The 262,149-nt window shown below is 45.0% G+C and overlaps 6 protein-coding genes and 1 non-coding gene across 12 annotated transcripts; 2 read left to right on the forward strand and 5 right to left on the reverse strand.

The window, feature by feature from the left end:
- The first annotated feature begins 6,037 nt into the window (after positions 1 to 6,037).
- On the forward strand, positions 6,038 to 21,794 carry LRRC43 (leucine rich repeat containing 43). Its single transcript, XM_046025281.1, has 13 exons — positions 6,038 to 6,130; positions 7,516 to 7,776; positions 8,631 to 8,741; positions 10,319 to 10,458; positions 11,974 to 12,212; positions 12,834 to 13,018; positions 13,583 to 13,809; positions 15,509 to 15,650; positions 15,828 to 15,986; positions 16,091 to 16,276; positions 16,651 to 16,681; positions 16,802 to 16,846; positions 21,546 to 21,794. The coding sequence occupies exons 1-13, from the start codon at positions 6,038 to 6,040 to the stop codon at positions 21,671 to 21,673; spliced, it is 1,947 nt and encodes a 648-aa protein (XP_045881237.1). The 3' UTR covers positions 21,674 to 21,794.
- Positions 21,795 to 21,876: 82 nt separating this feature from the next.
- B3GNT4 (UDP-GlcNAc:betaGal beta-1,3-N-acetylglucosaminyltransferase 4) lies at positions 21,877 to 25,463 on the forward strand. Its single transcript, XM_046025282.1, has 2 exons — positions 21,877 to 21,937; positions 24,263 to 25,463. Exon 2 carries the CDS (start codon positions 24,271 to 24,273, stop codon positions 25,342 to 25,344), a length of 1,074 nt encoding a protein of 357 aa, XP_045881238.1. The 5' UTR covers positions 21,877 to 21,937; positions 24,263 to 24,270; the 3' UTR covers positions 25,345 to 25,463.
- A 180-nt stretch (positions 25,464 to 25,643) lies between these two features.
- Positions 25,644 to 46,020, reverse strand: DIABLO (diablo IAP-binding mitochondrial protein). Of its 3 annotated transcripts, XM_046026046.1 has the most exons (8): positions 45,927 to 46,016; positions 44,391 to 45,065; positions 43,652 to 43,877; positions 43,447 to 43,573; positions 38,435 to 38,566; positions 37,378 to 37,488; positions 37,128 to 37,224; positions 25,644 to 26,530 (listed from the first exon to the last, which is right to left on the reverse strand). In XM_046026046.1, the coding sequence occupies exons 5-8, from the start codon at positions 38,528 to 38,530 to the stop codon at positions 26,334 to 26,336; spliced, it is 501 nt and encodes a 166-aa protein (XP_045882002.1). In that variant the 5' UTR covers positions 38,531 to 38,566; positions 43,447 to 43,573; positions 43,652 to 43,877; positions 44,391 to 45,065; positions 45,927 to 46,016; the 3' UTR covers positions 25,644 to 26,333. The 3 variants fall into 3 exon arrangements, with proteins under 3 accessions (XP_045882002.1, XP_045882001.1, XP_045882000.1); XM_046026045.1 differs by lacking the exon at positions 43,652 to 43,877 and having other exon boundaries at positions 37,378 to 37,422; positions 45,927 to 46,020; XM_046026044.1 differs by lacking the exon at positions 43,652 to 43,877 and having other exon boundaries at positions 45,927 to 46,018.
- Positions 46,021 to 50,548: 4,528 nt separating this feature from the next.
- On the reverse strand, positions 50,549 to 72,197 carry VPS33A (VPS33A core subunit of CORVET and HOPS complexes). The gene is made up of 13 exons (XM_046025604.1): positions 72,059 to 72,197; positions 69,887 to 69,952; positions 69,312 to 69,439; positions 68,029 to 68,215; positions 61,879 to 61,995; positions 60,758 to 60,932; positions 59,736 to 59,929; positions 57,706 to 57,832; positions 56,580 to 56,647; positions 55,957 to 56,094; positions 53,877 to 54,014; positions 51,719 to 51,887; positions 50,549 to 50,908 (listed from the first exon to the last, which is right to left on the reverse strand). The coding sequence occupies exons 1-13, from the start codon at positions 72,158 to 72,160 to the stop codon at positions 50,727 to 50,729; spliced, it is 1,791 nt and encodes a 596-aa protein (XP_045881560.1). The 5' UTR covers positions 72,161 to 72,197; the 3' UTR covers positions 50,549 to 50,726.
- Positions 72,198 to 74,624: 2,427 nt separating this feature from the next.
- CLIP1 (CAP-Gly domain containing linker protein 1) lies at positions 74,625 to 196,896 on the reverse strand. Of its 3 annotated transcripts, none has more exons than XM_046024181.1 (25): positions 196,759 to 196,896; positions 161,426 to 161,620; positions 156,463 to 157,034; positions 141,357 to 141,481; positions 139,606 to 139,828; positions 135,346 to 135,543; positions 134,625 to 134,728; positions 132,784 to 132,844; positions 123,411 to 124,355; positions 121,322 to 121,438; positions 119,155 to 119,212; positions 118,537 to 118,620; positions 117,491 to 117,647; positions 115,709 to 115,874; positions 115,396 to 115,611; positions 110,913 to 113,180; positions 109,211 to 109,327; positions 107,065 to 107,171; positions 102,189 to 102,309; positions 85,942 to 85,994; positions 79,951 to 80,068; positions 79,720 to 79,870; positions 79,082 to 79,131; positions 76,632 to 76,756; positions 74,625 to 76,279 (listed from the first exon to the last, which is right to left on the reverse strand). In XM_046024181.1, exons 2-25 carry the CDS (start codon positions 161,508 to 161,510, stop codon positions 76,054 to 76,056), a joined length of 6,447 nt encoding a protein of 2,148 aa, XP_045880137.1. In that variant the 5' UTR covers positions 161,511 to 161,620; positions 196,759 to 196,896; the 3' UTR covers positions 74,625 to 76,053. The 3 variants fall into 3 exon arrangements, with proteins under 3 accessions (XP_045880137.1, XP_045880134.1, XP_045880136.1); XM_046024178.1 differs by lacking the exon at positions 110,913 to 113,180 and adding an exon at positions 127,986 to 128,090; XM_046024180.1 differs by lacking the exon at positions 110,913 to 113,180.
- Positions 196,897 to 231,950: 35,054 nt separating this feature from the next.
- Positions 231,951 to 256,647, reverse strand: ZCCHC8 (zinc finger CCHC-type containing 8). Of its 2 annotated transcripts, XM_046024950.1 has the most exons (14): positions 256,413 to 256,647; positions 254,408 to 254,450; positions 251,043 to 251,117; positions 249,337 to 249,442; positions 248,045 to 248,122; positions 244,915 to 245,018; positions 244,732 to 244,797; positions 244,089 to 244,149; positions 243,478 to 243,620; positions 242,976 to 243,118; positions 240,119 to 240,240; positions 238,640 to 238,726; positions 238,262 to 238,379; positions 231,951 to 233,336 (listed from the first exon to the last, which is right to left on the reverse strand). In XM_046024950.1, the coding sequence occupies exons 1-14, from the start codon at positions 256,609 to 256,611 to the stop codon at positions 232,558 to 232,560; spliced, it is 2,124 nt and encodes a 707-aa protein (XP_045880906.1). In that variant the 5' UTR covers positions 256,612 to 256,647; the 3' UTR covers positions 231,951 to 232,557. The 2 variants fall into 2 exon arrangements, with proteins under 2 accessions (XP_045880906.1, XP_045880907.1); XM_046024951.1 differs by lacking the exons at positions 244,732 to 244,797; positions 244,915 to 245,018; positions 249,337 to 249,442; ... (1 more) ...; positions 254,408 to 254,450; positions 256,413 to 256,647.
- Positions 250,440 to 250,572, reverse strand: LOC123954799. Its single transcript, XR_006821160.1, has one exon. It is a non-coding gene; the product is annotated as a small nucleolar RNA SNORA9 (small nucleolar RNA).
- Positions 256,648 to 262,149: the final 5,502 nt, after the last annotated feature.

Consider the following 262,149-nt stretch of genomic DNA (forward strand, 5'->3'; position numbering starts at 1 on the left):
CTTTGCCATTTCTTCTGGGAAAAAGCTTATTGATTTGACTAGAAGAAATTCTGAAGCCCAGATTTGATAGACGTTAACTGCCCAGGAACAGGTGATTTACAGGAGCTGAGGGCCAGTGCCCCATAGGGAATTTCTGGGGAGGTCACAGTGAGGGTGTGTAGGTGTCAGGCTGGCGTGAGGTTTTCAAAAATGTATTACCTTTGTAAATTTCTGAAGCTTGCCCCTGCCAGTGTGCGGGGATGGCCCCATAACCACTATGAATGAGGTGAGTCAAGGCCTTGCCTCCACTGTTTGGCCTTGAACATCGTTGGATTCTCAGCTGTGCCTTGGCAGCAGCAAGGCCTAGAACCAGAATCCGTGCTCCAGGGTGATTTGCTGAAGGCACTTATTCCTATTTTGAATGTCAACATTGACCAGGAACTCCTCTAAGGTCTTGGGGATGGTGGCGAAGAAGTTAAACAAGGTCAGTGCCCTGATAAAGCTGGCGTTCTAGCAGACAGTGGGCAGACAGTAAGCTACAGGAATAACAAGAAGGTGTAAGGTAGTGATGAGAACTATGAAAATAAAGCAAGGTGATGGGACCGAGACCAGTGGGTGAGATACTTCAAGTCAGGTGATGAGGAATAGTGTCTCTGGGGAGGTGTGTGCTGTGGGAAGCTCTGGGGAAAGTGTGCTCCTATACTGGGTGACTCTAGTGCAAAAGTGAGCTTGGTGTGGCTGAGAATGGCCGCTGGGGCAAAGTGAGGGCAGGGAAGGGCAGTAGGGAGGTGGGCAGAGGCCAGGTCACAGAGGACCTTCTGAGGCCATGTTAAAGAACTTGAGTTTTACCCCAAGTGTGACAAGGCACCACCGGATGGCTCTGGGGAGGGGAATGTAGAATCTGGTGTGCTTTCAGAAGTGAGAATTATGCGGCTGCTAAGTGGAGAATGGATTGTATGAACCCAGGATGGAAGCAGAGGAGCCGTTGGGAGGCTGTGTGGCTGTCCAAGTAGAGATGACGGTGGCTTGGACCAGGGTAGAGTGGTGGGGGTGGAGTCCACAGAACTGGCTGATGGACTTACGTGGAGGTGAATCCAAGGGAGGAATCAGGGATGACTCCTGGGGTTTTGAGGAAGCCGCTGGGTGGTTGATAGAGAGGGAAAAGAAAGTCTGGAGAAGGGAAGCTGAGAGTCCTGTCTGGAATGAGTTAAGGTCAGGGTACCCACTGGGCATCTACTCGACGTCAAGTTAGCCACTGGCTAGGAATCAAGAACACAGGAACAAGGTCAGGCCGGGTCCATCCACAGAATTCAAGATTCACAATGGAAGAGAGAGCTGGGAACCCCCCTCCACCCTTAAACCCAAGCCCCCCTCCAGCCCCTGCTGTCTCTTTCATCTTCCTCTCCAAGCTTCTTGACAGAATGGTCTACACACACTTTACTTCACTTCCTGAACCACCACAGTATGGTTCTACCCTAACAACTTATTCAAAATCCTCTAGCCAAGTCCACCGTAGGCAGAATTTTGCCCACGTGACTTTCACCCTCTGATGTTAACTCCCCTAGTGTTATGACATTACAGGGACTTTGCAGATGTAATTAAGGTTATTAATCAGCTGACCTGCAGATAGGTTGTTTGCCAGGTGGGTCCAGTGTAGTTACACAAACCCTTAGAAACAAGGAGGAAAGCAGAGAGACTCAAAGCATGAGAAAGACTCAGTTGGCGTTGCTGGCTTACAGAGGGAGGCGCCAGGTGGAAAGCATGAGAAGAAGATGAATTTGGTCAAGAAGCAAGAGTTGGAGGAGGCCCATGGGCCCCAGCTGAGAACCACAGCCCCAGCTACCGCTCTGACTTTAGGCTGGTAACACCCTGAGCAGAGAATCCGGTTATTTCACACTGGACTTCTAACACACGGAAGCTGTGAGACGGTAGCTTTGTAGGTTTAAACTGCTGAGTCTATGGTATTTGTTATGGCAGCAACTGAGAACCAATATAATCTCCAGTGGCCTCGTGTTGCCAGCTTTACTGGATTCTCCTCAGCCTTCCTTTACTTGACTGCTCCATGACTCTCAGTAATGCCAGCCACTTCCTCCTTCTTAAAAACCTCTTTTTCCTTTTATTCCATGACAGTATTATTCTGACACATTGTGGCCCTCTGACAGTGCCTTCTAGGGCCAAATCATCTACCTGCCTGGTCCTTTAGTAGGCTTGTCTCCAAGGGCCCCATCCTTGATCCATGGTCCTCACACTTCCATGTCTCTCTCAAACTCCAGATCTAAATGTCAGGTCAGTCACTGGCTAGGAATCAAGGGCACAGGGACAAGGTCAATGACTCTGAACACCTCCACCTGAATGCTCCACCCTTGACATGTCCAAAACCCAAGCATCTGAACCAGGGTAATGATGATGCTGGAGACAAATGGTTGTGAAGGGACTGGGGGAATCTGTAGGAGGCAAAATTCACAGGAGATGGTAGTTGACCAGATATGGGGCTGGTGGAGAGGGGAGAGGGGAGGACTGCTTCTGGGTTTGTGGTTTGGGCAACTAGACTGACCGGAGGTGTCACAAACAAGAGAGGACCACAGGGCTCAGGTGAATGAGGAATTCAGTTTTGACACAGTGAGTTAGAAGCGTCAGGGAACTCTCAGGGGAAGATGAACAGTGAGCCACTGGGCATTTGCATCTGCAGCTTGAAGGAACTAGAGACATGGCTGCAATATCTGCGTACTGTGCCATCTTCGGGTGCCATCTGCACATTGTGGTTGAGAAAACTGTAAGCCTGCCAGAGATAAGCAGTGAGAGACATGTGAGGTAAGTGTGGAGGCCAGTTTACACCTCTGGCCACAGAATAGGGAGAGGAAGATGACGGTCTAAAATGCTGAGAAGGCACTCTTGAGAGGGAGAGAAATGTACTAGAAAAAGCTGTCATGGAGCAAGATGAAAAGCACCATCACGAGCCATGGAGAGGTCAAATAAGATAAAGGCTGAAGAGAGGCACTAGGTGTGGCAACATGAGGTCACTGGGAACTTTGCTGGCAGAGTTTGAGTAAGTAGTTGGGAGTAGGAGCTATACTGCGGCCGTTTGGGAAGGGGAAAAGTGCACGCAGACTGCTCTGTCAAGAAGCCTTGAATAAGAAGAGGAAAGAGGGGCACCTGGGTGGCCCAGTGGGTTGAGTCTCTGCCTTCGGCTCAGGTCATGATCCCGGGGTCCTAGGATCGAGCCCAGGTCATGATCCCGGGGACCTAGGATCGAGCCCCGCATCGGGAATCTCTGCTCAGTAGGGGGCCTGCTTCCGCCTCTCTGTATCTCTGCCTACTTGTGATCTCTTTCTGTCAAATAAATAAAAGAAATTTAAAAAAAGAAAGAAGAGGAAAGAGAGAGCAGTGGTTGGAGGGGCCCTTGTGGTGGAGGGGGGTTCCCAGCTGTTCCTTCTGTTGGGCATTAGGATCTGCAGACCACTCAGGGCGGACCTCTTCCCTGGGCTTCTGACTCCTATCCAACTGTTGACTTGTCATGGAGATGCCAGTGGGCATCTTGAACTTAACTCAGCCCAGACAGGACTCTTGATTTCCCTTCCCCAGACTTATTTTCCCTCACTGCACAGCAGCCATTTGGTTGTTTCATCAAAATCCCAGGAGTCATCCCTGAATCATCTCTTTGATTTGTTTATATTACTCATGGATATTTATCTTATTCTTTAAGGACATGTGGCTCTTTTTTTTATCTTATAGTCCAGTTTTGGAGAATTTTTGTAATAATAGTAAAGGTGTTCTGACAGAAGGCAGTCAAAAAGGACGATAGATGTCTACCACAGTGGGTGTTTTCAGAAGGATCACATCAATAAATTGGACTTCCTCAAAGTTAAAAATGTTTGGTCTTCTAAAAGACACTGTTTAGAGGATGAAAAGACAAGCATAGACTGGGAGAAATATATTCATTTGCAAATCACAAATATGACGAAATATAGAAAGACCGCTCAAGCTCAGTTTTATTAGAATTAGGCAATTGTTTCTTTAAAATGACACCAAAAGCACAAGCAATATAAGAAAAAAGAGATAGATTACACTTCACTGAAATTAAAAATTTTGTGGGTAAAAGGACATTATCAAGAAATTGAACAGACAAGGCGCCTGGTTGACTCAGTGGGTTAAAGCCTCTGCCTTCAGCTCAGGTCATGATCTCAGGGTCTTAGGATCAAGCCCCACATCAGGCTCTGCTCAGCAGGGAGCCTGCTTCCTCTCTCTCTCTGCCTGCCTCTCCGCCTGCTTGTGATCTCTGTCTGTTGAATAAATAAATAAAATCTTAAAAAAAAAAGAAATTGAAAAGGCAACCACAGAACCGGAGAAAATATTTGGAAATTATATGTAAAAGAGGGGGCTAATATCCAGGATATATATATATATATATATATAAAAACCTTTACAACTCAACAATTAAAAGACAAAAAAAATTTTTATATGACCAAAAGATTGGAATAGACATTTCTCCAAAGATATACAAATGGCCAAAAAGCACGTGAAGAGATGCTCCATATTATTATGAGTCAGGCATTAGGGAAAAGCAAATAGAAACCACAATAAGATATATCACACCAACTAAGATGGCTATCATTTAAAAACAGTAATAGATATTGGTGAAGATACAAAAAGTTGGAATCTTTATATACAACTGATGGGAATGCAAGATGGCGCAGTTTCTGTGTCAAAGCGTTTGGGAGTTCCTCAAAGTGTTAAATACAGAGTGACCATGTGACCCAGCAATATAATTCCTAGGTATCTATCAAAGAGGAATGAAAACACCTGTTGACATAATAATATATACAGGAAGGTTAAATGCAGCATTATTCAATAAGAGCCAAACCGTAAAAACAGTCCCAATGTCCTTCAGCCAGCAGGTGAATGGATAAAACAAAATGTGGTCTGCTCATACTGTACTATACTATGGTCTCGGCCATAGGAGGAATGAAATACTGATACACAGTATAACATGGATGAAAACGTGATGCCAGATGCAAAAGGACAACTATTGTATGATTGCATTTAATATGAAACACTTAGATGAAGCAGATCCATAGAGACAGGAAGCCTAGGGGATGGGCGGATGGGGGAATGGGGATTGACTGCCTACTGGGAATGGCATTTCCTTTGGGGTGAGGAAAAGGTTGAAAATGAGATAACAGTGTTAGTTGCGCTATGAATATAGTTGCATTGTGAATATACTAAAAGTCACAAAATTGCCCATTTTAAACGGGTGAATTTGGGGGTTCGTAAATTGTATCTCAATAAAGATATTGCATTTCCAAATTATAGGACATAATCATCTTATCCCATTTATTTATTTTTAAGGATTTTACAGAGATCACAAGTAGGCAGAGAGGCAGGCAGAGAGAGAGGAGGAAGCAGGCTCCCCGCAGAGCAGAGAGCCCCGATGTGGGGCTTGATCCCAGGACTCTGGGATCATGACCTGAGCTGAAGGCAGAGGCTTTAACCCACTGAACCACCCAGGTGCCCCTGCAAATGGAGAGATGAATGAGACTGCTTCAGTCTAAACCGGGATCTTGGTACTAGAATGGTTATATATGCAGGCAGTGATTAAAACCCGTGACTCGGGGGTTAAAGGGATCCACATTGCAATCCACTGGTTAGAATCTTGAGATTGTTTGACCTTCGGCTCATTTCTCTTTTCTAGATCTGTCAAATGAGGACGATAGCACTTTTTTCATACGGGAAGCGGGAAGCGCTCGGCACCTGCTGGGAGCTACAGCCGTTACAGGTTGCAATCCCCTGGTTGCGGTGGGAAGTGGACTATTTTCCCATTGTACAGCTGCGAGCACGGATGGGTCAGAAGAGAAGCCCCAGGTCGTCCCCGCCTGAGTCAGGGTCTCGGATTCCCGGTCAGGAAAAGTCCGCAGACACCCGCCTGTCGCCAGTCGTGGGTTTCGGGAGCGTCTGTGGGCCGCGCGGCCCCGTTGGGACTAGCACGCGCCGGATTGGGGCGCGCGCGCGCGTTTGTGTCCCGGCGGTTGCTCAGCAACCGGCTGGGGGGCGCCGCGCGGCCATGGAGAAGCCGGGCGGGACCCTGAGTGCGGCGGTCCGGGAGCACCTGAGGCGCTTGTGCCTGCGCGAGTTCCCCTGCGGCACTGGCAGCTGGGTGCGGGCGCCGGCGGGGGCGTCCGGACGAGGGACTCGGGGAGTCTGGGGGACGGACGGGACGGACCAGGGGCGGTGGGGTGGGCCATAGGGTCCGCCAGCTGCAGGATATGGCTGATCTGGAGAAGTCTGAGGAGGAGGTTTGGTTCTGGGCATTTAGGGAGCGGCCTGACCCGGGGTGGGGGCTGGGACACTGCAGGGGCAGTGGGGATGGCTCCCGCAGAGCGCCCCCCACCCCGCCTGACCACAGAGGAGGGCAGGACCCCCCATCCTGAGCACATCAGGCTGACCTGGGGTATGGTTTCTCAACCTGTTAGAGACACCAGGCCCCTTTTGGGGTGAAAAGCTTTTGCCCTGGGAGAGAGCTTCTCAACCTTCAAGTGCTCCAGAAGACCTAGCGAGAGGCCCCACACCGAGGAGTGCGGAGCGGGGGCGGGGGCGGGGGCGGGGGCGGGTGTGGAGGGGGTGTTTTCTGAGCCGGTTCTGTCCTGAGGCCTGCAGAGGCTGGTGGGTCTGGGAGAAGTAGCTTCCTCCCTCCTTTCCTGTCTCCTTGTCTCTAAGGCCAGAAACACTTTCCTTTTGAGGCTTCTCCCCGGGGAGCAAGTCGTGGCTCAGGAGAGCTAGACCAGGTGTGTCTGCCCACACCGCTCCCCCCCATAAGCTCCATGCTCTTGCTGGGGCTGGGGAGCATGACAGTGACAGCCCGCCGCCCCTCAGATGTGCACAGGAATATCCTGAGGGTCTGGAACGTTTCCCTCCCACTTGCTGGAAAGCTGGCACTCCCCACATTGGTAAAGCACTAAGGGGAGGTCCGTGTTCCTCTTCTCATAGAGGAGAAAACGGAGACACCAATCAAGAAACTAATTCGTTTGTTTCATCAACAAACTTTGTTGCACACCTACTATGTGTGTGCCTGTCATCCTCGAGGTGATTTGGGTTTCACTGATGTCTCTCAAGGGTCTCCCGGAGGAAGGGCTGGGAGACAGTCAACTCTGGGCGGCTGTGATATGTAAATACAGAATTCACCTTCCCAGCCTTGCCACTTCTTCCTCACAAACCTTTCCCTGGTTAATACATCCCCCAGACGACCTTTTGTACCTCGTAGCTTCTAGTACATAAATCTTGCTGAAATGTTTGGTTGCTTTCCCCTGCTTCTTCAAGGTTCCCAGCTTGAGTAAACTCCTAAAGGCAGGAATGTCGTTCTCGGTCTGTAGTTCTATCCGGGGCTAATAATCAGTCAAAATTATTGAGTACTCACCGTCTAAATGTCTTAGCTCTTTGTCCCTGATTGTCCTGAATGTGACAATCTGTTCTCTCTGGGGCGTCTCGAGTCCTGGAGAGGGCTGAGTCTCTGAGCAGCGAAATTCTCCACCTCCACCACTGCAGAATAAGTCACGCTTTCTTCCTCGAACTTGGCGAACATGGAGGGAGCTGGTCCCCAGAGAGGAGGAGGCCGGGAACCCTGGGGAGGAGACTGTGGAGGCGCTCCTGGGCCTGGTCCGCAGTCCCAGCTCACCCTGGGCTCTGCCGGAGGGCTCCAGTGCAGAGGACCATTTTCTGAAGGAACTGGCCATCCGGAATCCCCTGGTGCTCAAAGACACCTTCTTCTACTCCTACTTCAGGTCCCTTCGGGTGGTGGACAAGCAGGTAAGAGCTGGGAGCTGCTGGTGGGGAGGCCATTCCCCTACAGAACTGCATAGTCCTTAGGGTGGGACCTCGCAGTGTTCCGTGGGAGGAAGGATGGGGAGGTAGTTGTGCCCCCCAAATTAATTTCACCAGCCCCTCCAGCAGGGAGGGCCAGCGGCTCATTTGTTGTGTGTCTTCCGTCAGCCCCTGTCTCGGGGGGTGGGGTTGTCATCCAGGTGTGTCTTGTATAGCTGACTTCCGCTGAACCCTGCAGTCGGCCCCCTGGGTCCTAGGACAGACCTTTAAAGTATCTGTATTGGTTTTACTTGAACTTTGGGGGCCCGGGGTTAGGGAGGGTGGACATAGTACTGTATGTTACTTTCTGGTATGAAAAAGCCTTCTTCGCTTCTAGCAAATAACAGAGCCCCAAAACTGCAAACTCAGCCCTCCTCCCTCAGAGAAACCGTGAATTCACACAGTACTGGGCATGGGAAATGGGAGCCCCTCCTACCAATTTGCCGGGGACCTTCTGGGTGTCAGCTCTGAAAGTTTTGTGTCCTGGGAACCCCTCAATCTTGGGCAAACTGGCACGGTCACCAGGAAGGACCCTAATGTCTTTGAGGCCACAGATAACTGAAGATTCACAGATGGAGCTTTTGGTCTTTGGGTCTGACCCTGCTGGGGTCGAGGCACAGGGATCCTGGTGGGATGGGCGGGAGAGCGGCTAGGGAGGTCGGTTAGGGCAGGAAGAGGTTGGCAGGTGTGAGCTGACTCAGGAGGGGAAGTGGCCACCTGTGGCTGTCCCCCCTGGACCCCATTTCTTCCACAACTGCCTCGCCCAGGAGAGCTCTCAGCTTCCTGATCTTCCCTTCCAGGTGAGCCTGGTGGATAAAGGTCTCCTGAAATTTCTGAAACTTGAAGAGTTGGTACTGAGTGCCAATCAGATCAAGGAGATAGAAGCCATCAACCTGCCCCCAACACTCAAGGTAAAGGAGCCCAGGCTCCCTGTGGCATCTTTGTGTCAGCACAGCCCGGAGACCCTGCCCCTGTCTTGTTCTGCTGCCTGAAGGTTTGGCGAGTGTAGCTGTTTGCTAAGGGCCAGCCCCAGGCTTTGGAGAGGGAGGCCAGATTCCTCAAAAAAAGTAGAATTTCCATGTGACCCAACAATGCCATCTCTAGGTGTATGCCCCAGAGAATTGAAGGCAGGGACTGGGATTCTTGCAGCCAAAAGTGGGGCCAATCCAAGCATCCATCCACACACAGATGAGTGGCTAAACAAAATGTGGTCTCTCCGGACCGTGGGGTGTTGCTCAGTCATAAAAAGGAATGATGCATGCCACAGCATGGGGGAAACTTGAAAACATTATGCCGAATGAAAGAGGCCAGACCCCAAAGGTCACATATTAGGGGGTTCCACTTGCACGAAATATCTAAAAGAGGCAAATCCACAGGCACCGAAAGTAGAGCAGATATTACTAGGGCAGGGGTGAGAGTGATGGGGAGTCATTGTGGTATAGGATGGGGGACCCGTCCGGGCTCTGGAGACAGAGCCGTCTGGGGTGATGAAAACTTTGAGAACTAGGAGCGGGGATGGCTGCACAAGTGGTCCCACTTAGCGCCACTGAAGTAGGGAAACGGCCAATCGTGTGTATGTTGCCACCATAAAAAAAATCATTTTTTTAAAGATTTTTATTTATTTGACACAGAGGGAGATATCACCCTCTGTGATGCTCTGCATCACTCTGCAGAGCAGCAGGCAGAGAGAGAGGAGGAAGCAGGCTCCCTGCTGAGCAGAGAGCCCGATGTGGGGCTCGATCCCAGGACCCTGAGACCATGACTTGAGCCGAAGGCAGAGGCTTAACCCACTGAGCCACCCAGGTGCCCCTGTGGTCTCAATTTTAAATTAAATTGTGGAAATTTGTAGATTTTGTGGCAGAAGGGACTCAGAAATGTGGCTCAGCGCCAGACTTAGGGAGAAACCAGACGAGGCTTCAGAGCAGAAATCCAAGAATGCGCTATCATCGTCCACATGAGCCCTTACTCCAGCCCGGGACCCTCTGGCTCTCCCAGAGACGGGCTGCCGTGGCATGAGCAGTTGCCAAAATGTTACGCCTGTCCCCATCCACTCCACCATCACCTCCCATGCCAAATTTTAACATTTCCTTCACAAAAGGAAAAGAAACTTTCCAAAACCCGCAGCAGAAATACTTGTTCCCCATATTTTATTCTATTTTTTAATTTATTTTGAGAGAGTGAGCAAGAGAGAATGAGAGGGAAGAGGAAGAGGGGGAAGCAGGCTTCCCGCCAAGCAGGGAGCCCCGTGTGGGGCTCGATCCCAGGACCCTGGGATCATGACCTGGGCTGAAGGCCGACACTTAACCGGCTGAGCCACCCAGTCACCCGTTTCCCCATATTTTAAAGGGAGCCTAGGTGGGCACAGGGTGGCAGGGTATGAGTACTTCCTGGTCCCACCCCGCTGTTTCTCAGAGAGGGAGGGAGGAAGGCTGGAAGGAAGGACAGACTGGAGGTCATGGACATCATCCTTTCTGTCCCCCCCACCCAGGTGCTGGAGCTCTACGGCAACAAGATCAGCAGCGTGGAGTGTCTGTGCACTCGCCCGCCCCCACATCTCCAGCACTTGGGGTTGGGTCACAACAAGCTTCTGGGCCCCTTGGAAAGTCTCTATGTCACCGCAGACTATTGGTAACTCCAGAGCCCCGGACAGAAAGAGAGAGAAGGGTTTAAGCCTTAGGTTTGGGTCGCGTCTTAAAGAACTCAGCTTTGCTCTTTTTTTTTTTTTCTTTCTTTTTTCCCTTTTTGCCTTATTCTTTTCTATAACTGCTGGTTGGCCACCAGCTCCAGACCTAGGATTTGTGTCTCCGACTGAATAAGAAAAATTCCCACCGAAGCCCAGGGAAGGGGAAGAACGGGTGGCGGGAGTGGGTCAGACCTTTCGCTTTGATGCCTTTAGGGCAGGGCTGCTCAGCTCGGGCACTGCCAACGTCGGAGTGGGCAACGGTCGGTTGTGGGGCTGTCTCCTGCGCTGTAGGAAATCGAGTGGCGCCCCTGGCCTCCACCCACTAGAGCCCAGGAGCTCCCCCACACCAGCTGTAACCACACAAAATCTGTAGACTCACACCATGGCCAGAGTACCCTGTGTTCGGATTTTTTAATTTGGAAAACATACCTCCTCTAAACCGAGGTAAGCTGCTTCATGCCAAGTGTGAATTTCGTAAAAATACACACGTGAAACCTCTGTCTTTCACTGCCTTGAAATTCAAAGGAGGGTACCCTCTTCATGGGTCTGTTTTGCTGATGTCTTGAAGGCTGACATTGGGTAAAGTTCGTGTGCTGGCCCCCAAGAGATGTTCTTCTTGGGTATTTCCTGTTGACTGGCTAGCCAGCCTTGCGTCTTGGGCTGTCCAGGCCAGGAAAGCAGGGCGGGAGGGGACGGGAGGGGCCCGAGTTCAGTCGGCCGGAGACCAGAGGCTTTGACGTGCTGCTGAAATGTCCTGCCTTCTTACTGCTGTTCTCAGACCTGGCTCCTGTTTGCTTTCTAGTTTGTGTGTGAGAAAAGCACGCATGCCCCACTTCCTGGCCCCTTCTGCCAGACTGGGATGGAGGGCACCTTCTTTGTCCTCACTGGCATTCTTCTCTCATGTGCCCCCAAGTCCTGAATCACAAGGCTTCCCCCGACCAAGAGTCAGTCGGGCTTTGGAAGGTGTCCTCCTGCATCTGGACCCCTCAAGTTTCACACACCCTCTTCCCAGGTCCCCATACTTACTGGCCTCTTTTACCTCTGCCCATGGCTTCTCCCCAGGTGGCTTCCTTCTGTCTTCCTTGCCAGTGTCAGTCTTTGTTGAGAACATTCTAGATGTTATATCAGGATCTATGGGCGGTACCAAGAGTGCCACTGAGAAGGAGAGATCTGTATAAATGGAAGTGATCGCAAGCAGGATGTGACCAGGGCCATCTCTGTCACAGTGAGGATGGCAGTGTCATGGAGGGGGTGGGGGAGGGGCAGTAGAACCAAGAGGTCCTTCTCCCTCCCTCCAAGGCTCCCCTCCTGCCCTCAGCGTGGGCCTGCTGTCTGTTCTGGACATGGGGCGCTGGGGGGTTGTCAAGCAGGGCAGGCCTGGAGCCGGACCACAGCTGCCTGTCCCCATCCCTGCACTCACCCTGCCTCGGGACTCCCGGATGGTCCTGCTCCCCTTCTAGGCCCAACCTCGTCTCCCTGGACCTGAGCTTCAATGACCTGACGGACCTGCAGGGCCTGATTGCCAGCCTCAGCACCCTCCTGCACCTGCGGGTGCTTGTGCTCCAGGGGAACCCGCTGGCCCTGGTGCCCTACTACCGAGGCTTCACCATCGACAGCCTGCCCCGGCTCTGCGTGCTGGACGACATCACTGTGTCTCCCAGTGAGAAGCATCAGTTCCGGGGGCTCAGCCGGAGTGGGGGTGAGGGAGCCGATGGGCAGACTGGGGAGGGGCTGGCACTGGACCCTCCCCCCACAAGTCTCTGCTCGCTGGTCCAGCATTGAACTGGGTGGCCTATGCCCACAGCACCCCAGTTAGTCAGGGGTAGCTCACCTTCCTGATCAGAGTTCTCTCCCAGATTTTTGGTTCCTGTCATTGGGATTTGGGGACAAGGGGTAAGGAGGCTGAGACTATCCCAGGCCAACAGGAAGCATTCTATCAATCCATTTCTGTACTCTTGTGGTGGCTTGAGATCACCCCCTTGTGGCCCACACCACAAGCTGCATCAGAGCCTTCTCAAGGTCAGGGCGAAGGAGTTTGGTAATCAGCTTCCGGTTTTGTGTGCCAGGCTGTGCTAAGGTAACATAGAGTCTTTATCCGTAATTATCCTGTAAAGCAGCTACTATCATTCCCGTTATATGAATCCGGAAAACAAGGCTTAAGAGGGGTATCTCCAAATCACTGTTTGAACTCTGCAGAACGGGGATTTGAACCCAAGTCTGCAAACCACGAGGCTCAACCTGGGAGGAGGGGAGAACGCAGGGACCGGGCTGGGCCTGCCCTCCCCTGCCATCCGCTCACCTCTGCCCCTTCCCCTCGCAGACCTCTTGGCCCGTGAGGCCCAGCTTGTGGTGACGATTGGAAATGTCAAGGGCGTTCTGGACACCTCTATCCTGGACCCAGAACGGGGGCCTCAAGGCCCTTTTATCTCATACAGCTATTACGTGACCTACGACTTTGTGGAAGATGAAGGACAAAGAAGAGCGCACGGTGGCGTGCTGGCTGAGGTGTGTGCCCCACGGGCTGCCCCCAGGGAACTGGGGGACTCGCGCTGCCCTTGGCTTCATGGGGTCTCCTGTGAGGCAGAACCGCTTCTTGGGGCCCAGAAAACCCCTTTACTCGGAGCTTTCCTGTTCACAATCTACTCAGAAGGCAAGCGGCTCTATTCAGCGCCTTTCTTGCAGCTGAGTTACTCACCTGTGCTCACCTCCTTCCTTTGAAATACAAGCAAACGGCCTTGCAAGGGAGCAACATTTATAACCAGCCTGGCCGTCCCCCGCCCCGTGCCTCTCCCCTAGTCTCTCATCGTCCTCCGCATCAAAAGCAGTCCCGAGGGCATCCTCCAACCAGGAGAGACGGGGCACACCCGAACTCCTGCAGAAATTGTTACTGCTCTGACTCCCAAAACAGACCTCTCAGAAGTGGCAAGACGGGCATTTTTAAAAAACTTCCTGCCCGAGCCGGCGCGTTTGTTAGGGCTTCAAGTTCACCGCCGCACAGACACCTGCTCCCGCGCAGGCGCGAGGAGAAGCCCGCGCACAGCGTCCCCAGGGTCTGGGTCTCTCCCGCAGATCGTCGAGCCCTCGCCCAGCACCGAACAGCTGGGCGAGGACATCCCTGAAGAGCTCTTCGGGGAGGCCGAAGACTCCCCGGAGTCCGGGCTGTCCAGCCAGTCGGGAGAGCTGGAGGAATCGGGGGCCTCGGACGGCTCGGGGCACTTGCCCACGGTGACCGACTCCGCGGAGGAGCTGGCCAAGTTGCGGCCGCGAATAGATCCCCGGCTCTGCCCCTCCCCGGGGTAAGGACGGAGGCCAAGCCGGAGCAGGGGCGGGGGAGCCGGGGTCCAGCGAGCTCGGTCCGTGCCCCTTCCCGGCCCGACAGCAGAGCGGTCCCTGCAGCCCTGGGGGACCCTCTGGGCCGCTGGCCGCGCAGGTGCGGCGGGGTTCAGTGTTCCAGGCCCCGGGAGCCCTCCCGCTCCCCGGACGCAGCTGCACCTTCTTTTCCCGAACCGCCAGGTGCTCGGAATGCGGGGCTGGCTTCAGTCCGCGCACAGGTGAGAGGGGGCAGCCCTTCCCCCGCCCTCGGAGTTGAAGACCTTCCCAGCCCGGCTTTTCCATTCATCCGGGATTTACTCTGGCCTCTGACGCGTGGTATGGATCTGAGTCGCGGGTTCTTTCCCACCCCCACCAGGCCCACCACGTGGGCATCGTGCTTATCACGTGTTTTTGCGTTGTTTTTTTGCATATCAGGTGTTTTGTCTTACTTGATAAAGACTCTTTTTTGGTGATGAATTTCACGAGAACTTGCAATCACTTCTCATTTACTCTGGAAGCTCCATTAAACCGATTTTTAAGTCATTGCAAAACATGGAGCCTGGTTTGGCGTTTTTGTTTTCGTTTTTAACAAACTTCCTGCTATCAGCTGGCGTTACTGCTGCTTCTGACGACCAGAGCTCAGAAAACCGAATCCATGGCCAAGTTCTAATGAACCGAGCCTTCGCCCCCACAGATTTTGCAGCCCATGCCTTCAAGGAATTGGGAAAGTTAGTTTCTCTTGAAGCTAAAAGAGTTTATTATTTTTTTTAATGACTTAAAACCTCCACTGAAGGTGAATGATACGGGCTTGTGGAGAGTATGGGGGAGCTGCCCTGAGCTGTTTGGCTGAGTTCCTGTGGATGACAGTGACGGAGGCGTCTACCCCAGCGGTCAGAAGAGGGGGAGCCCCCAGCCAGCCCCTAGCCAGGCTCCCCAGTAAACCCCAGCTGACAGCCTTGTGGTGGTAGTGGTGGTGGTTGAATTTTGGGAAATAGCAACAAAAAAGTAAGAACCACAAATGATTCTGCTTAAAAAAAAAAATGTCAGTTAGAAAATAAAGGTTTCTTCTCCTGTATCCATTGAACTCATCCCATAGAATGAATTACTCTTATTTATTTATTTAAGGAGGCTCTACATCCCACGTGGGGCTTGAGCTTAGGACCCCCAAGATCGAGAGTCCCCATACTCTCACGACTGAGCCAGCCGGGCACCCCAGAGGGAATTACTCTGAATGGTTTTGTGCGTAGAATTCCCTGTGGTTTTTTTTTTACACACTCATATATATGAACCTATATACACCTATAATTTTTTTCTCAAAAAATGAACTCATATTCTGTGTCTCGGTTTGAAATGTGCTGATCCCGCATGTGGCTGTGGGCACACAGACCTGTTATTTAAAAAAAAAAAAAATGATTCAGATGTAACCCACATATACAGAAGAAGCCACCTTGCGGCCAGGTGATGAGGCTCAGGGAACCACTGCCCTTGACAAGAAACAACAGACCAGAACCTCCGAAGGTTCCTTATGCCCTTCCCTCCTTCCAAGGGTCACTGTCAGCTCAACAAACACCATTAACTCGTGTGCCTCTCTTAGACCTTCCTGCACATGGCATCGGGCAGTAACGCCATGTGTCTGGCCTCCCGGGTGACAGCACCCCGGCTTCCTCCACCCCCGTCCCCCAGGACGGTTCTCTTCAGCACCGCCCGTAAGCCCTGGACTGACGTCATCCCCTGCCGCTACGAGATGCATCACACGCTCCTGGACCTGGTGCGCCTCAAGGCCTTCCTGCTGGCAGGGACTACCGTGACCATCGTGGAGGAGAAGGTGGGTGACAGGGTTCCCGTGCTCCGCGCGTCGGTCCCCTTGTCCCGTCTTCCGATCCTCTGTCAGGGCGTCCCGGGGCCCTGCTGCCTTGTTGGTGAGGTCTCAGCACCTTTCCAGCAAGATCCCAGCCAGCCCCACGCTGGCCTCCTTCACTCGCGGCCACCTCGCTGTCCCCAGATTCTCTCCTGGCCTCCAGTGCCCCCACCTGTCGATGCTGTGTTGTCTACCAAGAGTGGAAAAGGGGAGAAAGACAAGAAGGGGCAGAAGGACAAAGACAAGAAGGGAAAGGACCGGAAGGACAAGGCCGGGAAAGGGGAGAAAGAGACGGTGCCGAAGGTACCGGCTGGGCTGCCCAGTGCCCAGGGCGGCCGTGGTGGCCGGGGGCGCTGTGGGCACTGTCCCTGCCAGGCCCCATCCATTCTCCCCACCTCTGCCCCCAGGAGCAGAAGGCGTCCAAGAAGAAGGAGCTTCCTAAGGAGCTCCGGCAGGACCCGCCCATCCTGCGGGTGCTGGGCAGCGGCGTGGTGGCCTTGGAGCCCCTGCTGGTAGGGGAGCCACTGGTGTCCGAAGTGTACAACTTCGGGGTGATCCGCACCTTGGAAACCGACAACCTGATCGCTCTCAGGGTAGGGGGGTCCCTGCCACACCCCTCCCCACCAAAACAGTGCTGGGCCGGGAAGGGCTATGCGGGCCTCTGAGCCTCTCAATGTCCTCTGGAAGGCCCCGTGTGGGCAGGCCCCTGGGAGGCATGGGGGGGAGGAGGGGGAAGAAGAGGAAGGGGAGGAGGAGGTAGGGGAGGAGGAGGAGGGCCTCCACCTCGGCCTGCAGCTGTGCCCAGCTCCCAGCTTGCTGGAACCCACGCGGCGAGCAGCCCCCTCAAGTGTGAGGAGTCCTGCCAGGGGCAGGTCGGCCCGCTCCTCCCTGGGCCACGGGGGGGATCTGCAGCCCCCCTCCCCAGCGTCCCCCAACTCCAATAAATCTCTCCCGTTCTTTCTCTCAGGATGCAAAGAAGAACAAGAAAGTTAAAAAAGGTAAGAACTAATGGTGGCCACGGAGAGCGGGGAATGTTTCCTGAGGATCTTAGTCTGTCCCGTGTGATCACAGGCCATAGCCCGGGGGGCTAGGAAACAACAGACATTTATTTCTGGCAGCTCCGGACGCAAGGAAGTCCAAGACCAAGGTGCCAGCGTCGCTAGGTAAGGGCCCACTTCGTGGCAGCCCCTTCTCGATGGGTCCTCACGTAGAGGAAGGGGCGCGGGGACTCGCTGGAGCTTCTTCCATAAGGATTCTGATCCCATTCTCGAGGCTCTACCCTCATGACCTTGTCCCCTCCCAGCACTCCCCTAATACCGTCACTTCTGGGGGTTAGGATTTCAACATGTAAATTTTGCAGACACAAACATTCAGACCATAGCAGGGCCTTGGGGAAGGAGCAGCCTGATTTGGGGCCAAAGAAATGGAAGGACCGAGAATCCTGTCTTCTGGGCAGCAGGAGGGCCCTGCCCACCCTAAGGACCCAACCCTCCATCTTTCCTGTGTCCCTGAGACAGGAGCAGCCAGCTGTGGGTTGTGCTAAGGGCAGGAGAGGGAGACCTGGGGTAGGAGGCAGGAGAGGTGGGAGGGGGGGCTGAGTTGGGCCTGGCCTGGGGTCCTTCAGGCTTGGCAGTCTGGGGCCTGTTTCAGGTCATTGGCCGTCTTTGCCCAACGCGGAGTCTGGGTTTGGTCCCGGAAGAGGGGGCAGTCACCGAAGTGTCTAAGAGAGGTGAGCTTTGGACTGGAGCTGCACAAAGATGCAGCTGGCGTGGAAGGAGCGCGAGGAGACAGGGCCCGGCTGCGAGGTGGCCGCGGTGCCAGGCCAGGTCAGAGCAGAACCGCTCCCGACAGCTGGAAAGGGGACATGGCCAGGGCCCATCTGTGGGTGAAAGCCGTGGCAGGACGTGGCATTTCCACATGATGGGGATTCCTCAGCAGCAAAAAGGAACAGAGCTTGGCCCGGGTATGCCTGGAGGAACCTTGACAAGGAGATGGCAAGGGAAAGAAGCTGGCCACAGAGGGCCATGCGGTGTGTGAGTCCGTCCATGTGAAATGTCCCAGGACAGACGAGTCCACAAGGACGGAAAGTAGACCAGTGGGGCCTGTGGGAGAGGAAGGGGAGTGATTCTAATGGGTACAGGGTTTCCATGCAGGGGGATGGAATGTTCTGGAATTACATCATGGGGATGGTTGAACAACGTGGTGAACATACTAAAACCCACAGAACTGTACACTTAAAAATAGTTAGAATGTTGAATATGATGAGAATTTTATCTCAATGAAAGGAAGTTCACCTAATACAACAACAACGTAAAAGCAAGAAATGCCGAGGGCCCGACCTGGAAGTGGGCGGCAGAAGCAGTGTGGAGGGGACGCGTCCGAGAGTGACTGGGGGCCGGGGGCCAGGAGAGGCTCTGCGGGGCGGCCTGCAAAGCTGCACCCGGGGCTGGGCTGGGTTTTGCACCCGGGAACCCGAAGTGTGTGGAGCGCCCGAGAAGCCTTTCCCTCTCCTGCCCCTTGTCCCCTGGTGCCTTGTCCATCTCCTCGGCCCCCACGCTAGCCAGCCCCCATGGCACCTTGCTGCACGGCCTTCCTCCCACGTGGCCACTCTGCCAGGCCCCCCGAATCACTCCCCTGTTGGGATTTCTTCCATGACTTCCTGATGGCTGCCTCCCAAAGTCCGAATGCCCATGTTCGGTGAGCCCCGCAAGCTCTGCCCGGAATTTACTCAGCTGCTTCATCCATCAGATCTCAGCTTCGGGCGCCTTTTTCAGGGAAGCTGAGCCTCTGGATTAGCCTGGGCTCCCTTGTTTTCTTCATAGCATCTGGTGGGGTTTGTCGTCGTCGTCGTCATTTTTTGTTTTTTTTTTTTGTTTTTTTTTAGAATTTTGTGTATTTGTCAGAGAGAGAGCATAAGCTGGGGGAGCAGCAGGCCGAGGGATAAGCAGCTCCCCGCTGAGCAAGGAGCCTGATGAGGGACTTGATCCCAGGACCTGAGCCAAAGGCATTTGGAGTCAACTGAGCCACTCAGACATCCTGAATCCGGTGTTCTCATCTATAGTACTCAGTCAGCCCTGTGCAAACGATAGAGATACAAACCTATGTGATTGTTTCATTTTTATCTTGTCCACAACACTGAAACTACAGGTGTGTGTTTTTGGGGTGGGGGTCTGCGCCTGCATTCTTTCAAGTCCTGGAACCCCCAGTCCCCAGCGTAGTAGGCTCTCAACATGGATTGACTCAGTGAATCAGCTCATAGGTGGTATTTAAAACCATGAAAATATGCGCACTTATGTTGACAGAGAAGAGGAAAGGATTGAGCCCCGCACCCTGGGGACGACTACAAAATTTGAGCAGGAGGGGACAAGACCCGGAAGGATCACATCTAACCATGTCCTAAAGCAAAATTCAAAGATACTGAAAGGAATACAAAACTACCCCCCAAGTTGGGGCGCCTGGGTAGCTCAGTCTGTTGGGCATCAGACTCTTGATTTCAGCTCAGGTCATGGTCCTCAGGGTCATGAGATAGAGCCCCACTCTGTGCTCTGTGCTCAGCCTGAAGTCTACTTAAGATTCTCTTTCTCCCTTTCCCTCTCCCCCTCCCCCAGCTCATATACTCTCTCTCTTTCCAAAATAAGTAAAATCTTAAAAAAGTACCCAAGGTAAAATTCACATCTACCATCCAGCAGAAAAACGACCAAACATGCAAAAAAAATTAATATATAAGGAGAATTTATACAACCATAACTGACTCAGAAATGACATGTGTTAAAATTAGGAGACAAGGACATTAAAGCAGTTATTATAATTACGTTCTATATATCTAAGAAGCTAAAGGGAAGATGGTGGAATGTAACAATATGGACTATAAACTGAACTTTAAGGGATGAAAACAACCATGTCCCATTAGAAATATATTCATTGGAGTTAGTGGCATATTAGATGATTCAGAAAAAAAAAAAAAAGATTAGTAAACTGGAAGCAGTAGAAACTAGCCACAATTAAACTCAGGAAAATGGCTGGAAAAAAATTAACGGAGCATCAGTGTTTTGAGACAAATTCAAAGGAACTGGTGTCCATCTAGTTGGAGTCCCTAAAGGAGAGAGGGGTAGGCAGAAAGCATATCTGAAGAAGTAATTGCTAAACTCTTTCCAAGTTAGATGGAAATTATAAATACACCAATCCAAAAAGTTCAGTGAACTCAAAACTCAAGAAGCATGAAGAAAACTAAGCCAAGCTACATAATAATAAAACCGCTTAAAATCATTGATAAAGACAGAGGAACAAAGATTAAAGATGACAGCAGTCTTATCACTGGGAAAGTGCCAAACAGAAGACAGTGAAAGAATTCTTAAACCCTCAAAGAAAAGTAACTGTCGACTTAAAATTCTTTACCCACCAAAAATATCTACCCCAAACAAATGTAAACTGAACACTTTTCTAGACCTACAAATGCTGAAAGAAGGTAGCACCAGCACACTTCTATTACAAGAAATGCTCAAAGAAGTCCTGTAAACAGAAGAAAGTACTCGAGGGATGGAATCTGCACAAAGAATTCAAGAGCCCTGGAAATGCTAACTGTGGTTAAATATAAAGACTCCTTTCCTATTATTTAGCTATGTTTAAATGATTATTAATTGTTTAATGAAAAAATATACTGCAGTGCTTATAACACCAGTAGAATGTATAACGATAGCAAAGGGGCGAAGGGTGGGAGTAAGGAAGGAAATGGAAGCGTATCACCCTAAGGCTCCTATTTCTATGTGAAGTGGTGTCATAGCCCCTGAACATGGAAACTCAAAGGACCAGAATAGCCAAAACAACTTCGAAAAAGAACAAAGGACATACACCGATGGACTTCAGGAAGGACCCTTGCAGATATGGACATACGATTTATGATCAAGCCACGGGGTTAAGACGGTCTTAATTTTTTTTTTTTACACTCTTGCAAATTCTTTTATTGTCTGGCTTCATTGACAGTGGCACTGAAATAGCTGCGTCTGCTGTTGATCTCTTGTGTTGCGGCGTTTGAAGTGGGTGGAGAAAACCCAGTCTCATGGATGTGTAACTGGAAAAGGGAATATTTTAATAGGCTTTCAAATAATGATATTTTTCTTTGATAGTATGCCAAATTTGACAACTAGTAGTTTTTCCAAGGCTGTGGCAGAGTGAAAACAATCTATATGAATGCATTTTTTGTAGTCAGTTATGTTAAAATCCATTGATTGGTCTGCATTGCCTCTTTATTTTTTCCCCCATTGCATTTTGAAGGGCTTACTCATGCACAAGCTGTAACATTTATTTGTAACATTTATTTGTAAAATACTGGTTCACTAAGTGATGCCGATCTTTCAACTGTTGACACATTTCATTATACATCATCCAAAAATCACGTTCGGCACCCATATCATTAGAAGAGTCTTTGAGGACTGGGAAACTGTTACGTTCATGGTGGTAGATACAGTATTTCAAAATTCTAATTTCTACTGGAAAGCTCAAATGTTATAAATTTATCAAAATGCGTTCCGTTGTCTTCCCTGAAATGCCAGACTTCATGCGCTGTTTAGAAAATACCTGCCCAATAGTCACGTCGGAACAACCGCGGTTAGGGTTCTTCCAGGTGAGGACGCTGCTCCCAGGTCCGAGCAGCGGCTCGCCCTGCAGCTCGCGCAGCTGCGCCCCTTAGATGATGATCTGATGACAGGTAACCCCACTGCTCCTCCCTGCGGTGAAGGGGCTGGAATCTGGGACTCGCAAACCGCGCTGCCCCTGGGCTCGGAGGACAGCTCTGCCGGTCCAGGGCGGCCGAGGGGCAGCCGGCACGTGTCTCGGGACTCACACACGCGTGTTTTTATTTCTCAGAGAAGAATAAGTCTGCGGTTCACATGGACGACGGCGACTACCAGCCGCAGCCCCTGACGGTGGAGGTGCAGGTGCAGCTGAACCAGTACCGCTCGGCGGAGGAGGCGCTCCGGGAGATGACCCTGTAGCGCGCGGGATTAAAGGCTGTTCTGACGACGCGGCTCCGCGTGCGTGCGCCCGGGAGCGGGGGACCGGCTGGGGGCGCCTCCGCCCGCAGGTGCGCCGCGGTGCGCGAAGCCGCGTGGAGGGGGGGGTGGTCCAGCGGCGTCCCGGAGCCCCGCCCCTCCCGGAGTCCCGCCCCAGTCGGGCGGGCCGGGCGAGGCTATAGAGCTCAGGTCCCGGCTCCGCGGCGCGAGCTTCTCGCCTGTCTCTGGCTCGGCGTCCCGGCTCCGGTAGGTCCGCGGGGGGCGGGCTGAGCGGGCCCCAGGGCGCCTGGGGCCGCCGCTGCAGGGGGCAGGTGTGTCTCCCCGTGCGGGAGGGGCCCTTGCACCCGCGAGGGCGCTGGGTCTGGCGGCTGGGTCGTCGACCCTGGGGGGCCGTCGGGGCCAGGCGGCCTCCTGCTGCCCCTCGGCTTGTGTTCGCCCGCCGGGGCCCGAACGGCGGGAACCGGGCCTTGTGTCCGCCGCGGGAGCTCTGCTCCGTGCTCCGCCGACCCCGCCGGCCTTGGGCACCCCCAGCAGCCGGCTAGAGGCCGTCGGGTGGAGTGAACTAGCCCTTGGCACTTCCCCTTATTGAAGCGCGTCGGGACCTCTAGCTCCCAGGGCCCAAGACGGCTGTCGCCCCAGAGACAACTGCAGACCCTTAGGACTCGGCACCGCTCTCGCAGGGGGTCGTGCCCTCGCTGAAGCCCACGCGCGGTTAAGAACCGGGCTCTTGGGGGCTCCCAGTACTGGGGACCCGCACTGGGCAGGTACCAAATTGGGACTCTCAGCAGTGTGTGGGCCGGGGAGCCGGGGGTGGGGGAACGGCCCTGGGCCACACGTGGGGTGGGGGGCGCAGGTGCGTCTAGCGGGAGCTCCGGAGCCAAACCGCCGGCCCTGCGCCCGCCTCCGCCGCGGTGCCGGACCGGGGCCCGCCGCCCACAGCTGAAGGTCCTCCCGCTCGCCTGCTGCGCGGCGCGCGCGTCCCAGCTGCGGCGTGGGGCTGGGCCAGTGCGCGCGTCTCCTCGCCGATCTCCGCTCCCCTCTCCCTTCCGTAATCCATCAGCTCAGCCGCAGCCGGAGGAACCTTTCAAGCGGTGTGATTTCTGCCGCCGCCTCTGCTAAATCCTCCAGTGGGTCCCTGCTGGGGTTACAGTAAACCCGAGCTGCCCCGCGCCGCTCGCCCTGGCCTTTAACGCCTGCCTTCCCAGGCCGGTGCTCCCGTCCCTCCCCTCCTGGCGCTTCGCCCTCCTGCCCGCAAAGGCGTCTCCCCTTCACCTCCTCCAGGAGCCCCGCTTAACGCCGCCGGCCACACTTTCCCCAGGTCTTTGTGGTTGGGTCCTTTCGTTCAGAGCTTTCTGACCGACCAGGGGCTGGAATCCTCCTCCCCATCGCGGAATGCCCTCACGCTGCTTTCAAGTCTGCACCGTCTGAAGTTCGGATTGGTTTTGTTTTGTTTTCTCTCCTCCAAGTCCCTGGCGGCTGGAAGAGATGCTTTTGTCCCGGTGGCATTAGGGTGACAGGGATGGGGCGACTGCGGGTGGACTGGGTCGAAGCAAAGGCCTGTTGGACAAGGACCACAAGGCCGTGGAGGTGAAGGGGAGGGGCTGGAGGCCTGGTTTTGCTGTCCTTGATCTTGGGCAGTGTCCCCCGCTAGCTTCCGTTTCTGGGCCTTCGCTCTGGATTGCGGAGTCCTTGCTGGGAGGACCAGAGCTGCGAGAGGCGTGGGCACGGGCCCCGCGGCGGAAGGGGAGCAGCCCCGCCCAGGCGTCCAGCTTTCCTACTTGCTTTCATGCCTTTGTGTGCAAGGGGTTTGTTCTTAAACCCCCTCTTAAGTGACTCCTCCAAGAAACCTGTGGGAAAGAAGAAACTTCTTTCCAGAAGCTGCAGGAAGAAACTTGAGGCGGATGTGAAGGGTTTGTCCTGTGGTTGCCTTTACCTGGAGGAGCAAACTCTGTAAGGGCCACACCCGGGCTGTCCTCTCTGGGAGACCCAGTGCGGGGCCTGCCTCCAGCAGATCAGACGGCACACTTTTGGGGGCTGGGCGGATGGTTTGATTTCAGACTGGAGGGCCCTGAATATCAGGTTCTGTGCTTAGAATGAATCTGACTGGAAACTGAACTAGCCGTGTGCCGTTTCACTGTAAGATACTCGAGTTTTCTGGGAAAGAGGAAAGTGCTCATGGTGCCTCAGGTTTTTGGTGTTTTTTTTTTTTTTTTTAAGTTAATATAAGTAATTTCGACACCCAGTGTAGGGCCCGCACTCACCACCCGGAGATGATTCACACGCTCCTCCGACCGAACCCACCAGGTGCCCTGGGGTGCCTTGGTTTCAAAGCAGCTGCAAGTCCTTTGGGGGAGAAGGTGCGTGAGAGCCCCCCGATGTCTGCAGAAGGCAGGGCTGGCGGAGCAGGTGTGCTTGGCCTGTCCCCTGGGAGAGGGACTCTGGAAAGAGCCAAAGGACTCGCTGGGAAGAGTAAATCCAAGGCAGGCCAGCAGGAACTTGGCTGCTGGGTGGCGGCCGGGGAGGCAGAGGCCGGGTGGGGGCTGCGGCCGCTCACGCGCTCTCTCCCCGCAGGCCCTGCCATGTCCCGCCGGCTGGGCTGGCCTGTCCTGTCCAGCCTGGTGGCGCTGCTGCTCGGCTGCCTGCTCTTCCTGAAGAAGGAGGCCAAGCCGGTGGGGGGCTCCGTGGTCCACCAGCCCTTCTGGGCTCCCCCAGGGCCCCGCCGCAGCCAGTGTCCCCCCAACCACACGGTGGCTAACGTCTCCCTGTCCTTGCCTAGCCGTCACCGCCTCTTCCTGACCTATCGTCACTGCCGCAACTTCTCCATCTTGCTGGAGCCTTCTCGCTGTGTCGAGGACACCTTCCTGCTCCTGGCCATCAAGTCGCAGCCTGGCCACGTGGAGCGGCGCACGGCCATCCGCAGCACGTGGGGCCGCGTGGGGGGCCGGGCTCGGGGCCGGCGGCTGAAGCTGGTGTTCCTCCTGGGGGTGGCAGGCCCTGTGCCCCCCGCCCAGCTGCTGGCCTACGAGAGTCGGGAGTTTGACGACATCCTGCAGTGGGACTTTGCAGAGGACTTCTTCAACCTGACCCTCAAGGAGCTGCACCTGCAGCGCTGGGTGGCAGGTGCCTGTCCTCACGCCCACTTCATGCTAAAGGGAGACGATGACGTCTTCGTCCATGTCCCCAATGTGCTGGAGTTCCTGGATGGCCGGGACCCAGCCCAGGACCTCCTGGTGGGAGATGTGATCCGCCAGGCCCTGCCCAACAGGAACACCAAGGTCAAATACTTCATCCCCCCATCCATGTACCGGGCCCGCCACTACCCGCCCTACGCGGGGGGCGGGGGATACGTCATGTCTAGAGCCACCGTGCAGCACCTCCAAGCGGCCGTGGAAGAGGCCGAACTCTTCCCCATCGACGACGTGTTCGTGGGTATGTGCCTGAGGAAGCTGGGGGTGAGCCCCACACACCATGCTGGCTTTAAGACATTTGGAATACGGCGGCCCCTGGACCCCCTAGACCCCTGCCTGTACCGAGGGCTCCTCCTGGTGCACCGCCTCAGCCCCCTGGAGATGTGGACCATGTGGGCGCTGGTGACAGATGAGGGGCTCAGGTGTGCAGCAGCCCCCTTGCCTCAACTCCAGGGGGCGGGCTGAGGGAGTAGAGCCCGTGCAGATTCTCCCATCATGACAAACTGAGAACCGTGATGCTTACCCTGATGGTCTATAGGAAATGCTAACTTCGCTTTTGTAGCCCTACCCCAACCTTGCTCTGATTAAAAACACCGAAACCTCGCTTCACCTGTACCAGCGCATGCTCAATGGGGGCCAAGTTTGGCTCAGCGAATGCGGCCAGGCTTGGGTGCCAGTTGCTTGCGGGGGGGCGGTTGGATTCCTGGAGCCCCCTGGGGCTCTGCCAGTCTGGGAAGTGAAGGAAAGAGGCTGCACAGGGCCCAGAATATACACACAAACGTTTTCTTTTTGAAGTGCAAAACAAAAATTATTCTCCTTCAGATACAATAGACACACTCAAAGGAAAGAAGGAAGCGAGAAGCACATGTTGGAGTATGTCCTGTTGAGCACCAGGTAAACACTCCGCATTCAGTTCCGTAACAATAATGGGCTTCTGGCGCCTGGGCTCCAGCTGTCCTTACAGGAAACGGGGCCAGATCACAGAAGGCATCAGAAACACGTAAAAAGAAATCTTATAAACAGGCTCCCCTTTCCCCCAAAACAACACACATTCCTATGGGGGGAGCAAAGACTAAATCATATCTGAAAATGTAAGACTGGAAAGGGAAGTTAACCAGTTACTGAACTCGTGGGCATGAAAAACAGGACCCCTCTCTCCGGCCAGGGTGCTGAGCTACCCTGGGTGGGAGGTAGAAAGATGGGGGGTGGGAAACTGTGCTGAGTGGGGTCAACGTTAAACAGGGTGAGTGCCCCAGGGCCTAGAACCAGCTCCTCGGGGTGGGGAGGGAAGGGGCCAGGCACTCACAGCTCCCTAAGGCCTCCAGCCTGATGGGCCAGGGCAGGACCCGCTGCCTCCTCTCCGTCCCGAGAAGGCTGTGCTGCCCCGGGCCGGATGGCAGCCACCCCTGCTTTCCCCAGGCTGAACCGGCAGACGCGGGCAGCGGCTGGGCCACTCAATCCTCGCGCAGGTAGGCTTCCTGCTCCGGCTCGGCCCTCTCGTCCCCTTCCTCCCGTGTTTTCTGCCGGAGCTCCTCTGTCTGTGCTTCTGCCAACTTGGTTTCTGCTTTCTGGGAAAGCTGGCGCACTTCCTGCACCTGTGACTTCACCAGCTGAATGTGATTCCTGGCGGTTATCGAGGCCTGATCTGCTCCTGCCGAAAGATGGGACAGTTGGGCTGGGTGGTTGCACAGGGCGGAAGGCACCAGGGGGCACGAGGAAAGCTTGGGGCTCCGTGGCTGGCATCTGAGCCCTTCCCTGTTGGAGACTTTCCCTGCCCTCCTCTGCATGGCAGAGACCTTTCTGCCTCCACACCGAGGTCTGCAGTTTTCTCCAGCTATCAGCAGCTTTCTCTATTAATAATTACAATTCCCACGATCTCTTTATAGTGCACAACTCTTAATAGAGACACCTTAGGAATTTAACTACACAAGAAACATTTCTTTTTGACAACTTAACAGCTCTGTGGAACTGTCAAAGGCCTCTCATCACCCTACCCAATCTTCAGAGATGACCTCTGCTGGAAGCTCAAAGGGCATCCTTCTCATCTGTTACACGTATGAAGTGCACAGAGAAATACTGTTACCTTTTGTGTCTTTACGTATTGAACATATTTTTGCAATTTTTCTTTTTTTAAAGTTTTTTTTTTTTTTTAATTTGACAGGGATCACAAGTAGGCAGAGGGGCAGACAGAGAGAGAGGGGAAAGCAGGCCTTCCGCTGAGCAGAGAGCCCGATGCGGGGCTCGATCCCAGGACCCTGAGATCTTGACCTGAGCTGAAGGCAGAGGCTCAACCCACTGAGCCCCCCAGGCGCCCCGCAATTTTTTTTTCTTTAAAGGTGTTTTTGGGCTCTATCATTCTGTCTACCTGCTTCTAGTACGTCATCATAGAGCTCTGCCTATTAACTGATCTAGAGAAGATCTGGTTCTTTCCAACCTTACTGTATTAAGAATCTCAGTACAGTGTAAAAGGCAGTGGAGAATTGTAAGCACCGCTCTTATTTCTGACCTTGATGGGAATGCCTCTCATTTCATTACTAAGTAGAATTACTTAACTTTTATCATGTTAGGAAGATTCTATTTGTAACTGTACTCAGGTTTATAGCATAAATGGGTACATTTCACTGACGGCTTCGGGGCACGTACTGACACGACATGGCCAGCCTTCCTCCTCTACTGCAGATAATCTCAAGTAGTGAGTGATGTTGATAGGTTTTTTTCAGTATTGAAGTATCTTGTATTTTGAGGGTGAATGGCTACATTTGGCCTTACATCCATATAAGTGATGCCGACCATAGTTTTGTTCCAGTGCTGACCTAATACAGTTGGGGGTCAGGCCCATGCTGACTTTGTACAGTGACAACAGGTAGGAGACTGGCCATCATGTTTCTTGAAGGAATTCTGTTTCTTGAAGATTTGCTAAGATTCTCCACAAAATAGCCTGGGCTTGGTGTCCATTAAGATTTTTATTTATTGGGGCGCCTGGGTGGCTCAGCAGGTTAAACCTCTGCCTTCGGCTCAGGTCATGGTCTCCGGGTCCTGGGATTGAGTCCCGCATCGGGTCTGCTGAGCAGGGAGCCTGCTTCCCTCCCTCTCTCTCTGCCTGTCTCTCGGCCTGCTTGTGATCTCTGCCTGTCAAATAAATAAAATCTTCAAAAAAAACCATTTTTATTTAGAGAGCACGAGCAAGTGCTTAAGTTGGGGGAAGAGGCTGAGGGAGAGGAGAAAATCCTAAGCAGACTCCCCACTGGGCACACAGCCCCATGGGGGCTCCACCTCACAACCCTGAGATCATGACCTGACCTGACCAGAAATCCAGAGTTCGATGCTTAACCGACTGAGCCACCCAGGCGCCCCTATTTCTGTAAACCTTCTTACACGTTTTATTTCACACGCCTACATCATTCATAATTTCCTTACCCACTCATCTACCATGGACACCAGGTTGTTTCCGTATCTTGGCTCTTGTAAAAAATGCTATAAACACTGAGGTGCGTGTATCTTTTTGAACGTGTCTTTGTTTTCTTTGGGTAAGTACCCAGTAGTGGAATTAGTAGATCATATAGTATTTCTATTTTTATTTTTTTGAGAAACGTCCATACTGTTTCCCACGGTGGGTGCATCCATTTACATCCTGACTAACCGTGCGCAAGGGCTCCCTTTCCTCTGCATCTGGCCAACACCTGTTACTTCCCGTCTTTGTGATGGGAGCCGTTCTGACTGGCGTGCGGGGTTCTCTTGTGGTTTCAATTTGCATTTCCCTGATTAGTGATGTTGAGCATCTTTTTGTGTCTGTTGGCCATCTATATGTTTCTTTGGAAAAAATATCTCTTCAGATCCTCTGCCTATTTTTTTCTTTTTCAAGATTTTATTTATTTGAGAGAGCGAGCGAGAGAAAGCAGGAGAGGGGAGAAGGTCAGAGGGAGAAGCAGACTCCCCGCAGAGTTGGGAGCCTGATGTGGGACTCGATCCAGGAACTCCAGGATCATGACCTGAGCCGAAGGCAGTGGCTTAACCAACTGAGCCACCAGGCATCCCTCTCTGTTTTTTAACTGGATTTTTTTTCGTGTTGCATTGTGTAAGTTCTATACGTATTTTGGATATGTCAGTCCCTTGTCAGATATGTAATTTACAAAGTTATCTTCTCCCATTCGTTAGCTTGCCTTTTCGTTTTGCTGACAGCTTCTTTTGCTCTGATAAAGCTTTTTATTTTGGCGGGTGTAGTCCCAATTATTTTTTTGTTCCCCATACGTGTGTTGTTGAGGGTGATGGCTGAGATTACTCTATTACTATTACAATTACTATGCTTGCTTTCCAATTTATGGTTTCCGGCCTCACACTCGGGTCTTCAGTCTGTTTATTTTTGTGTGCACGGTGTTAAAGTGGCCCGGTTTCACTCTGGAGTGTAGCTGTCCAGTCTTCCCAACACCATCTGTTGGGAAACAGACCGTCTTCTCCCCGTAGCATAGTCTTGCCGCCTCGGTCGCAGATCCACTGACCACACAGGTACACAGGGTCACTTCCGGGCCCGCCCCCTCTCCTGTGGCGTCCATCAGTCTCTCTCTGTGCCCAGACCCACTGTCCCGCAGATGTGGAGTGTGGTTTGAAATCCAGGACTGTGATACCTACGGCTTTGTTCTTCTTTCTCAAGATGACTTTGGCTAGTTGAAGTCTTGTATGGTTCCATACAAACTTGAGGATTATTCCAGTTCTGTGAAAAATGCTACTGGTACAGGGACGGGGCTGCACGGACTCTGTAGCTTGTTGGGAGAGTAGCATTATCTTAACAATATTAATTCTTCCAACGCACGAGAGCATGGTGTGTCTTTACATCTCTGTTGTCTTCAATTTCTTTCCTCAGTGTCTTATAGTTTTGACAGTATGTGTCTGTCACCTTCTTGGATAAAATTTTTCCCAAGTATTTTATTGTTTTGGGTGCAATTGTAAATGGATTGTTAAGATTTTTTTTTTTTTTTTTTAAGATTTTATTTATTTATTTGACAGAGAGAGATCATAAGTAGGCGGAGAGGCAGGCAGAGAGAGTGAGAGGGAAGCAGGCTCCCTGCCGAGCAGAGAGCCCGATGTGGGACTCGATCCCAGGACCCTGAGATCATGACCTGAGCCGAAGGCAGCGGCTTAAACCACTGAGCCACCCAGGCGCCCCCGTGGATTGTTAAGATTTTTAAAAGATTTTTATTGTGTGTGTGTGTGTGTGTGTGTGTGTGTATAGGTGTGTGTGTAGGTGGGGGAGGGGCAGAGGGAAAAGGAGAGAGAACAGCAAGCCGACTCTGTGCCCAGCAAGGAGCCCAACACAGGGCTCAATCCCACAATCTTGAGACCGTACCTCAAGCTGAAATCAAGAGTCGGATTAGTCAGAATAGTTCAACCAACTAAGCCACCCAGGTGCCCCTTGTTAGTCTTTTATGCTTTTTTTTTTTGCATCTGTTGAGTTGCACCTATGGTTTTTATCCTTCCTCTTATTAACGTGAGGCATCACAGTGATTTGGAAATATCGAACCATCCTTTCATCCCCAGAATAAATTTCATTTGATGTTAGTATACGATCTTTTTAAGGTATGACTGAGCTGGGGCGCCTGGGTGGCTCAGTGGGTTAAAGCCTCTGCCTTTCGCTCAGGTCATGATCCCAGGGTCCTGGGATCGAGCCCCGCATCGGGCTCTCTGCTTGGCAGGGAGCCTGCTTCCTCCTCTCTCTCTGCCTACCTCTCTCCCTACTTGTGATCTCTATCTGTCAAATAAATAAATAAAATCTTTAAAAAAAAAAAAAAAGGTATGACTGAGCTCAGTTTGCTAATATATATTTTTTAAGATTTTACTTGACAGTGTGCTCACATGAGCACAAGCAGGAGGGACAGCAGCAGAGGGAGAAGCAGGCTCCCACTGAGCAGGAAGCACGACTCGGGGCTTGATCCCAGGACTCATGACCTGAGCCAAAGGCAGAGGCTTAACGGACTGAGTCACCCAGGCACCCCAGTTTGCTAATGTCTTATTGGGGATTTTTGCATCTATTTGCATCAGAGATACTGGTTTCTGGTTTTCTTTTAAATATTTGAGAAAGGGTGTGTGTGCGTGCAGGGGTGGGGTTGGGTGGAGTGGGTGGACAGAGGAAAAGGGAGAAAGAATCCCAAGCAGACTCCCCACTGAGTGCGAAGCCTGATGCAGGGCTTGATCTCATGACCGTGACATCCAGACTGAACTGAAACCAAGAGTAGGAAGGTTAACAGACTGCACCACCCAGGCATCCCTGGTTTTCTTCTTTTTGTAGTGTCTTTGGTTTTGGTGTCAGGATAATGCTAGCCTTGTAGAGTGAATTTGGAAATTTTCTTGTCTTCTGTTTTTCAGAGTAGTTTGAAAAGAATAGGTATTTCTTTTTTAAATGTTTGGTGGAATTCAATTTGGTGAAGCCATCTGGCCTTAGACTTTTATTGGGAGTTGTTTTTTTTTTTAATTCCATCTCATTACTAATAATTTTTCTGTTCAAATTTTCTATTTCTTCCTAATTCACTTTTTGGAAGATTTTGTTTCTGTTTCTTTTTTTTTTTTTTTTAAGATTTTATTTATTTATTAGACAGAGACACAGCAAGAGAGGGAACACAAGCAGAGGGAGTGGGAGAAGGAGAAGCAGGCTTCCCGCTGAGGAGGGAGCCCGATGCGGGGCTTGATCCCAGGACCCCGGGATCATGACCTGAGCCAAAGGCACACACTCAACGACTTAGCCACCCAGGTGTCCCAGATTTTCTATTTCTAGGAACTTAATATTTCTTCTAGATTGTCCAATTTGTTGGCATATTATTTTTCATAATCTTTTAAACCTTTGTATCTCTGGTGTTCGTTATTTCTCTTCCATTTCCAATTTTGAATACTTTTTTTTTTTTTTTTTTTAAATGAGTCTGGCTAAGGTTTATCCATTTTGTCTATCTTTTGAAACAATGAACTCTTGGCTTTCTTTTCTTTTTCTTTTTTTATTTTTTGAGTAATCTCTATACCCCAATCTGGGGCTCAAACCCAAAAGCCCAAGATCAAGAGTTGCATGCCAGTCAGGTGCCCCGGCTTTACTGATCTCTTCTATTCTAAAACATTTCCATTTAGGTGCCTGGGTGGCTCAGTCGTTAAGCATCTGCCTTTGGCTTAGGTCATGATCTCGGGGTCCTGGGATCGAGCCCCACATCGGGCTCCCTGCTCAGCAGGAAGCCTGCTTCTCCCTCTCTCACTCGTGTTCCCTCTCTAGCTCTGTCAAATACATAAAATCTTTTTAAAATGTCCTATTTATTTCTGCTCCAATCTTTATTATTTTGTTCCTTCTACTAGCGTTGGGCTTTGTTCTTTTTCTGGTTCCTTTAGGTGGAAGGTTAGATTTTTTTTTTGAAGTTTTTTTGCTGTGTTACTGCAAATGCTGAACTGCTTCTGCTGTGTCCCAAAGACTTCAGACCGTCATGCTTCCATTTTTCTCCAAGTATTTTTTGATCTGTTTTCTTGGATGACCCACTTGTTCAGTAGCATGTGTTTGTGTATTTTTCAAGGTTTTTTCTTCTTGAAATTGATTTCTTGTCTCAACTCATAGTGGCAGGAAGATACTTGGGAGGATTTCCTCAATTTTAAACTTAAGACTTGTTTTATGGCTTAACATATGAGCTATCCCGAAGAACTTTCTATGTGCACTTGAAAAGAATGTGTATGGTTTTGGGATGGAATGTTCTGTGTGTGAATGTTAGGTCCATCTGGGCTAATGCACTCAAAGCCACTGTTTCCTTCCTTTCTGTCTGTATCGTCCATCCTTTGATGTAAGCGGGGTGAAGCCCCTTGTTATCATTGTGTTACTGTCAACTTCTCCCTTTCTGTCTTAAGTATTTGCTATATAAAGGTGCTCCTATGTTGGGTGCGTATTTACGACAGTTCGTCTCAGATGGATTCCTTTATCATTGTGTACTGTCCTCCTCTGTCTCCTGCTACCGTCGTCATTGTTGTTAGGTTGCACACACACACACACACACACACACACACACACACACACACGGGAAGTGAGGGGGAAAGGGAAAGGGAAATTTTTCTTCTTTAAAGGTTTATTTTAGAGGCACAGTGCTCAAGGGCGGTAGAAGGGCAGAGGGAGGGACAGTGAGATCTTAAGCAGACTCTGAGTGGAGTATGGAACCTGACGCTGCGTTCGATCTCGTGACCTGCGCTGAAACCAGGAGTCAGTCAGATGCTCAACAGACTGTCCCACCCACGTGCCCTGAGAGAGAATCTTAGGCAGGCTCCGAGCCTAGTGTGGACCCTTTGATCACGAGCTTAGACAAAATCAAGAGGCAGATGCTCAGCTGACTGAGCCACCCAGGTGCCCCACTATAGTTTTTTAGTCTGTTCATCTGATAGAAGTATCCCTACCTGGCCCCCCTTCTATTTGCATAGTGTATATATTTTTTCCATCCCTTCATTTTCAGTCTGTATGTGTCTTTAGGTCTGAAGTGAGTCTCTTGCAGGCAGCTTACAAATGGGGCTTGTTTTTTTTTTCATCCATTCAGTCACCCTATGTCTTCTGATTGGAGCACTTAGGCCATTTACATTTAAAGGTAGTATTAAATATGTACTTACTGCCATTTTGTAATTGTTTTCTGGCTGTTTCTGTACTTCTCTTCTTTTGTTCTTTTCCCTTATGAGTTTGATGGTTTTGTTTCTTTGTGCATCTATTATAGATTTTTGATTTGTGGCTACCACGGGGTTCATATGTAACATCTTATATGCACTGTCATCTTTATTAAGCTACGAACACCTTAAGTTTGAACACATTCTAAAAGCACATTTTTACTCCCCCCGGCCATGTTTATATATGTCTTATTTTACATCTTTTTGTGTATCCCTTGATTAATTTTTATAGATATAATAGTTTTTTACTACTTTTGTGGTTTAACCACCATGTTGGCTTTCTAAATGAACATTTTTACCAAATATATTTGATTTTATTTGTGAAATTTCTTCCTTTCAGAATTTTCTTTAACATGTCCTGTATGGCTGGTCTAGTGGTGACGAACTCCTTTAACTTTTGTTTGGGAAACTACCTCTCCTTACATTTTGAATGATAACCTTGCTAGGTATTCTTGGTTGTAGGTTTTTTCCTTTTAGCACTTTCCACATACTATGCCATTTCCTTCTGGCCTGCAAAGTTTGTGCTGAAAAACCAGCTATCAAATACCCCTTCTGGGGTATCCCTTGCATGTAACGGTTTTGCTGTTTGTAAAACGGTTTATCATTACTTTGGCAATATCATGTCCTGGCGCAGATCTCCTTAGGTTCATCTTGTTAAGAAAACTCTGTGCTTCCTGGACCTGAATGTCTGCTTCCTTTTTCAGATTAGGAAAGTTTTCTGCCCCCTTCTGTGTCTCTCCTCCTGGGATCCCTACAATGCAAATGGTATTACACTTGATGTCACTGAGTTCCCTTAACCAGTTTTCTTTTTTTTTTATTTTTGTTGTTCAGCTTGTTTTCCATCACGGTGTCTTCCAGGTCACTGACCCATTCTTCCCCATTCCCTAGTCCGCTGTTGATTCCTTCTGGTGTATTTTTTTATTTTGGCTGAATTCTTCACCTCTGACTGGTGGTTCTTTTTGTTTTTTTCTTTTTCTTTTTGAGAGAAAGAGAGAGAGCGAGCAAGCGCAAAAGCAGGGTAAGTGGGAGGGGGAGAAAATCTCAAGCAGACTCTGCTGAGTGTGGAACCCTGTGTGGGGCTCGATCTCACAACCCTGAGATCACCACCTGAGCCGGAACCAAGTGTCAGACACTTAACCTACTGTCCCACGCAGGCACCCTTTTTTGTATTTTCTTTGTTAAAATTCTCCGTTCATCCACTTTTTTCTTAAGTCCAGTATCTTTATGAACATTACTTTGAATTCTTTATCAGGCACACTGCCCAGTGACTGACACCCTCTGAACTGTTTCAATGCTCTTTTAGCCTTGAATCCTTATTCTGACATTTCTCTGCCAGCATTCTGGAGCAGCTTTCTTTTTGTTAATAATGATTTGATTTAGCTTTTTATAACTTTCAACCTTCCTATACATCATTTTGTTTTAGGTGTTTCTGTAAACTGTTTTAGCTGTGATTTTTTTTTCTTTTTTTTTTAAGATTCTATTTATTTGGGGCACCTGGGTGGCTCAGTGGGTTAAAGCCTCTGCCTTCGGTTTGGATCATGATCCCAGGGTCCTGGGATCGAGCCCCGCATTGGGCTCTCTGCTCAGCAGGGAGCCTGCTTCCCTTCCTCTCTCTCTCTGCCTGCCTCTCTGCATACTTGTGATCTGTCAAATAAAATCTTTAAAAAAAGATTTTTATTTGACAACACAAGCAGAGGGAGAGGAAGAAGCAGGCTCCCTGCCGAGGCATGTAAGGCTTCATCCCAGGGAGCTGGGATCATGACCTGAGCTGAAGGAAGACGCTAACTGAGCCACTAGGTGCCCTTGGTGGTGGTGATTATATTTTTAACATATTCAGTTACTGTGATGACTTATGTTGGAACTTGTTCTATTTCTTTTAAAACTTCCCTGTCTTAATTGAATTTATCAAGTTTTCTTTGTTTAGCAAGGTCTAATGTTCAGCTGATGATGTCTATCTTTTCTTTTCAAAACAACTATCGGCACGCTTTCACTTCTTTCCCAAACTGATTTAAAAATTTAACACTCGGAAGTTTTGACAAGTTTTATTGAATTTTGTTCATTCCATCTCAGTTCCTTCCTAGTTTTTTTCTTCAAAAATAGTTTTTTCAGAGGGGCGCCTGGGTGGCTCAGTGGGTTAAAGCCTCTGCCTTTCGCTCAGGTCATGATCCCAGGGTCCTGGGATCGGGCCCCGCATCGGGCTCTCTGCTCGGCGGGGAGCCTGCTTCCTCCTCTCTCTCTGCCTACCTCTCTCCCTACTTGTGATCTCTATCCGTCAAAAAAATAAAATTAAATTAAAAAAAAAAAAAAAGAAAGCATATGTGGTTGGTAAACTGAGTATTCTTAGGTCCGAAATAATGATATTTGACTGGATATAAAATTATAGGTTACTGACTTATCACCTTGCATCCAGGGTGGTTGATCAGAAGCCACATCAGATTATACATCTGATACCACATCCTTCGTAGGTAAATCTCTTTTCTTATAGTTGAAGTATTTTTCTTTGTATATTTTACATTGAGCCTTTTTTTGTCATGATTTAGAGTGTCAGCCCTAATAATCAGTTTTGTGAAAATGTCTTTTTTTCCCAGATAATGGTTAATTTTTTATTTTCCCTTTTCTCCAGCTCAATCTAAGGCTGCCTGGGAATGTTCACGCCGGAATGCCCCAGGAATGCCCCAGCAAATGTCCCTGTTCACTGTACCCAGAAACTCTGCTCCTACTTTGGTTTCACCCTTCATTCCACTTGTGCTTCTAGGATCGCAGATTCCTTTACTTAACTAAGACTTCTTTTTTGTTTTTACTTTTAAAAATACATATTGTATCCTTTTTAAGATTTGGTGCTACAGACCCTAGTCTATTATCTGAAAGTCAGAAAACAGAAATTTCTGTGAGCTACCCAGTTTGAGACCAATTTAGGTAGGAATAGAGTTTTCTTCAAAATATAGTTAAAAACCTTCAGCTCACGCCCACTGGGTGGATTGAGAGGTCCAGAAAACATCCTGGTGAATGCAGAACTGCATTTTCTGCACTGGGACCCAGAGAGGCAGTGGCTTTAGCATCGTGCTGAATGCCAGTGTGGCTGCTTCCTTATGCACCAGCATATCTCAGTGCATTTCGTAACCCTTTGGTCCCCATTTTCTTTATGTGTAGACGTGGGGGATGCTAATCCTCAATTCCTTACATTAAAAATGCCTATAAAATACTGCAAAGCATGGAACAGACCAGTATTCAATAAATGGTAGCTATTATTTGTCCTGCATTTGCCACTGACTAGGGATTCCAGGTCTCCATTTCTCCCATCTATACAGGTTCACACCAACGGGTGGTCTCCAGTCTCCAACTGTGCCACTGTACACCCAGTTATCCATAAATACCAGGGTTATAAAAGGAACAAAATGCTTAAAAATGATTTAGATGCAATTATTCTAATGGGCAATAGTTGTATCATTTTCTAGATCCAGACTCCCTAGCTAGAGAAATAGGGAATTTTCTCACAAAGTTAGAGCCACGTGGGCCTTAGACAAATCTAAATCCCTCATTTTACAGCCAGACGAAAACTCAAAGGGCACCTCGGCAGTACACTTTGAACCTACCAGTTTGGTACGCAGCTTCTGCTGCCATCTCTGAAAGACCAAGTGCAGTCAGCCAAGTGGTCTCCAACTTCAAGTATTCTTGTTGTTTTGAAGTCATCTGTAAATTAAACACGGCACTTGAGACAACACGAAGAGGTTAATGAGCAAGTAACATGGGCTTATTCAAGACAGACTTAGAGGATAGTCACTGTTAGACACCACGACGAAGCAGGGGCACTAATACAGAAACGTCTGTTAACGTTCTGCTTACCTCAACTCTGGCTCCTATGATCACCTGCCACACCTCATCTTCCTCCTGTGAATTCATTTTCCCAAGTAAACTTGTATATTGTCGGTACAAAGAAATTAAGGTATAAACAGCCTACAAACACAGAATAAAGTAAGTGAGGCATGTTCGGATCTGTGAGATTTATACCCCAAGGAGAGAGATTCCTGTTACAGCAAACCATTCCATCCTTCCACTTCCCTGAAGTTGCACTGCCGTAGCAGGTAGAGGCATTATCCCAGGGCATACATATTTCCACTTGTCAAATTCTGTTTCTAAAAGCTTGTTAGGAATTCAGATATAGAGAATACAATGTAGAGGAAAAACTCAGAAGGCAGAGAAAAATGAAGGTACAATAAACCTATAAACAAGGATTTGGATTATCCAGATACCTCTCTACGCGGGTAAGTGGTTTTCAAACTGTCCCCACAGCGAAGCACCTGGTGCCGTGAGTAGGAGACTCGAGACCCCTTTACCCGTAACTGCATCTAATCAGCTTGGTTTCGTCTTATATACTGGGCTGCTATATTTAAAGATTTTTCTTTTTCAGGGAGCCTGGGCAGCTCAGTCGCTGAGCGGCTTCCTTCAGCTCAGGTCGTGATCCCAGAGTCCTGGGATTGAACCCCACATCGGGCTCCCTGCTTGGCAGAAGCCTCCTTCTCCCTCTCCCACTGCCTGTGTTCCCTCTCTCGCTGTGTCTCTATCAAATAAATCTTAAAAAACAATTTTTTCTTCTTTTTCTTTTAAAAAGGTTCCTGGAGAAAAAATCTAAAAGTCTCTGCTTTAGGTCAAGGGCTCAGCCAACTTTTATTGTAAATATTTTAGGCTTTATGGGCCCTATAGTGTGTTACAACTATTCAACCTACAAAAGGAGTCTTAGAAAATACATAGAGATACAGACAAATATAGAACATATAGACAAATGAGGCTGGCAACACTCCAGTGTTGCCATAGAAACAGACACCCCGCTAGATTTGGTTTACAAGCCATAGTTTGCTAACCCCTGGTTTAGATGATCAAGACTCAACAGGAAGACACTTACCTTAGTGTATTCAGTGATCGCTTCAATCAGTGCGTAGGTGGTCTGAGAGAGAAAGGTGGAGGTGCTGTCTGTCACCAATGACACAGCCCTCCTCATCAATGCGTCATTACTAAGAGAATGAGGTTCCAATTTCTGAAAGACATAAACATTTTCACTCAACTTCTAACCTGAAGCACAAACCGAGAACTTCTTCATGGCTAAAGAAACAAGTGAAAAACACTTCTCACACTGCAACTGCTTGTTTTCTTTTTAGACTTTGTTCTGGCTATTGAAGACCATATCGGAGTGTGCCTTCTACCTACTTTTTTTTTTTTTAATATTTTATTTATTTGACAGAGAGAGATCACAACTAGGCAGAGAGACAGGCAGAGAGAGAGGAGGAAGCAGGCTCCCCGCGGAGCAGAGAGCCCGATGCGGGGCTCGATCCCAGGACCCTGGGATCACAACCTGAGCCGAAGGCAGAGGTTTTAACCCACTGAGCCACCCAGGCGCCCCCTACTTTTATTCTTTATGCTGTGTTCCAAACAGCCAAGCATTTCTCTACATGAAATAAAAGTCTAGTAATTATAACCAACAAATCTGATGAAGTTATGATTCATTCATTACCACAGTGCTAGACACGTGGGAGATGAAGACATAGAAGATATATTCACTGTCCTCAAAGATTTCAGATGGGGGAGGGGAGGCACTGGGGCGGAGAGAGAACTTGAACAATTAATGCAAATCAAGTACCATGGGAGCTATGGCAGAAGTTTGTGTATCTTTTTTTTAAGATTTTATTTCAGAGAAAAAGAGCACCAGGGAGAGGAAGACCCCCTGCTGAGCAGGGAGTGAGCATGGGGTTTGATCCCTGGACCCTGAGATCATGACCTGAGCCGAAGGCAGACACTAAACTGACTGAGCCACCCAGGCGCCCCAGATGTCTGTGCAAGCAACAAGTAGGGGCATGCATGAAAAACAATCACTTCTGTATTGAATGAAAATAACTTAAACAGGCTTTACAGAGTTGATGAGGGATAAGTGGAGTCTAAGAAAGTCAGTGGGTGGGTGGGGGAGAGCGATTCTAGCAGAATGAACAGTACAGTCCTGGGTAGGGGGTGGGAACTCTTCACTCTAACCTCAGCTATTAAAAAAGAAAAGGCCAATGTAACTATCTCAAGAGTTAAGGAAGTGTGGCTACCTTAACTAAATTCAAGTATTCCCTGCTTTCTGAAAGTTTGCATGAAGTCTCTTTGCTTTTAAGGTATCTGACTGTATTCGTAGCTGACTTCAAACACCTAAAGTCCGGAGAGGATTTTCAGGTTTACAAAGAAAAAAAAAAGCTGTCACTGTGCTAAATGTCCTTTGCAAAAACCAAAGTGTCATAACATGAGCTTTTGGAAAGATACTCTTCACTGTATGCTGAATTATGAAAGGTTTCTAAGAATGCTCTACTTGGGGCGCCTGGGTGGCTCAGTGGGTTAAAGCCTCTGCCTTTGGCTCGGGTCATGATCCCAGGGTCCTGGGATCGAGCCCCACATAGGGCTCTCAGCTGAGCAGGGAGCCTGCTTCCTCCCCTCTCTCTGCCTGCCTCTCTGCCTACTTGTGATCTCTGTCAAATAAATAAATAAACTCTTAAAAAAAAAAGAAAAAGAAAGTTATCAGTCAAGAAATCTTTGACACATGAACAAATCCAGAATTTTCCTTTACAATTAAGTAAGTATTCATTATGTGTCTTGCACTAAAGGTACAGAAAGAGTGAAAAGAATATTATTTCTGGGGGCGCCTGGGTGGCTCAGTGGATTAAGCCGCTGCCTTCGGCTCAGGTCATGATCTCAGGGTCCTGGGATCGAGCCCCGCATCGGGCTCTCTGCTCCACAGGGAGCCTGCTTCTCCCTCTCTCTCTGCCTGCCTCTCTGCCTACTTGTGATCTCTCTCTGTCAAATAAATAAATAAAATCTTTAAAAAAAAAAAAAAAGAATATTATTTCTGCTCACTGGAAGCTAAGTTTGATATACTCTTACATCTTAATAATACATTTTATTTTAATTTCAGCGGAGGGCTTGAGCCCACAACCCTGAGACCACAACCTGAGCCCGAACCAAGAGTCAGATGCTTAACCGGCTGCACCGCCCACACTGCATCTTACAAGTTTTCACTTGCTCCCCACAACAGCCCAGGTGTTACCACTTTTTTATAGATGAGGAGATGGAAACTCTGAGTATTCTGTTACAGAAACTCTCCCAAAAAGTCACATCATCTAGACCTTAAACCACACCTTCGTCAATGTTTGTGCCCTGTGATGTTCCGCTGACTCAGGGGAATGTAATCAACCAATATCAGAATACAGCACGAGTGGTCAGAAAGATGGAGATCACTGTTGGTCAGAAACTCTGAAAGGCATTAAAAAGAGGTGGGACTTGGGCCTGAAGATAACCAGGATGAGAACTGCCGGGCAGCCTGGAGAAGAAGAAATAATGAGGAGAAGAATACATCCACTGCATGCACGGAACGTCCAGGGATCTGATCTGGTCACAACAAAGGGCACGAGGGAGGGGAGAGAGCGAGGAGACGAGTACGGGAAGAGCTGGCTGGGTTTTAGTTCTGCAGCACACAATGGGGAGCTGCTGTGGGTTCTGAAGAACAGAAGTGGAGCTACTGTTCCTACAGGAAAATGACCCGAGGCTCCTGTCATGTGGCCCAGAACTGCAGTAACTGGGGCTGAAGAAAAGTGAGTGCACGAACTGAGAAAGGACAAACCCAGAAAATTCGTTTTAAGGGAAGAAGAAATGCTATCCTGATTGTGGCAGAAAATGGCCTGATGTTCAAGGAAGGGTTTTAGAATCAACAATTCATGAACAAGCACAGATCAGGCTCATGAGAAAGCCTCAGAAGATGCTGAAAAGACTTGTGATCAATGGAATTGATCTTTTTTTTTTTCCTTCTAAGAACTGTATTTACTTATCTGAGAGAGAGAGAACACCAGTGGGGAGGGGAGGAGCAGAGGAAGAAGGAGAAACAGGCTCCCCACTGAGCCCGCTTCTGGGCTTGATCCCAGGACCCTGAGATCAGGACCTGAGCCAAAGGCAGACGCTTAACTAACTGAGCCACCCAGGTGCCCCAGGAATTGATCATCTTCTTGTGATAAACACACATTTAAGTATTAGAAATATTTTGTCAAACTGGGGTTTGCTAGTTTCCTGTTTAGCTCTTTCTCAGAAAGCATATAATCAGTGATCTTTTTAATAAGGTACCACTTTCATATCACCTACCTGCCAACTCCACCTAGATGTCTACTAGACGCTTTAGACTGTCATTTCCAAAAACTGAACTCTTGAGTTCATCCTCCCAAAACGTACCACCCTCCCCTCCAACAAATGCTAACTCCATTCTTCCAGTTGCTTAGGCTTTTTAAAAAATCTGGAATGGGGCGCCTAGGTGGCTCAGTGGGTTAAGCCTCTGCCTTCAGCTCGGGTCATGATCTCAGGGTCCTGGGATTGAGCCCCTCATCGGGCTCTCTGCTCAGCGGGGAGCCTGCTTCCCCCTCTCTCTGCCTGCCTCTCTGCCTACTTGTGATATCTCTCTCTCTGTCAAATAATAAACAAGATCTTTTAAAAAAAATTTAAAAAATAATTTTTAAAAATCCTGGACTATACTCCACATTCAATCCATCAGCATCTTGCGCTGAACACATCTGGTCCACTTCTCCCCACCTACATTGGTGCCCACCTACTCCAAGCCTGGACTAGGGCAACAATCCCCCATTGGTCTTCCTGGTTTCACAAAGCAACCTTTAAAAACTCATGTGAGATTGTAACAACCTTGTGTTAAAATCCTCTGTGGCTTCCTTTTCTGAATAAAATTAAACGCCTTACAATGGCTCAAAAGGACAAAACAGTCTGACCCTCAGCTAATTTTCTGGCTTTGTCTGTTATGCCGTCTCATTCCACTCCAGCCACAATAACCTTTTTTGCTGGTCATCAAACATATTGGGTAGACACACCTGCTTTCTAGGCTTTTGCACTCAAGAGTTCCTTATGCCGGGGAAACTCTACTCCAAGATATTACCACGGTAATTATCACAGTAGCCCTCCTGGACCACTCTCTCCTGTCTAAACTAAAACAATTCCCTCCCAGAACTCCCTATACTCTTACCCTATTTGTTTCCTCCACAGCACTCATCAGGTGGCATTTTATATTTATTTTCTCTCCTCTCTTTTCTCTAGAATGTTTGTTTTTTGGGGTTTTTTTTTTTTTTTGAGAGAGAGGGCAGGGGCGCGTGGGGGCAGAGGGAGAATCTTAAACAGCCTCCATGCCCAGGACAGAGCCCAATGCAGGGCTAATGTGGCCCAATCTCATGACCCTGAGATCATGACTTGAGCCTAAATCAAGAGTCAGACGCTTGGGGCACCTGTGTGGGTCAGCAGGTTGAGCTGCTGACTCTTGATTTCAGCTCAGGTCATCATCTCCGGGTTGTGGGATGGAGCCTGGGGTAGGGCGCTATGCTTAGTGCAGAGTCTGCTTCTGCTTATCCCTCTCCCTCTGTTCCTCACCCCGTCCCACCCCGCATACGCTCTAAAATAAATAAAATCTTAGAAGAGTTAGACTCTTAACCGACTGAGCCACCCAGGCACCCCCACCCCAGAATGCAAGTTTTATGAGAGCAGGAACTCTGTTTTTTCCTTACATTTCTAGCATATGGCACATTAAATTGGCTCAATAAATTTTTGTTGAATGAAAGACTATTTTGTTGATAGACTGTAATATCCCCATTTTCTTATTCTCCTCCCTCTTTATAAAATTTGACCATCCTGACATACTGTTCCTACCAAATGGGAAAGTTAAAAATGTGAATATTAATATATTTGTTCAGTTATGAGAAGACGATGCTGATACAGGAGAAAGTAAACCATCAGATTGGTGTGCGAACACTGGGTAACACGAAGAGCTTGTCTGATGGCTCACTGCCCAGGTGAGACTTCAGGAAGGCACAGCACACTAAGCAACATCCAGTGGCGCTACAGTATTTTTACCTGTGCAATAGGAACCGCACACAGGGTCACGCCAAATCCAACCGCCACAGTTTTGTGCCATGGTCTTATCAATTCTGAGAAGCAGCGCTTCTTGAAGTTAGCCACGACAGGAACACACTGCCTGTACCTAGAAATACAAGTCAGATTCAGGAAGGCAGTAACTACCAATCTGTACGTCTTCAGTTTGCAGGGGTTGGAAACTCACACTCGGCCAAGCAGGAGCCTACACGAACATGCTGGGTCCGCCTTCCAGACGACAGGGCTCGGTGGGGAGCGTGTGAGACCGGAAAGCCCCGGACTCGCTGGAAGGGGCAGCTGCTACCCAACTCCCGGGCACCTGGCCGCGCGGGGGTGCTGGCCCAGTGATTTCGAAGTTTAACCGGCAACAGGTGTGGAAGTTTAAAAGGCAGTCTCAGAGCTTTTTTTAAAACCTCGGGTCAAAAGAAACAAAACAACAACAAAACACTACTGCAGGCAGCATGTAGCTCCGGACCTCCGATGGTCCCCGCTAGGCCACACCTGGAACTCGCGGCCACCAGGGCCGCGCGGGGACTGACCAGCTCCCCTCCCGCCCGCAGAGAAAACTTGCTCTCGTAACCCGCCGCTCATCAGGGAGGCTCCCAATCTCCCTCCAGTGACGGCTGTGGGCCAACGGGAACTCGAGGACAGGCCGAGGCTCCCCAGGAAGCCAGCCCGAGCCTGCGGAGGGGGCGCACTGGCGTTCACCCAGGGGAATAACGGAAAAGCCATCAGTGAAAGAAACCCCGGCTTTGGCCCCGAGAGGCGGGAGGCAGAGTCGGGACGTCCTCGGACCTGAGAGGGGCGGGACGCAGCGGCCCGCTCGGCCGAGAAGCATAAAGACTGGCGCTGCCATCTCGGCCACAGCGCTACCTGCGGCGCCTCCCCCTTTGGGGTACTGCCCTCATATCCGACCGCAGCGGTACCTGAAAAGGGAGGCAACGCTCCGCGACAGCCAGCTCCTCAGAGCCGCCATCCTGCGGCGGCCGGACGCCAGACGCACACGCCGGAAGTGACGCCGCTTCCTCAGCGGAGGACGGGGCGCGGCCTCTTCTTGAGTGGGTCTGGCCCCATGACCACACCCCAACCAGAAGGAGCAGTCGGGATTGGACGGGAGGGAGGGAGGAGGCGGGGCTTAGGGTAACGGCAGTAACGGCTGTGGCGATCGCCCAACCGACCGGGCTTCCGCGCGGGACGGGGCGGGCCCTGGGCTGAGGGCGAGGAGCGGGCGGAGCAGAGTCGGCCGTCGTGAGGGGAGCTTGGACTCCAACCCGGGCGTGGCCGTGCCTCGAGAGGCAGCCCTAGCCAGGGCGCGAGGCGCACGGCTCTTCCCTCAGCGAGTGGAGCGCGTCCGGCGGGGAGGCGGGGAGGCGGGGCAGCGCGCCGTGGGGCGGGCGCGAGCGTGAGGCGGGCACGGCGGGGGGCGGGGCTCTGGGCGCTGTCACTTCAGCACCAGGAAGTAGGTGGTCCAGCCGGCCAGCAGCAGCGCCCCGACGAGCACTGTGTAGCTGAGGAGCACGAAGGCCAGCAGCTCTCGCAGCAGCTGCAGCACGTGGATGGTGGACGAGGCCGGCATCGCCGTGCGCGGAAGGCCCGAGGACCTGCGGGGCAGGAGCACTCGGGAGTCCCTGAGCGCGCAAAGCGGACGGTTCCCCGCAGGGTCACCTCCTCCACCCTCCAGCCACCGAGGCAGCGCTGCTGAGCCAGGCAGTGTGTAGGCGATGTGGACACAGGAGGCTAGGCTAGGTCCTGGCCCTCAAAAGGGTAAACACGCTGTCCTAAGGCTGAAGAAGCCCGAAGTTCTGATTTTCTCCCTAACAACCCGCTAGAGGCCCTCTTAGCATTTACACTATAGAAATCTTTTAAGCCAAAAGTTCCCTTCATTCTTTGGCTCCTAATCTGGATCTGGGTTCTGAGGAGAGAAGCCTGTCTGTTCGCAGTCTCGGCTGCTGCATTAGTCTTCATCACTGGCCCTCTGTCCTCCCATCCACCTCCTGCATTTTTAATACTGTGAGTGCTGCTAATGGCCTGGTGGAGTAAGGCTTGCTTTTCCCATCGCTCAAGATGCAGTCCCAGCTGTCAGTGCTGCCTGGGAGGGGAAGAGGAGAGAGACCCATTCGGGTGGGAGAAGACAGCAGATCTTCACTGACGCCCTTTGCAATTCCCTGGACCCCAAGGCTTGACAGCATGCAGAGTTTGAAAATGTTTGCTTTGTGAGTAGGACGCTTGCCCTCACGGGCAGCCAGTATTGCAGGACTGCCAAGGGTGGGCATCAATTTGATTCTGGGCTTATCTCCTTCCCAATTGTGCTCCTGTGCACCTGTTCCAGTCCTGCTATCTTCCACCACCAATGGAATTACAGGGCAACAATCACAAACCAGCTCTTTATCTCCACTGCTGTCCTGCCCAGCAACTTCCCTTAGGGCCAGCCACTAGTTTCCTTCTCTCCCCATTTCACTCACTCAGCAAAGTTTCCACGACTCCTCTGCTGCAGCAGCTCCACGGTTCCTCTCCGGGTCTGGTGTATGAAGGGCGGCGGGTGCGCACTCCAGCGATCTAGGCGGAGCTGTGGGATATTCAGGGAGCAGCTGCACTCACCAACTAGGTGTGGTCTAGAGACCAATCACAGTCTCCACGTGGTCCCTGAGCAATCAGGGAGCTGCGCAGAGACCATCCCAGGCCAGGCGGGGCACTGGCAATCCCGCCTGCCTCCCCCCCCCCCCCCACCCTGCCACCCCACCACCCGTTTCACCACCACAGCCCACAGGCTCTAAGGATGCCTGCAAAAACTCCTGATCAGATGGGCTGAGCAAGTGGTACACTAGGGGATTTTTTTTCATGCCCCTTCTTGTCTTGCTTTTCTCAACACTGCCAGTGGGATACAGTCCAAATCCTTTTCTAACAAGCTCATATTGAAGAGGAGCCCCATCCTGGTCTTGAGTCTCAGACTACAAGAACCACTATACAAACAACTTTCACTTATGACTGTCCAACTACAGCAAGGGCTGTTATCTTAAAAACACATTAAGTGTGAGCATGCAGGTATGTATGTATGTGAGAAACAGGAGCTTGGAGAACCAAGAGCTCCCAAGTGCTTGATTCTAACTGACCGAATTTAGCAGTTTAGAGACGCATTGTACAGTCACTGTCCCAGTGAACCCACCCCCAATTTCAACTCCCAAGAATGATGCAAAAAGAGCCAGTTAGGGTTTCAGCAAATAAAGAACAGACCCTTTCCCAGATCTAACAATGAAGAAAAAGCACAAACTTTATGCTGCTTCAGATTTTGCTTTTTGTTGTAAGTTTGTGATTAAAGACTGGGGTTTTTTTGACCTTTAAAATAGCAGAGTGTGTGGACATCAACCCTTTTTTATCAACATCATCATCCAGAAGCAAATGGCTCCTTAATTTAATCAGGGTCCGTTATGATCAAATCATTGCCTCGGCCGCAGCCCTGCTGAAAACAGGAGCGGAACATTATCAAGCTGCTCAGGAAGCCAGTGAGTAGTAATTGCTCCCCCAGAGAACTGGTCATCTGAAGGGCTTGTGTGTCCTGCCTAGACATAGGAAAGAAAGTATGGCTAAGATTTATACCCTCAGCCCACCCCAGAGCAAGAGACGAAGAAGAGAGGCTACTAAAGCAAGCACAGTTCGGTCGGCTTTCACTCCCACGTCCTTCAGATGGATGTCTCAGAGCACTTAGGTGTTCTAGGCTCTGCAGACTCCGGTCCCCAACGCAGCAACCGAAGCTAAGAAACATTACGTGGCTTAAAATTCACAGGCATTCATTTAAAATAAGAGCAACCGAGAAAGTTTACATTATTGCCCTTTTCTTAGATCACTGGCGGACAAAAAGGCATCCTCTATTTTCTGTGGCAGGTTATTCAGCCTCTGACTGCGTGTAATTCCTCTGGACAAAGAGCAGAATTCCGACTCTCCACGAATCAGTCTATGGGATGCTGCATTTGTATGACCTGCCATCTTTATTTTACCACAGTCCCTCTTCCTATCGGCTTTAGACATTTCACTTGGTAATTTTTTTTTAAAAAGTATTTCTTCTTGAATTTCTGCTGAATACAGACACTTCCTCCTGGTGACAGGCCAATCTTTAATGTACAACTGAGAACAAGAGGCAGACCGGCAGGTCACGGTTAACTGTAATCCATTTCTAGGGACGACAGAGCCAGAGTGGCCAAGCCTTCCCAGTGCTCTTCAAGAATGAAATGCACTATTTTTCATATTCCGCCTTTTAACCGGTACAGACACACCTCATCTTACTGCACTTTGCAGACAGTGTGGTTCTTAAAAATTGAAGATGTGTGGCAACCCTGTGCTGAACAAGTCTGTCAGCGCCGTCTTCCCAACAGCATTTGCTTGCTTTGTCACATTTTGATAATTCTCCTATCTCAAGCTTTTCCATTATTATTATTATATTCGTCACGGTGGACTGTGACCAGGGATTATAATTCACTGAAAGCTCAGATGATGGTAAGCATTTTGTAGCCAAATTCTTTAAAAGCAATAGACTTTTTTTTAAGACACAACGCTACTGCACACTACAGCTACAGGCTACAGGATAGTGTAAACATAATTTTTATATGCACTGGGAAACCAAAACATTCACTCACCTCACTTAATTGCAACACTCTCTTTATCGGGGTGCTCTGGAACCAAAGCCAAGTATCTCTCAGTATGCCTGTATTCTTTTGTTCTACAGTTAAACCATAACTCACATACTTCTCTGTTGGCTAAAACTCAAAAGTATATAGTGAGACACAGAACAGTGTCTATGAAGACTTCTTTATCTACGTAGACTTCTTTTTTATGGAGTTGCTGGGGAGGCAGAACTGTCTACCTAGCTAGACAAAAGTCCAGACATGATGTAAACAATCCGCCCTCTCTAGGAATAAATGTACCATTCACATACCCTTTCCCAGTAAGGGCATACTCCTTTGAGACAGAGGCTGCTTCAAGGATTAAGTGAACTCACACAAAGGCGTATAATATATAATTATCCAGCACTTTCTCTTTGCATACAAATGAAGCAATTGATGTTTTTAAGTCGTCTGCTGAATGCATTTTAGGAGCCGACCTAACTATCCTCTGAGCAAGTGAGTACAGAGTCACGAGTGAATGTCGACACATGAGACACAACTGAGGGTCTGTTCACAGAACAAAAACCCCCGCCAAGGAGACCTGACCAGACTTGAACTAAATCCCATGAGCCAAAAACATTGAGGGACAAGGTGGATTTCCTTCTCTAAGCGGCTGAGGCTGACAACAGCTGGGGTTGGAAGGTATAAAACTAATCTCCCTGGGATAATGAGTATTTGAAAAAGGATTTTCTAAAACAGGCCTGGTTTTTAAATTTTTTTATTTTATTTTATTTTTTTAAAGATTTTATCCATTCATTTGACAGAGAGAGAGATCACAAGTAGGCAGAGAGGCAGGCAGAGAGAGAGGAGGAAGCAGGCTCCCCGCGGAGCAGAGAGCCCGACGCGGGGCTCGATCCCAGGACCCTGAGATCATGACCCGAGCCGAAGGCAGCGGCTTAACCCACTGAGCCACCCAGGCGCCCCTATTTTATTATTTTTTAAAGATTTTATTTGATATATATAGAGAGATCACAAGTAGATAGAGAGGCAAGCAGAGAGAGAGGGGGAAGCAGGCTCCCTGCTGAGCAGAGAGACCGATGTGGGGCTCGATCCCAGGACCCTGAGATCATGACCTGAGCCAAAGGCAGAGGCTTAACCCACTGAGCCACCCAACGCCCCAGGCCTGGTTTTTTTAAAGACCCTTTTCCAAATACTGAATGTCAAGGCCAAGTGGAATGCATGAGAAGGAGAGCTTTTAAATAGGACCTCTTCTACTCCTCATTCTTAAAGAGATCTTTCTTGGATTGTAGAATTTCTCTTTCACTCACAGCATGCAATATGCTACCAGAATTTCACTAACAGAACAAAATGAGCAGAAAACATGTGTGGTTACTGAGAAACAACAGAAGCCACGCCTCCCCGAAGGAAGGATGCTGACCTTGATCCCCTGACAAAGGGGAGATTGGGCAAGGGCTATGAAGCCATCCGTTTGGTCCCATTCTTGGATTTAACTTCCAGACGCTGGGACGGGGCAGGAGGGAGGCAGGGAACACACGCAGGTTTCCAGCCTCTCGACCAACACCCTGTCCCTCTGTCCCACAGGCTAACCATCCCTTCCAGGAGCAGCTGCGACTGCTGGACTCCAAGGCCATGGACGAGCTGCACCAGAGGAGGCAGAGGTCACTGGACCAGGCCTGCAGCAGAGCTGTATGTTTACGAGCAAAACAGACGCAAGAGGCTGAGTGTGGAGAAGTATGTGCAACAGCTACCGTGCAGGTGGCGTTGCCAAATGCCGAAGAAGCAGAAGTCGCTGCTGCTCACGGGGGACCAGCTGGTGCTGGCGCCCACGATGTATGGGGAAGAAACCCGACGCCTCGGCGGAGGCATCTACCACGGCAACACCGGGAACGACACGCATGCTCAAAAGCGTCTGAATAGCGTCTAAGAAAATTCTCGGGCAGCTGCTCGCTAACCTCGCGTTCTTCGACGTAAAAAGCCCTTGACGAGTGAGACCCACAGAAACCTAGCTGGTCAGACAGATGACGAACTTGGATTTGGAGAAAGAAGTCCTTCCACGCCTCTTGCTTTATAGGAGCAGAGGACTGAAAAGCAGAAGGATTCAACACTTGCCTTAGCGATCACCTAAGCCAGAGGCTGACAACAACCGAACAGAATGTGGTCTAATCTGCAGGACAAAGAGATCTCAACCCAGTGACAGGGCCAGCTCCTGCTCCATCGCCTAGCTACCGCCCCAGGCCTGACGTGCCTTCCAGAAATTCCTATTAGGGGTGAGACGTTCTACTTTTCATTTTCAGCCCAGTCCCCACCGTCCTATGTTAAGAAGACCTCATTTGCACAGCTGTGTGAGATTACTTGTCCCCACTGTCCTTAATACGTTTGCAGGGTCTCTAAGGAAGACCCCGAGCTTAGAACATTAACAACTGGTGTTTCTGGGAGCCAGGTGGATTCTCTTCTCTTCTTTTTTCTTCAAGAAATTAGAAACACGAAAGAGAAGCAGAAAGGAGAAACCAGTGTAATTGAAGAAGCCGAGCCCGGAAGTAAATTCTGTACTCTCCTGTCATTCTTCCGTGGGGTTTCACTTCCGTTTGGTGGCTTCTCCAAAGGAGCAGTTTATTGTGTGGTTCACTCAAGTTGACTCTGATCACCCTAGAAGGGTTTTTCCATTAGAGACTCTATCCAGCTGGCCCCGTTCATAAGCTTTGTGGTGGCAATGACGTATTCTGTACCTCCATCTTCCAGCTGGGACAGAAATCGCAGGGCAGCAATTTCAGCAAAGGTTACTCCCCCGAGGAAAAATATCAGAGTGACTCGGTTTTCCCCTGGTTGACCTGACAGGGAAACATTTCAGAAAAAACAATTATTTATTATGGGTGCCTCTCCTCCCACGTCTTAAAAAACTGCATCACAGGGGCGCCTGGGTGGCTCAGTGGATTAAGCTGCTGCCTTCGGCTCAGGTCATGATCTCAGGGTCCTGGGATTGAGCCCCGCATCCGGCTCCCTGCTCTGCAGGGAGCCTGCTTCCTCCTCTCTCTCTGCCTGCCTCTCTGCCTACTTGTGATCTCTCTGTCAAATAAATAAATCTTAAAAACAAACAAACAAAAAAACAACAAACTGCATCACAGGCGCCTGGGCAGCTCAGTGGGTTAAGCATCTGCCTTCCACTCAGATCATGATCTCAGGGTCCTGGGATCGAGCCCTGAGTCGGGTTCTAAGCCCAGCGGGGAGCTTGCTTGAGATTCTCTCTCTCCCCCTCTCTCTGCCTCTCCCCCTGCTTGCTCTCCCTCTCTCTCTAAAATAAATAAATTTTTAATTAAGAAAAATATAGCATCATATATAAGAAAAAGCAGTTAACTGTGTCTTGGTACGTACAGACAGCTCCTTTGAAACTCAGGAACATGATTTTGATCTCAATGTTCTTTCTAGCTCCTGAGATCCTCAACTCAGCGGTTGAAAGCTGCTCCTCCTGAGGGAATGCCAGGTTCTAGAACTTACACTGCACATTAGCAACTAACAAAAGAGGTTACCGGACCCTGAATCCTGCAAATACCTTACAAATATACTTTACAAAGCAACTGCATAATCCACGAAAACCACACCAGCAGCATGTAATTCTCTACAGAGACTGGCCACAGACTTACGTTTCTTTTGCAGTCCCGTGGGCAAGGGCTGCCGTTCTTCGAAGTGCGGCCCTGGGAGTATGCGGAGAACTTCCTCGATGCTGCGCCAACCAGGCCGTGAGAGCAGCTGCGCCAGGCGCACGCTGAGAGGGGCATAACCACTGTACACATACGATATGTCCGTGGGATTCTGTGAAATCATGGAGGGGGGGGGGTCTGTAGCTACAGAGACGCAGAGCCACGGAACAGCGGCCTTTTGGGTAACCCAAAATTCAGTGATTTGGCTTTGAAGGCAGAAACAACCAAACTCTGCAACGTCCCAAGGTTCACTTTGAACTTAGATCTTGAAAAAGCCACTCAAAGCATCTCGAGGCGCTGACCATGAAATGCTGTTATCTGCTTTGGCAAGAAACTTCTTGGAGGGGAAGCCGGCACTCTCTAGCTGAGTGACGACATGCATGTCCCTAGAAGCCAGGCGTTCTACTTTCAGGCTTTTCTCCGACAGAAAGGCTCGTCCACCGGAAGAGACCAAAGCCCAATGTATTAACCGCAACTCCGTGCATACTAGCAAAAGACTGGGAAGCGCCTGAATCTCTATCAAGAGAAATCTGTTACGTCATAAATTAAGGTTTAGCTGCAAAACTACTATGCAGCAATTAAAAAAAAAACTTACAAAAAAGAATGAGGTAGATCACAGAAGGATCTTCGAGATGTAGTGTTAAGTGGTGGCTGGGGTGGGTAGGGAGAGGCAGGTCAGAACAGTGAAGAGAGGGGAACTCATAAATTGTTTACGCAGTACCATATAGAAAGTAAGAGTATGTATATTCTGCCCCCAGGGGGAAGATAATCCGATTCTGCCACTTTTAATTATTAGCTTTTGTTGCAGGAGGCAGCCTGATTAAGTTCCTATGAAAGACCAAAAATGAAAATAATAGGAAGAAATTTTGAAAAACTTGAATCAGCAACAAATGAAGGCAACGTACACTCTGCTTCGGAGGCCAGTGGTATAAATATGCATCATTTATGTTACAAGGTCTGTAGAGACACAGAACCTTCCTGGACGGACAGATAAAAAACTGATTATGCGGTTCCTTCTGAGGGAAAACCAGGGTGATATGGAGGGAACCTGACTTTTCACTGTTTGCCTTACTTCTGTATGGCCGACATTTTTACCACACGTGCTGGACATTTTCCAGATCCTTCTGCCTCCTCGCTCCCCCAACTTGGTGCTCTATGTCCAGGAGGCGAACCTGTAGGCTCTATGCCAATAAGCCCCCATGCCCTCTTTGGGTTGGCCAATGGGAGGCGCCGGATGGAACCTGGAGAGTGGCCAGCATGAGGGGTCAGGTTTATGGCCCTGGCTTCCTTCTGCCACACTGCTGGAGGCTGGCTGTGTCTCTGGGACAGAGGGCTCTCATCCCTCGTCTTGTCAGATGGCCTCTCCACACTGCTCTTCTCTCCAGGTTCGGGGACAGATTTCTGCGGCAGTTCGCTCTCCTTGCCCTCGGGCCCAGGCTGGTACGGAATCCCCACTGCATGCTTTCACCGGCTCCCACCCTGCCCTCATCTTAAGAAACTCCCCTCAAGCTCCCCGTGTCCGAGCATCTTTGTTCCCTGCTGGCATACGGGCAGATATGATACGTGAATGCATTACTTTCTAAAAAACATTAGAAAACTGTGCCAGATGCCTGGGTGGCTCAGTTGTTAAGTGGCTGCCTTCGGCTCAGGTCATGATCCCAGGGTCCTGCGATCAAGCCCCGCATTCGGCTCCCTGCTCGGTGGGGAGCCTGCTTCTCTCTTTCCCTCTGCTTGCTGCTACCCCTGCTGTGTTCTTTCTCTCTTGTCAATTAGATAAATTTTTTAAAAATTGCTCAGCGGGTTGAGGCCTCTGCCTTCAGCTCAGGTCATGATCCCAGCGTCCTGGGATCGAGCCCCGCGTCGGGTTCTCTGCTTGGCTGGGAGCCTGCTTCCTCCTCTCTCTCTCTCTGCCTGCCTCTCTGCCTACTTGTGATCTCTATCTGTCAAATAAATAAATCTTTAAAAAAAAAAAAAATTTAAAAAAAAAAGGGAAACTGTGCCAGAAAGGACACGGTGGATGTATAAATCAAGTAGGCTATGTGGCCATGAGAAACCATTACCCAGGAGGTAAACTGAGCTGAAGCGGAGGGGTGTGTCTCACCTGCTCGTTCACATCATCCATCCAGAGGCGTAGTGTTTTCCGGATGGTTGGGTAATTGTTTCTGCCCCCCGTCTGTGGTTTCAGCAGGCCAACCTTCTCTAGGTTGTACAAGGTCAGTATGTGCTCATAGCCGTATGTCTGTAAGGCAAGCCGTTCGGACAGAAGTCAGATCAGGAAAAGAGTTTCTGCCACTTTCTAAAAAGAGCACTTCCAACAAACGGATTTCGTTTGTACGCTGGGCCCGTTACCCAAGTCCACGGGCTGTCTACGGGCACGGGGGCCACATGGAGGGTGCGACCTACCCACTTGTCACAATTAACCAGCTCACTGCTTCAAAGACCAATTTAAAGTTTTTCCTTTAAAGTCAGAATTTATGAAAAAAGAATAAAGGCAGAATGTATGCACCCAACTTAAGTGAGCATCAAATAAATAATAAATGTTTTAAGTGTGATATAATTTGATATTTAAAAAAGAATGAGGCACATCGATACATCCTGATGAGAAAGATCTGCATATATTCTTTTTTTAAAAACTAATTTATTTACTTGAGAGAGAGAGTGAGTGCATGTGCACATGAGCAGAGGGAGGGGCACAGGAGAGGGAGAGAGCATGTCAAGCAGACGCCCCGCTGGGCACGGAGCCCCACATCCATCTCATGACCCTGCAATCACAGCCTCAGCTGAAACCAAGAGTCAGGTGCTCAACGGGCAGTACCACCCAGGCGCCCCTGGATATATTCTCAAGGACAAAAAAATACAGTTATAGAACACTATATACAGGAGGACTTTCTTTCTGTTTTTAAAAAGACACAATAAAGGGGCGTCTGGGTGGCTCAGTGGGCTAAGCCTCTGCCTTCGGCTCAGGTCATGGTCTCAGGGTCCTGGGATCGAGCCCTGCATCGGGCTCTCTGCTCAGCAGGGAGCCTGCTTCCCTCCTTCTCTCTGCCACTTGTGATCTCTCCCTCTGTCAAATAAATAAATAAAAAATCTTAAAAAAAAAAAAAGATACAGTAAATCGTAACAGTTAACAGGCAGCACTTACATCACACTTCCGGGTGCGGGGCAGTGTCTGCTGTCAGGGTGTCACACGCACCAACTCCGTGTCTTTACCAGAACCGACGGGCGGGGTGCTACTCCTGTCTCCAGCTGACAGAGACGTCTACATGACTTGCCCAAGGTCACACAGCTATTCAGTAACAGAGCCGGACATGGACCCAGCCAGTCTCAGCCCAGAGTCGGTGAGTGTGAATATTCTCTGCCATAAATGCAAACAAGGGAGTCTGGAGGCGCATAACCTAACTGTGGCCCCGGGTCCTGTCTGGAAAGGGCGACGGGGGCGGGAGTGGGATGAGGGGAGGACCACCTGTTGCTCCTGGACACTGCCTTATTTGAATCTTATAGGATAAGAATGCATGCGTCGTCTGTGTAATTTTTTAAAAGACAAAACAATATAAAAAAAATTTGAGTGCTTAGTTTTAATCATAATGACTTTAACTGTGCCTGGTGATAGCAAATAAATGAGACACGTCCAAACAGGGGAGAATTTTTAAAATAATGGTGGCCTTTTCCTAATCATGAAGTAAAATGGGCTTAATTTAAGTATGTCTGCTAAGGGATTATATCAGAAAATTTGCAAAGATGTCCCTTCCTCCATCAAATGCAATCTGGGTGAGAGTAAGGGCGCCAGACCCCAGTTCCCTGGGCTTTGGCACTGACTCTGCCCCTCACTAGTCAGGTGACCTTAGGCAAGCTACAGAACGACCCTGTGCCTCAGTTTTTTCATCCATAAAACAGGCTCGATAACAGTATCTAACTCTTAGGGCTGTAGTGAGGATTAAACAAATGAATACAGTAAAGCTCTTTCACTAGAGCCTGGTACATAATAAATGCTCAATAAACCCTAGCTGTTATTGTGATGCAAAAACAGTAAACAGTGACCAATACCAAGGACAACCCCTGCTCTGGGTGTTAAAAAAAATTAAAGACAGTGGAAACAGTATACCAAAACAGGAGCTTTAAGCAGTATTTTTTGGAAAAGATGTTTCCTCCCTTAGGAAATTAGTCATTTGAAACCTACTGACCTGGAGAATTTCTCTTTTATAATAATCCAGAACTTTTTGTTTGAGTCCACTGTTGCACACGGACTGGAGACAAACCAGTCTTAACACCTTGATCAGTGGGTGCTTTTGGGCAATACAGTCTTCAATGTAACTATTGACCTGGAAACAAAACACACAGGTATGTATCCCAGCATCCGGTTTGGGGAGTCTAAGGAACTTGGTCTTTATGATTATTTTTCAAAGCGGAGGACACACTTGGGCAATGCAACTGCCCATCTTGACGTAGCAGCCAGCCTTCTGGGAGGATGTCTGGGGCGTGTGTGACCGTGTGTCCATCTCAGTAAGAGCAGCAGTTTATGACTGCAAAGTAATAGGCACTTTCTTATATGAGCAGCTTCCTCAGAAAGCAAGTATCTTCATTTAACTACAACAGGCCTTAAAGATGGCTGGTTTCAGGGGCTGGGAAGCGCCTTGCACAGCACAATGCTAACTGTCTGTGACATGAAGAAATCTAGACTTTCACATTCTGCACTTGCTCTTAAAAATGCCTCGGCAAGGCACGGGAATCAACACTGTTGCTATTTTAGCTATGATCGTATGTTTGAGAAATCGCCGATGATTTCTCAGTTCTTTTGTTCACATACCTTATCAGTGTCTACTCCGGACATAAACTCCTGTTCCGCTGTTAGTTTATCAAAGAAGTCTTCAGAAGCTGAAACGTAACCAGCAAATATGCAACTTAGAAATTAAGTAAATGTTGATTTATTTGAGCAGTGTGCTTCCCTACACAGAAGATAATTAAGAAACAAGACATGCAAAAAACAAGCAAGCAAAAGGTTCAAACTGTCATCTGAAAACAATCTTCTAAAACACGGAAAACCCTACGACCTTGTGCTCCTAAATTACAGTGAGATGCAGCTGACCCCTTTGGGGCCCTTAGGACTCAGCACAGATCCTAAGAATTTTGCCCTGGTACCAGGGAAAGCCCATCTCCCTAGCAACTCACAATCATCATCAAATTCAACCCAGTTTTTTTTTTTTTTTTAAAGATTTTGTATTCATTTATTTGACAGAGACAGATCACAAGTAAGCAGAGAGACAGGCAGAGAGAGAGGGAGAAGCAGGCTTCCCGCTGAGCAGAGAGCCCGATGCAGGGCTCGATCCCAGGACCCTGAGATCATGACCTGAGCTGAAGGCAGAGGCTTAATCCACTGAGCCACCCAGGTGCCCCTCAACCCAGTTTTAACTGCTCTCTATTAACATGAAAACAAAGGACCGAAGACTTCATAATACAAGGCCCCCATGTTTTGTGAGTAAACTTGTCTTTGGTTTAATATACATCTTCAGAGCGCTTTCAAAATACTCAACGTATGATCTCTCTACCAATTCTGCAGGAAGTCTTCCAGGGAAAAACAAAAAGCAAAACCAGAAATATCACATTGGTCTGACTAAAAAACCAAACAAGAGGGAAAAGACTAGACAAAAAGGAGCCCCATTAGGGCGGCAAATTACAGAAGAGTTTTCCCTCTTACCGCTATTCCAAGTATTTTGTCTTAGGATGATATTAATAATGCGAAGGAAACGAGCTAACCACAAATGAAACACATTTAACTATGGACATGCGAACACTTAATTTTTAACACTGAGAATGACAACGTTCACAGAGAGCTGCCTTTCCCAAGGAGGTATCGTGGTGCCCGTGACCCTGGCGTCAGACAGTGTGTACGCAAATCAGCCCCCGATGAAAATCATTCCTCCAAGGATACTCACTGGTAACATCCTTGATTAACTCAGCAATCGAGGTGTGGTTTGCAAGTGAGCCCCTTGCTGCTTGCATGTGGGGCAGCTGGGAAACAAACTGCTTGATCTCCCCAACGGTCTTAGCATTGTGCCGCTCCTGAAATGGAGGAAACAGCAGACCCATCAAGCAGGGGAGAGATTTTATTTATTAATTTTTTAAAGACTTTTTTTTTCAAGATTTTATTTATTTGAGACAGAGTGTGCATGCGCACAGTGGAGTAAAAGGCAGAGGGAGAGGGAGAAGCAGACTCCCCACTGAGCAGGGAGCCTGAAGCGGGGCTTGATCCTGGGACTCCAGGACCATGATCTGAGCTGAAGGCAGACGCTCAACCGACTGAGTCACCCAGGTGCCCTGAAGATTTTTTTTTGTTAGAAGATTTTATTTATTTGACAGAAAGAGATCACAAGTAGGCAGAGAGGCAGGCAGAGAGGGTGGGGGGGAAGCAGGCTCCCTGCTGAGCAGAGAACCCAATGTGGGGCTCCATCCCAGGATCCTGAGATCAAGACCTGAGCTGAAGGCAGCAGTTTAACCCACTGAGCCACCCAGGTGCCCCTAAGGTATTTTATTTTTAAGTGCTCTCTTCTGTGTCTTGCTCATGGGATATATGACTTATATCAATGTGAGAAAAAGAATGCAAATAAATCAGGCCAAACGCAGCTCCGATGTTACAAGAGAAACAGAGATGAGCTCATGGTGCCTAATTACTGTGTTAGTAGTTTTCAGAGCGTTAATGCATGAGGTTTTCTCCTCCTATGCCCGGGCTCCTATTGTGACTGGCATATGGGGGCATCTGAGTATTTCTGGGGGTACTATTAGGTTACCCACAAACACTTCCGAATAAAAAAACAAAAACAGGGGCGCCTGGGTGGCTCAGTGGATTAAGCTGCTACCTTCGGCTCGGGTCATGATCTCGGGGTCCTGGGATCGAGCCCCGCATCGGGCTCTCTGCTCCGCGGGGAGCCTGCTTCCTCCTCTCTCTCTGCCTGCCTCTCTGCCTACTTGTGATCTCTCTCTGTCAAATAAATAAATAAAAAAATAAAATAAAACAAAAACAAAAACATAATGTTAAGAGGGAAACATAAACAGCAAAAGTATCCTCTATAAAAAGACAAAAAAGATGCATTCTTACTGCTGAATCAAGAAAACCTCGCTTAGTGATGGGATTTTTTTTTTTTTTTGGCAAAATTTAATCATGTAAACCAAATGTAACTTCAGAAAGCCACTGGGTGGCTCAGTCGTTAAGCGGTTGCCTTCGGCTCAGGTCATGATCCCAGGGTCCTGGGATCGAGTCCCACATCAGCTCTCTGCTCAGTAGCCTGCTTCCCCCTCTCCTGCTCCCCCTGCTTGTGTTCCCCCTCTGTCAAATAAATAAATAAAAATCTTAAAAAAAAAAAAGAAATATGAAAATCAATGAACAAATATAATCCGTCAGAAAGATAAAATCTAGAAATGCAGACTTGGTGAAACATTAGTTTTCAAAAATTCTCCCAGTTTAAGTTTCCAAAGTCTACATAGAGTTTATCATGTTACTGAACTTCCCTGTTTTGGAATTGAGCTTACCCAAGAGTAAACAGGCCCGGGAGGGGGCGGGAGGTGATAATGAGCCGCCTCCCTCATTGTCACCCACCACCTCCACGGGGGACCTAGCGCTGTCCCCCCTGACCGCCAGCTCTATTTTGGAGGATCTTTTATTTATAGTACAGCCGGCTTCCTCGTGAGGGAGGTAGGAAATAATGACAAAGAAAAGGTAAAACAAATATCTATGACGAGAGGCTGTAAACTGCAAGCAGTGCTCCGGCTGCCCCACGGAAGGAGCAAACGGAACACGTTCTGTCACGGGTCTGGGAACAGGTCCCAAAAGAAACCCTAGGGAGCCCCGGTTTCTTAGGAGGGAAACGTGCCCCTGCACCGAAACCCAGAGGCTCTTCCTCCCCTGGCGGGTGGGGGAGCAGTCCAGCCTGTGAGCCTGGACAGCAGCAAGACAGCCAAATGGCCTCACCTCAAATGCTGCGGAGATCACCTTCGCTTTCTTGCTAAGCACGGAGCCCACCGCGTTGAAGTTTTTGTCTCGGATCTCGGCATAGAGCTCCTCTGCGGAATTTAGCTGAAGTTTCTTTGCTTCCGTGGGGAGCTCCTTCCCACCATCGCCCTGTTTCTTCGGGGCAAATTTCTCCGGAGGTAATTTCACATAACCTGGGAATGACAGTGGAAGGGGGCAAGGTCCTGTGTGCATTTATCGAAGGAAGGGATCAGGTGCCCGGCACAAGACAGGATTTTCAAACTCAGGAGAGAAGCAAGCCAGCTTCAGGAAATGGCATATAATACTGAGGTTTTTATTTTTCCACAATCAAAGTAGACTTTGATGGCAAAAGAAATATATCCGGATTATTATTAGGATTATTATTAAACATTTCTAAAATTTAAAATGCTGACAGAAATAAACAAGCCTATGGTGTGGGCCAAAGCCAAACCAACATGTCTCTGACCTTGGACCTAATGATCTGTCACACCTAAATGCTAGCAGGCCTCCCCAATCTTCCATCTGGTGTCCCCAACGTCGAGTGTCGGCCCTTCCCAGGATACGTCGCCAGCAGCATCCCTGCGTTTCTGACTCGGCCTGCCCCTCCCTGTGGCCTCTCCACCCACCCCTCACCAAATGCAGTGCAAATACGGCATCTCCAACCAGCTTTCCCAACAACTGCTGGCCTTCTCCAAACCGCAGTGCCATCTGTATCTAACTGAGGGCCACTGTCCACGGGGACAAGCAGAGTCCTGCACACTAAGCATCCGGCCAGCCTTCGTGGGACCGACAACACCAGTTTTTGCCAGACTTTTGTTTAATCTGGTGTCCGAAAGCCAGAAGTCAGAATTACATTTTCTCAAATAGCTTCTGATTTATATGCAAAGAAAGCATCTCAAAGAAACCTCCTCCCTCAAAAAAAACCCCTCCCCTCAAAAAACGCCCATTTGAATATTTTTATCCATTGACCTTTCAGGAAATACAGATGTCACTTTACTTACTGTTCTGAATGCCATAAATTTCATCAATGAGTCCTTCATATGTAAGCTGAGTGGCGAGAGGCGTCAATAAGTCCACGTTTCGATCGAGCAACAAGAGATTATCAAAAACAGGAAATATTGAATTTTGGCTTCCTGTAAATTCTCTCTTCATCCTGATCATCATATTGGCCACTTGCTGGAAACAAAACATTAGATCAGGTGGGACCTTTCTGGGAAGCAGCAGATTTTAAAATGTAGCTAAAAACAGAAAGACAATCAAAAAAATTTAAAAGGAGAGAAACTGTGGAAGAGTGAGACCAATCAGAAATCAGCAGTCAGAGAAAAGTGTCTGCTGCTGGCCACCCACTCCCATCCGTGCACGTGCACCGACGGCAGCCACCACTCGGGGAGGCGGGAACTCGTTATTCACGAGACCCTTGTAAACCCACCATGAGCGCTGACTCGGTGCATACTGGGCCTCTGCTCCAAGGGGAAACAGGGGTTCAGCTCCTGTGAGCCTCTGGTCACAACGTTTTTATCGACTCATCAATGAGCAAGCTTGTTTCCTGTGTGCCTCCATTTAAAGACACTATTTCCTACAGATTGTTGAGTCACCAACAGTGAACTCAGAGCCAACAGCACCATCACTCAGGCCTTCGGGAAGCTGAGCCAGCACGGCATCCTGCTCTTGGTAAGGCCCAACCACGGCACCGCAACCCTCCTGAGCAGGGGGACACGGACAGTGCCGCACGACCACCCTTGGGGCCCTGTGAAACAGGGAAATCACCAACAGAAAGCACAAAAATGCAAAAAACTGGTGTTAAGTAGCGCGTAACACTACATAATGGCCAAAAAGGACTCCTGTTTATAGCCCGAGAGCCGAAACAAGAGGGCAAGCACTGCTTTTGCAAGGACGTCAGCTGGGAACACGCACAGCGGGCCGCTCAAATTTTTTGCCACTCTTGACGTGGCTGTAAAACACGGCGAATATCAATTTGGGGTTACAAGTACATTTCAGCCATTAGGTGAGTTCAGAAACAAATAGGATTGACTGTACTTGTTCGTAAATAGCTTCCCATCTCTCCCTTTTTGGGTACCAGGGCACCCCTTCCTTCACCGCAGAAACATGCACCGCTTCTTACCCTGGCGCACTCTCCTTTCCCAAAGATCTGGGGGATTGTCCCGTACAGAGCCTGCAGGGTCATCAGCCCCTTGGCTGCGTGGTAGAGGCTTGTCTGGTCACTCTCCAGGTAGCACTCCTGGGGGGAGAAAGGGTGGTTCCTGTTAGGTCCCTGTCACTGGACGCGTGCTGGGTGCCTGCCTTTGTCTGACCCTGGGACTTCCCCTTTATTTCCCACTTTGCCTGGAAAGCTGGGGAAGCAAGACAGTCTTGTCAAGCTATCTGGCGGTTGAGAACATGAGGCCAACAGCTATGCTACTGGGATGTAGCTGTGGAAGCAACTGGCAGAGCCTTCTGGAAGGAAAGTGTTCACCAAGCACAGCAACTCTTCTTACTTATCGACTCTCAAGTAAACTGATTAACGAAGATGGACAATGAGAATGGAAGGGCATTCTGGAAAGGCCACATGCTAATCCCCACAAAGGCACACATTCTTTGACCCCCAAAGTGCCAGAGGACCGCACAATAGAACACTCGGCAGTTCTGACAAACATGAGATCTCACATACGCTGACAAAAAACGTAGCTGAAGGGGCGCCTGGGTGGCTCAGTGGGTTAAAGCCTCTGCCTTCGGCTCAGGTCATGATCCCAGGGTCCTTGGATCGAGCCCCACATCGGGCTCTCTGCTCAGCGGGGAGCCTGCTTCCTCCTCTCTCTCCCTGCCTGCCTCTCTGACTAGTTACAATCTCTGTCTATCAAATAAATAAATAAAATCTTTAAAAAAAAAAAAAACGTAGCTGAACAATCTTTAGAGTATGAACTCATTTTCAGAAAATACATTTTACTTTATAAGATACATGAGGTACATTTTGTCAGGGCCAACAAAATACACACAAAGCCAGCTGGGACGAGAGGGGAGATGCCCAGTTCCAACACTGACTCAGGTTGCCTTGATCTGAGCTGCTCTGTGCCACTTGCCAGTGGCTCTCTTGGCCCATCAGATAACCTCTGTGTGCCTCAATTTACTCATCTGTAGAAGGGAGTACATTCTACATAGTGTAAGGAGTAAATGAAGAAAATGCATGTAAAACAGCACTCAAAACATACAGTAAATGCTTAATAAATGTTAGCTTTCGTTATTTGTAATTATCCGGCTATTTTTCACAATCATCATCTGCTCCCAAGTCAAATGGTACATGAGGGGCCTGGGTGGCTCAGTCGGTTAAGTGTCCGACTCTGGATTTTGGCTCAGGTCAGGATCTCGGGGTCGTGAGATCAAGTCCCACGTCAGGCTCTGTGCTGGTGTATGGAACCTGCTTAATTAAGATTCTCTCTCTCTCCCTCTCCCTCTGCCCTTCCCCCCTCCAAAAGAAATAATAAGTCAAAATGGTACATTGCACCAGACACCTGCCCTCCACCCACCCACCCACCCAACGTGTCTAGTCTAATACCAGAGGGAATAGGGAAGATAGAGGCGCACTCGGGCACTCCGCCCCTAGGAGGAAGGAGGGCTGTCCCCTGAAGATACTGTGAGGACTGTCTGGTCACCAATGGAAGCATTGCTGGAAGATGGCTCTTCCAAGTCTGGAAGAGCCAAACAGGAAGGTGAAAAACAGTGTCTAAGACACACTTTCTGGCAAAATTACTTAAAACCCCTGACAGGGGCAGAAGTAAGACAAAATTCAAGAAAAAAAAGTATTCGGGAACATCTCTTAAAATAGTATTCATATTATTATTTTTTAAAGATTTTATTTATTTATTTGAGAGAGAGAGAGCACGAGTGAGTGAGGGGGAGGGCAAAGGAAGAGGGAAAAGCAGACTCCCTGCTAAGCAGGAAACCTGACATGGGGTTCGATCCCAGGGCCCCCAAGATCACTACCTGAGCCGAAGGCAGACAGACACTTAGCCAACTGAGCCACCAAGATGCTCCTTTAAGACTCTATTTTTTTTTTAAAGATTTTTAAAAAATTTATTTTAACATCACAAGTAGGCAGAGAGGAGGAAACAGGCTCCCCACTGAGCAGAGAGCCCGATGTGGGGCTTGATCCCAGGACCCTGAGACCATGACCTGAGACTCTATTTTTAAGTAATCTCTATACCCAGCATGGGGTTCAAAGTCACAATCCCGAGATCAAGAGTTGTGTGCTCTACAGACCACGCCAGCGAGGTGCCCAGCATTCAAATAATTTTAAATTTAAAAAAGTTGTATTACTACAGACATTCTTTTTTTTTTTAACATTTACTTATTTTTATTTTAGAGAGAGAGCAAGTGAGCGAGCGTGGGAGTAGGGGCGGAGGGAGAGGGAGCACCTCCAGCAGCTCCCCCCACCTCCCGTCCCGCTGGAGCCTGAAGCAGACCTTGATCTCCTGACCCTGAGATCACGACCTGAGCCGAAATCAAGAGTTGGATGCTCAACCGAAGGACCCACCCAGGCTCCCCAGATATTCCTTTTATAAGGCTATCTTTTAAAAAAGATTTAAAAGTTAAAAACAGATATTAATCTTGAATTTTTTGCGCTAACATAAGCATCGGTGGGGTGATTATTTGTGTTAATATCCCAACGCTATTGTGCACTTGTGGCATTTTAAGCCAGGAGGACATTTTGGGAGGGACAGATGCTAGTATTGTTAACATTTAAATATACACACTTTTTGACCTTCAAATCCCACATGCCCACACAATAGAACAGCCCACAGTTTCTATAAAGGAGACAGGCTTATATACACTGATTTTTATGTATACGCACGAAGGCCCTGACACATTAAACACTGCTACCGAGCATTCAACTGGGTGAACTCTGATTCCCATATTTTTATACAGAACAATGATGGCGAAGATCCTAAGCACATTCTCACAGCAAAGATCTACCTGTGCCTTCTGATGCCAAAACCCACTGAATTATATTCACTATTTAAAATCACATAAATATGTAAAGTTACATGAACTCTACAGAAACTGGGGTTGAATTTTGCATTAGGGGGAATTCTCGGCTTTACCATCCAGGCAAAATCTTTTGATTTCTAAACAGAATCTGAAGTGAACGTACAAAACCAAGAGCTTGAAATTCCCAGTAGAATTTTTTTTTTTTTGGGGGGGGGCAAATCTTCAGAAAAACAAACAGGAAATCTCTCCTCTGGACAGGGCTTGTCATGCTGGGACACGTCTGCCTCAGCTGCTAGCAAATCACATTAATTACAGAGATGTGAATTAATGACACGTGGGTAGGCCATTACAGCTACGCAAGAAACAGAGGGAGCAACATGGTGATTCCAGTCCAAGTGATGGGTATAAGGGTGATCCCTGTCAAACTCCCAACTTTTGTTGAAAATTTTACATTTTTCATTTAAAACTTTGGAGGAAGGGCACCTGGGTGGCTCGGTTGATTAAAGCCTCTGCCTTTGGCTCGGGTCATGATCCCAGGTTCCTGGGACTGACCCTGGTGTCGGGCTCTCTGCTCAGTGGGGAGCCTGCTTCCCCCTCCCTCTCTCTCTGTCTGCCTTTCTGCTTACTTGTGATCTTTGTCTGTCAAATAAATAAATAAAATCTTAAAAAAAAAAGATGGTAAATAAAACAAATACATAAAGTTACATTTGCAAGAAAACTCTCCATTCTGGAGAACAAAGGCGTGCACATTGGCTATAAACACAGAAAATAAGCAGTGGAGAAAACCAGGGCTCCAACAACTGGCTACCCATCTGGAAAAAATGAAATGAGCCTCTACCTCACACCACACAAATACACAATTCAAGCTAGATTAAAGCCCTGACCTCTTTTTTTCCCCCCCCAAAAAGCAAAACTTCCAAGACTTTTGAAGGAAGATATAAGATTTCCCATGTCTTCAGGATGGAGAAAGATTAGTAATACTCAAAAAAAGCACAAACTGAAAGAATAAAAGTGATACATTTAACTACTTTAACTTGGAAGACTACTACCTCTCAGAGTCAAAGCTTACTACAAAGCCAAGTAATGGAGAGAGTATGGTACTGCCCTAAGGACAGGCATAATGATTAATGGAATGGAACTGGGACATCAGAAATAAACACTTACATTTACGGACAACTGATTTTCAACACCAAGGGCACCAAGAAAATTTAATGAGAAAAGTTCTGCCTTCTAGAAAACAGTGCTAAACAAATGGACAGCCACATGCAAACAGAGAAGTTGGATCCCCAACGCACATCAGATAAAAGGGAACTTAAAATAGCTCGAAGACCTAATGTAAGACTGAAACCATAAAGCTCTTTGAAGAAAAAATAGGGGTCAATCTGTTACTCTGGGTTAGGCAACGATTTCTTAGATGGAACACCGAAAGCAAAAGCATCAGAAGGGAAAAACAGATAAACTGAACTTCAAAATGAAAAATTTTGTGTTGAAAAAAATTTTTTGTATTGGGAGAGAACGCTTTTACCAAGTGAAAAAAACTCACAGAACGAGAAAATACTTGCAAATTGTGAATCCAATAAAGAACTTGCATCCAGAACATTCCAGAATTCTTACAACTCTACTAATGAAAAGATAAGCTATTCTGCTTTAAAAAAATGCACCATGGATCAGAATAGACATTCTTTTTTTTTTTTTTTTTTAAAGATTTTATTTATTTGACAGAGAGAGAGAGATCACAAGTAGACAGAAAGGCAGGCAGAGAGAGAGGGAAATCCCACAGGGCTCGATCCCAGGACCCTGAGATCATGACCTGAGCTGAAGGCAGAGGCTTAACCCACTGAGCCACCCAGGTGCCCCAGAATAGACATTTCTTTAAAGGAAGACATACAAATGGCCAAGCAGCGCATGAGAACCTTCTCATGATCAACATCACTAGTCCCTATGGAAATGCACATCAAAACCACAGTGAGATAATGCATCACATTCTCCAGGATCACAAACTTCAAACAGACAATAAAGTGCGGTGAGAATTTAAGATTGGAACCCTTATCTCTCTCTGGTGGGAGCAGAAAATGGGTGAAGACAGACCTTTACCAAATGACCCTGTGATTCCACTTCTAGGTATATGTAAGGGAAATGAACGCACACGTATTAATGTTAATGAAAACCCGTATTAATGTTGGCAGCATCATGATCGCCGACAGAGGGAAAAATCATCACCTGTCCACTCCAGATGAACGATAAACAAAATGCGGGAGGGCATTACCACGGAATAACGTTTGGCAATAAAAGGGAAGGAAGGACTGATAACCTGCCACAACGTGGAAAAGCCTCGAGAACATGACGCTAAGAGGCCAGACACAAAAGACCACAGGTTGTATGATTTCATTGATAAGAAAGCTCCAGAATAAGCAAATCCATACAGATGGCAATGGACTAGTGACTGCCAGGAGCTGGCGGTGGCGGGGGGTGGGGGTGGGGAGGAGTGATTGCTGAAGGGCAGAGGATTTCTTTCTGGGATGATAAAAATGGTCCACAATGAGACGGCGGCGATGGGTGCACAATTCCGTGAACTCCCTAGAAACTGGTGCACCGCACACTTTAAAAGGGTAAATTTTATGGCATGTGAATTAGGTTTCAATAAAGCTATTACTAAAAAAAAAAATAAAGCAAAGCACTTTATAATGGGAAAGGTCTACGTGATAAAAGATTTTATAAGGAGGGGCGCCTCGGTGGCTCAGTGGGTTAAAGCCTCTGCCTTCGGCTCAGGTCATGATCTCAGGGTCCTGGGATCGAGCCCCACATCGGGCTCTCTGCTCCGCAGGGAGCCTGCTTCCTCCTCTCTCTCTCTGCCTGCCTCTCTGCCTGCTTGTGATTTCTCTCTGTCAAATAAATAAAATATTAAAAAAAAGATTTTATAAGTAAAAGTTAAAAAAAGATATTAAAAGGAAAAGATAATATAAGTAAAAGTATAAGTAAAAAAAAAAATTATAAAAAGGATGCAAAAACCACAGATCGGGAGAACATACTTGCAGCTTCTGTAACCCACAGTGATCCGTGAACACAATATATAAAGAATTCCTTAAAAAGAAAAAAATGGGCAACAAAAATGAACAATCTGAAGATCTCCGAAGAGGAAAAAATCTTAAATGTCAATAAACACATGGAAAGAGGGTCAGCTTCACGGAAGTCACAGAAATGCAGATGGAAACAGGATCACTGACACTGTCATGCTCATAAATAAGACAAAAATTAAATCTGACATTGAAAGGGAGAATGTCGTACTTACTTTGAACGCCCCCTCCGATTCCATGGATAAGAGATCCCCGTCAAATGGAATGAGGTCGAGGCTGTACTCGTCCCGATGAATAAAGGATCCCAGAACACCCAGATCCTTCAACCGCTGTTCGCACAATAAACTACGTCTCGGCACAAACAAAATGTGGAAATCTCTTGTTGGACCGCGTCTGTCTTCACTGCAAATGAAGTAACGCTGGTTAGCTTACGAGCAGCCACAAGTCACAGGCCATTTCACTTATTTTATTCCCAGAGCCTTACCACTGCCTTGGCACACAGCAGGCGCTAAATAAATGCTGGTTGGATAAACACACACATACTGACTTTCAGATTCAAACTGTTACAGTTGCCCCTTTGCTCTCTCTTTCCCTCAAGGGAAAGAGGCACTGATTCACAGCCAGTGTTTTGGATGCGTTTTCTAATTTTCTCTTAAACTTTCTGTGGGGCTTTAAAGCTCCCAGGTTTATTGAAACAGGATATCCCTGTCTTACTGAAAACAAATGATTCTTTAACCCCACCAACGCAGTGACACAGTCTTACAGGAAACGAAAGATCAATCTTGACTCCCAGGTCTAGTCTCCTTGACAGCAGACTTCCCAAAATAGCCCATATGCTTTTAAGATCTTAAGGGCCACATCAATCAACTGTACCACAGAGTGCAGACGGGGCTGAGAACTTCCTCTAAAGATTGGATGCTGTATTAAATTTTAATCAGCTTGTACTTACTTTGCTTACGAAAGTCAAGCACACTATACTGAGTGTATTGAAAAATAACCATCTGAGGTTTTGGTTTTGTAATCAGAGTCCTTTCTATTGGAATAGGTCCCAGTTTTAGCTGTCCAAAAAATGGGGTTATATGTTGATCCCCTTCTCCAACTGTTTGAACAACTTCACAAGTTTCCCATTTGCCCTCTTAGGTTTGTTCTTTCACGCCTGCCTTGTTCTCTAAACGGCCACCTTTCCCAGAACTGACAAGATGAGGAGCTCCCATAAGAGGCTCAGTACGTTAAAACCATGAGAAGGGGGGGCGCCTGGGTGGCTCAGTTGGTTAAAGCCTCTGCCTTCGGCTCAGGTCATGATCCCAGGGTCCTGGGATCGAGCCCCGCGTCGGGCTCTCTGCTCCGCAGGGAGCCTGCTTCCTCCTCTCTCTCTGTCTGCCTCTCTACCTAGTTGTGATTTCTCTCTGTCAAATAAAAAAAAAAAAAACAAAAAAACCCCAAACAACCATGAGAAGGACCAACAGCTTTTGGACCAAACATAAGCTGTGAGAGATACCTGAGCACATTTTCAGCGATTATATCCATCAGTTCTAGCCTGGGTCTGACAAAAAAAATAATATTCTTGACATCAGCTGCTGGCAAACGACTTCCTTTAAGAGTGAACATTTTTTCCACTTCATGTTCCTAGGAAAACACACACACAAAAGGTTAACAAAAACCCTGAACTTTACCTGTCATATCCAGACTCAGACATCAGTAATAATCCCAGGTGAATGACATTACTTGATTAGCAAAATTTAGTTTCCCCAAATCCAGATGTATAAAGGACAAAGTTTTAGGATTAAGTCACTGCTACTGCACCTGAATTCAAATGACTCTCACTCGAGAAACCATCAGTGACACTAGGTAATGGTCACTTACTACAAGGCTAGTATTTCCCCAGAATTAGGATCAGCATAAAAACACTGGCCAATGGACCACTGTATGAAGAATGTTAGACATGCATTAGTATCAGTGTCTATAAGGGCCAAAGAGCTTTGCCAGCCAATTACTCAGGAGAAAATGTAAAATCCTATTATTGCTAAGTTTAGAATTATTAATCCCTGAACAAAACCCAAATAACTCATTTACCTTCAGTAGTGAATACTGTGCAATCAAGCCAAATGGTCCTGTGAGGTACTCGTCCCAAACTATTGCCTGTAGGATGGAAGGGACACTCTCATTATAGTTAATATCAGGAATTTCAACAAACCCAAAAAACCCAGCAGTCATACGTAGTAGGAATATTTGCTTCAAACTCTGAATTAACAAAAATTTTAATTGGCTCTGACCACATTCATATCTTACAGGTCTAAAGAAAAACCAGCCCTGGACAAGTGATGCTACTGCTGGGTTTTTGTTTGATTTGTTTTGTTTTGTTTAAAGATTTATTTATTAGAGAGAGAGAAAGAGAGTGAGTGAGTGTGCAGGGAGAGGGAGGGGCAGAGGGAGAAGGAAAGAGAGAATCTCAAGCAGACTCCCCTGAGTGAGGCTCCCAACTTGGGGCCCAACACGGAGCCAGATCCCAGGACCCTGAGATCCTGACCAGAGCCAATGTCAGGAGTTGGGAGTCTTAACAGACTGAGCCACACAGGGGCCGCAGTGACGCTATTGTTGTCATGGGGAAGTTAAGACTTAATCACTGTCCTCAACAGAAAGAAGGAACTATAGTTTGTTGTGTATCTGTGTCATGGTATTAATTATTAGACTGAACGAGATGGAAACTGCTAATGGCAACAGTTAAACCTGGTATTTTCTATGGAAATGTCATATAATCAAATTATATAGAATGAAAACCTTGGATATAGGTATTACAAATCTTACTTTGACAGAAAAGTTTTAAAAGGTTTGGGAAGTTTAAGTAACATGTCCAGGGTCACACAGGGACCTTGGACCTTACGTATAGCATAGGGGGACCAACCTAGAACTCAGTGACCCACAAATCATTGCTCTGGGCCCCTATGAGCCTTTCTACTACTAATCCCCAGAGTCATTTCTTCCTCCCCCTGCTTAAAAAAAAAAAAAATAGAGGGTACATACCAGGTGGGTGGAGGGACAGAGAAAGAGGAAGAGAGGATCTTAAGCAGGCTCCACATGGGGCTGGTTCTCACAACCCCATCATGACCTAAGCCGAAATCAAGAGTCTGACGCTTAACGACTAAGCTACCCAGGAGCCCCGTTCTTCTTCTTCTTTTTTTTTTTTTAAGATTTTTTTATATTTATTTATTTGACAGAGAGAAATCACAAGTAGGCAGAGAGAGTGAGAAGGAAGCAGGCTCCCCGCCAAGCAGAGAGCCCGACGCGGGACTCGATCCCAGGATCCCGAGACCATGACCTGAGCCGAAGGCAGCGGCTTAAACCACTGAGCCACTGAGATAAGTGTAGGTTAACATTTACCTGTAAGAAATAATACAGAGAGCCCTCGTATGCTCTGCCCAGTTTCCCCCAGTGGTAACATTTGCAAAACCAGAGCACAGTATTATATCCAGGATACTGACACTGATCCAACCTGTGATTTTATTCAGATTTCAGTATCATTTCTTGAGCTTGAACTCGGCACCTAGGACTTAGCCTGCTTTTTTTTCTCTCAATGATTCCCCAGTTCTCCTTTCCTTTTCGGAGTTGTACTGCCCATTACTTAAGGAGGCCTGATAAATCCTAACGGGAGTGGAGAAAGGTGACACCACTTAGAAGAAATCCTCTCAAGTCCTTGACCTACAATTTCTCATTCAGCTGTAAGCTGGGTGGTGGTAAACGTCTAACAGGAGAAACAATCCTCAGAATGGTCACGGTAAAACCTCAAATAACTATAATTTATTTCATAATCCGTGTGAGCAGCAGGCTGTAAGACGCTGGTGCTTGGGAGACTTTCGATGGTTCGATATACAACGACACGCTGTAATGCATGGGCACCGGACCGTCTCTGTCCTTGGGCCGCGCCCGCCCCACGCGTCGTGATCTCAGGAGCACCAGACCTGCTTCACCTCTGGACATGAAGGACACCTGACACAACTGTTTCAGGTGGCTGAGATACCACAGTGGCTTACTGCGCTGCAACAAAACAAATGCTATGCCACGCCGACTCCGAGCTGTGTCCCTCCGGACCCACCAGTAGGCCCCTTTCCCCGCCTCACTGGTCCCGCCTGTTCCCCTCCTCGGAAGCCCCCGCGACCTCATACACCTGGAGCTCAGGCGGTCAGGCACCAGATTAGGCCAGGCTGGACTGGTGGCTGGAGAGCACTGTCGCTGCCTCCCGTCCCTCACCTTGCTTCCCGCGCACTTGTCCAGGAACTCGCGCAGCTCGCGACGCACCGCCTCGCGCAGCACGTTCAGGTTCACTCGTCCGTAGGACAGGTGAGCCGCCATCTTGCCCCACCTCCCCCTTTCCCGGAGAAGCCCCACGGACGCGGTCACGTGACCGTACTGCCACGTGACCGGGGCGGCTGACAGCACGCAAACCCGGAAACTGAATTGGGTCTGCGTCTGCTGGCTTTCCTGGCCCTATCGCCTGCCGCTTCTTCTACCGCGTCCGTTCCGGCACTCCCCAAGACCGCCCCCAAGCCCCATCCGGACCCTGCCTCAGTCCAGGAGTCTTTGGGCGCTGGGAATTGAGTTGAGAGGCGGGGACAGGCCCCCTACTCGTTCTTCTTAGCCGCAAGCGTACCCACTATAATGGAAATCTTTTGTAGCACTCAGAAAGCCTTTCGCTTTGCTCTGTTTGTAGGCTAAACTTTATGAAAAAGGACAGCGGCTGAGGGAATCCGTCATAGGACGTCAATGTTTAGCTCTTCTGGTAAACTTCCACTGCATGGTATTTCACACATACACTATTCCTTGTGGAATCCAGTTCCATCAGTAAAATTCGTATGTTACCTTGTGAGTTGCGAGGATCAAAAAGGTGGAATTTACATACTGTTTCATATTAAAAGCTTAGAAGGGTGCTTGGACCTTAACTGCTTAATAACTATTGTTTTAGGAGGATATGGGTGTCTCAGTACTTCGAGGATGGAAATTGACTATTTGGGAGGTGAAAGAGGCTTGAAAACGTTGGGTCTTCAAGTGGATGCTTCCTTCAATCCGTTATAGACACTCTGTGGTATGAAGAAAGGGCTCACTAAACAACTACCATTAAGTCTGGGTAGGCAAAGAACAGAATTTAGGGATGAAGCAGAAAAGCAATCAATCATCCATATATACACACTTGTACACTCAATTCCATGATTCCATCAAAACCATTTAGATTTTAAACTAGCTTGTTTCCACTCATGCACACTGTTCCATGCCCTATTTCTCAACCAAGTTTTCACAGTGCTTCTCAACCTGCATCACAAGTTCTTGGGGGTGCCCAGGTGGCTCAGTCCTTAAATGCCTTCAGCTCAGGTCATGGTCCCAGGGTCCTGGGATCCAGCCCCGCTTTGGGCTCCCCGCTTAAGGGGAAGCCTGCTTCTCCCTCTCTGTCAAATAAATTAAAAAATCTTTTACAGATTTTTATTTTTTAAAATTTGACAGAGAGGGGCACCTGGGTGGCTCAGTGGGTTAAAGCCTCTGCCTTCAGCTCAGGTCATGATCCCAGGGTCCTGGGATTGAGCCCCACATCCGGCTCTCTGCTCCGCGGGGAGCCTGCTTCCTCCTCTCTCTCTGCCTGCCTCTCTGCCTAGTTGTGATTTCTGTCAAATAAAATGTTAAAAAAAATAAAAAATAAAATTTGACAGATCACAAGTAGACAGAGCAGCAGGAGGGGTGTGTGTGGGGGGAAGCAGGGTCCCCGTGGAGCAGAGAGCCTGATGTGGGGCTTGATCCCGGGACCCTGAGATCATGACCTGAGCTGAAGGCAGAGGCTTGACCCACTGAGCCACCCAGGCACCCCTAAAAAATCTTTTAAAATTGTCACATGTGTAGGCTTTTTACCCAACTGAAAATGTGTATTATTTTAGCACCATCTGTGAGAATACATGTTGAGCTCAGCAGACCTTGTCATGAACTGTTAAATGAGGCTATAACTTAGAGTTAAGAGTTGAAATGCCCAAGGCTAGAAATCCCAAGCACGCATGAAATGTAAATGAGCAAGACCAGGATGATAAACCCCCTTCTCAGATAGGATCAGGATGCTAGAAGATGATCGACATAGGTGTTTAACTTGTGTAGAGACCAAATGTTTGGAAACATTGCTATATTGCTATATTTGCCCTATAAATATTGCAGACCTTAGTGTTTTCTTTTTAGTTTTTATGGATATAATTGACATGTAACATTGTATTAGTTTCAGATGTACAACATGATTTGACCTAAGTATAAATTGCAAAATGAATATCACAGTAAGTTTATAGTTTGAGTCTTTTAATACCCTCTGGTTAGTACTGAAGTCTAGGACTAGTGTCAGGGTATTACTTAGGTTAAAGTACATTACTTTAATTCTTGTTCAACTAATAACCGCTTTGAAAATATGGAGATCTTTTGGGGAGTCTGTGCTCATAAAACAAATGTTTGGTTCGGTAATCATTTTGCTGAACATCACAGCAACTTTCAGAATTTCTTTCTAAAACACTATGGATTGGCTAGTTGGTACTATCTGGTGCCATTTATATTTTTGTCAGGTAATACAGTGTGATATAGCAATAGATAATAACCTTAGTATTGATTTTATGTTAAGTGGGTCATAGGACACTTTGAGATGGGAATACGTTGATTTCTTTTCTGGGGGTGGGATACATCGCTTTCTTAAAAGCTGTTTGTCAACAAGATTGCAGTAGAAATTTCTATTTGGATATATAGTGCTTGCTCATTTAAAAAAAAAACAAAGACAAATAAACCGAGAATAATATCAGTTTACTACCACTGGCAAAAAAGAACCATTTATTAAAGTAGATACAGAACACTTGTTTTCTCAAATTTTAATACTGCTTTACATTTTTGTTTGTGAAACACTTCCTATTATAGTATGTTTATAACCAAAATTTTCAACTCATTACAGATTTTTCACTTGTCAGACACACGTTTGATAATCTTGAGGGGAAAAATACATCAAAGGCATATATACAATTATAGAAGTTCTTATTATACATGTAGCATGGAAGACACATTTATTACTTTTTACATATTCTAAAAGACATTCAAATGAAGATAAATAGATTCAAACTGGTTGATAAACTTCTGATGGTTGAGGTCCTTCATTTTTATTTTTTGTGACAAGAAACTCCAAAATTATTAATGTTGAATTTCTCATCGTACATTCATCTAAAAACACGGTAAAAAAAACTTGTAAAGATTGTAGACTGGTTAATTTAGGTGCTTTACTGTGGCTTATTATCTAGTTAATTGACTGCTGGGGATATCTGCTGGAGAAAGAAACAGATTTGGAGAAAACTCTCCCAGTTATTTATATCTGATAAAGAAACAAAGTGAAAACAGAAAAAAAACAGTTGCAAAGCCACGTGATGTTATATTCTGGCCTAGTTCATCATGTCTTGATGTGTTTTCTTTTTCATAAAGGTAAAAATCTGAAAAGAAAGTCATTGTTTTTTCCCAAAATATAGATTTTTTAAAAAATATATACATATAATATATAGAAGCTGAAATTATGCAAAACCAATGAACAAAACAGCACAGTAGAGTGAGTAGGTGCAGCATTTAGATTATAAAATGTCCCCACAGCAGTTTGGGGCTTCCCCCTCCCTTTACCTGTTTCATGATTTTATAATCATACCCAAGTATTATCAAGCCTGAAATAAAGGCACTACTGACAACAGGTAGTGCAAAGAGCTCAGATACTTCTTTAAGAATAAAATACTTTAAATGAGTAGATGAAAATGCAAAATGGCACATTTTTCCAACTCATTCCAGTGTCAGAGCTTAACCCAAACATCTAAATATACAAACGCAGCCTGGAAATTTTTAGTGCAAATATGAAAAGTAACAGCATAATTTAAAAAGTTACTTAAATAAGGTATCGTGAGGGTAGGGATTGTTCTAGGAGGGTTCCCTCGGGGCAGTAAATGTAATGGCATCTGGTGCAATGTCTTGTTGGAACTTTCAAAAATCAAAAAGAAAATTAGAGGTGAAAACTCACCCACTAAGTATTTATTATTTCAAATTCTAAGGGGAGACTAAAAGGGTGATTTACTGAAGCTCAAAATAGTTTAATTTGTGGATGGGGGTCAAAAATAACGTGGGTTCTCCGGAAGTCTGCACACAGGATGCTGGTGTTCCGTTGCCTACATGCTCGTGCCTCTGAGGAGCCCGGCGCGAGGCTGGGGGTCCCATCAGAAGGTCTCGTCGTCATTGCAGTGGGTGGCCCAGTGCCCGAACACCTCACAGATTTCACAGTACGGGCGCTCCTCGCTCCGACTGCCATGGTGTGTGGAGTGGGGGGGGTCCTCCGATGCCTGTGCCTGAGTGGGGCAGTCCTCTGTGTCGTGGAGGTCAAAGCAGTCACATATGTCACAGAAGAGGCGAGGTTTCTTCTTGGACTGTTTCTCCTGGTCGTCACTACAAATGTTAATGTGTATGATCAGAAACTCATCTCTATCAGATGAAATTCAAGCGACAGTCAGTATCAGTTGCAAAGGACACAAAAGAAGCAAGAACTAATTAGGGCCAAGTCTGGGAGCCTCGAGTACACACTGTACATTTAATTCAAGTGTGGTCGTTCTACAGTCCACACTTGAAACTTTCCCATCAAATCATTTATAGAGTGCTACATCACTCTCTTGCCAGATTTACGGAAATCGATTTATGTCCAAGAAAATTGTTTCTCCAATCCACTGGAGAACTTGTAACTTTAAAAACCTTCATTTTGGTGGAACGAAGGTTCTGATCAGTATTGCTTAATATAAAATACCTGTCGTAGTTGTTTAGGTCATCGCCGTTCCCATTAAGGGCCGCTTCGGACATCATCTCCACCTTCATCTTGAGGTCTTGATTCTTCCTCTGAAGGTCCACTATTACTGAATTTAGGAAATCAATCTGATTTGTCCGGAAAAAAAAAAAAGACACAAATTTATGAAATGTCTAAAACACACGCTGGAGGATCAAGAACGTCATGAAAGCATACTCTCACGCTATGGTTGCGGAATGTGCTGGTGTCACGGGAGGAGCAGACGGTGGCCATTACTGAGCCCACGTTTAAATGGTTTATATATACACACATACATATACAAAATTCTACAAAAAGCCTAACCAGTCAATTGATCCATTAAACTTTGGGACAAATCCAGAACTTTTAGGCTCTGTAGATTTGGACAAGTTCATGGAAATTCCCCTCTAGCCATCACTTAACATCTACTGACTGGTCCCAGGGAGCAGTCAACACATGTCATCATCAGAGACAAATGGAGGCGTTTCAAAGGGAAGGCTCAAGCTCTCTTTCCGCTGAGGAGACAGTGGCCCACGTGATAGATCAGCACTTAGGTACCACACATTCAAGGAGCACCTGTGCCAAGATTCACTGAGCAGTGGGACAACGAGATGACCATCAGGAGGAGACAGTCTTGTCCTAATGTCTCCTTTCAAACCAAGGGCACTTTAATTTTTTCAATTTAATTTAATTTTTTAAGGGCACTTTAAAAACATTTTTCCCTCTTAAATATAATTTTAAAAGGTCCAATTTCTCTAAATATCCACTGAATAAATCCCACTTTACAATATTAAAAGTGAAATATTTCACTTTTTAAAGAAATATTGGCCCTACTTCTCCTGGTAGGACAAGTTCTGAAACAAAGCTAGCAACCACTAGCTTCAGGATTCTCAGCAGGAGACCCCTTCTAACACTGAAGGGAGAGGTCTGTTTTCTAAGGCTTTATCGTGTTAGGAGCTACACTGCAGGAAGAAGAAAAAGCCACAAAATGGATTTAAGTATAGTGGCGAACCACACACACACTCACGCATGCTCACAAATTAGGAAACATAAAACAAACCATTTGCTGATTGGAACAAAGTGTTGGCAGCGGCAGATGAAACAAATGGAAGCAGAAAAGAAAGGAGAAAAGAAAACACGGTTAATTGAGTCTATGCTTATCAGACAGACGCACAGACTAAGCAGACAACACTATTAAGGTGAGTTGGTGCATCTGTTGAATCTTTTCATGTCTTTCAGAGGAGATGTTGAATAACTAAAACAAACTGCAAACTCACTAAATTTTTCTTTGAAGATGATGGTTTTTTTGTGCCTTTGAGTTTTGAACAGAATAAATATATCCAAAATTACTATTAAAATTGAAGGTGGACATTAGTTGTTTATGTGCCATTTATTTCTAAACATGGAATAGTTTGCCTCCATCTAATCCCATTTTTAAAACTAAGGCTGTTTGATAATTGTGGCTTTAGGGAAATAGTTTTCAAGAACTCTGTCTTTTTAAGGTCAAGAGGAGCAAGGAATCTTTTGACAGAGCAATTCTACTTCTACGAATCTGTCCTAAATATTAGTATATCTGCAAAATGACAGAGGTTCAAAATACTTCATTATAGCATTATTCCTAATACACCTGAAAGATCATCCCAAATATCACGTCAACCGACGAGGCACTGATTAAACCACAGAACACCCACACAAGGGAATACTATACAGCTACTACAAATATACAGCTACTACAAAGACCAGCTGTGCCACCACTTGTGTCAAAAAGGAGAGGAAAGAGGGGCGCCTGGGTGGCTCAGTGGTTTAAGCCTCTGCCTTCAGCTCAGGTCATGATCTCAGGGTCCTGGGATCGAGCCCCGCGTCGGGCTCTCTGCTCAGTGGGGAGCCTGCTTCCCCCTCACTCTCTGCCTGCCTCTCTGCCTACTTGTGATCTCTGTCTCTGTCAAATAAATAAATTCTTAAAAAAAAAAAAAAAGGAGAGGAAAGAGACAACTAGTTTTGGTTTTTATACACATTTTTACCTCTCTGGAAAGATTATTTAAAAAGGCACCAATAAGAATGATTACCTGTTTGACAGCCTGGGAACTGAGCAGACGAGAGATGGTGTGTGGATGGAGATTTTCTACGGTATGTATATATTTGACAGAGAAAGACACAGCGAGAGAGGGAACACAAGCAGGGGGAGGGGGAGAGGGAGGAAGCTGGCTTCCCGTGGAGCAGAAAGCCCGACGTGGGGCTCCATCCCAGGACCCTGGGATCATGACCTGAGCCAAAGGCAGAAACTTAATGACTGAGCCACCCAGGCGCCTCTCTACTGTATATATTTTTAATATTATTGATTTTTTAGACCATATGAATGTACTGCCTCTTCAAAAAGTTAAATGATTTTTTAAAATAGTAAGCCAAGCGAAAAAAAAAGGAGGGGGGAGTATTACCTGACTCTCCTGGGCTCTTTCGTCTTCTTCTGCCTGAGTATCAGTATTGCCTTATATTTAAAAAAAAACAAAAAAAACAAAGGGGGATTCACAACACTTCCCATCTTTTTTCCCCGGGTGTTACTGCAACCAACAGGCCAGTGTCAGACACATATTTTCACGTGAAATTCCCAAATGGGCCTTTTTGGGAACAGTTCGCAAGTTCCCGTGGAGCATCTGAAGCCCTGAGGGGCAGGCACGGTGGCTGGCCCTCCCCTGCCTGTCTTCCCCCTCAGGGACGGCCCCCGGCTGTGTGCCCGCCACACCCACCTGGGACCTAAAGTGGCAAAGCAAGCTGTCACCTGCTCACAAAGGGACCACCCAGTCAGGGCAGCGCAGTTTCAGAACCCACCGCGGCTACTGGGAGGGCAGCTGTCACTTATGGCTCCTATCGCTGCCGACACTCGGGAAGGGGGGCATGCCTGCCCCCATGTGCAGGACCTGTGTCATGACTAGCCCTTATCCGAGTCAGTGGTGGGAGAGAGCCAAAAGCAGACGGGCTAGGTCAGGGGCAGCCCACTGGCCTTCCAAGGTCATCTCACTGGAAACAGCGGGCAGCGGTGGGGTGGGAAGGAAGCACCACGTGGCCATCACTTTACCTGAGGAGCTGCTGAGCTGCCGCCTGTTTTCTTTGAGTTGGAGCTCCAAGTTCTTGACCTGGAGTTCAAGCTTCGCTTTATCAGACTCCAGAGACTGAACGACCGAATGCAAGGACTTGGCGGAGGCGCTCTCTCCCCTGAGCACTGTGACCTGAAACGCAGCGGGTTAGCTTAGGCTCGCAGCTGGAACAGAGGAGGCAGCGGGGACGGTCCCCTCACAGGGTACTCTACCTCATTCCTCAGTTTCTCCAGCTCTGCGTCCTTTTCGGTGAGTAAGGCACTAGTAATACTGATGGATTTCTGCAAGGAAGCTTTTTCCTCATCTGCGTCTTTTATTAACTTGGATTCTCTAGAAGACCAAAGAGTTAAAAAAAAAAAAATTTTTTTCCAGAAATCAGCCGAGAGAGTGGTGTGTGTATAAAGTCCTAGAACAGACATATTAACTTGAGTTAACAATAATAAAGAAAAACGTATCCCGGGGAAGTTTTAAAGGGAGCTGAGGGTATTACACTTGCAAAATTTTACTTGAAATTTTACTCACTGTGAAGGAGAACAAGTTTACCTATGCAAAGACATGCAGAACCTGCATATCATTGTATCCATTTGAATTTAAAGAAACAAGTTAATAACTTTGGAAGATGTTAACAAAACAAAACAAGACTGTTGCCCCCAAAGAATTCTTTTAAAATCTATCCCCCCAACTGAATTCTGTTACTTCTTGAATAAATTATTACCAAGCAATAACAACAATTAAAATACAGACATGCAAAGCGAGTATACACGGATGTCATGCAGAGCAGTTTTATGCTGGAGGTATCGGTTGGTTCTCACTAATTTCAGTAATTTTTGGCAACTTCTGAGAATGTGTTTTTGAGATCTCATGGGCCAAAACGGTAGCAAAGGCTATTACTGCAATTCATACTGAAAGGGTCTGACTTTTCATCCACAGAATGTGGAAAGGACATTACGTTGCTCATAGAGATGAAAGGTAATTACATAAAGGCTGAAACAGAAATGTTAAAAATGGATTTCCAGGTGTAGAACGAAAGCATGGGCGGGGAGGAGTCTGCAGGGAGACGGTCAGAGTGCTTGGTTTATGTTCTCAGCCTGTCTCAGCATTTGGTTGTCAGCAGAGGGAATGGGACCAGGCCTTAAGGAGAGGGAAACATTTACCCTGGAGTCAAGGGGTGGAAAAAGGAAGGAGAAGATGAAGGGAAGACATGGAGGGAGGGCAAAGACACAATTGATAAGACCCAGAAGGGCAAGTTACTGTGTGTTGAAGTGTGTGTGTATTTAAATTTTTGTTGTAAAAATTACATGCTCAAAGGTGCCAAGGTCATGAAAGACAAGGAAGGACTGAGCAACTGTCCCAGACTGAAGGAGGCTGCAGACACATGATCACTGAATGCAGTGTGGTTTCCTAGCCTGAATCCCAGAAGAGGAAAAAGACATTAATGGGAAAACTGGGGAAACCTGAATGAAGTCTAGAGTCTAGCTAAGCACACTGAACCAATGTTGCTTTCTCAGTTTTGACAAATGTACCAAGGAGTATACGAGGGGCATATCAAGGGGCACGGGGTACAGGGTACGTGGGGACTCTCTGTAGTGCTTCTGAGATTCTTCTGTAAATCTAAAATTTTAAAATGAAAAGGTTTTAAAAATTATGTGCAGTGTGAAACAAGAAGGGAAAAGTCCTTGAATCTCAAAAATATTTTGGGAAAAACACAGACTGGGTAAAAAGGTCCTAGCTAGCCCTAAGGCCAACCAACCCACAACACTGCATTAGTGTAGATGATTCGGTGAGAGTTCAAAACTTCAACAAGCAGCCAAATGGCTCCTGGTTCTAGAAGAAGGAACTGAGTGAATGCTGGGCATGTCTTGGTTCAGTCTGTTTTAGAACTGACTGGAAGGATTGGAAACTGAGGCCCAGGTTAGAAATGGTGGAATGTATGTCTGGTTAGTGAGACCCAAGATATCCGGCACACGAATTACAGAATTCTCATGATTTATGGTAAATTGAAATTCTACACGAAGATGAAAATATAAGTGTTATTTTTATCTTGTTGTGTGGCTTACACTTACATTTCAGGATGATAAGTAGTAAGAAAAGAATCTGAGACTTACAGGAATTTCTTGAATTCAACACCCAAGCATGATATGAACACTGGAGAGGGGGTGAGTATTGGTGCTGTTAAATCACTAAGTCAACAACATCTTGCTTGGAAACAGGATCTTGTTTAGGTTAAAACAAAGCAAAAATTTTAATGGAAGGAATGGACAGGTACTTCTTCCACCTGGAAAGTAAACATCTGATGTTATCCAAAGTTACCCAAAAAATCTGGGCTCCTTAACTTTCAATTAAACTTATTTGGTAGTTTATTCTATTGTAAAAACTATTTTGAGAGTTTCACTTGTTATAAATCCAAGTGAAATCTGAAAAAAATGTAGTTTTTAATGTTTTTACTGAAAAATACCAGCATTTGGGGGGTTATTAGTTCTTCTATAATCTGAACTCTAAGTAGCCCAAATCTCATTTGGTCTTTGTGTTAGGGAGGGATAGAGACACCACCAGCTGGCAGAAGGAAAAAGGTACAGGAACTTTCATCTTCTTATCACATACACACAACCTCTAAGGGAGGCTGATTTCTAAGAAGATGGCAAGCAGAACATTTCTTGTACAAGTGATCAAAAGACACGTTGTTAAGAAAGGGATCTGCCTCGTGATTTATATACCAAATGACAGGACAAATAGCCTTTGGCAGCTCGTCTTTATGGCAGATCTTCGTTGCTGGCTTCTTAGGCTATTTCTAAGCCTTAATCCCACTGTGCAAACTAAGAGGGACTAATTTAAATCACTTATGCCAACGTTAGTGACATCTGAGTCACAAATCACACTGCAGGGGGACACCCCTCCGTTACCTTGAAGCCATGCTGGCCAGAGTGACTTGCTGTCACTGCAAGTATCAAGAAGGGAAGATAAACATGATCTGAAAGAACAGCTATGGGGGCCAGAAACCTTTCCCCTAAGGGGAACATATTATCCAGATTCTTTCCTTACTACTTACTAAAGAAATAAATTCTAGTAATGAAGCAAATACCTTAAAGTGTTACTGGGCAAGCTTTAAAAATGCAAGATAACAAGAACCAAATATTAGAAACATGAAGAGAAATGCAGGTACAGTAAGGAGAGCTAAATTTGCACCGAAGTTCTTTGCTGTATATAGGTATAAAACCGGTATGTGGGGTGTGTGTGTGTGTGTGTGTGTGTGTGTGTGTGTACTGCTGAGACTATTTTACAAAACAAAAGCAAGACACAGAGGGACAAAGGCAGCCAAAAAATATATACAACAATTTGTTTTACTAAAAATATATTAAATTTATTTATTATAACGTGGATAGACTTTCTTTAGTCTTACCATTAAAGACACACAGATAGAGCAAAGGAAGCAGGAGTAGGGAAGGGAAAAGAGAGGGTGAAATGAGCATTGGTAAGTAGCGCAAGCTCGAGACAGTCAGACAGTCAGCAACCCACAGTGAGCTTAATGAGCCGAAGTAGCACAGGACCTCTTCAGACTCCGTATCGCCAACCAGTTTCCGTTTCTGACGTATAGCCTGCATTTACACTAACTGAATTAATTCGGACTCCGAAGAGTCCACATCTGAGATTTGGGCTCTCAGGTCCCTGCAGTGACACCACAAAGCCTGGAGAAGGGAGGGAAGCCAACCACGTTCCCCAATCTGCTCTAGGTTTCAGTGGACAGAGGAACCCGCTTCTCCTCTTCCCTCAGGCAGAGCGATTCAAGGTTGGCTCTGCTCTGCCAGCTGTCTGGAAGCCTGTTTTGAAAGACGTCTGCCTAACTTGGAAACCAATTTCCAAAATAATGATTACGTGTTTAAGTTAGGAGAAAAGCCTTTACTATATGTTGCCTGCAATTCAATGTTCAGATACCAAAAGACTATAGCAAATACAGGACAATGCTACTACTGAATGGTAAGTAGTTTGGGCCTACAGGTCAGGAATAAGTTCTGCCCTTCAATACGATGACCATTTGACACAATTAGATACTACCTTGACTATGTATGTTGAGATCACTTCTCAATTAAATTCTTGTCTAAGACTTCACTTCTTGCATGAACACCACTGAAAATACCTTTATGGTTTAAGTACTTTCCAGCCCTTTAAATTAAGAGCATATCAAATTCTTTTCAGTACCCCATGCTCAATTTACTTAACACACACACAGATTGACCTATGAATCCATCGACAAACTGGCTTTTAGCAGGCATTTGAGGGCCCAAATTGTTAGCTACAATATATTTGCATTCAGATTTCAGACATAACATTCCACGAGGATTAACTTGACAATAGAATAGTGCAAGACAGGAGAAGTTAGGTTTTTAAAATTTTCACTTTCAGAAAAAATTGCCACCTCTATCTGCATTTATTGATATAGAGAGTAATCTTCAGGAGACGGTCTCCTAAAGTCATCCAGGACTTAAAAATGGGAGCAGAGTTGGGGACATAAAAAGTGGCCTTAGCACACACCCAAACTTAGCTCATCTTTTTAAGCCGTGAAAAGTCACATGCCTGATCACATTTTTGAAAGTCATGTAATTTAAAGTCACATGGTAAAGACTAAAAGCACAGCAGCTTTATTCTAAGAAAAAAAAAAAAAAGATTTAAGAGTAACAATAAAATAAATAAATGCACAGTGAGCAAAGAGGCAGCATGAAAACCGGAAGCCCTCGGGGATCGTAGACCTGCACCGGAGTTGCGGGCCGGCCGCCTGCCATCTCGGGCCTCCGTTTCCTCGTTTGTAAGTGAACCCCCAGTACACTTCACCGGGTCGCTCTGAGATTAGGTTTGTGGATTACGAATACAAAGGGATGATGCCAGCGCTTGTTGACTTCCACCTGCTCGTGTCCATAGGCTCGCTGACCGCAGTGCCTCGGGAATAAGCCCCACTACTGTCCTCACACACCCCTGACTACTGCATCTGGAGGCTCTCTCGAAAGAAATCTATGTAAAATTCAATATCCCGAGGAGCCACCCCCACCCCCCGCCCCAGGCCCGCACGCGGTCCGAAAGGAAGGGCCGGCCAGTCCCCACAGCTCCCGGCGCCTGCGGACCAGCTGGCAGGACTGGGGCGGGGGCGCTGACGAAACGTGCACGCATTATGGTGTGAAACTTCTCAGAAGAACGAATCTTAGTACTTCTTAATGAAAAAAAAGAAAGGAGGAAAGGCGCTGTTGGACGGAGGCCTAGCGTCCTTCAGAAGGCAGCTCGCGGCTCCCACGACTCTGTGGGCTGAATGAAGCCCTCGGTTCCTAAGCAACCGCCAAGCCGCGGTGGGGGGGTGGGGGGAGGGGAAAGCCCGCGGGGGCTGGACACACCAGTCAGCGGGGAGGGGAGCTTCCTCCTGCCTGATCGGGATAAAACACCGTGCGAGAGCACCGACGAGTTCTCGGTTCAAATGTTCTTGGAGAGTTATTTTTAGTTTCATTAAGAAAAAAAGCGCGTCCCCGTGGCGGGGCTCATCTACGCGGTACCGCGCGGGCTGCGGTTCTCGGCCGGAGCGCGCCCCACGGCGGCTCGGCGGGCGGCGCAAAGCGCAGGATTTCTCTAGACACAAACTGCACATTTTAGAAGAGCAGACAGGAGACAGGAGACGGTAGGGGTAGAGAAGCATCAGGCTTCTCAGCGGTTATTTCTCGGGGCCCGTTTATGCTTACTCAAAAGTGCTGGAAGGTTTCCACTTAAATATCATTGGATTATCATGAAAGAACAAGAACAAAGCTATTTTGTCTTTTTTTTTGGACAAATACAATTCAAATTGATGCTATCACATTATTATTGAAAAGTTACAATTTTTATATAATGCAATCAGTATTTATACGCCGATCAATTACTCTATGTAAAATTACTGCATTTTTAGCTCCTGAAAACGAGGTAACAACGTAATGAGACAATCCGATCTTAGAACACTTATGAATAAATGCAACTGAAAAAGGCTTAAAAATTAACCTATTCTTTGTGTTGGTAATGAATACCACAACTTTTGCAAATACATTTTCATTATTTATTAATCACGAGGACCAAACTATCATAATCCAATTTTCTGAATATAAGAAGGTAGCATATTTTCTACAAGTCACATCGTGTTCTAACATTTTCCTTATTAAACACATACACGCAACAATAAACATAAAAAGAAAGCCTACCTCTTTTTCATTTCTAACAACTGATTATTGAGCACAGATCTCTCCTCTTCTAGCTGGAAAAAAAACACACAAAAAGTTCAGTTCGTTACAAAAGTCCAGAGAGAGACCTATTTCTCATCCCACATGTCCCATTCCCAGGCCACGATGGATAAATCAGTGGGCCTGGACAGTGAAAAAAGAGCAGTGGTTAGTATATCATGTACAGTTGTTAATTTATAAATCATTTATGACCCGAATGACTCCCCTTCCTCAGTACAGGCTGTATCTTCAACATTCGATAAATATTTCTTTCATTTCTTAAATAAATGAGTGAAAGCTTCACTGTTAACATTCTGGCTCCTTCACTGAAATCACACAGATCAAGTGTCACTAACTCATGGTAGGCTAGACACAGGCTGTTTACTCCACACGGCCTCATTTCATCCCTTCCACATTCCAGGCACTGGTTTCTCACCTATAAAACAAGGAAGTTACAAGAGAATTTCCAGTCGCCCGTTAGTTCTAAAATTCCATTATTCCATGAAGGGTGAAAAACAAAACATTCAGTTAATTAATCCCGTGAGAGAAGAGTCACTCCCACCCCCTGATCTGTACCACACAGAGTTTATGATATTGAAATACGAATTTCAACTCACACTGTTAATAAAACTAAGGGGTGAGGGGCACCTGGGTTACTCAGTTGGTCAAGTGTCTGCCTTTGGCTCAGGTCATGATCCCAGGGTCCTGGGATGGAGTCTGCTCCCTGCTCAGTGGGAAGCCTGCTTCTCCCTCTGCTTGTGCTCTTTACGCCACACACTCCCCACCCAAGTAAATAAATAAATAAATATTTAAAAAAAAACAAAACTAAGAGATGAGAACACTTCTTTGTGAGTTTTGTTTGTTTGTTTTTTCTAAATCAAAAGACAACACCAAACACTGTGGAATGGTTTCCAAGAGCCCAGAATTCAAGCTACTAGCTCTCTCACTGTATGAAGGTATGGTCTTATTTCTGATTTTGTATCAGTTATGCATATGCTTTGCTGTGTCTTCATACTTTTAAAATTCTTAAATATACAAAAATGTGTGTTTTGAACATAAAATTATATTAAACACAAAATCTATGGAGATTAAATATATAGTTTTTTTCAATTTAAACTCTTTCCTCGTCCACTGACGATGTATGCTTTGGCTGCATGAGTAATTTACAAAAAATATTTAGAAAATTTTAAAGAATGAAGGGAAGGGAAAAGGGTGGGAGACAAACCTTAACAACTAAAATAAGAGGGAGAACATCTGGAGAGTGGGATGCGGAGATGAGAGGGGCTTTCTTTTTTTCCCTTTATGCCCTTTTCTACAGTTTATATTTATTTTTTAAACAAGGAAGCTGTTTTATGATTAAAAGTGGGTACTGAGAAGGACCTACAATGAAGATAAATGAAGATAAAAAGGCAGATGACTCAACAGAGAAAATAAATTATTAACAAACATGTGAAAAATCATTCAACACTTTAAAGAACAAGTATGCAGAGACTCTCCCTCTTTATTGGAGGGTGCACTGTGCCTGAATTTCCATGGAATAGAAATCTGGAATGCTTATGGTACAGATTTCTTCATAGGAGATGACGTTTTTCCCTTCTTCTGCTCTAGGACCCAGTCCAGGTTGACAAGTTCATTTAGTGGCTCTACTGCTTTAATCTAGATCCTCACTGTTTCCTTATTTTTTGTGACCTTGACAGTCTGGAGCCACACAAGCCAACACAATGTCAGTTTGGATTCATCTGATGCTTCCATATGAGGAGAGTCAGAGCACACGCTTTGGGGCAGGAACACGACAGAACTGATCCTGTGTTGTCCTCAATAGGGATCAAGGCACACACTAGATTGTTTTTTGATGAGGGTAACTTTGATCACTTGGGTGAGGAAGTATCGTCCATGTTTCTCCACTGTAAAGGTATGATTTTTTTTCTTTGTAATTAATATGTATTTTGTGAAGAGATTCTTTGAAAATGTGTAAGCATCCTGCTCCTAGCAAAACGTCAACCCATTTCTTTTAGCACCAACTGATGAGTCTTCCCTAAAGTACTACCATGACGGCTACCCAGTAGTGATTTTCTTTTTTTTTTTTTTTTTTTTTTTAAGATTTTATTTATTCATTTGACAGAGAGATCACAAGTAGGCAGAGAGGCAGGCAGAGAGAGAGGAGGAAGCGGGCTCCTTGCGGAGCAGAGAGCCCGATGTGGGACTCGATCCCAGGACCCTGAGATCATGACCTGAGCCAAAGGCAGCGGCTTAATCCACTGAGCCACCTAGGCGCCCCCTAGTAGTGATTTTCTAATTCCATCATTTCACCTATTTATTAGTTGTCATTTCACCAAACATTTTTCCTCCATTTATTTATATTTAAATACATCATTTCCATGATACATCATGTTATTCTAATGTTATTCAATAAGCTATACTCCATTCCTATCCATATTTTTTTTGATGTTCAAATTTTCCCAGATTTGGCCAGTGGGAGCCCTTTCAACATGATTATGATGTGCTTCTGACTAATCTCCAGTACTCTTTAAGCACTTCCTTGCATCCTGGTATATACAAGATATTCCAGGCTGGTCTTGTACTCTCTCTGCCCCAGGCCTGGAATCAGCCATTTCTCTAAGAATCTCTTAAATGCAGAAATACGTTTAAAAACAAAATCTAGGTGCTAAGTGCACTCACTAATATAGGAGTGTTGTTGCTTCTAAGCCCTGTCAGGGGACCTGATCAAAATTTAACACTGCTGGTCTTCAACAGATACTATTAAGAAAATATAAAGACAAGCCACAGACTCAAACACTTGCAAACACAACCTGATAAAGAACCTGTATCTAGAATTTACTAACAACACTCACAACTCAGTAATATGCAAACAGCCAAATTTAAAAATGGGCAGAAGATCTGAAGAGACACTGGACCAGAGAAGAGATATAAAAGGCCGTAAGCACATGAAAAGATGCCCAACATTAGTCCAACAGGGAACTGCCAATCAGAACACTTGCGATACTTGTGTTACAATTTCTAGTTTCATTCCATGGTGGTCAGAAAACACATGTCTCATGATTTCAATCCTTTTAAAATCACTGAGACTATTTCATGGTCTATCCTGGAGAATGTTCCCTGCGCACCTGAGCAGCACGCGGATTCCGCTCCTGTTGGGTGCTCTACAGATGACTGCTAGGTCTAGCTGATTCACAGTGCTGTTCCAGTCTCCAGCTCCTGATCCTCTCTTTCTAGTTGTTCTATTAGTGAAATAGACTATTGAAGTTTGAAGTCTCCGACTAGTATTGTTGAATGGTTTATTTCTTTAATTCTTTTTTTTAAGGGTTTTAAAGATTATTTATTTACCTGAGAGAGAGTGAGAGACAGACAGAGAGTACAAGCAGGGGGAGGGGCAGAGGGAGAGGAAGAAGCAGGGTCCCTGCTGAGCACAGAGCCCAACTCGAGACTCGATCCCAGGACCCCGGGATCATGACCCAAGCCGAAGGCACATGCCTAACTGACTGAGTCGCCCAGGTGCCCCATTTCTTCCTTTAATTCTATCAGTTTTGCTTTGCATATTTTGGGGCTCTATTATTAGGTGCATATATAATTGTTATAATTTATTTTTTTTAAGATTTTATTTATTTATTTGACAGACAGAGATCACAAGTAGGCAGAGAAGCAGGCAGAGAGACAGGAGGAAGCAGGCTCCCTGCTGAGCAGAGAGCCCTATGTGGGGCTCGATCCCAGGACCCTGGGATCATGACCCGAGCCAAAGGCAGAGGCTTTAACCCCCTGAGCCACCCAGGCACCCCTAGTTTCTTTATCTTTTATCATTATAAAATGTCTTTGTCTCTAGTAACAATTTTTATCTTAAAAGTCTATTTGGTCTGATATTACTATAGTCACTCCAACGTACTTTTGGTTACTGTTGGCAAGGAATATCTTAATCCATCCTTTCACTTTGAACCCATTTGTGTCTTTGAGTCTAAGCTGTGTCTCTTATAAACAGCATATAATCAGATCATCATTTTAAAAAATTCATCCCTAACGTTGGCTAACGTCTGCCAACACTCTTTTATTTTATTTTTATTTTTTAAAGATTTTATTTATTCATTAGACAGAGAGAGACAGTGAGAGGGAACACAAGCAGGGGAAGTGGGAGAGGGAGAAACAGGCTTCCCACTGAGCAGGGAGCCCCACGCAGGGCTTGATCCCATGACCCTGGGATCATGACCCAAGCCGAAGGCAGCCTCTTAACCAGCTGAGTCACCCAGGTGCCCCTGCCAACACTCTTTCAATCAGTGTTTGATCCATTTACGTTTAATGTTATTATGGGTAAATTACAAACTTTTTTTCCAATTAATAAAGTTTATGTTTTGGAGTTTTGGGTGCATAGCAAAACTGAACAGAAAGTACAGACATTTCTCACATATTCCCTGTCCCCATACATGCACAACCTCCCACACTAACATCCTACACCACAGAAATACATTTGTTACAAGCACTAAACCTACACTGACACATCATTATCCTCCAAAGTTCACAGTTTACCTCAGGTTCGCTCTTGGTGGTGTACATTCTAGGAGTTCCATGAATAAAGACATGTAGCCACCATTGTAGTATAACCAAGATAGTGTCACTGGCCTAAAAATCCTTGGTACTCTCCCTATTCACTCTTGCCCCCACTTTACCCCTCCCACAACCACTATCTTTTTCTTGTCTTCATAGTTTTGCCTTTTCCAGAATGTCTTATCTTTGGAACCATACGATACGTAGACTTTTCAAATGGGCTTCTTTCCCTCAGTAATATGCATCTAATGTTCTTCCACGTGGTTTCATGGCCACGAGAGGCCATTTCTTTTTGGTGCTGAATAATATTCTGTCATCTGGATGACCAAAGTTCATTCATTCACCTATTGAGGGACATCTTGGTTGTTTCCAAGTTTTTGGCAACTGTGAATAAATCTACTATCAACACCCATGCACAGGCTTTTGTGTGGATTTAAGTTTTCAGTTCATTTGGGTTAATACCAAGGAGTGCAACTGCTGGATCTTATGGTGAGAGTGTGTTTAGTTTTGTTAGAAACCCCACGGTCTCCCAAAGCAGCTATTTCATTTTGCATTGCCACCAGCAGTGAATGAGAGTTCCAGTTCCTCCACAATTTCACCAGCACTTGTGTTGCCAAATGTTTTACACTGTGGCCATTCTGATCGTTGTATCATATTATCTCATTGTTAATTCACAATCCTCTAATGACTTATGATGTTCATCTACTTTTCATATGTTAATTTCTACCTACATATCTTTTTTAGTGAGGTGTCTATTCAGGACTTTCATCCATTTTGTAATTGGGTTATTCATTTTCTTATTGTTGAGTGTGAAGCGTTCTTTGTATATTTAAAGTAACAGCCCTTAATCAGATGTTGCCTTTGTAAATACTTTTTCCAAATCTGGGGCTTGTCTTTTCATTCTCTTTCACACTGTCTTTCACAGACAAGAGTTTTTAGTTTTAATAAAGTTCAGCTTATCAATTCTTTTTTGTGGCTCATGTTGTTGGTGGTCTTGTTCCTAATGTCACCACTGTATCCAAGGTCATTTAGGTTTTCCCTGATCTTCTTTCCTAGGAGTTATATAGTTGTGCGTTTTACATTTAGGTTTATGATCCATTTCAATGTAGTTTTCATAAAGGATGTAATATTTGTGTCCAGATTCACTTTTTTCAGGTTTTTTTTTCAGATTCACTTTTTTGCATGTGGATGTCTACTTGTTACAGCACTACCTCTTGAAAAAACAATCTTTGCTGCATTGCATTCTTTCCACCTTCATCAAAAATCAGTTGCCTATTTATGTGAATCTATTTCTGAGCCCTTATTCTACTATTTGTCTATTATTTTCTCAGTCTCACACTGTATTGATTACCATAGCTTTATGGTGAAGCCTTAAGCTTTCAGCCTTATATAAATGGTATTGTGTTTCCAATTTCAAATTCCACTTGTTCACTGCTGGTATATAAAACAGTGATTTGACTTTTAAGATTTTATTTATTTACTTGACAAAGATCACAAGTACGCAGAGAGGAAGGCAGACAGAGAGGAAGGGAAGCAGGCTCCTCGCTGAGCAGAGAGCCTGATGTGGGGCTCGATCCCAGGACCCTGGGATCATGACCTGAGCCAAAGGCAGAGGCTTTAACCCACTGAGCCACCCAGGCGCCCCAACATATGAAGTAGCTCTTAACACAGTGCACACACATGTCAACTTATTGTCTAATTTTTTAAAAAAGATTTTATTTATTTATTTGACATAGATCACAAGTACAGAAAGAGGCAGGCAGAGAAAGAGAGAGGGAGAGGAGGAAGCAGGCTCTCCACCGAGCAGAGAGACCGATGCGGGGCTTGGTCCCAGGACCCTGAGATCATGACCTGAGCTGAAAGCAGAGGCTTTAACCCACTGAACCACCCAGGCACCCCTAGTCTCTGATTTTTATTCCTGGATGCTTTCTTCCACTTTGTCACCTCATGTATTGTTAGTCATATTCTCTGTATATTTGTCTAGGTTTTTCTCCTTTTTCTTCCCTGCTTTTATCTTGCAAGTGTTTTAAACTCACATTCACTAAATGATCAAAATTAACATTACCAATAAATGCGATAAAGCAACATGGCATGCCCCTTGGAAGGACACATTATCTTCCTGCTAAAAATGCATAACCATCATATTAACCATCACACAAACCCAAAATGAAGGCTTTTATACAACATCATTGGTCTATTCTTTTGAAAAAAAAAAATAAAGTCAATTCATAAAAGACAAAGAATGGCAGAAGCATTCCAGATGAAGAAAATGAAAGAGACTTGAGTCAGTGAATGAAATGCATGATCCTGGATTGGATCCTGTACCAGATGGGGGGTGGGGAGGGAACTATAAAGGACATTTACTGGGACAACTGCCTAAAGAGAAATATGGCCTGTACATTAAATAACAGTGTTAAAAATTCCTGAATTTGGTAACTGCACTGTGGTTAGGTAAAAACAACTCCTTATAGTATATGAGTATTCTGTGTTCTCTTTTTATAACTTTTTGCAAAGTTTGAAATAACTTCTGAATCAAGTTGAAACATGACTCTATTCTGTATCCGCAGCTCCCTGAGCTGTTAGCTGAATTGTCTACTCACTTGCATTTAGTGCTCACACCAATACTAGGCCTTTTTGCCACAATTTCTCTTTAGCTAAATCTTGAATTTTGATTCACCTCCAGATTTTATCAGCAAATGGCTTACTTTCCAGAAGGACTCACAGATGTTACAGCTTCTAAGTTTTTTCATGATTTTTTTCAGATGTTTTTTGAAAACACCGGCCTGTCTTCTTATCTGTGAAATAACTGCCAGGATATGACACTCCTGGTCATTTTTTCTGTCCCTTAGAAAACTTTGGGAACAGTGTGGCACAGTTTTCTGGCACTGAATGTGGCCCCAGTGGATCAGTTTTCTGTTGTTTTTTTTTTTAAACCTTTTTATAAGGAATATGCCTTGTAAGGGCCTATTTATTTATTTATGAAACATTTTTATTTATTTATTTGGCAGACAGAGATCACAAGTAGGCAGAGAGGCAGGCAGAGAGAGAGGGGGGAAGCAGGCTCCCCACTGAGCAGAGAGCCCAATGTGGGGCTCGATGCCAGAACACTGGGATCATGACCTGAGCCGAAGGCAGAGGCCTTAACCCACTGAGCCACCTAGGTGCCCCGTAAGGGCCTATTTAGCCAGAGCAATTCCATCTTGGATTAAACAACCATTTTGTTGTTTATGCAGTAAAACTTAAACTGACCCTGCCCCTACCCCCCAGGGGAACGTACTTAAAAGCAAGTCCAGGAAACCAAGAAAATATGGTCGACCAGTCCCAGATAACAGAGCCCAAATACAAGGGTGGGTCGGGTCAGGCGGAGACCTCCAATCAGTGGGGCGCCGCATATTGTCTCCCTAGCTACCAAGGAGTGTGGGCCCTGCCTTTTGGTGCTAATTCTGACCAAGGTAATAGGCTAGTTCAAATAGCTACTATGGGGTGAACTGTAATTCAATTGGCCACCCGTGTATGACCTAGCATGACTGTGCAGCTTTCTCTGTGTGTTACAATCTCATTGGCCACCTGCGTGTGGCCAGGCTCAACCACATGGCCTTTGCTCTATAAAAGTTAGTCTGTAAGGCAGGGAGGGGTTGCCCTCTCTGTAAGAGGCAGCCCCGAATGGTCGGTTTGATTCTCCATGCTTGGCGTGAAATAAAGCTTTGCTTGACCTTCGCTTTGTATCAGTCTCGCTCCTTTGATCATGAACCTATTATTGGGGGACCTAACAGCCTCTTCTGCCTGGGCAGAATTACCTCCAGATTTCTGAATTTCATTAATAATCAGTGCCTGCTTTGGTGTCAATGGCTTCATACCAGTATCCTCCACCACCACCACCACCAGCCCGGCACTCCCTAATTGAGCTTCCGTACAACCCACCATGTCCTTCTGTGTGCAGACTCAGTTCCTCACTTGGGGCAAATTTCCTTATTGTACCTCCTAACATTCTCTTCTGTTGCATATGTTGAATTCCTTGCTGCAGAGATGCTAATTATCCTAATTAGGATTATCTCTGTCCTCCACAGCTATTTTTCTCCCTCTAACTCCTCAGTATCTTTGTTCCCCTCTTTATTAGGACTACTAGCTCAAGCCCTTCCTGCAGATGTTTCGAAATGTTCATTAGGCTCCTTTCTGACTTATTTCGCAGTCCTGACGTGGTGCTGTTTTGGTCTTCACTCAGTTCCTTAACTCTTCACATCTTCTGTTCCACTTGTGTCATTTCATCATCTCTTTGAACCCTTGTTGTATTTAAGTCACTGAAGTTTTTATATAACACAACGCAATATTCCACTTTGGGTACTGCTTTCTCATGGCCTGAATTCCTCATCTCTCCATCTCTCTTTGGATTCCTGTGTCCTTTTTTTTTTTTTTTTCCTTCTTTTGGTGCAAAAGGCATTCAAGGGTTCATCTTACTACGGGCAGCTCTACCTAGACCTTCTGTTTGTTCACATGTAATATAAATTCGTTTTTCCCTGATGCCCATCCTACTTTATCCGAGATCTTTTATCTTCCTCTCCAAAGTACGACAGGAAAACCGGGCTCCATCATCCATACATCTTATAGCTGGAGAGCTGGAGGACCAGGCTGGAGGAAGCACTTTTAAGGGGACATGCACAGTCTGTTGGAGGTCTCTTTTGTGGATTTTCCCTTTAGCGCCCCCTCTGAACAAAGGGGATCCTATTGCTGCAGGAACTGGTCTTCAGGCTTCAGTCTCTGGCAGATACTACAAAATTGTCTTTTTCACTATCTAGTCTCACCTCCTCTGCTGCCTTCCCTTCCCAGAGAGGGGAATGCAGCCTCGTTTATGGCTGGAGGTGGTTACACGACACTATTACAGAGATCGGAATTCTCCTCTCCAAATTAAAAGACAAAACCATGTAAAGAGAAGGGCTTTCTGCCTTTCCCCACTTCGTCCCTCCCCGACTTCCTTCTGGAAAGTTTCGCAATCCCTGGAGGTACAAGAGCCCTGGTGACCAAGGTCCACGCTAAGGGCAACAAGAGACAGAAAGGAAGTGCAGGGTTCCCTGAGGACATTCTTGAGAACTCAGCTGGACTGCCCACCTGAGGACTTATTATCATTTGATAGGAACCGCCCCTCCTCTTCCTTTTACTTAAGCCACTCTTTGTTGACTAGCTACGGAAAATGATAACCAGCAGTTCTTCCTATCCCTGGTAGAATCCTGAGATGGTCCAAGAGAGCTTCTAGCCTCAAAGATTCTTCTGTGACTTTTCTTCCAGGATGACTATGTGCCTCTTCATCTAATTTTCCCTAAACTGGGTTTGGCATAAGGATGAGGAGAAGCAGAGTAAAAATTCTCAGGATTCTGGGGCACCTGTGTGACTCGGTTGAGTGTTCAACTCTTGATTTTGGCTTAGGTCATGGTCTCAAGGTTGTGGGACTGAGCCCCACACCAGGCTCTGGGCTGAGCATGGGGCCTATCTGGGATTCTCTCTCTTCCTCTGCCCCTCCACCCTGTCTATCTCTCTCCCTCCATCCCGCTCTAAAAAAAAAAAAAAATCAGGATTTTGCTACACATTTTCTTTTCTCTCACCACTGGGAACAGTGTCAAAAGAGTCAAACCACAGTCATATTCCTTCTCTTGGTTGTCAGTTTTAATATTTACAGCATGAGGCCCATTGGCTTTGCTCGATTTTCCTGGAGACATTTCTTTTTAATAACCAGAAGAGTGTGTTCATTTCATTAGGTATTGAGGAAGAAAGATTCTGTGATGAGTTTCACTCAGCCCTACCTGCCCAGAAGTCACCCAACCCAGATTAAAATTACAGTGGCTAATGTACACTGTCTTCCAAAATAAACTATGACAAGCTAAAAACAGTGTTGCCTTGGGGCACCCAGCGGGCTCAGTTGGTAGAACATGTGACTCTTGATGCTGGGGTCAGGAGTTAGAGCCCCATGCTGGGCAGCAGAGCTTACTTAAAAACAGTGTTCCGGGGGCACCTGGGTGGCTCAGTGGATTAAGCCGCTGCCTTCGGCTCGGGTCATGATCTCAGGGTTCTGGGATCGAGCCCCACATCGGGCTCCGCAGGGAGCCTGCTTCCTCCTCTCTCTCTGCCTGCCTCTCTGCCTACTTGTGCTCTCTCTCTGTGTCAAATAAATAAATAAAATCTTTAAAAAAAAACAAAAACAAAAACAACAAAAAAAACAAAACAGTGTTCCGTTTCACAACAGTCACATCTGCGAATCCAGGCTTATTTAACATTTGCAGGCAATTATTCATAAGTCAATCTAGATGCTAACCCCAATTTTCCGTAGACTGCGTTTGCTGTACAAGTGTTGATAAAGCACTTATTGAGATCTAATCCCTGTCCAGTTTCTACAAACCAACTGTAACCTCATTTTGCAAATAACTGGGATGGGGGTTGGAGGGAGAAATCAACACGGTCCCCATAGTGACAGCTCAGTGTATCTGCAATCCTTACAAGGAGGAATACACGGGAAATGATGTCTCAGACATTTCAGAAGTAACTACTTCAGGTGGCTATTTCTGTGGAAGAACTTATATTGTTAGGATTATTTTTAGTATTCTCTATCATAGGAAATACTGCTCTGTGTCATTTCCATTAATCTTGAGACAACATGACCCTGCCTCATTTTGCCCCGTATGCTTCCAGTATCCACAGAGGGCATGTGACCCGCTCGTTTGGTGATCAGGCTTCTGGCAAGCACAACTCTCTGTGACACTGCAAAGAACTTAAATCATGTAAAAAAAAAAATGTAGAAAGAGTAGTCAAGGTTTCTGTATCCTGAGGTCCTGGCTTGAAACGGGGAATGCTCATTCATTCGAACCTGCGTCCCATGCACTGTGGTTCCCACCATCTCACAGCCTGTACACAGAGCAGGAACACAGAGCAGGAAGAAGCTAGCCCTGAGCCTGGAGAAGTTCCCCACGTGGGGACGGGGGGAGAAGGGTTGTCAGAGTGGACATGGGAATGGCAGCTGACCAGGTGTGGCCGGAAAAACATGAGCCAACAGCGTGGAAGGTGTAAAAAGAGGAGAGTCAAGAATGTAGGTGGTGATACCAAATGTTCACAGAGGGCAGAAAGGAAGCCACGCACTTGTGCCATCACTAGGTAAGTGATGAGTCAAGCAAGAGTCATTTCAGTAGTGCACTGGTGCGACAAAAAGCAGACTGTGAGGGACTGGGAAGAAAATGGGAGGTGAAATTAAAGGCAGAAAATATTACTCCTTTGAAAAGTTTGGAAGTAAAGAAAAGAAGATCCGCCTGTAAGTGTGAACAGTATGGCAAGATCTAGAACCACTTTCAAGGCGTGCCTGGGTGGCACAGGCAGCGGAGCATCCGACTCTCGGTTTTAGCGCAGGTCAGGTCATGATCCCGGGGCTGTGAGATGGAGCCCCATGTGGGGCTCCGTGCCTGGCGGAGAGTCTGCCTGAGGTTCTCTCTCCCTCTGCCCCTCAGCCCCGCACCCTCTAAAATAAACAAATAAATCTTTAAAAAAGAGAGAGAGAGAGAGAGAAAGCCACTTTTAAGAGAATGAGGAGGATTTTCCAACCCACAGAAAATCCAAAGGGGCCAACAGACATTGCGGCCACTGGCAGGGATGCAGACTTCGGGAGGGACAGTGACAGTTGGAATGGAGAAAGGAGACCCGAAACACCCAAAGTGCATGCACAAACAATATGTGGTACCAGCATACAACAAATACCATTCAGCTCTGAATGCTACAACACCAAGAACCCCGAGAACAGGGCGTTGAGAGAAAGACACTGGTCACAAAGGGTCCCATGCTCTAGGAGTCCACTGATAGGAAACATCCAGAAAAGGCAAAAACCCATAGAGACAACACATAGATTAGTGGTTGCCAGGGTTAGGAGGGAGTGATGGGAAGTGACTGCTTCAACAGGTAGGGGCTCTCGTTTTGGGGTGATTAAAACGTTCTGGAACTAGACAGACATGATGACCGCACTGCATGGGGAGCGTACCAAATGCCACTGAATCGTACACTGTAAAGTGGCTGGAACAGTAAAGCTTGTTACATGTATTTACACGCACATGCGCATGCACGCACACCTAAAGCAGCATGAAACCAGCCAAGCCATCAGGCAGGAAAGTGAAGGTGAAAGCCAACAGTCAGCATCAATCATATAATTAGGACAATCCTCATAATCGTCAGTTATCAAGAGGTAAGTTATGTTAACCACGAGGCTGAACAATATGAAACTGCAAAACGAGCAGTTTCATACAGTTCAATCTAGTATGTTCCTTTTGCAAAGACAGAGCACTCTGTGACCGTCCATAAAGATTTCTGTCACTGTTGATGCCAGATATACCAAGCTTCTCATGATCCCCTGATCCTGATTTTTGCTCCCCTCCCCCTCCAAGATAAGTACCCCACTTGGGAAAGGCAACTCCCACAATTTCCTTTGGAAAGGACAATGTCTGCTAGGGAGAGCAGACAAGAAAGAATGCATACACGTGGGTTTTGTTTCTGGTTTTACCAGCTCTGTTCCAGAGGACAAGGAACAGAGAAGTCCTTCCAACTCCAAGATACAATACTTCTTCACCCGGGAGTGCACGATGCCCACCAGTCAATCAAGGCAAATGAGAATTCCTCTCTAAAAGTGGAAACTAACACCACTCCCCAACTTGGACCAACCAGTCCTGCTCATTATCAGCCCTCCTCATCTCAGAATATCCTACATCTTTTTAAATTGATAAAAAGAGAGTAGGTTCTACAAAATCACTGTCTCAGGAAGGAAGGGATTCTCTTATTTTGATAAATGAGCTCCCATCCAATGGACAAACAGGAAATCAAAGAGCCCTCATATTGAAGGAAGTAACCCCAGTGAGATGCTGAAGATTCACAATAGGTTCTGGGGTGTCTTGGGCTTTCTAAGCGAAAAAAAAAAATTGAGGCAAAAAACCACAACAAACCAATAAACTGAGAGTACATTTCTATAGCATTGCTTGACCCCCACATTCCTAGCTCATAAGTTTTTCTTTCTTTTTCATCCATAACAATAATAATTATGAAATAAGTAGAAGTAAGTTTTAGTCTCTGTATAGGATAGGAGCAGGATACAGGCCCCCGAGTTAGTCTGATAGGCATGCAGGTCTTGGCTTCACTGCCTAGCAGTGTCCTTAGCAAACGGTCCACTTTTGAGCCTCAGCGTATCTACAAAAAACCTTCCTATCTCAGAGGTATGTTGTGATGAGTGTGATACAGACAAAGCTGCCCTCTCGATAAATGTTCAGTGAATTATGATGCTACTAATAAAAGGAATCAGGATAGAACTCAGGTTCTGGGTCAATACTTAACCCATGCCCTGTCAGCCTCCTCTCCACTGTCTTAAGTTTAGGATGTAATGATCCCGCAGTCAGACAATTCAAATTCTTTCTTTTTTTCTAAAAGCAGGGTTTCTGCCAAACATGGTGGCTCTGTAGTATATTTCTAAACATAGCTGATCAATAACTCGGCTTGACTACAGTAAGTAATAGAGTGAAATTTGTAATTTCATGGAAGTAAGCAGTACTCTAGATTCCTGGAGATTACACAGTAAGAGTAACAGAGCCAGTGAATTAATCAGTCTTCTGTAGACTAAGGCTGCTTCTAAATTATTTTGGATGGGTGAGTCTCTCCACTATTTTTGAAATGAAAAACACAGACATTATGTGTGTGTGTGTGTGTGTGTGTGTATAAAATATTTATATTTGTATTTATTTATTTCAAGGGAAGAACTACCCTAGTCCTCCATGGTGATCAATATCATTGTTAACAAGGTCTACCACTGAAGCCTATTATTGAGTTCATGCCCATTTATTTCTCCTCGGAGTAAAATACAGAACTACGAAGGGCCTAACGATCTGTCCTTTAAAGGGAAGTCACTTTTCTTAGTTGATCTTTGCACACCTGTCTGGTAACACCAGTCGAAGCCACTGACTTTTAAATCCTTTTCCAAAGGAAGGCAATTCAAATGCCAACATGCAAAAGGGAAGAGCATGGGAGGCAGCGAGCCCTGCAAAGCTCTGCCTGAGGAAGCATGATGTCTCCTTCCACTGCTTTCCGGTTCTGAGTGACAGAAGCAAGGAATGTAATCAACAGCCCAGTTAAGGTCACAACATGAGAGGAAGGGATGATCTCTCTGTTCCTCCCATGTATGGAATCTGCTCTCTCTACCAGACATGCTCCAGGAGGTCAAGTGAGACGCCCCTCTGAGAGATCCTTCTCCTGCAAGAACGTACAGACACCCTGAGAGAGCTACCATATGTTTAGATGCTCTAGTCTGTGCCAGGAAAAAAAGGACCTCATCTGGTCAAAGGGCTTCCATTTTCATGAACTCCAGTTTCTCATATACTGACCAAAGGAGAGGGCAGTAGCCCCACTTAAGTCAACTTTTCCAGACCCACATCATTAGATGGCAAACATTTCTTGACACTATTACCTAAACAAGGGTAAGCAGCTTACTATCTTCATGTTCCTGTTCCCTCTTTTACAAGTAGAAATAAAGACAGGGCCATCTTCCAGAATTATTGTAAAGATTAAGTGAGATGATAGCTGTCATTTATTTGTGCTTGTCACATAGTAAGAGCCAGTAAATGTGAGTTATTAACACCAAAAGCGTCATTGCCATCCTGGAGTCTGGAGAGAAGTGACATTTCTTTTGTGAAGAATATTGTGGGAAACTACGATAAAGACTTCAAAGTCTGAAATCAACTCTCTAAAAAGAGCTTGCACCACAAACTGCACCGCGTCGATAGGTGCTCCATATAACTACCCCAAATTACTCCATCCTGAGTGAGAATTAATCTTTGCCAAGTATGCTGGGGGGAAAAGACTCTCTTGAAATATAAACCAAGAATTAATGACCACACAGTAAAATTCTCTTAAAAATCTCATTTTAAGAATCTGCTGAGATCAGATGTGATGAGCAATTTAGCCCTGGGATTCAACTCGGAAAGAATTAAAAGCAGGATATGGCATTCTTTAAAATCAGTTTTGTTTCAGTGTTTAATGAACTTATCACAAATCTTTGTGATTTAAATACAGAAGCCAATGGGTTGTGGTGAGCTTCTCGCCCATTCTGGGGATAACACATAACACATAAACACATGTGCACACAATTGCACATACATACACAGTTCCATTAGGAAATGCTTAAAAAAAATTTTTTTTAAAGAAAAGCAGAGTTCTATTTAAAAACGGCTGCCAACCCCCACACCAAACACTTATCCTGGGAATTTGCTTCCTTCAAACCAGTTCTGATGAAAGAAAAAAGGAACCTTAAGAGCAAAGTAATTTTGAAATCCAGGCAATAATAGTGGGGAGACAATATCCTTCCTTTCCATTTAAATGTAATGCTATGAGACTGTCTAATAAAGATCGTATTTTCTACTTGCTTGCAAGTTCCCTGTGTTGTTACTGGTCTTTTTTGGTTTTGGGGATTTTTGTTGTTTTTTTTTTTTTAAAGAAAATCTGTCAACTCCCACCCTAAGTCCTACAGCAGCACACTTGAAGGCAAGAAGACACATCACACAGGCAACTTGGAATCCCATTTGGAGCCACCCAACCACACCAAGGGACCTCCAAGCACCCTGAAGACGGCAGCGGGCGGGAGCAGGGCAGAGCTAGGCACCCTCCCCCCCAGGCCCACTGACCTTCTGATGACCTGTGACTTCGTCCCTGCTTCTCCCCAGCTCCTCAGCAAGTTTCACGTTCTCTTCTTGCAATGCCGAAAGCTGCTGGGACTTCTGAGCTGCTGCCTGCTTGAGGGTTTCTCTGCAAGGACAGTGAGTGCAGGGTTACCATAGAAACAAGACAGGCAAGGAAACTGTGGGAGACGACGGGCTTCACAGCACTGAGGAAAATATATCTGGGTCACGTGCCTGATAGGATCTATAAGAACAGGAGGCAGCGGTATCTACGTGCAGGAGAGGCTAAACGGCTTTAACCCCTCGGGAGGAGGACTGACGCCCACAATTATTACATTCTTCTTAAACCTAATAAACACGATATCCACCCTCTCTCCACCCACACTAACCCACTTCTATCTAAACACTCCCCGTGCAAAAGGCACTGTTACTATAAAATAAACGACAAGCGAAACGGTCAGTCATCTGGTCTTTAGGACTATTTCCATTAGAAAATTACGTGAAAGCCCACTATGTTGATAAAGTGATTTCCTTTGCTGTCAAGGTTCTCTGTTCTGACTACACAGATCTGTAATCTGTTGTTTTTTTTTTTTTTTCTGGCAGAAATAAAAGTCTAATGGTCCCATTTGCCAGTATCTGTCAGAGTCAAGTGCTAGCGTGAATCGGAGTATATTTTTAGGACATCTCTCCAGGTGAAATGCCCAAAGGAAATGCAGTTTTCCAATTACATAACAGGTGTTTCATTTTGATTGTATTCTTTCCACAATGTTACTTTGTAATTAAAAGCAGCAAATAAAAATAGAGCCTGCTGACCTGTGTCACAAATATCAGCATATAAAACGTGAACAGGCTAAGTGTATGTGTTAGACATCTTCCCAATATTAAAATTATCCAAAATATATATCTCAAATTCTTATCCTTTACACGTGGATATTGAAAATATTTTGTTTGATCACTGGATTTTAGTCTTCTGTCATAGAAGATTTTAATGCCACTATGAATTTTAAGTCTGTGCTGGCTAAACTCCATTTAGGGAGCTGTCATACATGGCTGAATCCTGAATCAAGTCCTCTGGGTATGAATCCATCTGCTGATGCAGGAACACATCTATTTTTAACTTCAATTGTCTAATGGGTGGCAATGCCTGGCATCTTCAGTTTTTTTTTGAGTTTTAATTCTCCATCCACCTATAATATGCCTACCAGGGTAAGATTTAGGGGAATATATTTACACAAAAACTGTCCTAGCACATTAAATGAGGTCTTTTACAGAGATGTCCACATAGCAAGTGAGGAAAAACAGAAGAGATTTAAGCCTCAGATCATTCAAAAGCTAGGAGGGTTGGTTTTAATTATGGATACACACACACACACACACACACACACACACACAATAGCTGAAGTTCACCTTCTGGCCCAAGTCCATCAACTCTTGACAAATCTGAAGATTTTACTTAAGATGATTTTTTTTAATTCCCAGGTGTCACTGCCTTCCTTGGGAGATGTTTGGTTTGGACTCAGCATCTGGGTGGACGGTCATCCTGCTCTCTCTTAAAGAGTTTCATCTTTTAATGGCTGATTATTATTATTATTATTACTAAGTAGGCTCCACACCCAGCATGGAGCCCTACTCAGGACCCTGAGATCTAGACATGAGCTGAGATCAAAAGTCAGATAACCGAACTAAGCCACCCACGTGCCCCTTAATGGCTTTTTAAATCCTTGATTTCTATTAAGAGCCCACAGTAAAGAAAATTAAAATAAGAAGTCAAAGAAATTACAAAATTTTTTAAAGTACTGATCTATGAAAGCATTATTTGTTCAACATAAAATCTATACAATGCTTTCATGAACACTTAATCAATCCTCAAAGCCCAATGAGGCTAATATTATCTATATTTTAAAGATAAGAAAACTGAAGCTCAGGGAAGCAAGAGATTTTCCCCAAATAATAAATTCAGTAAGTTGTAGAAGCATGAGAACTGGAGTTAAATCTGGCGATGGACCTCAGCTGTGATTCAAATATAGAAACACCTTTTCATTTTTCTTTAGAGTGTAGCGGGTACATACATTTCATACAGGAAGAAGGTTCTCATAGCCCCATTTCCGGAAATACTCCAGGGAATCATTCTGAAAATACTTAAAAGTATTTCTAACAATTTTTAAAGCTACTTTTCTTTCTACATGACAGAAAACTAGCCCAGTTTTAAAACCGAGAGGCAAATACGTATTTTTCACACTGACTTGCAAACACTCTACTTACAGGTCTATCATAAATCAATTAATGGCCATGCTAAATCTATTCTAGATTTATTACTGTGTCAGGTGAGTAATTAAGAACAACAATTAAACTGCTTGTATCATTTTCCCTAAGATTTAAAATTATATATCAGGGGGAAAACATCTTTTCTCTCCACCTGAAAATAGGACTTAGCTAACCAAAGCCAAAAATTTTCCTAAAACCAGTCTAATAAATAGCACAGAAGGAACTCTTAGCTACAAGCACTGAGTTGCCAGTGCCAAGGGAAATATTCCATAGGAAGTAGTTCAGATTAGAACCCCAGTGTCTACACTGGGGTCCATTTTCCTCCAGGAACTGAAGTCCTATCAGGTGAGGGGAGACACCAGGAATGTTCTGAAGGACATAAAGTGCCCCAGATACATGCTGAACCACAGAGAAATCATCAGCTGCTTGTTCTCTAGCTTTGGGCACTGAGGAACTAAGGAGGGGTAAAATGACTATCTTTTTTTTTTTTTTTTTTTTTGAGAAGCACCATTCCCATTACATAGTACATTTATTTTAGATGGTCCTTGAAATGTGGCCAAGTCTATCGCAGGGAACAATGAGTCACTGGGGGCAGGGGCTCTTCCAACCTACTCCCTGTACCAGCTTCTGAAGCCTGTCACTGGTGTCTCCCACGGCTCTTCCCTCTGGCTAAGGAACCCTGGCCACAGTGTGCCAGGTCACCCACAGAAGGCACGACTCCCTCAGGCCCGGTGGGCCAGAGGAAAGGTGGAAAGGTGGAAAGGCAGAAGCGGCACAGGCTGTCTGCCCAGTGGTCCTGGATCCCCCTCACTCAGAGACCTGGGGACAGTGGCTCCAGGTGACAGGGCACAGTTAGAGGCAGCAGCAGCAGGGGCCACAGTCTTGCGCTCATGATCCTTTGTGCCCACAGCCAGGAGCCCAGGCTTTTATTATCCACTGGAATCACTCAAAGAAGGGCAGAAAATTTCTCTCTTCACAGAGGTTAAACCACCCCATATTAACTGGGGGCAGGTGACAGGAGAGTGACAGTGAGGACGCTGGACGCTCAAATACTAGACCCACAATGGCCATGATGAGAGACCGCTAAGTAGTACTGCAGGGAAAAAGGGTCTTAGTGACGTCCCAAGGGCTCTCTCGGCTAGGTCCAGGCTGACCCTGCCCCTCCATTACCTAGTGCGGCCCAGATAGCTCACAGGTGGGGTTATGGCAGTGGGAGGTTGGTTAGGGAATCTTCTCCTGCTGCTCACATCCTCCCTCACCAGCTGCCTGTGTGACACAAATGAACTCAAGTCAACAGTGCTCTGAACACTCCAGCTCAGCCCAACTCCTTTCTGTGTCACAGGCAAAGCCCTGCAGCACGCCCACGGCCACCCTCTCAGAGCTCCCATCACGGTGACCTCTATGTGCCTGCATGCTGTGGCTTCAGAAGGCCAAGAAAACGCAAGCTCTTCATCCTGGTCCTGAGCACACGTGTAAGCTGAGAAGTCTGTGAATGTGAAGGGAGCTGGTGCGAACTTTCTCAGCACCGTCTGGAGAAATACTAACACTAAGACTGAGGTCCGGAAGTGCCGAATCACTACACTGTGCACCTCGAGCCAACGCGACACTGTATGTTAACTGGAATTTCAGTAAAAATTAAAAACAAAATACAAAGACCGAGGAAGGGATCGATCACGGGCCCGAGTCACTCGGAAGAGGGATTTTATGAACTCTCCGAAGAACCCAACGTGTCCTAGGTTCAGTCTGAGCTTGAGCAACAACTCGCCTTGAGGATGGAGACTTGGACGTGGTGCTACTGTCTGACTGATCTCATGCCTCTGTCTGCTCAGAACCGGAAGCAAATAATTTAAGCCCTGGAAGGATGGGGGCCGTGTAAATCCGACTCTGTATCCTTCCTAGCTTGGAAGACACAAACGTTCACCACATTCACTGGCTTTAAATTTTTAGGTTTACACAGCTGGTTTATGGTGTAGCTCTCAGAACAGAAGAGCAAAATGAATTCTACACCCGAACTATCATTTCAAATACCTGATAAACACCAACGATTACGACGATTGGACTTGAACGGCCGGGATTTGGAGCTGGTGTTGACAAAGGAAACACGGTCAGCCTGTCTGCCTGAAATCAAGGCAGCAGACTGAGGGATAAACCTTGATTAGAAAGATTCTTCCACAATTCTCTCACCTGATTCCCATGCAAGAAGGTTTGATTATTCTTAAAATCAAGATTATTGATAATCTTGAAAGGGAGATGCTTTTTCTCTCCCTACAGAAAGGGTTTTGAGAGATCTTTAAAGCACACTGCTTTAAAAAAACAAAACAAAACTCCAATTCCTCTTGTATTTTCTTCATAAAGTCATATTCGAATGCCACCTGCCCTCACTTATCAGCCAGCACACATTCACTTTGATCCTTTAACCTGGTTACTGCTGTGACTTAGCTACCTTCCAGCTAAACAGTTACAGGGTTTACTTTCCAGGCACGCTACCACATTTGGGGGGTAGGAAAGGGGCAACTACTTTTTAAGTACTTGTCAAATTATTTTTTTAAATAATTAGTTTCGTCCTAACTTTTGCAATATTAAGTCCCCCAGTTTCTCTCAAAGGAAATGAACTTACATTTCTTTCCTGAACTCTTCCATTTTTTGGTTCTCTACTGTCAGAAGTTCTTTTGACTTGTTCAGCTCTTCCACATTTTTCAAGTTGTTTTCTTTAAGTGTATCCAACTTAAAGACCAAGAAAAAAAAGCTTGATGAAATTATTTCACTTCCCAGTGACATGACTGGATAGACAAATTATTCATGCAAATGTGCACTAAAAAGACAGGTGACATTAGTCACTTGCAAAAAATAAAAAAAAAAAAATTCACCGGGTAAGGAGATGACAAATGACCATGACATTATAAACTGCAAGCCTCCCCCGTACATTTAGTCAGACATTCCCTACATTTAGTCAGACATTCCCGTACACCTGGCCAAAATGTCAAACTAAATTGCTACATGAATTACAACCAAAGTTTACTTTCATTTTGCTACAATTCTCAACATTTACCATTCAACTTGCTATTCAAGTATGACCGCTCTTAAAAAACAAAAAAAACAAAAAAACAGAAGCCAAGAAATAAATTGCAAAGGCATTACATCAGCAAGGATTATTCTTTGTAATGAAAACAAAAACTCCTTTCCTTCCCCACAGATTAGTAATTTCAGATGTATTTGTCAACCTTAGTACCAAATGTACGGAGTGCCAACTACAAAAATCTTCCAAATCAAATTATCTGTAGGTGGGACAATATTTGATTATCCATCTTAACTTTCATCTGACAGGGAAAAGAGCCAGGCAAGTGAGGCTGAAAAGCCTCATATTCATTCGTTCAGCTCCATCACCTGCACATGGGGGAGGCAGCTAACTTAGGGCCTGGCCCTGGTGGGAACAGCCGGCACATGATTGGAACGAGTGGGGACATGACCAGCTATAGGCTCTGACAGGTGACCCGAGTTCTAGGTGCAGAGCCCTGACCAAGGAGACGGAGCTCGCTCAGGGCCGTCCACTGCCCAGGGTGCGCTCCTGGCACCACGGCGGCTTCCTGGGACTTGGGTAATCATCTCCTATGGTCAGAGACACCTTTGCCATGTCACATGCTACCAGTCAGGAGTCCCAGACAGTGCCTGGATGGTTTTACCACCACAGTATTCCTTTTAATGCCCTCTACAATTAATAGAGGAATCTGGAATTCCAGATTCACAGAATAAGAAAAACCAAGTATCACAATGGGTCCAAAAAAATGATTCATCCGGTCTTGTATTCTGGCTATATAACAAGGACACCAAGGGCTATGTCATGAAGGCACACAATTCTCCCTGATTCTACCCTTAAAAATTAGATCCATTCCTTAAACTCTTCTCATTTATTTTAGCTTCTGTGACTATCATCTGATTTTTTTAATGCTTTCTCTTCTTGTCTTAGGACTATCAGTTCTACTATCAGTTCTTCGTCCAGTTGTATTCGCCCTATGATCATCTCAAAATGTGTGTGTCTTTACAGATTTCCATCTTTGACCTTCCATAATGAGAAGGCCTAGCCTCAACACGGCAGTTCCTCAATGTGGCTAGCCCTTTCCTTGCTTTAATAGTCTCACCTGACTATCCCTTTCAAAAGCATAACGATTTGGGCAAATCCATCTACTTAGGATTCAGAGGTAACTGCTTCCCGAAGAAAGGAAGGGTTGGTATGAGCTGGGCATGGGGAGGAGGACAAAAATGGGTCCAGGAAGAATGAGAAATACGCCACTTTGGACAGAATCGAAGTGATCTCCAGGCCACAATCTGTCTGAGACCCAGAAGTGGCTATTTGGAGAGGACACAAAAGGGAACCAGGACTGAGTGATGCCAAGAAAAGGCCTACGTCAAACTCAGGGCTGAGAAGTGGAATTTAGTGGCTCCAGTTGGGAGAGCGCTGAGGAAAAAAATGTGTGTGATTTCAGATCAAAGATACAGTCCCATCACTGAAGTTACTAAAGAAAGCCACACTATCAGGGTTTTCCCCTCATTATTTTTTTTAAAGGTTGACCCTACTAAATGAGTAATGAAGTCATACACTTTATTTAATATTATTGTGGTTCTGGTGTACATGCGACTCCACTAACATGGATCAAACCTGTATGAGGCCACACTTCAAAAAAATAAACAATCCTGAGTTAGTGATCAAACATTCCATGAAGTCGGTAAGCTGTCCTTTGTACAAAAAGCCATTTAAATCTGATTACTTCATTCTGTAGTTTTTCATTTGTTTGCTTGGTATCCTCCAAGGAGGCCAGAGTCTCACTCTTCTCTTTGGTCATCTGTTCCATTATCTGCATGGCGTCTTCTGCCGTTTGAGCAGCCTGAACACAAGAAAGCACCGTGAGAAAAGAGGACAGCCCTGGGCAAGCCCGTCGGGGACACTTGGGCTGTGCCGCTCAGGCAGCCCTCACTGTCTGTGTGGTGAAGGTTAAGAACGAGTCACCAGTCCAATGCTCAGGCAAACAGACCGAGCCATGAAAGGGGAACCAAGCTACAGATCCTTTTCATGCCGTTCTTCAAACAAGCCAACTGCAATATGATATCTGCGTATTTTCAGACCCTTCCAACCCTACATCTTTGCAAGCTCCAAAGTTACACTGACAGTCACGCTCATCACTCTGACCTGTTTGAGAGAAACGTTCACTTCCCTGATAACAAACAGAAACATCCTTACATAGCTGAATTTCCCCTTTGTCATATTTGCTGTTGTATGTTGGAAACACTATTCTCACTATTTCAGATGTGGGGCTTTTGAAATAACTTGTAATTTAGGTTGGGGATTTCTCAAGTAAAGATAAAAATTATTTGGGCAATTATTAACATAAGGCTCAAGTGTTTAATGAGAAGCAATAAATGGAAAAGTCTGAGAGAGAAGCTGTGGGTAATGAATATAAACATGGCTGTGAATAAAAAAGATTGTATGGATATGGACACAAATCCTTAGCTGATAAGATAAAAATAATTATAAAAATTAAAATTTTTTGTTTATTTCTTATGAGAAAGAAAATATTTTTAGGCACTTTTTTACAACTTCATGCAGTCTAATAAAGCTGATGGGAATTCTGCATTATGCCTTCCCTACCGTGGCTGGTGAGCCACGGAAAAGTTCACTGGAGTGTTCCAACTGCATTTGGACAGACAAAAGCAAAACAGTTAAAAGCCAAACAGAAGATACTATGTTTCACTATGTGCCCATTTTACTACTGTTCTTAATCTTTTAAGAACCACAGGTCGCTCAGTGGGTTGAAGCCTCTGCCTTCGGCTCAGGTCGTGATCCCAGGGTCCTGGGATCAAGCCCCGCATCAGGCTCTCTGCTCTGAAGGGAGCCTGCTTCCTGCTCTCTCTCTGCCTGCCTCTCTGCCTACTTGTGATCTCTGTCTGTCAAATTAAAAATAAAAATAAAATAAAATAAAAAATCTTTAAAAAAAAGAACCACTGGTGAGGGTGCCTGGGTGGCTCAGTGGGTTAAAGCCTCTGCCTTCGACTCGGGTCATGATTTCAGGGTCCTGGGATCGAGTCCCACATCGGGCTCTCTGCTCGGCAGGGGGCCTGCTTCCTCCTCTCTCTCTCTGCCTACTTGTGATCTCTGTCTGTCAAATAAAGAAATCTTCAAAAAAAAAAAAAAAAACCACAGGTGACTTTTTCAAGAAAATTTCTCCTTAAATTAAAAAATGTATCCTTTTTATTCACAGTTCACAATTCTTTCCAATGGAGAAAGACAGCTGCAATTAGAGATTTAGTACAGAACTGCCCCTTCGGGTGGTCAAACAGCTTGAGACACACGCGCAGCTACTTGGGTGGGGTGCATTTCCCTGCTGGCTGCGAAGACAAGCTGCCCAGGGCCGCTAGGAAGTTAGTGCAAGGGGGTTAGTAGTCCAGGCCTGGTCCCTGACCCTCCCATTTTACCGTAAATGACTGAAGAGTCTCGAGCTCTCTAATTTTAAGAGTGAGTTTGCTCTTGTCTTTCCTCAAAGTACGGTTTTCATTTTGAGATTCTAGGAGGTTGGCTGAGATGTGGCTGTTGGTTTTGGCCAACTGGCTAATCTCTTTCTGAAGGATGAAGTAGCTTTCCGCCAGCTTCTCCTTCTCCTTCAGGAGCTCCTCCTTGGCCAGAATCATGTCTCTCTTCTCGGCCAGCAGGTTCTTGTTGTCCTGCACCACCTTGGCGCGGTCAGCCAGTGTCATCTCATGCTTGAGCCGAAGGTCGTCCAGGATCTTGGTGAGGTAGCTGTGCAGCTCCTGCAGCTCTAACTTGGACTTGGACAAGGTGCTGAAGTCGCTCTTCAGAGTCTCTATGTTGGCAGCAAGCCGAGCTGTTTCTGCACTCAAGAGCTCCTTCTCCTTAATTATCTCCACCACTTTCTGCTCTGACTTGCTCTTCTCTTGGACGAGCATGAACTTTTCGGACTGCAGCTGTTTAGTACACACTCTTAACTCTTCCAGCTCCTGCTCTAGGAGGGCCATCCGCCCATGAAGCTTTTTGTTTTCATACAGGGACGACTCGTTTTCCTGCGCTCTGGCTTCCTGCTCCCGGACGAAGGACTGCTGCACGGCACGGATCTCCTCGTTCAGCCTCTGACACTCTTCTTGTAGGCTCAGCCCGTCCCTCAGCAGGATGTTCTTTTCAGAACAACACGTCTGAAGCTCGGCATTCAGGCTCTCCTTGGCTTGCAGGGTGCTCGTGTGCTCTTTTTCTAGATTCTTCCTGGCACTCTGGGATTCTTTCAGCATCAGAGAGAGCTCGTGCTTGGTGACGGCCAGCTCTTGGTTTTCCTTTTTCCTCTCCTGAAGCTCCTTCTCCAGAGTGTTGAGATTCCCAAGGAGCTTCATCTTCTCGTGCACCATGATTCTTCTGCTGGCGGACTCCTGATCGTACTTCCTTCGGAGATCTCCCATGGTTTTCACGGAATTCTCCCTTTCTGCAAGCAAATCTCCATTCTGCATTTCCAGGACAGACTTTTCCTTCAAGAGACTGTCATGCTGCTTTTTGAGCTTGGTAATCTTCTGACAGACCACCTCCTTCTCAGAAGTGAGGAATGCGATCTTCTCGTTCAGGCTCATCTCAACCCGGGCGGCCTCCTCCGAGCACTTCTTCAGTTTTTCAGCAAGGAGCCTGTTTTCACTTAGGAGTTCTTCTTTTTCAGCTGAGAGTCTTCTCTCAGAGGAAGCCAAGGTTTCTTTCTCATGCAGAAGCTGAATGCACTCGGAGTCTGTGATCTCCCGACTGGTCTTGATTTCTTCCAGGAGCTTGGTGAGGCTGCTGTTTGTGGCCTGAAGCTGCCGCATCTCCAGCTCCGCCTTCCTCAGAGTCCGCTGGGCCTCATCCAGCTGCGAGCGGAGCCCACTGGCCTCGGTGCTGAGCAGCTGCTTGATCTGGAGGGCGGCCTCCAGGCTGGCACTCAGCTTTTCCTGGTCCTGAAGGAGCACGTCCTTCTCAAACTGCAGATCTTTGCTGCTTTGGAGAAGATTTTCTCTTTCCACTTTTAAGGTGAGGCACATGTTATCAAGACCCAACTGCTTCTCCAAAGCTGACTTTTTCTCAGTGGTGAGATCTTCAATCTCCTGCACCAAGGTTTTCTGATCTTTGACCAGCTCCTCGTAAGAGCTCTGGAGCTTCTGAATAATTTCATCTTTATCTTTGGCCAAGGCAAGGTTTTCAGTAACGAGCTTTTTGATGTGATCCTCCAGGTGATTTTTTTCCTCCTGATCCTTCTTAGATTCTGCGATCAAAGTATCTTTGCTGAGCTGGAGCTGTTCCACGAGCTCCTGCACGCTTGCTCTGGAAGCCCGCAAAGAGTCGTTTTCCATACTGATTTTCAGGAGTTCTTCCTGCGCCGTGTTAATTTCTCCCAGTAACTGTTCTCTCTCAACGGCCAAGGATTCCTTATGGACCTGCTCCTGCCGATAAAGTTTTTCGGCATCTTGCTTTTCTTCTAAGACTTTCTCCTTTTCTAAGTGAAGTGTTTCATTGACCGACCACAGTTTCTGTTGATCTTCCTGAAGCAAAGTTATTTTGGCCTCCACCTCTACCAACTTTGATAAAAGTGAACCTTTTTCTAACTTTAAAGCATTTCCCTCCTGTGCAAGAAGCTGCTTCTCTGATTTCAGACCCCTCAGCTCTTCTGACATTAGTTCAATTTCTTTTTTGGCTGATGTTAACAAATAAGTTAGCGACTACAGAGACAAAGGGTGGAAAGAATGGAAACAAAATGAAATCAAGCAGACAAATGTGAGCCCAAATAACTTAATGTAACCTAAATTGTAAAAGTTTTAATTTTTTTTTTTTTTTACAATAAATGTCATAGAAACTACCTGGATAACAAGGTAGGAAAAAAACTAGATGAAAAGAGCCCATAAAAGGATAATTGATACAAAGCAGGTTTAGCTTTGCAAAGGGCTGGTCTACCTACTGGTTTATTTTCTCTTTGCAACACTTCTGAAATCATCCCTGAGTGCTACCTAACAAGGTAAAAAGTAAAAAAAAAAAAAAAAAAAAAAGTTTGACTCCGACATCGGGGCATGAGAGTCTTTCCTGCCCTCCCAACTTCCCAGTTATTTCTACTGTAGGAAGAACTCAGGGAAGAATTTTTTAAAAATCCAAACCAGAGAACTACAAAAAGTGAGTGTATTTTAACCAAAAAAAAGGGGGGGGGGGTGAGGGAAATTACACTGTTGCTTTTCATACTAACCACAAGACCCTGACCTTCTAAAGGACAGTCACTGGCCTGACCAATTTAATCCCAATATTAAGTCTAATTTATTAAAAGTACAGACCAATTTTTAGGCTTTGCTGAATAAAATGAATAGTTTTTTTTAAAAAAAATATACTGATTTGTAAAATGACTTGACCACATGATCTGTCCTAGCGCTGTCCACAACCTTCTGCAGTGATGTCTGTGTTCTTTGTCTGCACGAATACGGTAGCCACTAGTGAGCATGTCAAGTGCAGCGAGTGCAACTCAGGGGCTCAATCTGTAATTTATTGAAATTTAACAAATTCAAACTCAAATTAATGTGTCCAGCGGCTAATGCCTTGGATAGCACAGCTACAGATCACTGGCTCTTCAATGAGGAAACATAGCAACTCTGTGGGCTCCCTGAACCTCCTGACATCTTATATAAAAACCTGCTGAGCATATAAATTATCCCCGGGGGAGCGGGGAGAGTACATCTTTAGGTATCATCAGATTCTTAAAATAGTCTGTGAGCCACTATTGTTGACAAACACTGACATCCGCAGGAATCGGATATCGAGACAACTTTGGAAGGGAAACAATCTTAACCAAATGACCCTTGTAAAAAATTAAAAATTAAAAAAAAATTTTACAACACCGGGAAGCAGAACTAATGAGCCTTCACACAAACTACTGAAATGCTGTGGTTTGGTCAGACTGCCGCATTTTAATGGAAACACTAAAAAAGTGGAGTCTGTCCAGAAAAAGGGAAACACAAAGACCAAAGATCTGGAAATTATATCCAGTGTTAAATGGCTCATAAAACTGGAGATGTTCTACAGGGAGAGGACGAAGCCTTGACGGCGGCACGGAGAGGAGAGAAAGTGCATGTATACATACATAGCACATGTGATATCATGGTCCAATTTAATTAGCGAGTTTTAGGTGGGTTTGTTTCAAGTCTCATGTATGCTCTTTCACATTTCCTTTTCATTAAACTTCTAGACAAACATTAAAAATAATTAAAGACAAGTATTTACTTTTCTTTGAGCAAGTTCAATGGTGGCAAGAAAAAGTTAAACACTGGTAGGACGGTTGAACTTCATTAAGTGACCAGGGTCAAAAAATATACTGGGTTGCAGAAATGATCCTGACACCATAAAATGAAACACAATGTATTAAATTCTACTCTATTTAATAACAGGAGTGTGCCTTCCGGGGACATATAAAAGTCCTCTCTAGAGCCCTCATTCTAATGTGCTCTATAGGAACCCCACCTCCCCAGGGCTCACTTGCTTCACTAGGCCTCAGCCTGTTGCTTTGCTGCACGATGTCTCTCCTAACCCCAGTGCAAGGTGCAGTAAGACGGCCAAGATCAGAGGCCACAACAGGGTCTCCTGCAAGCAGGTAGAGAGAGCTCAGACAACGTAAGATTCTCTGGGACAGCTGGGAAGCCCACAGCGCAGGGGTGGGGGGCGATGGCTACACAGGACACTCAGGAGAAAGACCTGGACGGTAGCCACCGCCACCCCTGAAAAGGAGCAGCAGCTGGCAGAAAGCACTGGAAGCCAGGAAAATGTAATTTGCCATCCTGCCATGCGCTCAGAGGTTAGCATCTGTAAAGGTCGGTGCGACCCACCCCATCTGCTGCTGTTTTGTACGCCCCGCTGCAGCCGTGATGCCACGTGGCAACGCGCTCCTCTCCCTGAACATACTTTGGCTTTGTCGGCTTGCTTTTTCAGTTCTGCCATCTCCTGCATCAAGTTGCTGTTCTCCTTCTGCGCGGCCTTCAGCCTCTCCTCCGTGTCCGACAGCGTCTTCTGCAGGCTCTGCAGCACGGCTTCATGCCTCGCCTTTGTCTCACAACTGGCCTCCTCAAACCTGGCCTTCAGATCCTGGCACTGGTTGTGGCTCATTTCCATCTTCTTTTCCTGCAGAAACCCCGGGGGAAGCAGTTAGTCACCCAGCTGTATCTGCACCGCCCTTGCCTCCCTCGCCAGCACTTAGTCTCATATACTCTCTCCTTACCAGGTCCACCAGCTTCCTCAGTAGCTCTTTCTTTTCCTCCTCGTGCTTTTTGGCTGCTTCCTGCTGGCTCTGTTCTGCTTGGAGAGTTACCTCCCCAATACTCTTCTGCAGAAAGCTTGCGTTTTCAGTAGCCTTGGTAAGTTTGAGCTGTAATTCTTCTACATTTCTAGAACAAGGTTCAACACAAGGTGTCAGAGTTTTCAAAACAATGCTTTAAATTCCAGTCATACTTAGAAAGATACTATTCATAATTGTACTAATGATTATAGTTTGTAAGTAATTAATAACATCTGAAATAAACAAAAAAAAATGGCCTGACTTGCCCTGAAGACTAATTTTAACAATTGAGACAGTTACAGATACATTACTTAGAGTGACAATTATTGTAATTATGAGGGTTTCGTATTTTATGTCAGTAGATCTGTAAGGAAAAAGGAATGAAAAGTAAACATAAATGAGGAAATTATTTAGTAAGTTTCAAAAATCTTAGCAGACGAGATTATCAAAAACTCATTCTACTGCCCCTTGAAAACACAAGATACAAAATGACAACTTGAAGATCTAGCCTCCAGATACCAATGTGGGTCAATAAGACGTACAGAAAATGTGTGACACAAACCTAGAGAACGGGCTATCAGAGGACTCTGAGAACAGAGGTGGGAAACTCGGATGCTCCCTCTGGGCTGTCCGACACCTGCAGAGCTGGAGCTACCTGGGGCACCAGGTCACCACCACCTGTGCGGCCCACTCCCCCCGCGCCCCCCCCCCCAGCAAGTCTGACCACAGGTAGCCAATCAAAGCCCAGGTGTCAACCTCCCCCCCGCCCCTCCGTCACCATCACGCTAAATTGTGGGGGTGCATGGCCAGAGATAAACCTAACTGCCTAACTGAGATAAAACCTAACTGGGTCTCATGGCCCTAAAATGTCCTCTCAAAGTTTTTGCCTTACAAAATAAAACATTCGATTTTTACCCGGAAGCTATGAAAAGAAAAGAAAGCTCAAAGCAACAATAGCCTCAGAATAAAGACAGGAGGGGTGGAGAGTAGCTCGTGGCCGTAGCAGGTACTGCTGATGACCAGCCGGGGCCCCAGGGCCGGCCGCACAGGCCTGAAATCTCCGGCAAGTCACATCACCTCACGAAGACTCAATTCCTTTCTCCTCAAGATGGGAACAAGAACACTCACCTCACAGGATTACTAGGAGAATCGGAAAACCCACTCCACTAAAGCCATCCATCCACAGGGCGCAGGGCACATACCCAGTTAGCCTGTAATATGGGTTACCCTTTGTTACACTGAAACAGCTTAAAAATACCGTTAGCTGCTGTGAAAGATGTTCCCGCCCCTGGTAAACTCCTGCCTTTTCATTATAAGCCATCAAAAGCCTCTAATACTGTATGGCTTAGAAGGTTCCGTAGTTGATTTAAGCAGACACTCACATAGTAAGAAAAAAGGAGGAGCGGCAGGAAAACTTAAAACAGAACAATCCTGGGTGGTCTGGGTGGCTCAGTGGGTTAAAGCCTCTGCCTTTGGCTCGGGTCATGATCCCAGAGTCCTGGGATCGAGCCCCACATCTGGCTCTCTGCTCCACAGAGAGCCTGCTTCCTCCTCTCTCTCCTTGCCTGCCTCTCTGCCTACTTGTGATCTGTCTGTCAAATAAATAAATAAAATCTTAAACAAAACAAAACCAGAACAATCCTGAATTTTGGGGTTCCCCTCCCTCCTAGACCATGCTTCAGAGGCGAACCTAAATCAGGCGTCCTTACAACCATTCATACATACCTTTCTTTCAGATGTAACTCGTCATTCATTTTTGTCAGCTGAGAAGAATTATCTCCCGACATCTTCATTATTTCTGCAATGTCATTCTCCAACTTTTCCTTCGCCTTTATCAACTGCTGTTCTCTTTCATCCCTCTCTCTAAATTTTGCCTCCATATCTGAATACATATAGAAAAAAAATCACTGTAGTGTTACAGTCAACAAAAGTTTATTGACCATATCCTATATTCCAAGGTTTACTCTGAGAGTATTTGTATATAGCAATCCCTGCCCTCATGAAAATCATATTCTAGCCAAGATGATGGATAAGAAACAAGATCAAACAAACAAACAAACACAAATAGAATAAAAACAGTGTTAATTGCTAAGAGAGGAAAAAAATACAAGCAGAGAAAGGAATCAAGAAAGAGTTGGTGGGCTAAAATCTTGGGCGGGACCTCTCTGGATGGTGACATTTAAGCAAAGATGGGAAGGAACTTAGGGAAATCAAGTGCAAAGGCCCTGAGGCACAAAAATGCTTGACTTGCAAGTATTACCAACAAGGCCAATATGGTTGGAGTAAGACGAACAAAGGGAAGGATAGTATGAGAGGTCATCAGAGAGGTAACAGGGCTTGACATTGGTAAGGACTCCAGATTTTACTCTGAGTGAGATGGGAGTCACTGGATGATCTTGAGCAGAAAAGTGACATGACCCAACTTAGCAGAAGGACGGCTCTGGCCGCTGTGCTGGAAATGGACTGAAGGAGATGAAGGCAGAAGGAGGCAGAGCAGGCAGCCAGCTGTTACAGCAGCTCAAGTGAAAGATGATGGTGGGCTTGAATCAAGGACAGTGGGAGGAGTGGTGAGGTGTGGTGGATTCCGACTCGTTTGAAAACAGGGCAGAGAGGGTTTGCAGAGGTTATGGATCTCAAGCAAGTATTTTATCACATTATACTACGTTAAGGAGAGAAGTGACCCCTGAATAATCTTATTGTAACGTACCACAGTTATCTCAAATCCTAGGAAACCTACGGTGTTCAGTGCTTAGTAAACAAAGACCGCTTACCTGTTAAATTTTCTCTCAACTTCTCCAATTCAGTAGACAGTGCATTAAACTGTTCCTCCTTTTGGTGTAATTTATTTACAGTTTCTATTGAGGATAGAGTTAAAAGTTTAATATATTTCATACTTAGTAAGCCATCTAGAGGTTGACAGTCTTACAACCAAATCAAATCACATACTGGGGATTTGAGAGGACAGAAATACTAAAGAGTCCCATTACAACAGCAAACCACTGTGTAATGACTAGAGAAGAGGGGATGCATCTGTTTTCACTTCCCCTCATCTGTGGGTTAGGCAGGCACGGGGCATACCTTTCCAGGCCTCTTTCTCTTATTTCCAGCTAGAATTCAATAAAGCTATCAATGACTAAAGATCAAGTAAGATAAGATTTTTCCCAAGTATACTTCATTTTTACATGGAACAAGCCTTTAGTCACAAGAAGAATGAAGTAATTGGGAGTCTGAGGCTTCAGGAAGCCAGTGCAATCTGGCTTTTCCATGTGCTGCGGAAGCTTCCGGAAGCATGACGTCAGACTGCACGAGCCATCTATTCCGTGTACTCCAGAGGCCAGCTCCAGCTGGGGAACCTGACATTCTCGGAAGCCATACTTAGTAAGACATACCTTGCATGCTTCTCTGAACAGAGACTGCCTCCTCTGAAGCTTCAGCAAACTTTTCTTTCTAAAATGAAGAATGAGATCTTCAGAATAGAAAGATTTCAAATTGCAGAAATAAAGCATTTCAACCAGTTATAACTACAACACTATCTACTTTCTGTGACCGATTTTTTCATTTAAATTTATACTTAACAATGTGTAAACGCCAAATACTACCATATATATGCCGCGCGTGTACGTGACAAAGGTGAACAGGGCTTACATCCATGTCCTGGCCCGAGCATGCATGTACACCTGTACTCATGTGTGAACGTGCATACGTGTGGCTTGGGCGTGCGTGTGGTGCATGCGTATGCTCTTTTCCATGCTGCCACCCTCAAGCAGCAGAACTTCTCTTCAGGAATCTGCCTGCGACAGTGGTCAGAATTCTGCGGTGTTCTTCTGTCTGAGAGTAATCAGAGCCAGTATCTTGAAACTACTATCAACTACCTTTTTTTTTTTTTTTAAAGATTTTATTTATTTATTTATTTGACAGAGATCACAAGTAGGCAGAGAGGCAGGCAGAGAGAGAGGGTGAAGCAGGCTCCCTGCGGAGCAAGAGCCTGATGCGGGGCTCGATCCCAGGACCCTGGGAATCATGACCTGAGCCAAAGGCAGAGGCTTTAACCCACTGAGCCACCCAGGTGCCCCGATCAACTACTTCTTAAACCCAAAAAGGCCCACCACTCACCTACTCTTTTCTGCATGACAATAGATTTAAAAACAAAAAACAAACAAAATGAAAAAACATGTTCTCCTGAGATGAACTTTGAGCTGGATGCACCAAGAAAAATTTTCAGTGAGTATTTCTAACTATTTAGGATTATGAATAAAATGGGTACACAAGCCACACAAGTCCACCAAAGCCCAAAGACTGTCCCCTGTGTTATCCCCAAAGCCAGACTTAGGTGGCAAATTTTCTCTTCAGGGTACACAGAGGTGTACACTACCTTAAAAGTAAATAGTCTCAAAGTTTAGGAGGGGGTGGGGAGGCAAGGCCAGAGAAATAGTGTGGAACTCAAAACACATTTTTGAAAGGCCATAATATTAGAAAATCATGATTCCCAGGCCAACTTGCTCTCAAAATGTAGCTAAAATATTGTATATCAAAATTGCCCAACAGAACCATCCACCATGACAGAAATAGTCTATCCTGTGCTGTTCAATATGGTAGCCACTAGCCAAATGAGGCTATTAAGCGCTTACAATGTGGCTAGCACAACTGAAGAACTGAGTTTTAAATTTTATTTAATTTTAATTCATTTAAATTTATATAGTCATATGTGGACAGTGGCTACAATAGTGAACAGTGCAGCTACATACTTGACATTTGAAAAAGTAGAACTTAGTAATATTGGCATTTAAAAAAAAAAAGCAAACACTTATTCACCTCTGGTACTAGCACAGAAGTGTAATAAGCCGGGAAGAAATGGTGTATAGAGGACCTAAGACAAGTGTCCCTTCCTAACTCACGTTTCTCTTTCCCGGTTTCTCCATAAGCCTACGACTTTCCTTTCCCGTGCTGTGTGCTTACGGTTGTCAACCTTGACTAAGTTCAGTTTTTGATGCAGGAAGAACGGAGAACAGTTGAGAAAAGGCAAGAAAAATAAATGTCTTACAATTTGTGATTAAGGCGAGAGGACAGATGTGAAATATAATTTGCTGAGGTGGTTATAGTGAGTTGGAAGAAAGGATTCTTGGACTCCGTGCTATCAGCGGGTGCCAACGGTCCAGCACTGCGCTCTCTGGCGTCACAAGGAGGGAGAAGGCATAGCCTAAACCTGATTGTAAATGAAGCCCTCATGTGCTGGGCATATAAGCTTGGGAGGCCCGTGTTTAGCAAAACCAGGCGATCACACGCCAAAGCGGCTCATTTACCAATTTACCAGAGGCAAAGGACAGATTGAGATAAAGAAAAAGTAATACCTACCTTTATTGCTAGGTCAGGTTAGATCCCATTCCCTTCAAGGTACTTACCAGCCCAGGACTAATACACTCAATTTAAATGAATACTTTGAAAGAGAAAGGAAGGAGGTCCAATACTTCTTTCTTTATGGAGATTTTTGTTTTTAAACCAGGAACGTTATTCAAATGGCCAGAAACCCTGAGAGTCCAGTTCCCAAGAGGTACTTACCAAAATCTGAAGTTCTTTTTCCAAAGCCTCTTTCACTTGACTGACTTCACGCAAGTTTTCCTGAAGGTTATTAAGTGTTAGCTCTTTCCCCTGCAGCTCTCTGGTAACGCTACTAGCCTACCGTACAGAGTTACATGGTGCAGAAGCAAACCAACACGAGGAAACAAAAAAGAATGAATGAGGAACAAAAAGTAAAACAAATATAAAAAACATATGAGAAACAAACACAACCAAATAAAACTGAAAGGAATAAAGGCATGGGTTAAGGAAAACAACAAAAAACCATTGTTTTTTTGTTGTTTGGTTTTTGGTTAATTTTAAGAAGGTAATGACTTCGCACAATCAGTTCTAGATAGTACGATACAATGACTATTTAAAATAGTCAAAAGGAGTATTTTTCTATACGAAAATTTGGAATATCCGCATGAGCTAAAGCAGAAAGTGCAGACGCCTACTTTCTAAATAGCTAAGTCAGGCAACTTCATTTTCTGGACTTTAAAGGCCGTCAAGCAGGAAGAATGCAGACACGAAGCCTGTGTTATCTTCTCTGTTTGTATGTGCTTAAAGCAGTTCAACGTTAAAAAAAAAATTTAAAATTTAAAATGCACTGGCAACAGTAATCAGAAATTGGTTTTCATCAAATCTTGATGTAAAAAAATTTGACCCTTAGCTATGGATGCTCTATTAATTAATTTTTGTGATTTGATTGATATTTTGGATCCAAGTGAGGAGATTTGAGAAAATCTTCCTGTAATTAGCTTGTCATCTTCAACTAAGGTTACTTGGCAATTTTTCAGTCTGTCCTCCCACCTCCCCCATCTAACCTTACAACCCTTCGTCCAAGAAGTATTTTCTCCCATAAAAAGCTCAGAAAGCTGGGCATCAGCACCAGCACTCCCACTAGTGGTAGGAGGACTGGGACCATTCATTCCTCAAACAGTCCTTAAAGATGAAGGTGACATTTGGCAAGGCTAATTAGACAGGGATGTAGCTGGCCAATGTTTCACGCAATTTCCTATGCCTTGACCAAAAGCATACTTGTCTGTCTGTCCTCAAAAAGGCAAGAAATAGGAGGCATTCTCACTGCGGCATAGGAAAAGCTCTCCAACAGGCCAGAAGCGGCAATGTGAAGGCCTTCGGGCTCTGAACCTTATTCTGCTGTCTACTTATCACAGCGTGTTAAGCGACCAGTCCCATGGCACTCAGTGTCCACAGCTGTGTCTGCACATAAGCTGATAGGACAATGATGTAAATGCAAAGGAGGAGGAGATGATTATCATATAAGTTTCTTTCTTGTCTATTCCTTCATTTACCTTAATACCATCCTCTTAGGGAGTTCTCCATTTTAAAAGAGATTACAGGGGCACGTGCATAGCTCAGTTGGTTGAGCATCTGACTCTTGACTTTGGCTCAGGTCATGATCTTGGGGTCAGGGGATCGAGCCCCACGTCAGGCTCCGAGCTCAGCAGGGAGGCTGCTTGAGATTCTCTCTCTCTCCCTCTGCCCCTCTTCCTGCACATGTGCTCTCTCTCTCTTAATGAAATAAATCTTTAAAAAGAAATTAGGGGGCGCCTGGGTGGCTCAGTGGGTTAAGCCGCTGCCTTCGGCTCAGGTCATGATCTCAGGGTCCTGGGATCGAGTCCCGCATCGGGCTCTCTGCTCGGCGGGGAGCCTGCTTCCCTCTCTCTCTCTCTGCCTGCCTCTCTATCTACTTGTGATCTCTCTCTGTCAAATAAATAAATAAAATCTTTAAAAAAAAAAAAAAAAAAAAGAAATTAGGGACTAGAACCAAGCTTAAACAGAGCACAGAGCATGTCCCAGAGACAAAGTCGTTAAGTACACAGATGCTAAGACACCAAAATAAATTAACCTAGTTGAGCCATTATTTTCTCTAATCTCCTCAGATGAAACCACACTCAAGATACTCAGAGGACACTGCACGCCAACTGGGAAATCCGCTAGCACCGGGCCGGCTGCTGTAAGCAAATCGGGAATCTGGAAGATGAATGAGCTCCATTCCAAAGTGACGTACAATGCAAAGTGAGACTGACAAGCAGAAAATAAAAGGACGGAGGATGTCAATACAAACCTTGCCACTTTCAGTATTCTTTTCAATCTCTAAATTTTTTATCTGTTTCTCAGCTGCCTCAAGCTGCTGTCTAAGTTTCTCGATTTCCGATTTACCTTCGGAACTGGCTTTCCGAAGTGCATCAAGATCCAAGAGCTTTTCTTCAGTAGCCTTGAGCTGTGATGCAAAATGATCAATAACCTTGGTTTGTTCACTGCATTTGGCTTGTAGTACCTCTAGCTCCTTTACCTTTATTTCAGCTTCCTGCAATTTGTTTAAGGCGTCCTCCATTTCTACCAGATGCTGGTCTTCTGCTCTGTCCAGCTTCGCCTTGAGAGCTTCCAGGCCGCTCTCCTTCTCTGCAATGACCGCCATCAGCTGACCTCTGAGGGCTTCTAGCTCTTTCGCGTGAGCAGACCTTTCAGAGTCTTGTTTGTTCTGCAGGTTTTCTATTTCGTGCTGGTAATCTAGTCTCATCTTCTCTATCTGTGTTTTTAACTCAGCAAACTCTGCTGTCTCTGTCCCGACCCCTTTGCTGAAGGACACCTTCAGCTCCTCCATCGCCTGCTGGTGGGACGCAATGGCCGTCTCCAGCTTGGACTTCCACAGGGCTATCACATCAGAGTTCTCCTTGTTGGCGTGATCAAGCTTGCTTTTCAAGGACTCGTTCTCTTTGGAAAGCTTCTCTGTGGCAGCCTGAAGAGCCTTTATCTCCTTCTGATGTGTTTCTTCGCGGGCTCCAAACTGCTCCTTCAGAGAAGTGATTTCTCTCTGGTGGTCAGCACGGGCGGCTTCTAACTTTTCTTGCAAAGAGCTTATCTCTTGCAAAAAGGAGAGTGACATGTCAACATCCCCAGCAGGCTTATGGGACTCTAGCCTCCTCCGCAGTTCAGCTACCTCCTGCGCTCTCAATGCTAGGTCTTTTTCTAGTTCCATTATACGGGACTTTTCCGACACCGTAGCCACCTAGTAACCGCAGTCCAAAGAAAAACAAATCACGTAAATAACCAGTCACTTTAACCTTGAAGATCTTCTTTAACCTTGAAGATCTTTAATGACTCCCCCACCTCAGGCAGCCGTGGAGCTAGTGTGAACCCCAGAAGGCTGCCCCACCTCTAACTGCTGTCAGGGAGGAAGCCCAACTCTGAGAACCCCGAAGTCGTCATCTTTGGCCAACTTCCACCAGCCTGAGATGCTCAAGGAATCGAAAATTGATGTGCAATTTAACTTACTCTGGAATTACTTCTTTTTCCTCTAAAGAAACTTAGAGAAGTGCCCATCAACTGATGGTAAGTTACTGGAAAGAACAGCTTTCAAAGCTCTCATATGTCCAGCTGAGGGAAGACAGAAGCTCCTCATTTTACCTGGCTTTTCCCTCCTCTGCTTCCCCCGGCATGTGTAAATGCTCACTTATCTAATGCGGGTGATTTTAAAGACCTGTGTTGTCTGGTGTGATAGCACACATGGCTCCTCAGCACCAGAAATGTGACCGATGCTATAAGGCTAACAGGGACAGATTTTGAAGACTTGGGAGGGGGGAGGACATAAAATATCTTGTTGATAATTTTTATACTGATTACATGATGAAATGTTATTTTGGATAAACTGGCTTAAATCAAATATATTACTACTTTTACCTGTTTCTCTATCTACTAAAAAAGTATATTAACGTGGGTGGCAGAGTTTCGATTACATATATGTGATTGGTATTCTACTTCTGTGGCCTATGACCGGAATAAAAGGTGTGATATTATCTATCAAATGTTACAGTGAATCAGCGGTAGAATAAGAGCTTTAGCTGGATAATGAAGAAATGCTTTACTAACTTCTTTTTTTAGAAAGACAAAATAGGAACAATTACTTACCTTCAATTATATACATGAGTCTTTTGAGAGTCCCCCCTTTTAGATAATTCATTTGGCATTTTAACGTACATCTCTTGCTCCCCTAACCCAGTGGTTCTCAGAATTTAGTATGCGCGTCTCCTGGGATGCCATCTGAAATGCAGGTTCCCGTGCGCTCCCACATGTTTTGATTCTACTTGAGCTCTGGGACCGCACCCAGGAATCTGCTTTTTTTAAACACCCCAGGACTAGGAAAAACACTTTCTTAACCTGTGTCCTTCTCTCTTAAGAAATGACTTCCCTCTGATACCTGTAAGCCGTCAGTGTAGGGCACAAAATATGTGGGAATTGGTCGCTTCAGGCATAAAAATGAATTATTGGACTAACCTGGGAAAGAGAAGGGAACATGAATGATTTAAAAACAAACTTCAAGGATCAAAACTCCTCCGGGTTGAAGGCTCCTCTCCCTCACTGCCTTTACTGGGACAGAAAGTGATGGACGTGTTTCCTTCGCTTCCTCTGTCCACCTACAGGCTGTGATACGGACGCACATTAACACGTCCACAAAGGGCTGGGAAAAGAAAGCAACCAAGTCCGAAACGGCATGAGGAGTCGCTGACTACTTTAGAGCCAGCTACGGTGTGTGCTTCAGGGCTACAGATGCTCTGGGTTAAAGATGTTTATTTACGGACTTTTTTCTGGGGCAGGGGATGGGGTGTCCAAGAGTTTGTTGCCACAGAATAAGGTACAAAACATTAATAAATCCCAACACTACAAGGTCTGGGATCTGAATAAATCCAAAGAGACGAGAGTTCTCTATCAATGTCAAATAAAAAATAAGTGAAAAAAGAACAGCGTGATTACACTGTAGCATTTCCACAGCTCTTCCGTTTTTGTTTTGTTTTACTTCCCAAAGTTTGCCCTTGAGCAAAGCTACACGTCTGCCTGCCTCTCCCACCAGGATGAGGCCATCAAAGTCAGGTATCACTTCTCATTCTGGTGACTTTCCCTGTGGCAGCAAACACCCGGCGCATAAACTGGGCTTACTGGCTGGGAGGACATCTGAAGCGCTTCCTAAGAGGACAGGAGATGACCGGGACCTCGGGCGGCTCACTGGCTGGTTTCACACTTGGCCAAGCAAGAGTGAGGATCAGATGAAAGGCGTGACTTCTTATTAGAAAGACAACAGTCCGAATCTGGAATAGTTGGATACACTAGGTTGCAAATGATGCCTTCTTATCCACGAGGGAAAAGAAAAGGCATCCATCTGAGTTGTTTGCTGACAAAGGTACGTAGGAGGAGTTCACAGGTTAAAAAAAATGGATATATATATATATATATATATGTATTTCCTTGCTTCAATCCCACTAAAGGAGCCCAATCTTATCATCAGTCCCTTATATTTCCCAGATCAAGTCTTTGGCTCTCAGGTGAGAAAGAAACATCGACAAACTACCGGGATTTTTTCCCTACCAAATACACAGGAGATACCTTTACTTTTGAGGCCAACTGAGAACATTTTCTCTTTTTAAAAAAGAAAAGCTTATGATTTAGAGAAGAAAAATTGCTCAGTTAGCTAGATTTTTAGATCAGTCAATGATTTCTCAACAAAAGAAATTTCTATAAATACTAGTGATTCAAAAGAAAAAAATCAGGGATACCAAATTTGATCAGAGACAGAGTAATTTTTTAAAATTTTGTAGTTGAGGATCTGGGCAATTTAGCCACTGACAGTCAAATTTGTGATCTAAAGGGTACATATACATACATGTCCTCTTATGTGTAAATGCTCGGATTATTTATTAAATTCTCCAGCACAAAACTACCTCCGAAACAGACTCCATCCTGTGGCGGTCAAGAGCATAGACTCTGGGGCCAAGTGTTCCAGATACAATTTCTGGCTCCATTATTCCTATCTGCTGTGTAACCTTGGGCAAATTATTTAACCTCTCCATCCCTTAGCATCCTCATCTGCAAAATGGGGTGATGCCACCGTCCCTCAGGGTTGAGGTGAGACCGAGTACGTTAATGCCGGGCCGTGCTCCGAACAGTGCCAGGCACCGGTCAGCACTCTGCAGGTGCTGAGATACACCAACAAGTGAAAACCTGACTCATGCACTGGCTCCAGGGGCCAAAGACAGTGAGCCGGGGTTGGAGGAAGTAGTTCTGTTCTCAGCACACTCTTCCCTCCTGGTGGCTGAGATTTTCACCTACTGGTGGCAAAAAGGAGGGAAGTGCAAAGACAGATCAGGTATCAAGAAAAAAAGGTCACTGGGATGAAAGTCCTTAACTCTCATTCAAAAGAGCCAGTGTTTCGATTCCCCCTACAGGCCAGGGAAGAAGGCAGGAAAAGAGAGGTAAAGTAAAACAATAAAAAAAAATTCTTCAGAAAACCCTGTCACTGGGAATATGAGAACAAGAGGACAATTGACTGCTCGTGGCAAACTGGAGAGACATATTTCAAGGTACCGATACAAAGAGCCTCAAATGTGGCTGTGGACATCCACGCAGTCTACATACAGTTGGAGAGCTTCTGACCTTGGTTTTGGTTGAGTCAACCAAAGGAATGAGTCTTTACCTTGGACAAAAGACTGGATATGCAACAGCCGTGCCTACCCATCAGTCTATGCTCCTGAGCCCCTGAACGGCACCAGGACCAAACTCAGGTGGAACCACTGGGCCAAGGCACGTCCCCCGAGGCGTCACCATTCACATACACGGGTCTGCTTCATTAAACAGTGAAAACCATTACCCTAGTGTCTTCTAACTCCCTCTGGAGTTTGTCAGCTTTGGTCTTTTCAAAGAGCAGGCTCTGTTCAAGCTCCTTAATGCGGGCATGCTCCAGTTTGGTCTGCGTCTGTTAGTAAAAAGGAAGAGGAAGAGAACACAACAGTGCCACCGTGACATGCCAGCACGAGAGGAGAGACAGCGGCATGCAGGCTGAGCCACCAGTACCTTCCGCCAAAGGATGAATGAAAAGGGAAATGGAGAAGGGCAGAGGATGGGCTGAGATGGGGAGGCTGGGGTGTGGATGAACGCTACTGGATGAAAGGATGAGGTGGCCAGGGGACACGAGCTAGTCTACGGAGAACGACGAAAGTGGAAACACATAAGGCAGGATGAGCGGTGTCAGATGCGTGCAGCCAAATATAAGTTACATTGATAAGTGAGGTTGATCAGCACAAATTAGAATCGTTAATATTCCTCTAAACTATCAATTCCCCCTCCCCGCAACAGCTGTTTGACATTACTGTGTATGTAACTGACGCGGTGACTGTCAACAAATAAATTGACCCTCAAAATGACCACTGCCATCCCCCTAAATATGGCCAACAACAGCTCATAAATCCTCCAAGTGCCCAGTAAGTCCCAAGGGCAGATCCCAGTGCTATGATGTGAACAAGCGTGAAGCATTAAGCCTAACGAAGGGAATCCAGAAACCAGAGCTGAGAAAATCACACCAGTGGCCTTTGCTGAGATGAGCCAAAAGGGTCGGCTCTTAGCAACATTTCCCAGTTCCCTAGTTTCCTTCCAACAGTGGGATCTCCAAAAACGGTTTGTCACCAAGGAGAAAAAGAGGGGATCCTAATTACAGGGGGAAAACTCAGTAATAATTACGTCTGACGGCCTCTCTCGGAGACTCAGACCAGGAGAGAAGTTGGGAGCTGGTGAAGGGCTTGTCTTCTCCATCCTAGGATGAAGCTCAGGAGTGAGAAATGGGTGACTCGGCACAGAGGCATGAGTCTGAACTCCATGCAGAAAGAACTGGTAAGATCCTTAACTGTGTTTCAAAAACTTCAGAGACTCCCCATCATCACTTAAATTAGCTGTAAGCTGACGGAGAATCCAGAGGGCAATGTCTTTGCAACAGCAGAGTCTTACTCAATGGGAAATATTCTCTATGTCAGTTTGAACAGGCCTCTTCCCCAACCAGTTCCCCATCCGAGGGGTTATCAGCAGACCAAGGGACAAAACCTAGGGACAGAGCTACTCCCAGCCACTGGTATTAATTTAAATATTTTGTGGTTCTAACTGGCCAGATCTGTGTCTGGACGATTACAGGCAACGCAGAAATGACAAGAAACTCTAAAGGATGGGGTGGACCATGCTAACGTTATCTTTCACTGACTCCAGTAGTCCTCTAGGGATTTCAACACAAAAGAGGTTGATGTGTTTGAGAACTAAGTATAAACCATCATGGAACATTTAAAAATGAACCAAAAAGGGCGCCTGGGTGGCTCAGTGGTTTAAGCCTCTCTCAGGTCATGATCTCAGTGTCCTGGGATCGAGCCCCACATCGGGCTCTCTGCTCAGTGGGGAGACTGTTTCTCCCTCTCTCTCTGCCTGCCTCTCTGCCTACTTGTAACCTCTCTGTCAAATAAATAAGTAAAATATTTTTTAAAAAAATGAACCAAAAAAAATTTTTTTTTTAATTTCTTCATCTGCTTCAGCTTTAGATACTCAATAGAAATAATGAAATAAAATTCAAAACCTGGGGCACCTGGGTGGTTCAGTGGGTTAAGCCTCTGCCTTCGGCTCAGGTCATGGTCTCAGGGTCCTGAGATCAAGCCCAGCATTGGGCTCTCTGCTCAGCAGGGAGCCTGCTTCCCCCTCTCTCTCTGCCTACTCATGATCTCTCTCTCTCTGTGTATCAAATAAGTAAATAAAAACTTTTTTAAAAAATTCATAATCTAACTGTCTGGACAGTCCCCTTGGTCCATATGTGCCTCAGACAGAAGCTGTTCAATTTACCTGCTTTTACAAGAAAAGGATCAAATCCAGATCTATGTTATTGGGGTCAGAGCCTCAAGAACTGAAATCCAAAACTAACGGTAAAAAGCAAAAGGTAACAGAACCTTCCTTCACCTCTGACACTGAGTTCAGTGTCCTCTGGGTAGAAGCTCACTACTTCCAGATAAAAAGCAAATATCCACTGAATGTGATCTTCTTTCCATTGCGAGGTCTTCCAGATGCCTGCGACACCACCTTGCTGGCGGGTGTGCACACAAACCATCTGGGACTCGACAGCTGTCTGGGCCATCAGCAGCGAGGGAACTAGCGATCCCCGTCCATGCCTCGGTGTGTGGTCAAAACATTACACTGGACAGGACACCCTCCTTTCAAAAGTATTCCTTTCTCACAATAAGACAGAGCATCCCGAGAGGGAAGTTCTGGGACAGGGACTGAGAGGGAAAGCAAAGGCTCTGCGAGAAGCGCACAGGAAAGCCGGGAGGAAGACCCCATGCAGACTGACACCCGATGCAGCGGAGCCTGTTTGGGGAGGAGAGAAGAGACCCAGATCACTGAAGTAGCTTCACAAAAAGGAAACCTTCAGAACGGAGGCTTTTTAAAAGTCCGGTCTTAAGCTGTCTCTTTCAGCTGCCAGGAGGTGGTAGGGAGAAAAATCTCTGTTTTAATTTTATTCTCTGATGGTGGTAAAACAAAGCCAAAAGTTGGAGGTTCTTTGTACCAGCATCACAGTTAGCAGCTTGCTGGGGGGAAGCCACGCTTTGGAGGCTGTTTAGGTGAGATCTCAGTTGGGCATTTGGTCCAGATCAGAGGGAGGAGGGAGAAGAAACACCTACGTAGCTGGTGGCACGGCTACTGGAAAAATCGCACTTCGATAATAATTGATTTAAAGCACATGGTGTCTTCACTGAAGAATGCTCCTCTCTAGTTTCACCAACTCAGGGAAAACCCGGCCGCCACAACATGCGGACGCTTGAATTTCTTGTCACCTGCACTGGCAGGCACTGGCCAGCAGAGGGAGCTCACAAAAAGGCAATCAATCCCACAAAAAGGCCCTCTGAATGCCCTTCTCTCTTAGTGGGAATAAAATTACTCCAATTGGAATACTCTCCAAGACCACTTGGGAAAACTTTCCTGCAGAATTTCTCTAATTCTTTCCTCTTACGTGTTTTACACTTCAGTTAGCTATCCTCTCAGAATAATTCTATTAAAATGAGAAGACATTCTGAGTTAAGTGAAGAAGGCCAGGTCCCCAGACAAAAACTTTTTTTTTTTCTTTCTGGCAAAATTTTTTATAAAGCAAACATTTGCTTATGCATTAAATAAATGGATTTATACAGCTTATTCATTACATACAATCTCTTCAGGATACAAATGTAACTGCTCTGAAAGCCACATGCACAGAGATATTAAGATCAATGTCTCAGGTCAGATGATGCCGTTAGTATTTGAGTGTATCAATAAGCATTTTAATCTGTCATCAATCTGGGTTAACAAGGGAAATCTCCACACAGTTAAGTGCCCTCTTACATTCTCGGGATCTTCAGAAATCTGGCTCTTTTGCTATCAGCAAAAAAATGAAAAAATTAAACATCGACAAAAGGAGAAATTCCACTAAAGTTTCAATTATGTGTTAAGGGTCTCAAAACAACTCTGATAGATTTCAAGTGAGTTTACTGGCCGGCCTATGCCAGCCTAGTGCCAAGGGGAAGATTTCACTTGCCCCTCCCCAGCACACCCTCGGCTATGTCTCACATGAATCAGATGAGGATGTGAAACTTCTAATGAGACTTTAGGGTGTTTTTAAACGGATAAGAACAACACAAAAGTAAACTAAAAGAATGTCACCATATATGAAATGAGCAAAGAAGGGAACTATTGAATTAGGAATAATCCACTAAATTCTGGGCCTTATAAAACTAGAACTCAAAGAATGTCTTCCTTACTCTCGGTTGACTACAAAGACAATTTCCAAAGGAATCAGAGATCCTATCAGGAAGGGCCCCTGGAATGGAATCATGTCGTGGGTCACCAATAGGCTTTGAACTTGTAATAGCAGCAAAAATGGATATTCTGGGAATTGCACAGTACCGAGTGCAAGTTTTACTAAAATATTACAGACTAACGTATCAAAAATCTGCAAAATTTGAATAATTTCATAATTCGTATTTGTCATACATCTAGCAGTGGTTTAAAAAGCATCAAAATCACGTGAATCTGGGATCTAAAAAACTGATATAATTGTCTAAAGATGAAAAACTTGATGCTGAAGGAAATCTCTGTGACTGTAAAATACGCCACAGAAGTTAAAGAAGCTGATACAGAAATCGCTCTTGTTTTTTCTTCGGGTAATTACTTTTTAAAAAACTGATTACTGGAACACATGTTTATTCCTTTTACAAGACTATAAAAAATTGATCCTGCTCAATTGAAAAGCAAAGCTGAGAGAAAGCACGAAACTTTTGGGGGGACTATCATGATGAAGTTAAAAGTGCTCCTTGCAATGCCATTTCTGATCATCAGAGGAACATCTCGAGTCTCACGTGGACAGAGCGCCAGATTTATGACTTGATTAACTCCAATTCCAGGATTTGAATTTTGAAGTGCAAGAAAAGAGTAGTAAAAATCTGACTGGGTCACTGGAGTCAGGACAGCACCGTCCCAGGCCCAAAGACCCACAGCCACGCCCACAGCCCAGCCCAGCCCAAGTTCCCTCTGCTGTCTGCTCTGGCACAATGAGCTCATCTGAATTTGTGAACCCTAGTACCCAGAAAAGCTGCAGAGAGCCGGAGGGGTTTTACCTCAAGATCGCCTTTCGTGATGGATTCTTCCTCAACCCGGAACTGAAGGTCCTCCACCTTCCTGTGGAACAAAACCAAAACAGAGCACATAAGTAGCCAAGGAACACATCTGCCTTACCGAAAATGGGATTTACAATCAACACCCTGGTGACTGTAACAGATGATGGTGGAAGAAAATAAAGAAATGTATTTTTAGGCATTCGGCTTAGAAATCCAGTAGCTCTGTTCTATCTAGGGAGACTTCAGTGTTTTAGAGGTACTGAATCCAGGAGGCAGGAAGTAAGAGTTGAGAAAAACCAGCTGGTTTCCCTTGGTCACAATCAACAGAGTGAATCTAATCAAGACAGGACCAGCCTACAGGGAAAAAGTCTAATGACCACAGAACTAGGTTCTGAAACTTCAAGTCTGTAATTTCTACTTTCCAATTACAGAACATAGGGGAAAGTGGCACAGAAAACCGATTTCTCTTGATACAACTCCATATGTCATATGGATATGTCAGGGTAAGGATAGCAGACTACCCCTGCAGAAAGCCCTGGAAAATCCTAGCACCTTTCTAAGCCTGGGAGAATAAGGTTATGAACAGTTGGAGTCACTTTTTTTTCTCCTGCATTTTAAAAATCTCTGATTTGGGTGCGGGTTTCAATCAGTGCTGTCACCAAGTCAATGAAATAGGAGATCGTGAAGAATTACAAAATCCAGGTAACATCCATGTTATAAATCTTCCCAAATTTGAGTGTAAGGAAGAAAAGGGAACAAATTCATAACCTGGCTGCAAAAATCAAAACCGTCAAACTCACTAGCATTTTTGGCAAAGTTAAGAAAAATTCTACTCTGTGAAATCAGAACTAAACATCAGTAATTTACAGCCCTCAAGCCCAGCAGGCAACAGACCAAGAGCTGGCTTCAGAGCCAAAGCAAGCGGTCCTGGTGCCCTGGCATCCAGGAGGGCTGAGAAAAGGCCTGTTACTATCTCTCATTTATTTGTACCCATTTTTAAGATGCAAAGGGAATTTCCTATGTATAGTGTTTGTCTTTCTAGTGAGAAAATAATTTCCTTGGTAAGAGACTGTATCCTATCTCCACTTTATTCCTTCTTACAGCAGTGAGCCTCTGACTGTCCTGAACTCACAGACCAGACACTTAGTGTATTAGGCTGTTGCCATCAAAAAGGACAGAAGATGGCATCAAATGCAAGAGAGGACAAATGTCCCACTACCCAGAAGTGTTCCAATGGTTTCCATGCAGACACCTTTTTCACAGATCGTGTTGGTCACAGCCTCAAGAAATCTGTAAGAACCAAACTTGCTTTCTGTCTCATACAATTTAGCACCGATTCCATCCTGACCTGGATACCACTCTAATGGCTTCACACCGAAGTTTTGTTTTCCTACGAAGGTACTGAGTTTCTCAACGGCAGAGACCTTGTATCACTCACCAGTGATACAGTTTTACTAGATTCATGGAAGGCGTTTCACAAATACTAGGTAACTTGGACCCAAAATGTCCTCTCACCAAAGATGGTTGCAGGTGGAAGCAGGGTTTGAATTAATCTCACGACACTGAGGTCAGCCTCAAGAGGATGCTTGGCCCATAGCAGGGACTCAATAAATAGCTGTTAAATGAAGCAGGTATGTCTAGATGAGTCCAAACTTTTCAAAAAAAAAAAAAAAAAAGTCAAATCCAGGCAGACCCTCCTCATGCAGTACAAAGAGTTTCATTTCCACTGAACACATGGTCATTCCTTTGGTTCTAAGGGCTGGCCCCTTAATGAGGATGTTTTCCTAAGGTCATTTAAAAGGAAAAGGCCACACTTGCACCAAGGAACAGTCTGAGGTCACCTTTTCTCCTCTTCAAGTTGGTTGAGAAGCTCCACCTTCTCCCTGTCAGCAGCCTCCACCATTGTTCGCAGCTGGTCCATCTTGGCCTCCAACTCCAGGACATGCTGGGGAAGGCAAGGGTGTCAGTGAGTGGCCTCTCTCTGACCCAGACACAGGCCCAGGGATGCCTCCAAAGAGCTACAGCTAAGTGGTACCACTGTGGGTTGGCATGACTCTAAAACCTTTCCACACTGAAATGCTTTCTACGATCTTTAATAGGTTACTTCTCGGCCGCATTCCTGGAAACTAGATGATGAAAAACCACACCATTAAAGCAACAGAGGGCACTGTCAAAACAACGCTCATCTTTTTTGAAGCTGCAGTTCGTACGAAGGATAACCTACAAAACAGGAGCTGCCGTCGTGGGTAAGGTCCTAGTAAATGAGGTCCCCTGACGCGGGCCAAAAGACCCAGATGTAAAGACCGAAAGACTAAGGTCGACTCAAGAAGAACAAAACTTCATCTTTATAACGCTACAAAGTGGTACCCCAGATCACAGCTTCCAACAAGCCCAACAAAGACATTGCTACTCATTTCCTGTGCTGCCAAGACTAGCCCCCCGGCTCCAAGCACCGGGGATGCTGCTCAGCCTTCTCCCTCCACTTAGAAAGCACCAGCTTCTCCACAGGATCAGCTTAGAACCCATCACCATCTCGGAAACAAGGTCAGCACGAGACTTCACCTGGTCGTGTCCGTCCCGGGCCAGAGCTAGCTCCTGCTCTATTTCCCCCACGTGGCTTGTGGCCTTGGCCACCTCCGCCCTCTCTAGATCCCGTTCAGCCAGCAGCTGCTCAATGTGCTGCTGCTTCTCCTTCAGGGCCTCCTGGAGGGCAGTGGTGCCGGAGATCTTCCTGGCGTAACGGGAGGAGGTTTCAGTCAACTGCAAAGGAAAGTTAAAGAAGTGAAGGGCGATGATGCTTTCGGGGATGCAAGGAGGGCGTGAGGCATGCAGGCAGGCATCTCCTCGGCAAAGCAAAGGTGCTGTCCCAGCTCCCAAGCTTGCCAATTATTAGCAAAAGCTTCTCGTCAAGGAAACAAGACAGCATGTGCCTCCTGACTGTGAACATCACAAACAACACATCAATGTAAGAAGTCACGGAACAATCAGAAAGATGTTTAGAAGGAGAATGAGCGGCTCAAATCAAAGGTCCCTGAGCTCAGCTGACAGGGCCTTGCCGGAATCTAGAAAAATTCCACAGAACCCATTTAACAAGTTTCTCTAAGCTTCATTTCTGTCCGAGCTTCATTAATAGGCATCTTCTTCTTGTGAGATTTTGGTCAGTTTTTTGCTCCTCAAACTTGAGGTTGAAATTTTTTTTTCAACTATTTAAGCTTCTAACTACCAGGAGGAAACCAAGAGGTCACCCTTGGAGTCACAAACCTTTTTTGTATCGATTAAACAGTTGGATTCTGTCTGGATTTTCTTCATCTTTCTTTCAAAGTGAAAGGCACAGATAAAGAATGAGATCTTGCCATCTGCAACGATGTGGATGGAACTAGAGTGTATCATGCTAAGGAAAGTAAGTCAGAAACAAAACAAACGAGCAAAGGGAGGAAAAGGAAAGACAAACCAAGAAACAGACTCTTAACTCTAGAGAACACACTGATGGTCACCAGAGGGGAGAGGGTGGGGGGACTGGGAGAACCAGGGGATGGGGACTAAGGAGCACACTTGTCGGGATGAGCACCGGGTGGTGTATGGAAGTGTTGATCACTGTGTTGTACACCTGACACTGATATTAACACTGCACATTACCTGGAATTTAAATAAAAACTTAAAAAAAAAAAGAAAAGCACAGGAGATCTCACCAGGGAATCCAGAACTTGAGGACCTGAATCCCAATCACCAGAGAGATTTGTGAATATCAGATTAACAGGGAAACTCCATGTGCCTTCAGAAGTGTGTGCGGGGAGAGAAAAGACATGCAGAGAGAGGAAAAGGAGGGAAAGAGAATCTGTGCAGAAAGAGGAGGAGGGGAGGGGAGGAGGGAAGAAAGGGGAGAGAAGTGGGAGGAGAGAAGAAGCAAGAGATGGGGCAGAAAGGCCATGGGGGAGGGGTGCAGAAGGCTCTCAGGGGTCCCCCTGCTACTCTGTGCTATTTCCCATACCGATTCGTCCATCTTGAGGCTAATCGTCAGATAAAAACACAGAGAAAATAACCTCCTACCATGGAAATGGGTAACATGGCCAAGTTGAACAGCATGTTTCCAAGCGAAGCTCCGGGGTAGGGAGGCAGTTCAGCAAAAGCCTCATCCCTTGGCATGCATTTGTCCAAGGCCATTGACCTAGAGACCAGATTGCTGGATCTGGATCGAGTGGGCCCTGACTTCATCTCCCGCAATCAAAGCCTCCTTTGAATGCCCTTCATCAGTCGGAGCCCCCATCCAGGAGGCAGACAGAGCAAGGATCTATCATCAACTAAAAGTCAGGCAATTTGAGGGGCGCCTGGGTGGCTCAGTTGGTTAAGCGTCCGACTCCTGGTGTCAGCTCAAGTCATGACCTCAAGGTCATGGGATGGAACCCCATGTCAGGCTCCTGGTTAAGCAGGGAGTCTGACTGAGATTCTCTCTCTCCCCCTCTACCCTTCCTTTCCCCCTGCCCCCACTCTGAAATACATCTTTAAAAAAAATATATAGACAATTTGACAACTATAAGAATAAAGGAATCCAGTCAAACCCAAATTGTCCTTTACTGTTTCTATTTAGTGAAATTTCTAAAATTACTTAAACATATGGGGGAAGGGGTGTTGTTTTAAGCATCTGACCTTAACTTTCCAATTTTATTACGTGGTTAAAATTACACCCTCTAGTACTAACACTTCTTCCTGAAATGCACCAGACCTGAAGTTCCCTGCACAGAGATGCCCCAGGGCCCTGCAGCAAAGTCACGGGGCACTGTGGAGTATTTCCAAATTTCAAGGGAAACACTCCAACACCATACAAACTACAAGCTTGAGGCAACTAAGTCTGAGGCAACTGTACGACGTTCCTTTCAATCACATCGTGTCTTCCCAAAGCGAGGTTTTGGCTGCTACTGTGACAAAAAGCCAGTACTGTGCGAAAAAAAACCCAATGTGTCACAGGAAATGAGGGTGGCAGTGTTTGGGAAGATTCCAAGGTTTGACAAAGACATGCAGTGCCCAACACGCACACGCAACCTAATAGTAAGTGTGGTTAGTTAAGAATGAACCAAAAATCTGTTTTCTCTTAGTTATGTGTATGGTTCTTTTCAAACAGCTACTAAATTGCTGGAACATAAATATTAAACTGTGCACTTAGCTGCTTAACAGACAGGACTGCTAGCTATTTCTGTTGGCCTGGGGCACTACAATAAAGTAATAGGTCAGTGGGTGCTAGGCAGAGGGTCTGGGCCCCTCTGTGTCAATATTTCCAGAGAACCATCTTGCACTAAAGAATCGTTAGATATTTTCATATACATGCAAGGGGTTACGCTGTGGAGATATATTTCTAGGAAGTTACACTTTCTGTATCTTTGGCATATCCTTTTATGGTGATTTTTGGTTTAGAAACCATAGCGACCCTCTATAAAGATCTACAAAAACAGCTGTTTCAGAAGGTAGGAAGACTCCTTTCTCTTTTGTCACTCTTCTTCACTGAGGGAGGTGAGCTAAGATGAATGAGAACTGGTCTGAAAAGAGGAGAGACTGGGGGAAACAGGGGAGGGCTTGCTTGTCTTCCAAAGAGATGGACACTTGTAATTACAAAAGAATAAAAGTTACTCTAGAAAGAATTCCTATTCCAGAGAAAACACCTCCATGGACTTGCTCAGGGATTAGCAAAGTAGACTAGCTGTCCACATGAGTTTGCTGAACGAGGCTCTGTCCAGAGAGGAGGGTGGCTTCCCTTCTATGTCATTGTTCTTGTCAAGCTTTTCTTGTTGAAGTCCATTTGTGACTTTTCTGTTGAAGATGTACTTTCTTTTCATATGCAAAATGAAAAAGTCTGAGCGGGTATTTTACCAAAACCTAAGAGAAAGTCCAGCTGGCTGCCAGAGAAGTACGGATCCCTCCCCTTGCACTGAAGGAAAGACCCCTCCCCTTTCCCTTCCCAGAGGACCCAAGGACCACAGAAGAGAAGCCAGACAGGGGCAGCAGCTTCACTCTGACCAACTGCACCACTTACCATTCTCCTTCCTGTCCTCAGTTTACCAGTGCAGTGCAGTTCTACAAACCTGCACACTATTTGCCTCACTTCAAGTAAATAAATTGACTGGCAGGAGAAGAGACAAGAAGTCATTTTCTGACCCTATTAAAATACCATATTAACAGTATGTTGCCTATTTTAATTCTGACTATTCTATTTTTATGGATCTAAATGGGGGAAAGGGGGAGAGAGGAAGTGGAAGGGAGAGGAGGAGATGGAGAGAGGAGACAAGACATGGCTTTTCCTAGCATCCCTTCATGTCCCGCTGGTTCCCCTCTGTGTCCTCTGGCCCAAGTCAGGAACACTCCACACATTAACCGCTTTCAGTGGGTTAGATTCGATTAGCATACTACCGAAATTCTAAGAACATGCCTTTTCTCAAAACACTTTAGTTCCTCAAATTGTTTGACGTCAGAGAGACCGAGGTCATTGAGGAAAAGGACCCCTCCAACTTTCCTGCCGTTCTTGTGCCCGAAATAATTTCAAAAAAAGAGAAATCATCCCATATGTGAGACTCAACAATAGTTACTACAGGACAGGCTCAGCAAGAACTGGTACATCTTGGGGCCTTAAGACTCTGAAAGCGATGTTCAAAATTCTACTTCCAAATTTGACTTCTTGCTAAAGCTCTGTTGTGTGAAACCTAGAACAGGCCTCCACCAGCTACAGTGAACATTCGGTTCAAGGCAGTTAATAGCTCTGAAAGCAAAGCAGGTTCGCCAGCAGCAGGCGCTCATCGCCTGGACGCAGAAGCATGCAGTGAGAACAGGGAGGCTTACTAATCCTGTCCGGCTGGGCTTGCTGCTCACGGAGGAGGCCACCGAGCTCATGGAGCTGAGAGACGAGGCAGAAGGGCTGCGCTTCAGGCTGGCGGGGGTGGTCGCCATCACTCGCCTCACGGCAGCGGCCTTGGCTTTGGCTGGTGTAGTGGAAGGGAAGCCAATCTTGGTCACTTTGTGGACAGGGGCAAACAAGCCATATTTGGGTTGGCACTGAAAATACCTTTAGAGAATAACAATAAAAGCAGTGACAAAAAACTTAATTACAAGAAATAACAACTATAAATAAAAGCATCGTTTTTTTGGTCATCACTTATGACGGGTTTGCTCTGAGTACTACCAGCAAACCGGGGCAGTCAAGCAGCATACAGCGTTCACATGTATGTAGGCTGATAACCTCTACAACTTTTAGAAAACACACTAACGAGTAACAGTATGATACACAGAGACAGAATTACCAGCTACTACTGAAGTGCTCCTCAGGTGCAAAGGGACTGAATATTGCTACTGTCTGACAAACTTACAGCAGAGGGGTCCAGACAGTGATGGGTCCATGTGGGTTCATCAGTTGTAACAAACGCACCACCAGGGTGCAGGAGGCTGAAAATGGGGGGTGGGGTGGGGGAGGTGGGGAGCAGGGGGCAGGGGCACACAGGAACTCTCCGTATCTTCCTCTCAATTTTGCTGTGAAACTAAAGTTGCTCTAAAAAAAAAGTCTTGGGGCACCTGGGTGGCTCATGGGTTGAGCCTCTGCCTTCGGCTTGGGTCATGATCTCAGGGTCCTGGGATAGAGCCCCGCATTGGGCTCTCTGCTCAGCGAGGAGCCTGCTCTCCGTCTCTCTCTCTCTCTGCCTGCCTCTCTGCCTACTTGTGATCTCTGTCTGTCATATAAGTAAATAAAATCTTTTAAAAAAATAAAAATAAAAGTCTTAAAAATAAATTGAATGCTTGCTCAGAATCTACTCAGACACAATACATGTATTAGTAAAAGAGAAAGTCAAAAGAACAGCTCCAATTCTAGTGGGGGGAAAAAACCCAGCAGATGAGTCTTAAGAAATAGAAATGCAGCTCTTGGGGCACACCTGGGTGGCTCAGTCAGATAAGTGCTGACTCCTGGATTCCATTCAGGTCTTGATTTCAGGGTCGTGGGATCAAGCCCCACCTCAGGCTCTGTGCTCAGTGAGGAGTCTGCTTAAGACTTTCTCTCCCAGGGCACCTGGGTGGCTCAGTGGGTTTAAGCCTCTGCCTTCAACTCAGGTCATGATCTCAGGGTCCTGGGATCAAGCCCTGCATTGGGCTCTCTGCTCAGCGGGAAGCCTGCTTCCTCCTCTCTCTGCCTACTTGTGATCTCTGTCTGTCAAATAAATAAATAAAATCTTTAAAAAAAAAAAAAAAAAAAGACTTTCTTTCCCTCTGGCTCTCTTTCTCTCAAACAAAAAAAATCTTTAAAAAAAAAAAATGCATCTCTTGGAGCGCCTGGCTGGCTCAGTCATTTAGCATCTGCCTTCAGCTCAGGTCAAGATCCCAGAGTCCTGGGATTAAGTCCCACATCAAGGCTCCTTGCTCAGCAGGAAGTCTGCTGCTCCCTCTCCCACTCCCCCTGCTTGTGTTCCCTCTCTCCTTGTCTCTCTCTGTCAAATAAAATCTTAAAAATAAATAAATACATAACATTTTAAAATGCAGCTCTTGGTGAAATCTGCTTGAGCACCTTTACACGCAGGAGGGAGAAGAGATTCCAGCTCCAGACAAACCTGGTTCCAGCAACTGCCCCATCGTTCTTCCCAAGAGGCTCATCCAACTCCACACCACACCATTCCCCCTTGGCAAAGTCTGTCTCCCCAAGAAACCGGACGACACCGGCCTTGGTGCCACCAACCTGGAAAAAGACAAGGTAAAAATAAAGAGATGGACATAATCCCAGATCTTAACCTTTTGCAGTTACAATGGATAATCAAGCGCAGGGCTCCACATTTCCCCACGACAGCTTCTTTTTTTTTTTTTAAGATCTTATTTATTTGTCAGAGAGAGGGAGGAGCGAGAGTGAGCACAAGCAGACAGAGTGGCAGGCAGAGGCAGAAGCAGGCTCCCCGCCGAGCAAGGAGCCCGATGTGGGACTAGATCCCAGGACGCTGAGATCATGACCTGAGCTGAAGGCAGCTGCTTAACCAACTGAGCCACCCAGGCGTCCCCCCACGACAGCTTCTTCTCGTTACCTTCTCTTCAGCTCTTAAAAGAGTTTCCTCCAAAGACTGGTGAAGTGTACCAGGGTGACACATTACCAGTGTGATCCGATAAATCCCAGTAATGAAACAGCCTAGCTACTATGGGGTGGCTGGGCTGTCCGCCCAATTAATCAGCCACCTCCTTAGAAAATACTTTATTACTCCAGAGGGATTCTCCTGCTTCAAAATAAGTATTGGCTACAAAAATAAAACCCATACATCCGTTGAAGAAAACAGAATTCATCCATTCTCCCTACACTGTACCGGCTGCTCTGTGTCCTCATCCTTTACATCTTCATCCACGGAAAGCAACAACACACACAGGATGGATATCCGCACATGCGCACACGTCTGCTTTTGGCCTAAGTGCACACTGCATGAAAATGAAAATTCTTTAAAATAATTTGACTCTACGGATGTTTTCTATTGGGAGGCCATCTCCTCACGACTGCTAAGATTACTATTCCTCACACTTTACTTCCCATGAACAAAGTTGTCTTTTTGAAGGTGTAACTCTTTGTCCCAGCCATTGTTTGATGTACTATGCAAACATTATCTCCAAAACTACCCACTAGCATTTATGAATTATTCCTTCCTTTGCCATTACTTTTCTATTCCAAACACTCATTTTGCCACGGGCAAACACACAAGAACACACTGATGTGTGTGAGTCTTTCTACAGGTTTGAAAGTTCAGTATTTGTGCTACAATACATTACATTACAGGCATTGTGTAAGGCACAATACGTGCATTAGAGGCATTAGAATTTCCGCCGCTTCACAGTCTGTCCCCCCAGCGAGTGCTGGTGTCCCGTATGGCTCCTGCAGAGTCCTCGTTTTCCTCCTTTTTTCTAAGCTCTTTTTCCTAACTGCTGCTTTAGAAATTTGCCCTCCCCCATGACCAAGAGCAGTCACTACAGGAATGTAAGAACATTATAAGCAAAAAATAAATGCTTTGTATTTATTATGTTGTATTCTCAACACTTGTGGCCACTCTCCCTGACGTGCTCTGGAGGCGGGCTAGGGTCCCGCAGCAGGGGGCTATCACAGTAGGCACTTCCCTCACTTTTCCTTTGAGAAGAAGTATCAGGAAAAAGTTCCTTTTTCTTACTGATTAAAAAAAACAACAACAAAAACAAAAAAAAATAAAACAAAACAAAAAACCCTCTTTATCCATGACAAACTTAAATTAATTCTTGAATAGGGGTGCCTGGGTGCTCAGAAGGTCAATCTTCTTCCTTCAGCTCAGGTCATGATCCTGAAGTCCTAGCATCAAGTCCTATACTGGGCTCCCTGCTCAGCGGGGAGTCTATATCTTCCTCTTCCTCTGCCCCTCCCTGCTGCTCATTTTCTGTCTCTTTCAAATAAAGTCTTTTTAAAAAATTAATTCTTGAATAGCCAATACATTTTCATGGTTCCAAAAATTTTAATGCAAATATGCACTGAGGACGTCTGGGTGGAGCAGTCAGTTAAGCATCTGACTCTTGGTTTGGGCTCAGGTCCGACCTCAGGGTCTGGAGACCAAGCCCTCTCTGAGGCTTGGGCTCAGCCCGGAGTCTGCTTAAAAGACTCCCTCCCTCCCTGGGCGTCTGGGTGGCTCAGTCCAGTGGTTAAGCGTCTATCTTCCGCTCGGGGTTGTGATCCCAGGGTCTTGAGATAGAGCCCCACCCACATCCAGTTCCCGCTCAGCAAGGAGCCTGCTTCTCCCTCTCCCTGCTGCACTCCCTACTTGTGCTTGCTGTCAAATAAATAAATAAAATCTTAAAAAAAAAAAAGACCCCCCCCGCCCCTTCCCTCCCACCCCTCCCAACCTCACCCCCCACCCTGTACATGCACGCACACTCCCTCTCTCTCAAATAAATAAATCTCTTAAAATAAATAAATAAATAACATAAAGGAGCAAGCCTCAAGGGAGGACGTCTCCCTCACTGAACTCTAGTCCCACTCGCCTCCTCCCACCACGCAGGGAAGGGAAGGACTGTTCCTGACAGGCGATGCACACCTCCTCCCAGCAGTACTACATGCGGATGAAAGCAAGCACTAGTGTGTATGCTTATTTCTCCTTTTTATTTTCACACAAAAGCGGTGTTTTATATCCGCTGGGGTGCACCTTGCAGAACACAGACAACTTCCTTCTTTGTATTTGCAACTGCTGTCATTCTACCGTACGGACGCGTTCCAGTTTATTCAGTCAGTCCCGACTGACAGACGCTTAAGTAGTTTTTTTTTTTTTTAAGATTTTATTTATTTATTTGACAGAGATCACAAGTAGGCAGAGAGAGAGAGGAGGAGGAAGCAGGCTCCCTGCTGAGCAGAGAGCCAGACGCGGGCTCGATCCCAGGACCCTGGGATCATGACCAGAGCCGAAGGCAGAGGCTTTAACCCACTGAGCCACCCAGGCACCCCGACACCTAAGTAGGCTAATTCTAAAACAAGATCAATGGGACTGTGTTAAAAGTAGATTACAATGGGAAGGTAATTTATTTTATTGATCCTAAACCAGCCTTTTAGTTTTTTTTTTCTTCCGTTTTTGATGTTCTCTATTGTCTTGATCGCATTTTATCCTATTTCCTTTTTCCTGCTTCCTTTTGGTTTATTGTTCTTGCTTTCCTAGTTTCTTTTTAAATTTTTAAAAAATTTTCATTTGAGGCACACCTGGATTGTTCAGTTGGTTGGGCAATTGTCTTCGGCTTGGGTCATGATCCTGGAGTCCCAGTGATCAAGTCTGGCAACAGGCTCCCTGCTCAGTGGGGAGTCTGCTTCTCCCCCAACCTCTCTCCGAGTCTCCTGCTCTCTCATTCTCTCTCTCTCAAATAAATAAGTAAAATCTTTAAAAAAAAAAGAATCTTTCATTTGAGGTGGGGCCTGAACTCATGAGTATGAGATCAAGAGTCACACTCTCCACCAACTGAGCCAGTTGGGCATCCCTTTTTCCTAGGTTCTTAAGACTAACATGAAGTTTATTTTTGTCTTGCTTTTTAATACTAAAGGCACTCGTTTCTAAATTTTCTATGAATACAGCTTTCAATGAATCTGGGATGACACATTTCTTTCCAGTTTTAACCCTTTGTTGAAGATGGAAAGAAGTTAAGACCTCAAGCCTTCGTTCTTTTTCTCTAAAAGGGAAACTTTTTGTGAAACTGATTTAAGGAACCAAGGCAGATGGCTTAAGGTGCTCCATGTAGGAAAGGCTCAGGAAGGGTGACAGAGGGCAGGCAGAGCAAGGACATTACAGAAACGCCCTGGTGTCATGACAGGCGTCACTGAGGCAAGATGGAGTTCGAGAAGACTCCATGGCAGGAGCCCTGTTGTGTCCGGCACCGTGACCCACAATGCCCAGCCCAGCCCAGCAAAAACTCAACAAACATTTGCTGGATAAATGACAGGTGACTTTCTCCTTTGGAACCTACACAGAAAAGGCAGCTTTTCCACATAAACTGACCAAAGGAAAACATCACCTGTGGCTGAGGCTGAATTTGACGTCTCAGAAGCAAGTGAAGGAGAAGATATGGACACAGAGTGTGGCTCTGAAGTGGGTAAGTTCAAACGCCAGCCTTGTTGATTAGCCAAGTTGCTTAATTTCCAAAGCTCAGTTTCCTCATAAGTAAAATGGTGACAATTTGGGGACTATTGTGAGGGTTAAGGAAAATAATCCACAAGAAACTACTTCAGTGCCTGACAGTGTAAGAGTCACATTCTGCTGGCAGCCAGTTTGCCCACACTAACGGGAGTACTAGTTCTACGGTCTCCTATAGAAGCCGACCTCAGTTTTCTCCACCCCCTGCACCACACCACTCGGAGCTGCCGGCTACCCAGCATCCCATGAACAGAGCACGGATCAGTAAAGATAATATGATCTCAGGGGATCTGTGGAGTTCTTTGGGGGTCAGTCTAAGCTACCGTCATGACAACTGTTTTTCCAAGAGGCGTAACAGGCTGTGGTCAGTACATAATCCAAGCAAACCACAGGCCTCATTCAGAAGCTTTATTTAAAAAGATACCACAAGCAGCCCGGCGGGGTCTGTCTGCCGGTCCACGCGGCTGTGGCGTTCAACAAGAGCCCAGGGAAGCAGCCTATGAGAGGCCTCTGGCAGGCATGGATGCATTTGGATTTCCGGCAGCTACCCTGCTGGCCCGTCACGGAAGAGGTGCCCAGAATATAGCGTATTTCAGTGTGACAACTGAAGCCCACCACAAACAGGACCACTTCGAGGTCACAGGATCCCCGAGCTGGGATTTTCAGAATTCTTTCAGAAGAAAGAAGCCGGAATAAAAATCCCCAGATTCTAGGACACCACAGAAAGAGTCACCTGGAGTCAGACAGAGAGGATATTGAGTATCAGGAATATGGGGAAATCCTGCAGGCAAAAAGGCAATCTAACCTTGCGTGAAAGAATCCACGCTGGCCAAAGGCCCGCTGAGTGTACCGACTGTAGGAGCAGCTTCAGGGCCGAAGGCAATCCTGTTAAACATCAGTGAATACACACGGGGAAGAAGCCCCACCAGGGCAAGGAGTGTGGGAGAAACTTCAGTCAACGAGGGAGTCGGGCCATTCATGAAAAACTCCACACTGGACAGAGAAGCTTCAGGAATCATTTCACAGTGGTGAGAAGCCCTACAGATGTGATCGGTGTGGAAAAGCCTTTAGTCAGAAAGAGGTTTCATTGTTCACATCAGAGTCCACACAGGCCTGAAACCTTATCCCTGTACACAGGGCAGGAAGAGTTTTCACACCAGAGGGCTCTGAATCCTACCCGGCAAAATCCACAAGGAGAGACACCCTATCTGTGTGGCCCACGTGGGAAAAGCTTCACTTAGGAAATGCACCAGCGAAGCTGCTGTCAAAGACTCGCCCTCCGACCACTCTCTTCTTCTTCTTTTTTTAAGATTTTCTTTCTTTATTTGAGATACAAAGAGACAGAGACAGAGCATGAGCAGGGAGCAAAAGGCAGAGGAAGAGGGAGAAGCAGACTCTGCCGAGCAGGGAGCTGGACATGGGCTTAACCGTCAGAGCCAACCAGGCGCCCTTGACCGCTTTCTTCAAAGGAAGTCCTCTTTATGAATTAAAAGTACAAAATCTTCTGATCAAGCAACCTATCCAATTCCATGGAATGAATGGAGACTCTTTCAGAATGACCATTATTAGACAGGGGAAACTGACTTTTCTCCTTCCCTCCAAATGAATTTATGGAAAATAAATGTTATTTACTATAAAAGGATAAAAATTTTAAGAAGTTAAAAATAGGGGCGCCTGGGTGGCTCAGTCGTTAAGCACCTGCCTTCAGCTCAGGTCATGATCCCAGGGTCCTGGGATCAAGCCCGACTTTGGGCTCCCTGCTCAGCAGGGGGCGTGCTTCTCCTTCTTCCACTCCCCCCTGCTTGTGTTCCCTCTCTTTTGTCTTTCTGTGTCAAATAAATTTTTAAAAAATCTTTTAAAAGAAAGTTAAAAATACCACAAATAGTAGATAAGCAATTATTTCTCTAAATGCAACAAATAAAATATATATTTACCCTGAAGAAAAAAATACCATGCCACAAAATTTATTTGAAATATATGACTACTGGTTCCTAGAATGGGTGGTTTTCTATACTTTTTCTCCCACTGAACTTTGAACTCTTTTTTTTTTTTTAAGATTTTTAAAATTTATTTACTTGACAGAGATCACAAGTAGGCAGAGAGGCAGGCAGAGAGAGGGGAAGGGAAGCAGGCTCCCTGCCAAGCAGAGAGCCCGATGTGGGGCTCGATCCCAGGACCCTGGGATCATGACCTGAGCCGAAGGCAGAGGCTTTAACCCACTGAGCCACCCAGGCGCCCCTGAAATTTGAACTTTTGACTCATATGACAGACAATATGCTTTCCCTCTTCCTGTAAAATATCATCAGTGGTTGCTCAAAATATCTTCAACAGAGACAGGAAGTCACATGAAGTTAAAATCACTCAAATGCTTTTCTGCTTAATCACTCTAGGGTTACATTTTTTCCCTAGGCATTTATACATGATTGCATAAAGTTAGTTTTACTTCTCAAGTGCTTTAGAGAATCCACAGTATTTTAGTATGTGCAGCTTCATTAGGTTTAAGACCCAATTTTCAAAATCTACATGTTAGGGGATGATATCAAGATTCTTAGAGAAAAAAAAAAATTCAACATAAAAACAAAAAACTAGATCCATGGCAAACACAAATAACTACAATTTCCTATCTTTACTCTCAAGATATGAGCATATTAACTTCTCAACTGTGGTCAGTCTAAGTCAAAATTAGAAGTCACTACTGGAGACAAAATTAATTTAAACTAGAAACTCAACTAAAGGAAAACGAAGCCAGTCATCATGCTTTAGAAAATCTCAGATTTCTAAGTTCTCATCCACTCATTCGATACTTATTTCTTGAATGCTTGGGTCTTTGAGACACAAATATAAACAGAAAACAGTGTTGGCCATCAGTGGAGAGAGAAACCGGTACAAGTAATTCCACTGAAGAGTAGTAAGTGCTTTAAGATGACAAAATGCTGCAGGAACAGACAAATGCCTTCTTGCAAACTCCTGTACAAATAGGAACAATGACAAATTCTGCTGGCTAACGAGCGGGACACAGACAGGAAAGTGGAAACACTTAATGCTCTCTGAACTCCCCCCATCTTTTTATGATCAATCCCAAACAAACCATGTAATCTCCCTGTGCCTCAGTTTACAAAGCTATCAAGTGTCCAGTGAGTGCTAACAATGGACTGTCTCACAGGAATATGTGAGCAGCAAACCTTTGTGGACTTGCTCTGTTCTAAGTGAAGCACCTTTTTTTTTTTTTTTTTTTTAAGATTTATTTGAGAGAGAGAGAGGGAGCGAGCAAGCAGTGGGAGACACAGATGGAGAGGGAGAGAGAGGGACTTTCAAGCAGACTTCCTGCTGAGCACCAAGCCCTGTGCAGGACCTTGAACTGAAACCAAGAGTTGGCCGCCGAACAGACTGAGCCACCCAGGTGCCCCAAGCTGCTTATTTATAAAAAGGTAAATATGGCTAATTGATACTTACCAAGTACAGATTAAGCTCTGGCTGAAAATTCAATCAGCTGTGAAATGAAGGTGCCAGCATAGGTATTTTCTATTACCTCAACTAGAGACCCAACCCCTTTTGGGTTGGTTCCTCCAAGCAAGTCTCCCACAGAGAAGGGTAAAACCTTCCTGCCCTGTTTTTACCTCTTATCATACCTTACAATTTTACTTCTCCCTTTCGAAGGTATGTGGCAGCTATACCTAAAACCTCTAGCTCTTTAACAATCTTTAGGAGTACCTATTAGGCTGGCAGGCACTATCCTAAGTGCTGGGGAGATGAACATGAATGCCATACAAAGTTTCTAGACCTTCACGGAGCCTAAATTCTAGTCAGGGGAAAATGGACAATAAACAAGTAAATAACTGAGAAGAACGTTTTAAGTAGTGTAGAGGGCTAGGAAACAAAACAAAATAGGGTGATGTCACACTGTCTGCGCAGGTGACAGGGAAAGGGTCCCTGAGGAGGTAACCTTTGAGCCAAGGCTCCAATGCCTGATTACAAGGCATCAAGCATGCTGAGACACAGGGGTAGAACATTCCAAGCAGAAGAAACAGCAAATCCCAAGGTGCAGATGAGTCTAGGGTTTAGGAAACAGCACAGGAGCCAGGGTAGCTGAGTGGGGTAAGGCAGGGAGACGTGTGGAGGAAGGGGAGCTCCGAGAGGGTGGGCAGGGCGCAGAGCATGTGGGCCCTGCGGGTCCCAGGAAGGAAGTCAGATTTTTATCTGAACGTGATGGGAAGCCCTATTAGATAGCAGTGTGTTGGTTTTGGTCACTGCAAATCTATAGCATCGAGAGGTCTATAGCAAGGTCTGGCACAGAGGAGACAATTGACATATTTCCTGAATGGACTGGAGGGTGTTCAATACAGCTGTTACAGGTTCTCTAGGCTAAACAAACGTTGTGGTTTCTTTACTCCCTTTATGCCATCAATTTGTAACAGATGACAGTTAATAAATGCTCTTAGAAAATTAACATGACGAGCACAGATGATGTAGAACAGACTCATAAACTCTAACTCGCCTGAGAACAAACAGGTAAAGATGACATAATTATGAAGACAATGGCTAAAAGAAGAAAAAGTTATGCCTGACTTGCATGTTAACTCTTGAAATCCATCTTCTCTTCCCAGGAAGAAAAGGGTGGATGGGTAGAGCAGGGGGTAATGTGGGCACAGAACTACTAACTCTTTCATACAAACTTGTAAGTACCAAAATCAGAATATTTTGAACTAGGAGCATGAATCCCTTTAACAAAAATTTAAGTAAATAGTGAATGGATAAATAAAATATAGATCCATAAAACAGAGTATTTTAGTCATGAGAACCAATGAACTGCAACACGGTGAGCCTTAAAACAAAATTTATATGGAAGCCAGACACAAAAAAACCTCTACACAATGGCATTTAGACAAAATATCCAGCAAAGGTGTATGCCAGAAAGAAGATCAGTGATTGCCTGGGGATGGAGGTGGAGTAGACATGCCTAGTCAAATGGTAAGAGGGAACTTCTTACGGTGAGAGAAATATTCTAAAACTGAATTACAGTGACTGCCTAACTGTATATATTTATTTAAAATCACTGGGGCAGGGCGCCTGGGTAGTTCAGTGGGTTAAGCCTCTGCCTTCGGCTCAGGTCATGATCTTAGGGTCCTGGGATCGAGTCCCTCATCGGGCTCTCTGCTCAGCGGGGAGTCTGCTTCCCCCTCTCTCTCTGATGGCCTCTCTGCCTACTTGTGATCTCAGTCTGTCAAAAAAAAATTTTTTTTTTTAAACAGAGTTGTACTGGGGCACCTGGGTGGCTCAGTCAGTTAAGCCACTGCCTTCAGCTCAGGTCGTGATTCTGGAGTCCCAGGATCCACATCCTGCTCCCTAGTAAGCAGGGAGTCTGCTTCTCCCTCTGACCCTCCCCACTCTTGTGCTCTCTCTCTTTCAAATAAATAAATCTTTAAAAATAAATAGAGTTGTATTTACTAGTATAGAAATGCCTCAAATCTACATAAGTATATTATGAAGTGTTTACACTAAATGGCCCCGCTATGGGCATGTTTTAAGTAAGTACAGATAAATCTCACAAACATAACTGAACAAATCAAGAAAGACACAAGAAGGAAGTACGCACTGCATGAACTGTAGTTCTTTTAAGGTTCGAGCACATACACAAAAAACCTTATGAATAAAGCTCTTCTTTGACTCTCAGGAAGACTTTTCCCTCTTTCACAGTATCCGAAAGACCTACAGATCTACACTGCAAGATTCTTAGTGTAAGAGCTCTGGGAGCAGCTTGTAAGAAAATAAAGCTTGTCGTTTCAAAAATAAAATGCTGAAACGTCTCCCCATATACAGTTATAAGCTAAGAATTCAGCATAAAACACACAGTTGTGTTGAAACACAACAGCTGGAAGTCGGTAGCCTCCTTGAATAATCAAATATACCTTAAAAACGCAGCAAGACCGTCTGAAAAACAACCAGGGCAATTAGTTACCCCAGAGATTCCCAGTCTGCAAAGAGGTATGTTTCTGAGAGTCCAGCAAACCACAGCAGAAAGCAACCTCCAGTGAGACGCATGCGGTACTCATGAGGACAGATGGGAGCACAGAGAGGCCAGAGAGACATGGCAAAGACACAGATGGGTTTGCTACAAGCAGCTCTGAGGTCCCTCCTCGAGCCTCCAGATACTAAACCCAAATCAGAACAGCTTACTCTGTGGCTAATTCGTTCCACTGGTGACTGTGAGCATAAGGTGCGGGGGAGAGGTGACAAGGGGGAGCTTCTGCAAGCCCTAACTGCCTTCCTGAGACACACGTGCCTGATTCAGTCAGCTCCAGAGCTTCTGCCTGACTCTCACACAGCTCATCTGGCTGAACATCGCACCCAATGCAGAAACCTACCTGCTCACTCCTCCTGCAATGGGGGGAAGAATCAAAGTTACATGGGGCGAAGGTTTGGAGAAGGCAAGCTCACCTCCCTCTCCTCTGCACTAGTTCAGCATGACAAGAGCCATGAGCGGGCCCTATGGGTAGGACTGGGAAAATTCTAGACCAAACCTCACATAACAGGGATCTAATGATCTTAGTTTCACTGGGATTTTGGTAATCAACAGCATTTTTCTTTAATTAGGAAAATTCCAGATCAAGTATTTTAGATTTCCAAACCTAATTTCCTTAATAAATTAATCTTGAAGTAAAAATGTTTCCTATTTCTAAATCAAAGATTTCTATTAAGCAAGGCAGCATGTTAAAGGAGAAAAGAACATCTGAACTGGGGTGTGGGGACACAATGAGACATGAACACATTTATCACACACCTATACAACCTAAGGCAAGTCCTGTTCCTTCTCTGGCCTTCAGTATACTATAAACAAATACACATACATATATACACACACATATACATACATAGAAACACACATACATACATACACATACGTGTGTATATATAATATACATCTATATTTCAGTATTTTATATATATGTATATATGGATTTTTTTTTTTTTTAGATTTTTAAAATTTATTTATTTGACAGAGAGAGAGAGCAGCAGCAGCAGCAGCAGAGGGACAGGGAGAAGCAGGCTCCCCGCTGAGCAGGGAGCCGATATGGGGTTTGGTTTGATCCCAGGATCCCAGGATCATGACCTGAGGCAAAGGCAGATACTTAACTGAGCCACCCAGGTGCTGCTGGGCTTCAGTATTATAAGCAAAAAGAGGCATTTGGTGATCTCAAAAGATTCTTTCCAGCTCTAAAATGTTGTGGTTCTAAGGTACTCCTGTAATTTCTCCCAGAAATACTAACCAAAGGCAGTAAATCATTTTATCGCTTCTGATAACACACTCATATGACTTCAGATTCTTACAGATTCAAATGAAATTCTGTTCCAAGTACACTAGTTTTGGACAGGTCATTAAAATTTTCCTAGAAATACACCATTCAAGTCTCTATGAGCCAAACAGCACCTGCACATTCTCCTTCCTTCTTCCCATAGAACTGCAGGAAGTCTCCCTCTCTTAATCAAAGGCCAAGTGATCCCCTGGGTGAGCTGGGGGGTGCCACCACCTTCCTGGAACCTCATCCACCACTGACTCCCCTCTTTACTGTATCTTTAACCTGTTCCCTGAGTCTAGCTCAGTTTAGTTAGGATATAAATACCCCAAACCCTGCCATCTTGAAAAAAAGAAAATAAACAAAATCTTTCTGAGACCCAACACTCCTCCAGGCTGACCTCTGAGATCTCCTCCAACTTCCAACCTCCTCAAAGAATGGTCACCTCCAACCCGTTCTTACCCAATCCATTCTTACAAAGCAGCCAGAGTGGTGTTCCCAAGCTACAAATCCAACATCACTCTCGTTGTTCTTAATGAGAACAGCCTGTCCTTGTAGGCCACATGGCACTTGTCCCTGCAGACCCCACCATCATTAACCAGGCTCACCTCCTACCACACTCACTGCGTCTGGGGAAGGACACTGGCCTTTTCCCCAAACACGCCAAAGCCTTCCCGTCTCAGGGAGTCTTTCTTCCCTCAGCGAGAAGGCTCTGTCTCCCCACCACCACTTTCTGCTGCCAGACCAATTCCTATCCTTCAGGTCCACTTTAATAATGACAGCCTCCTGGAAGCCTTTGGTTGTCAGTTAAACCAAGCTGACCATGTCATTCCGGCTGTCTTAGCAGCCAAGCAGTATGCCCCTGGACCAGTATTTCAATCACCTGTTTGTCACACTCGCCGGAGGAAAGGGAGAGTTTCTTGTTTTGAAAGTGTGCCCCGTAGGGGCACCTGGGTGGCTCAGTGGGTTAAGCCGCTGCCTTCGGCTCAGGTCATGATCTCAGGGTCCTGGGATTGAGTCCCACATCGGGCTCTCTGCTCAGCAGCAAGCCTGCTTCCCTCTCTCTCTCTGCCTGCCTCTCTACTTGTGATCTCTCTCTGTCAAATAAATAAATAAAATCTTTATAAAAAGAAAAAAAGAAAGTGTGCCCCGTGCTTTCTTGAATGGGAAAGAGGTCCTTCACAGAGAAGCACTTAGGACAGCACTGCATACACGCTGCAGTCTCATCTACAAGGTGGTCCTGTGCTGAGGTCATGGGTTTCTGATTTAACCAAAGCTCACTAGGTAAGTATGGGCCATAAGACTTAGAATCTGTCTATGCCCTTTAACCTAGTAATTCCACCTCTATGAAGTTATCCTACAAAAGTAAGATATATACCCAGAAAAAATTTTAGAAGATTCATGGTAGCAATGTCTATACAGCAAAGAAGAAAAAAAAGTTAGCATCATGACTCTCCATCTTGGGTACTGAGTTCAAATCCCACGATTGGTCTAGAGATTACTTAAAAATAAAAAGATCCTGGGGCGCCTGGGTGGCTCAGTGGGTTAAGCTGCTGCCTTCGGCTCAGGTCATGATCTCGGGGTCCTGGGATCGAGTCCCACATCGGGCTCTCTGCTCAGCAGGGAGCCTGCTTCCCTCTCTCTCTCTCTCTCTCTCTGCCTGCCTCTCTGTCTCCTTGTGATCTCTCTGTCAAATAAATAAATAAAATCTTTAAAAAAAATAAAATAAAAATAAAAAGATCCTTAAAAAAGAAAAGAGGGGGAGTGGGATTGTGGACATTGGGGAGAGTATGTGCTGTGGGGTGTGTAAACCTGGCGATTCGCAGACCTGTACCCCTGGGGATAAAGATACATTATATGTTTATAAAAAATAAGAAATAAAAAATTAAAAAAAAAAAGAAAAGAAAGGGCACCAAAAAGTCTTTGTTGCCACAAAAGAGCAGCTGTACCATATTCAAAGCTGGTACATCAGTGAACATCAGCTAAACAAACAAGATACAGGTTGAGCTCCATCCCACAGAAATGCTATCTTAAAAATGCTTTAAGTTCTAATGCATCAACCTTTGAAATTCATGATGATTTTAACTGAAGAGGGAACCTACTGACCTTGAAACTAAGGGATCCAGAAGGAACCCCGTGACGGTAAGAAGTATTAGTGGACCCCCAAAGATATGTGAGACCTCCTCAACACATGGAGGTGCTCTGGGCCTGGGAGGCAGAAGTTTTGGGTTCTAATTCTAAAATCTGCTGAGAACTCACTACGTGATTAGATAGTCACTTCATTTCTCTGGGCTTAAGCTTCCTTATCCGTAGGACAACAGTCATCAAAAACACTTACAATTTTACAACTACACTATCAATCATCAGCTCTCCACAAAAGGCCCTGGAGTAAAAAGACCACAGTTTAAAGGACAGGTCCACCCGTCTTTGGGTTGGGAACCCTTGGACTGGTGACCCCACTCCCCCGAGCCTCCGTCTCCTCCTCAGTTCCCCAAGGCTGCTCCAGAGCACCATGGAAATGTTCCACGAGACACTGGTACACTAAGGGCTAAGAGTTCTTCTCGTCCTCCTGCGGCATTCCTGGAAGCTGCCAGGCCTGGAGGAATTTACAGCTGCTGAACAGATACAAGGAAAGGCAGAGCACCAGGTCAGAGAATGCTGCCCGACTTCAGGCCCTACACTGAACTGACTGAAGTGTGGGAAGAGTAAAATAGTAAAGCTTCAAATTTCCATCAGGGAGAGACAGAGTTGCCTGAGTGTTCGCTATTTCCCAGGCATTGCTAAGAATTTTATATGCATATGAATTTTGTCTAATGTAATCCTTCAGTGATGCTGGGAGGTTAGTACCAGTATCATCTCATTCTTAGAGATGAGGAACCTCGAAGTTAAAAAGAACCTGCTGAGGTCACAAAGGCAGAACTGGGGGGTCAGCTCTGGCCTTTTGTTCAAAACAAAGAACAAACCGGGCACCTGGGTGGCTCAGTCGGTTAAGCAACTGCCTTTGGCTCAGGTGCTGATCCCAGGGTCCTGGGATCGAGCCACCTTGGGCTCCCTGCTCAGCGGGGAACCTGCTTCTCCCTCTCCCACTCCCCCTGCTTGTGTTCTCTCTCTCGCTGTGTCTCTCTCTCTCTGTCAAATAAATAAATAAAATCTTTTAAAAGTCAGTCAATCAATCAAAGAATAAAATCACTAGTCACAGCACTGACTTTATACATTGTTTCTTGCTTATTAGTAAATAGAAACTACTATACACTTCCTTCCTCTTCCTAGATCTCAAGCAGACAATTCCCAGACCTTAAAAGAAAAGAAACCGGAGATTAATTCAAAGGCACAGAAATTCTGAAATAACTTCCTATGATGCCTGAGTTTTTCAAGACACCTCAGGAAGCAGGATCTTATACAAGCCCACACACCATCCTTACAGCAAAAACTACAAATCAAGGGGAAAAAACCTTTTTATAAAGGCACCCTAGTCCACTCCTGAGCTTGTTTTGTTAAGAAATAGTTACAAGTAATAAACTCAATGTTCCTTTGGCTAAACTGGTCGGCAGAATCAGAACCAATCATTACAAACTTATGCTCATAACTACGCTCAAACCATAGAGTCAGCTTCTAGTTTGTTCCATGTTCACACATAAACCAAACACTAGAAAAGCTGGGTAATTTCTCTATTAATGAATGGTCCTTCTAGAACAGACTCCGAGTCTGTGTGCATTTCAACCACTTGTCAGTTCAACACAATGACCTCAGAAGGTTTCTAGACTCACCAATACTCTGTCTCCAATTTTGAGCTCTCTCTCTCCTTTCTTGATGGAACCGGCCTCTGAGAGGTTGGAGATAGATTCACTGGCAGTTTTTGTAAGGTTGCTGATCTGAGATGTAGCTGAAGGTTCCTTTGTTGTTGGCTGGGCTGATTTATGGGGGATATTTGAAGGGGCTACTGGGGAGGGGGTCATCATGCTGGCTGCGGAGGTGGACAGAGGCGAAGTCGTTCTGGAAGCAGGCGTTGTCTGCAGGCCGTTAGCCTCATCTTCTTCCTGCACCTTCCTTGTCAGCTTCGAAGGGCGGGTGAAAATGCCTTTTAGAGGCTCACACTGGAAATACCGAACTCCTGCCACAGAACCATCATTCTTGCCTATGGGTTCATCTAAAACAATCCCAGCCCACTGGCCTGGGGCAAACTGGGTTTCTCCCAGAAACTGGATGAATCCAGGCTTATTCCCATTCACCCAAACTCTCTCCCCGACGCGAAAGTCGTCCACAAACTCCTCTTGTGCCTCAGAGGACGGTGTGTTTGATGCTTTCTCACTGGACGTTGTTCTTTCTACCGTAGCTACAACTGCAAAGAGAAGAAAGGATCAGAAAAGACTCAATCTCTTGGGGCACCTGGGTGGCTCAGTGGGTTAAAGCCTCTGCCTTCAGCTCAGGTCATGATCCCAGGGTGCTGGGATCAAGCCCCACATCGGGCTTTCTGCTTCTCCCTCTCTCTCTGCCTGCCTCTCTGCCCTCTGTGATCTCTGTCTGTCAAATAAACGAATAAAATCTTTAAAAAAAGAAAAAAAAAGAAAAGACTCAATCTCATACGCAAGCAGACAACTCATAACTTGAAAGAAAATAAACTGGAGAAAGCCCAAGCAACAGGAGCACTCATGGCTCTTCTAAGATATTCTGTACGTCTGTCCTTCTAGTCTTTTTTTTTTTTTTTTTTTTTAAAGCAAGGAGGCCACAAGTACTTGACCCATTTGGGCACCTGCCTGGCTCAGTTAGAAGCGCATGGACTCTTGATCTCAGGGTCATGAGTGTGAGCCCCATGTTAGGTGTAGAGGTCACTTAAATCAATAAAACTTAAAAAAAAGGACTCAGCCCATCACTATCATTTTCAATTCTGTCGAAACTCAGTGAGCCGGTAGGATTTAATCTTTACTGGCAATTAAGACTGGAAAGTCAAAGCAAGTGGGGAAAAAATTCCCTTTCCCCAAGTTCACAACACAGGCCTGATTTCATTCTTTCCCCCACCCCTTGCCAAACATTTCTTTTTTTTTTTTTTTTAATGTTTATTAGACAGACAGAGATCACAAGTAGGCAGAGAGGCAGGCAGAGAGAGAGAGGAGGAGGCAGGCTCCCCACTGAGCAGAGAGCCCGATGCGCCACCCAGGTGCCCCCCTGCCACACGTATCTTGAGGAAACAACTTCCCGATCCCTGGAGATGGGTTCTATTCCCATGGGTGAGAGTTGTCAGGGAAGGCTGACAAGTCCAGGACCCTGGAGCCACAGATCTGCACTCGGGCTGGGAGGAGGAGGAGATTCAGGGGCACAGCCCTGCCATCTCACTCCAAGACCACCAAGTGAACCCATTCCTTCGCTGGCAGAGACAGAAAACACAGCAAGGGGGAAAGACAGCACCTGGCCCAACTTCCTGCTAAGGCAAGATGACTCCATGCAATCTCTACCCTGCGGTAAAAACAGAAGTTATATTTTGCCAGAAACGTGATATTTACACCAGAAACTCAAGCATTCAACCACTAAGCATTTATTAAATATTTGGTATGAACTGGCAAAGAAAGCCCACATTCTTAAATGCTCTACCATTTAGTAGGCAGACTGTGACCTTAGCTGGCACATGACCTCTCTGAGCTCAATTTCTTCACCTGTAAGGGGAAAGTAGTATATAAAGAGTTTCATTAAATCAGGGGTGTCTGGGTGGCTCAGTCATTAAGTGCTTGCCTTCAGCTTAGGTTATGATCGCAGGGTCCTGGGATCAAGTCCCACATCTAGCTCCTTGCTCAGCAAGGAGCCTGCTTCTCCCTCTCCCACTCCCCCTGCTTGTGTTTCCTCTCTCACTGTGTCTCTTGTCAAATAAATTTTTTAAAAAAGAGGTTTAAAAATAAAATAATGTACTTATTTATGCTCCCCCTTTCTATGGGTTTCTACCACTCCAGCACTAGTCCCAAGCATTGTTCTCACTAGGGGACAGAGCAAGACCGCATAGTCCATGCCCTTTTAGAGCCCAGAGCTTAGAGGTGTGGACACAGTCAAGAGACACACCTCTTGTGTGTCAAGAGACACAGATGACAGAAGTGCTGTGGAGGAGACAGGGCCGTTAGGCAGAGCAGTCAGGGAAGGCCTCCTGGAGGAGGAGGTCATATCTGGCCTGAGGCCTGATCAAAAGAAAGAAAGCAAGCATGAACTACGAGTAGATTGGGAAACAGTGGTCTGGCCAGCCTATAGCGGGTGCTGAACAGCCCCTTACGCTCGCTATCTATTAGAAGAGACTGTCATTTCAATTTGTGAAGGGTTTTTGGTTTTTTTCGTTTTTTTACAAGACAATAAATTATCTCAAATCAAACAGATAATTGCCAAAGACAGGCCAGCCAAGTCAGTTTCTTAGAATCCATTCCAGTTGTGTACATGAACCATTCTTCCTGACAGGGTGCTGCAAACATGAGTTTCTGAAAAACAATCTTCAAAAAGGGGCCCAACCAGGAAACGATCTCCTTTTAAGCATCTAAGTTTCAGTGTTTATAAGCTGCTTTACTCTTAATAACAACATGCACTGTGTGGCAAGTACTTTTGAGGAAACCAAGTTGAATTTCTCATGATCCCCTGCCTGACTTTACATGCTAAGGGATGTGCACAAAAAGTGCTAAAAAAGTGAAAAAGACTGCTAAAATGTGCTGGGGTGGGGTGAGTATGACCTTGGGAGGGTGCAAGGAACAGGCAACATTCAAAGGAGTCCTGAAGAGAGGAAGGATTTTGAGGGGAAGGAGAACAGGAGACACCACAGTAAAGCTTTCTTCTCCTCTAACATGTTTTACGGCCTCCCTGGTAAGATCCCAGTTTTATCATGACACACCAAATGGAAATCGGAGGGGGAAATGAACCATGAGAGACTGTGGACTCTGAGAAACAAACTGAGGTTTTGGAGGGTAGGGAGGTGGGGGGGTTAGGTGAGCCTGGTGGGGGGTATTGTGGAGGGCACATATTGCATGGAGCACTGGGTGTGGTGCATAAACAATGAATTTGGGAACACTGAAAAAAAATAAAATAAAACAATATTTTAAAAAATTAAAAATAGGGGGCACCTGGGTGGCTCAGTGGGTTAAAGCCTCTGCCTTTGGCTCGAGTCATGATCCTAGGGTCCTGGGATCGAGACCCGCATCAGGCTCTCTGCAAACCAGGGAGCCTGCTTCCCTTCCTCTCTTGCTGCCTGCCTCTCTGCCTACTTCTGATCTCTGTCTGTCAAATAAACAAAATCTTTAAAATAAATAATAAATTAAAAAGAGAAAAAAATGTAAATAACTTGGGATCTTCGTTCAGTCAACAAATATTTACTGAGCTCCTGTTAAGAGCCAGGCAATGGTCTAGGCATATGGGTAAATTTGGGCAGTGAAAAAAAACTACAAAGATCCTTGCCCTCATGGAAGATCAATGAGGTTTTAAGGAAAAATCTGAAGAAAAATGTTGGACTTAATATTTCATGGTGGACACTTGTCTGAATGGCTGGTAACCTATCTAATAGCATATAAAGCACATGAAAAGACCAGAAAAGCAAGCATCAGATGCCCTGACTCTCTTATTGAAGACCTTACATGGTCATTATGGACTGTAAACTGATATGGTGGTGGAGGAGACAGAGAGCAGATGGGAAAGAGGCTGCTGAAGACCATCAAGGCCACGGGTTCACCTATGACATGTGGAGGGTTTCCTGCATGGCCTAGACTCAAGCCAGTGCACTGCCTGCTCCCTTGAAACCAATGGCCAACTTCAGATCACTCAGTGTCATCAAATCTTTTAAGCCAGGGTCATCCTTCTTTTCTTTACACATCCCTAAACCCCAAAGAGAAAGGCCCAGTTGAGTTCAGGGAGACCCAGGGAGAAAAGGTATCTTTTTTTTTTCTTTTTGAAGACTTTATTTATTTATTTGACACAGAGAGACACAGTAAGAGAGGGAACACAAGCAGAGGGAGTGGAGAGGGAGAAGCAGGTTTCCCGCAGAGCAGGGAGCCCAATGCGGGGCTCGATCCCAGGATGCTGGGATCATGACCTGAGCGGAAGGCAGATGCTTAACGACTGAGCCACCCATGCGCCCCGAGAAAAAAGTATCTTAACGTTGTAAGGATTAAATACTGAAGTCACTTAACTATTTTAGCACCTTGCACTAAATTAACTAAGACCTCTTCCTTAAGATTTGTAGATACAGGGAGAGCCTGGGCGGTTCAGTCAGTTGAGCAGCCAACTCTTGATTTTTGGCTCAGGTCACGATCTCCGGGTCCTGGGATAGAGTCCTGTGTTGGCAGTTCGCACTCAGTGGGGAGTCCGCTTCAGGATTCTCTCTCCCTATGCCCCTCCCCACACCCTGCTCGCACTCTCTCTCTCTCTCTCAAATAAATAAATCTTTAAAAAATATTTTTAGGTATAAAATTCTGTACTTTCAAAGAGAGAGCAAGAGAGCACGAGCAAGGGGCGTGGCAGAGGGGGAGGGAGAGGGACAAGCACACTCCCCACTAACCACATAGCCCTACATAGGCCTGGACCTCAGGACCCTGAGATCATAACCTGAGCCAAAACCACGAGTTAAACCGCTAATCAACTGAGGCACCCAGGTGCCCCTAAAGGTGCATGTCTTTTCATTAAAACTTCTTCAAATATTTTTAAAAATATGAAATTGTTTAAGGCTGTCTTTTTAAAGTTTTCAAACAGGATTCTAACTTAGATATAAATCATCCTTACCAGCAGCAGGCGTCTTCAAGGCTGTGCCTCCAGGCTTAAGGATCTTGGTGGGGGCCTTAAGCCCACTTGGTTTTAGCATACTCATTGTCCTTAGTGTGTCAGAGCTGTTCTTCCTTTGCCTGTTGCCACTATCTTGCCCCAACCATTGATACAACTGTGGGTGTTTCTATGGTGAAGTCAGTCTCTGGGTTAAACCTGCAGGAGAAAAATAGAAACAGAATTTAGAATCTATGGGAGGAAGAAAGCAGAAGTAACACCTATTATTAAAGCAGCTTTCACCAGCTCAACTTTTCCTTACACGATGACAAACTGTCTCCACACTAAACCCAGGAAGCTAGATTAAAACACGAAAATGCTGGGGAAATGCTTTAGAAGCAATTTATGACACTAAAAACAAGCAGTTCAGCCTAACAATACATTCACTTCTCTTAACATTATGAGCTTGCTATGGTGCCTGTAGTCCACACCGTCTACAGAAGGGGGTTCCGAAAAATGTGCACCAACCTTAATGGCAGGAGAAGAACGGAGCGTTCAGTTTTTACTTCATTCATTTCTATGTTGCTTAAGTTTCATGAACACAAGTCTGTATTAACTGCATACTTTTTTAAGTTCACAGAATTATGCAATGCTCGATCTAAAACCATGTCTGTGTGAGACTAGAGTAAGGTTCAAACTCTGTAAGAAAAAGCTGTATCTGGGAAGTGCCTAAGGAAAAAAAATTTTTGTTCTGTCTATAGAAACGCAATATAATTCTTTTTTTTTAAGATTTTATTTATTTGACAGAGAGAGATAACAAGTAGGCAGAGAGGCAGGCAGAGAGGGGGTGGGGGATGCAGGCTCCCTGCTGAGCAGAGAGCCCGATGTGGGACTCAATCTCAGGACCCTGAAATCATGACCTGAGCCCAAGGCAGAGGCTCCAACCTACTGAGCCACCTGGACGCCCCAGAAATGCAATATAATGCTGATTTACTCAAGACCAGGTATGAATCTACAACTTTGGGGCTCAGGCAAAATAGGATCTTGTCTTAGTCTAAGAAGAGGAGAGACATACTTGATGTAATGAGCACTGGGTGTTATTTCCAACTGATGAATTGCTAAATTCTACCTCTGAAACTAACTTTAAAAATTAAAAAAAAAAAAAAAAAAAGAAGAAGAAGACTGGAAAGGCGTTGGTATTCTGGAAAATGGGGACAGATTTCCAGACATTACATTTAAACATGGAATAATTCAATCCAAGAGAAAAATGTTATTTACTGACTCTGTCAAACAATTGTGTTTTTGTACTTTTCTCTGCTAGTGGAGCTTGGACAACGATGCACTGATGTTACTCTGTCATCCCATCTCTCTTACAAGCAATGACAAGCACCAGCGAAAAAAATCTAGCCAGGGATGACAGAGGAGCCTCTATGGTCCCTGAAGTGGGCTGAAGGGTGCTCACTGTCCCACCCCAGCAAAGATATATCCATCCAGAGCCTGTGAATGTGACCTTATTTGGAAGAAGAGTCTTTGCAGATGTGATTCAGTTAGGGATACTAAGATGAGATCACCCTGGATTACCTGAGTGGGCCCTAAAGCCAACCACAAGCGTCCTTACTAGAGGAAGAGAACACACCAAGGAGGCACCAGGAGACGAAGGCAGAGACTGCAGTGACGTGTCGGAAACCAAGGATGGCCGACAGCCACCAACAGCTCAGGGACAGGCATGTGACAAGTGTTCCCTCAGGGCACAGGTAAGGAACCAGCCTACCGGCACAGTGCTTTTTGACTTCTGGCCTCCAGAACCCAGAGAACACATTTCTGTTGTTTTAAGACCTCCAGTTTGTGACAATCTGTTAAGATGGCCCTAGAAGGGGCGCCTGGGTGGCTCAGTGTGTTAAGCCTCTGCCTTCGGCTCAGGTCATGGTCTCGGGGTCCTGGGATCAAGCCCCGCATCGGGCTCTCTGCTCATCAGGAAGCCTGCTTCCTTCTCTTTCCCTCTCTGCCTGCCTCTCTGCCTACTTGTGATCTCTCTCTGTATGTCAAATAAATAAATAAAATCTTTAAAAAAAAAAAAAGATAGCCCTAGAAGACTAATACAGCCACATCAGCTTTTCTGTTGAAAGATAATCAGACTGAAGAGAAATCATGCCAAGACAGTTGCCTCATTAGGCTCCATTTGCAGATTCCCCATGGTTCTTAAGAGGGTCCAAAATGGTACAAGGTGTTTTTTTAAAATGTCAAAAGTAAATTACGTGGTTTTGAGAAGACTCTGATTAACAGAGAAAGAAATGCTGCTTCCTGGAAGGCCAATCCTGACTATTAAAACAAAATCCCCAGGCTCCTTTCTGTCTCCACTGTCATCATCCCTGCCATGATGGGGGCAGTGGGTGTGGGAGTCTGGGTGCCAGGACAGGTGGCTGATTCAGGGTCAGGTTTGAAACCACCTGCTTCACTATCAGACCCTCACCATACACAGCCTGTAAGTTACAAGCAGATTTACTGGCTCTTGCTATTGCCTTAGATGGAAGGGAATGGCTGAGTCCCTTCTAACTTCAGCTAAGAAAGACTATTTACATGTCCAGAGAATCTGAGAAGGGTGGGGACAGGTGAAGGGCAGAAGCTGCCGCGGGGACTTGCTATGCTGTGTCTACTCTTCACCCTGGCCAACATCGTAAGGTAAAAGGGTCAGGTAGGTAAGAACTGGACAGAGCACAATGGTCCTGGGGAAGCTATTACGATGGTAAGAAATGAGGGTAACATGCTTCTTAAAATACTTTCACTCAGGCAGAACACTGAGTTCTTGGGCTCTGGTCAAGCACTCCTCCCTAAAGAGAGATTTTGAAAACCACCACAATCAGCAACTTGGAAGCCTCAGCCAATTTCAAATTTTGCAGCTCAACTCCCTGAGCTCACAAAAATCTGATGATCTAAAAGCCTTGGCCTAAGGAACGGAGCATGGGGTTATTAAGAACCTAAGAATAGGGGCACCTGGGTGGCTCAGTGGTTAAGGCCTCTGCCTTCAGCTCAGTTCATGATCTCAGGGTCCTGGGATCAAGCCCCGCATTGGGCTCTCTGCTTGGCGGGGAGCCTGCTTCCTCCTCTCTCTCTGCCTGCCTCTCTGCCTACTTGTGATCTCTGTCTGTCAAATAAACAAATACTCTTAAAACAACACAAAAAAACTAAGAATAGTGATAAACCCAAAGTCTAGGACTTCGTGGTCTAATGTGAATGCCTCTGCCTCGTAGTTCATCTGAGTCATTTGAATCCCAAAGCAGAGAACTGTGACCAAGATATAATAACAAAGGAGAAAAGTCCAGTCTGTCTCAATAAAAGAATCAGGAGCAACACCAGCCATGCTGGGTTTTTAAATCTTCCAATTCAAGTTTCTTCTTCATGTATTATTAATGAATGGCATGTCAGGCTTGATTTTAAAAAAATCAATTTGCTGGAAAACAAAAGATCAAAGTCTTGGTCATGGTACCCACAAACTGTAATGACCAAGAAGCAACATCTCTGCATAATCTTTCGAGGTCAGTGAATGTCACCTTAAAACTAATCAATTCCAAAACATGCAAACAGAAAAAAAAAAAAACAGACGTTCTTGCCTAATATGCTGAGCGCAGTTAAATTTATGATGTTTGTGCTTATTGAGTCTCAAGAGGTTTGGTTTTTTTTTTTAAATATTTATTTATTTGACAGACAGAGATCGCAAGTAGGCAGAGAGGCAGGCAGAGAGAGAGGAGGAAGCAGGCTCCCTGCTGAACAGAGAGCCCGATGCAGGGCGTGATTCCAGAACCCTGGGATCATGACCCGAGCCGAAGGCAGAGGCTTAACCCACTGAGCCACCCAGACGCCCCGAGTCTCAAGAGTTTTGAACCTAAAACACAAACCACCCATCTCCTCTATCCTCCCAACATGTAAGGACAATACATAGATTATAATCTATAGATAGTTTTTCTGCATATTATTACCCCATTTGAAGCTTACAATCCTGTGGAGTCAGCTACTATTATCCTTTCTTAACAAACAAATTAACACCTCAGAAATTAACAGATGCATTTTCTCATTTGTTAATGATCTACTGCCTGAGGTCACTTGGCTAAGCAGCACAGATGTGACCCTGCTGGTCACATCTGTGCTGCTTAGCCAAGTGACCTCAGGCAGTGCACGCCTGATTCCAGAGTCCAAGTTCTTTCCGATAAACCTAACATTTACACTTAGGAGGGACAGCACACCATAATTAAAAAGATTAGGACTCATCTTACTAACATGACATACATGTGTACAGCACTAAGAGAGCCCAAAGCACCAAGATAAAACTGTCTTATCTGCATCTCAAAGTGTCTGTGTAGGGAGGTGAACAATTGTCATTATGGCTATTCATGGTCAAAGACAATGAAGATCTGACCAATTAAACAGCTTTCTCAAGGTCACTCAAAGAAGTGATGGCACTCTGGGGCACCTGGGTGGTTCAGTCCGTTAAGCCTCTGACTCTTGATTTCAGCTCAGGTCATGACTTCAGGGTCAGGAGATCGAGCCCCATACTGGGGTCCTCACTGAGCCTGGAGCCGGCTTAGAATTCTCTCTCTCCCTCTCCTCCTACACTGTATATGTATACACACCCATACTGATTTCATACGTATAATTTAGCATTTAAAAAGTGAAAATACATAAAAATGATGAAAGGTATTGTATTGCCAAAGTAAAAAGAAGTATAACCCAGAAAGTCCAGAAAAAGGGAGTTAAAAAAATGTCTATTTTATGGACACTGGAAAAAGGTTCTCTGGAAAATAAACAAGGGTCGTATGGAGAAGGATGAGTCAAGATTGCAAAAATTGTATGAAAATCAGCATTAAGGATATATGAAACAAGGCTCCAAAATTCCACACTCAGATTAAGGTTTGGGTCTCCAGCCGTGACCAAAAGGAATAGTGTCTTTTGGTATTTCTCTCACTATAAATAGACGTGATATTTTATAAGCCATAATCTCTAAATCTATTATTATTTTTTTTATTTGACAGACAGAGATCACAAGTAGGCAGAGAGGCAGACAGAGAGAGGAGGAAGCAGGCTCCCTGCTGAGCAGAGAGCCCGACGCAGAGCTCGAACCCAGAACCCTGGGATCATGACCTGAGCTGAAGGCAGAGACTTTAACCCACTGAGCCACGCAGGCACCCCTCTAAATCTATTATTATGATTCAAGAGTCTCACCTCTGAGTAAATGGATTTTAAAAAATGAGTTTCTGAACTTACTGAGTGGAAGGTAAGCTCACCACAGTAGGAGTAACAGAATATGCCACTCTGCCAACTCTGACTTTCATGACCGTGATACCGTGGTTCTCAGGATGAGGTCCATGCACTCCTAGGACACCCCCGAGACCCTTTTAGGGAAACAGAACTATTTGCACAGTATTACTAAGACATTTTTTGCCTTTTCCACCTTGTTGATGTTTCCACTGATGGTGCGAAAGTGCTGGTGGGCACGGACCGCAGGTGCCACATCAGGGCAATGAGAACACACTGCACGTTCTTCGTGCCTGGCCCCATGTACATACAAGGAGGGGGAGAAGCCACTTTCCCAGAACAATGTGAAGCACTTGGTGTAGCAGAAAAACAAATCATTTTATTACATTTCAACCCTTAAATATATGCTTTTTAAAAAAGATTTTAATTTGACACAGAGAGAGAGTGAGGAGGGAGAGGAGAAGAGAACCTGAAGCAGACTCTGCACTGAGCGCAGAGCCCGACATGGGCTCAATTTCACAATCCCTGAGCCTGAGCCACTCAGGTGCCCCAAATATGGGCCTTTTTAATACACTGCAACAAAATGGGACACTCACACGAAGCACAGCTGCTGTGTACCACTGCACCGTGTCTCAGAGAAGAATGGGGGCGAAGGAGGCACAGGCTCAATTAGCCACTTTTTTCACAGAATGTCAATTTTACTTGAAAAAAAAAAAAAAGGTAAACTATGGTTACTGAGGTGTGGATATCTGGCAGACATGTTCTTGTGAACGGTCACTTCAAGGAGATTTTAAGCATTCAAGAGAAACTTAGAATTTTGTGGGGTTTTTTGTTGTTTTTGTTTTTAAGATTTTATTTGTTTATTTTTATTTGTTTATACAGAGAAAGACACACCGAGAGAGGGAATACAAGCAGGGGGAGTGGGAGAGGGAGAAGCAGGCTTCTTGCCAAGCAGGGAGCCCGATGCAGGGCTCGATTCCATGACCCTGGGATCATGACCTGAGCTGAAGGTAGGCACTTAACAAGTGAGCCACCCAAGCGCCCCTAAACTTAGAATTTTGGAAAACATATCCTCTACTGTAAGCGCAACAGCTTCCCAATACTAAAGACTTTTGTGATGAGATCAACGGTATTCACAAATGTAATTTTTGTATATTATATAATGAAATGTGTCAGTACATGGAACTGTGCCTCTCCACAAATCAGTATTATACAATCTACAATGCAGAATGTTACAAAATCATCAGAGCACAAAGCGGACGAATGGATTTTTATGTAACAATAAACGTTCATTCATAGTTTCAGATGCCACTTTGATGAAAATACAACCTATCAAATTTTGGGAATAGTATCAAGGAAGAAAATCCATAATTATCTGAAAATGCTCTTAAAATACTTTTTTCCTCATCTCTTCAACTGTCTGAGGCCAATTTTCTTCCTGTACATCAATGGAAACAAATTCTCACTACAGATCCAATGCAGAAGCAGCTGCCTTCTATTAAACCTGTCTTCTATTACAGACACATTCACAAAAACGTAAAAGCAGTGCCATCTTGTCATTCAAGTTATTATTTTAGAGAAACAGTTATTAATTTAAAATGTATGTAATGTGTAATGGGTTTGTTATAATTTCTGATGAACTGATATTTTCAGCTTTAATTTATAATATGGTACACATCAGGGGCACCTGGGTGGCTCAGTGGGTTAAGCCGCTGCTTTCGGCTCAGGTCATGATCTCAGGGTCCTGGGATCGAGTCCCGCATCGGGCTCTCTGCTCAACGGGGAGCCTGCTTCCTCCTCTCTCTCTGCCTGCCTCTCTGCCTACTTGTGATCTCTCTCTCTGTCAAATAAATAAAATCTTAAAAAAAAAAAAAATATATGGTACACATCAATGGATAAAACCTAAATAAAGAAAAGCTCAATTTTTAAGAAGGTACAAGGGTCCTGGGAAAAAAGGGTGAGAACTACCGTTCTGTTCGTTTGTGCTCTACATTTCGAGCTGCAAAGGTTGAAAACCCCCATGCCCTAAGGGCTTCCAGACCCAGTGAGCAGATCCAGCACTTACTACTGTATGACCACAGGCACAGTGCTGTGCAGAGGGCTGAGTGATAGAACTGAACTTAGAATTTGTCAGAAGATGAGAAATATATACATAGCAAAAAGAACACAAGTAGGCGCTACCATCGGGGTATCTGTATGCATAAACCAGGTGTCTCTCTAAGACAGTTATCAGACAGGCTGTATTCTAAATCAGTGATTCTCAAAGTGTGCAGCAGCGCCAGCATCACCCGGCAACCTGTTAGAAACACGAGTCATCAGGGCCCCTGCCCAGACTTCCTGAAACTAACTCTGGGGCTCTGGGGTAGGCCTAGATTTTAAGTCCTTCTTCTGGTGATTCTGATGCTTATGTCTCAGAACCACTCCCTGCTGAACAGTTGGTAAGAAAAGTCCCCTGAGGTTCATTTCCTTAATCACGTGAACCATCCAGGTGTCCGATTCCCCAAATGCCACTCCAGAGCCCTTGGCACTACAGGCCCCTCTGCTGCTGTTTCTGGTGGTTTGCTCAGCCTTGAAGCCCTTTCCAAGCCTAGTTACTCCATCTACTGAAACCTTACTCAAGGGCAAACTCACCCATTCATCTGCCCCACAAAACCTTCCCCAGTGCTCACCAGTGAAACAGTGCCCATCCTACACCTTCCCATAGCACAGTCTGGACCTCTTTCCAGCACCGAGCACACTGAGCTGTGTGTGTAGTCTGTGCATTCCACCAGACTGGAAGCGCCTTTTAGTCATTGCTATATTCCCCACAGTACTTTTTTTTTTTTTAAGATTTTATTTATTAAACAGAGATCACAAGTAGGCAGAGAGGCAGGCAGAGAGAGAGGGGGAAGCAGGCTCCGTGCTGAGCAGAGAGCCCGATGCGGGGCTCGATCCCAGGACCCTGAGACCATGACCTGAGCCGAAGGCAAAGGCTTAACCCACTGAGCCACGAAGGCACCCCTTCCCCACAGTACTTTATAAACAATCCTCGTTAAATAAAATCAATGAGAAAGTAGCCTCAATTGTTTAAACGACTCTACAAATCAGGCTGGGTATATCAGTATTTTGAAAAGTTATACTTGGGGGTGGGGGAGTACCTGAATGGCTCAGTTGGAAAAACACATGACTCTTGATCTCAGAGTCATGAGTTCGAGCCCCACAGTGGGTATGGAGATTGCTTAATTCAACAAACTTAAAGTCATACCTTGTGCTACCTATAGCTGACAGAAAATACAGGTCCTAAACATAAGCTCAAGGAATTTACAATGTAGTTGGGAAAAAGACTCATATATACGTAAAAAATAACTAAGAATACATATAATTTATGAGAAATACCAAATACCAATACCACGTGATGATCCTAGAGTGGATTAAGGCAGAAAGAAAAGGCACGATGACAAAGCAGGATTTCTGAGGGGGCTCAAAGGAAAGTAACACCTCTATGCAGGAGTTGGCTGTCAGGATTTTTAAAAAGGCGAAGAGGTAAGACTCCAGAGGAGGAGAAGGAGGAAAGGTATAAAGCATGTAAGACAGTGAGAAGCCTGGTTTGACACATGTCAGAAGATTCTTGCAAGAAATCGGGTTAGACAAGAGTCTTAGAGTTCATCTAAGAAATTTACTATGATCAGCTTTTACCTGCCTTTTACCCCAAGGGAAAAGCCTCCTTTACTTCAAAATTCTAGCAGTAGGAAATGAAAGATGGCTAGAGTTTCCTTTTAAACCCTGAATTTATGTCAGTGGTTCATCTCAGTTATCTTAACCTGGCTACCACTGTCAAGCAAAGATTTAAACCAAGGGTTGGCAAGCTTTTTCTAGCGGCCTGCGAAGCCTTCATCCACTCCAACCATGGGTCCAAGTAACAGACAGGGGCTGCCAGGGTAGGTCTTAAATTTCAGGGAAGAGGAGCCATGAGCATCTGAAGTCAGTGATCAAAATGGAAATACAAAGGAAGTTTCTCACCTCAAATCCTTCAGATAACACCTTAGCAAGGATAAATTTGGAGAGGCTATAAAGGTTAGATACCACTGAACACAAATGACAAATTTGGTCTTCTCTGCTACTGTGTGCATGGGGCAGCAGAGACCATGTTCCTCGACCTACCCTGCCTTGATAATGTGAACCTTTGTAAAGGGAAACCTCACTAACATGGAGCCAGGAGGCCAGAGGGGGAGCTCTCAAGCAGTACCAGTCAAGAATTGTCCTCAAGGGGGCGCCTGGGTGGCTCAGTGGTTTAAGCCTCTGCCTTCGGCTCAGGTCATGATCTCAAGGTCCTGGGATCCAGCCCCGCATCGGGCTCTCTGCTCAGTGGGGAGCCTGTTTCTCCCTCTCTGCCTACTTGTGACCTCTCTCTCTGTCAAATAAATAAATAAAATATTAAAAAAAAAAAGAATTGTCCTCAAGGACGAACCCCAACAGAACTGTCAACAGGAAAAACCATCAATTAGAGAAGCCGAGGACATACACTGCATCTCCTCCAAGAAATCGACTACCCTACTCAGCCAAAAAGAAACAGTCATGACCCTGAACTCTAGCGTTTTTCCAGTGGACTTTCCTCAAAAACCACCCTTCCCAGCTTCCTTCTCCATAAAGGAACATTCTTCTCCTTTGTTGGACTCGCCTATGCTTTTTGGTATGGCTTGCTTGTTCTGAATCGCAATTATCTGCTAGTCGCAAATCAACTCATTTTTTGCTGGCAAAATAATTTTTATTTTTAAGATTTTTATGGTATCTTACCATCAACTGCTCATACCAGTCTGTAAGTCATACTGAAAGCTAAATATTCTAGCTCTGCACTACACAGTATGGTAGTCACTAGCCACATGTGCTGCTTAAAGCTTAATTTCTTTTAAAATTCTTTTTAAATTTTTAAAATAAAGTTTAAATTCTTTTAAAATGCAGTAAAAATTCAGAGGCACCTGGGAGGCTCAGTTGGTTGAGTGTCCCACTCTTGGTTTCAACTCAGGTCATGATCAGCTCTGACTTCAGCTGGGAGTCTGCTTGGGATTCTCTCTCTCCCTCTCCCTCTACCCCTCCCCAGATTCATGTACACACACGTACACAAGTGGTCTCTCTCTAAAAATAAATATTTTTTTCAAGATTTTATTCATTCAAGAGAGACAGAGCACAAGCAGCGGGAGAGGCAGAGGGAGAGGGAAAAGCAGACTCCTTGCCGAGCTGGAAGCCCAACTCGGAGCTCGATCCCAGGACTTAGAGATCATAACCTGAGCAGAAGGCAGATGCTTAACTGACTGAGCCACCCACGTGCCCCTAAAAATAAACCTTCAAAATGAAGTAAAAGTTCGGGGGCGCCTGAGTGGCTCAGTCGTTAAGCATCTGCCTTCGGCTCAGGTCACAATCCCAGGGTCCTAGGATCGAGCCCCGCATTGGGCTCCCTGCTTGGCGGGAAGCCTGCTTCTCCCTCTCCCACTCCCCCTGCTGTGCTCCTGCACTCACTGTCTCTGTCAAATAAATAAATAAAATCTTAAAAAAAAAATTTAACTCATCAGTCACAACAGTTCCATTTCAAGTATTTAATAACCACAGTGCAACATATAGAACAATTTCTACCATCAAAGAAAGTTCTGTTGGACAGCACTGTTCTAGAACCTCCTCTATTCAGGGAGGACCTACTTGCCAATTGTGATCACCTAAAGAAATGTTGGTTATTTGAATTATAATCCTTTGGTCAAAATATTTCTGACTCCTCTTTCAGAAATAACTTCAGAGATAGGTTACAAGTTGTACTTTATTGGTGACCCAATGTGATAGTGGCCATCTCAAGACCTCAAAGCTTTTCATTGGACTTGGCTCTAAAACACTACTGGCTGCTTCCAAAATTTGAATTAAAAAAAAAAAAAGGTTAAAATATGATGTCCAACTACTCAACATAGCAAAAATATATCCAAGGCATATACATAATTCTAAGAGTTCTAAGAATTACTAATGGCCCTATCACCATTATAGATGAACAATACTTCCCTAGATGACAAAACCTAAGTCCAGGTGTATTTTTTAAAATATTTTATTTATTTATTTGAAAAAGAGAGAAACAGCATAAGAGGTGAGAGGGTCAGAGGGAGAGGCAGGCTCCCCCCACTGAGCTGGGAGGAGGATACAGGACTGAATCCCAAGATTCTAGGACCACAACCCAAGCCAAAGGCAGTCGCCTAACCCATTGAGCTACCCAGGCACCCTTTTTTCACGTATTTTTAAAAGCCAGTCACATTATTTTATAATCTCTATTTCCAAACTATAGTATTGCAACACAGACTACACACTAACCCCAAGAATCCTATATTTATACCACTGACCTGACTGATGCCATAGTTCTAATATCTTTTCAAGCCAAGAACCATTTGTTGTTGTTGTTATTGTTTTGGGTTTTTTTTTTGGGGGGGGGGAACAAAGGGAGAAGGAGAGAGAAAATTTAAAACAGGCTCCATGCCTAGCACAGCACCCAATGAGGGACCCGATCTCACCACCCTGAGATCATGACCTGACCCAAAATCAAGAGTCAGAAGCTTAACCGACTGAGCCACCAAGCCTCCCCAAGCCAAGAACCATTTGCAAGATGTTTATCTCTAGAACCTACTTCTGAACAGTCAAAAATAGCTATTTTGCTTATACATTCTCAAACAGGAAATGCAGGGAGGGAGATCTTCCAAGCACCAACTCCGTACCAGACAGGACTCCAGGATATCTAAGTAGCTCCGTGGCACAATCCCTCCCAATGCTCTCCCTTCGCAGGACAAAGTTTATATCACACCTACCAGGAAGTTTGCTGCTAAACACCAACACTAGAGGAACAGGGGTTTGGGTTTAGGTTTTCCCCTGGGTAATCTACCCGTTTACTTTGAGACCAAAAAAAGCCAGGCCTCAAATAAGCAAAAATTTTGAAGTAGATTAATATCCTAGTTTGTGATTGAACTCTGAGATCTGACCTAAATAAATTTTAAAAGGGCGAGATACTTATTACAGGGAAGCAAATAACCTTAGAAGACCTATCTTCTTTGGTATTTCCCAAAAAGAAGTGTGCTTTACATTTCTTGACAATGTCAGCTTTACTCCAAGTCAGGATTCCAGAAAGTACAACAATTCTCCTCCACCCAACCAAAAAATGCATCCTACCCCCCAGGGAAGTCAAGATTTGGTACACATTTGTTGAGTGTGTTAGATGCTGGCAGAGAACAGCGTCTGGGGAGGCGTCACGTGATGAGGCTAATGCCAGTACCTGGTAAGCACCCAGACGGCTGGCTATTATTTCTAAGAATTCAAGTACCCCACTTTCCTCTCAGACAGAACTTCTCTCAGGACACAGTATTTTAACAGGAAATTACATAGCTATCAGCCTTCTGTTCTAAACAGATCATCAGAGGTATGTTCAAGACTACACACTTCTCAAAACACACAACATAATCTTACTTCAGTTACTCCTTTTAACAAGCAATCTATGCTTCATTAAGAATACTGAAAATAGGGGCGCCTGGGTGGCTCAGCGGGTTAAAGCCTCTGCCTTCAGCTCAGGTCATGATCCCAGGGTCCTGGGATCGAGCCCCGCATCGGGCTCTCTGCTTGGCTGGGAGCCTGCTTCCTCCTCTCTCTCTCTCTGCCTGCCTCTCTGCCTACTTGTAATCTCTATCTGTCAAATAAATAAATCTTTAAAAAAAAAAAAAAAAAAAGAATACTGAAAATACCCAGATCAAGAAAAAAAATTGCTTTTAGGAAAAAAAATCAATGGATTAGTTACCAAGACCTGGGAGGAAGGAAAAATAAAAACATGACTCTAGTAATGAATCCCAAGGCTGGAAATGAAGCCGGAGCCACCTAACATCGCAAAGCACAACAAGCAAACGCTATTTCGGCTGCCCCAGGAAAGTACCCAACAGTCATTCTGAGATGCCTCTGGGATGACTCCCCCTCTGCTATGCTCTGCTACTATTCAAACCCCACTGGATAACCCTCCATTAAAAAGATCTTGCAAAGGGGATGGGAATTCAAAAACCAAAGGTTCTTCTATTCTTCTATTCTCCCTAAGAATATATGCCAAAAACATAGAAATGTTTGTAACCATGAAAACTGATCAACTTATGTATACAGGACGGCTCACTGCTAAGAAGCTGTCTTTTTTTGTGGTTTTTTAAAAGATTTTATTTTTTTAAATTTTTAATAAAAAAAAATTTTTTTAAAGATTGTATTTATTTGACAGAGATCACAAGTAGGCAGAGAGGCAGGCAGGGGGTTGTGGGGGGGGGAGCAGGCTTCCCGCTGAGCAGAGAGCCCCGATGCAGGGCTCAATCCCAGGACCGTGGGGATCATGACCTGAGACGAAGACAGAGGCTTTGACCCACTGAGCCACCCAAGCACCCCTAAGATTTATTTATTTGACAGACAGAAATCACAAGTAGGCAGAGAGGCAGGCAGAGAGAGAGAGATGGGGAAGCAGGCTCCCTGCTGAGCAGACAGCCTAATGCGGGACTTGATCCCAGGACCCAGAGATCATGACCTGAGCAGAAGGCCGAAGGCTTAACCCACTGAACCATCCAGGTGCCCTAGGAAGCTGTCTTAAAGGCATCCCAGTTAAAGAGACAAATTGGAAAGGGAACACACCTAGTGGACCCATGAAGCGCTTGTAGTTTTAAAAACAGGAATGTTTTAAGACTCTAGGTCTTTTTGTTAAAGAAAATAGGGACATGTGGAGCACCTGGGTGGCTCAGAGTGTTGGGCCTCTACCTTTGGCTCAGGTCATGATCTCAGGGTCCTGGAATCGGGCCCCGCACCAGGCTCTCTGCTTGGTGGGGAGCCTGCTTCCCCCCAATCTCTCTCTCTCCCTGCCTCTCTGCCTGCTTGTGATCTCTGTCTCTGTCAAATAAATAAAATCTTTGAAAGAAAAAAAAAAGAAAATAGGGACATGTGACTGTTACAGAGGGAAACGCAGGACATTTTAAAAAGTCTACATCAAAAAATGGGATGTTGAATTTAATTCTGACATGCTTTGTGAGGGGGAAAAGCAATAACAAACAAAAAAGAAAATTTTTGGCCACCTAATAATCTCTCAACTTAAACTCACATAATCAAATTTAGAAGAGACCAGTATCTACTTAAATAAAAGATGGGAGAGGATAATTTATCAAGTGCTTGCACCCAGTATATAAGGACACAGGATTTTTGAAAGTTTTTGTTTAAAGGAAGACAATCCTTGGAGCACCTGGGTGGCATAGTCGGTTGAGTATCCAACTCTTGGTTTTGGCTTGGGTCATGATCTCCGGGTGGTGGGGTCAAGCCCCACATTGGCCTCTGTGTTCAGCACGGAGTCTGCTTGGGACCCTCTCCTCCTACCTCTGCCCCTCCCTACCATGCTCACTCACTCTCTCTCTGCCATAAATAAATCTTAAAATGGGGCACCTGGGTGGCTCAGTAGGTTAAGCCTCTGCCTTTGGCTCGGGTCATGATCTCAGGGTCCTGGGATCAAGCCCCGCATTGGGCTCTCTGCTCAGCAGGGAGCCTGCTTCCCCCTCTCTCTGCCTGCCTCTCTGCCTACTTATGATCTCTCTCTCTCTCTCTCTGTTAAATAAAATCTTTTTTAAAAATAAATAAATCTTAAAAATAAAAATAGCGGCACCTGAGGGGCTCAGTCGGGTTGGGCCTCCAACTCTTGGTATCTGCTCGGGCTGTGATCTCAGTGTCGTGGGATCAAGCCCAGGGTAAGGCTCTGAGCTCAGTACAGAGTCTGCTTTTCCCTCCCCTCTCTCTCTCATATAAATGCGTAAATAGAATCCTTAAAAATAAAAATAAAAAATAAAGGAGGACAATGCTTGAGGAAATTATATGTATTAACCATCAGAGACTAGATTTCTGGACCTTTGTGTGAACCAACACTTTTTCTTCCAGCTAAAACAGGTACAAAGAGCAAAGCAATATATTCAAAAACAAATGATAACTTCTCAAGTGTGATGCATCTGCATTTATTGATAAATGATAAATAAATGCATACTGCATTTATTTATGACCTCTGGGTCATGAATAATCTACACTAATTCTGACAACCAAGTCTGATCATTTCAAATTGTTACTTGCCCCTGATGCTGAAGATATATTTTCAAAGAACAAAAATCAGGAAAACTGATAGTGAATTAGGCAGCAGATAGAGCCAATGATTAACCATATACCCATTTGCATAATAAAAAACTGCTCTACTAGTTTTCTTCTTTTTAATTCCCTGCCAGAGGATATTTTAAAACAATGATTTTCTTACCATTATACAATCTTCAGAAAAATACTGACTGCCTAACATTTATGTATTTTTTTAATCTACAGAAGTTGCAGGAAAGTCAACACAATCTACCAACATGAGACAAAGTGATACCTCATGGTGTCTGTAGAATCGGGCCAGGCCTCAGCTCATATCTTGCCAAAAGGTGCACAAACAATTTGAGCAACCCTGCCTATGAGGTCATGATGATGACATCACAAAGAAGAATTCTGATGTGGGTCTGCCTCTAGGACGCAACCTCAACCTCACCACTTTAAAGAAAAACCAGGGGTCCCTGGGTACCTCACTTGGTTGAGCATCTGACTCTTGATCTGAGCTCAGGTCCTCACCTCAGGGTCATGAGTTCAAGCCTTGGGCTTGCATTAGGCTCCACACTGGGCATGGAGCTTACTTAAAAACAACAACAAAAAACCCAGATGGTTCTACATCCCTGAAACTGGAGCTGATGACTCAAGAAATGCACCTTATCCCAAAGGGTTCTCCTATATGAGACAAGCAGCATCTTTCTGGACTGCCAACCAGAACAAGCAATGCAGGTAAGCAGAGAAAAGCACATCCACCCTAAGTTTTCACCTCACCACCAGAAACATATTTTTATGTATTTCAAGCTGGCAAGTTTTAATTCTGGCTCAGTTTCAAACACCTTTTCTTAGTATTCTCTCCTGAAAATTAAACAGTATTTAAGAATTCTGAAAACTGAGTAGGAAGTGAATCATGAACCTAAAATGTTAGCTCTGCCTTGACAATCTAACTTTGCCAGCTCCAATATTTACTCTATTTACTAAGAGGAGTGAGAATTAAGATGGGTAACCTACAAGTTAATTTTGGAAAATGCCTGGGGGTGCCTGGGTGGCTCAGTGAGTTAAAGCCTCTGCCTTCCGCTCCTTGCCTGCCTCTCTGCCTACCTGTGATTTCTGCCTGTCAAAAAAATAAAATCTTTAATAAATTAAAAAAAAAAGAAAATGCCAAAAGCATAAAGCCTCATCACAGCTCTGCAATCGTGTATTTTTGCTAAGAAAGGGCAAAATTTCCAGACTACTGGTAACTGTTGTAGCTTCCCCCTCTTAGAAGTTTTGGAGTTAATGGGCCAGGCACAAAATAAGAATTATGAAAATTTACTATTATTTCTAAGCAGTTAAAAATGCTTTAATTGAAAGGAAATCTTACAAAGGATTACTAATAATTATCTCCAAGTGATGGATTAGTGGTGGTTTTTAGATCTTCTTTGTGTTTTCTTGAGTAACAATAAGTTTTATTTAATGAAATGATAGCGTTTCTTAAGCAGGAAGAAACATGGTAAAATGGCTTCAACCACAAAGAAGACCCTCTACTGTGCTGCTTTCCACACAAGGAACATAAATACAGCACACACCGGCAGCGTGACAAATGGATATGCACACAGAGTAGCCAAGCGTTCACCAAGCTGATTTCTTGGTCTTCCTGGAGTCCCAGACCACATTTCCCAGGGTCCTTTGCAGCTCAGTGTGGCCACGTGACTGAGTCAAAGCCAATGGGATGCGAGGTGCCCGCTGACGGGTGGGGGGCGGGGTGTCCCCCTACTAGTGGGAGCGGGGGCAGGGCGGTGGGCCGCGCTCAGGCCCAGACCCTAAGATCTTCCCTGTGTGGTCCCGCATCCCAGCCCTACGCTGGTGGCTTGGAGACCAACTGGGCAACCGCAGAAGCATGGCTTGAGGACGGTGGTGTCACAACTAGGAAGAAGCCAGGTTCCCTGAATCCCTTCTTTCCCGTCCCCCATCAGAAAACCCACCCTGGACTTTTCCATAACTGAAAATAAACTTATACCTGTTTAAGTCACCAAAATCGGTGGGGTCTGTTAGAGCAGCTAGCTCTTCTTACCTAATACGGTGACAAAGATTAAAAAAACTTACTTAAGGGCGCCTGGCGGACTCAGTCGATAGAGCATGCAACTCTTGATCTCTGGGTAGTGAGTTCAAGCCCGACGATGGGGGTAGAGATTTTTTTTTTTTAAGATTTTATTTATTTATTTATTTGACAGAGAAAGATCACAAGTAGACAGGCAGGCAGAGAGGGGGGGGGGAAGCAGGCTCCCTGCTGAGCAGAGAGAGCAACTGGGAACTCGATCCCAGGACCCTGAGATCATGACCTGAGTGGAAGGCAGAGGCTTAAACCAGTGAGCCACCCAGGCACCCCTAGAGATTATTTTTAAAATAAATAAATAAAATCTTTAAAAAAAAAAAGGAAAACTTCTCTTGGAGCTTTACAATCTCCTCTATTAAGTCAACCGAAGAAACAATTCATTTTTTTTTTTTTTAGATTATTTATTTATTTGAGAGAGAGAGAGAGGGAACACAAGCAGGGGAATGGGAGAGGGAGAAGCAGGCTTCCCCCCCACCCTCTCCACCCTCCCCACCCCCGAGCAGGGAGCCCAATGTGGGCCTTGATCCCAGGATCCTGGGATCATGACCTGAGCCAAAGGCAGATGCTTAACGACTGAGCCACCCAGGTGCCCAACTGAAGAAATTCTTCAGACAAGCAGTTGAGATGAAAATATTTCATACCACATAAAACATAATTACATGAATAATAAATAAACATACTATATTTTCTTAAAAATACTATATTTTCTTAGATGGTGGGGTCAGTTGAATGTCCAACTCTTGGTTTCAGCTCAGGTCCTAATCTCGCGGTCATGATCTCAGGGTGGTGAGATCAGGCCCCACATAGGCTCCCTGCTCACCATGGAATCAGCTTGGGTTTCTCCCTTCCTCTACCCCCTACAAGCACACACATACTCACTCTCAAATAAATAAATCTTTTTTTTTTTAAAGGGCAAAAAGGCATTTTACTGTCAAGGGCAAAACAGGTGTAAAAAACCTACAAGTCTGATTACAGCACACTAAAACTTACGTGAGCTAAGACCGATGAGTTGACAACTGTTCAGCTAGGTGATGGCAGTATTTTCTCTACTTCTGTGCACATCTGACATTCTCCATAATGTAAAGTTTTTATTATAGGAAGTATTTTAGTAAAATCTGAACCTCACCTTCTCCCTCATAACCTAAGAGAAGCTTAGGCAGTTTACAGAAACAAGAGATTCCTCAAAACAAGCAGTTCCCAAATAAACACGGTATAAATCATTCAAACAAAAAGAATAATATTCTTCATAACTCCTCTCTGATTTTTTTAAGGTTTCGTTTACTCATTTTTGTTTTGCTATTTTCATTTACTATTATTTAATGTTATGGCTTTAGGAGGCACATGGGTGGCTCAGTGGGTTAAACCTCTGCCTTCAGCTCAGGTCATGATCTCAGGGTCCTGGGATTGAGTCCCATATTGGGCTCTCTGTTGTGCGGGGAGCCTTCTTCCCCCTCTCTCTCTGCCTGCCTCTCTGCCTACTTGTGATCTCTGTGTGTCAAATAAATTAAATCTTAAAAAAAAAAAAAAAAGTTATGGCTTGAGGAAAAAGTACCAAAAAAACTAACATTTCTAGACTAAGAAATGAACACCTGGATTCTGTCCCGGCTGGATGACCTTGAATTAGTCTTTAACTCCTTCCCAGACCTTGGTATCCTCAGTCATAACTAGAGGTTACTAAGTCAGATCCATTTCCAACTCCATCCTTTTGTGGTCTGACTGTTTTGGATTTCAAATCCAAACTCCCTAAGCAAGACGGCAAGGGTCCAGAGTGGAAGAAAAGCCACTGTGACTCTAACTTTGCCAGAGTAAGAGCACTCTGCCATGTGTGGAGAGAGACCTGTCTGATAAGATCAGCTCCCAGCAAGCTCAGCATCTCCTGGCACCCTCCAGCACAGCATGGCAGCTTCCCAGGCAAATCACAACCCCACAGCTCACCTAGTCCCCTCATGGTCCACTGTGTCCTATGAGCAAAACAAAATTCCTCCATTATTTACTAACTCTGGAAATTCTGTTGGGAGGCAAAGGAGAGTTGAAGAATCTGAGACTGCAATGAAGGCCAGCTGCCAGGAGAGGCATTTGGCACTGAGTCCTGGGAAGACCGCCACATGCTGTGGTAGAGGGACACCTGGAGACCCATGTCTCAACTGTGCCCTGCGGGGACGGCAAAAAAAACCCTGCCCCAGACAAGTTACAAGACTTACCTACAGACAGCCGCACTCTGAGACGTCTGAGCTCCCTTCTAATTCTAAAAGGATCAGAGTTCACGAACTTAATAACAGAAGGGAAGGTAAAGAAGTTCCGAGGGTAATGGAAAGTCTAGTTGGAGTGAGGTGTTTCTGAAGCTCATTTTCAAGTCCAGCTTTAGAGAAAAATTCAAAGGCTGTGTTCTAGTATCATATTCTGGAGTCTGGGAAGTTCATTCACAGCTTAATCCTGTCCCCTGGAGTCATGGTTATATAAGTGTCTGTTGTATGCTATGTCACTTGCTGTCCCCCACCCCCAACAGGGGAGATGCAGTGTAACCCGAGTCCGTCTGCTTCAGCCACTGAAAACACTTACACAACACTCTGGTAGCTTTCCAAACTGACTCATGTTTCCACTAAAGAAAGGCAAGTCATTCGATTATTCTCTCTTTCGGTTTCATTCACATTCGTATCTATGTACAGAAAGGCCTGGAGAAGACAAAACTGAAGAGCATTTTGTATTTTCTTTCACTTTTGAGTAAAACAAAGAAGGTCAAGTATTCCAACTTCACCCAAGACCACCAAAAGCCAAGCTGACAGGCCTGCCTGGGGCCAATTTAACACATCTTTCCTGGCTGGGCTGAGCTTACATTCTTGGGATGGGAAGAGCGGTCACCTCCCAGGGATGGGCTGTTCATGCAGCAAAGCCCTTACTGCTCCGCACTGCACTTTCTATCCCGGACATTCTCTGAAAGAACACAGGCAGAGCATCCCCTCCTTGCCGGGTCCTTCCTGGCGACTGTTCCTGCCTAGCTCTTCCTTCTGGGCCCTCCACTAGCCACTATGCAGTCTTCTATTACTGAACAAGGAATCACACTCCTGTCTTGTTTGCACAGCACGCGATGACTAAGTTCCTCATGGTCAGGGGTGAGATCTGTCTTTGTATCCAAAGGACCTAAGAAAGTATTTGGTACACATTTAGAGTTCAAAAAAGTTCTAAACTGACTCAACATCAAAACAAGAACCCAGGGGCACCTGGGTGGCTCACCGGGTTAAAGCCTCTGCCTTCCGCCCAGGTCATGGTCCCAGGGTCCTGGGATCGAGCCCCGCATCGGGCTCTCTGCTCAGCAGGGAGCCTGCTTCCCCTCCTCTCTCTCTCTGGCTGCCTCTCTGCCTACCTGTGATCTCTGTCTGTCAAATAAATAAATAAAATCTTTAAAAAACAAACAAACAAACAAGAACCCATAAAATGATGCAATACTGCAATTTTCAAACTAAAGCACCAAGTAACTCTATCTTACTATCTCCAAGCCATTGATGAAGATGACAGCAATACAGTTTCCCACCTGGGGGGTTCTTTTTAAAAGTAGGTCAATGATGCTATGGGTAAACTATTCAATTACTACCTCTAGTGAATGGTATGTAAGAGCTGTAAGTCTCAAGTTAGATCATTATCTCTGTTGACACCAGCATACTTTCTAGAACAGCACTATCTGATGAAAATATGTTGTGAGACAAATCCAAATTTTGGAATTATCTAGTAACTATGTTTAAAAAACTAAAAACAGTGGAATAACATTTTATTTAACCGAATATATCCAAAATATTACTTCAAAATGTAATCAATATTAATTATTACCAGACTGGGGCACTTGGGTGGCTCAGTTAGTTGGGCATCTGCCTTGGGCTGGGATCAAGTTCCACATCAGACTCTCTGTTCAGTGGGGAGCCTGCTTCTCCCTTTCCCTCTGCCCTTCCCCCCACTTGTGCTCTTGCTCGCTCTCTCTGAAATAAATAAATAAATAAATAAATACAATCTTTTAAAAAAATTTAATAGGTTGTATCACATTCTTTTTTCCTACTAGGTCTTTGAAACCCATTGGGTATTTTAAATTTACAGCACATTTCAACTAGGACTTACCACATTTCAAGTGCTCAACATATGTGGCTACTGTACTGGACAGTATAGGTCTAGAACACATGCTTAAGGTAGAATGTAAATGAAGTAGCCTATCTCTTGGCATCAGTAATAAGTTGCCAGTTGCCCTAAATCCCCCTGGGTGTACAACATTCATCTTTCCAACTTCATTAAAACACACGTGAGGAAAAGGAAAAATCCTGTAAAATCCTGAATATAAAACTGAATAATTTAATTGTTAAGATAAAAAAAGGGGGTAAAGCATTTATAGTAAGAGGATCTTTAAAATATCTATTTGATTGGAGCGCCTCGGTGGCTCAGTCAGTTAAGCATCTGCCTTTGGCTCAGGTCTTAATCTCCAGGTCCTGGGATGGAGTGCCCCCCACCCCACCGCTCAGCAGGGAGCCTGCTTCTCCCTCTCCTTGCCACTCTCCCTGCTTGTGTTCGCTCTCTCTAATAAATAAAATTTTTAAATAAATAAAATTTTTAAAAAATATCTATTTGAGGGATGTCTGGGTGGCTCAGTTGGGCATACAAATCCTGATTTTGGCTTGGGTCATGATCTCAGGGTCTTGGGGCTCCACTCAGCATGGAGCCTGCTTAAGATTCTCTCTCACCCTCTTCCTCTGCCCATCTCCCAGCTTGAGTGTGTGTGTGCATGCATACTCTCTCTCTCTCTAAAATACAAAAATTAAAAATAAGTATCTGTTTGACAGGGGATATATAATGAATAAAGATGACCTGCTTACAGCACAAAGCACTGGCCAGTAAAACTCAAAGCAAAGTACAGAGATTGAGTTACGGATGAAAATTTAATAAGTGTGTCTCAAGAATCACGAGAGGAACCGGAGAGTTAGTGACTGGCAGACTTAAGGCCAATATAGCAGAGGCAGCATCTCAAGTACAAAGAGGGGAATAAAAGCATTATTCTACTGCAGCAGCATTGTGCTTAGCTTTTGCTGCCTTTCTGATTATAAGAAACCAAGGCAGAGTTGAGGATCGGAGAGATCAGAACATGTGAAAAGACAAGCTTAGGGACTGGAGGGGAAAACTGCAGGACATTAGAGACGCTAAGGGTTAACTGCAGTCGGTTATTCATTTCTTACTAATCCGATATTTTTGTCCCCCAAACTTTAGTAAATTGTCTTTGACTTTGAAGTCTAACGGCTATAATTTAAAATTTAAGACCCAGGGAAGAAAATGCTCTGTCCCACATTTTAACTTTTGAGAAACTTGTCTTCTCAATGAAGACACAGAATACTGGGTGGGGGGTGGAGAGCATCTCCTCCAGAGTGGAGTATCTGTCAAGCACATGAGGGTCAGTTGGTAGGAAATGATGATGAGCGACATGAAGCTGCCTAAGGCTTCTTCTAGCTGACCTCCCAGAAGCTAGCCCCTTGAGCAGGGGGAAAACGTAGGAGAGGTCACCAAACACAGCTCAGGGCGCAGGCCACAGATCCATTGCTTCGTATCAGGGCCATAACAAGTGAGGTAAACCAGAGAGAAGAGCGAGGAGGAGTCCGGGGCCATTTGGTTTCAGCAGCAACTAAGTGATTGGCTTACAGGGTAACAGGATAGTCTTAAACCTGAGCGGTAAGTCTAGGAAGGCTGGTGACTGTGAGGTGGAGGAAATTCCAAACTGCCCCTCTGTTTCTTTACCCCACCATCTCCAGCAGAGGATTAAAAGACTCAGGAATACTGAAAAGATCAGCCATGGGAAAAGGCCATGCAGCCCGGTCAGAAACAAACGTACACGAGAAGAGAACAATTTTCCATAGTGGAAAGAAGAAAAGAGAATCCATCTTCCTGAGGGCTGACTCTGTCTTTCCAAGGTATAAACCTAAAAGGGTGGACAATGTCTCAAATTTGTTCAGGAGGCCAGAGCATCTGAAAATAGTGGTGTTCTTAACAGAGTATCATGAAATACTGAGATACAGTATAAAAAATGTTTAATATAGTGATGCCTGGGTGGCTCAGTCAGTTAAGTATCTGCCTACAGCACAGGTCATGATCCCAGGTTCCTGGGATTAAGCCCCACTTTGGACTTCTTGCTCAACTGGTAGTCTGCTTCTCTCCCTCTTCCACTCCCTCTCCTCCTGCTTGTGCTCTGTCTCTCCCTCTCAAATAGATAAACTCTTTTTAAAAATGTTTAATATATAGTAGCATAAGCCTAAGGCTGAGAACAAGCAAAATACACAATACATGATGTAACTTTTTAAACAAACCAGAGTCAAACAGCTTTAAAGTTAACATAAAAATTAAAAAAATTAAAAGTGCACATGTCTAGCAAGGATAGAGCACAAAAGATAAAAGATAAGTAAATAGTGTAGTCACTGTTTGCTTAAAAGGATCAATGTGAGGGGCACCTGGGTGGCTCAGTCACTTAGGTGTCTACCTTCAGCTCGGGTCAGGATCCCAGGGTCCTAGGATCAAGCCCCTTAGAAGGCCCTGCTCAGTGTATACATCTCCCTCTGCCCCTCCTCTTGCTCATGCTTGCTTGCTCTCTAATAAATAAATTAAAAATCTTAAAAAAAAAAATCAATGTGAAAAGCACATTTAGACACTAAAGGACACAAGCCAGGAAGGATCTGGAGATTAACTGACACCTTAATTCAAATGGTGCCACATTTGAATTGTACTTCCAGTTTCTAAGGTAGGGGCCTTACAAAGCAATTCATAAAATCAGTCTACCGACCTTTTAAGTGCTGGTTTGAGAGTATCATATAATAAGTTACTGACGGTAAACAGAAAATTTTACATCTCTATCAAAGTCAGAAGTAGAATTTTAAGTGACTGAAGACTCAGTACAGGATGTATGTTGAATGAAGTCAGAATAGGGTATCAACAGACATACATGGCCAATTGAAAAATTATTCTGTGCTTGAAAATCATGTTTCTAAGACTCAGTGTATGACATAGTACAGAATACAAATTGTACCCAGAATTTCAAAGCCTGTAACAGTTTTAAAAAGGAGAAGGAGGGGACCGAAATCCAATCAAGCCAAAGAGATCTAGAGCATTAGGCAATCTTTCTGGAAGATGAAACTCTGTCATGATGCAACCGCCTGCAATTATGAATATCTTTGTACAGCTAAGTTTGAGTGGAGATTTTATGTTCCTGTTACTTAAACAGAAAATATGCAGCCTCCCCAAGTTCCTCCATCTGCAAAAAAAAATTTTTTTAAGGGAACATGGAAAGCTGAATAATTTGAGATATTTTGCTCATTTACACAAATTTCTACAAAATTTCTGTGACTCTATAACTCTAATACCACCGGCTTAGATCTTAAAAAGGACAGAAATTACTAGGCCTGGTTAGTGTCTCCCAGAAGAACTTACTTAATAGGTCGACAGCAGTCAATTATACTAACGTGTCAAAAGGCACAAATGTGCTTAATATAGCATCATAAAATTTCAGACTCAGAAGAGACCTTAGCAATCTAGTTCAACTTCCTCATTTTACCACTGAGGAAATGGACTCTAAAAAGTGAAATCACTTGTTAAGGTCCCAGTTACTTAAGAGTCTAGGACATAAAACCTCAATCTCCAGAGTAAAAACTCCTGACCCTAAAGAGTGCTGATGAATAGAAGTTTCTAAGCTGTTGTATACAGCAGGGAGAGGAGTCAATCCCCAGGCAGGTTAAAATTGGTGTCCCTTTCCAATCTTCACAAAAGAATAAAAGCATACTGTCTCTTCCCCTTCAACAGTCAGACCCTGCCCATACTAAAAGCAAACACACACCAGCTGTTTGTTCTGAACAAGAAACAGGCACAAAGATAATTCACAAAACAATTACTTGGTTTTTTTTTCCTCTTTATAAAATCCCTCTTGTTTTTACTCTGCAAATAAGCAAATTTAATATTTGCTATATAGATTTTTCAGATCCAATGGTGGGCAGAAATCACATTTCTGTTTTCACAGTACTGAAGGACATCTGGCTATTTCAAGAGAAGATACCACTCTACTCATTTTCCATACAAGTCCCTAAGATGCTTTTCTGTATAAGCACCCTAGATACTATAAACAGAGACTAGGAAATAGTTTCATTTGGAACTTAATACCCAGCTTCGTTGTTGGTTATTTTTTCCCTGCTTAGGTAATCTTCCATACAGACACACAGCAGGTCCTATCACACCACCTTTGGAGTGCCTGGCTGGCTCAGTCCATAGGGGCACGTGACTCTTGATCTCCAGATTGTGGGTTCAAGTTGCACGTTGGGTGTAGACATTAGTTAAAACCATAAAAAGAAAAGAAAAGAAAAGAAAAACTTCACCTTTAATTAAACTCTGGGAAATAAAACTGACAAACATACAAAGGGCCTGAAATTTGGCAAAGCACGAGTTCTAACATGAGGAGCAGGAGATGCCTCTCCATACTGAATATTTAGCTCCTCATAAATTACAACTTCTTCAGTGACAACTGTTCATTAAAAACGTGCCCTTTAATAATGGCAAGGCACTCCTACTCAAACTAACTCAAAAACATGGCCAGGAAGACAGGTTTTAATTTCCCATACGAGCAGAAGTGGGTTTTTCCCCATTCTGACTTAAATGAAAGAAGAAAACTGAGCTGACACCTAACTTCTTTACCAACAGGCAGCCAGGAAGACACTAGGGACTACATGAAAGGGAAAGAAGAATTCTAACATTTACTGAGTTTTCCACACATTAATTCATTTAATCTGCATTGCAACTACATGAAGTAGCTATAATCCCCAATTTACAGATGAGAACACTGAGCTCCAAAAGGTTAAGTGGTTGGCAGGAGGTCCTCGTAAAGTAACAGAGCCAGGATCTGCTGCCAGGCAAAGGACTGACTTCCATACAAGCCCTGAGTTCCGCAAGGGCAGAGGTGTGCCTGTTTCACTCAACTCTGTATCTTCAACATCTGGGCTAGTTCCCTCCAATAGGTACTCAATAAATGCCTGTCAGATATATGAGATAAAAGATAACTGGTGAACTCAACAACAAGAAAAACTCAACTTAAAACTGGCCAAAGGACTAGAATACACAATTCCTTCAAAGATACACAAATGGCCAACAGGCACATGAAAAGATGTTCAACGTCACAAATCTTTGGAGAAATGCAAATCAGAATCACAGGGAGAAACCACCTCACACCCATTACGACGACTACTCCCCAAAATCAGGAAATTAAAGGGATGGGGAGGATGTGGAGAAGCTGGAGCCCTTCTCACTGTTGCTGGGAACGCACGATGGTGCAGGTACTGTGGAAACAGAATGGCGGTGTCTCAAAAAGGTAAAAAGAATTCATATGACCCAACAATTCCACTGCTGGGTACAGATCCAAAAGAACCGAAAGCGGGGTCTCAGAGCGGTATTTGTATGCCCACATTCACAGCATTACTCATAGTATCTAAAACACACAAGCACCCCGAGTACCCATGGACAGATGAGCAGACAGGCAGAAGAACATGGTCTACACATACCCTGGAATAGGATTTGGCCTTCAAACGGAAACAAACTCTGACCTGTGCTACAACATGGATGAATCCTGAGGGCATCATGCAGAGTGAAGTAAGTCACTCACAAAAAGACAAGTGCTGTGTGATTCCACTTATATGAGGTCATCAAAGTCACAGAGACAGAAGGCAGAATGATGGTTGCCAGGGGCAGGGAGAGAGGGAATGGACATCTAGTGTGTTTAATGGATACAGAGTTTCACTTTTGCAAGATGAAGAAAGTTCTGGAAACGGACGGTGGTGGTAGCTGCACGACAGGAAGGTAACGTCACTGAACTGTAAACTTTAAAATGGTTACAGTGGTAAATTTTACATGTATTTTACGACAATAAAAATAACTGGAAAAGAAGACAGTCGGTATTCTTTTGTACACTTTTTTTTTTTTTTAGTTTTTTTATTTTATTTATTTGACAGTGAGAGAGAGAGATCACAAGTAGGCAGAGAGGCAGGCAGAGAGAGAGGAGGAAGCAGGCTCCCTGCGGAGCAGAGAGCCCGATGCGGGGCTCGATCCCAGGACCCTGAGATCATGACCTGAGCCGAAGGCAGTGGCTTAATCCACTGAGCCACCCAGGCGCCCCGTCTTTTGTATACTTTTATGCTAAACACTTACATACTAGTGTTCTGCACGCTGTTTTTACACTTAATATTTGGGAGGTCGAAATAAAAGATAATTGGTATAGCCTCCAAAGAGGCGAGACAAATGCCCAATGAGCACATGAAAAGGAGTTCAACATCACTAGTTATGAGGCAAATGCAAATCAAACTTACAGTGAGATGTCATACGGCACTTCACCCTCCCTAGGATGACTGTAATAAAATAAAATTAAATTAAACCAGAATGACTTGGCAAGGATGTGGGAAAAATGGAACTTCACTCGCTGCTGATGGCACAATCACTTTAGAAAACAGCTGTGTGGTTCCTCAAAAGGTAGAGCACCCACATGAACCAGCAATTCCACTCCTAGCTATACACCCAAAATGAATGATAACGTAAGTCCGCTCACAAACACAAATGCTCAAAATAGCGTTATTCCTAACAGGCAAAAAGTGAAACAACCCAAATGTCCACCAGCGGATGAACAACAAGAAGGTGGTGTATCCAAGCAATGGAAAGTGATTTAGCCCTAAAAAGGATGGAGAACTGACACATGCTCCAACATGGATGAACTCTGAAAACGTTTTGCTAAGTGAAGTCAGTCAGTCATACTGTATGATTCCATTTATGTGAAATGTCTAGAACGGGCAAGTCTGTGGAGACAGATTGCAGGGCTGGGAATACAGGGTTTCTTCCTGGTATGAAAAGATACTCAAACTGATGGTGGTGACAGTGGCCCAGCTTTGCGGGAACAAGACCGTTTACCCAGCAGTTTTTCCTGTTTACCACCTACGAGCCGCTATTTTTGACCAAACAACAGAAAAAGGACTTGCAGAAAACTCAGTGATTACTGCTGGAGACAAGTAGGATGAACTCCTCATCAGGGCAGGGAAGCCGCTCCTTGATGTAAAGCACACTTCAGTTTTACTTCCTGTTACTTGCCCTCAAATACAGAGCAGCAGACGATCTGCTACTGCTCAACGCGCTACTTTTATGCCTCATTATCTTTGCTCAGTCTGGTCTCGGGTGTCTTACCTAAACCATCTCTGCCTCAAAACCCCGGATTTCCATCATTAGCAAACACAAGTGCTGATTCCTACGTGGGACTCCTTCCTGGACTCCCTCCCAAACACACACACAGCCAACCCTAAGAAGTGATGACCGTCCAGGTCCCACCTTAGGTCCCCCATACTCACTGCCGCTGTCTCACTGGTAAGACACAGAGCTCCCGGAGAGTTTTGCGAACACAACAGATGTTTGATAAACTGGCATTTCTGGAGGTTTCTCCCCAAACACACAGGACACTTTCGATTGATCATATTCACCTGAAAAGCTTTTCTAGAAACCTAACCACGCACAAAACAATCACAGGGAACCAGTGATACAGAACTCGCCTTTCCTTTGTCTTCGTGTTACCTGGCCGACTTGGCATCTGAAAGCCTGGACTCCCTCCGCCATACAGCTACCAGCTAACCATCGGTTCAACAAAGCCAAATTCCTTCCATCAGTACAGCAACCACACAGGGTGGACAGGACAGGTGTCACCCCCACTTTACAGAGCAACAACCAGAGAGGGGTTGTTGCAATTTGCTCAAGCTGAGGCTGACGCAAATCCAGGACCTCAAACTTCTTAACTGTAGTTCTGATTTCTGCTGGTTTGCTAAGAGTATTACCAGTGAAAATTTTACACTTTTAATTAAAAATAGTAATATAAATTCAGATGGAAGGACATACTCTAAAACACTGAAATGGGATTATGAATAACTTGCTTTTTTCTGTGTTTTGTTATGTGTTTGTTTGTTTTAAGATTTTATTTATTTGTCAGAGAGAGAGAGGGAGAGCGAGCGAGTGAGCATAGGCAGACATAATGGCAGGCAGAGGCAGAGGGAGAAGCAGGCTCCCCGCCAAACAAGGAGCCCGATGTGGGATTCGATTCCAGGATGCTGGGATCATGACCCGAGCCGAAGGCAGCCACCCAACCAACTGAGCCACCCAGGCGTCCCTGTATGTGTTTGTTTTATACATTATGCGTTGAACCCACATATTATAAGACAACTAATATATATTATTTAAAACATAAGGACCGGGGCACCTGGTGGCTCAGTTGGTTAAGCATCTGCCTTCAGCTCAGGTTGTGATCCTGGGGTCCTAGGATCAAGGCCCACATTGGGCTCCCTGCTGAGCGGGAGGTCTGCTTCTCCCTCTCCCACTCCCCCTGCTTGTGTTCCCTCTCTCTCTCTGTGTCTCTGTTAAATAAATAAAATCTTAAAAAAAAAAAAGTAAAAATAAAATAAAATCTAGATTTGAGGGGCACCTGGGTGGCTCAGTCACTTAAGTGTCTGCCTTTGGCTCAGGTCATGGTCCCAGGGTTCTGGGATGGAGCCCCGCATCAGTCTCCTTGCTCCTCGGGAAACCTGCTTCTCCCTCTCCCTGCTGCTCCTCCTGCTTGTACACTCTGTCAAATGAATAAATAAAATCTTTAAAAAAAAATAAGATAAAATAAGATCTAAGTTTGACTCTGCAACTAGATTCTCAATATAGCAACCTAAATGAGCCATATATGCCTTACAACAGTAATCAGCAATATGGTTTCAAGATATACAGTTTTTTCTAGTCACCCATGTGTGAAAGAAACTTAATGATAATAGTTTTCTTTCACTTAGGCCACAAAAAAGAAAAAATTACCATGCCTATACAGCTTATTTATTCCATAGTCTGGAAAAGAAAAGTCTAATAGGATCCTTCCTGCCTTAAGGTATTAGAACATAATGTCTCCAGTAAGATATCATTCTTAGGAGTAAATCAGTTAAAGAGATAAGGCAGGAGGTCAAAAGATTTGTTTACCAGATTTTAAGGAAAATATCCCTAATATTTTAGGAGAGAGGGGGAGAAAATATGCAAAATATTTCAATGCACTACACGACTAAGATCTGTAGGATCTGAGAAAAAAATCTCATTATGGTTGCCATCCCTTTATACATCAAACCCAAGTTTCAGGTGATTTGTACATCCAGAACATCTGGATCTTCAGGCCTTTAACTTCGGAGAAGATATAGTAAATCAAGGACTCGGCAATTTTAAGTGTGAAAAATGGGCAGAGTTTAAACTGGGATCTAATCCAAGCTATACTTAGACGTAAGTAAGCAAAGGCAAATACAAATATCAAACGACTTGATCTGAGTCGCATGTATATTAGACCTTATGCTTATGTAAAACATTAGGGCAGGAAAACTTCTGTACTCTCATTAGGATCCCTGAGAAGAGGTAGAAGAGAATACATTTCCCCAGAAAAAGAGATACCAAAGAGAGTTCCCAGTAGGGATTCTGTAATAGGACTAGTTCTTCTTTTCAAAGATTTCACAAAGAATAGTTTTAAGATTTTGTTGCTGAACCACTTAGGAAAGATAAATTAAAAACCAGACCCACCCATTGAGTTAGTGCTAGTGGAATCTGTCCTTCTGGAAGTGCCAGATGGAGATGAAAAAAAAAAAAAATCTCTTCACTAATGGTGGCCAAGATTCCTTGGCACTGGGTGCCAGGACCAGGATATTAACCCAGAATTCCTAGCCAAATCCAAGGTTGGTTAATTACTATCTGCCAACCTTAAAAAAAAAAAAAAAAAAAAGCACCTTCTCTGGTCCCGACTGAAATCTAAAGAGGTCGCTCTTCCTTGAAATTCTTATGTAGTACCATCAGTCAATCTGTTTTCCCTTAAAAGAGCATTGTAACTGAAATGCTGATTTAAAGCATATGGATTCTCTGAGTCCCATCTACATGGGAAACATACACTACATATATTAAAAATATATAAGATGCTGTAATAGTTTAAAGCCTCCCTAAACAGTAATCTAAAAAATTCACATCCAGGGCAATACTGACAATGCTTTCTAATTAAGACTGAAGAGACTTACATGAAGGTTTATATTAAACAGAGATTTTTGAACCATGAAACTTTTAAGACTAAAAAGGAAGGCTTTGCTGCCAGGAGCACAATTCCAGGAAAAAGCTATATATGCAAATGTCAGTTACAAGGCCTCCCAGGGTTGAGCAAAGATCCTGCATACAAATAGCAAAGCAGGGGCGCCTGGGTGGCTCAGTGGGTTAAGGCCTCTGCCTTCGGTGATATCAGGTCATGGTCCCAGGGTCTTAGGATCGAGGTCCCAGGGTCTTAGGATCCAGCCCAGCATCAGGCTCTCTGCTCAGCAGGGAGCCTGCTTCCTCCTCTCTCTCTCTCTGCCTGCCTCTCTGCCTACTTGTGATCTCTGTCTGTCAAATAAATAAATAAAATCTTAAAAAAAAAAAATAGCAAAGCATACACTCCATAGCAAGTCTGAACATCAAGTACCTTTTTTGGTACTAAGGTGCCATTGCCAACATATTCTGCACACTGCTTGAAATACCATAAAGCAGGGTTCAATTTCTAGCTCTATATTCACTAGCCATGTGGCCTTTTAGGCAAGTTGGTAAAATTCTTTGAGGCTCATATGCTCCCACATATTTAATTTCTTCAACAAAATCAATAACGTTATCTGTATCTTTCACTATTTTAAAATATTTTAACAGATACATATTTTAAAAACTCCCAAACTCCCACATCAGGACCTTTGTACTTGCTGTTCCATCTTCCTACTGTGCCCTTCCCTCAGGGATCTACATTCCCTCACTTCCTCTAGCTCTTAACTGAAGTCACATTCTCAAGTTCTCCTCTTTGTCACCCTATCAAAAATTTCAATTACTTTAACTCTTGTCCCCAAAACTACATTTTTCCCCTTCCCTGACTTATTTTTTCTCATACCATGTAACACTGTACAACATACAATATTTTTAATTGAAATGGTTATTGTATTCCTCCCCTACTTGAAGGGGGCTCTAGGAGAACAAAGATCTCAGTTTTATTCATTGCTACACCATCAGCACCCAGAACAGCACCTGGCACAGAGCCATGCTCAATAAATATTTGTTGCGTGAATACCAAATGAGACTTAATACAGCCCACAGATAGGTACCCCACAGCCCCACCTGCTGCCTTTGGGGAGAATATCACAACACTTCAAAAACGCTGTAAAGAACTATCAGCTTGTCCGGACTGAGACCAAGAACACTGTCCACTCTTAACATCTGAAAAAACACTGGACCTCACACCTCATTTGTACAAGAAAGAGAATTAAGAAGCTGTAATTGGGATAAAGTAGAAAGTTATATGGGGTTAAAAAGTCTCACTTTGGTTAATACCAAAGGGGCGCCTAGCTGGCTTGGTTGCTGGAACATGCAACTCTTGATCTCCCAGTTATGGCTTCAAGCCCCAACTGATGTAAAGATTACTTTTAAAAAAATTTTTTTAACTTTTAAAAATCTTAAAATAAAGTGAAAGGTCCTTACCATATACATTCCCAGAATGAAATACAATATATTAAATGTGTGTGTGTGTGTGTGTGTGTGTGTGTGTGTGTGTTGTGTGGCCATATATGGCCAGAAATATATCTGTAAATAATAATCAGGAACACCGTGTGTGTTGAAGTGAAAAATTCAAAGATGCCTACCTTTGTATGGAGTACGAGAGGACCAGTTCATTGCTTATTAATCATCGATTGGGCTTAGAAGCCCAACAGAGACAGTATTTAAAAGCAAGGGTCAAACATTATTGAGTTAAGTTCACATGTATTAATGTGTATGAGTGACACGGGATGCAAAAGACTCAATATTAGATACTGAGTAAAAAAAAAAAAAAAAAATTGGGGGGTGCCTAGGCGGCTCACTGGGTTGAGCCTCTGCCTTCGCTCGGGTCATGATCCCAAGGTCCTGGGATCAAGTCCCACATCGGGTTCTCTGCTCAGCAGGGGGCCTGCTTCCCCCTCTCCCTCTGCCTGCTTCTCTCCCTACTTGTGACCTCTCTGTCAGGTGAACAAATAAAATCTTTAAAAAAAAATTTAATACAAGTAAGAAGGGCACCAAATTTGAAACTCCTAAACAACAGAAACCAGATCAGCTTGAAAAGGTAGGGAAGGGCACGATCTTTATCTTCAGACAATACATAACAAGAGATTCCACCCAGTTTCAATTTTATTGTTACTCCTTTGAAAGAGGAGGCCTAAGATGTACTCTTTCTGTGAATGTCAAAAACCCAGCACCAGCCTTGTTCTAGCAATCGTCTACTTCCTTTGGTATAATAAAGCCCAGCCTTGCTCCTTGCCAGGAATTCACAATACTAAGCTCATAACTAAGCACCTGGAGTCAATACCTGAGCTCAAATCCTGACAACATCACTTATTAGCTGTATGACCCTGGGCAAGGTACTTGACCTTTCCATGCCTCCTGTGTAAAATGGGGATAATGACAGCACCTTCCTTGGGTGAAGCTGATTAATGAGATAAAACATAAAAGACTTGCCCAAAGCCTGACCAAAGGAAGCCCTCACTAAAGGTTAATTGTTATTATTTCCAGAGGAAAAAACTGCCCCAAGGCTGAGGAGCAACATAACTGAGGATCCTTGTAAAAGGTTATCATTAAACCCCAAAGCCAAACACATTTGTTCTCCTGATTTGTGGATACCACAGGTTATAGTAATAACAATAAAACAGTAACACCAACCGGAATCATAACCCCAACAGCAGCAACACAAATTACTGAGCTCTTACTGGCCAGGCACTGTCCTAATGTAAAACAGGAAGAAGGCAAGGTCGCTTTAAAAAAAAAAAAAAAAAATCCAAATTTCTCTACCCTCCTTTTAAAATACGGTAACTGGTGACCAAGTTTTGCTAAAAACAGGTATGTAGAAGATTACAGACTTGACGTGGAATTTCTTCATACCAAAGAGGTGGGGCTGTGAAGGGAGGAGGGGGTGGTGCTCGGTTCCTGCCAGATGGGAAAGCCACATGAAGTGGAGAAACAGCCGAGTTCAGGGTTTATCCCCAAATCAAAATCAGATTTTTGAACCACAGGACCTCCAAATTAGGGGAATCAGAAGGCTCTGCTTTAAAATAACCTCTAAACAAGTGTCATCTGTCCTCCGAGCCAATCCCCTGCCGAGGGAGAAGGCTCGGGTTACGGGGCAGTGGTGTTATTTCAGAAATCCTTGTCACCTCTTGTCATCCACCCTCTCCGAGAATCACAGTCCCACCTAGGGGGAGAGGGACAAAAGCCATGGCCAGGCAGGCCAGAGGCCAGCGGGGCCAGCCCGCCGGCCGGCGCACGCACGGAGGCCAGGGCTAGGGTGCCCTCCATTCCGGCTCGCGGGCACCGGGTGGCAGGGCCCGAGGAACGCTCCCGAGACCCGGCGGAAGCGCCCGGGGGCAACAGGTCCCGCCCGGGCTCGGCCTCGGTGGGGTCCAGGCCGCCCCCAAGCCCCCCAGGGCCGCGGGGAAGGGAGCGGGGAGCCCGGGAGGGAGCGGCGCCTGGGGCGGCGCAGGGGCAAGGAGTCCAAGCTCCATCTTGAGGCGGACGGAGGAAGGGAAGGCCGGGCGCGGCGCTGACAGGGCCGGCCACTTTTCCGGCTCCGCGGTGTGGCACCCCAGGAACCCCCGGCCTCCAGGGCCACCCGCTCGGGACCCCTGGGGTCCCCTCGGAAGCGTCCCGCTCGAGGCACTCGGGGCCCTCCCGGACGCCGGGCTCGGCCCCCAACCCCCGGCCCCGAGCCCGGAGGACGGGAGCGGGCCCGGCCCGGAGCAAGGGGAAGGGGAGAAGGGCACCAGGGAAGGGGAGAGGGCCCGCGCCGCGCCCCGCTCACCGCCGCCTCAGTCGCCGCCAGTCGCCGCCACCTGCCTCACTGCAGCAGCAGCAGCAGCAGCCGCGCGGCCGCCGCCTCCCGCCTCCCGGCTCGTCGGCTCGGGGCGGGGGAGAGCGTGACGCGCCGCCGCCGCCGCGGGGCCGGGCGGGCGCGCGCCGCCAAGAGAAGACGCCGCCGCGGCTCCTCCCCGCGCGCTCGGCCTCCGCGCCCGCCCCCGACCGGGCCGCCGGGCGCCTGAGCCCAGCGCCCCGAGCTCCGCGCCCACCCCCGGCCACGGCCCGAGCCCGGCACCGCCGCCTCTTTGTCTACACCCGCCGCTGCGTGGGAGCCGTGCTCTAGCCGCCCGGCGCGCCCGCCGTCCAGCCCTCGGATCCCACTGAGGACCGGGATGGGAGGGAGGTGAGGGGAAAGCCCACAGCGGCCCGGACCTAGGGGCTTCTCCTCGTTTCGGTTAGTGGCGCATTTTCTGAAAGTGTCCCCAGAATTGGCAAGTCACACCCGAGAGCTCCATTCAGTGTCCTGACCAGAGCCTGATAGCGTGGGGCTGAATGACTTTTTCTTTTTCCTTTTTTTTTGTTTTTGTTTTTCCCCTCTTTTTCCTTTTTGACCAGACCCGGGGTGAGAAATCCTTGGATACCAGCTAGGAGGAGCTGCCCACTGCAGGTTAAGTTTAAGAAGCGTCGTCTCTGCCCTCCGCTCCCTCCGGGGAAAGATCCCCGGTGAGGAATCCCTGGGAAAACCTGGAAGGAGCCGCCTACAGCGAGTGGAGCTTGAGAAGGACCGTCTCTGTCTGCAGTCTCCTCTCCTCCGGGGAAAGACCCGGGCTTTAAAATCCCTTGAAGTAAGCCCAGCACTTGCTCCATTAGTTTCAGAAAAGCCTCTTTTATTCGACCCTGCAGCTTTGGACGAAAGCCCTGGTTAATGCCCCGTCCTCCCTCCCTCCCCGCCTGGATCTCCCTTAAAAGCTTTTGAAAGGGACTGGAGAGGAGGCAGCCACAGCCTGCTAGGGGCTGCTGCCGCAGAGGGCGGCCAGCGTTTCACTCTCACCGACCATGGCAACCCCAGAAGCTTTGCAGCTCCTGGGAGGAATTTGCAGCTGTCAGGGAAGCTTTGCAGCGTTTTGCAGCGACTCCGAGGTGGATAAGGGGCCCCAGGGCTTCCTCCTCCTGCGGGGTAGAAGGGAATAATCGGGAGGGCGACCCCTTTGCTGACCTTTATTCAAAGCACTGTGCTGCTGGACCAACAGGCTCGCACAGAGTATATATACAGGCAAGGAGCTACGTTGGAAATGCTCGAAGTTTGGACAAAATAAATTTATCTGCTGGCCCCTCCCCTCGATTCAAGTTTTAAATCACAAAAATTGTATTTCTTAATTCAGCACTGCCCTGGTTTTCAAGCTGCGAGGTCAAAGTGGTGGGGGCACCCCTGAAGTCCAGAATCCATATTCCTGATCTGAGTCACCTCGCCCCCTCATCTGAACACTTCAGCTCTAAGAAGCAAGCTATATAATCATAGATGCCATAAAATGAGGTCACTGCTAATGGTGGGGTACTCCTGTAAATGCTTCTGTTTTTATCTTTTCTCCCCTACTCATTCTGCTGAGCCTGTCTTTATTTTTAAAATGCTGATGTTTCCTTCATTACAGATTTTTTGCATTTATTTCTATTTTTTTAATATTGTGTCAAAACATTCTGTCTCTAAACTACTGAGTTTTTAGTACCCCTTTAAATTTAGTGACCAAGGCCTGGTCCCAGCCCTCCTAGCAGAACACTGACTGTGATCAGGCCCACAGAGTGGCCAATAATAAGACTAAAGAACATGCTCAGTCCTACCTCAAAATAAGCTCTCACATTCCATTTTTAGATTTAGCCACTGATCATTTTAAAATGCACGTCTTCTGTAAAAGTATTAGAACAGCTCAATTGACAAGACTTTGGAAGACTGAGGAAGGTAGCAGAAGTAGAAAACCAGGAAGGGCCTCCCAAATCTTCATTTTACAAAGTGAGGAAGTTAGTATATATCTGTGGGGGTTTTTTTGTTTGTTTGTTTTCTGGAACGAAAAAATAAAGGTTTAATCATATCGTTGATGTAACCAGTAGGCATAACTACAAATAGTGGTAGAACTGTGTCGAGGGAGAGAGGGTAGTAGTGCTTCAATCACAACAGTCAGTAGAGGGTGTCCACAAACGATAAATAAGTAGCAATATAAGCGTATTCTTTTTTCTTTTTAAGATTTTATTTATTTGACAGAGACAGAGATAGTGAGAGAGGGGATACAAGCAGGGGGAGAGGAAGAAGCAGGCTTCCCGCTGAGCAGAGAGCCCCATGCAAGATCTGATCCCAGGACCTTGGGATCACCACCCTAGCAGAAGGCAGACGCTCAATGACGGAGCCATCCAGAGGCCCTATAAGTGTATTCTTAGACATATAGAAGTTACTACCAGAAAAGCAAGAAGCAGAAAAATAGCGGTATCAGGGCGCCTGGCTGGCTCAGTCGGTAGAACATGAGACTCCTGGACTCAAGGGTTGTGGGTTTGGGCCCCATGTTGAGTGTAGAGATTATTTAAAAATAAAATCTATTTAAAAAAATATGTAGTCATCTCTGGGGAAGATGGGGTGAGGAAGGTGGGCAGAACAATGTTGCTTTTCACTATAAACCCTATTATACTTTATTTTTTAAAACTATGTGCATGCATTACTTTGCTTCCCCTCCCCCCCAAAAAAGTATTTAAGATCTTCAAATAAAATGAGCAAAGAATATTCTCTGCAAATAAGACAAAATTAGAGGAGCAACCAAACACTAAGAGACTGTTAATGATAAGAAACAAACTAAGGGGGAGCCTGGGTGGCTCAGCGGGTTAAGCCTCTGCCTTCAGCTCAGGTCATGATCCCAGGGTCCTGGGATTGAGCCCCACATGGGGCTTTCTGCTCAGCAGGGAGCCTGCTTCCCCCCTTCTCTCTCTGCCTGCCTCTCTGCCTACTTGTGATTTCTGTCTATCAAATAAATAAACAATCTTTAAAAAAAAATAACACCTTTAAAAAAACAAAAACTAAAGAACTAAAGGTAGGGTTTCGTGAAATTTTTCAAAAAGCAAAATGAGAGAATGACAAGCTAAATTTAGATTCCTACCGTCACTTCTCAAAGGGACAACAAAAGCCGTATTGTACACATTGAGTTAACAAAGAACAATATCAACAGGGCACCACACATCATGATGTAAACTGTATTTTAGGTCTTCTAAATAGACTGGTGCTTTAAGTGCTTGTAGTTTCATGAAGAGGGGGTGGAACAAGATGACTTACCAAGTTCCTACCACAAACATTTTTAAGATTCTGTGACTTTTCTCCAGTAAAGCAAAATATTGGTGAAGTCAGTGGTTGATGCAGCCGTTCAAACCTAATTCAACAAATATTTGTTGAGTGCATGAAAAGCTGATCCTATCTTCAGCAAAAAAATTAAGCATACTCAACCAAATACACGTACACACATGTTCACACCAGTACAATTCATAATAGCCAAAAGGTAGAAACAGCCAGGGGCGCCTGGGTGGCTCAGTGGGTTAAGCCGCTGCCTTCGGCTCAGGTCATGATCTCAGGGTCCTGGGATCAAGTCCCGCCTCGGGCTCTCTGCTCAGCAGGGATGCTGCTTCCCTCTCTCTCTCTCTGCCTGCCTCTCTATCTACTTGTGATCTCTCTCTGTCAAATAAATAAATAAATAAATAAATAAATAAAGGTAGAAACAGCCAAATGTCCATCGACAGATGAATAGGTAAAAAAAAAGTATGGAATATAAATACAGTGAGGTATTACTAATCAAAAGAAAAAAAATGAAGTAGTGACCCATGCTACAAGCTGAATCAACCTTGAAAACATGGTGCTGAGTGAAAGAAGCCAGACACAAAGACCACATATTGTGTCTCCATTTATATGAAATAGTCAAGGGCTCCCGGGTGGCTCAGTCGGTTGGGCTTCTGCCTTCGGCTCAGGTCATGATCTCAGGGTCCTGGGATCGAGTCCAGCATTGGTCTATCTGCTCAGCAGGAAGCCTGCTTCCCCCTCTCTCTCTCTGCCTGCCTCTCTGCCTACTTGTGATCTCTCTCTTTCTCTCTCTCTCTGTCAAATAAATAAATAAATAAAATAAAAATTAAAAAATAAGAGGCAAAACAGAGACACCTGGGTGGCTCAGTGGGTTAAGCATCTGCCTTCGGCTCAGGTCATGATCCCAGGGTCCTGGGGTCAAGCCCCGCATTGGGCTCCCTGCTGTGTGGGAAGCCTGCTTCTCCCTCTTCCGCTCCCCTTTCTTGCCTTGTCTCTCTCTGTCAAATGAATAAATAAAATCTTTTAAAAAAACAAAAGAAGCAAAACAGTGTAACATGCCATTTTTTTTAATAAGGGAGAGAGTCTAGATAACTGTTTAATGGAAGTATTTATAGAAAGCAAAATATTAATATGCTTTTCTTGCCTTGTCCTTCATCATAGCTGATCCTGACCCTGGATGGTGCAAGTCCTCTGCTTGCAGTGACTGTAAGGTGGGAGGGAAAGAGAAGTTGGGTTGTTGGCCAAGAAGAGGAGAGAAAAAGAAGAAATTAATATTCAGGTTTTGACATTCACAATTGGATCTTTTTTTTTTTTTAAGATTTTATTTATTCGGGCGCCTGGGTGGCTCAGTGGATTAAGCCGCTGCCTTCGGCTCAGGTCATGATCTCAGGGTCCTGGGATCGAGCCCCACATCGGGCTCTCTGCTCAGCAGGGAGCCTGCTTCCTCCTCTCTCTCTCTCTGCCTGCCTCTCTGCCTACTTGTGATCTCTCTCTCTGTCAAATAAATAAATAAAATCTTTTTTAAAAAAAGCTTTAAAAAAAAAAAGATTTTATTTATTCATTTGATGGGGGGTGGTGGGAGACAGCAACAAGGGGAGCAGCAGAGGGAGAGCCCAATGTGGGGCTTGATTCCAGGATCCCGGGATCATGACCTGAGCTGAAGGCAGACACTTAATACTAAGCCATCTAGGCGCCCCCAAAAATAGGATCTTTTTTTTTTTTTTTTAAAGAATTTGCTGTTAGAGTTCACTGCTTTTTTTTTTTTAAAGGTTTTTTTTTTTAATTTATCTGACAGAGATAGAGCAGAAGTAGGCAGAGCGGCAGGCAGAGGGAGAGGGAGAAGTAGGCTCTCCACCAAGCAGGGAGCCCAATGTGGGGCTCGATCGTAGGACCCTGGGATCATGACCCGAGCTGAAGGCAGAGGCTTAACCCACTGAGCCATCCAGGTGCCCCCCAAAATTGGATCTTTTCAACAGCTTTATGGACATGTAATTCACTTACCTTACAATTCACCCATTTTAAAGTATATAGTTCAGGGTGCCTGGGGGGGTTCAGTCAGTCATGACCTCAAGGTCATTAGATGGAGCCCCACGTTGGTCTCCGTGCTCAGCAGGGAGACTTCTTGAGATTCTCTCTCTCCCTCTGTCCCTCCCCACCCTACCCTCCTCTTTCTCCCTCTCTCTAAAAAAAAAAAAAGTATATAATTTAATGGTTTTTAGTATATTACATTATTAACTTTTTTAATGGGGTTAAAAAATATATAACGGGGGGCGCCTGGGTGGCTCAGTGGGTTGAGGCCTCAGCCTTCGGCTCAGGTCATGGTCCCAGGTCCTGGGATCGAGCCCCGCATCGGGCTCTCTGCTCTGCGGGGAGCCTGCTTCCTCCTCTCTCTCTGCCTGCCTCTCTGCCTAGTTGTGATTTCTCTCTGTCAAATAAATAAAATATTTAAAAATATATATATAATGTAGAATTTCCCAGTTTAACCATTTTTAAGTGTACATTCAGGGACATCAGTTGCAGTCACAGTGTTCTCTAACCCAAAACAGGACTTTGCAGAGGAGAAGAATGGCTTCTAGCATTGTCTAGTGAGGAAGGATTATTAAAAACCCTTTACCTCGGGGTGCCTGGGTGGCTCAGTGGGTTAAAGCCTCTGCCTTTGGCTCAGGTCATCATCCCAGGGTCCTGGGATCAAGTCCCACATCGGGCTCTCTGTTCCCTCCAGGGGGAGCCTGCTTCCCTCTCTCTCTCTGCCTGCCTCTCTGCCTGCTTGTGATCTCTCTCTGTCAAATAAATAAATAAAATCTTAAAAAAAAAAAAAAAAAACCCTTTACCTCTCATTATCATACCAAGAGCCTGGAAGACCTTCAAGTTTCCACTGTGATGTGCAGAAGAAACTCCTGTCTAGCATTAAGGCTTAGCTAGGAGGCTGGAGATGGGAAGAAAGGGGGTGTGACACAGAAGGAATAAGACAATGGCATCCTTCCAGGCCTGGGAGCTGATGAGGAAGAATGAAGAGAGTCGGGGGAGGAGGGCAGATCCACAGGTTGAGATCTGGGGCAAGGAAGAGGGGTGGCTCCCAGAACAGGAGACTTTGTCCCCAGTCTACATTTAAGAGTCTGGAAGAAAGCCCGCAGGCACGTTGGTAGCTCTATGCCAACATTGTTAGGAAGATGGCCAGCAAGTTCAGGCATAAAGGAGATCTGGTTTGTGCTTCTGGGCCTCACTTAGACGCTCAGTGGCATGAATGGCTGGTTGAGAGCTGTGTGCTTGCTCTGGGAGCCACGGGGGCAGCATCGCAAGGTGGCAGAGACTCAGAAGTCCCTGCCGTGCCCGTGGGAGGAGGAGCACCTGAGTCAGCAGGAGGAGGTACTGACTGAGCCAAGAAATAGCATATGTTCGGAGCAGACTCCATGCAAACACTTGGACACAGATCCAGGACAGCCGCCCTCTAAGAACTCAGCTGTGGTGGACATTGCTGATTGCCTCCCCCAAGATTCCCTCCCCCTTTCTTAGTGAACAAGCCCCAATTATACTGGACATGGCTACGTGCCCAACACTTCATGCTCACTTACATCAGACTTTCCCTAGGAAAGTCAGCTGGAGGCCCTTCTGGGAAAGCCTTTCCTTCCCTGATCAGTGGAGACAAACACAGATGTGCCATCTGGAGCCAAAGCAGCTATGTTGTTACCCTGAGGTAATTAATGAATATGAAGACAAAAACCAACAGGCCAAGGAGGCAGAATAGAACGATAGAAAGAACACAATTCCTCTCCAAAGAAGAGACCTATTCATATGGGGCAAATATTTGAGAAGAACCAAAACAGAATACTTAGAACAATAAAATAAATACTTGGGGTGCCTGGGTGGCTCAGTTCGTTAAAGCCTTTGCCTTCGGCTTGGGTCATGATCTCAGGGTGCTGGGATCGGACCCCACGTCGGGCTCCCTGCTCTGCGGGGAGCCTGTTTCCCATCTCTCTCTCTGCCTGCCTCTCTGCCTACTTGTGATCTCTGTCTGTCAAATAAATAAAATCTTTAAAAATAAATAAATAAAATAAATATTTGAGGACTCACAGCCTGGTTGCAAAGAAACGCTTTAAAGAAACTAAAAATGGTGGGCACCTGGGTGGCTCAGGGGGTTGAGCCTCTGCCTTCGGCTCGAGTCGTGGTGTCAGGGTCCTGGGATCAAGCCCTGCATGGGGCTCTCTGCTTCGCGGGGAGCCTGTTTCCCCTCTCTCTCTCTACCTGCCTCTCTGCCTACTTGTGATCTCTGTCAAATAAATAAATAAAATCTTTAAAAAAAAAAAAGAAACTAAAAATGGGTATTGGGTATATTTTTTGATTTTCTGTATGTTATGTGTAAGTGTATTTTACTCCAAATATTTCAGCAAATGTACATCACTTGTTAATGCTTTGTCAATTTGAAATTTGCTTTGGGGAGATGCCACATAGTTCTGAGTCCTGTGCCAAGGTGGACATGGGTTCGGGGGAGACCAAAAGCTGCTTACAGGAGTTTTCTTGCTCAGTGGAGAGTCCTCAAATGACCTTTGCAGTTCTGTGATGTGAATAATCCACATATAATACAAGCACGTGTAGCATTTTCACATATAAATCATTTCATGTTCTGGACTTTACTAGATAAGGTAGGTTATCATTTTCTTTTTTTTTAATGATTTATTTATTTTAAAGAGAGAGCAGGGGAAAGACAGAGGGAGAGGAAGAGGGAGAGAAGCAGACTCCCCACTGAGTGGGGAGCTTCACAACACAGAGCTCAATCCCTCGACCCTGAGATCATGACCTGAGCCAAAATCAAGAGTCAGATGCCCAACCAACTGAAACACCCAGGAGCCCCTGTCATATTCTTTCTTGTTTAACCTTCTGCATACCTGGGTAGGTCTCAAATTCAACATTAATGCCAAACATATGAATTATGCACTTTTCCCCCAGTATCTTCAATCTATTTGTCTCTACTGATTCCTTATTAACACGTAAATATATTCAAACCCCTTTATGTTGAAAACAAAATAAAACAGAACAAAACCCTCCATCAACACATCTTCACTTTTCCAGCCAAGCTTTTTGAACAAGCTCTCTAGGCCTGATGCCACTATTTCCCCCATTGCAATCTGGCCACATGGCTTACCCAAAGTGGTTACTGCCAATATCATCCACGAACACTGGGTCATTTAATGAACTTAGTGACATGGCTATTACTGATGACTCTGGCAATAGGAGTTTCAGCTGAGCAGTGGAGACAAGAATTTCACCTACTTGAACTTTTAGCAGCATTTTCACTGTTGGCTATTCTCTCTTTGGTATATTGCAAAAAGTGGCTACAATTATGCGTGCCAAAATCCATGAGAAGAGCTACCTAGAGAACCTGTAACTGGTTGTCGTTGGGATTTGTCAGGGAACCCAACTGAGACCAGAAGAAGCACCCATCTAAGCACAGTCTAAATTTCCAATTTACAGAATTATGAGCTACATAAATGGTTGTGCTTTTAATGCACTGTCTTGGGGTGGGTTGTTACTCAGCAATAGCTAACTGATACATCCTCTTTCCATATCCCTTTCTCATCCTTCGTCTTCTATGGCATCATCGCCTTCTTGTTTTCCTCCTCCTTCTCGGGCTAGTCCTTCTCAATTTCTTTTTCAGGACTCTAACTACCCCTTAACATTGATGTACCTCCGGGATCTATTCTAGCTCCCTCTTCTCTTCCCACCCATCATTTTTTTCTCTGTGTTAGCCCACCAATTTACTTGTTTTCAATGACTATCCATGTTCGAATAATCCCCAAATCCACACTCTAGCCCATAATTCTTGAATTTCAAATTAGTACATACAAATGGATGTTGGATATCATCACTTCAATTTATTCAATAAATACTTCTTGATTATGTCATAGGTATAAATTGCACATAAGCAATACTGAACTCTAATTCCTCCCCTAGGCTGTTTAATTCATTAATTCCTATCCACACGCAAGTAGGTCCAATTCCTGCAATTGGTCACTAAATTCTGTCAATTCTATCATATTTGTTGTTAATCCATCTATACTTCCTGCCATTCTAGGCTAGACCACCATCATTATGGGACAATAGCAATGCAAAAAGTTATGTCCTTCCTTCTGGATAACAGCAACCTGTGATTGTTGGTCTTGACTCACATTATTGACTTTCAATCCCTTATCTGTCTTGTTATCAGAATGACCTTTTTTATAAGGCAAAGTTGATACAACTCTCCTACTCAAAACTCTTCCATGGGACAACCAACCTTTATATGGGTCTGAATATATTACAATGTAAGGACACAGTATACCATCTGTGAAGTATTCCCCCCACAATAATTGAACCTGAAAGTAATCATGCCTTTCGGGCTAGCTTCTAGTTTATGAGAAATGTAGGGGATAGGGGAAAAGTTAAATAATAAATTCAGAAGGCAGAACAGGCCCAGTTTTCCTAGCTAGTCAATGGCATTTTTTTTTTTAAGATTTATTTATTTTGAGGGGTGCCTGGGTGGCTCAGTGGATTAAAGCCTCTGCCTTCAGCTTAGGTCATGATCTCAGGATCCTGGGATTGAGCCCCGCATCAGGCTCTCTGCTCAGCAGGGATCCTGCTTCCCTCTCTCGCTCTGCCTGCCTCTCTGCCTACTTGTGATCTCTGTCAAATAAATAAAATCTTATTTAAAAAGATTTATTTTATTTTGAGAGAGAGAGAGAACACACGGTGAGGAGAGGCAGAGGGAGAAGGAGAGAGAGAATCACAAGCAGACTCCCCACTGAGCACAGAGCCCCATGCAGTACTTGAACCCACAACCCTGAGATTACGACCTGAGCCAAAACCAAGGGTCAGACACGCAACCGACTGAGCCACCCAGGCTCCCTTATTCAATGGTATTTCAAAAAGGAGGCAGTTAAACACTAAATAACTACAAAATATTGTTGAAAGAAATTAAAGACTAGAGGCACCTGGCTGGCTCAGTGGGTAGAGTGTGAGACTCTTATCTTTGGGGTTGCGAGTTCGAGCCCGTGTTGGGGGTAGAGATTACTTAAATAAATAAAACTTTAAAAAAAAGAAATTAAAAACTAAAGAAATGAAAAGTCCCACATTTATGCATTGGAAGACTTAGTGTTGTTAAGATGGCAAATCTTCTCAAAGCTCCCCAGATTTAACACAATTCTTATTAAAATCCCAACCAGACTTTTTCAGAAGTGAAAAGGCTGATCCTAAAATTCATATGGAATTGCAAGAGACTCTGAACAGCCAAAAACAATCTTAAAAAGAAACAAGAACAAAATTGGAACATTCACACTTCCCAAATTCAAAACCTACTATAAAACTACAATAAACAAGGCAGGTTAGTATCGGCACAAGGACAGACATATAGAGATGCCTGGGTGGCTCAGTCAGTTAAGCATCCACCTTTGGCTCGCGTCATGATCCCAGGGTCCTATGATCGAGTCCCACATCAGGCTCCCTGCTCTGCTTCTCCTCTGCCTGCTCTGCCTGCTTCTCCCCCTGCTTCTTCTTGTGCTTTCTCTCTCTGACAAATAAATAAATAAAATGTTAAAAAAAAAAAAAAAAGGACAGACATAGACCAATGGAATAGAAGTGAGAGTCCAGAAAAAAACCTTTTTAGGATCAACTGGTTTTTAAAAAGATTTTATGTATTTATTTGACGGGGGGGGGGGGGAAGCAGGCTCCCCACTGAGCAGAGAGCCTGATGCGGGGCTCAATCCCAGGACTCTGGGATCATGATCTGAGCCGAAGGCAGAGGCTTAACTCACTGAGCCACCCAGGCACCCCATGATCAATTGATTTTTGACAGGGTGATCTCTTGCAAAACCATTCAATGGGGGAAGGCATCATCTTTTCAACAAATAGTGCTGGGATAAAAGGATATCTACTTGCAAAAGAATGAGGTTAGACCTCTACTTAATGCCATATACAAATTAAAATGGTTCAATGACAGGGTGCCTGAGTGGCTCAGTGGGTTAAGCCTCTGTCTTTGGCTCAGATCACGATCCTAGGGTCTTGGGATTGAGCCCTGCATCGGGCTCTCTGCTCAGCAAGGAGCCTGCTCCCTGCTCCTCTCTCTGCCTGCCTCTCTGTCTACTTGTGATCTCTGTCTGCCAAATAAATAAATAAACTCTTTAAAATAAATAAATAAATAAAATGGGTCAATGACCTAAACGTAAGAGTTAAAATGATCAAAATCTTAGAGGAAAACATAGAAGAAAACTTTCATGATGGTAGATTAGGCAATGATTTCTTAGGTACTATAACAAAAGCATAAGCAACAAAGGAAAAACAGGTTGAACTCCATCAAAATTAAAAACCTCTGCTTCAAGGGATATCATCAAGAAGTGGAAAGATAATAGGAGAAAATATTTGAAAATCAGATATGTGTTAAGGAATTTGTATCAAGAGCATATAAAAAGCACTTAAAAGGCAACAATTAAAATCTATACAACCTGGAGCGCCTGAGTGGCTCAGTTGGTTAAGCGTCCCACTCTTGATTTCACTTCGGGTCATGATCTCAGGGACGGGAGCTCGAGCCCTGTATTGGACTGCTGCTCAGGAGCTCAGCGGGCAGTCTGCTTCTCTCTCTCTTTCCTCCTTTTCTGCCCCTAACCCCAATTGTACCTTCTCTCTTTCCCAGATAAATAAATAAATCTTTAAAAATAAAAGATATATAACCCAATTGAAAAACAGGCAGAGGGGTTGCCTGGGTGGCTCAGTGGGTTAAGCCTCTGCCTTTAGCTTGGGTCATGATCCAGGGTCCTGGGATCCAGCCCTGCATCTGGCTCTCTGCTCGGCAGAGAGATTGCTTCCCCCTCCCCTCTGCCTACCTCTCTGCCTACTTGTGATCTCTCTCTCTCTCAGTCAAATAAATAAAGTCTTTAAAAAAAAAAGAAAAAGAAAAAGAAAAACAGGCAGAGGATGTGAATAACATTTGTCCAAAGAAGTTATACATATGGCCAATAAACACACAGATCCTCAGCATCAGTAGTCATCAGTGAAACTCCAATATAAAATCACAATGAGCGGCACCTGGGTGGCTCAGTGGGTTAAGTCTCTGCCTCCGGCTCAGGTCATGATCTCAGGGTCCTGGAATCGAGCCCCACATCGAGCCCTGCATCGGGCTCTCTGCTCAGCAGGGAGCCTGCTTCCCCCTCTCTCTCTGCCTGTCTCTCCACCTACATGTGGTCTCTCTCTCTCTCTGTCAAATAAATAAATAAAATCTTTAAAAAAAAAATCACAATGAGATAGTACTTCACACCCACTAAATAAAGAAATATAAACAAGACAGGCAGGAACAAGTGCTGGCAAGCATGTGAAGAAATCAGAACTCTCACAAAGTGCTGGTAAGAATGGAAAATCGTTTGACAAGTCCTCAAAATGTTCAACATAGAATTCCCACATGAGCCAGCAATTCTGCTCGCAGGTAGATTCCCAACATAAAATGACAACCTATGTCCACACAAAAACTTGTATACAAATGTTCATGTGTTCATAACAACATTATCAGATTCAAAGTGGAAGCAACCCAGATGTCCATCAACTGAAAACTGGATTAACAACACAAGGTATATCCATGCAATGGAATATCATTTGGCCATAAAAGGAATAAAGTACCTGCTAAAACAAGCATGAATTTTGGGGCGCCTGAGTGGCTCAGTGAGTTAAGCCTCTGCCTTCAGCTCAGGTCATGATCTCAGGGTCCTGGGATCCAGTCCTGCATTGGGGGGGGGGGTCTCTGCTCAGCAAGGAGCCTGCTTCCCCCCCTCTCTCTGCCTACTTGTGATCTCTCTGTCAGATAAATAAATTAAATCTTTAAAAAAATTAAAATGAAATAAAACAAGGATGAATTTTGAAAACATGATGCTGAGTGAAAAAAGCCACATACTGAAGACCACACACTGTATGAGTCCATTTATATGAAATGGCCTAATAAATAAACAGGCGTTTACCAATAGAGATACAAAGTTGACCCATGTTTGCTAGCCCTGGGGGTGGGGAGAAGAAAACAGAAGTAACAGCTAACAGATACAGGGTTTCTTTTTGGCTTGATGAAAATGTCCCAAAACTGACTGTGGTGATGGTTTCACTACTCTGTGAATATTCTAAGACCACTGAATTATAAATTTTGAAGTGGTGAATTTAATTTATATGAGTTATATCTCAAATCTGTCATTAAAATTTTGCACAGAGCTACAACACACATAAATGAGTACATGTATAACTAGAGAAATCTGAGAAACCTTCTGGATTGTACCAATGTCTATTTCTTTCCTTGATATTATGCTGTGGTTGTAGAAGATGTGAACTCAGGGGAAACCGAGGGAAGGTTCATGGGACTTTCCTGTACATTCATCTGCAAGCTCCACGAATCGATATTTCAAAACAGAAAATTAAAAGAAACAAAAATCATCCTGGGGGGGGAGGGGTGAGTTGTTCTTGATCAAAAGAGAATAAAGGGCTGTAATAACCAAGGGTATGAACTTTGATTAGATTCCTGATTTTCTTGGGGGACCCAGATGCTATTGTGGTTATCTAAGGGGAATGTCCTCATTCTGAGAAAATGGACACTGAAGTATATAGGGGTGAAGTATCGTGATGTCTACAATATATTTATTCATTTAATAAGATTTATTTACTTGAGAGAGAGAATGAGAGTGCAGGGGGAGGGGCGGAGGGAGAGAATCTCAAGAAAATTTCCCGCTGAGTGCAGAGCCTGATGTGGGAGTTGATCCCAAGACCCTGAGATCATGACTTGAGCTGAAATCAAGAGTCAGACACTCAACCGACTGGGCCACCCAGGCGCCCCTACATTTTTTTTTTTAAAGTAAATTCTCCCCGCCCCCCCCCCCCCCCACCGCTGTGGGGCTCGAACTCATGACCCCGAGATCAAGAGCTGCACACGCTCCTGACTGAGCCAGCCAGGGGCCCCCATGACGTTTACAGTTTAATTTCAAATGGTTCAACAATGCACACACACACAGATAAAACTAAGTGGCACAATATTAACAAATGTTGAATCTAAGTGATGGCTTATAGTAGGAGGGAATTCATTGTATTATATCTTCAATTTCCAGTATGCTGGAAAACTCACTATATATTTATCACTAACCCTTCTTAAATGTTACCAAAATGGTAGTGAGGAGATGAAAACCAACAAGGATAAAGAGAACAGGAGAGGGGCCCACAGCACATTTTTTGGTTCCCTTCCCAGGGGCATAAATCTGGCGGCTGGAAGGCGGGGAGAACATCGCCTTTATCAGTTAGTAAGACTTAAGATAACTTCAGAGGGGACACTGATACAGGGCCAGGACCCTGGGAAAGCACATCGCTGGAGACACCAGGCACCGCAAAGGATGGGAATGAATTATGGCCTGGCCTTATGTCACCGGACGCTTGTGGACACCCTTGGACTTCCCGCATGCATTCTTGCTTCCACGGGGATCTTTTTTAGTCCTGCTTGGGCCTTTTCCTTCCTCAAGGTTCTAAGTCCCAAGAGGGTCATCCGATTGGCTCAGCCTTGGTCGCAGGGCTGTGCCCCAGATACTGGGGACCCCTGAGAGGGCACAGCACTGCCTCTTTGGTTCTGTATTGGGAGAAGGGGCTCAGAACCTATCTCAAGATTCCCCAAATTAGAATGGCGTTTGGATTCTAGGCAGCAAAAAAGGATACATGTCTGCCTCCCCCCACCCCTTTTTAAAGATTTATTAGAGAGAGAGAGCATGAGCACAAGCAAGAGCAAGGTTGGGGCGGGCGAGGCAGAGGGAGAAGCAGGCTCCCCACAGAGCAGGGAGCCCGACGCGGGGCTCAATCCCAGGACCCTGAGATCATGACCTGAGCCGAGGACAAACGTTTAATGACTGAGCCACCCAGGCACTCCTCCACCACCCTAAGAACAAAGCATTTCAGTTCAAAGCAGTCATAAGGACAACTACTGTGTTTGAATAAATATCTCACCATCCAAAGGGTTAGAGTATTTTGTTGACCTCCCCCAAACATTAAGGATGACAATTGCATGTTGGAGATTTTCATGTTGTTACCTTCTAGAAGAGATTCCATAATTTGAGTTTAATGAGTTTTTTTTCCTCATTTCTTAAATTATCATTATTCTGTCAAAAATATTAAACTGGTGGACCTCTGGGTGGTGCATTTGAGTAAGTGTCCAACTCTTGGTTTCGGCCTGGGCCATGATCCCAGGGTGGTGAGATCAAGCCCCACGTCGGACTCCAAGCCCAGCAGCAAGTCATGCTCTCTCTCTCTGCCTCTCCCTGCGCCCACTCACATGCTCTCTCTTAATAAATGAAATCTTTAAAAAAAAAACCCCATAAACTGGGGTTAGAAATCATTACAACAAAACTTGCTCTTCACTGGTTGTCCACAGGGCCCTAGGACCCATGAGTCTTCCTGACATCCTGACATCTCCGGATGTTACACCACAGCGCTTTTCACTTTGTAACTACGTGGACACCGTAAACGCAAAAATTAGCACCTTTGGTGAGGAAGTTAATTTTAGTTTCAAATGTTCCCTTTGTCCTCGTGAAGCCAAGCTTCAGGCTGCTAAAGTTAATTCTCATTTCTGTGTTTATTTCAAGGAGCTTAAGTGCAAAAGAAAATTAATTTGTATTTTTTTCTATTATCTTTATACAGTGTTTCTGGTTTGGCAATAAAAATGCAAACAGATCAAAACCAAACACACACACACACACACGCACACACACAAAGGCTTTAATGCTAAACGCACGAAGTCACAAGACAAATTTTATCTAATTGAATTTATTCACATACGACCTCGTCTTCACAAAACAGAGCAAATGAAGATGCTCAAAGAGTATTGCTCAAGGGGAGGAAAAATACAACTTCTCGCCTGCAAAAATGTGGCTTTCCAGCTACTCATTCCTGTAAAGATCTGCCTTAGAAAACTGCCTGCCAGGAAAGCCAGCCACTTATATTTTCCGTGTCTTCAAGCTAAAAATACACCCAGAGTATTAACCAGCAGTAATGCACTGTTCCAGATCTCTGGATCGGAAGAGCAACGGCTAATTGCTTGTTGTAATACTGTATTCTTCTGAGAACAGGAAGTAAAGTGTTACTATCCCCATTTCACAGATTAGAGATTCGAAACCAGGTAAATGAAAAGCTCAGGGCTATTGGGAGTCAACCAGGACTGAAACTCAAAGAATGCATAGGTCTTCCTACAAAACTGATGAGTGCGAGTGCTTCGTGGTTCAGTTGGTTAAAGGTTTGCCTTTGGCTTAGGTCATGATCCCAGAGTCCTGGGATCAAGCCGTGAACAGGCTCCCAGCTTAGCAGTGAGTCTCCTTCTGTCTTTCCCGCAGCCCCTCTGCCCAGTTGTGCTCTCTCTCTAATAAGTAAATAAATAAAATCTTGGGTGCCTGGGTGGCTCAGTTGGTTAAGTGCCTGCCTTAGGCTCAGGACTTGATCCTGGAGTCCCGGAATCGAGTCCCACATTGGGCTTCCTGCTCAGCAGGGCGTCTGCTTCTTCCTCTGACTCTCCCCTCTTTCATATTCTCTCTCTCTCAAATAAATAAATAAAATCCTTTAAAATAAAAAATAAAATAAAATCTTTATAAAAAAACGAATGAGTATGATTTCCCGCATCCAGACTCTTGCCAGCTGCTAGGTTGAACTGCACGAAATCGGTGTTTCATTACTTTGCGTCCAAAAAACGTAACTCCGTATGGCTTAACCTAATAATAATTTGCTCACATCTATTGTGACATGGTGCCTGTGTGAAACCCAAAGCAAGGTAGGTATCTCCTCTCTTCATGGCATGGTACACGTCATAGGCTGAACCATGACCCTCTTGTCTGAATTATCGATTGCTGTGTAACAAATCGGTCTAAAACTTGAGTGGCTGAAAACCATAAATACGATCTCGCAGTTTCTGAGGGTCAAGGATCCAGGAATGGAAGAGCCAGGTCTTCTGACTCAAAGGCTCTCATGAGGTCTCATGCAGTCAAGATACCAGCCGGGGCTATCAGCGGGCCTGACTGGGGCTAGGACATACATTCGCAATGGAAGCTTCATTGCCCCCAAGAGGATGAAAATTTGTTCTTACGTGTAAGAGTAAAAAAAGAAAAACAACTTAGACATTACAATGGTCTGTGGCCCTCTAAAGCTCAAACTTATGACAATATCTTTTTTTTTTTTTAAAGATTTAATGGTTTATTTTAGAGGTAAGGAGAGAGTGCAGTGGCGAGAGGCAGAGGGAGAGGAAGAGAGAAAATCTTGAGCAGGCTCCCTGCTGTGCAAGGAGCCCAATGCAGGGATCAATCTCAGGACCCTGGGATCATGACCTTAGCCGGAATCAAGTGTAGGACGCTTAACTGACTGAGCCATTCAGGTGTCCTTTATCTGACAAAATCTTATTCTTTAGAATTTAATTTCTCTTCCTAGGGAGAGATTAAATAATTAAATGATTATACTGGAAGTTTAATATAATTTAACATTTCTCATTAAGGGGGTGTCTTAGCCCACGTGGGCTGTTTTAACAAAACACCACAGGCTGGGTGGCTTATAGGACACAGACATTTATTTCTTACAGTTCTGGAGGCTGGAAGTTCAAGATCAAGGCACCTGCAGATTCGGGGTCTGGTGAGGGCCTGCCGTCCCGGCTCCTAGCTGCTGTCCCTCTCTGTGTCCTCACATGGCAGAAGGGACACAAGGGCTCTCCGGGGACTCTTTAAAGACCCTAATCCCATTCATAAGGACTCTGCCCTCATGACCTAACTGTCTCCCAAAGACCGCACCTCTCGATACCAACAACTTAGGGGTTTGACTTACAAATCTGGAGGGGATACAAACATTCAGTCTATAGCAGGGGAGGATAACAACAACAACAACAATAATAATAATGATAAACCAGGTAAGTTACATGAGGCTAGAGGATTCTTTTCCCAGAGAGCTCACTCCCATGGCTGCTGGCAGGGAGCCTCCAACCCTCGCCAGGCAGGCCTCTCCCTGGGCTGCTTCTGTGTCCTCACAACCTGGCAGTTGGCTGACTTTCCCCAGGATGAGAGATCCAGGAGAGCAAGCAAGGGGGAAGCTGCCGTGGTTTTTATAATCTAGTCTGGAACTCATCCCTTTCCAAAAACTACTCCTTAGGAGTAAGTCACTAAATCCAAAGAAAGAGGAATTAAACTCTATCTTCTGGAGAGAGGTGGTCTGAAATTTAGACCACCACACACCCTGACCAGACATTTTCAGATCTTTATAGGGCTCGGGTGTTATCACTTGATGGGCAGCCCCAATCCCGGCCCTCGTATTCCCTGCATCCTTGCCAACACTTAGTATTATCCGATGCTTAAATATTTGTCCTTCTGAAAGATTTGAAATAATCTTGGGGCACCTGGGTGGCTCAGTGGGTTAAAGCCTCTGCCTTCGGCTCAGGTCATGATCCCAGTGTCCTGGGATCAAGCCCCGCATCAGGCTCTCTGCTCAGCAGGGAGCCTGCTCCCCCCCCCCCCACCGCCTGCCTCTCTGCCTGCTTGTGATCTCTGTCAAATAAATAAAATCTTTAATAAAAAAAAAAGATTTGAAATAATCTCTTGTGGTTTTAATTTGCATTTTCCTGATGACAAATGAGCTTGAGATTCTTTTCATATGGCTACTTAATGTATCTTCTTACGTGGATTGCCTCTTTGTATCTTTTGGACATTATTCTGTTGGATTGTTTTTCATTTTTTAAATTGATTACAGAGCGTCTTAATATATTCATATAGGGGCACCTGGGTGGCTCAGTGGGTTAAGCCTCTGCCTTCAGCTCAGGTCATAATCTCAGGGTCCTGGGATCGAGCCCCGCGTCGGGCTCTCTGCTCTGCAGGGAGCCTGCTTCCTCCTCTCTCTCTGCCTGCCTCTCTGCCTGCTTGTGATCTCTCTGTCAAATAAATTAAATCTTTAAAATATATATATATATATATATTCACATATAAATATGAGTGATACCTTTTCCCAGTCTGAGACCTATTTTTTTTTTCACTTTTTAAAAAATGGTGGTTTGTGGGACACCTGGATGGCTCAGTCAGTTAAGCAACTACCTTCAGTTCAGGTCACGATCCTGGGGTTCTGGATTCAAGTCCTGCATCAGGCACCCTGCTCATTAGGGAGTCTGCTTCTTCCTCTACCCTCTGGCCCTTCCCCTTGCTTGTGCTCTTTCTCTCTCAAATGAATAAAATAAATAAATAAATACATAGATAGATAGATAGATAGATGGATAAAATAAATAAATAAATAAATATGGTGCTTTGTAAGGAACAGATGTTTTTAAAACTTTAGGTCAAAAGTAGTCCCCTATATTTTCTTTTCTTTTTTTTAAAGATTTTATTTATTTATTTGACAAAGATCACAAGTAGGCAGAGAGGCAGGCAGAGAGAGAGGGGGAAGCAGGCTCCCTGCTGAGCAGAGAGCCAGATGTGGGGCTCAATCCCAGGACTCTGAGATCATGACCTGATGCGAAGGCAGAGGCTTTAACCCCCTGAGCCAGCCAGGTGCCCTAAAAGTAGTCCCCTATATTTTCACGTAAAATTTTTAGGAGCACCTGGGTGACTCAGTCGGGTAAGTGTCCAACTTACTCAGCTCAGGTCATGATCTCAGGGTCCTGGGATCAAGCCCCATGTTGGGCTAGGTTTTTAGTGGGGAGTCTGCTTCAGATTCTCTCCCTCTCCCCTGCCTTTCCCCCTGCTTACACTCTATCTCTCTAAAATAAATCTTTTTTTTCCATTTTTAAAAAATTAAATTCAATTAATTAACATATAAGGTACTATTTGCTTCAGAGGTAGAGGTCAGTGAATAAGTCAATCTTTTTTTTTTTTTAAGATTTTATTTATTTATTTGACAGAGAGAGAGATCACAAGTAGGCAGAGAGGCAGTCAGAGAGAGAGGAGGAAGCAGGCTCCCTGCAGAGCAGAGAGCCCGATGCGGGGCTCTATCCCAGGACCCTGAGATCATGACCTGAGCCGAAGGTAGCGGCTTACTCCACTGAGCCACCCAGGTGCCCGAATAAGTCAATCTTTAAAAAAAATTTTCTTGGGTGGCTCAGCTGGTTAAGCATCTGCCTTCAGCTCAGGTCATGATCTGGGATTGAGTCCCACATCATGCTCCTTGCTCAGCGGGAAACCTGCTTCTCCCTCTGCCTGCCCCTCTCCCTGCTTATGATCTCAATCTCTCTCTCTGACAAATAAATAAAATCTTTTAAAAAAATTGTCTTGGGGTGCCTGGGTGGCTCAATGGGTTGAGCCTCTGCCTTCAGCTCAGGTCATGATCTCAGGGTCCTAGGATGGAGCCCTGCATCAGGCTCTCAGCTCAGTGGGGAGCCTGTTTCTCCCTCTCTCTCTGCCTGCCTCTCTACCTACTTGTGACTTCTCTCTCTGTCAAATAAATAAATAAAATCTTTTAAAAAATTGTCATAAGTTTTGCTTTTTACATTAAATCTTTTATTCTCCTTGGGTAGATTTCTTTTCCATCTGAGGTGAGGCAGAGAATCAAAATTCTTTAAATATGTGTGTTTATGTGTGTGTATCAGAACTAAGGATATACATGTTTCCTGAACAATATAAAATGTAACATATTTGCATATAATTTAGCTAACATGTATATTGTTACAATATAAAAGTTAATATATAATACGTATTGTATTTATTAACTTCTATGTAAATATATGTGGATCTTCCTCGATTTAGATGAGGTTACAACTGATAAACCCATTGTAAGTTGAAAATATCGTAAGTTAAAAATGCAATTTATGGGGAGCCTGGGTGGCTCAGGGGTTAAAGCCTCTGCCTTTGGCTCAGGTCATGATTCCAGGGTCCTGGGATCGAGCCCTGCATCGGACTCTCTGCTTAGCAGGGAGCCTGCTTCCCTTCCACTCTCTCTGCCTGCCTCTCTGCCTACTTGTGATCTCTGTCAAATAAATAAATAAAATCTTTTTAAAAAATGCAATTTATACACCTAACCTACTGAATATCATAGCTGTGCCCAGCCCTCCTTAAACATGCTCCAAACACTGACATGAGTCTCCAGTTGGGCAAAATCATCTACCACAAAGCCTGTTTTATAAGGAAGTGTTGACTACCCCATGTAATTTACTGACTTCTGTACTGAGAGTGACAAACAGAAAGGCCGTGTTAGTGTATCAGTTGTTTGACCCCCCTGATCGCGTGGCTGACGGAGAGCTGAGGCTGCTGCCCAGCATCGTGGGAGCAGATGGGACCACAGTTTACCAGCCCGGGACAAGATCCAGATTCAAGTACTCAAAGTACAGTTTCTGCTTTATGTGTATTCCTTTCCCACTACCATAGAATCAATAAATTGTAATTTGCACCATGGTAAGTTGGGGGCTTCCTGCAGGCAGGACACACATAATACATCCCGACACACCCTGTCTAGGTAACACATACATTAGGGGGCTAGCTAGATCTTCTTCCATATCAGAAGATGGAGGGCATTTCCTTTGCTTTCAGTGATTTCACTGCAGGATTATGAGTGCCGTACGATTTGCCCAGATCCCTACTGATAGACATTTAGGTTATTTTCAGTATTGGTTATTACACGTACTGCTGTACTAAGCAGTGTATGCATGTATATTGGGCTAAAACAACAGAACTCAACTGAGTACCATTTTAAAATCTTATTGGCTTTCTTCAACAATTCATGAATCAGGCAGCATCTCATCTAGCAAGAAAGGAGCTCTGGGGAGCTATACAAAATGGAAAGCTTTTATAAGCAGAAGGGGGCAGGAAAAAGTTTCTAGCACAATGTGCATTGTTTCAGGCAAGGTCACCTTCCTGGGAGGGACCGCAGGGGTCCACCCAGCAGACGACCTCACTAGTGCTGCCCTGGTAATTCCAGACTGAGTGGTTAAAGGTTGTGTCCCTGGGAGAGGTGGAAGCCGCAGTCAGGTTAGGTATTAATTTTCGGTTGGCTGAGATGGGCTTAGCACAAGTGACTCCATTTGGGGGCCTGCTGTTTCTTTTCTTTTCTTTTTAAGATTTTATTATTTTATTTATTTGACAGAGAGATCACAAGTAGGCAGAGAGGCAGGCAGAGAGAGAGAGGAAGCAGGCTCCCTGCGGAGCAGAAAGCCCGATGCGGGGCTCGATCCCAGGACCCTGAGATCATGACCTGAGCCGAAGGCAGAGGCCTTAACCCACTGAGCCACCCAGGCGCCCCTGCTGTTTCTTTTCGAACAATTGCATTATACAAATAGATTTATAGGATTCATTCTCAGGTTATAGGTTGCACACTTAAAGGATGCACACTTAAATTTCTTTTAGTTGTCCTCCCAAAAAAGACTGAATCAATTCGCATCCCCATCAACGATGCGTCTCTCCCCGCCTCCTCCCAAGCCCACACCTGAACCGTGCCTAAATACAGAACCAATATTCCTCCATCACAGACAGGCCATCAGAAGCTACCCGGAAATAACTATGTGTGTGTTCCTGCCAGATAAAGCTATTTGAGTCCCCAGTGAAATTCCTAAAGTGAGTTCTTAAGAGGCTGCTCAGATGTTCACGTTCATATTCTGCTATTCAAAAATTCTCCTACATTTTTAACAGCGTTTACATCAGGGAGCATGATGTCGGCACCTTGTCTAAATGAACCTGGCTTAAAGAATCAGAAACAATAATTAGCTCATAAAACAGGAAGTTTGGAGAGGGGTTGAGTGCCAATGTCGGTTAATTCAATGACTCGACTATTTTCTCAAGCACCCAAAGCCTTTTCTTCCCCTTCCCTGCCATTTGCAGAGTCTGTTTGCTCCTAAGGGTGGTTGTAAGATGGTTGCCAGAGCAGTGGAGAAAATACATTTCCTTATTCATATTTTCATGTGGCATTCTAAGTGTGCGCACACACACACACGTGCACACGCACGCACACATACACACACACACACACACGCATCCTCCCTTTGCCTCCCTTTGGCTCTGACTGGCCCATACTGGCCTCGGTCTGCCCATTCCTTTTTTTTTTTTTAAGATTTTATTTGAGAGAGAGAGCATGAGCAGGGGAGAGACGGAGAGAGAGAATCTGAGGCAGACTCCTTGGTAAGCACAGAGTTCAACTCAGGGTTCCATCCCAGGACCCCAAGATCATGACCTGAGATGAAATCAAGAGTTGGATGCTTAACCGACTGAGCCACCTGGAGCCCCAGCTCTGCCTGATCTGAACATACTATAATCAGGGTAAAGGAAGTATTTTCACTACATTCACTGCACTGGTTTGGTTTTTGAAAACTATCACAGAGATGATGAAATGTCCCCCCACAAAAGCCATTCTTCCCTGTTTCTGCACCTGATTTTTCCTAGCATACCGACATCCAGAATGAAGACATATTCCCGAGATGCCTGTGTTGTGAGGTGTGGCCGCGAGGCTAGGTTCTGGCCAAGCTGAAGTGGCCCGTGTAACTTCTGGAAGGGTTCTTAAAGGAAGAGAGCAACACCTTGCCTTTCTTCTCTACTTCACACTGACTGGAATACAGACATGATGGCTGGAGCTGCAATCGTTATGTTGAGCCCAGACGGAAAACTACTCGTGACTGGCAGAACACCAACAGAGGACGACTGTGGAGTCCTGATAATGGAATCTGTAAGCATGCTAATCAACTAACCGTATTAGTCTCCTGGGGCTGCTGGGTAGCTTACAACAAACTGGGTAGCTTAAACACAAACACTTGTTCTCTCATAGTCTGGAAGCAGGATGTTGGCAAGATGAATTCTTTCCGGGCTCTCTGCAAGATGATCTGCTCCATGCCTCTTTTCTGCTTCTGGAATCTGCTGGCATTCCTTATAGACACATCAAGCTGGTCTCTGCATCCATCTTCCCATGGCCTCCTCCCTGTGTGTCTTTGTCTTTGTGTTCAAACTTCCATCTTGTAAGGACATTAGTCATATTGGGTTAAAGGCCCACTCTCCTCCAGGATGACCTCCTCTTAACTAAATATAGCTGCAACCATGGTTTCCAAATAACATCACCTTCTGAGGTTCCTGATCACATGATTGGGGGGGGTATCACTATTTAATCCCGCTCAGGGGTAAGGTCAGTCATAACATCTTCAAATAGAAGTTAAATGGACCCTGATTCTGGTACCAACTACGTGTATCCCCTCTCAGGATATTATCCAGGAACATAGCCCTGCACCCAGTACTGAACAACCAGTTCCCAATTGCTAAGGGTGATTATTTCAGCAAGCATATCTTCCTCTGATTATGGCTTCAGGAAGTTTAATCTTTTTTTTTTTTTTTGAAGATTTTATTTATTTATTTGACAGAGAGAGAGGTCAGAAGTAGGCAGAGAGGCAGGCAGAGAGAGAGGAGGAAGCAGGCTCCCTGCGGAGCAGAGAGCCCGATGCGGGACTCGATCCCAGGACCCTGAGATCATGACCCAAGCCGAAGGCAGCGGCTTAATCCACTGAGCCACCCAGGTGCCCCTAGGAAGTTTAATCTTCTTATTCTGATGTTACACTAGGGCTTCTCATTCCGATCTGACCTAAGTCAAGGGCATTCTGATTAGGTGGTAGTGTTCTCAGCCTACTCTGAATTTTCGGGGGGACTCTGTAGTGATCAGGGGATGTTTACCACGTTCTGCCTCATCTAGTTGTTAATCCTGTGCTTTCCTTTCCTCTGGGGACTAGAGGTCTTATTCCTCTCTGCATGATGGGGTCTCAGGGAAGTGTGTTGCACATGGTAGGTGCTGAACAACTACTCACACCATCTCCTTTTTATTTAAAATAATTTTTTAAAAAGATTTTATTTATTTACTTGAGAGAGAGAGAGAGAGCATGAGAGGGGAGAGGGTCAGAGGGAGAAGCAGACTCCCCGCAGGGCAGGGAGCCCGATGCGGAACTCGATCCTGGGACTCCAGGATCATGACCTGAGCTGAGGGCTTAATCAACTGAGCCACCCAGGGGCCCCTAAAAAATTTTTTTTTAAGAGAGAGTGCACATGCACAAGCCAGGGAGGGGGTGGTAGTGGGGGGGTTGTGTGCAGAGGGAGGGAGAGAGAGAATCCCAAGCAGGCTCCATCCCCAATGAGGAGCCCAATGTGGGGCTTGATCTCACAACCCTGAGATCATGATTCGAGCCCAAATCGAGCAGGATGCTTAACCAACTGAGTCACCCTGGTGCCCCTACCATCTCCTATCTTATTCATATGGATAGGAGTCAATTTGTGCCAACTTTGAATTTTATCCAACCGATGACTATTAGTTATCACCAACCACTTGATACAAAAATAGACCATGTTAAACTTGAATGTAGTACTTTGGTCCAATAATAAAACAATTCCTTGGAAGAGAGATCTGTTCTTGCAGGCCAAATGGATAAGAGTAGAGTGCTTTAAAACATTAGTGTACAAAAATAGGTTGGTTTGTTAGCATTACTACTTGACGTTGTTATCTCAGTGGTTTCTGATTTTAAACACTCTTATTCCACTTATTTTTTTTTCCCCTGTTCTGGAAGTTGCCTATTTTTAACTTCAGATATTTCCAAAATAGATGAGTTTCAAAATAATTTTAAAAATTATCATATAGTTGGGGCACCTGGGTGTCTCAGTGGGTTAAGCCTCTGCCTCTGGCTCAGGTCATGATCTCAGGGTCCTGGGATCGAGCCCCGCATCGGGCTCTCTGCTCCGTGGGGAGCCTGCTCCCCCCTCTCTTCCTGCCTGTCTGCCTACTTGTGATTTCTCTCTGTCAAATAAAAAAACAAACTCTTTTTTAAAAAGTTATCATATAGTTGCAAGACTACAGATTGTGTTAAATGATTACTTGGTGCATGAGAATTCTCAAAGAACTGAAGCGACTTATACTTTGCTTGAAATCTGCACAGTAGTAGATTTTGAAAAAACAGCCACAGTATTTTGCAGCTCAAGTCCTCAAGAGGTGGGATCTGAGCTGATCTTGCCAACTTGGGATTGAATGTGGTGGGAGTGACACCGTGTGGATTTCACAGTCTAGGCCTTAAGAGGCCTGCGGTGTCTGTTTTTGCCCTCCTGAAATGCTTTTGCTACCTGTAACTAAGCTCAGTCTAGACTACCGAGTGATGTAAGACCACTTACATCCCATTACATGGAGAGAGGGGCCCAGTTGACAACTAGTACCAAGGCCCTGGCCAGGGGAAGTATCTTGGCTCCTCTGTCTCCAGTTGAGCTACCGAATGAATGTAGCCTCGTGCATGAATCTGAGCAGGATGAGCAGAACACCCTAAACTACAGAATCATGAGAAATAATAAATTATCGATGTTATAAGACACTAAGTTTTGGGATCATCTGTCACACAGCGAATGATAACTTCCACAGATACAACCTTGAATACATTCAAGCATTAAGCATGGGGGCCTGGCTGGCTCGGTCAGGGGAGGATGTGATTCTTGAGCTTGAGGTCATGAGTTTGAGCCCCACTCTGGGTGTAGGGATTATTTTAAAAAATGAAATCTTGGGGCGCCTGGGTGGCTCAGATGCTTACACATCTGCCTTTGGCTTGGGTCATGATCCCGGGGTCCTGGGATTGAGCCCTGTGCTGGGCTCTCTGCTCTGTGGGGTGCCTGCTTCTCCCTCTTCCTCTGCTGCTCCCCCTGCTTATGTGTTCTCTCTCTGTCAAATAAAATCTTAAAAAAAAAAAAAAGTAAAATGCCCAGAAAGCAGAATTTGAGGTAAAGTCAAAGTTAAATAAGCAACTAAATTAGATAATGAGTATGTAGAAATTTAGAAATAAATTTTTTTAAATATTTTATTTATTTATTTGAGACAGAGAATGAGAGATAGAGCATGAGAAGGGGGAGGGTCAGAGAGAGAAGCAGATTCCCCATGGAGATGGGAGCCCGATGTGGGACTCGATCCCAGGACTCCGGGATCATGACCTGAGCTGAAGGCAGTCTCTCAACCAACTGAGCCACCCAGGCGCCCTAGAAATAAATTTATTAGCAGCCCTTTGCATGTACTCATGATTACTTTATACTAGGAATGGAACATATCCTTGCCCTTAGGATTAATAATAACGCAGAATAATGAAAGGATGAGAAAAGTTATTTAAAAAATTGTTCAAGGATATAAGTTCTTAGATAATTGGATTACTACCCACAAACCCATTAATGTTTCTTGTACTTTAAAAATCAGCACAACAATTCGGGGCGCCTGGGTGGCTCAGTGGATTAAGCCGCTGCCTTCGGCTCAGGTCATGATCTCAGGGTCCTGGGATCGAGCCCCGCATCGGGCTCTCTGCTCTGCAGGGAGCCTGCTTCCTCCTCTCTCTCTGCCTGCCTCTCTGCCTACTTCTGACCTCTCTCTCTTTCAAATAAATAAATAAAATCTTTAAAAAAAAAAATCTTTATAAAAATCAGCACAACAGGGGCACCTGGTTGGCTCAGTTGGAGGAGCAGACAACTCTCGATCTTGGGGTGATGAGTTCAAGCCCAGCTTTGGGTTGTGGAGATTATTTAAATAAATAAACTTAAAAAAAAAGTCAATATAACAAAAAAACCATATCCCAATACCTTTGTGACTATAGATGTAAAATCTTTCACAAAATACTAGCAAACTGAATCTAGCAATACAGAAAAAGGATTATACCTTATGATCAAATGGTACTTGGTATATTCCCAAGAATGCAAAGTTGGTTTAAATGAAAATCAATTAATGGAATACATTGTATCAAGAGAATAAAGGACCAAAACTACTGATAGTCTCAATACAATAGAGGTATTTGACAAAATTCAGCAGTAGGAAATCAACAAAATCCATTTTCATCATAACTGATGAATATTCAGGAGATCACTTATGTTTTGTGCCTGCAGTTAATTTAAGTATTCCTTTGTAATATACACTTGGTTACATCGGTTTTTTAAGAGAGAGAGAACTTTTTCTGAGAGAGAGATCTTGTGTGTGCGCGTATGCACGTGCACACACACAGGGGGTGGGGGTGGGCGGAGAGAGAGGAAGGGAGAATCTCAAGCAGGCTCCATGCCCAGTGCAGAGCTCGATCTCACCACCGTGAGATCATGACCTGAGCTGAAACCCAGAGTTGGCCATTTAACCGACTGAGCCACCCAGGCACCCCACAACTTCTTAAGAGTACAACGAGGCTGGGCGCCTGGGTGGCTCAGTGGGTTAAAGCCTCTGCTTTCCGCTCAGGTCATGATCCCAGAGTCCTGGGATGGAGCCCCGCATCGGGCTCTCTGCTCAGCAGGGAGTCTGCTTCCCTTCCTCTCCCTCTGCCTGCCTCTCTGCCTACTTGTGATCTCTGTCTGTCAAAAAAAAAAAAAAAAAAAAAAGAGTACAACGAGGCTTATGTCTGCCTGTGCACTATATAATATCCAGGAGTGACTCGGTCACACAAAGCATATTAAATATGACGGTAATTTTGCTCTGAAGAGCAAATAAAGAATGGGATCAGGAAACTGTTTTGGTTTGCCAAAAATGAAATGCAGTTCATGGTGACGGGGGCTTAAGCGAGGATGACACAAAGAAACTCCTGAGTTGGCAGGGACTAAGGTCAAGAATTCAAACTTGTACCTGCGCGTGAGTCTACTTCCCTACCAGGGTGTTAGCCAGTCCCTAGTCCCATAAATAGGTAGGATGTTTCAACTTCCAAACAGAGTCAATCAACAAAAGTTGGGGGCGCCTGGGTGGCGCAGTTGGTTAAAGTATGAGACTCTTGGTTTTGGCTCAGGTCACAATTTCAGGATCGTGGGATCAAGCCCTGTGTGGGCCTCTGTGCTCAGAGCAGAGTCTGCTTGTCCCTCTCCCTCTGCTCCCCCCCACCGCAATACATAAGTAAATTAAACCTTAAAAAAAAAATCACAAAGATTTCTGAGTATTTACTAATGTGCCAGGCACTGTTTTAGGAGCCTGGGACATATCCGTGGACCGAGAGATCCTTGCCTGGTTGAACTGAGAGTCTAGCTGGGGAAGGCAGATGATAAACCATAAGTTATTACATAATATGTTAGAGAATGAAAAATGCTACGGAAAAGAGAGAGTCGATCAAGGGACGTCAGGAGTGATTTGGTGGCGTGTATGTGTGTGTGGAGTTTTCAACCAGGTGGTTAGGGCAGTCTCACTGAGAAGGTGGGATATTAGCACACACTTTAAGCTGGTGAGGGGCTCAGCCAGTTGGATTTCGGGAGAAAAACAGCCAGGCAGTGCAAACAGCCAGAGCAAAAGCCCTGCAAGGGCCTAAGAAACTCAACGTCTTTGCGTCTCTAATGCCAGATTCTTAACGGTGAGTCATAAACTTTTTGGAGAGAATTCGGGAGAACTTCACCTTTCTTTCAGTTATGAATGTAGGCAACCCATTCTGGTCCTCTCACATGCCTGTGACCCATCCCCATCCTTGATTCTTTAAGCCATGAAACTGTATTAGGTTCCAACCTAATACTGTCTCAGCAGTCCCCCGTGTATTCAAATACGCAGACTTTAAACCAGACCAGTGCAACACCCAGAACTGGAACTGGTTTAGGGAACCACAGATCGGGACAGGCATGGAAGCCACGTGGTAGGAACAGAAAGAAACTTGTTAGGAGCCCGTGAGAAATCGGCCCTGGGTCTAATCCCACAACCTGTCCTAATCCAGTTTCATGTGTCATTCTCACTTATGACTAATGAACTCGCCTCCGCCACTGGAAACACTAAAAACTTGCCCTGGTATGATGTCACCCCCACAGAGGAACAATGTCAGCTGTCCAAAACGACAGAAAACTGAGTCAGGCTTAAATCTCTTGCATTTTCTGTAATTCCTTGTGTTATAAAAATTCCCAATGTAGCCGGGTCATAGATACTTCTTTAAAAAAGGCATTTTTTAAAAAAGATTTTATTTATTTATTTGATCGAGAGAGACACAGTGAGAGGGGGAACGCAAGCAGGGAGTGGGAGAAGGAGAAGCAGGTTCCCTGCCGAGCAGGGAGCCTGATGCAGGACTTGATCCCAGGACCCTGGGATCATGACCTGAGCTGAAAGCAGCCACCCAATGGGCTGAGCCACCCAGGAGCCCAAAAAATGCATTTCTGATATCTAGAATTTGTGATATACAGAACTTCCCATTACCATATAAATTTTATTAAAAATAAAATATAATAAAAGGATTAGAATCCTTTTTTTTTTGCGTGCTCTATTCTTTCGGTTAGATTATAAAATTATTTTTCACATTCTGCTAATCATTCTTTCTAGTTTTTTTTTCATTTAATCCATATGTGAAAAAATAATCCAATAAAAGGGAAGACAATCACGTTGACTTTCCAGTTCATTCAGAAAGAAAACCCCCAATATAGTGACATATTAGGGCATAATCTGAACCAAATGTGGATAGTAATTAATAAACTCATCCACATGAAAATAAACTTGAGAGAGTTACAAGGAGAGAGAGTCTTACTAATCACACAACTTAAATACTGGGAAAGAAATAATTTTTCAATATCAGTTTCAACCAATAACCCCATTATTGGATATCAGATGGTGAGTTTGCTTAATAAAAAGTCTTTCAGAAAATAGAACATCATAACAAAATTGTTAATTCATAAGGGTAACAATCTGAAAACTTCCGTACTACAAAAGGTATCATAAACAAGTTAAGATATACATGACAGATTAAAAACATAATTGTGCAGGGTTACCTAACAAAAGTCATACATTTATTCTAATAAAGAGTTACTACGTATCATTAAACAAATAGAATGAGCAAGGGATATGAAGACAATTTACAAAAGAAATAAAAATTGCCAAAACACCCATAAGATATCCAATCTGATATCTAGGAATGCATCCTATTAACATATTACCATAAATATTTAAGGATTTACCTTTAGGGGTGTCTGGGTGGCTCGGACTGTTAAGCATCTGCCTTTGCCTCAGGTCATGATCCCAGGGTCCTGGGGTTGAGTCCCGTATCTGGCTCCTTGCTCAGTGGGAAGCCTGCTTCTCCCTCTGTGCACGCTCCCTCAAAACAAAAAACAAAACAAACAAAAAAAAAAATCTTAAAAAAACAAACAAAAAAACTTCACTGCAGGGGCACCTGGATGGCTCAGTTTGTTAAGCTTCTGACTCTATTTCCACCCCATCTCAGGGTCGTGGGATCAAGCCCTAAATCAAGCTCCATGCTCAGCCTGGAATCTGCTGGAGATTCTCTCCCTCTCCCTCTGCCCACCCCACCCCCACTCACACACGGGTGCTCTCAAAAAATTTTAAAATAATGTTCATCGCAGCATTTGTAGGGAAAAATATAAACAATATTGAATAAACATGGTATGCTAACATATAGCTATTAACAATAGTAACTGGAGAGGCGCCTGGCTGGCTCAGTCCATGGAGCGTTGGACTCTTGATCTCGGGGTTTTAAGTTCAAGCCCCACATTGGACATAAAGATTAGTTAAAACAAAAATAAAACCTTAACCATCTGAGCCACCTGGACACCCCAAAACAAAATCTTAAAAAAAAAACCACTAGATTTCAAATACTTGACGAGTATAGTATAATCCCACTTTTATTGAAACATTTATACATATAAAACATTTTTAAAAATTCTTAGTTACAGGTATTTCCTTGGGAAAAAGGTATACCAAACCACAAACAATGATTTTTCTCTGAAAGTTGTGATTATAAAGTCCTTTATAATCTAATAAAATCTAATATAAAAACTATTGTTTTGTTTGAATTTATAAAACAAATATGTACTACACTTATAATCAACAAAAAAATCAAGACTTTCCATTTAGGGAAAGAAAAAAAACTTTGAGGTTTAGAAAACTGGTCAAAAAAATAAATTTCTATACCGTATGAAGAAAAATTATGTAGGTTTCCTTTACAGGAGACTTCCCTTCAAACTGATGGCTTTGTTACTCCTTCTGCTTAGAATTCAAAAAGTAAAGGTTTTAAAGAAAAATCAAGTCTCTCACTTTATTCTTTAAATAGTTACAAAGGGCTATACTTGCAAATGGAAATTCACTAGAAATTAAATCTAATGCATAGACGGTTAACATCTGCTGGAAGGGTATGAGATGTGAATTTTACAGAGGGCTGGTTTTCTAAAATTATAAAATCTACAAATTCAAAATCCAAGTATGAATGACAAACACATGCTCTGCAAGTAATCAATAGGGAGGGAGGTCTTTCCGCTTAATTTAATTTTACAGTCTACCTCCATTCCCCCCCACCACGCTGCAAATGCAGTTATTTCTTTAGGAGCCTATATATATATATATATATTTATTTATTTATTTATAATATATATTTATATTTATATTAATATAAAATTCCCTTTTAGACAGCTGTCACATTTTCCCTCCACTCCAATATTCCATGAACATTCTACCTAGGTTGCTGGTTATTTACAAAACATGCCTGCTCAGAAACTCACAATATATTAATAGAGAAATGGCTCTGTAGTTAAGAACAATTTATAAACACTTCAACAAAATAATATCACCCTGAACATTCTAAAATGAATTTAGACCATTAAATTAATGAATACATGAGGTTGAAGGAAAAAGGACTTTACTAACTGCTGAAGAAAAACACAGGTTGTGTGGACACACCGGCTTCTCAGCAAACAAGTCATGCCTTACAAACCACCTGGGTATTCAAAATTGTTACAACACCCTTGTTGACTTTGCGTGCTAATGACAGTCTACATAGTATGACACAGAAGGGCAAAACGGTCCCAGCAGAGAACTTGAAGAAGAGAACCAACTAGGAGAAAGTCTGTTGTCAGCAGAAAGCAGGCTATTTTTGACCACTTAAGGAAATGCAAGCTTTTGAAAGAAGAAATTGCTATTTGGTTTTAGTAAGGGCAGTGACTTTTTCCCACTTACCTGCCCAAGGAGATGACAGCTGGTCTTGTTTTAGCAACCCCTATTACAATCCACATTCCTTCTCACCCAAGGCAAAGATTAGAAACCTGTCCCAAGCCTGGCTCCAAGTCCATCCTGAAGAACAAGTGTTTGCTTATGACCTCACCTACCCACACCCTGCGATCTGTTCCTGAGCAGACAAGTCTGCACAATGACCTGCTGTCCCGCCCATCCCTCTCCATCATGCTTGAATACGGCAGGCAGAACAGATTTTAAAAATGGGGCACCTTCCTAAGGCAACTCCTTTTCATTTGGGGGAGGCTTCCTTCTGTGACACGTCTCTTCTGATTCTCAGTTCTGCTTTAGGATTCATCTTCCTAAAATACCACTTGGATGAGGTCACTTGTCACTGAAAGATCTTTAAGCAGATCCTTTTCCCTAATAAAATTCAAACCCCATAGTAAAGCAATCAAGAGTTCTCAGCGCCGATGAATCAACAGCCCTTTTTAAAGTCCTTTTTTCTACCACCCAACAAGTGTTCTTACTTGTGTTATTCACGGCATTTTCTGTACGTTCAACGCTCGCTTCGCCTATGGAAATCCTTTTACCTCCTCTCTAAGGCTTCGCTCAAGGTTCTACTCCTTTCAGGAGTCTTTAAGTACCTTTTGAATAAACACTTGAACCCACCGCCCTGTGAATTTGAAGCCAATCCTCCCTTGGTGCTTCTCCCGTTACCCGAGACGGTCTAAGTACCTTGTCCTTTCCATCTGGTGACTCCTTGGATCCCGTGACAAAGTGGGAGCCATCATCTTCTGCTAGTGTGTAAGCTCCCAGAGGCAGATGCTATCGTTTTCTTCTTCTAAAGCCCCAAACTACATGGAACCACATAGGTGTATCCTCAATAAGTAACTGAACAAGTAGAAAGTGGAAGCCAATTTTGGAGAAGCCAGAGCTTTTAAAAGGGAGGCAACACAGTGGTTAAAAGTGTGGATGGATGTGGGGGTCAGTCACTCTGGAGTTAGAGTCCCTAGGTGACTTACCAGCTGCGGGTCTTAGGCGCTTCCTCTACCACATGACATTAACCCTACCTGCCTGATATGGGGACTGTGAACACGGGGGGAGTGCCACGAACACACCTTAACATGAGACCTGGGGCTTGTGCCAAGGAAGGAACTGCTGGGTGTCTCTCCCCGGAGCTCCAAGGCAGTCGTCACAGGGGCCCTTCACTACCTATTATGACTTAGGGAGCAGTCAAGTCCTCAGTGGAAGACTGGCCTGTCCACAACCACTTCCTGCATGCTGACAAGTCCCTGGAACCCCAATGCCACGTTTCCTCAGGTTACAGACGTTATGTGGTGCTATTATATGCACTGACAAAAATATCAAGACAGTCTATATAAAAACACTATGTAAACTTAGATTGTTTTTATTATATACTTTCACTCAGAGGAAAAAAACAAGTATCTAACCTTTAATTCAGTCTCTAGCAAGTTCTGTGAGGGCCTTGAAAATAAGCTGCCCCTTTCCTAGGATTTTCTTCCCTTTCCTGTTTATAGAAGACTAGATGTGGTTATTGCAGTCCTCAAAATGAAAATGAAAACTGGAATGGTCTGGAATGGTTATAGTTTGCTCCCTCTGCTGGCCTGAGAGCAGGATCACACTACCTGAGACTAAGTTCAAGTTGTTTATTTTCAGGGATGCGAACTGTAACAATGCAATAGCATTCCACTTAAAGACAAAAAACATAGTCCAGCACTATCTTATATATCTGACAGTTAAAAGCAATTTATGTCTACCTTTTTTTTCTAAGTACTAATTATCTTAGGGTTCAAATCTAGAAAGTTATTTTTGTACAAAGGCTAGCTGCCCTTTTTTCAAAATTACTTTAAAAGATTCTGCTGTCTCTATAGTTAAGGCTGAGAGAACACTAAAAATACTCAAACTTGCATTTTCCTATATTTTCTTTGCTACCACTAATTTCTGCAATCACATAATTTATGTCCAAACGTACAAGGTTGTATACACTAATTTAACTGTGAATCATTTTGTATTCAAAGTCTTAGATTATGTATATGAAAGCTAATTTATTAAACCTTTGTACACAAAGATGAACATACCTGTATAGCAAACTTATGAGGAATGAAGTTACAAAAAAGTAAAAGTGTTATTAAAATTGATGCGTGTAAATCACTTACAAAAATACCCCAAATGGGGTAAAGCTGCTCATCCCTGATTTTTCTCATTTGGTTGTCAGAGTTGCAACATGAATTTAAAATGGTTAGAATTTTTCTCTTAAAAAATGATATATTAAACTTATATACAGGATAATTAGCAAAATGTAGAAAGGGAAAACAATGTACAAAAGACAGATAAAAACCATCACTCTTGACAGACACAATCCAAAAGTAGTAGAAACCCTAGCAAACTATCTCTAAACCAGCTCATACTTTTATCCCCAATCCAAGTTCTTATCAGTAAGAATAAAATATAGTAAACCAGCAAGCCCAGCCTTCCTGTTCTTTAAAACAGGCCTGACTTCAGGCCACAACTAAGCTTTGGACAGACTTTTAAACATGGGAGGGACAAATCAGAAAAAAATAACTCCACTTGGTACTAATTAACAGAACACAAAGTTATAATAGATAATTAAATAGCTCTTCGTGATAAGTCAGGCAGTTAGTCAGAGGCCTTTTTGTTTTTCTGCTGGTTTCGGGGCGAGTTCTTTAGCAAGTTTCTTATCCTGAGGTACATTCCAGTAGATTCTGCCATGTTCTCAAATTCAAACGGTGTTATTCCGGTTGCAAACTTGCTCATGTCGGGTACAGGACTGTGAGTCTTAGTGGCTGAAGGGCTGGTGTCTCCGTGAAGGGGCTTCTGGCCGCCTCCGTTACTAAGGTCGCAGTTCGACACGACCCCGCTGTTACCCAGACGAGCATCCTTACAGCCCGTCAGGGCAGACGCCTCCTTCTCCTTCTGACAAAGCAATGGAGGCTCAGAATCTGGGCTCAGAGAATGTTCAGCTTTGGGCTTCTCTGTACAAGTGTCTGGTACTTCGGGCTCATCAGGCACCGGCTTTTCGGAGGTTCTCCCCTCTGGAGCAGGGATGTCCAGCTCGTTGGGACAAGGCGACGAGGCGACCGAGTTCCCAGTTAGAGGTGTGTCCACGGGAATATCGGAATCACTATTCACGCTCTCGGCCTGCTCGAGGGCCGCCCATATCCGCCTCTGCTGTTCCTCCAGTTCCTCCAGAGTCAGCGAGTCCTCGTCCATGGCCGCGGCGGTCGTTCTGGTCTGGGGGGAGTCGCCAGGAGTGAGTGGCGGGGTGCCCTTGGGGAGCGGAGGGGTGAAGACGGGTGGAGGAGTGCCCCGTGGCAGCGGCGGAGGGGTGCCAGGGGGCAGCGGGGGCTGAAACTGAAAGGCTTCACTGCTTGGAGAGCCGTGCGGGACCTCCGCGTCTGAAAGAGAACAGCGAGGACACCTGAAGTTGTCGCAGCCTTTGGTTTCACCAACATTTCTCATCTGCACTCGGGTGTATCCAGAGATTCAAAGGCCAAATAAGCTGGCTGGGGAGGAGAACACTCTGGAGGCTCAGGAACCCCAACCCTCCCCACCCGAGAACGCCTGCAGGGAGAGCCGTAGGCTCCTCCGGCTCGGGGAACTTTAAGGAAACCCCCGGAAAATCCATCTCTGAGCTGCGTGCACCGTGCCGAGTGAGCAGCGATGGCACGGAGGCAGAGTCCTTTCCAGGTAGTCCGTGGGCACAGCAAACTGGGGTCCCTGGAAAAGCGGAGGGGACAATGGCGGTAGATGCAAGCTGGGTAGGCGGCTACGAGAGAAGACCAAGCCAAGGAGACAGAGTGGGATACGCCCTGTATTTCCCAGTTCTGCACCTCTGGTCTAGACTGTCCGCCTGACAGTGGGTTCGTGTGACTCACGGGTCACTACTCCTCGCCACCTGTATGTCCCAGACACAACAGATCTGGCCTGTCCCACACAAAGGATCGTTTCCTCAAACCTCAACTCCGCTCCGACTAGCTGTTCCCACTAACGGTCCCACCTGTGGGGTCTGGCTGAAGTTTCCCGAACTGAACCTGTTCATCACGAGTCCTTCCTCTCCCACTGTCCCCAGCCCTGGTCCCTGGCTCTCCGGGGTCCTCTCTCTCCTGCAGACTGCCCCAGCCATGGCATTGTATCAGGAATATTGGAGTCATCTGTGCCTTTGGACTCAGCTTCCTTATATCCATTCTCAGAACTATTTACCTTTGTAAACCACAGATCTGGTCCCATTAACCTTCCCACCTCATTAGAAACCCTTCAGGGCTCGCTTACAGGACAAAGGCTGATGATCTCTGTACCTTAGAGGCCCTCTAGGACCAAGAATCTGGCTACTTCCACCAAGTCATTTCTCACTGGTGGGTTTAAGCCCCAGGTGTCACTCTTCCGTTGGACCACTGTGCCTGGACATCTCATGCTTCCACACTGGCACTTCCCATGGACTCAAACGCCCTAACCCTATTCGTCTCCACGGTAATTTATCCCTCAAGATGCAGTTCAAAGTCGGTCTTGATCGTGGTCTATGACCCCATGCAGCACAGCGGTGAGGCTTCTCCTGACACGGGTACAGCCTGTAACCAGCTCTATGGCTCTGGTCGCCTCAGCACTGGCAACCACCACTTATATTAAAATGACTTTGGTAACCTCTACACTCCCTAGGCGATACAGACTGGAAACGAAGAACAGCAGCTGGGTCTCATGAATCCTCCTATCCTCGGGGTCTTATAGAGGGTCCAAAACAGCACAGGTTTTAAAAATTTGGCAAATCCAACCAAGTAACACAATCTTGACAGCTACACAAAACCAGTCAACCTTCTCATATGGGCAGGGTCCTGGGATCGAGCCCCACATTGGGCTCTCTGCTCAGCGGGGAGCCTGCTTCCCCCCCCCCTCTGCCTGCCTCTCTGCCTACTTGTGATCTCTGTCAAATAAATAAAATCTTAAAAAAAAAAAAAAGAATTATGCTAGGTAAAGAAACCAGACCAAAAGTAATCCCACTACGTACTGTTCTTGATGGGAGACCGTCAACACACATTGGGAAAAGGCGCAAAAGCAGCTCTAGTTCACAACCCATGGGCTTGTGAGACCACATTTGCTGATGAAAGTTTTCCACAGGAAAATAATCACACCGATTCAAAGTTTCTTCTTGGGAATAAGCTGAGCCCAGAGTTCTGCCCCTGCAGGGCAAGAAGCTGGGCTGGGGCTGCTCCGGTCCTGGGGGTGGGAAGGCCCGCCGTGCTTTAGGACCACACTCCTGGGTGTTACTAGGCCAGCCTAAGTGAGCAAGCTGTCGTGGCTCTTGTGTAAGCAGCTCTGAAATCTGGCCCTGATAATCTGATATATTACTACTTGTTGACTGATCACTTAAGTTGTTCAGAACCTAGGTGGGAGAGCAGGTTGCTATCAGCAACTCTCAACACCCCTGACATCTGGTGGGTTGAGAGGAAACACGACAATTATGCATAGGACGGATGGACTGACTGGGGATGGAGACATGCCTGGAGACACATGGTGGTCAAGACATGTGCTTTAGGCCTTGAGCTTTAGTGTGTGGTCAGTGATCCTGGTATTTCGTAGACGTTCATATTGGCTCATCTTGGAAGCCTGTGGTCTGGGCAAGGAAGCTCTTGCCATGCGGTCCTTTGCCCTCAGGAGGTGAGTGCATCTTACAGCAGCTTCATTCACAAGTGCGGTTCCTCTAAAGAGGCAGAGGCTTATAAACAAAATCAGCTGCCAGTGCCCATGCCTGGGACCAGTGGGCCTTCGGCAAGTAGCCTGCGACCTTGAACTACCCCTAGCAAACATGTGCAAGCAGGCAGAAGCGTCAGCAGATGTCAGCAGAGGCCCTGCACTAGGCACCACTGATGAAAGGATTCAGTTCAAGGTCACGGGGCGAGCTAAGGCCCGGCTGGAGAAGGTAAGGGTGGCAGGGCACCATGCGGCTCACCGCGGGGCACAGCCACTCCTCGGGAAATGTGCCCATGCCAGACCCGACAGCACTGTGTGGCAACGCCCATTTCAGGCCTTTCAGGCCCCAGGTTTTGTTCTGAACGGTCCTACTTGCCTTACAGACACCCAGTGAGTTTCTAACTGAACTGTTCATCCCAGGGTTATTACACAAGTGCGTGGTCTTCTGCTCCCAATTCCACTCCGGACTGAGAGCCATGGAGGGAAGGTGCAGGCACTGAACTTGAATTCTCAAGACTCAGGGACCTGAGATGAAGCATCTTACCTCATCACAGGGGCTCAGGCTGGCTCTGGACTGGTTAATGACACATAGAAAGGGAGGGAGGGGAAAGGAAAGAAAGTGGGGGAGAGAAGGAGGGAGAAACTTCCCCTGGGAGGCAGGTTTCTCAGGCCTCAGCGATTCCCTGATAGGAAATAAACGATGCTCCCGGGACAAGGTTGAAGATACCTGCACGGCGAGTGCGGGCCTGGTGACAGGGTGCTCCACTGCTTCTCAGACTCTGAGATGCAGAAACTACGTCTCAAAAGGTTCAAAATAGAGGCACCAGGGTGACTCACTTAAGCCTGTGACTCTTGGTTTCAACTCAGGTCATGATCTGGGTCCTGGGATCCAGCCCTGCACTGGGATTCTCTCTTCTCCCACTCTGCCCCTTTTCCTCTTAAGAAAAAAAAAAGGTTAGGGGGCGCCTGGGTGGCTCAGTGGGTTAAAGCCTCTGCCTTCGGCTCTGCCACCCTGCATCGGGCTCTCTGCTCAGCAGGGAGCCTGCTTCCTCCTCTCTCTCTGCCTGCCTCTCTGCCTACTTGTGATCTCTGTCTGTCAAATAAATAAATAAAATCTTAAAAAAAAAAAAAAGAAGAAAAAAAAAGGTTCAAAACACCAAGCACAGGTGGCTCCTCCCCACAGATATTCAAAATGCTTAAGACCAAAAATTCACCTCCTACGGGAGATTCCTTCTGACGTAATTTGGAATTTAAGTGCATGGGCAGTGAAGTCGGACGACCAGCACCAGCACCGACAGAAGTCCTTAAGAGACAGAAACCACCAACTCCCTCGCTCAGAAATCCTGGCCATGGCCTCTGATAACACTGAGAACTGTTGACCTCCAGGAACCTAATCCTGTCTGGGACAACTGCTTTCGAGTTACAGAGAGTTGCTTGTTTTCATAAAAGTTCATAAATGTGGCAAAGGCCGTCATGATTCTCTTGTGAACTCCTGACCTGGTGAGAAGTGACACGGGTACTGAAATCAGGTGGCAGTTACTAAACGCCGGGGCTGTGACCGCTGTTCTGGTAGCAAGAACTCTGGAGGCTGAGACTAAGCAGAGCAAAAATTTTGGGAAAGAGGGGTGGGGGACATTGAGACTTTAATCACCTTGGACCTTAAGGGGATTTAATCTGCGACCTTTAAACTCTCCCTGGGAATTTACAGTTAAGAAGGGGACCCACAATCTCACTGGGCCATCTGTACTGCCAGCATCTTCTCATCACGGTATCTACATGCACTCTATCTTCACGTTGCCATTTAACCTTACTCAAGAACGTCTGATGTGCAAAAAAGACCAAAACAGCTGGACGTAATTTGGGATGGGCGGTAGCGCTAAGAGTGAGTTTTCAGTCTTGCATTCAGAGTAGCTCTGCAATTTATCAAATTAACATAAAGTTCTGATTCATTCCAGAGCTTTCTGGGGGCAAAATCTAGGTTACACAGCAGCAGCCCCAAGGGGAAGCCCAAAGGACCTGTGGCCGGTATCGGGGGGGTAAGGGACTCAGCAGGGTGTGTATGCGCCTGCCCTGATCCACTACTGACCTGCTGAGGCCCGTCACAGTGGTTGGCCACAGCTTCCCTGGTTAAGCCCACAGGATTAAGAGAATAAAAAGCCAGAGAACTCTCGGAGGGCAACCAGCCCTCTGTTCCCCTGTGGGTTTCCAAAAGGACAGATTTCCTATGGCCTCTCTTCATTGAAGGGAAGGGTGAATTACCGAGTTGGGGTATTATGGGAAGAATAACAGGGGAAGTTTGGCTCTGTCCTTCTTGCTCTTGGCATGGAGCTGTTAAGGCAGACCACTTTCCACCACCTGTCCCAGAGCACTGCACCTATTGAGGGGCAGTCCAGATCCAGGACCACCAGGACTGGCTGCGCCAGACTCCCTGAGTCAGGAACTCAGTAAGCTGGCCCACTTGGCCCTCACACCAAGACCTAGTATCAGCACTAGAGGTTTTGCTCTCATCTACAAGGACAAAATCAAAGCATTCTTTTTGGTGCTCCTAAGGCCCCCGCCCTCCTTCCTAATGGAACTCAGGAGCACGCACATTGGCCCTACCTTCTCAGTGAAACCAAGACCAGAAGACAACACCTACCTGAGTCGAGCTCCATGTCTGCAGGCGAGGCTGCTGAGCCGCCTTCCTTCTTCTGCTTCTTTGGGCTGCTAGGGCTGGACTGGGAGGAGGACCTCTTGCTGCCAGACCTCATACCTGGCTAAGATAGGAGTCACGCCAAGCACAAGTTAATGGAGTAGTCGAAAAACTAGATTCCATGCCTTCCCTCCAATACCCTACAGACAACCAATCTGCAGCCGAGTGCAGGTACAGGGTCAATGCAGCTACCCTTTTCTTTGTAACTCAAGCAGAAAAGCGAGTGCTTTATACACAAAAGAGCACTGAGATGCTACTGAGTTATAAAATCCTAGAAATATAGGCAATACATTCTTATCAATCACACCCTAAAAAGCTATTTACCGCTTGGAAGTTAGAAGTCAGGTAATTGGCAAACACGTCCTTCTGCTGACACGCCTGCATCGGTATGGACCCAAACATTCTCCATTCCTAATGAAGACAGAAGGAAAAAGCAAGCCTCGATTTGGAAAACAACATACTTTTGAAATTCTGTAAAGTGGAGGTCTCAAATTACATTTCTGCTTCATACGTGACTTTTGCTTTTGGGGGGAATTAAAGAAAGTGATGGTGCATTTAAAGGGGGGAAAAAAGCCAACCAACTCCACCTGCAAAATGATCTGAACTGAATACTAAAAGCCTGCTTGACAAAATCACTTGGCCCAAAAAGGCTCCACTTACTGCAAGCAGAAGTTCTAAGCAGTGGTGGCGTGGAGGCGTGGCCTCGTCAGGCCTCCCTCCCCCCAAGACCCTAGCACTGACCACAGTGCCTTTGCTCCTACACGCTCGCTCACGCTGAGCTTCCCTCTTCTGTTCTTTGGCTTTCCAAACCCAGCCCTCATCTTTATGGTTCAACAATCACTTCTCTCTCATCTCAAGAGCACATGCCACAGTGGTTCTCAAGGAAAATCACTTCAGGCTCCTGTCAAACCTACAGATTCCAGGTCAAGTCTATTAAATCTAAGGGTGGGACTCATCAACGTGCATGTCAGCCGGGCACCCCCAGCGGACTCTGATGTAGGCTGGTCCTGGGACCGTTTCCAGATGCTCGGATGGCTCGAGCCACGCAGTTTAGCCCCGAATTAATTACACACTTATCCTTCCCATCTATTTGCTAGACATTAAGTGCAGACCTTTGGCTTCGGCTCTGCCCAGTTTCTAAGAATACTAAGAAGGTATTTTTTACTGAAATGTCACCACCACCACCACTACCACGACAGGCCACTGTCGAGTCTTGAAACATAAATGTAAGTTGGAAGAGATTCAGTGTAGAAAACCATTCTCTCTAGAGTGAGAAATTTTACTCTGAAGAGAAGAAACAGGGGGAAAGGAAACTTACAATACTGCCTCAGAACCATCCCATGTTTTAAAAACATTATCTTTTAATTTTAGATTTACAGAATCTAACCATTCTTTTAAGCTCCTTTTCATAAGGCATAAAATCAGAAAAAAATGTTTTATGGTTTCTGGTTTTTAAAAGAACACAAGATTTCACTTAAGCGTCTCAACAACATGGGGGCCTGGGTGGCTTAGTCAGTTACACGTCTGCTTGTGGCTCAGGTCATGATTGCAGGGAGCCTGCTTCTCCCTCTGCCCTCCCCACCCCTCATACCCGCACTTTGTCTCTCTCTCAAATGAATAAATCAAGAAAGGTTCTAGTCAACATAAGGGAAGTTCCAAAATTAAACACACTAGTAACATATTTACTTCTTTACATAACAGTAACTGCTACTTAAACTAATGTTTTGAACAAATGTTACAATAATGTCCCACCCCAGAAGAATTAAAAAAAAAAAAAAAATATATATATATATATACACTTACATCTGGAATTCCTCTGGGAGTAGATATATTAAAACCTGGATAGTTTACCAGTTTCGAGAGATCGTAGGTGACGCTTTTATTCTGCTGGGCTTCCCCAGCTTCCGCTTCCCCATCAGCACCATCTGCGGTAGACCAGCAGAGAGTTCATACTGCTGGATGCCAATATCAGTCCCTTTCCAGACCAAAAGTGGGCTGGGCAAGGGCTTACATTCATGGCAACAGAATCATTCTGAGAATAATTTTGATTACAGTTTTTCTGAAACATCAGATTAGGACTTTTAAACAATGTAGACAGGATAGTTTAATAAAAATAAGTGTTTAAAATCTTGGAAACCTGGGTGCCTGGGTGACTCAGAAGGTTAAGCCTCTGCCTTGGGCTCAGGTCATGATCTCAGGGTCCCGGAATTGAGCCCCGCATTGGGCTATCTTCTCAGCAGGGAGCCTGCTTCCCCCCCCCCCCCGCCCCCCGCTCTCTGCCTCTCTCCTACTTGTGATCTCTGTCAAATAAATTAAAAAAAAAAAAAAAATCTTGGAATCCTGGGTTCATCTGTGGGTTGCTTAAAAGCCTAGTCTGCACTGATCTGATGACCTGCCTGATCCTCTATTTCAGTGCCTTTATTTTGTTTAGTAAATAAGTATTTCTTACCTACCAGACACTGTTTTAAATGGTTTACAAGTATTAGCTCGCTCACCTTCATAACAACCTTAAGAGGTACATACTATTAAAACCACTTTACAGATGACAGAAGGTATTTGGGAACCACTTTATTATTCTGAAAACTACTGAATAAATCATGCATTTGTTTTGCCAGTCTGAAGATGTCTACATATATAAAGTAATCAGTTTGCAAGAAGTTTCTCTTTAGACAAGTATCCCAGATGATAAGCTAAGAAGTAACAAAGAATGAGACTATAACTGTTTTGCAGCCTATCATTAACAGGTGTAGACAGGCAATGGTCTGTCTACAACAAACGGAAGGATAGAGAAACGTGCTAAAGCAACACACCATGGGGATGCGGCAGGAGAATCTCGAAAACTCAATAGGACAAAACAGTTTTGTTAAAAACAAGGAAGGCAATCTATAGATTAAGAGATTCAAACATCCACAACTTTTTGTCCAAAGACTCTCTAGTCAAACTAAAAACTAAATAAATAAATAAATAAATAGAGGAAAAGGAAAGACAACAGAAATGAGAACACTACAGAAAAGTGGCAGGAGGGACACCTGAATGCCAAAATGACTTGGGAACTGTCCTAAATAGCTCTTCAGCACTAATTGAGAAGGGATGGCTTGGTGAATTTTTAAAAATATTTTTAATTACCAGGAGCCTGGGTGGCTGGGTCAGTGAAGCATCTACCTTTGGCTCGGGTCATGATGCCAACGTCCCTGGATCGAGTCCCACAGCTGGGGTCCCTGCTCAGAGCGGAGTCTGCTTCTCCCTCTGCCCCCCAACCCCCGCTCGTGTTCTCTCTCGCAAAAATAAATAAAAAATCTTTAAAAAAAATATTTTTTTAATTACCTAAGTAATACAAAGAAACATTTCATTTTTAAAAGATTTAGAGCATCAGAGAGAATCGAGTCTCTAGTCTAATCCTCTTTCCTTCTCGGGGGAACCACTGTTGAGCTTCCCACATCGGTTAAGATGTTTTAAGTTTTTTTTTAAGCCAAAGAGGGAGAGATGTACTTAAATAAGGTGGTCAGGAGGGCCTGGGTGGCTCAGTTGGTTAAGCATCTGACTCCTGGATTTGGCTCAGGTCCTAATCTCATGGCTCCTGAGATCTAGCCCTCCCTGATTAGGGGGAGTTTGCTTGGACAATCTCTCCTTCTGCCTGCTCCCAGCTCATGTGCACCCCTCTCTCTCTCTCTCTCAAATAAAAACAAAAATCTTAGATAGACAAATAGATAAAGATGGTCAGGTAAGGCATCTCTTGAGTCTGAATCCTAAAATCTAAATGGTTCTCAGTTAACATCTTTTAAAAATATTTTACATAAATGTCCTCAGAAAATCAATGAGCATGGTTTCATCCATGTGGAATTCTTTTTCTTCCTTTCTTTCCTTCCTTCCTTCCCTACCTTTCACATAAGACGAATGGCGTCACTGGTAAACTAGGCAGAAACGGAGTACTGTACAGAGATTTTGCCGCGTCAGCTCACACAGATTCATTCTCCTCCTTAAAGATGGCAGGGATTCCACAGCCCAGATCCACCATCGTGTTTAGCCATTTTCCTTTAGGGCCTTAATGTCATTTTTAATTTTTCACAGTCACAGTCAATGCTACAAAAATATACATACCTTCCTTGTGCAAGTGTGAATATTTTTCTAGAGTAGATACCTAAGAGAGGGGTTCTAGATCACAGGGGGGTTTATATAATCTGTATGTCTAGGTCTACTGGCACTGACAAATAGATTTGTTAACATTTCTCTCTTCTTTTTTTTGAAGATTTTATTTATTTGAGAGATCGAGCGGAGAGGGTGAGTGAGAGGGAGGAGCAGACTCCCCGCTGAGGGGCTAGATCCCAGGACCCCGAGATCACAACCTGAGCCTAAGACAGACGCTTAACCCACGAGCCACCCAGGTGCCCTTCTGTTACCATTTCTAAGGAAGGCAAGAGCTTATGAGGATTAGCTGGAGAGCTGATGCTCTGGCCTCAGTAGTCACTGAGCAGGTCCAGATAAATCATCTGATAATTCTCAATGGAGTTTTAGTTCCTAGTTTGTAAAACAAAGGAAAGACTATCATGATAGTTTTTAGTTAGCTCCACACACACTGAATAAGCCAGCCATTCCTATCGGGTATTACTGTAATTCTCTAGGGGGAGAATTAAGCTGACTTAGCTAACTTAACATACTATACCTTTTCCATCATACAGTGCAAGCCCTGAGTTCTCCAGCTCGGCCTCTTTGAGCCACCCGGGGGGGTAACCGAGCTGGCGCATCCGATATATAAAAGGCGGAAGGCTCTTGTCCGTCACCCCGAGCGCATCCTGAAGTTCCTCGCTAAGGAGAAACAAAAGAGGAGAAAGAAAGACAGTATTCATGTTTGGATGAAAACACAAATTCTATTTTAGAATAGATATTCTATTTTATTTTAACACCATTGTGTGTCTTTTAACACACACTGGTGTTAAAATATTTTACACCATTGTGTGTCTTCTGTTACACACGGTGACACGGTGCTTAACAAATGCACAGGGGAGATGCCAATGAATGCTCCTGAAGGAACGGATGCGTATTCTCTTGAATACAGTGCTGGGGCACACCTCTATACCTGTGATTACCCTCTCCAGACACAGAGAACGCTCCAAACACGGGTGACACAGAAACGACACTCTATGGGGAAAAAATCACAGAGGTACCTAATGACTCCCGGCTTGAATCTTCCAAATCTTTCTTCCACCTCTTCCGCATGGTATCGCTGCTGAAAATTCTGGCTGTTCGCCTCACCACAGGCATCCATATACTCTTTTCTCTTTTCACTTATTCGAGCAGCATTCCGCGGCTAGATCACAATGCATTTGGAAAAAAGTGTTAAGAAGCAGTTTAGAAATTATTTCAGGAATTAAGTAAGTACAAGTATTTTGTTTCAGGTCAAGCAAACAGATTATTCCAGTTTTAATATATAATGACCGACAAAAGAGAGCAGATACTCTAGAAAAACAGGCAAAGAGAAGAAGCATTTTAATTTCTAATTACCTCGATATTATCTTAACATAAAATCAAGTTTCTAGAATTAACTCTAAAAAGTAACTCTCCTGTATCATTCATCTCAGACACACAGCACTGTAATAATTCTTTTTAAAATCTAAGGTCTTAAAGTTTAAGTAGAAATTTGAAAAGGTTTCAAATTCAAGGACCAAAAGAAAGCAAACACAACAAGTTTCTTTATCTCACACAATGGCATAAATGTGTGGAAAACATTAGAAAGTTCTAGGTCAAAGTTTTTTTTTTTTATATGAGAAAAATTTACCATTGGGCAATCTTTCATTTGATGTTCTTCAGAACCACAATTGAAACAGTGAGGCTTTGGCCTATTTGGTCAAAAAACAAAGACGTGCATAATGTAAATGAGGATATAAAAGCAAATCAATACAATTCTTTAATGACAGCAAAGTGTATCAGAGAGACAAAGCACACAGATCACAGATTACTAATATCTGCACTCATGAGTACACTTTCACCTTCTATACTCAGCGACTTAAACAGTACTTTTAACCAACTCTTTTAACCAAGGACCCTTATGTTCCCGACTGATCTGTCACCTCTGGGTTTTGTGAGTGGTTAATAAGAGAAGAACCGAGGCAAACAGATTATATTTCCTTTAGGCTAACTTGGGAAGGGGCAGGTCGTACTAAGACAGCAATCAAACTGACAGCAACGACACCTTTCCACCCACCCAAGCATATTAGGTGTGAACCAATTAATTCCAATAAACAGATGACTGATTTAAACATATTAAATGTCTATATATGAAAATTCTAGCTTAATCTGTAATTTACTTATAGTAAGCCAGCAATGAAGAATATTAATTTTTCAAGCTAAAAGAGTTTATGGTTTTAGTTTAAAAAAAGTCTTAAAAAGAAGAAGAAAACAAAACAACTCCCCACACAAACCTTTTTGCCTTTACTTGTATTTCTTGCCCTTCTAGAGAAACAATGTGGCTGAAGACTTGCTGGTACCTTTAGTGAATTTTATTAAGGAATAGTTATCATAGTCTGCAAAATTTGGTAAATTTTTTTTAAAGGTGAACTTAATGGCAAGATGCATAAAAGATCTTCATTCACTATGTAGGATACTTGGGTATTTCCCATCCTTCGGTAAGCTGAGGGTTTTCATTTAGTAGCGGTTGCCCCAATTTATCAAGGCAAAAATTAGTAAAATACAGGACACTTCCTACAACCTGCAGAAAACAAGTCAAAAAATATTGCTATTTAAGCAGAAAAAAAAAAGACATTAAATTATGTAAGACTATGATTAATTGTTTTAACCATTTAATTTTGGAGGAAATTCTTAGAAGTCATAATCCACTTCCTAGTTAGAAAGGAGCCAGATTTTGAGGTGTAAGCAAGAGCTGCTTCTTTCAACGCCCCTGTGTCTCCCAGATCGGAGCGCCCCTCTCAGGAGGTCATTACTATTAGCTGCATTCTGCTCAGACATTAAAAATAAAAACTTTTGACTCTCACGTTTCCCTCCAATTCCCCATCTCTTTGCTTCCCTTGGTGGCAAGACAATTCAGAAAAGTTGGCTGTGTGTGGCTGTTTACTGTTTTCATCCTCCCTCCCATTCTCCCTTTTCTTTGCCCTCTGATTCTGGGGGAAAATTTCATAGACAGAAACTGAAAAAATGGTACAGTGAACACCCAGCTACATCCTCTCTACCCAGATCCAACTGCTGGTATCTTCCAACCACGTGCGCATGCGTACACATGTATTTTTCACTGAGCCGTGGGGAGAAGTGCTGCCGCCATCAACTTAGTCTAAGCCATTATTTCCCCCCACCTGACATTAACACAGTAACTCCAAACTGGTTTCCAGCTTCCACACATAACCAACTATACGCTATTTTCATGACCCCTCACCCGTGAACACTTTAGGATGGGCCTTCTTAGGATAAGCGCATTCTCCACATGCCACAATACCACTGTCACACCTAAGAAAATTAACAAATCCTTAATATCATCTATATCCAATTTCTACTGTTTTCCCAACTGTCCCCCAAATGCCTTTTTTTCCCCTAACCCAGGATTTAAGGTTCATGTGTTGTATTTAGGTGTTAAATCATTTTAGTCCCCCACTTTTTTTTTTCCCTTAGGTGGCCCTGCCATTCTCTCTCGAACGTCTCTGGGAACACTTCTGTTCCTTTTATGGCACTCCGTGCCCCGATGACCCACACATGGCCAAACTCACTGGACGGCTCCGTCTTTATCTCAGTCTCCGAGCAACAACTGACAGGTGATTCCTCTTTCCTCAGAGACACACTTCTTTTGGCTTCTAGGACACCGTGCTCTACCCTGCTGACCAGTCCTTCTCATCCCTCCATCTTCTGTGAGTCTTGGTCCCAGTCCTCTCTACTTGCGCTCTCGAGGTGACTTATCCAGACCCATGGGATGAAGGACGAGTAACTGCTGACAACACCCAAATACCCAGTGCTGCCTAAACTCCAATCTTGTATATTCAAGGGCCAAGTGACGGCTCTCCCGGACACGTAAGAGGCATCTCAAACTCACCTACTTAAAATTGAACTGGATTCCCATTCCCCCCCCAAACCTTCTCCTCCCACCAGCTTCTCCCATCACGGTAAAGGTGAGGACACCCTTCCAGCTTGCTAAGGCCAAAAACCCGAGTCATTTTGACTGCTCTCTCACTTTCGTGTTCTACACACCCAATTCATCAGCACATCTGATCAGTTCGATTTCCAAGGTATGTCCACGGTTGAACCACTTCTCACCTCCACCACCGGCTCTCCAGACTAACCTGCCACCTTCCCTCACCTGAGATCAATACAGTAACTTTCTCGCTGGCTTCCAGCTTCGACATGTAAACCAGCTACAGATTATCTTCCATGGGGAATCCAGTTCTTTTAAAAATTCAAGTCCTATCATGTCACATTTCTACTGAAAAGCCTCAAGTGGCATAGCCCATACCCCTATGGCTTATAAGGCAATATAAAGATCTAGATCTTATGTTCCAGGGTCAGAAGGACTAGATTCAAACCCTGGCTTATGCTGACTTATTTTCTTCAGAGCTCCGCTTTCCCCCACTAGAATGTAATTCAACGAGAGCAGAGACTTTGCCCTTCTTTTTCATTGCTGTGTCCCTGAATTCAAAGGGGTCCCTGGCAATAACGGAGCATTCAGTAAATTATTTATTTCTCTTTATTAAAGGATTAAGTGACTAATACATAAAATTCCCACTTTCCAGGCAGGTGCCACTCTAAATCCCAGAACCCTAGAGTCAGATGGGACATGAAAAGTAATGTAGTTCAAATTCTTTGTTTAAAGCACCGACAGGATCTCAGATTTTGACTTTTTACAGTGACATGGATTTTGCTTTCTTCTTTTTTTTTTGAATGAGACCTACCACTTCATTTTCACATTTCTGATATAAATGTGCACTAAAAGTTGACTTGCAATGCGCCTGTCTGTAGTCTATCCAGTCACTGGTCCTGGTTCTGCCACCTGGCACTACAGAGTGATTGAAAATGACACCTTTTGGAAGTAACAGCCTTTATGACAGCCTTTGCAGAGATGTGATACCCCGTCGATCTCTTCAGCAATGCTGGGGACTCATCACCCCAGTAGCCCCCTGTCTTCAAGACTGTGGTCTATCAATGGGGCACGATACTCCCTAAACATGAAAACTAGTCTGCCTTCAACAGAATCCAAGATTACATCATCTTCTTAAAAAAATTCTAAGTTGAAAAATCACACCACTCCACTGCACTGACACAGTGAGATTCCTCGTAGGTACGGAAAGGCCTAAATGTAGGCTCATCCCTGTTATGCTTCTATTTTTCACCCACCATCTGAGCTTGTCAACATTTTTAATCTCCTCTCTGCCATCTGTTATGTTAGTTACTTATCCATCCCCTTTCAGCCTCAGCCATCTGTAAGTGCAACATGCACACGTTCTAGATCGTCATCCACGCGTTCTAGATCGTCATCCACGTTCATGAACATCAATAAAAAGAGGGTTGTCAGGACATAAATAAAGTCCTCCAAAGTATGTCTACGGTGTATGCGCTAGTTATTAAAAAGCAAACTATACTATTTAGAGGCTGAAATCTACACTCTTGTTTATAAAAAATTTCATGAAAAGATGGGGATCATTTGAGGCCACATGGCTATACCACCTTAATGATACCCAAATGACACAGGATAGGAAGCATGTTATCTACAGAATTCAAAACTAAAATGTCCATACTTACACTAAAAGCTTCCTTGTTGTTTTTAATGGCACAGGATTCTTCTACCTTATGGTCCTCTTCCAGCATAACACTAGATGGCTAACACAAAGAAAAACACATGTTACCAAAATAACGAATTTTTAACACTTCAAATTTTTCGTATTAGAAATTTAAATACACCCCTTTATTTTCTAATACATATAACTAAGGTACATACAGTTCTTAATTCATTGCTGTCATAATCAGTAAATTTGGAAGCTAGAAAGGCTTACAAAATAAATTTCACAAGTCGGAAAATTTAAAAATTTTATAAAAGATACAAAAGACAGCACCTTCTGAAGCATTAGTTCACGCTATGCTTTCACTAATTCACGCAAAATTGAATAAATATTTAAATTCTCAATACTTAAACTGACAAAGCAGACTTTATCTTGAAGTCAGGTAACCAGAAAACTTTAAAAATATGTGATTCTACACTACTGGTTAATATGGATAATATAACTCTCATAGACCTCAGGCTGCTATAAAATTCTGAAGTGTTCCCGGAATAAAAAATTAGGTAATATTCAGTATAGTTTTTATTGTTAAATGTATTTTGTTTCTTGAATCTTTAAAAATTATATATAACATATGAAAATTAAAGATGAAAATTTAACTAATCAGAACACCATTCTACAACCTGAGGATAAACAGCTAACAACCTTTACTTGAAGGACTCTACTCACCTTAATTGGGAATTAAAAAAGAAAAAGACCCAAAATCATAATTCTGATTTTTTTAAAATACAAATTCATACTCTAATAGTCACACAGCAAAATTTCTCAGATTTCTTTGGGCATGCTACTGATTTTTCTCCCAACAAGCAGAAGGGGGAAAAAAGGATGGCAAGTGAACCTGTTGGTTTTAGAGACAAATAATTCACCTTTTATAAACTCCAGAAATACAGATTTTTTTTTCTGGCTTAAAATTAATTTTCTGCCCCAAACCACATGTCCAAGTGAGGAAATTGGGGAAAAAAGACTAATTTTAAGTGAAGCTAGGTCTGAATAAAACTCCCCTGAGAGGAGTCACAATGCAAAAGAACGCCCTGAGGCTGGTCAGATCAGTGAAGGATGACCAACTGAAGGATGGGAGCAGAACATATTATCTTAACAATCTTGTTGTTTTAAGTTGTAGTCAACATAGAAAAGTTGTATTAGTTTCAGGGGTAGGACACAGTGGTTTCATTTTGATACAAAAGTCTCCCTGTGGCCTAAAAACTGGAGGTGAAAAATATAATCTATTAATCTTAAAGTCTCTTAAGTTTTAAATACCTGGGGCAAAAGATTAAAGGAAGTCTTTTCCACATCATTTTTCTGCTGCTCCTCAAATCTTTTTACTAAATTTGATACAAATTCCTCTATTTCTTGATGATATTGCCTGCATGAGAGGACACAACAGTCAGAACCCAGAGTAAACACTGAACAGACTGAAATCTTACACATATTAGAAGGTGTCAGGAGGTAATTCTGTTATCTTTTCAGAGGTTTATCAAAGCACTAAGTAACTAGAATACTGAGGAAGCTATTTCTTAGGAAAAAATATACACTGTTGCCGAGTTAACGGAATGATTATGAAAATCTAACTCAGTTTTCCGCATGTAGCAGGGGCAAACATTTGCGCTGTGAATAGATGATTTTATTTATAAATTTTACATTTTTAAATTCTGAATACATAATCCACATAAGACATGGTTCAAAATCCAAAAGAAGGAAAAGGGTTATGTAATGAAAAGCTTCCTTCCTGGCTGTGTCCCAGCCATCTACCCCCGCCTCGCAGAGACAACCAAAGCATCCTTCCCTACCTTCCTCCCAGAGACTCCCTATGCACGTATAAGGACACACCTCTATGAAAGTTAAACTGGAACAAAATTAAACCAAAATGCAACAGAAACACAAAGTAAACAGGACAACTACGGTCGTCTACTTTCCCCAGTTTTCCAGCTGTCAAGAGCCACGCTCATCGCTTATTCCTAACACTCGGCTCAGGAGGTGCCGATGGAGACCAAGCTAGGCCGAGTGGGGCAGCCAACTTGATCTTCACCAGACTTGATCTTTCAGGTCTGTTGAGCGCTGACATTCTGAGATTGCTGCAGGCAAAACGGCAGATAAACAGCACAGAAATTAGCTTGCCATGAGCAGACGCTGATTCAAATCCGACAGGGATAACAGTGCTAGTGCCCAGCACCCTGCTACTGCCACATTCACCATCTGGCGTCCCCACCCCTCTGAGCCTCGGGTTCCTCCTAGGCCGAGAGAAAGTAGGTAATTGGGCCCGCCACACAGCTAACACTCTCTATATGGTTCCCATTGCCTTGTTTACCTTGCCTAGAACCTATGAGATAACAACAGATTCAGCCAGCCAGAGAGGGACAGCCAACTGTCTGAAATGTCTATGACCGAGCTCTGAGAAGGACAGGGCAAAGCCTCAAGCCACTTCAGGACACTCTAGCAAGCACTGCAGGAATGCACTAAGTCACCCTAGACCCAAGCACGCTGGAAGGCCTGCAAAGGTCTAACTGTCACACTCATACACACAAAGTCATGTGGGTAAGCCTTGAAGACAGCCAACAGGGTAAAACTCAGTTACCTGATTCTGGGGTAGAACAGACTAACATTACTTACTGCTGTGGGGGGCAGTTGTTGTGCTTATTAGAGGCTATCACAAGTGCTCATTTAGCTACCCAAGAAGTAGTTATTATTAGTATCCTGTTTTCCAGTGAGGAAACTGATTGCAGACAGAACTGTGACCTGCCCAGATTCACATATAGAGACAGTAGGGGCCCAAATTCACATACAGAGAAAGTAGGGCCCAGATTCAAATTCATATTTGTAGATGCTAATATCCTTGCTCTTAATCATGATTCCCTGAGTTTTAAGTAAAATGAAGATGGAATAAGTACAAATGAAAACAGCATATAGAAGACATTGTTTCATAAACATATTAATTCATTTTATGTAGAAAACGGAAAATTACTTACTTTGAAATAACATTGTTCATAAATAGAATCTGTAATAAAGGTCCATCTAACTTAGTATTGTTCACCAATATTCCACTAAAACAGAAGTTAAAACATATTCTTAGAAGATTTTAAAGTAAAACCCATAAATGTATATATAAACACACAACTTTTATAATTATTAAGTACCAAAGATCACAGAATACAAATAAGATTAAGAACCACCAAAAACTTGTCTTTTTGCACAAAAAAAAAAAAAAGTTTTCACGGAATTTTACCTACTTTAATGATTTTACATAGAGGTATCCTTTACATATTTTAAAAAATATTTCACAATGGGGCGCCTGGGTGGCTCAGTGGGTTAACCCTCTGCCTTTGGCTCAGGTCATGATCTCTGGTCCTGGGATCGAGCCCCGCATAGGGCTCTCTGCTCGGTGGAAAGCCTGCTTCCCTTCCTCTCTCTGCCTGCCTCTCTGCCTATTGTGATTTCTCTGTCAAATAAATAAAGAAAATCTTTAAAAAAAATATTTCACAAAAAATTTAAAACTGTAGTTAATTTTTCAGTTTTCAACCAAAAAAATTCTTTACCTAATGGCTCGTTGATAGAGAGATAACAAGTAGGCAGAGAGGCAGGCAGAGAGAGGAACAGGGAGCAGGCTCCCTGCTGAGCAGAGAGCCTGATGTGGGGCTCGATCCCAGGACCCTGATATCATGATCTTGCTTTTAAAGATTTATTTGTCAGAGAGAGAGAGAGAGCACAAGCAGGCAGAGTGTCAGGCAGCGGCAAAGAGAGAAGCAGGCTCTCTGTCAAGCAAGGAACCCGAAGTTGAACTTGATCCCAGGACCTGGCATCACGACCTGAGCTGAAGGCAGCGGCTTAACTGATTGAGCCACCCAGGCGTCCCAAAGTCTTGCTTTTAAAAAAGTTACATGTTGGGTGCCTGGGTGGCTCAGTGGGTTGAGCCTCTGCCTTCGGCTCAGGTCATGATATCGGGGTCCTAGGATCGAGTCCCGCATTGGGCTCTCTGCTCGGCAGGGAGCCTGCTTCCTCCTCTCTGTCTGTGCCTGCCTCTCTGCCTCCTTGTGAACTCTCTGTGTCAAATAAATAAATTAATAAAATATTAAAAAAAATAAAAAATAAAAAGTTACATGCTGAAATATTTAGGGTAAAATGTGCATATAGGATGAAAACGTGTATTATATTATTCTTTTCCTTTTCCATACATTTGAAAATTTCCATAATATAAAGTTAAAAATGTTTATTGGACAAAAAAGGAAAAAAACTTCTGATCACGACAGTTCCAAAAATAAGGATTAAACCAAGAGGCGGGGGGTACAGATTTTATCTTTATCATTTTATTTTGTTTTGTTTCTAAATTTTCTGTAGCGTGCCTTATCAGTGTCTGACAACATGAAGAGCACTAATTCTAAAAAGAAATTTATTCCTTTTTGAGGATACTAATGCCTGTGTCATGTACTGGTAAAACCCATGACACTATCATTTAAACTCGATTATAACCCCTTCGTAACTGAGTGTTTAAATTATCAACTCTATTAAAAAGTGTGCTTATCTAAGTTATCTTTAAAAACAAAAAAAATTAGGATTTTTTCAGGAATCCCAGTTATATTCAATACATTTAATATCTAACCAGAAATAATCTTAGATCCACAAAGTGCACCCACATGGAGGAAGAAGGAAGGTAGGGCATGGGGAGGTTTCCAAAATACATCTAAATTCTGAAATTTTAAACCTTTAGTCACCAATGTAGCTAGTTACTTCAGCTGGTACCAGAGACCAAAAAAAAAGGCATGTGACATTGGCTCACAGCCCTCCAACTTCCGAAAGCTTGGTAATACCATTCCACATAAGTCCGTACTTCGATAAATATTTTAGATTTAGTAACCTGTTAAGTAAATCTGTATTAAGAAACCAGCATTTGGGGGCGCCTGGATGGCCCAGCGGGTTAAAGTCTCTGCCTTCGGCTCGGGTCCTGGGATCGAGCCCCGCATCGGGCTCTCTGCTCTGCAGGGAGCCTGATTCCTCCCCTCTCTCTGCCTGCCTCTCTGCCTACTTGGGATCTCTGTCTGTCAAATAAATAAAATCTTAAAAAAAAAAAAAAAGAAAAAGAAAACAGCATTTGCTCTTCTATCTCTTAAAGTCAGATGTCTGAATGCAAATCTACTCACTGCACTTTCTTCAGAAGCACACTAATTTCTCTTTTTCTAAAATGAAATTTTGCATCATTTCTATTTAGGAACAGTTTTGTTTTTTCTTTTTTTTAAAGATTTTATTTATTTATTTGCGTGTGTTGTGTGTGTGTGTGTGTGTGTGTGTGTGAGAGAGAGAGAGAGAGAGAGAGAGAGTGAGTGCACACAAGCAGGCAGAGTGGCAGGCAGAGGAAAAGAGAAGCAGGCTTCCCGCCAAGCAAGAAGCCCAATGCGGAACTCAATCCCAGGACCCTGGGATCATGACCTGAGCTGAAGGCAGTGGCTTAACTGACTGAGCCACCCAGGTGTCCCTAGGAACACATTTTAACTCTGTAAATAAATCTTCACCGAGAGTAATACTGTAATCTTAATTCTAACTTCCCAGAAATGTTTGTGGAATAAGAACAGCTAGGTTGGCAACTTGCCTGTTCTGAACATTAAGTCAAAATTTTCTGGATAGGGGCGCCTGAGTGGCTCAGCTGGTTAAGCCACTGCCTTCGGCTCAGGTCATGATCCTAGAGTCCTGGGTCCGAGTCCCACATCGGGCTCCCTGCAGAGCAGGGATTCTCCCTCTCCCTCTGCCTCTCCCCTGCTTGTGCTCTCTCTCCCCTGTCAAATAAATAAAATCTTTAAAAAAAAACAAACAAAAAATTTTTCTGGATATATTTCACAAATATTTTTTTATCCAGTTTAGTCAGTTTAAAAGTTATCCAGGTACACAACATAATGGTTCAATATTTGTATATGTTGTGGGCGCCTGGGTGGCTCGGCTGAGTGACTGCCTTCAGCTCAGGTCATGATCCTGGAGTCCCTGATCGAGTCCCACATCAGGCTCTCTGCTCGCCAGGGAGTCTGCTTCTCCCCCAGACCTCTCTCCTCTCATGCTCTCTCTCTCTCAAATAAATGAATAAAATCTTAAAAAAAAAATTGTGTATGTTGTTTAATGATCACTGCAATCAATCGAGTTAACATCCCTCCAAAATAATTAAAAATTTAATGTACTTATGAGAATTCAAATTTTACCGCCAGAAATTAAAAATAAAGGATCATTACTGATTTCTTCGGAGAATGCCAAACAAAAACGATACATAAGTCCTACTTTTTTTTTTTTTTTACAAAGAAATTATAGCTAAATATTAAATAGAAATAAAGAACAACAATGGTGTGATGTCTCATACCTTGGTCGAGTCAGAATGTTCAATTTTCTTTTAAGTTCTTGATGTTATTACTTGTTAAGGAATATAAGCCCTCGGGGCGCCTGGGTGGCTCAGTGGGTTAAAGCCTCTGCCTTCAGCTCAGGTCATGATCCCAGGGTCCTGGGATCGAGCCCCACATTGGGCTCTCTGCTCAGCAGGGAGCCTGCTTCCTCCTCTCTCTCTCTGCCTGCCTCTCCGCCTACTTGTAATTTCTGTCTTTCAAATAAATAAATAAAATCTTAAAAAAAAAAAAAAGGAATATAAGCCCTCATTAAACACAATCATAAATATCATAAAATTCAACTACTCACTCTTACTTTCGGTGTCAGAATGTTACAAACATTAGAAGACCCACAAGTATTTTGAGGATGATACACTTAACTGAGTTCCTGTTTTGTTCCATGGCTAGGCATTTAAACCTAAACATTAAAACAGTTTTCTCGTCTCTTCCAACATAGATACTCTAAGACAGGGTCATGTAGTTCAAAAGAGAGTAACAGGGGCGACTGGGTGGCTCAGTGGTTTAGGCCTCTGCCTTCAGCTCAGGTCATGGTCTCAGGGTCCTGGGATCGAGCCCCACATCGGGCTCTCTGCTCTGTGGGGAGCCTGCTTCCTCCTCTCTCTCTGCCTGCCTCTCTGCCTAGTTGTGACCTCTCTCTCTGTCAAATAAGTAAAATAAAATATTAAAAAAAAAAAAAAAAAAGAGAGTAACAGACTGAACCCAAAGAGTTATTCAACATACTCCATCAAAACCTAAACAGCAATTCATTTAAGAGCAAGTGGCATGGGGGCGCCTGGGTGGCTGGGCCCGTTAAGCATCTCACTCTTGATTTCCGCTCAGGTCATGATCTCGAGGTCCTGAGATCGAGTCCCAAAGGACTCCCGGATGATGATGGTGGAGCCTGCTTGAGGTTCTCTCCCCCTCCCTTGCCCTGCCTCCGCTCATTCACGCTCTCTCTCTCTCAAAATAATAATAATAACAAAAAGAAAAAGAGCAGCATGATAAGTGATAAATACAGTTAAACAAACTGTTAAAGACGGAGAAACTAGGATCGAACTATGGATGTTCACCGTACAATCCTTGGAACTTTCCTGTCGTTTGAAATTTTACATATTAAAGTGCAAAGGAAAACATCATGAAAAACAAAATCAGACTTCAGAAACCTTTAAAGATGATTTACCAACCGCTTTCAGTGTTTCACTTTAAACGGGAAACTATCTGAACCGAAATCATCTGCCCAGAGTTAAAAACAACCACCACCAAACACCTCTAAGAATGTAAACATCCATACTAACAACCCTTCCTAGAAAGGCTGTAATCATGTAACTAAGTCAAACGGAAACGCATTTGGCGCGTTTTTTTCCCTAAGGCTTTGCAACGCACCTTCACCACGGAAGGTATTTCAAAGTCGAAGAACTTTAAAATGAATCCCCAACCTCAGTCAGGCAATTAACCATTTCTCTCTGCATGCTTCACGTCCTTCAACTCCAACTCCCGCATCCTAAGACTATTAGCTTCTACCCCCTATAAAACACAGATCTACCCTAAGGTCTGAGGATCCGGCTATCTATCTGCCTATAGACAACGACAACAAGACGGCATCAACTTAAGCCTGGCGACAAAAAAAAAAAAAAAAAAAAGAAAGAAAGAAAGAAACTGGATAAGGACTTCAGAGAGGAGGAGAGGAAGTGGTGACCAGCCTACGATCTAGCAGTCTTAAAAAATCCTAAAAACCAGTCCCAGCTTGGGGGGCGCAGGGAGCGCGGGGATACAGATCCCGACCGGGCACGGATCCCCCGAGGGGAGAGGATCGCGCCGGGGCCCCGGAGCAGCTTACGCTAGCCGAACCCTCGATTCTCCGCCCGCCTGCGGGGAGAGAGAGGGGTTATTCGGAATTCTGGCCCTCCTGGAATTCCCGCCCGCGCCCTTCCAGACACGCCGCCTGCCGCACGCCGGTGACCGGGCCCAGGCAAACGGGAAGGATATTCTCGGCGCGGAGCTGCTCGATGGTTTCCTCGCACTGCCGAAGCCGCTCCCGCAGCTCCGCGTCGCCGACCCCATTCTCGTCCTCCTCGTCGCCGTCGTAGTCCTTGAAGCGGGTGTGAACGGGCTTCGGAATCGAATCCTCTGGGTGGTCAAACGCCTCGAACAGCTCTAGGTCGCCAAAATCCACCTCCGCCGCCATCTTGGGCTGTGGGTGAGATTCGAGAAGAGGCGGAGCTGGCCGCCCGGCCGGGGGCGAAGGTTGTAGGGCGGCGCCGCTCGCTCGGGTTTGGGCCGCGCTAAGCCACCCGGTACGGTTTTCTCCAGACGTACGCCGCCGAAGCTGCACAAGGGGCGGGCCACTCCCGAGAGACTACAACTCCCAGAATGCAGTGGCGTCTCTCAGCGCCACTTCCGAGATTGCTCCGGAGCATGGCATGCTGGGACATGTGGTTTCTAAGCGACGGTTAACTCATTGTTTGCATTGCATACTGGGATTGGTCCTTTTTAAACGTGCAGAGAGCCGACGTAGAACAGAATGTGTTAAAACAATATATATTGTCCCTGAGATGCGTCTAAGGCTGAAAAATCAGAACACGACGTATGTGTTATAGCAGATTCTAGTGTGCGTGCTAAATTGCAACAGGAGAATAAGAAACACTAGTTTTATCACAGATTACCTTTGTGATCAGTCTATTGAGCTTGTTGCACTTTTTCATGAAAAACTAGCTAAATCAGACCGTTTTCGATTCGCCTGTTGCGGGTTTCGGTGGTTTCTCTCATTCAATCACTTATTCGTTCAATAACATTTATTTACCACGTTCAACGTACCAGAGCTCGAGGATGCAAGGGAGAGCAAAATGGGTAAGTTACTGCTCTGGTGGAACCTACAGGCTAGCAAAAGAAACAGACAACAAAATCACCGTAACTGCTCCTGCTCTTGGGTCCAGGTGGATGCTGATAGGTGTCCATCATATTTAAAAAATATGTGAAGGGACGCCTGTGTGGCTCAGTCGGTTAAGCGTCTGGCTTCAGCTCGGGCCGTGATCCCAAGGTCCTGGAATTCAGTACCGGACCGGCAGGCTCCCTGCTTGGCCGGGAGCCCGCTTCTCCCTCCTCCTGCCGCTCCCTAGCTTGTGCTCCCTCACTCTCGTTCTCTGACAAATAAATAAATAAAATATTTTAAATTTTAAAAAATGTGAAATAAAAACAGCGAGTTACAATATGTAATGATTTACTTTAACAGAATCTGTGGGAATCCGTGAACTAGGACCCGAGGTTTGAACTGAAACATTAAGTGTTAGAAGGGCAAAGTTGGTGGTGAGAGCACCGATGATGGACTGAAGAGCATCCTCCTTGGAAGAAATCTGCATGTGAAATGAAAAGAGTGGAGCACAATGAAGCTGGTACATTAGGCCAGTGCACACACCAAGTTTAGGGATCCTCTCTCCATCCCCCAAATTGGGAAATCATTTCAACATTTTTTTTAAATCTTTTTTTTTTAAAAGATTTTATTTATTTATTTGACAGAGAGAGAGATAACAAGTAGGCAGAGAGGCAGGCAGAGAGAGAGGAGGAAGCAGTCTCCCTGCAGAGCAGAGAGCCCAATGCGGGGCTTGATCCCAGGACCCTGAGATCATGACCTGAGCCGAAGGCAGCGGCTTAATCCACTGAGCCACCCAGGCGCCCCCTTTTTTTTTTTTTTTTTTTTTAAATTTGACAGACAGAGATCAAAAGTAGGCAGAGAGGCAGGCAGAGAGAGAGAGAGAGAGGAGGAAGCAGGCTCCCTGCCAAGCAGAGAGCCCAATGTGGGGCTCGATCCCAGGACCCTGGGATTATGACCTGAGCTGAAGGCAGAGGCTTAACCCACTGAGCCACCCAGGCGCCCCTCATTTCAACATTTTAAAGAGGTTCATTTTCATTTTAGTAAGATAGTCTTGATAGCATGATAGAAACACGATTACAAATCCTGCAAAAGTAAAATTCCAAATCTAGAATATTGATAGGTTTTTGCAGTCGAACTAATATTGGGATTAGTGCAGTGGAAATAGTGGTGGACAGTTGTTTAGAAGTAGTAAATATTTAGATATTTAGAAGATAAAATTTAAGCAACAGCTAATTTGAGGGCTAGATACAGGAAATGAGAAAAAACGGGTAATGAATATTTCTCGAGATTCTGACTTAAGAACCTGAATAGGGGCACCTGGGTGATTCAGTCAGTTGGGCCTTTGGCTCAGGTCATGATCCCAGGGTCCTGGGATCAAGCCCCATATCAGGCTCCTTGCTCAGTGGGGAGACTGCTTCTCCCTCTCCTTGTGCTGTCAAATATTTATATAGATACATATGTGTATATATATACATATATGAAAAACTGGTTGAATAAATGATCAATGATTTATCATTTACCAGTAATAAATGATCAATGGATGCGGACCAGGTTTGGTAGCAATGAGGGAAGTTATGTGGTACCCTGAGGCAATTTTATCCTCAGAGGCAAGAGAGAAGCAACTGGACTGGTGAAAGAAATTTCTTGAAGCATTTTTGTTATTCACTGATTTTTTATTTTTTTAAGATTTTATTTGACAGAGAGCACGAGAGACCACAAGTAGGCAGAGAGGCGGGCAGAGAGAGGGGGAAGCAGGCTCCCCGCCGAGCAGGGAGCCTGATGTGGGGCTCGATCCCAGGAATGGGAGATCACGACTTGAGCCGAAGGCAGAGGATTAATTCACTTAGCCATCCAGGTGCCCTGATTTTTTTTTTTTTTTTGGAAAGATTTTGTTTAGGGAGAACACGGGAGCCAGGGTAGTGGATGGGGGCAAGGGAGAGAATCTCAAGCAGACTCAGCACTGTGTGTGGAGACTGATGTGGGGCTTGATCTTATGACCCCGAGATCATGACCTGAGATGAAACCAAGAGTAGGACACTCACCTGACTGAGCTACCCAGGCACCCCTACATATTGATAAATTGAAAGTAAAATCTGAGCCCCGGCTGAGATGTTTACTAGGCAGCTGAATCTTTGGGCAAAGCTCTGAGAAGTCGGAACTACAGGTTAACATTTGGCTGGCCCACATTTTTTTTAAGATTTTATTTATTTGACAGACAAAGATCACAAGTAGAGAGGCAGGAAAGAGAAAGGGGGGGGGGAGCAGGCCCCCTGCTGACCAGAGAGCCCAGATGAGCAGAGAGCAGAGATGCAGGGCTCCATTCCAGTACTCTGGGATCATGACCCGAGCTGAAGGCAGAGGCTTAACCCACTGAGCCACCCAGGTGCCTCTGGCCCACATTTTTAAGGACATTAAATACAACTATAGTAAAGGGTAATGGCATAATGAAGAATACCGAGTGAGAGGAGTCTGTGGTTGAGTTTTTTTTTTTTTTTTTTTTATTTTTTTTTTTAAAGATTTTGTTTATTTATTTGACAGAGAGATCACAAGTAGGCAGAGAGGCAGGCAGAGAGAGAGGAGAATGCAGGCTCCCTGCATAGCAGGGAGCCCGACGCGGGGCTCGATCCCAGGACCCTGAGATCATGACCTGAGCCGAAGGCAGAGGCCTCAACCCACCGAGCCACCCAGGCGCCCTGTGGTTGAGTTTTAAGACACTCAAAGGGCTGGGACTGAGGACAAGACAATTACAGAAATTGGTGAATGACCAGTGTGAAAGAACTAGGAGTGGGTCCAATAATAGTGTGTGCATATGTCTGTGCATGTATGTGGATGTCTGTGTGTGCATATACGCACACACATATATGCACACATGTATGTATACATACATACTGGGGCATCTGGGTGGCTCAGTGGTTAAGCATCTGCCTTCGGCTCAGGTCATGATCCCAGGGTCCTGGGGTGGAGCCCCACATCGGGCTTCCTACTCGGCAGGAAGCCTGGTCCCCGCCCCCCCCACCTTCTTGTGTTCCGTCTTTCGCTGACTTTCTCTGTCAAATAAATACAATTGTGGGTGGCTCAGTTGGTTGAGCAGCTGCCTTCGGCTCAGGTCATGATACCAGGGTCCTGGGGTCAACCCCCACCCTGCGGTCCCTGCTTGGTGGGGATTCTGCTTCTCTCCTGCCTGCCACTCCCCCTGCTTGTGCTCCTGCTCTCCCTCTGTGTGTCAAATAAATAAAATCTTTAATTTTTTTTTTTTTTTAATTTCTAAGTAATCTCCTTACCTAACATAGGGGTCAAACTTACAACCCTGAGATCAAAAGTCTCATGCTATACAAACTGAGCCAGCCAGGTGCCCCTCAAAATTATATTTAAGTATACACTTTAATCACCTTTTGACCCATGAAACTCTAGCTTGGAATAATGTGTAAAACTCGCTTCCATCTCCTTGCACCAATTTACATCTTCAACGATACTTAAGTTTTTCTAAACTTATGGAATAAAAAATCCCTCCAAGTTTGAAACCTCATCTTTGAATCTGCTTTTTCAGCACCCATATACAACTACCAAGTCCTATTCTACCTTCCAAATTACCTGCCCTGAAAGCCAATTGCTCTCACACTGGTCATCATATCTTGCCTGAGATATGTGTTCTCCTTTTACTGCCCTGCCTAGCTACCACGTCTTTAAGATACCTCTTGGGGGGATGCCTGGGTGGCTCAGTCCATTAAACATCTGCCTTCAGCTCAGGTCATGACCCCAGTGTCCTGGGATAGAGCCCTGCCTTGGGCTCCTTGCTCAGCGGGAGACTGCTTTGTCCCTCGCCCACTACTTTCTCATGAGCTCTTTCAAATAAAATCTTTAAAAAAATTTATGTATCTCCTCAGTGCATCTGGGTGGCTCAGTCGGTTGTGTCCAACTTTAAAAATTAAAATTCAATTAACATTTATTGTATTATTAGTTTCAAAGGTAGACTTCAGTGATTCATCTTTTTTTTTTTTTTTGAATATTTGACAGACAGCGAGAGACAGAATACAAACAGGGGGAGTAGGAGAGGGAGAAGCAGGCTTCCCGCCCAGCAGATAGCCCGATGTGGGGCTTGATCCCAGGACCCTGGGATCATGAACAGAGCCCAATAACTGAGTCACCCAGACACCCCTCATTCAGTATTAGGTAATACCCAGTGCTCATTACATCATGTAGCCACCTTATGGTGTCCATCTCTTGATCACAGCTCCCGTCTTTTTAAAAAATATTTAAGAGGGGCGCCTGGGTGGCTCAGTGGGTTAAAGCCTCTGCCTTCAGCTCAGGTCATGGTCCCAGGGTTCTGGGATCGAGCCCCGCATCGGGCTCTCTGCTTGGCAGGGAGCCTGCTTCCTCCTCTCTCTCTGCCTAGTTGTGATTTCTCTGTGTCAAAGAAATAAAAATTAAAAAAAAAAAAAAAAAAAAGAGTCTCTAAAAAATATTTAAGAGAGGGGCACCTGGGTGGCTCAGTGTGTTAAAGACTCTGCCTTCCGTTCAGGTCATGATCTCAGCGTCCTGGGATCGCCCCACATTGGGCTCTCTGCTCAGCGGGGAGCCTGCTTCCTCCTCTCTCTCTCTTCGTGCCTCTCTGCCTACTTGTGATCTGCCTGTCAAATAAGTAAGTAAAAATTTTAAAAAATGTTAAAAAAAAGTATTTGAGAGAGAGAGAAAGCACATGTAGGGGAAGTGACAGGCAGAGGGAGAAGCAGGCTCTCTGCTGAGCAAGAGCCCGATGCTGGGCTCAATGCCAACATCCTGAGATCATTATCTGAGCCGAAGGCAGTCGCTTACTCAACTGAGCCACCCAGGTGCCCCATCAGCTCAGGTCTTGAT

The sequence above is a fragment of the Meles meles genome, chromosome 12 (genome assembly GCF_922984935.1).
Source record: "Meles meles chromosome 12, mMelMel3.1 paternal haplotype, whole genome shotgun sequence".
In the NCBI taxonomy this organism is placed as follows: Eukaryota; Metazoa; Chordata; class Mammalia; order Carnivora; family Mustelidae; genus Meles; species Meles meles.

Excerpts from the sequence above, each read along its gene's own strand:
- LRRC43 (XM_046025281.1), top strand. The coding sequence starts at position 6,038 with ATGGAGAAGCCGGGCGGGACCCTGAGTGCGGCGGTCCGGGAGCACCTG. Across the intron at positions 7,777-8,630 it reads TTCGGGTGGTGGACAAGCAG|GTGAGCCTGGTGGATAAAGG; the intron begins GTAAGAGCTGGG and ends CTTCCCTTCCAG. Across the intron at positions 15,651-15,827 it reads TGACCATCGTGGAGGAGAAG|ATTCTCTCCTGGCCTCCAGT; the intron begins GTGGGTGACAGG and ends CGCTGTCCCCAG.
- B3GNT4 (XM_046025282.1), top strand. The coding sequence starts at position 24,271 with ATGTCCCGCCGGCTGGGCTGGCCTGTCCTGTCCAGCCTGGTGGCGCTG.
- DIABLO (XM_046026044.1), bottom strand. The coding sequence starts at position 44,440 with ATGGCGGCTCTGAGGAGCTGGCTGTCGCGGAGCGTTGCCTCCCTTTTC. Across the intron at positions 37,489-38,434 it reads CGATCACTGAATACACTAAG|GCTGTTTATACCTTAATTTC; the intron begins GTAAGTGTCTTC and ends CTGTGTTTGTAG. Across the intron at positions 26,531-37,127 it reads AGAAGCTGCGTACCAAACTG|GAGCAGATCAGGCCTCGATA; the intron begins GTAGGTTCAAAG and ends ATCTTTCGGCAG.
- VPS33A (XM_046025604.1), bottom strand. The coding sequence starts at position 72,160 with ATGGCGGCTCACCTGTCCTACGGACGAGTGAACCTGAACGTGCTGCGC. Across the intron at positions 69,440-69,886 it reads CACAGTATTCACTACTGAAG|GAACATGAAGTGGAAAAAAT; the intron begins GTAAATGAGTTA and ends GTGTTTTCCTAG. Across the intron at positions 68,216-69,311 it reads ATCGCTGAAAATGTGCTCAG|TGAAGACAGACGCGGTCCAA; the intron begins GTATCTCTCACA and ends CTTCATTTGCAG.
- CLIP1 (XM_046024181.1), bottom strand. The coding sequence starts at position 161,510 with ATGAGTATGCTAAAACCAAGTGGGCTTAAGGCCCCCACCAAGATCCTT. Across the intron at positions 141,482-156,462 it reads AAATTGGAGACAGAGTATTG|GTTGGTGGCACCAAGGCCGG; the intron begins GTGAGTCTAGAA and ends GTCTTTTTCCAG. Across the intron at positions 132,845-134,624 it reads CAACTTGAAGAGGAGAAAAG|GAAGGTGGAGGACCTTCAGT; the intron begins GTGACCTCAGAC and ends TTTGTTCCACAG.
- ZCCHC8 (XM_046024950.1), bottom strand. The coding sequence starts at position 256,611 with ATGGCGGCGGAGGTGGATTTTGGCGACCTAGAGCTGTTCGAGGCGTTT. Across the intron at positions 243,621-244,088 it reads AAATGAAAGATTGCCCAATG|CCGCGGAATGCTGCTCGAAT; the intron begins GTAAATTTTTCT and ends ATTGTGATCTAG. Across the intron at positions 233,337-238,261 it reads AGACATGGAGCTCGACTCAG|ACGCGGAGGTCCCGCACGGC; the intron begins GTAGGTGTTGTC and ends GTTCTCTTTCAG.